This window comes from Semicossyphus pulcher, unplaced genomic scaffold (assembly GCF_022749685.1).
Source record: "Semicossyphus pulcher isolate SPU_LCO1_2020_fin unplaced genomic scaffold, fSemPul1.0.p SCAF_3, whole genome shotgun sequence".
Taxonomy (NCBI): domain Eukaryota; kingdom Metazoa; phylum Chordata; class Actinopteri; order Labriformes; family Labridae; genus Semicossyphus; species Semicossyphus pulcher.
Window position 1 is genome coordinate 23,758,072 of NW_027211704.1, and position 242,273 is coordinate 24,000,344.

The window sequence follows — 242,273 nt, forward strand, 5'->3', positions numbered from 1 at the left end:
ATATTACTGTGTTTAACACGAATACTTTTCTCATATAACTTTGTTGTTTAATTAATAATGTTCTTATATGTTCTAGACAGAGAGATAGAGAGATAGACACTTAAATCTCGGACCAAGTCTGACATGTTTCTTGCATCACAGCAGCTCTATTTGCAACACAAAAGTTAAGGACAGGATGCAAAAAACATACATTTGACAAAACAATTCATAATACAGAAGACAGTGTTCAGGGCCCTTTAACGTACTTATAATCTGGGATTAAGTTTGATGTTTAATTTCAGGATAGACTGACCTTATTGAAACCTGTGACCCTGTATCTCCGGTTTGATGGTAATAGTTTATACTGACTATGTAGAGAGTGGTTTGGGTCAGACACAATGTTATTTGCCTCAACATGTTTTGTTATAGCAGTTATAGCAGTGCAGTGACACCCAGACAGCTGTAGGTGCTGCTGAGGAGAGGTGTGCATGTTAAAAGCCAGTCAAGTTGCTGAACAGATTTTGTTGTTTTTTTTACACAGAGCCTGTGGGAAAATAAATTCCTAACAATTGGCATGGCAGCAGTTGTCCTTGTCTCCTTGCTCATTCATAAACACAAAGCAGAGGTAAGATGAAGAGTCAGACCAGACTGGCCTCATTAATGAATCTAAGTAGCTGCATGTGGGATGAATAAAAACATTTATTATTCATTCATCATGAAAATAATCCAGTCTTTTGACAGTTAAAACAGTTAATTTTTTTAAGTGGAAAAGTGTTTCTTACTGGACTTCTTTTTCATGAGGTAAAGCAACTGTTGAGGTCTTTGTAGCTATTTATCTCTGTACAACAGTCAAAACAAACCTCCGTGGGTTAAGGTCAGACAATCAATTTGCGCATTTTAAACACTTGGTTGACTTAAACTGAGAAGTCACTAGCCTGACACGGATTCTGAATGGCTCCAGCTGCACCCAGTGTGTGACCTTGCGAGCGGGACAAACAATCACGGCGCTCAGCTCGAGGTATTGGTAGGGAGTCGAGTTAAAGAGCGTGGGATGTGTGAGCCGATCTTGTCTGAATAGCTAAATAGCCCACTCACACAGTCCTCCAGAGCCCTCATTACACGGCGCATCTTGAAAGGGCAGAGAGGGCAAACCGATCATAAAGAGCAGTGATTATGACAGAGGGAGAGAGCGGGAGAGAGAGAGGGATGAGATACTCACCTCGAAACCGTCAGTGTCAGCAGGCTAGGGAGGACGAGACAGAGGGGAGGAGATGATGAACAGCTGCAGCCAGCAGACTTTTTTTTTAAGCCTGGTTTTGGTGAAGTGAATTTACACTGTAAAACTTTGAAAACTATTGAGGTGCAAATTTAAACCAACAGGGAGGGAATTTATCTCATGTTTATTTGATACTTTGCTCTTAACCCCGTTCTTTATGGGTGAGGGCTTTTGATATTCACTGATCCATATTTTACACATGCAGTGAAACATTCTGACAGTTGCTGGTCTTTTTAAAGTAACCAGTGAGGTCATGAATTAAGTGGAAAAAGTGCTGCACAGGCGTGTTATTTCAGTGTGTCAACAAATCCAACCGAACGCATTGAAACGCCTGCCTTGTTTCTATGTGTCAGTGAAGAGTGGCACGCTTAACTTAAGACTGAATATTCACCACCAGCCAAAGCCAAGCATGACTAAAAGATGATGCACTTGAACATTTTCAGGCTCTTTTTGTTTCTCTCACCAGGGACATTTTCCCCTCTCAAGAGAATTGATATTCAGACAGGGCTGTCAGAATATCAATGACCCTTACTAATGCAATTCAACTTTTCTCATTTGGGATGTTGTCCTGTCTCGCTGAATAAAAGCTGTGTTTTTTTACCGCAGTGATAGCAATCATGTCATTGTTCTTGTGGAATACAAAACGACCCCGCTGCCTCATCTTTTAACAAACTATTTCTAATTTGAGACAAATGTTGGGTTTGTCACTTAAACAAGCTGCAAAGAAGCTTCACGTTAATCTTTTAACATCTCATTCAAAACTTCATAATTTCTTCCACAGCTGTATCATGCTCATTTAAAGAATGAATGACGTAAAACAAATCTTAATAATGACCCTAATACTTAAGAAAACTCACTGGAAAAAGACGGCTATTTACTTGCTTTAAGGGTTTCATTAAAACAGAAATCAATTCGAAGAATAAAAGCCAGCACTCTAAACATCAGACTTTAATCTTGTTTGGCCAAGTGGCTATCAAACCACTGCCATCAGTCAGCTGTGATACTGTTTTTTTTTTTAACACCCTTTAAAAATTTATATCAGACTGATTTTATTAAGTATTTATAGAATGTGGCTGACATTTTTATGACACTGAATAAGACTTAATTCATAAATTACTGATAATGTTTTGCTAACGTGCAGCTCCCCGAACTTGGTTACAAGTACATCCATAATAAAAATAATAATAATAAAACTTTATACAGTTCAAAAAATTTATACAGCACCTTTAAAAACAGGAGTTTACAAAGTGCTTTGAAAAACAAGAAATTATAAACACAGTACCAAAGTGAACCCAAACAACTTGGCCGACACAGCAAGACAACATAAAGTTACAGTCAATATGAAGTTAAAGCTGTAGGACAAAAGATGTAAACATCTAAAAACATGCCAGAGGGGAAACAGAGGTTAGGGGGTAAAAGGAATTAAAATCAATAAAAGAAAATAAATGAATTAGGAAGAAATAAAACATAAACATCACATCACACACAGCATCACATAAAAGCAAGTCTTTACAGTGAGTTTCAGGAAGTGATTTTAAAGATGTCACTGATACTGTGAGCCTTATCTCTTCAGGCCGGTTGCTACAAAGCTGAGGGGCCCTGATGGAAAAGTCTCCTTTAGATTTAAGCCTCGACTTTAGAACGACCAGAAGGGCCCAACAAGTTAGAGGCGAGAGAGTGCTTTTTGGTCGATTCCAGAAAGAAGGGAGTTACAGTAGTCGCATCTGGAGAAGATTAGTGGATAAATGACCTTTTTCAAGGTCCGATTAAGAGAGTATTGGTTTTATTTTGGAGATAATGCTTAAATGGAGGAAGCATGACTGTATGGTGTATTTGGGATGTGTCTCAAAGGTGAGAAGAGCATTTAAACATAACAAAATTTCAGGCAGCTGGCTTCATATTGGAAGATAGGGCACCAAGGCCGCTCTCGGTGAGATTAGTATGTGGATTGAACAGCATGACATCAGATTTTGAATTGTTGAGTTCTAGATTGTGTAAGTTGTAAGTTGTAGATTACACTATTTTTCTCAGGTAGTTAAGATCATTTGCACAATTTGAATTAATGGTAAAAAAAATGTATGTTCCTTGGTGTTCTGTTCCGGTATCCTGAAAGGAAACTATTTAACAACCTCTAAGGTTACCGTTCATTGAAGGGCCAGTTTGATTTTCAACCTCAGTCCTATCATGCTATTATGGGGAGCTAATGCCATTATGGTAGGATAAAAAAAATGCATTTTCGCTCTGTGCCTGGAGGATGCTTTCTGCTTCTCCAATGGGCCCTGGAAAACCTCCGCCAGACTACATAAAACGCGTCATCTGGCGGAGGCCAGGGAGTTTGCTAAACTACACTTCCTCAATTTAGGACGCCCGCCTCCAATGTCATGTCTTGTTCAAAATCGTCAGGTTTGAAATGTAGACTGCAGACCTGAAGATTTTTGAGACGATCCACCGGTATATTCTCGTCATATTTCAGATTCTGTACTGCTCTGAGCCATTGCCTGCAGCGAAAACGGTAGTATTTCACTCCAGCATCTCTCGCTGGGCCGTTCCTTTCAGAGAGAAGGCCGCAATGTATGCTGGGTGTTGTAGGAATGTAGAATGGGAGAAACCACGAGTTTGTACAACTTTCTCCACAGCTATGGCGCCAATTTCAAACATTATTGCTTCTATCGATTACAGAGAACACCAGCTTTGACTGACAGTGGCTTTTTCCATAGGAGAAATGCTCCTTTAAGATTGGCGGAGTGATATGGTTAACGACAGTGAAGTGATGTATCACAGTTGTTGTCACTGTTCAGTTGTCCTGCGGTTGAGACGGATATTAGAATATGTAGATACATTGAAGTCTTCCATGTGCTCTTGCTTTACCCACATCCCAAAGGTATAAAAGTTTAGAGTTAACACTAAGACTACCCAGTGTTATAATATTTACCAGAGTTACAGGAGGGGATGCAGAAATATAGATAAAAAAGCATTTTGTTCACAGCTATCATGCAAAACAGAATGTGACTTTAGATAATAAAAATAAAATATCAGCCTCCAAACACAAGTGATAAGTTATATTATGTATATTTTTTCAGACTATGATGCTATTTCCCCTGGTTGTACGCTCTAAGAGGCCCTGTTGATGACATTAATGCAGCATGTCCCGTACTGTCTTCCCTCTGCTCCCCTCCCCTGAGGAAAGCGAGCCAATGTGGAGGCAAAGCAATTAATTTGAGGTTCCCCTCAATAATCTATCGTCAGTTTCTACTCAGTGAGCTGCAAGCTGTCAGAGACAGAGAGCCACAGCTCCCAGCAGGCTGTGCGGCACAACCCACAGGGCTCGCAGTGAGGAGCTGACACCCTGAGTCTGCCCAGAGTCTGGACCACACTGTCGATCTCGGGTCGTCCGCCATCCTCTTTTTTTACTTCCGTCTCAGGTGTCTCTCTCTTTCTCTTCTTCCACACACCGTATCAGTTCCCCTTCGGTTTTTCTCCAAGTATCTTCTTCTTTCCACTCTCCCTGCCGCTTCCTCTCTCTGACCTGCCTGTTAACCACATTTCCCAGACATAGGATCAAAGGAGAACCTAGCCTCCAGTCCTCGTGGCTGCAGGGCCCTCTTCAAAAGTCAATGAGACAATGACAGCAATGTTCTGCCCATCTCATTAATGTGACTGACTGGACGGCATCGCACATCACCAGAGAGAGGAAGAGGACGAATCCACAAGCATGCGAAAGGTTTAGCTTCCCCGTCTGTCTCTCTCTCTCTCACACACACACACACACGGATACTGGACACTTTAATGACCCCTTCCTCTGCCTGAATGCAGATAGGTCCATTTCATTTTATTCAATCTGCACTCTGTCTCTCAGCCTTTAAGGAAAGCAGACTCTGCCAAGCACTGTCTACTTGGTTTGACCTCTGTGAATATATGTATATGATGCGCTCAGGCCCAAAGTACAGCCGCTGCATAAGAATAATAAGGAAAAATCAGCGCATACAAATGCTGTAAGTAGCTTTTTCAGCTTTGTAACACTGCTGTGATCCTAGTCAGAGCTTTATTTTAGTCTCTGTTTTATGATATGTTTACATATAGATTTATGCGGTATTAGCTCGCCTGAGAACAGTTTTGTTTTCCATCCGACAGAATACCAAATGAGTGAAGGAGGCGGGGAATTAATGCACTTAACTGCTGAGTCAACAAGCAAGAAATCTCGGAGCTTAGTCTCACAGACAGCGAGCAGACTGCCTGACAGGGAAATTAAAACCGGAGGGAAAGACACTGTGAGAGTGACGGGGGTCGGACGGAGAGAAAGTGAGAGAGATGGGCAGAAGAGGGGACGGTCATGGGCACCCTGTGCTCAGCACATCTTCTGATATGACAGACGGCAAACATAATTAGTCATCATTTTCTGTGCTAACCCTTTAAGTTCACAATGTCACAGCTATGCATATGTATGAGCGTGAGCCCTTTCTTTCATCCTTCCTGAGAGTTTGAACAGATTACAGCCAAGTAAACAGTTTCACTCCAGAGGGAAGACAAAGCGAGGCAGACTTTCCCCCGGTGTTTCTGCCACTGCCATACCTCGGCATCACCCACAATAACTTTCTCTTCTCTACCGTAAAATCCATAGCAGCTCAAGAACATAAGATTGTCAAAGCTCGGGTTGTGTTTGCTGTGAATGTCAGTGCTGGGGAGTGAATCAATACAGCGACAGAAGCTGCCACGTCTCAGCTATCTCTCTCGCCCAGATGTCTGTCAGCCACACTCAGCTGGAGGCCCTCCGTTAATGTGCTGCGGAATAACGTAGTCAGTGGGTCTGCACGCCTGTCGACAGATTCATCAAACAGAGCTTGTGAAGTGTTGGGTCCACGAGTGTGTGATGTTGCTGTAGGTTTTTTTTGCAGCAGTTCCCTAGATGGAAATAACCGGCTGGGATCAAAGGAGGGAGGACATAATATCGTGATATCACATGAGAGAGGCTCTCATGGAGGTGATTGATCTGTTAATCACGTATGCATGTGAGAGGATCTATGGAGGAAAAGTGGTGGGCTTCTATACAGAGAGTGCATCTCTACAGCATAGATACTATAAAGATAGCATTCATTACAGGGAGGGAGCTATGGAGGCTTTCAGATTCTCACAATGGAAACTAATGCAGAAAAACTCACAATTTCACCCGCATGAAGAGGCCACATCTGAAATGCTGGCTTCAATGGATGGCCCTGTTTTATTCCAGGCCTCACTATCACACGCAGCATGGCTCTCTGCACAGGGGAGCAATGAATTCATAACCCGAACAAAACCAAACACTGCACCTGATAAACACACAGGGACACCCACGAGCGTGCGCATCCCCACACACACAAGCACAAACAATCACAAACACAGCGGCAAGGCCGGCAGAGGCTGCGAAAAGTGCTTAGATGTGCATATGAGAGAGTAAGAGGAGCCAGATTCCTTCGCAAGCCTCTCGGCGCATGCTGTGTCACCTTCGTCACCAAAGGGGGGACCGGGTCACGCTTGAAAACTTTTTAACCGCTCCTCCTCTGCCTTTCATTCCCCCCTCACAGACCTCCAGCGCATCAGCCCCCTCCCTGCTTGTGACCTCGAGAAGGCAGCAGGATGCCTCTCATCCCTTTCCCTCTGAAGGCGAAATCTTCACACAGACGAGAAGATGTGCAGAGACAGTCGGAGCCGTATCGCCCAGCCTCTGAACTCATGGGACATAAAGTAAACATGATTGTTGCACATAAAGCTCCAGGCATGAGATAAGGTGTGTTTTTTTGTGTGTGTGTGTGTGTGTTTTCATGAGTGTCATCTGTAGAGGCATGCTCGACGTCGCAGGTCAAGCATGAAAAATGCATGCAGGTGGGACGGTCGGAAATGTCAATAGAGAAATCAAAGCAATCAGGACGGTGCTGAAGGGGATGGTGGTGTGATAAATCATGTAGAGGTCACAGGTGGGAGGGGGAGGATGGTGGGGCGGAGGAGTGCGCGTGGCTACGTGCAGTTTGCTCAATCATGAGCCTCAGGGAATCACTCGCAGACACACTTTATTCAAGGGTGTGATTCAGAGTGTGACTCTTGATGCAAAGTCATTTGTGACACAGTGACCTTTGCAGGGCCCCGCTCTCTCTGTGAGTTATTTCTTTGATTTAGGCCTTGTGTTACTGCCTCTCTCCCTGGGGAAATGATGACAGATACACCCATGGGCTCCAGATTAGCTCAATGGGACATTATTGCCTACATCAGAAAAGCTGCTGCGCTGCAAGATCATTGATGGATGATAGTTGCTAAAATGGTTTTCCGAGCGAAATGATATCCAAATGCATTTTTTAGTAGCGAAAATGTTTTCTGCTGTTTCCTGTTTCCGCACCCTGACACCTGATGATTAAACCTCTTGCTTTTCATCACATTATAGAGCCGGTAATAGCAGTTTGTTGTTTACCATACTGTCGTTTCCCATTGCCAACTGAAGTATTACTTAAATAATGCAATGACCGCGAGCAGATGTGAATGTCATCTCAATAGCTAATACCTACAGTTCAAAGTCCCCAGGCAGCCGGCCCTGTTACCTTAAAGCCTGATGAATAACTGAGGCACTGTAACACTCTCCGTGCGGATACACGTGGACGAGGGGAAGAGAAGGAGGGAGCTATCTGAGGCTCCATTAACCTTGTTTGTGTAGGCACCTCCACTATCCTAAGCCCACATCGTGTGAGGAACCTCAGGGGACCCTCCACTAATTAACCTTGTGGAGACACCCTCAGTACAGGGAGGCTGGGGCAGGAATAATAAGGAGGCCTTTGCCAGGCCATTAGCAGGAGGATTAACACATCCAACTTTAAAGTAGCTTTTTGACACAAAACCAATATTTGTCTGCACCGGCTTCGTCCGGGCTGTGACACAACTGAATTCTAAGTGACACATGTGCGTCAGCCCAGCCCAGCCATCACACAGACTTTTTCTGGGCGGCTGTATTATGAGGGGGAACGGTGTTTATCCCAACACCTGTACATAGAATGTGTGCCGGATAATGTACAGTGAGTGGGATGTTATAGAGAAAAAAAACCCTGACTACAAAAGTATGGATTTGGAAATGATTTTATTGATTCAGATAAGACTGTATTTATCCTCCAAGAAATGGTCCCTTAGTTGCATTATTGGCTGTTAAAATCCATATTAAACTGAACATTCACACACATGGTGGAGTGAGACCAGGGGAAAAGGGCCGCACAAATCTCTGCAGCACATAATTGGGGTTTTCTGCGACTTAACAATCAAAAGAACATTTTTTCTTACTAACAATCATTAAATAATGCCACAGTTTACCGTGTTTCATGCTGTGTTAACTTCACATTTCACATTAAGATTTTTCAGTCTTTTATCCTCTAGTGATTTAACTCTGTTGTTTTGTATTTAATTATTTTTTGCCACAATAAACAGGCTTTTGTTAAATTCACCAGACTACTGTGGATTGACATGATTGGACTTCCACTGCCTGTTATCCAGAGATGAAAAGAGTACTGACATATTCTACTCAAGTGGAAGAACTGTTACTTGACTGAAATTGTTCTCAAGTTACTTGTGTAAAAAAATGACTCAGGTAAAAGTACAAAGTGGCTCACTTAAAAAGTATACCCCGCTGATTTCTATAATAAACTGATGTATCCAAGGTTACCTCACACATGCATCCTATGCAAATGAAATAAAATGAAACTTTGTTATTTTCAAACCTGGGCCCTATGTTTACATGTTTTGGTGTCAAAATGACGACAGATGGACCTTTTGTCAAAGAGTAAGATCCTTTGTTTAACCAGAAACAGCAGTTGTATAGCTCTCTTCATAGCCATCAGACTCCATTGACAAAAACAGTAATTTTACCTCGCAGAGCGTGTGACGTGCTGATGGTCTACTGCTGCCTCGATGGTTTAGTTTGTTTGTTATTGTGTGGTGTTAAAAAGGGTTAGGTCGGTTCCAAACTAACATGCTTTACAACTTGTAACGAGGCAGAGGTAGACCAGCAAGTCCAGCAAACAAAAAACTTCCTTCAGTCCGTGTCAAAGGTGTCGTTTTATCCGAACTCTCTTCTGTCGCACAGCAATTAGTACTCCTCTGCTGTTATCAGCCCTATGTCATAATCAACAGTCCGTTCTTCAAAGCAGCAGTCTGCTTCAAAGAAATAGCAGACCTTGGACAGCTGTAATTGATCAATCAGAATCAAGTATTCAACACAGCCGTGTGATAAAGATGAATTAATATGACAAATTCTTAAAAAATCCCTCTGATGAATCTTTAATGGTAGAGTTTGAGTCAAAGGACACTGCACTCTTCCGTGCCAAAAAGTGGGACAGCAATATGTTGCACGTTTGGTGCATCATAGAACAGGTGCATGGAGCTCACGTTAGCATTCACTGGGTCAGGCAGGGGGAAAAAACCTTGATCGATTACAGACCAGCACAAGACCAACCCAGAAGGAAGAAAAACATCCCACCTTCTCACCCAGCGGCCATTTAGATTCATTAATTCTCCTGACCTGCATGTCTGGACTGTGGGAGGAAACCAGTGTGAACACAAGGAAACATGTAATCATAAAGCAGAGGTGGGAGGAGGGAGGAGGGAAAACGATGGATATGTTTCTGTGAGAAGTCATGGCTGGCTGCTACGGACTGTACGGCATAGGGCCGGGGTCTATACTGAGACTTCTTTTATGCCAAGAGAATCTTTCAGCACATATTTTAATGTGATATGTAATTTGCATTCTTAAACCGGGGTCCACTGGGACAAATGCACAGTACTCGCTTTAATTTTAATCCTTTGTTTGTTTGAACAATATCCTCTTAAACCGAGGTCTGCGTTCTAACTGCAGCTCTTTCCTTTTATACCCAGTGTGCATTGTATATATTCAGCCTTTGAATGGTAAATATGTATTTCTCTGAAAAAATAATTGGTGTAATGTGTTACTGAATACTACATAAAGGAAGTAGAATCATATTGGATGCACTGTAATTCTTTCAACAGATCTGCCGTGCTTAAGGTCACTGTCTCACCTTATATCAAATGATGGTCTCTCACACGCAAAGTTCAACAAGGACAAAACTCATCAAAATCAATCATACTTTCATTTTTCCCGAGACTCTATCACGATATGTAATTCAGGTAATATTGTCCGGCCCTTTAATGAATGAAATCATCACAAGGTTGGACATGAAATGATGAGGATGAAAACACTTTTTATTCTGTGCAGTCATGCTGATGAGCACGGGAAAAGGAGAAATGAAATACATCCCTCGAAGATTCAGGAAACTGTCAGCATACACATGCATGTCTGCGAGAAGGTGAGAGTTAAGATCTTTGACTGGTTTTTATCTCAGATTGCCTGACATGCTGGGATTTGTGCCGGCAGTTGAGTCATAAAAAATGCATACAAAGGTGAATGTGGCTCTGTCTCACCTGCTTTTTTATCCAGACGTGCCATCACATAGCTTGTTCTGCGTATGATCTGATTCAGCCTTTATCTTTCTCCTTACTTCCTCTCCCTACAGTGTTTTTTTTTCTTTACTCTAACTTTATCTGAAAAACACACCTGCGCTATGTTTGGGTGGTTGCCACAGCCCTATCTTGCATCCTTTTTACTAAACTTTACCGCAGAATAAGGAAGTTTTGCTCTTTTACCCAAGAGAAAAATCCACAGAAATCTGAAAAATCCAAGACAGCACTTTGAGACTTCAAAAGAAAAAGGACACAGTGCATTTGAATATCTTTTATAACTCCCCCATGCCATTTTTTATTCAACCTCCACCCACAGGGAAAGAGATGTCATATCTGAAAGGTGACTGGCTGTTAGTCACGCTTCAATAGGAGCAATGAGGAGGTGGTCAAGGCTGAAGGCTGTGAGAATTATCACCTTTTAACCCCTCATTGATTTAGACATATTTTATTGTGTTAAGCGGCATTGTGAAGCCCTAAAGAAACGGTGTCAGACTGACTTTGTGCACCGTAGCTGGGCGACAGCATGGAGCGTGCTCTGAGACCTTCTGGGCCTCATGCATAATGCTCTTTGTGTTCCCTGGGACGGATGGACGAGTGACAGAGAGGACTGAGTCCCTTCCAGAATCTCAAATGGATTACGCTCACTTCCTCCCTCTTCTTTCGCTCTCTCTCTTTTATGTTATTCGCTGGAAACAGCCAACATCATTGATGTGGCCTTTTCCTGTGTGTGGCATGAGAACAAAGAAACTGCTTCCTTAGCATGCTATCGCCGTCTCTTTCTCCCACTCGTTCTCTGTTTATCCGTCTCTCTCTCTCTCCAAGCTGTCCTTCTACCTTTCTTTTATCTTTGAGTTTTAATGATTTATTTGCTAGAATGTCTGACCTGTGCTCTCAGAGAGTCTTAAGAGTCACTTCAAGAGTGAAATTCATGTCCATTATTTCCATCTTCGACAGCTATTTTGAAAAGAAAGGACTGGATGTTTCACAATTAAATTTGGCTGTTTTTATCTATAATGCATGCTGGATATATATTCTCGATAAGCACCTCACCTTGAACAGAGAGGCGGCTGTCGCGCATTAAAGTGAAATGAAGTTAACTTGCAAAGAGAGAACTTATTTCCTCGGTTGCTAATACAGTGGTCATACAATATTCCATAATTTCATTATGCTGTGTTTTATTACCCAACATCACAGCGCCTATTAGCCTGTTGGACCCACATTTACAACTTACATTAAGAATATTTTCCTTTCATCACAGCTGGAACGCTCCCCCTGATGTGCAAATTGCACTCAGGAAAAACACAACCCAAGCAGAGTTACTCCGCAGAGTCCAAACCTGCAAACCGCTCTGCATGACTGCATCATGCTAACACTTTCCTCAGACAGACCACGGACAACTTAATGAATAACTTGAGGTCATGCGGATCCTTTTTCTAGGCTCTATTAGACACATTTCTTACCCCCTGTCTTCTGTGTGTCGTGGTATGCAATAGAAAGAGAATTCAAGACACAGTCTAGTGTAAAAATACTCTGCTCTGCTCTTTCACTGACAATAAGTTGCAGCTAATAGATAACTGCAGCCCATAACGTGCCCCCGGAGGTGTCCCTCAGGGCAGAGGACGTATTAACAATGGATGTATACTCACAGCACTGCCCTGTCCAAACCATTTCTCAAAGCCTGAGACTCCCTGTAGTGCTTTACACCGCTCTCAGATATCCAGGTCAGCCACTAGCTACATCCACACTCCATACGAGCCCGAGAGCAGAGATTAGTGAAACATAAATCAGGGAAGCGAGAGAGGAATGGGCCCCTGGCGTAATGCAGAGGCGATTATGAACTCAAATGTGCACTCTTTTCAATAAAAACATGAAATACGATCTGGCTTCAGGAGAGTTGAAAGACACTTACAAGAACATTAACAAGAGGTTAGGGCAAGGCTATGAGACCAGCTCTGACTCAGCCCAATGTGGTGTCAGGACCAAATTTATAAGAGCAGCATGAAAGGGCTGAGATGGACCCAGCATCGCTTTAATTCTGTGAGCCGGTGGAAACAAGACGGATGAGGAGGAGGAACATATTGAGTTGATTTTATTTATAGAAGCAATGCAATAGAAGGATAATTTTAATGCTATTTTATGGATATATCCACCCAAATACACAACTTTCTTCAAAACCAGGGGTGCTGGAGGGGTACATTTGTCATAAATGCACCTTCAGAGGCATGTAATGGGCCTTCTTCAGACCTAGATGCATACCCTTTTATCCACTGTACAGGAACAAAGCAGCTTTGAAGGTTGAGAGCTCAGATTCCCCTGCCTTTCCAGACAGACTACAGGTACAGTTCCTGTAGGTTAGAGGGAGTATTGATCATGGAGCCTGGATGTAGCAGGGTAACAAAGCTCCGACTGACCACCCCAGTGACTGACGTTTAACCCCAGGCAGCAGTACTAATGGTTTGGCCCCCATCAAACACAGGCAGTAGGTGGGCTGTAGCAACTCTGACTAATTGCTCTGTACCTGTGGGCTGTTCTGTTTGCACCCTCCCAAGGCTAAGAGAAGGAGCTACTGATGATATTGGACCACTGCTTTTCAATTCTGACTTTCTTCAGTGCCTGCATTTGGGCAGCTATGGTGTGGCTAAGGTAGGGCGATATTTGTGGTTATGGAAACAAATGATAGTAAAGGTCCAGTTCAGGTTAGACAACTAAAACAGTTGATTATCAAAAGTTAAATACTGTAGTTAAAGTTGATAAACTATGAAAATTAATTGCAGGTTTGTGACAGGAAGGGAACTCCAATTTCCTGCATGGAAGTCAGATATGGGGCGGCTGTGGTAGAGTCGGTCGTCTTTCAATCGGAAGGTCAGAGGTTCGATCCCCAGCTCCCTCAGGCTACATGTCGAAGTGTCCTTGGGCAAGACACTGAACCCCAAATGGCATAGCCAATGGGTATGAATGTGACATCTGATTGACAGTTGGGCACTTTACGTAGCAGCCTCTGCCATCAGTGTGTGAATGTGACATGTAATGTAAAAGCAGCTTTGAGTGGTCGCAAAGACTAGAAAAGCGCTATATAAGTACAGTCCATTTACCATTTACCATATGAAGTGCAAAGTACTTCCTGTATCAGCAGCGAACATTCACAATTCCTCATTCACCAACAGTTCTGAGGAGGAAATTTCTACTTGTGAGAGCATTTGGGCTATTCTCTCTTGGTTTTGCAGGTAGGCATCTGAGATCAGACATGGAGCAGTTTAACAGGACCACATGTTGTACACATGTCGGTTGTGCTGCTGAAAGGTGCTGGCTGTGAGGTGCCAGGTTCAACCTTGGGATAGTTGCCTCATATGCAAGTTAATCTGGAAATACATGAAAAAATAATCTTACCTGTTAACTTTTTATTTCAATTATGCAATGTCTTTAATTAACTGCAAAAGCAAATTTTGAAGTTCTTAATACAAACTAAGCACTTTGGAAACACTTTTTAAACACATGGACAAAATGAGGACACTTATTCACACATTTACTCACCTGTCTTTACGTTTCACAGACGGATATATACATGTTATATGTGTTGCATGTTTTAAGGTTAAAGTAAGTTTTATAGTTTTAAAGCTAATCCTTTTGGAATAAGTGTACTCTTAGATCGTGCTACCGTAAAATTAATCTAAAAAGTTAGGGTCCAAGCCGCTACAACGTCTCCTATTTACAATATGCTACAATGCCGTTTTGTGTTTTCCTCGCTGTTTTAAGCGAGGAAAACACAAAATGCTTTGTCACGGACATGCACCATCAAGATCGCCATTGCAGCTGCCACCCTCACAACAATCACCATTACCGTAGGCTGTCCGCTACCGCTAGCTACAGCATCAGTAGCTAGCAGGATTGCAAACTCGACGTGGCAAAAACAGATGGTAGATTGTAATTTGTGTGTTTTTAATGTGTTTTAAATGAAAAATGAATAGTGTTAAAATAACTTGTATACACGTTTTTATTAATAACTAGCTTTAGAAAACCTTTTCCCTTTGAGATAGTCTCAAAAAATTATGTTCAGGTGAGACTTATATTCTGGATTTTACGGTAATTCTGATAAACCTGCTAACCCTCTGATTCTAAAATAGGTGAAGGCCTCAGAGATGAACAGCAGACAGGTCTGTTTTATAAATGTCAGCAAGCATGTTACTCCGCAGTGTTAAGCATCCTGGTTTGGCTATTTAGCAAGAATTTTTAGTCCCTAGATTTCAGAGCGCACCTTTTTTTTTTTACTTCCCCAGTCGTGCTGTCTTCTCCCTTCTGAATGAGTTATAACATCCATGCATCTGTGAGTTGTTTTGTATCCACTTCTGACACTTCAAAGTTTTCCATACCCCTGGATCTCGGTGCTCCACCTTCTTTAGTTTTTTATTTGGGCATACCTGAAATGCCCTGCAGTCTCATGCCTTTTTTGTAGTGATCTGAGGGGTGTTTACCTCTGCTAATTCAGAACAACTGGCACAAGCTTTCAACCCACTTGGACAATTTATTTTTAACAATTCTGAGGTTTCAGAACGAGTCATCTTTATCATCATATCTGTGAGTGACGGACGTTTTTGTTCGTTGTGATACAAAGTTAAAAGAGTGCAGAGGCTGTCTTGTGTAAACCGCAGAGTAAATGGGAAAAGATGCAACAATTACTTTTTCAGTTTTGTCTAATGTCACTCAGTCTGTGTGAAGGAACACGTTGGTCCCGTAAGGAACATGATTGTACTTTTGTAGGTACAAAACAAGGTCACAAAACAGACTTGCAGAAAGGCCCCCTTATGTATTAGGTTGCCTCAATAATCTGTATCCCTAAATGTACAATTATGCTATACCTTTTGTCTGATTGTGAATAATCCGAACCATGATTCATATCAATGGACCCTTTATATTAAATAACTATGTCAGATTTGCCACCATTCAGACTTTTTCACAGCTGAGCATACAATCTCTTTCTTATCCATGACACAGGGCGAGATGGATGCTGATGTGTGCTCACAGAATCTCATCAGACACGCCGTTCCACCTCAGCTCTGCTCTCTCGTCTCTCTCTTTTAGCGTCGCTCTGATTAGGCCTCCAAATTGGATTCCTGTGCGGTTCTATCATTTTTATGTTGTTTTGTGTTTGTGCACCCTCCCCGACACCTCCTACTCCCGCTCCACCTCTCACTCTATCTATCAGCTTTCTCTATTTGTGCAAACTCAGATTTAGTTACACAGAAAGGCTGACATTATGACTGTGCTATTGTAAGACTTTTCCACACAGCTCAGATGATGTGACAACAGAACTAATTTTCCACCACTGTGTGGGAGATATAGAGACATTTTTCCTTCTCTGTTAGATTTGACAGTTTAGTAGCAGAGCTAGTGAGTCAATAATTCTTACCTTATGTTATCGTAGCAACTGAATGTGTGACATAAGCTGCTATACAATGCAATATCAAATAATACCTCATACTAATACTAATCTATATGAACCCACCTGTAATTCATATCCAACTTGAAATGTATTTTATAAAACCAAAGGCAGATGCTACAGTAAAACCTTTAAAGGGACAGTTCGGATTTTTTGAAGTCAAACAGTGTTAGTCTGGTACTCTAGGGTCTGGGACTCAAGAGAAAAGAATCCTGGGAATTCTAAAAACGGTACAGCTCTATATTAAGGTCCTTTTAATAGTTAATTAATAGGTAATAAGACCCTTATAAGTCATAAATAAATAAATCATGTTTATTGTGAGATTATAAGACATTTATAAATACTTTATAAAAACAATTTATAGACAGCTTAAGAACGTTAACAAGAGCCTCATGAGTGTCATAGCGCATAGCATTACAAACTCATCACTTAAGTCTTACTCACCCATTATGGCATTGTTAAGCCTTTATTAAACTTTACAGTTGCTTTATTAGGGCTAATGTATACTTTATTATGCAGTAATAAGCAATTAACTATGCGCCTATTAACAGTTAAATATGTATTTTTGCAGCTATTGGATCTAAAACGAGAACAGTTCCTTAATAAGGTTAATAAATCCTTTATTATGCACTTTTGGACTTTTGGAACACTGCCATGCTCGTCAATGTCACCGACCAATCAAAATCAAGAAATACAATTTCCTGTCTAGAGCTGCTGCTAATGCTGACATGATTCCTTTCTTTAGTTTTTATGTTTTCTTTGTAAAATTTCCTTGAATAAAAGCAAATATTAAGCATATAGAGCAATTAAAAACACAATTAACGGTCACTATCAAGGGAAGCAGAAGTGCTGCCAGACAACTTTCGTAACCTAGCAACAGTAAGCGCTGGTGAGAAGCGCTCAGAAATTAAGGTTGTGGGCGCTGCCATCGCCAAAACAAAAAATGCTGTTCGTGGACACAGGCCCTTAATGTTCTTAATGCTCTGTTTTTAACTGTGTGAAGCACTTTGAATTGCTCCATGTATGAATGGTGCTTTATATATAGACTTGCTAAGCCTGTGTACTTATCAATAGTGAGTGCACTATGTTCAGTACATGTGAGATGTTTTTCTATATTTAGGACTTATTAGAGTAGATACTGTGCGTGTTTCTCATGACCCCGTGTACAGCGGTGCATAACTTTGCTTTCATGTTAGTACTCCGGCAGGCTTCTCCACAGAGGGGCCGTGCTGACTGTTATCTACTGTGCGTAGTACACTTACTATTGATAAGAATCTCATACAACCCAAAAACTATCCCTTAAAGGTCACATAGCAGGGCCAGTTAGGTCACTTCGAATTAAAAGCAGCACATAAGTAGTGCCTCCCTGTTTTTATTTTTCAATACGCCACCTTTATCATGAAGTGCAACTTGTATGTTAATTTCACGTATCAGTCCTTTCATAGTTGATAACAGCAAAGTGCTTTGATGATTCCGTCTTAGGCATGATATTGACTCATATCATAAAACCCTACACAACAGCTTGGTGAACATCAAACATCAATGTAAATACTGACTAAACTATCAGATATCATTTGTCCTCAATGAAATGAATTAAAAAACAGCAAGTGGTTTAATACTGACATTAAAATACAATGTAAGTATGCCTGAAATTATCCCCTTTTATGTGCACACCCCCACACCGATGCAAAGCTTCCACAAATCTCACTGTTACAAAACCTTTCATGTTGCTAAATCTAGCATTTATTTTGCCCATATGCTCCAGGTCTCCCACGTATAGATACTTTATTGGCTCGGTTGTTTTTGGGCGGCTGCCAGTCCACAGCCCACCGCTTGGAGAGGCAGAGTTAAAGATTCTTTTGTTTTTTGAGGAGGAAGAGCCTGGAGGAAGGTGATGAGTGGGGTCACCAGCTGAACAAGCCAAGCGTGCTGTCATGTGGCCCTCGCCTCCACCGCTCTGCTTCCAGTGCACGTTTCTGCTGCTCCAATGCAGTGCAAACATACACACACACATTGTGACACAGCCAAACACTCCTGAATCTATGAATCCATATGCAGCGCATTTAAACAGACGTGCATATACATGTGCATCTCTGAACACATAAGTGATGCCTTGCACAGGCCCGCACCCTTCAAAGAAAAACAGTAAATAAAGTTTTTCTCTTTTTTAAAGAGTTCCAAAGACAGTGGTTTAAAATGGTTCATCAAGAATTATAGTTGATGTTGTTCACTTTTACCATACGTCTGGATCCCATGTAGGGACACTGGGTATAAAGATTGGATATAGAGATTGCATTCCTTACAAGTGTAAAAGTACGAGTGTAACGATAAGATTCAAATTTTGCAGGGCGTTGGGTTTAGCTCAGGGCTGCACGGTGGTTAGTGCTGTCGCCTCAGAGCTAGATGGGGCCTGTCTGTGTGGAGTAAGCATGTTCCCCCTTGTGCATGCATAGGTTCCCTACATATACTCTGGCTTCCTCCAGCAGTCCGTGCTCATTAAGTTAATTGGCGACTTTTAAATTGCCTGTAGGTGTGAAAGTGAGCGTGAAAGGTTTTCTGTCAGCCCTGTGTTTGACAGTCAATCCAGGATGTACCCTGCCTCTTGCCCAATGACACCCCCCCCCACGATCCTGAACAGGATAAGCTGTATAGATAATGGATGGATGGTTTAGCTCAGTTGGTAGAGCATGTATAGAGGCAAAGTGCTGGCTGCAATGGCCGCTTGCTTGACTCCAAGCCTTGGCGCTTTGATGCATGCCGTCCCCACTCTCTCTTCCCCACATTTTCTCTGTATAGAAGCAAAAGGCCAAAAAATAATCTTTAAATGTTTTTTTCTTTGCAGCAAGAAATTCGGAAAAAAGATTCTGGCATCAAAAGACGGGGGGGGGGGGGGGAAACCTCAGAAGGTCTGGTGCTAAGATCCTCTTTGACTGTCTGGACTGTAAGCAGCTTCCATCGAATGTCTTGTTTGTGAAACATCTTCAGTCTGAAAATCTTTCCCCAAAAATTATGGTAAAAACATCTACACAGCAGCATGACTCGTGTGTCAGTGTGTTAGCAGGTGAGTCCTCCCTCTCTGCAGAACAATATTTTGGCTTACACCGCAGCCCGAACCATGGGTTTGTCCTGGCCTGGACCAGTGTCCGTACACAGACAGCCATGATTGAAAACATCTTCCCCACAGACGAGAACGAGACTTCCTGCTCTCGGCTCCATCTGCTTCTGCGGCCTGCTTGGATTGGTGCCACTCGGTGTGTTTAGTGAACAGGGAGCAGAGAGAGTTTTTGGGGCAACATTTTGTCAGCTCTGAGTTTAATCTGAGAGCTCCACCTTGTTCGGCTGGTGACCAAGTCTTAAAAGTCACTTGTGGCAGGGTTTCATTTCAAAGACAGAACCATCCAGGGGCAGAAGAGGTAAATGATTATGACTCATCCTTCATGTGACCCCCCTGTAATACCAAAGCCTGCTTGCCACCAGCATGATTTCTCTGAATCCGTCTTGTATTCTTAGAAGGATTCCTCATGAGCCAAAATAGAAAGGAGCTGTCAAGCATGACCTCACCGTGGCCTCATATTGAGTCTGAGCCCTCAAAAAACCCTGGAAGCCATTACTTTGTCACAAGAAGTGCTAACAAAGGCATCCTACCACGGCTGGAAGGTTGTGAACAGCACTAGGCTCAGTGCATTGTGGCTTTTTATGCCTTCAGCACCTACAATAAGGAATGTTTGACAACCCATGCCACTTTTGTTGTCGTACTAATCAGGAATGATGCCACAGAGTATCAGCACATGTACTTAGGTTAGTTCTCTGAGCAGCATGCGTTCAACAGATTCTACACATGAAGATATTTTTATGCTTTATTAAGAAAACTAATTACACTATGACTGTAATGCAACTTTAAAGACCCCCTCCAGTGAAAATCAAGTGTTTAACCTTGTAAACATCTCATGTGGTGTTTTCCATGTGCTAAAAGACATATTAGGGACAACATAAGCAGTCATCTCCATGGATGGGCCTGTTTGCTTTTAAAGTGTAGTGTACCGAGGACAGGCTGAACAATAATTTTTCAGATTGGCAGGTTTGAGACGTCACAAACCTAACGGCTGATTCACACATGAAGCGTGGCGTGTGTGTGACGACTGTGGGACGTGTTCATTTTCATTTTAAATGCATTAAAACAGATTATCTTGTTCACACCACGTGTCTCGCGCCACAAATCTAGAGAATAGGAGGCCCGCCTATTTTTACCGGGAAGTAAAGTCATGTCATCAACCACAAAAGCCTCCTGGTGCAGACTTTCTGTCTCTTTATACATGTCACCTAACTTCCCCCTGTGCTTTGCTCACACCATAATTACTATTGCAACAGGGCATCGCTGACTTATTATGAAAGTTTTAATCTCGAAGATCTCAATTTCTTTCTCTTTGGCGGCACCTATGGCGATAAATGGTATTCTGGAGCACACTTCCCAGATATCCAGACAGTGTCGCATGTGTGACGTCCACGGTTGGCTCCGGTTGTAACTCTTGATTTTCCTCGTTGATGGTCGCTTTCCTTTTTAGACTGTTTGCCTTCATCTGAGCGTCGAATTTGTTTCTTTTTCTTTGGATTTTCACTTATTTTTGAAGTTGTATCTGTAGTCATCGACCTTTTCTTTGTTTGTTCAGCCATAGTAGATTACTGTTTACTCGCAACACTTGCAGAGACCGGAAAAGCAGCAGTTTAGTTCTGCCCTCTCTGACAGACCAACCACTGCTGGGTGATGGAAAACTCATCACTAACTGGGCACCGCTTGTGATTTTTTTCCGCGAATGTCGCCACAAACATCCAGCCGATAATACTACAAATGCAAAGGCTTTCATCAGTGGGCCATAGGCTCAATCACCATTGTGTTACCTCATTCTGCAATAGATAGTGATTTAACAGACATTTATTTACATGAAAATCTTCGAGATTACTACTTTAATTATGGATCATTTATCTTGTGTTAACATTAGAGCTGCCCGAGTAGTCAACATAACATAGTATAAGGTAACACAAAGGTGGTTTGACCCTGTGCATAGTTTCACTGGCAGCATGAGTGCTATCCACGAGCACCTGAAGACAAAACACAGGCGCTATTCTTGATGATGGAGCTAGAAAGGGCCAAACCACTGTGAGGGTTGTCTATTCATGAGTAGCGAGTTTGTCAAAATAAAATTAACTCCAATGAAATGGTCAATAATAATAATGTTGAGTGGTTCTCAACTGGTGGGTCTGGACCCAAAAGTGTGTCGTGGATGTGTGCTTAAAAAAAAAGGTTGATGCTGCAATTTTATTTTGAAGGACATGGATTTCCCATGACGTGTGTGCAGTAGAGTAGTTTATCCCATTCCATGTATCCACTGATTGGGTAATCCCAGCTAAATTTACATTCTTGAAACTTGATGAGTCCGACAGTAGTTGCATTTATGTTGCATATTTCTGTAGAGGCCATATCATCCTCTCATGCACTGCCACCATTTTGCTTGACTATTATAACTGTTGTGTTTTGTAAATGACATACTGTGATGATATGTTCGGTCTCAGGTCCAAACTGCACTTTTTTTTTTCTTTAAATAAATTTAAGTGGTTGAAAAAATTTGAAATTTGGGTCACGATTTATCACTAAGAAGGTGGAGGTGGGTCCTGAAGTGAGACCAGTTGAGAACCACTAGTTTAGATTAATCGACTAATTGGTAAAAGAGTGGACCGATTAATTGATAGAAAAATAATCATTAGTGGCAGCCCCATCAATTATTTTTATGCAAAAATTCCTCTCCCTCAACCCACCCATCTTGGACATTTACACATAAAATACACAACCTAAATATATTAAGGACATAACATAGCCTCCTACATTAAATATAATCCTGAACATAAGCTCAAATAAGAAGCTGAGCAAATCACATCAAATTGGTAACGGTGATAATAATAGAAAACATTTAAGCCACTTACAGATCATAAAACAATGAATTCCACCACAGTTGAGCTTCCAAATTAAGATTCATGTGAGACCTCCTGATATTTAATGTTTTTTAATCATGTTTACTGATGCCGCCGCAGAATTCTCCAGGTGTGTAATTGTAATTCTGTGACTCTTCCAGGTCCTGACGGGGGGGAGTGTTTGAGTCTGAACAGAATCTATTTCATGTCACGAGATTTGATAAAAACCCTCTCAGCCAAACCTTTACAATTAGGAGGCCTTTTCTGGTTCTGGCTCCCTTTCATTTCTTGTCACTTGTGCGTGTCAGTCATTGGCCACTGGTTGTGGAAACTGTGCCTCTCTCCTCTCTGAGCACATTTCCTGCCCGTGACAGCTCCTCTCAGGGGAGTGACACTCATTCTAGTCTGCTGGAGTGAGAGTAGAGCCCAGAATGCACTTCTCACACAGCGGTACAGCAGACCATACACAAGGGCCGAAGAGACTGGTGACTCACCTTTTCTTGACCTTGTTTGGACTTAGTTGCACTCAGCAGGCGGCGGCCAAATGCTCCTTCTCTGGGAAGACTCTGAAAGCTGCAACAGAGCCACGTGGGCCCCTCTGCGGCCGACAGCCTTCACCGGACAGCTCTGATACAGACAATGACACACACATCCCCTCAGGGCTGCTGAGTGATATTACATGTTGGGTTCAGGCACAGGTGACGGCTGTTATAAATAACTAAATGATTATAATACAGCGCTGTTGTGTAAGCGCTGAGCCGTGAATAAATGCGACGTCATCAAAGTACAGCAATTAAGGGAGTCATAATCCCTGTCACACATCCAACACTGTATCTGAACCAGCTAAATAAATAGACGCTGAATTAACCACGTATCAAAGGAGTTTATTTCACAGTACAAATGTAAAGCTGCTGAAGAGTTTCTGAACGCCCTTTTTGACTTTCAAAAGAAAGGGCCCCAGGCAAAGGTAATTCATGAGACAAGAAAAGAAAGAAAGAAACCTTTGTGCAGCAGGAGAAAGTACACTGTGACTCACAGCCGCGTCACACACTAAAAAGTCTTTTTTACTGGGGCACAAATCACTTTGGAACAATTCTACTTTTTCATAATTGCATCATAACTTACTTTTTATGTATGAGGTTACACAGCGTGATTTGTTGGCTAAAATGATCTCGTTCATTCTGTTCCTCTGCTTATTCGCTTGTTTAGCATCAGCAGGGTAGTTTATATCATAATGCTTTGGGTGAGAGGCAGATTGAAAGGTTGCCAGTGCACCACAGAGCACATAAACGCAACACCTGTTGGTACATAAATGCAAGAAGAACGTGAACACTTTACAGTTCCTAGGCTTTCTTGTTTTTGTCTCAGCAGGATCTGGAAAAACTGGTCCATGCATTTATCTTTAGTCGACTTGATTACTCTAACAGTGTCTTTACAGGTCTCCATAAAAAATCTCAAACAACTGCAGCTGATTCAGAACACTGCTGCTAGAGTCATCACTAAGGGGGTTCGTTTGATTAGTGTGAACACTGTGTACTTGGGCACGGTTCTTTGACCCGTGCCCTGGTCCACTTGAAAAGGTTGTCTCGAGTATGGTTCATGTGTACTCGGATACGGTACACATCAGGTGTAAAAGCTAAGCGCACAAAACATGGATGCGCGCAGCACCGCCGATCTCATCCTCTGAACACGGCCATGGCTCATAGCGTAGGAATGTAGGTGAGAGCGTCGTTCTTCAGATTTTCTACAAAATATGAATAATAGTCGGCATAGTGCGAAGGTCGGCTCCATTGTATGGGCTTTTGATCATGCGATTCACACACTTTTCGACACTGGAACAACAACATTAACGATGTCCCCATTACTGCCACATTCTGCTTCGGAGTCCCATTGCAAGTGTACTCGGGTACGGAACGAAATTACTAATGTGAAAGCTGACCGGCGGGGGAGAAGAGAGGGGGGGCAATCGTACTCAGGTACGGTACAAAGCAATCGTATCTAATGTGAAAACGCTCTGAGACCAAGAAAGTAGATCACATCCAGTTCTGAGGTTTTTACACCGGCTCCCTGTCTGTCAGAGAATAGAATTCAAAATACTACTGTTGCTTTACAAAGTGCTAAATGGTCTAGGGCCAAAATACTGTCACTGTCCAAACCATCCCGACCACTCAGGTCGTCAGGGACAGGTCTGCTTTCTGTCCCCTGAGTCAGAACCAAACAAGGAGAATCAGCGTTCATGCTCCGTATATCTGAAACAAACTCTCAGAAAATTGCAGGTCTGCTGAAACACTCACATCCATGTTACTATTTTAATTAATTCTATCCGCACCGTAACTTTTACTCTTATATTTTATATTCCTGTTTCTTCTTTTGTTGTCTTGTGTAAAGCACTTTGAATTGTCTTGTTGCTGAAATGTGTTTTAAATAAATGAACTTTATAGCCTTGCCTTTATGCAACAGTGCACCTCTGCACAACTTATAAAAAAACATACATAAATAAATACATGTGCTGGCAGTTTACAGACATGTTGACTGTTGCTTGGTTACATGTTCAAAAATATCTAGATTTCCATACAGTATCGTAATCTACTGTGTTTCCATGGCCAATTAATGTCGAAGACGAAGTGACAACTGTGACAACATGCAACCAATCTTCTTTTCTTTGTGCTGTGCCTTGAGCTTGAATTTTACACTTTGAATGGTAGAAAGATTCTCTCACACTCGCCCTTTTTTTTTTTGCTGTAAATCTCCTCTTGCGCCTGAGGAATGGAGCAGGGAATTTAAATGTTCAGCGAAAAAGCATAGAGAGGCAGAACATTTTGCAAGGTTGTAGAAGAGAGTCAGGATCCTCCGGGCGCCTGGTAATGTTCTGACCCCAGTGTAAATCCATCAGTGCCATTTTGCTAATGAACTGATCTATGATTTACACCGTCGGAAGAGCTTGTTTCCTGCTGCTGACAGCGCCTCTCTGTATTCGAAAGACCTTTTGTGTTATTGTGAGTAAGCTGATTTGTGTTATTCATCTTAAATTCCTGATCCAGTCTGGTTGTCAGTTGATAACTGTGGGTCACTGCGTACACAAGGAGAAGAAATACTTTGGGAGGAAATTTTTTTTTACATAAAACCAATTACTGATCCGCTCTGGGTGCGTGCTGTTTGCATACAGATCTTGTGCTTTTGTGCATAATTCATGGTGCATAATTGAGGCGCCTTATGCGGCGCATATTTATACAATAACAAAATGCAAACAGAGCTTTTTCGAACTATAATAGAATTATTACAGCTGATTGAGTGACTATTAATGCTAAATGTAAAAAAAGAATGCGCAGAATGTAAAAATGTGTTTTCTGAATCCTTATTTTCATAAGCAGAATAATTCCCTATGAGCGCCGTAGTGTCTGCTCATGTGATCACAAGGTGTGATGGGAAAAAAGTTAAAGCTGAGGGACATCTGCGGCACAAGTGAACATCCTGAGGTTTAATAAGGCTTAATGTTATAGATGTGTGTATTCAGGCTCGCCTCACACAACCTGGCACATGTTCAGGAGCAAAACCCACAGAAATCTGTCAAAGCACTCACCAACATCAATAAATTAAAGTGCAACCCTACAATAAGTATCAGCACATATGTAACTGATACTGCTATAGGATATTAACATACACCGAACACGCACACTACTTTAGTCACAGCTTGACTTCCAATCTTATGAAGTGTTTCTTAATGACTAAATGTCCTCTTACATTGCCTCAGAGTATTCAGACTGAAAGCAAATCACATTTTCATCTGAGTCTCTTCTGAGTCAGAATCAGGATAAGTACTTTATTGATCCCAAAGGGAAAATATAGAATTTACTCATCAACACATTGTGAAGTCACTTTTTATTGTGTGTAGGAGCAAAACTCATGTTACTGGAATAAATAGAAAAGCACGGTTGGCACTAACTCTGGTAATCATGCTTCAATTTGCACCAAACCTTTTAATAGTGTGTTTTTTTGTGACGCAATTGGCCTTCAAATACGTCCTTTGAAAGATGAAGCCCCTGGATTGGGACACAGCTGTCATGCATCCTGTCAGCTACTGAATACCTGAATTTCCCTCGGGATAAATCAAGTATGTCTGTCTCTGTCTCTTATAAATATGTGGAGATCGGCCTGTGCTGTCCTGGGACGTTGGGACTATTTTCTGGGAAGGGGTGCTGTGTTAAATGCATCCCAGAGCTGCATCCCTAGCAACAGTCTGTTCTTCATAGCAACGGTCTGCTATTGAGAAATAGCAGACCTCGGATGCCGTGATTAACCAATCAGAATCAACTATTTAACTCCTGTGGGAACAAATAACAAAAAGAATTGGAATGATCCTTTTAAATTTATAGACTTCTGTTTGCTATATATCATTTTTCTTGCATGGCTACGACGTGCTTCAAATATCAACTCTGTAATCAAACTTCAACCTATTTTTGAAATAGCAAGTACACGCTGGCGGCCAATATCAATAATTCTCCCTCCTCACTCTCCCATGGCAGACAGAGAGATAATTTCTGTTTCCACATGATACTGCCCTCCGATCAGATTTCATGAAGCATTTTTCTCATTGATTGTTTAGTTTATACCCACAGAAACACACTGATGGGAGTTAATGATGTGTGCTGGCCTTCCTACAACACTATTAATTATTTTTAGAGCGTGGGTGGCGAGGTCAGGGTGTGAAATGGCACCGCTCTAGTTTGTTGGCGTGATTTCCCAGACAGGCAGCGGTATGAATTGTAATTTACATGTTGTGTGTATCACACTGTGGCGATTGCATAAGGCAGACAGACGGATCAGTGACAGGGGAACGAGGGAGGGAATCCTAACTAAATTTGGAGATAATGGCAGATGCTCTAATGTCTGCCAAACGTCTCCGGAGAGACCTGTCTGGAGGGTGGGCGGAGGGTCTGGGTGAGTGTTGTGACATGGTGTCTGATGGCATGTCTTTTGTATGTCGTGATATTGATCCAGTGTGTTATTCTCACCTCGCTGGAGAATTGCCTATCACGTCCAAGCTCACTTATAGCTGCAACGCCACCATGTCTGCCATCATAGCCAGAAGCAGTCAGACACGGCTCCATGTAGCTCGTCCCAGAGCCTCAGGGATAAACGGCCCTGAGTGTCGACAATGGCTGTAATTTTATGAAGAGGGTGAGGAGCTGTGTCTCTTTATTCAGCTAACATGATTACAGACCTTCTCCTTGCCTGTGTGAGCACACAGTGTAATCTAAAAGCAACACCTGGGCCACTAGGCGATGCAAAGACGCCATGCCAAAGTACTGGCACACCCCCAAAATGAATTAAGGTGGGCTATTCAGGTCTGTCCTGACCTTGGGGAGATGTGCACACTGGTTTCTGCTCTCGGAGAAACAAGCTGAATACAGTCTTTTATTACACAGCCGCTGTGAAATGTGTAATGTATGTTAATCCAGCCGGGATTGGGAGGAGGAGAGTCAGGTTCTGAACGGGGACAAAAAGATGGCGTTAAGAGAGGAGAAGAGAAAGATGAGGAAGTAGAGTGAGCAGACAGGGGAGGGAAATTGATTCAAACAGGACAGTCAAGGAGACCAGTCGAGGGAGACAGAGACATCGAAGAAATGATAGAAAGGTGACAGGCGCAGGCAGGAACAGGCAGACAGACACAGCCAACAGAGGGAGCAGATAGAGGGAGAGCCAGGATAGACAGATGGAAATACAAGGGCACATTCACACTGGAGCTGGAAGCCTCCTGATTCAGATTTTTGTCACACGTCATGTGCAACACACATTTGACATTCTCTTGTCAGTGCCGCATGACATCTTTTTCTTTTTTTCTCTGCTCTGAACCTGCAGTGGACCGTGGAAAATTAGGCTCTTATGCATGTGACAGGCATGCAACCTGACAGCGCAACAATAAGTCAAGTATAGAATTCACCTGATGCATAATGTTGCTGAGTGAAAGAAAGCACGTCACTTTTGAAATAAAAAGCACATTCATACTTTTAAATAGAACACCCTCTCTAAAGTAATTCACAGAGGTGTTTTCCTGCTACAGCCCTTTTCAGTTATTCCAACAATCACTGTCTCAACACTGCTGACCTTTCACGAAATAGAGGGCCAGAGAGAGGGCCCGAAATGAAGGCTGCTAATGTTGCATATTAGCTGTGTTGCCATTCATGTTACCATCCAATTTTTAGTAAAATATCCTCGGTGGGAAAATAAATGGCTTCACCAAAAAGAAATCACAAGACCGTAGTCAAAGTAAAGAAAACATCTTTGAATAATCTTGGAGATGTAACGGGTCGGGTTTGGACCCAAATGCAGTACACTTGAGAGGGTGAAGGCGAGAGCCGTCAGGGTCTCTGTCCTGGACGGGAGGCTCAGGCTGGGTGAGCTGATCTGGGAGAAAGGTGAGTGTGTTCAGGAGTCGTCAAACACACACTAACACAAAAGTTCACGCAAGGCAATACTACCGTGGAGTAGCAGGCAGGAGACGTGGTCGAGGGAGCAGCAGGATCAGAATCAGGTTAGCACTCAGTAGGCTACAAGCCAACTAACCAGTAGGGAGCAGGAAGAAGGTAAGTCGGGGCCAGGTGGAGATTCAGGGAGCCAGCAGGTGAGTGATCACAGGAGGCACACACAGTGACAAGTGTGGCAACACGGTCAAAATCTCTGAGCCACAGGGAACCACAGGTAAGGAGTTGTTGCAGGGGAACACCAAACAGCCAAGGGGAGAGGCAGACTCTTTGGGGCAGAACTCGTGGTCAGGGACAGAGGGCTGAGGCAATTCCCAGGGTTACGACAAGGTAGGCAGGTCAGAGGCAGGCAGGGTCGGCAACAGGGAACTAGTCCAACAAGACTGGGTCAAAACCTAGTATGTGGCTGACCGCATCAGGTCAATGTGCGCTTTTGTGGGCAATGTGTTACAAGGACTGTCCTTATGAGGTTTGAAAGCAGGTGCGTGCTGAAGACATAGGAGGAGCAGCCCCACCTACTCCCCGAACAAAGTATCCAGAGCCGTATAGACAGAGAGTCGCGTCAGTGGAGGTCCAATGTGCTCCATGATCTGCCATTGCGATGTCGCAACTCTCTCTCTCTACGGCTCTGAAAGTACTGTCACTCACTCACTCACTCACTCACTCAGTCAGTCAGTCACATACAGACCCATGTGTAGGACTAACACCGGTGGTCAGCCAAAAATGAATGCTGGAGAGTCTTGCATGAGGTGGCAAAGAACAATCTGGCTTGATTACTGATAGAAAGCAGCTGTGTGCACAGGTGAGCTGAGTGGACTGATGAGGTGGGCATGGCTGGCAGACAGAGGGGAGCAGAGGAGGGGTGCAGTGGGGCAGAACTTTGACAGGAGAGCTAACTGTTCTTTTGGCAACCAAATAAATAGTTCAGTAAAGAATAAATTGAAAGAAGCTTGGAGAGAAAATTTGACTTACTGCCATTTTCCTGGCTTTCTAGCTTGTTACTGTTTTGCTTCTGGCTACAGTGGTTTACCTTCTATCTCTGTTTACTTACACAGGAAGTGTTGAAGACGAAGTATTGTTCACCACTGAGAATTGCTTATAAGAGCATCCAAAAACGATATGATTTAAAACAACAAGCTGCTAAAAACTAAAGTTTTCAGAGCACTAACCTCAAAAGTGATTGACTGGCAACCAGTCCAGGTGGCAGGCAGTGTAATGACCTCAGCACCGGAGCTGTTTCTGGTTTAAACTCTAGCAGCTGCAATTTGGAGTTAATCTGGATGCTTGTTATTCCAGTGCGCTGTGTGTTACAGAAGTCAAGCAGACAGGAAATAAAAGTTTGGACAAGTTGCATGTCCCCCTTGGATAAAAAGCTCCCTACGTTTTAATACCATTAAATAATACAATCAGATTTTAATAGGGCTGTTAATGTGGCTCTTGAAAGTGAGGACAGCATTCAGAATGAGGTCATGGTTTCTGACCCCTGTTACACTTTCCAGGAGACAGTCCAGAGACAGTTGTAGTAATTTAAATGAGATTTCCCATCTCTAAGCCTTTGCCCTAACAAGCAGGAGTTCTGTATTGTCATGGTGTTTAACGTTTAACTAAAAAATATATTATACATCTACTTGTGTCAATAGGGCTAGGACAGTCAGTGGATAGGGATATGTATAGTTCTGTGTCATCAGCATAGAAACTGTAGCTCAAATGCTGTTTCTTGATAAATTAGCCCAGTGGCAGTGTTGCTAGATCAGATTGACAGTTCCCAGCCCAATTTAATGAAACCCAGCCCAACTCATAACCTTGCCTGAAACCTATGTAAAACCGTAAAAACATTACATACGCAATAAAAAACAGATCATAAGCATGCTAGGCTTCATATCTGCATCAAATAGCTAGATAAAATGTTAGATAACTATGCTATCGCAACCCAAAAAGAGTGCAGTTAGACAACCAAATACACAAATTGGTATCGTGGTGGCGTCTGGCGTCGTGGCAATAAAGTGATTTACTGCCATGAAATACAACACCAAAATCCAACCAATTTAAAAACAAAAACACAATTATGGAGGAATGAAACTGAACAAATCAAACATATGTATATATCAAAATATTAATAAATGAATATGCCATTAAATGCACCAAAAATATAAAAAAATAATGCATTTTTTAGGCATTGATTAATGATAAAATGTGACTTCACTTGACATTTCTGATTTAAGAAATGTCACATTCATGTCACATTGTCAGTGATAATGACGTCAAAGTAAATAGGTCCTCCTTTATTCATAGGATTGAATACAACTCATGTCAATCACATATGTAAACAGTGAGTGAATGGAAACCAATAAATCTTTGTTTTTGACCACAAAATGACAGCTTGTTTGGTGTTCAAAATCCCGCCAAATGTTGACAGGAGCAGCACAAAATTCATCTACCAGCCTACCCAATGCTATTTTCCCCAGCCCAAGGTAATCAAAGGAAGCCCAGTTGGGTGGAAATCTGCCCAATCTGGCAACACTGCCCAGTGACAACAAGTACAAACTATAGTGGGCCTTAAACAATCCCTTGGGGAAATCAACATGAGATGTTGTTGCTGAAATTCTTGAGACAAACACTTAAATCACATCCTTTGAGGTGTGATATAAACCAGCCCAGTGCTGACCCAAATTAGCCAAAACCACCTCTCTAGCCTCCCCATTACAATATCATGTTTGATAGTGTTAAATGCAGCTCTTAGATCCAATGGTATATGGAAACTCTACCATTGAATTTACTTGTTCACAACATTTTTCTATTAGCCTAATATCACTAAAACATACTGATGATGAAAGTGAATGACAGTCTGTAGGACTTTTCTGCTCATTTAATGGGTTCTTTTTCATAAATGAATGTTATTGACTTTTAACTCAAAGGGTTTTATTGCACTGTAACAGTAATGAGTGCAGTTATTTCTCTGGTAAACTTTATCTTTCACTTCCTCCGCTACTGCCTCTGCGCGTGGATGTGTGGAGGAGCACAACACCAACACAAAAAGCAGAGGAGAGAGAGGAGAGGCTGAATATGCAATCATAAATTACAACTTATTCAGCATATCTCACCCACTGGTTTCTTCAAATACGGACAAACAGTCACACAGCTCTTATAACGTTTTGTTTCCAATTTGGAGCAAAGTTTTGGGGCAGCTTTAGGAACTTATTTAAATACATTTCTGGAGTAATTTCCACCGGTAAGTAAATGTAAAGATGTAAAATACTAAAGCGTGATACAATCTGATCACACTCATTTGCATTCAGTGTTGCTTTCAAGAGGTGAAATCTGACTGCAGATTGTCCAGGAACAACCAGGTGGGAGGTACATAGGTGTGAACGCAGACACAAAGAGCTGCTGGAAACACAGCTACGGCTCCAGTCATATCACTCAGCTCATGCCAGCCCTTCCTGTCTCCACCTATTGAGTGGGAAAGTGAGAGACGCCTGGTCTGCACCAGCAGCTGCGGGGATCAGGTGGCTTTTCTTCCCAGGGCCCCGGCCATACGATCCATTCCTGCCGCCCTTCCTCCTTCATCTCGCCCACAACTGATCAGCATGCACCCTGTCACACACTGTCCGCCTGCCAAGAGGAGTGAGGGAGAGGATACTCTGTAATCTATGGTTGCCATGATGACTTTGAGGAGCACAGTTGTTACCTCCCATTCCCTCGCACCTCACTCTCTTCCCCACGTAATCCGGGAGCTGTCAGTGGGCCAAGAGTTATGGCCTGACCACAGAGAGGGCATTTTGTCATAGAGATGAAAAGTGGGGGAAAAGAATGTGGGCAGCAGAGGCCTATAAACTTGTTTTATTGCATAGTAGAAAGGTGCTTCCAACAAGCACATGCTTTTAATTAATGATACCCCTGGCTGACCCAGGAATACTGTGAGCTGTACATCCAACAGCCGAGGTGCCATGATCATCGAGTAGAGATCTGGCTTGGCATTGCATGAACTTGCCGCATCCATTCTTGACCTAAACAAATAAAGAACAAATAACGGCAGCAATATTTGCCTATTACTCTCAGCATGATAATCTGTTAACTTAAAGAAAGTCTCCACAAGCTGTGAATAAGATGAGCAGGAGGTGATCCATGTGTAGTTTATCAGAGCCATCATGACCGCGGGGAGGAGACAGATGTTAGGAGAGGAGCAGATATGACACATATCTGTGTGTATTTTGATGCTTGTACCTGAATCAACGTTGTCGCGACCTGTCCGTATTGCCGCGCACAGTTTAAGTATAAACTTCGTCTCCACAGGCTGCCACATGTCCATATGCTGTGTAGTTCGTATATTTCACTGATAAACACAGAGCTGTTGAGGGGCATCAGGCTTCATGATCAAACAAAGTTTCATATCAGGTCCTGTGATGCGAAGCCAGGGTTGCCAGGTCCGCGGTTCCAGTGGAGTTGGGCTACTTTTGAAGAGACCGGAGAGCAGACCGTTCCAATTAGCGCTCTGGTGCGATCGTATCCCTTTCAGAAGCTCTGTTATCCAGCCTGAACTGCGGTGTCCTTTTGGAGTAGTGGGCCACGGCAGGCAAGACGTTTTTTTTCTCCCACAATTCCCCCCACATACACACATTTGTGGTGGCCTGGCATTTGCCAGAGTTTCCAGATTGCAAGTCCGTGCCTGGTGATAGACTAGCAAGTCCCGTGTCCTGCAAGGTAAAATTACAGTTTTGTTAATGCTGTCTGGTGGCATTGAAGAGAGTGATGTAAAGGCTGTTTCTCTTTAAACAAAATACTTCTTTCAGTCTGTGTTAAAGGTGGTGTTTCATCCGAACTCTCTTCTGCCCCGTTCATGGTTCACTACGATACGCGTCAGGCCCCGGGGTAGTTGCAGCCCAGCTTTCCTTCGCTTCGGACTCAGTGAAAATCAACCGCACCACTGTTTTGTTGCGATGCATGGCCCTTTGATCTGATTGGCCTGTTTTTGATGTGATGTATTTGATTGGTGTCTGGTGCAAGTCAGTTTTTCTTTCTAGCTTGCAATATCCTTAATTTAAAAAATTGTTAAAGATATAATCATGAATATTTCAGTTTTGTGCTCTTGAGCGCCACCCACTGGCGATTATTGGTAATGGTGGGAGCACACTTCCTAATTTAACCAGACGTCTACAGCTCCCTTTGTCATGGTTCTAACTCTTGATTTTCCTCGCTTTTGTTTGTAGACCTTTTGCCTTCATCTGAGCATCAAATTTGTTTCTTTTTCTTTGAATTTTCACTTATTTTTGGTTTTGTATCTGTAGTATCTTTTCATTGTTTGTTCAGCCATAGTAGATAACTGTTTCCTCGCAATGCTTACAGAAACCGGAAGTGCTGCCACTTAGCTCCACCTACCCTCTCTGGCAGACCAACTGCGTCACTAAGGGCAAAGGCTCTCATCAGTTGGCCATAGGCCCAATCACCATTGTGTTACCTCATTCGGTGATAGATAGTGACTTAAAGACATTTATTTAAATGAAAAAGTTTGAGATTGTTACTTAAAAGTAAAAGTAAAATTACTGACTGTGAATAATAGTCAAAAAAGTACACGAATAAGCTACTCATTTACAGTAACGCCAGTACTTGTAATTCGTTACTTCCAGCTCTGAAAATTGCTTATCGTTCTGAAAGGCATGTGCTGTGAAACTCGGCCTGTTGAACATGAGTTATATGATAATCTGTCTCAATTTATTTTGTATCCGGTTTTATCCCTAAGTTGTTACTATTGTTTACATGTATAACACTTTACTATCATAAGAATAACACTTTTGACAATAGCATGTGGAGACCATTGTGAATGCATAGCTGTTTGTCGGAGAGGATATGAAAAATACATGGGACTCAGGTAGGAAGTGCAGGCTAACATCAAAGGCATCACACAAAGACGGGAAGACCGGCCGCATGAAAGATTGATGAGGCACTTAAAACTAAGATTAAAAAAGTGTAGAGGAAAACAAAAAAGGAATCTTTTATAACTCATCATAAACAACGGACGTGCGTCTCCTTCACAGGAGAACTCTTGAAATATAGATTACTGGATTTTGCGACCTGGAATGACCGGCGTACTGAGGCACGTCTGTCACTCCGAGCTGTGATGGTTCTTGATAGAGGATCATGTATTATGGATGTTACAGCACAAGGAAGTGAGAGTTCTGTGCCCTCGGCTGTTTTATTAATCCTCCTACATTTAATCTTAGACCTTTGACCTGGAATCTTTTGTGAGGCGGTTTTGGAGAGAGTGTACCAACAGTGGAAGAGATTTCACAAATGGATCAGGCGCGTTTTGCTTTGAATTGATGTCAGAAGCAACATTTCTCTCCCTTACAGCGGTGCAGCAAAAGCTTTTCAAACAATTAGAAAAGTCGGTCATTGATTGAAACGTATGAGTCTCTGTTGGCATAAGGCAGAGGCTTTATTGCTGCAAGGGGCTTCTTTTAAAGTGTTCAGACAGTTTGGTGCCTGCTGTGTGAAATCTCTGATATCAATACTGAAATCGGAGTCTCACCCTCTCCCTCATTCTTCTCTCTCGCTCTCTCTCTACCACACACACACACTGACAGATGTAGGTAGGCCTGGATCTGCACCTTGAACTTGAAATGTTTCCTCGTCAGATGTATCGTTCACAGACTGTTTGAAGCTTATAGATGTAACCATAGGATCTAGAAGCAACCATTTCCCAGTCAACATCCAGAGGTTAATGATTATTTTTAGCCACTCTAGCAAAAAACGGCTCCAGGGACAGCATGTGGATCCGTATGCCGGTCTGTCGGTTCACAACAACATCTGGATGGATTTCCACGAAATTTGGTAAAGACATCCCCGGTGCCCAGATGATGAGTCATAATGCCTTTGGCCATCTTGTGACCAATAGCAGGTCAAACCTTTCACTTATTCAGTGAAATTTCACGAGCTGGAAGGATTTGTAGATGCATCTGTGGTTCCCAGAGAAGAAATCTTAAGTTATAATCTTGAAGATTTCAGTTTCATTCTCTTTGGCAGCACCTATAGCGATAAACGGTACACTTCCAAGATATCCAGACAGTGTCACATGTGTGACGTTCACGGTTGTCTCCCTTTGTTATGGTTGAGGATTTTCCTCACTGAAGGTCGCTTTCCTTTTAGACTGTTTGCCTTCATCTGAGCGTCAACTTTCTTTCTTTTCTTTGGATTTGCACTTAGTTTTGAAGTTGTATCTGTAGTCATCGATCTTTTTTTTGTTTGTTCAGCCATAGTAGATTACCGTTTACTCACAGCACTCGCAAAGACCGGAAAAGCATCCGCTTAGCTCCGCCTACCCTCTCTGGCAGACCAGCCACTGCTGGGTGATGGAAAACACATCACTAACTGGGCGCCGCTTGTGATTTTTTCTGCAAAAGTTTCACCAGACACCCAGTCTGTAACACTGCGATGCAAAGGCTTTCATCAGTGGGCCACAGGCTTAATCACCATTATGTTACCTCATTTGGCGATGGATGGTGACTTAATCTTAAATCTTTGAGATGATCACTTTAATGATTTTGATGACTCCCCTCACTTTTCTTCTCATGCCACTCTGAGGTCACATTTTGACATTAATTAAATTTCTCCACAACCGTCGCCATTCAATTTGTTAAAGACTTTCGTATCCACATCAGGATGAATCGGAATAACGTGGTAATCCTTTAAAGCTCCTGTGAGGAACTTTCGGTTTGCGTTGATTTTGGCGCCCCCTGTGGACAAAGCTGTACCTCTTATCTCTTTGATGATTTTGTCCTTTACATGCTTAAGTGGTTGTTTATAACAAAAAATCTCATCCTGCTTTCTTTAACAGTCATATGTATCACTAACTTTAAATTTCAGCCCTGCGTGCAGTTCATCGCTTCGCCTGACACCTACCCCCCCGCCAGCGGTTTCAGGCATTCAAAATAACTATATAGAAATAATCAATGTTGTCGCTGATGGTCTGGTTTGCTTTTGTAGCTCATACAGAGTAATCAGAATTAATCGGTCTGTTTCATAACCAGCGAAAACACTCCTTACAGGAGCTTTAACTTTCCATATAGCGCCATCATCATGCAAATTAGCCAAATTAGCTTGCTCATACCTTAAATTAGGATAACATAAACAATTAACAGCTGATTAACAGCATGTTAGCATCAAATTTTTGAGCATGTTACAGAGCTGACATTAGCATTTAGCTCTTAGCAAAGTGCTGTGTTTAATTACAGCTTCACAGACCTGCCATCATGTCTGTACACGCCTCGTCTTGTTTATTGCTGCCCCCAATTTGCCTCTCACTGTCACTGTCCCGATAATTAACAAAAACACATAATTACTTTCATTTTATCCATTATACTTATTAAATTACCACTATTTATCTATTCATTTACATTTTAATGATCTATATGTATATTTTATGTCTCTGTGAAGCACTTTGATTGACATTTGCTGTATTTAATCATGTTCTATAAATAGATAAAAGGAGCCTCACGATATCATTAGCTACAGTGGATTCAACCAGAGAATCCATACTAACTGCGCTGGGCATTAACGGAAATGTCCTGATTTAAGTTCATGGTACATTTCACATAGAAATGCATCACTGTACACGCATAGTATACTATATACATATAGTGTCCACTGATTAGTGTGTTCTGACAAGTTGCAGTCATACTCGGGGCATGTAAATCCCCCAGAGGCTGGAATTAGTCATGTTAATAAGAAATTTCTAATTCCATCTGATGGTACAGAGAGGAGAGATAAAAAATGAAGTTATCCAGCAACCAAAGCTTTAATGCAGATCATGTATTTGTAATAAGCTCATGGTAAGATCACACATAGAGAAGGGGTGAACTTCTCTGGGATCTTTATTTCCTCTAAAAGCCACAAATGAAATGAACAAATGTTTCGGGTTATGAAGTAAAGAGCAGCGTTGGCGGCTCTGGGGGGAGGGCGGTTCGGCTGGCTGTAACCTTTAGAGGGTTTTTATGTTGCCCAACAGGGGTTCTGCTCATGTGGGGCTTTTTTCCAAAGGCTGTGTTGTACAAAAGAAAATGTTGAAAGCATAAAACACAGGATATTCCTATATGTTTTTAATCTTGTACCACACAAATGCATCATACTCCCCAGGTCCCGAGGGACTTACGGAGACATTCTGTCTTAGTACAAATATTATTTGAACTTCTGACATGTATTCAGAGGACATAAAAAAAATAAGGAAATGTACTGAGTTGTTTAAAGCTTACCCAGTGTGCTGTACTTCTGCTGGTTGAAGGTTGTGTGTACAAAAAAACTCCCATGAATAATGAGAAAATCTGAAATGAAGTGTACAACAATTTCCTTTCACTCATGTTCTTTTAAATGTCAGCAGTGTGTATATGAGTGTGTGTATGAGTGTGTATGTGTGGGTATGTGTATGTGTGAGAGAGAGACCAAGGAACATTGTCCTCAAGATTAAAAGTGAAACATGCCTATGTTTAATATTTAAAATATTGAAAACTAGGCCTGCATGCCTGATGGGACAATGAGACAATGAGTTTTTTTTTCTCTGTTAAACCTTTTTTTTTTGGAGGAAAAGTCTGAGCAACTGCTGCAGTCGATCTCATTGCTGTGAATATGTGAACGCTTAGGCTTCCTTTGTGATGTGGGACCCTAGAAGCCTAGCTGCTGTAACAGACATCAAATTTTCTACAAATTAACATTTCAAAATTAGAGGTCATATCGTTCAACTCCACCAGTCTCATTAATAGCGGCCTTGGTGTCCTTTCTGCAAATATAAAGCCAGCCTCCAAATTTAGGAGTAATGTTTAATTGTCATCTTACCTTTGAAACGCACGTCAAAAAAGTAATACAGTCATTGTTCCTTCTAATTACGCATTATCTCCACAATAAAACCAATAGGGCCTACTCTCTTAATCAGACCTTGAAAAAGTCATCCACACACTCATCTTCTCCAGACTCGACTACTGTAACTCCCTCCTTTCTGGAATTAACCAAAAGCATTCTCTTGTCTCCAACTAGTCCAGAATACAGCAGCTAGAACAGTCAACATAGCAGAATTGTTGACACCTCATGAGCCCACTCGCAGCCTTACGCCTGGATCCCACAGGATCCGTGTCCAGCACGTTCTGTCTATGCTGCGGTACTGGTCCGTCAGAAGGTGGGAGGCCTCGGCCACAGGAAGCGTGTCTGATCCGTAGCGCAGCGCTGGCTTAAGCAGCTGGATTTAGGAGATCACAAGGTCGCGGGAGAACTATGTTATAACGCAAGATTGCGAAATCACGCGATAACATCCATGTTAAACAGAGCAACACACAAACAGTTGAGTTTGCACCTCCAAGGTTGATTATCTGCTCATTTGGATATCATTGATGATTTTTGTGCTTCTACCATGGCTGAGTACACTACTTTATTAAAAGTGTTCTTTTTTTCAAGATTTCAGTGTGTTCATGTTATGAAAACGGAAAAAAATGGGAGTCTGTACCGGTCTGAACATGCTGTTTTCTTTTGAAATGACCGGATGCTGTATGCCGCTTTGATGTGTGACTTCTTGTTTGGAACGATCTGCTCTGTTGACGCGTGTTTGAAGCGGCCTCCGTCCAAAATAGACCCAACACATATCTTTAGCAGAGCAGAGCGGAGAGACGCTTCTGGGACGTGCTGGAGACGGACCGCTGTGCGTGCTGTGGATTCACGAGCACTGAGTTGAATGGTTGCGATCGACTCCGGAGGTCACGCCCACTGAACACGCTGAAGACAGATCCTGTGGAATTTGAAGGTTACGGGGAATCTGTGTAAAATTATTTTTTGAGTAACCAGAAACAAAAGTGGCGAGATTCATTCACTAGACTTCTACGTGCTGTATAAATACGCTCGGCCCATTTATTCATAAAACAAAGCAGCCTTAAGGCCTATACATTACACATGATTAGTTCGTCTACTTTTTGCAGTATTTTTGCACTATGTAAATAAATCTATTTTTGCATACACCTAGCCTCTCTAATTGTTATCAGTGTGCGGGACGCCGCTGTCACAAGGCTGCAGGTGGCTGTAGCGCAGACTACAAGTCAGTTGCAAAGTTGTGTTCTTCCACTGTTTCCGGCAGACTGCACACTTTTTGGCGTCACTGCCGCCCTTATTTATGGCCAGGAATCACAACTACCATTGGCTAACTTTGAGACTCATCTCAGCTGTAGTTGCAGCTGGTGTAGATGGCAAAATAGATGCTGCCGTGACGCTTACGTGCGCTGACTAGTTAGATCATCAGGTGGGGCCCTACTGGTTGTTCCAAAGTCGAGGCATAAATCTAAAGGAGATTGTGCTTTTGCCATGCGGGGCCCTCGGCTTTGGAACGACCAGCCTGAGGAGATAAGGCTGTGATGTTGTGTGCGACGTGATGTTTATGTTTTATTTGACTTATTTCTTCCTACTTCAATTATTTTTTTTATTGATTGATTTTAATTCCTTTCACCCTTTATCCTCAGTTTCCTCTCTGCTGTTTACATTTATACATCTTTTGTCCTATTGCTTGAACTTCATATTGACTGTAGCTTAGTATTGTTTTGCTGCATCGGCCATGTTGTTGTTACCTTCTGTGTCCACAATTACTTGTTTGTCAAAGCACTTTGTAAACATTTGTTTTTAAAGGTGCTGTAGAAATAATGTTATATTGTTATTATTCTTAGATTGTGCATGGACATCCTACAGAGGGTTAATTTAGTTCTAGGGTGTAACTAAATTGTTATCTTAAAGTGACAGTATACCTAAAAAAAGGTGAATCAAATAAATGTACAGAATATGTGCTCATGTGGCTGTGGGTGTATGAATGCATGTGTGCATGCATGGCCTTCTAATGTGCTTCATGACGCACCGTGTGTGTGTGTTTGCATGACACACACACATGCATGAATATGTGTTTATGACTGCACGTTGCACAGATGCTTGTGAGGCTATTTTGATTTAAAACAATCCTATTTTTACACTTAGTGATTAAGTCTTAGCTTACAGGATAAGACATCTGCAGCCTATAATTTCTCTGCTTTCCTCGTCACATCCAGATGCATACAAGATGATTTTGTCCTAGATGAAACATTTTCAAACAGTCGCAAAGCCACTGGGCTCGTACGTTCTCTATCAGCATGAGCACAAATGTCTAACCTTTTAAACAAAGGCTCACTTGCTCCGCCTCGGGCTACACTTGCCAGTTTGCTTTCTTGTCAAGGCAGAGAGGAAACGCTCATAAGAGAGAAGTACGCACAGATGAAGGAGGAGAACATTGGTGACAAGTCGAATCTGTGACAGACAGGCGCTGACAAGCTGATAGCATTTTATTTACATGTCTGGAATACACATTTACACATCAAACACTCGCTCGCTTATTTAAAAGCCATATGCTTTCCTGAGATGTCATCTGTTGCCAGCAGAAAGGGAAATAAAGGCAGAAATTGTGTCTTGTGTCAACCCAGTAACACAATGGCAGGTCTACACAAACAGGAGCCAAATGTGCCCAGTAATATGCAGTAAGACATGCACACGAACTCTAACACACAAACAAACGCTCAGCTTTTATACCAAATATTCACACCAACATGGAGCCAAAGTCATTCCATGTCATCGCTTCATATCTTCCCACTGCTGTTGGCTCAGAGACTCGAGCTGCAGTTTCACACAAATAAAGCCAACTGCTGTATATGACTTAGTTCTGCCTGTTCTTCACTGTTCTTCGTGAGTGTATTGTAAAAAGTGATGACTCATTTCAATGATATCGTGGACACTCGTGCTAAAGGGATGGTTCACTTTGTTTGAAGCAGGGTTGTATGAGATACTTATCAATAGTAAGTGTACTACATACAGTGGATGCCGGTCAGCACAGCTACATGCTGCTGCAGATAGGGTCAATTTCACACGTAATTTATCCACTTATAAGGACGTCTCACCTAAAAATCGATAGTGGTTTCAATTGTACGCTATATTTGAATAATTAACCGCGTTTCACTTTTCAGTAAGAACGCCTCTTTATTTGGCACTACTTTGTGTGGACCGCAACACATACGTGTTACTGCGCCTGCAGTGTACGGTGTCGGATCAGCTGTTTGTGTCAGCGGTTTGTAGAAGAGACGACAAATATAAGAAAATACTATATTATAGAAACGACAAAGTGCCGTTCACGATGGGAACTAAAGAACGTTGTTGTCCTTCATGCAACCCCACTTCAAACAAACCGAACTGTCTATTTAAGCACATGGAGCATATGTGTTGGAGCATATCAGGCCTTTAATTTTGCCTTCAACTGCACACGACTCAACGGCACTTGAACACAACACTGTTGCATCTGAAAAATTTCTGAAAATGTTGATTTTTCATCTTCTGTTTATCTTCTCTTTCTTGTATGGCACCAGCAGTCTTCTTGATTCCATTATCGAACAGGAATGTCTAAAATTCCCTCTAACAAGATTTTTATGGAAGAGGAATAAACCAAATCATGAAAACATTTTCAAAAGTCCTCCAGAAAACTAAAATTGCCTCTTAAAGTGACATGTAGAAGCATTTTCTGATAGGCTCCGTTATTGCAGGACAACTCCATTTGGCTGTGCCTTCTAAAACAATCACAAATCATGAGCCTTGCTTATGATGTGACAACCCCAGTTTAGACACAAACACTTGGCTAGACATGGCTAGACTTGGAAAAACATTAGATTAGATGTAAGATTAAATATACTTTGATGTCCCAGAGGAGAAATTTGCCTTGGGCACAAACACAGTTCAGTGAAGCTTGTTAGAACATCAACAACAACCTTAGACTAGCAGCTATACAAACAATCAATCACACCATAAAAATACAGCAAGCATGAAAAAATAAGATACAATAAATAAGATTAAAAAATATGCACAAATGTAAAACATCATAAAAACACTAAAGAGACTAAAAGAATAAAATTAAAACCACTACAAGCAGAGACAGACTCCCTCTGACAGAAACATTCAATGTGCATGGGACTTGATCAAAAGTCACTTTCATGACTGTTTCAACCAAACTATTACGTTTTTAGCCAGAGATTGAATAAAAAGATGGACGACATGACCGCTCCCTAAAAATGAAGCCAAAACATCTCTATCGCCCCCTGCTGACTGGCTGCAGTATAGGTCATAAAGCCCGCCTCCTCCATGTTAACAGATGGGACATGAGTCAAACTATAAAATCAAAATACACGCCAAGCACATTTTTCACAAACATGGTTTCTGCCTTTATATTTAGTTCTTCTCATGCTGATTTACGTTGTTCATTAAGTGTTATTTATCTGACAAGTTTATTTTTAATTGGTTATTTGATGCTGTCAAAAGGATGATTGACAGCTCTGTTGACAGATACAGCTCCTGCAGCCGATCTGTTCCTGATTAGCATAGTAGAGGACGAACTAAACTAAAACAATCACTACAGTCATTGAAGTTTACATATGCTTCAGACCAACACAAGAAGCTGTTCTGCTGTTAAATACGCCGGCGTGCGGGATCCTTGTTGTTTTGTCGATAAGTTAAGTCTGTATTTTTTTGTGAGTGGTTAGTTTTGTTAAGTGGCTACGGCGGCTCAACCCGCTGATCTCTACTGAACAACTCTGGCTCCAAATGATGTCACTATCGCAAGATCATGGGGGATATTTTGGCATCAATTTCCTACAATGAGAGCAGATGGAGACGCGTCATCCATCTATATATACAGTCATTGGTTTTAGCTTTACTATAAAGGTGCCTTACCAAGCAGCCATACCATACCTGATGATACTCTCCAGTACGGCATTATAGAATGTAATCATGATCTTAGTCCTCACACCAAAAAGTCTCTTATTAGCAATAACAGTTGTGACCTGCAGCAGCCAGAGCCTGGGTCGCCAGCAGAGCAGCGCCACCGGAGAAAGCTGCTTTTCTTAATAAATAAGTGATGATTTAAAATAGGGCAACCCTGTTGTCATGGTTACAATAATAACCCCAAAGGTTAAGAATGCAAAACAATTGGGGTCGTGGTAAAAAGAAACCCATGTGGTCTAACTCAGTGGTTCTCAACTGGTCTAGCATCAGGACCCAGCACCAACTCCTAAATGATGAATCGCGACCCACATTTTTTAACCAATCGAATGTATTTAATTAAAATCTGCGCACTTTGCTCTACAATTCAGTCAATAAACAGCCTTTTTCAACAGAAATAAACTAAAAAAAGTGCAACATCAATGCAGCTACTGTAGATCTCATCAAGTTTCAAGAATGTAAATGTAACAGTAGCTGGGATTACGCAATCAGTGTTTACATGGAGAGTGAATAAACTACTACTGCACGCACGTCACAGGAAACCCATGTCCTTCAAAATAAAAGCGCAGAATCGACTTTTGGCCACAACTTTTGCTCCGACCCACTTTTGGATCCCGACCCACCAGTTGAGAACCCGGGGTCTAACTAACATTGGTGTGGACTATAGACTGTATCAAAAGATGGACGACATGACAGCTCCCTAAACGTGAAGCCAAAACAAGACTGGCTGCAGTATAGGTCATAAAGCCCGCCTCCTCCATGTTAACAGGTGGGACATGAGTTAAACTATAAAATCAAAATACACGCCCGATAAATGTTTCTCAAACATGGTTTCTGTCATTATAGCTAGTTACTATCATGCTGATTTACGTCCAAGTGTTCATTTTTCTGACAAGTTTATTTTTAATTAGTTATTTAATGCTGTCAAAATGATGATTGACAGCTCTGTTAACACATTCGGCTTCTGCAGCCAATCAGTTCCGGGTGAGCAGAGTGGAGGACGATCCGCGACTGGAAACGTAACTGAAACAATCACTACAGTCAATGAAGTTTCCATACCTGTGAACGTTAACCTCAGACCAACACAGATAAGCTATTCTGCTGTTAAACACGCTGGTGTGCGGGATCCTTGCTGTTCTTTCGTTAATTTAAGTGTGTGTTTGGGTTAGCGGAAGTGGCTACGGCCGCTTCACTTGTCGATCTCTACTGTGCAGTCTCTGGCTCCATATGACGTCACCATCGCATATGTCAGTGCCTAACACAGGGGCTATTTTGGCATCAATTTCGTACAATGGGAGCAGATGGAGACGCGTTGTCTATCTATATATACAGTGTGGACTCAATGGTGTAACCGCTACATTGTGCCATTGCTGATGGGTGTGGTGACATGTTCACCCTCTTTGGTTAGACATGATCCACACTTCAAACAGGGAGGTGATGGAAACCTGATGTAAGCTGTTGAACCACATTAACACTTTAAACGTGCATTTGTGAAACACTTAATTAGCATAAAAACACTCATCCATTCCAACCGTGTTCATTCATTAATGCACAATGTCATGTTAATTAACACAAACATTCAAAGTGTTTCCAACGAATCAAACAATGACTTTCAGCTCATTGAAATGAAAAACACATTAGGGTGATTTTTTTTTAACTCATATGCTACATCAGTCTTGTTGTACAGCTTATGGACGAGACTTTTTTTCTTCATACAGTACATTTAAAAATTTAAAGATTTGATGCTGTGTCTGTCTTCCAGGCCTCTATCTCTGCTCCCCTCTTTGATATTGATTTCGCTGTGGAGGAAAAGTTGTTTTGGCACAACATTTTGCAGCCACAGACGAGGGAGAAGAAGTGTAAACGCTTGTCTCGTAGCAAGACGTTTGGTTTATTTTTTAACCCTAGTTAAAGCTTGACAGTGTAAAATGCTGGTGTTTAAAAGACAGAGTGGCAAAGTATTCACAAACACATCATAGTAGACCTAACAGGCCTTTATATTAAAGTCATGAAGGATCAAAATCTAGAAAGAATAACCCCTTATAACTGATTTAGCCAGCAGGAACAAAGACTGTCTCTGTCTGTTAGTGTGCATGAGCTTATATTTAGTTATGGACGGATCAATACCTCTCTCATAAAGCTGAGCTGCGGATATTATTGCATTGTCTCTTAAAGCAAACCAAAAGAATGCAATGTAATGCGTGTGTCAATGTAAATAATCACCTCTCCTGACATTCAGCAGATGTTCTTAATCGCCTGCTTTAACCGTCAGGAGCACAACAAAGCCCAGAGATAATGTTCTCCTCATGCACGGCTGCTCTCAAATCATGGGAGAGAAATCTTTGTGACTAACTACAGATCCATCTCTTAATCGTATTCACGTATGTTAGTTACAGGAAAACATGTTTGGCGGCCATCGATTCCTGCGCCGGAGGGGCCTGGAGGCAGAAATGTCTTTATTGTATTTCACCTAAACAGCCTTTCCGTCTTACTTACAGTATTGACAGCACACAGGGAGAGAGAAGGAGACACAGAGAGAAACAAAGGCCCTGTTACTCCAGCCTGATCACTTTAGCTAATTTCATTCATGCTCATCTGTATTTAAGAGGATATTAAATGTGACTGCCCCTGCAAAAACAACGCCGATATTAAAAGTTGCATAATTCATTTGCTCAAAGAGATTTTATTTTTGTGTGAGTCTTATGTAAAACACATAGAGGCGGAGAGGGAGGGAAAGAGAGCAAATAGAGGTTTTATTGCAACACATCCAAATATATCCAGGCGATGTGTTACCAAATATGCAGGACCTATTTATGTCAGTGAGCATCAGTGCATCCCACTTACAGACAGAAAGTGCTGCTTCCACTCCCCGGCACAGCCCCGGCATGCAGCACGTGTCACGTACAGAGCAGGGATAGATAGCCTTATTGTTTCGGGAGCTGCATCCACCTTTTAACCCGGATTATATGGCCAGATTACACTCTTAAATAGGATCTCCATTTCCAAGGCCGGAAGACGGTAATGTGTAATGACCGACTGAAATGACCCATGACCGAGCAAGCGGGAAACAAGCCCCTCGGGCGGACAAGAATCTACTGAAGAGTCCTTATAGTTTACGGCGTTCAATTATTTTCCACTTAGTGTAGTGATGACTGCGGGAAAGTGGAAGCAAAGTTTACCAAGTAGGTAGGAAAAGTTCGAAGTTATCACGTTACACTTAAAGATAGTGAGGTGTTTGCAAAAGGAAAGAGGTATGGGGCACCGGAGAGATAGCAGGACTAAGAGAGGGAGGATGGTGCTGCATGCTAACACACAGGTGTGAAAGAGAACAGCAGCAGAAGGAGCACAACGCGGAGACGTCAGGTTGGATGTTAACCACTGTTGGCAATGAGGGGGGCCGACTCCTCCCACCCAGGCTCCGGGGCTGGGAGCCTCCCAGGAGGCCACCGCTGATTGAAATGGAAATTCAGGAAGTAATGCATCAGAGGAAAGGAAGTGTCTTGCTCTCCCTGCCAGTCGGTCTGTCTGTTCATCCTGCGATGCTTCATTACTGTCACTTTCTGTTCATTTTAACCCCTAATCATTCATGGCACATAATCACTTTCAGTATGTTCGAGTGAGAAATCCACGCGCAGGCGCTCGAGGTTAAAAGGTCACGGCAATGTTTCCAACATTTCCTACCAAGGGGAGCTGAATTTCTCATTTCATTTGACAAACTCATAACGAGCACTGAAATATTTCTCAGAAGTGTCCACACTGATTACATGATATGTTTAAAAAACAGAAAACAGTTTGAAATGTTTCCTGTTGATCCAAATAGCAGCTGTAACGTCCTCCAGCCAGCCTTATAGATGGCCTTTAAATATTTACAACCTACTATTAGGTCATTCATTGAAGACTATAAACTTGTAAATACATTGTAAGTTGAATGAAGCTGCTCATAAATAATGACTAATCTCTCCTAAAGCTTTCCTAAAATCTGTTTATATATTTATCTTTATGTTTATTTATGGTTAGTGGCAATTTATACGTTTTAAATGTCAGAACCGGCGCAGCAGCTCTGCCACTTTTCATGTCTACTTCTGTCGCTTCTGTGTTGTTGTTAAAAGGCAAGATATCAAAATCTTTAAATCTTTGATTTATGCAGCCCTAACACTTGAGAGAACAAAGCAGCCTCTGGGTAGCAAGAGCTTTGACAGTGCAGCCTCAATACAATGTATTCAGTCTGTGTGTTTGAAAAGGTCATTAATGATGGGCACGGACCCCTCCGGTCAAAATGCCAATATCTCTTTATAGGGCAAACAAGCCGCAGCCGTCCCTGCTGTGCCTCTCAGTCAAACCCTGGTGTGTGTCACTTTCCAAACAATACCAAACAAATTCACACACGTCATCCCTCATCTAGTTTGTTATAAAAGACCAGAGGCCCGCCGGCGCCAAAGAGGAGAGGAAAAGGGTAAATTATATGCAAAGTGAGTGGAGTAGGGGGCGTTCAGTTAGCTTCAACCTTGTTTCCATAGTGAACAAAATAGTGAACAATGTGCCTCCCTGTTAGAAGAGAAATGGGAAAAGAGGGCAGGTGATGTGAAGATATCAGATGAGAATCCAGTCTACAGTCATGCTGTTGGATGTGTGGGTCTGTACTTTGGCACAGTGGTGTTTTTATCTAAATCGTAACGTCAGGATGCCAACATGCTGTTAATGACAAAGCCAAAATGCTAAAGCTTTAAAGTTATATTTACCATATTCATTATCTTAGTGTTGCCATTAGCATGCTAGCTTTTTATGCTTCCCTCGAGGAGAGCCTACATGTCTGTATCGGATTTCAAGCTATCCAAGTGGCAACCTCCAGAGCCAACCCCAACCCTTACTACAGCTCCGAGGATGCTTGAGGCCAGCTCCAAAACAAACTTCATTCCAATTACACCCTTTATTAAAAAAATCAACTTTACAGCAGAATTTAACATGTTAACAGCCTTGTACAAAAAAGATTTTCATCTCTTTAGCTAATTTGTCTTTGCATGACAACTGTACGGGGCATGAATATTTACATAACTGTTTTAAGTTATATTAAAGTTGTAATCTCAAGGATTTGTTCTCTTTGGTGGCAACCATGACGATAAACGATAATTGTAGGAGCACCTTCCCAGATATCCAGACAGTGTCGTGTGACGTCCACGGTTGGCTCCAGTTGTAACTCTTGATTTTCCTCGCTGACGGTCGCTTTCCTTTTCAGACTGTTTGCCTTCATCTGAGCGTCCAATTTGTTTCTTTTTCTTTGGATTTTCACTTATTTTTGAAGTTGTATCTGTAGTCATTGACCTTTTCTTTGTTTGTTCAGCCATAGTAGATTACTGTTTACTCGCAACACTTGCAGAGACCGGAAAAGCAGCCGCTTAGCTCCGCCTACTCTCTCTGGCAGACCAACCACTGCTGGCTGATGGAAAACTCGTCACTAACTGGGCGCCGCTTGTGATTCTTTCTGCGAAAGTTGCACCAGACAGCCAGTCCATAATGCTGCAAATGCAAAGGGTTTCATCTGTAGACCAAAGGCTCAATCACCATTGTGTTACCTCATTCGACGATAGAGAGTGACTTAACAGACATTTATTTAAATGAAAGTCTTCAAGGTTATTACTTTAAGGCTTCATGTTATGCATAATTAGGGGGGTGGTCGTTTTGAGTGACAGGTGGATGCTGCTGGCTGTCTTCTAGGTGTCATCCAGCTAATTCAGTTACTGAACTAAATCTCTCGGCAGTGTTTTTGTTGTGGCTGTGTTTTGGGGTTTTTTTCATGCAAGAATCGGACAAATAATCTGTCTCGCTGTGCGTTTTATAGCAATAACTGACCGTCCAAAAAGTCTGTGCTCCAGCATTTTTAGTGGCCAGTGCATGTAGGAATCAGGATTGTCATCCGCTTTTTTCCCGCAGAGTACAGCAGTTCCTCAGTGATGAGGACACGGGTTATTTGACCTGTGTGTGTCGTTCACCGTCCGCTCTTTCACCGGGGAGCACGCTGGCGTTCTTTGCTTCTAAAGTCTGATAAATAAATAATTTCGGTCAGCAATCCTCACAGGATCTCACTATGTGGGAAAACAAGATGGTAAACTAGCTCCAGTGACTTAGCCACGGGTGTAGACTGTATGCTCCTCTCCAGATTCACCCTCTCATCCACGTGTGGTCACACCTGGCTCCAGAAAACCATTCATGCGGTGGATGGTATGCTGAACCCGAGGCTTCAAAAAGACTAATGAGTGACAGCATGATGGCTACATCCATTATTTATACATTTATACAATTAATACAGATACAGTTTTTAGGAATAAGTGGAGGCCAGGAGGAAAGCTTATGTGATCACTAAAGTCAGTATGAGTAATCCTCTAGAGACCATGAATGTCTGTACCAAATGTTTTTTCCAGTCCATCTGTTACAGTTTGAGACATTTCACAGGATAAGTGAGTTTCTTGACCTGCACTAAAGGAAAGGTTGCAGTGTCACTTAAGTCAGTAGGATGCATCCTCAGGGGACCAGAAATGTCTGTATAAAACTTTAAGGCAATCCACCGTACAACTTCAGTCTGGACCTGAGTGGTTGACCAATTGGCATGGCCATGCATAAAGCTACTGCAAGCGTTGCTATAACATCTTTGCATCTAGGTAAAGAAATTGTTGTTTTAACAGCAGTTCTTTGACTGTAATTCAACCTGCATAGGATGAGAATACTGGACTAAATGAAGTGATCATTTTGGTATACTCCTGTTCAAACACCCTTGAAAAAGTACAATACTGAAACAGTAAAAGAGCAGGTTGCTGAGCGGAAACAAAAATGTGCAGAGTGGCAGTGAATGCGAAGTGAAGTCAGGGAACTTTTCCAACATGAGAGGGAAGAAAGTGTCGGTTTCAGTGGCCTTGAATGCAACGTCAGTGCCATTTAGAGCTCTCTCTCAATGAGCACTTTCTCACGTGTGTGTTTCATGTGTGCTGAATGTCTGAGACACACTATTCATGCTGTCTTATTAGATCGCCTTTTGACTGCATGATCTAGACTTCCTGTCGAATGGAAAGTGACATTCCATTATGATGATGCCCACTTTTCACATTAGTTATCATGTTCTTGCTGTTGCAGTTGTTGCTACTGTGGAAACTGCAAGTTTTATTACTGTTGTTGATGTCATTGATGTTAACTATGATGTTGATTAGAGGTTAATATCTGTAGGGCAATAATTACATTTGATTAGACAATGTAATAAAGAAGAAAACATGTTTGTTGATTAAATTAAAAAAGACATGTCTGTAATTAAAGATATAGTGATCATAATTGAAAGGGAAGACAAACATACACCATATAGACAATAAGTTTCTCACCTTAAAGTCCCAGTATGTGACATTTTAAATATTAATATAAAGGGGAAAAAATGTAATGTAAACACATTTTGATGTATTTATAGAATCAGAGAGGGCCCATGCAGGTACAGTGTTTTTTAGAGGCATAATGTGTCAGAGGAGTACAACTGAAGGAGGCCCGTCAGACCACACTTCAGACACAGAGATGACATGATGGCTAACTTGTTATAATAAATTTAAATTTAAGCATGTTTACTAGTTAGCATATCACACCATTGTATGGATTTTACAATGCTAGCAGTGCTGATGATTATTGCATAGGTTTATGTAACAGTGATACAAACTATAAGAAAGCTCTAAACTGATTTGGCTTTCTTCACATAGAGGGGAGTATTCATTTCGCTCTCTGTCCTTGACGTCACCCATTGCGTTATTCACTAGCAAGGACCACACCATGAACAGGATTGATGATATTGATGCTTGGATGTAGAGAGGTCAAAGTTCTTGCGTTCAGCGGTTTGGGGAAGCCGTAACACCTGGGCACGACGAACCCCCTCAGGGCCCTACAGATAAGAGGACAGAAAGAAACAGAAAAAGAGCAGGGGTGGGAGGGAGGGAGGGGTTCAGAATGCATGAGCGAAAGAGGAGGAGAGGGGTAGGTTTGAATTTATGGGAATGCCAGAAGCGGAGGCGCGGTTAAGGTGTGGACCTGAAACTTAGCTAGATAGCATCAATAAATTGCCATGCTGAAGCCTTGAGTTGTGCATGCCCACGGCTAATTCATTTGCTAGCGAATAGGCTAATTTATATTGAAGAGATTAGATTAAATTTGTGGTGGTAAATGACCAGAGTTTTTAGGCCTAAAAAATCTAAGAGGGCCAGTGGAATATAACAGACTTTCTCACTTGCCCACAGCTAAAGACCCAGCTCTTTCATGAACACCTCTGCACTTAATGATATTGATGATGATGACATCGAGGATGTAGGTTATGCTGACTAGAATTTTCATGATTGATGATGATGACTATACTGATCTTGTTGATGTTGCTGACGATGATTATTATTATGAAATAATAATGATAATGATTATTATTTTTTTAAAAAGCCCTATACACTGCCTGTTGGCACTAGTGTCCGATCGCACTTGAAGCTGTTTGTTGGCACTTACTGACTTCGTTCCCTCTTCTCTTGATCGGTACTTGTGTTGTATTAACTCTCAGATGTGCGTCGCTTTTGACAAAAGCATCTGCTAAATGAAATTGTAACATTGTTGTTGTAACATCTCCTGTGGGAGAGCAATTGGCAGGTGAACAACACAAACCAGGTAAATAGTTTTTTTCTGATGGAAAGCCAAGAACAATTGCATTGGTCACCACTAATGAGTCAATGTGTTAGGAACACTAAACAAGATAACAAGTCATGTACTTGTGAGTGCAGACACAGAAACCTGCTAGTTAGTGCTAACATTAAAATAATTTAATACTAGATTTTTACTCCATGAAAATGCTGGTGAAACAGAATCAACCAAATAGGAAGCCACATGTCGCATTTGCAATAAAAATGTACTAAAGGAACAGTGCCACAAGACCATCACCAAGGTGTCAAGTTAAGTGACTAATTCAGATAAGGTGACTACTAGATGGCTAGCGGCACCCACCTGTCTCTCAAAGTGGCCACGCCCCTAATTATGCATCCCATCAAGCCTTAAAATAATTTAAATGGGTAAGTGGTATAAAAATTCACACATCCCAATTTTTCCTACCATGCTGTAAACATGTTTCACTACACTGTAAAGTTTGGCATTAGAATATGGGGCCTTATTGGGAATTGACTCATTTTTGAAGCCAGCCAAGTGGCCACTTGAGGAACTGCAGTTTTAGCAGTCCCGCAGGTTGCCGCTTGAGAAATACACAGCTGCTGAGAACACCAAATGGAACTTGCACACACGAGCAGTGTTCACAGAAGATCAAAAGTGCATGTAATGATAGCGTATTACAAAATTAATTAGCGAAAAGGCTAAGAGAAGGGTGATGGTGAGATCAGAGGTAGAGGGGCGGGACTGGATTCAGACACAGCATCCATAGAAGAACGACACAAGGCAGCAGTGAGGGGAGAGCTGAGGGATAGGAAAATCAGCATTTCAATTACATGAGAGCAATTGTTTTTTATCTTGAGTGCAAGTTAATGAAACTAATTAGTCTTTGCAGCATGAACCCTCTGGCACGTCAGATAATCGCCAAAGGCTCAGATAGTGCCAGTCAATTTTTAGCTTACTGCAGTAGAGGGGAAAACAAACAGGGCTTTATCGCTCCAGCAGGCATTACACCTGGGGTTTACATCAACTTCAAGACCTCTTTTCACCTTTCCAGGTTACTTACTGGCCATTTACATGAGGTATCCACAGCACAACACTTGTGTCAACTACAAGCCTCCGGGTCCCTACAACAAATTAATTAGCATTTGATGAAGAACTCACCAGGCAATTTAAATATCTATACGGAATAGTATTTAGCAGCCCTTGAAGCTCAGGCTCCTATCTGCTTTACAAAAGAGTATGCATGTGATGCATTGCTATGCAGCACAGGTAGACAAAGACCTCCGCATTGCTATATCACAGTAAGTATATTAAGAATTTTACTGAAAGCATGAACTACCCAAGGGTGAAGACACCTGCCAGGGGCTTGTTTGTGTGACTCATGGTGTCTGCGAACACGGTGAATCAGAATCTGACAAGGATGGATTGCTGTGAAGGAGACTGAAATTCACAGCACACACAAGGATAGACTTGCTGTTTGGGCTTTATCTTGGAATAGTTTTAAATACCATATCTCTACAGACAATTATTAATATAGCTTTATTTATATTGCACTTTTCAAAACAAAGTTACAAAGTGCTCTGCAGCAAAAAGTAAGAATAAATGTTATAAAGCATAAAGCATAAATCATAAAAGAAGATAACATAGTGAGAACAATATAAAAAAAAATACCATCAAGCAAGGAAAATGCAATTAGATAAAAGTGAGAGTTAAGAGATTTAAAAGAAGCTACGGAGGAGTTCCACAGCAGGAGGCCCACAGAATTTTGTATACGTTGCAGTCTTTGGATGTTTTGCTTGCAGAAACCAGCATAATTTGTGTGGGAATAGTCTGGAGGAGATAAAAGACTGGATGACCATTTCAACATCTTAAGATGAAAGTAATAACCCAAGCTTGATTAAATGTCTTAACAAGACAATGCAGGGCTGCAACACTTAGCTGCAAAAGAAAACGCTTTTCTTCTTCAGTTTTCAATTTTGAACCAACATCTTTAATGGGCCCATGGGCAGCCATCAAAAAGGTTTCGTATTTGCAGATGGAAGGTCACAATAATAGAGATGCAAAGACTGCACACAAGGCCAAACTGTTCCTGTTGAGCTATTGGACACGAGTAGAAATCGAAAGGTTAGCTACAAGGTCTCTGATGATGCTGTTATGGGCCATAAGGGCGGCACAGAAAAGGAGAAAGTGCAGGATGCTTCATGTATTAGACAGTGCGAGTCGTGGGAGCTGTCCATGGTGCTGAACACATATTGCGGCATGGAACAGCAGCTGATGGAGAGCTGTCCATGGTTCTGAACTCATACAGCAGCATAAACAGCTGCTGATGGAGAGCTGTCCATGGTGCTGAACTCATACTGCAGAATAGAACAGCAGTTGATGGAGAGCTGTCCATGGTGCTGAACTGTCTTGCATACAGTTTATTAGCAACAAAAATAAAGACAAGAGTGAAGCAACGACACTTCTCTGTGACATCTAACATGAACTTTAGCTTAACGCATATTCATATCACTCTAATAGTGGCAGTCATCTTACAGCTACATGCAAGACTGATAAATAATGAATCTCTTTTGTTGAACCGAAGTTCAAGTGCATTGTTATCTGTGTGTTTCAGTGTGAATATTAAGATAATACAGTATGCTTTGAGCACATGTGTTATGCATTCAATATCATTTTAAATCTGATCTTTACAGAGAAAAAGCTGGATGCTAAAAAAAGAGAAAGAGTGATTGAGAGGCACTGAGTGATTCAAGGAGATTTACAACTGGACTGAAAAGGTCAGAACTTTGTGGAGTTACAGCAATAGATTGCTCGCACATTGATCTGACAAAGCATCACCTTGTGCTTCTTGTTTTAATACCAACTATTGATTGACTGACCTTCATTTATATAAATGGACTCCACCCTCAATGTGGCCAGCATGGATTATTTCCACTTATATCTGTTTGCCAAAGCTCTTAGAACCCCCAGCTTGTCAATCAATAGTCAGAACTGCATGGGGATGTTTCGATCCACATCAGTAAGTAATGAAAACAGTATTAGGTGCACTGGCTTCAGTCATATTGTGGAGTGCAAGAGAACGATTGTTTGGTTTCAAAAATGCCTTGTACATAATATTGCACTTTTTCTAATAGCAGTGATATTCTGGTGAGATTTGGGCAATTATAGTTAAAAATTGTATTAAATTATAATTCATGTTTTAATTTGCTACACAACGTATGACAGGAATTATTTAAATATGTCTCAGCGTCGGAGGTTGTTTCTTATAGGCTCATAGTGCAATTCCTTTGGTTTGATCGCACACATTTGTCTATATATACCCAGCAGATGTTTAGTGCTTATTGAAGAGAACTAAATAAAACAAAACACATACAGAGTTAAGTTAATAAAGAGATTAGGCTCTGGTAGCCACTGCATGTGAACCCAGAATGTAAAAGGGAGAAAGAAGTTTGATGGTGAAGTACAGAAGCTCCAACTAGGTCAGAACTATTCCTGGGCTCCCACCATATGCTAAAAGGTGCTCCAGTATCCTGGCAGTTGTGAGTGGAGGAATATCAATGCAGCTGCAAATTCATCAGCTGGCACTGGGTATACACACCTCAGAAGTACAGACAGTGTCCAGCAGCTGGTCAGAGACCCAGCTACCTAATACAGGGCATTTACAAGAGGATACCTAATTTATCTAAGTGCAAGCTTGAAAGTATAAGCAACAAAGCAACATCAATATGTACTAAGATGAAATCAATGTCTTCTTTTTAGTTGGACTTGATTCATATTTAAAGCTGACATTGGCCTAAACCACTGCTGCTGCTCCATCTCTCTCCCAGTCCTCAATATTGAAACACAAACTTACACACAAAAACAGATTGGACTGGAGGAGACTGCCTGAGTCTATAAATGATATACTGGAGCACAAGGCCACAATGTGCAACACAACCAGGTTGTGTGCAGAAGGCATGAGGAGGCGGCTCATGCATTTTCTTCTTTTTAATACCACACAGAAACCTCATCTTGCAACTCATGAATACCTCGTGTTTTTTTATTAGTTGTTTCTAAATGCTGAAAAGCATTAACAGTATATATTATGTCCATTACTTCACAGATAAAGACAAGGGAAAGTTTGTCATATTCCTGCCCAGACTCAAAAGAGAAGATGACCCTCTCTGTTTGTATGCTAACTATAAAGCAGCCAACATCAACTGACAAGCTAAGATGTAGAGGCAGCTAGCCTGGACAAAGCTGTCTATATGACCAGTTGCCTAACAAACAACAGAAACATATGGCTATATAAAAGAGTCCTACACAACCATCTGTAAAACGGTTGTTTGTGTTTTTTAAAGGAATAAGATATAACATGCTAATTAGTCAACTTTAGAAGTGCTGGTAGGTGGATTTTATTATCTTTCAAGAGAGACAGATGAGCTGTTTCCCACTTTTTTGTGCTAAGCTAACAGGCTGGTGTGAGTGGAATCTTCTATTCTAACTCCTGAATGTGAAACTTTTCTATTTAACATTAGATGAAGAAAAACAACTCAAATGTAGGCTTTTGCGCCCCTCAGACCTCAAAAGTGACACAAAGAGCAAAGCACTTGCTAACTATCATGTAGTGCTACCTTTACGACTACCATGTGACAGGAGAACATGCCACTGTTGCAGAAACTACACATTTCCATCAACCCATTGTGGTTTCTGTCGGCGTCTCTGAGATGTGTCCAGGATGCTTAATTAAGTCTGCAGTGTCAGGAGGGGATGTCCATATTACTCCTCTGACATTTCAGCTCCACTGATATGGAAACCAGAAGTGCAGAGATTCCATTAAGTGTGCAGGGTGCGTGGCAGCAGAACACGGGGCACCCGCGGGACTCCTAAAGTGGCATTTCCACGGCCTGTCATACTCTCTGTCATAGTAACAAAATCACTTAAGTTCCTGTGCTAAGAGCTCAGCACCGCTGGATAAATTCTAGAGTTTAAGTGAAGAAAGACAAATGTGCAGCAGGGACACTTATTAGGACTATAAAGTGATGTACACTGCTGTTTTTGAATGAAATTAAAAGTGCTATTATTAGAAGGAAGATGGAGTAATAACTTAATTAATGAGGTGTTTCCACCAAAGAAAACTACCTGACTCATAATTTACAGTCTTGTTTATTCCAGTACAAGATTATATTCAAAGCACTACTTCTAACCAGACTCCCACACGGTGCAGCACACCTGACTGAGCTCTCAATCTTCCCTTTTTGCAGCCCAACTGCCTCATTAGAGAAATGCTTTCCTCACAGCTTCCATTAAAGAATAACAGCGCTCGATTTCAGCTCAATTTAGAAATCATTACATCCTCGGTGCCAGGGTTTGAATATTTCCACTGGAGAATGTCTCACAGATACATGCATGGCGAGGAGATCTGCTGCACGGTATCAAATCTGCTCCCGCATAGACCTGCTTAAGGTTTCTGAGGGGATCTGTTTGTTAAGTCCCGACCAATAAATGAACCCTTACAACACCGTCGTCTAGAGGAGCAGCTTGCTTCTTTCTGAGCCGAATCCTATTGCAGACAATTGAACACTTTGTGTGCCACCTCACTGGAATGAAGCTGAAGTGGGATTATCTGGTTATCTGCTTATGCCCTTGATATCTGGTGTGACTTAACTGATGATAGCACAGAAAGATTTTTGGGTTGCCATTAAATCAGAGGCTAAGGAGAGGAGGCTTTGGGGTGTGCAGAGATAAATTCGTTCATATCCTTTTCCTAGAAATAGAACAAGAAAGCCGCTCAAAGGAAGCAGCATGAAATGAAAGACTCTTCACTCTTCAAGGCCTCGTGTCCTTGTCATTATACCGTGACAAAAGTCTTATTTACTTCAAGTGTGGACACGAGGATTTCATACCTATGGCTTCAGTAGTTTTACATCTCCTTTGTGTTTCTATGGTGTGTTTACATGAGAAGATTTTACATAGCAGGTCAATTAAGTATGTCAGCATCATTAACCGGCTGCTAAGAACCTCAAACATCCTCACAAAGTGAGAATAAATCTATCACTCCTGTCCTGTTTTTACATGGAAGAGCTCCGCCTGGGTTAAAAAATGGGCTGCCGCCTCAGCGTCCTAAATTTCACCGGGCCCTGACAGGTTGATGCCATATTTACTGTGTGAAATATAATGCAAGGAGATGTGGCTATTAGAATGGCTGTAGCTCTTTTTGATCAGAGCCCTCCGCAGCACAGAGCTGTCAACGGAGCTCACCGACTTTTTTATTTGGTCAGAGATTCACAGTTCATGTGGGAGCCGAGGTAACAGACAGATGGATCCAGCGGGGTTCATGTACAGGACTCTGACACGACAAGCTCAATGGGTCTGGATGTTTCTGCTGCTTAGCTTTACTTATTGTTTTAAACAGCCCCAGCGTGAAAACAGTGATGAACACACTGTACACTTTTTCCCCCTGCTGTCAAACCTTTTACAGCGCTTACATGAGACAAGATAATACATGTAAATAATGTCTGACCTTGTAATTATCAGGTCCTGTCTGCAGCCTGAGTGCCTTTTAGATATCATGCTTCACATCCAAGATAAAACTGACACAAGGATGCTTTTATTTGTCAAAACAAGTGACACCAAAACAGCACTCTAAATATAAAGTATCTCAAAAAACCATCACTTTGTGACATTTTTAGAACAGGTGTTTTCAGATTGAACCTTCTAACACTGAGGGCTCATTTATCACTTAGAATAATGTTCACTCTGCAGAGGCAGGAGAACAAATCCTGCTTAAAAGTAGGTTGTTTACTTTAGTTTGATGCGCAACATTTTTTCTATCAATTTAACCAATGATTTCTCTTTTTATTTTACATTGTTTTTCTTCTGTTGCTGGGGTTTCAACTTTGGTACAGTTACACAGATCTTTTTATAGCCGGTTTAACTCAACAGCCCTTGTACAGAGGCTTCAGTCTTTGATGTGGCGGCCCCCGGTTCAACTCCCACCCTCGGCCCTTTGGCGCATGTCATTCCCTCTTCTCTCTTTCCCTGTTTCTGACACTATCCTCTGTCCTATCTCTCAACAAAGGCATAAAAGGTCAGATGAATAAAAAAAAAAAAAATAGTATATTACAGACTGGGTGTCTGTGGCGACATTCGTGGAGAAAATTACAAGCGCCGCCCAGTTAGTGACGAGTTTTCAATCAGCCAGTAGTGGTTGGTCGTCCAGAGACTGCTATGCGGCTGCTTTTCCGGTCTCTGCAAGTGTTGCGAGTAAACAGTAATCTACTATGGCTGACCAAACAGAAAAAAGATGGATGACTACAGATACAACTTAAAAAAAAAAAAATGAAAATCCAAAGAAAAAGAAACAAATTGGACGCCCAGATGAAGGCAAACAGTCTGAAAAGGAAAGCGGCCGTCAGCGAGGAAAATAAAGAGCTACAACCTTTACAATCGCAGCCAACCGTAGACGTTAAATTGGGACATATGCGCCCACAATTCCTTTTTATCGCCAAAGGTGCCGCCAAATAGAACAAAACTGAGAACAAGATTATATCTTCAAACCTCAACAGAGAAGTTAGGTGATGCAGAACAGAGGTGGAACCTGATTGGTTCTCCTGTATCGGTCCAAACATTAATTGGTATTTTCCTTATGATTTAAAAAAACAAAAAAATTAATTTGTAACATGTAAGCTGGAGACATTATGGTTGGTTGATCTTGGGAACTTTTGCATGTTTGTGACCTCAGGTAAAGCTATGTTCAACCTCACCTATTCTGGAGAGGAGCCACACCTGGTTGTAGGATTTGAGAGGGTCAAGAGAGTATGAGTGACATGGATCTCTTTGATCAACGCAATAAAAGGATAGGAAAAGGAGCACCTAGACTGAAAGGTTAAAAGGTTCTGGATGTTGGTCAACAGACTGTTTAAACCATGTTGGTGCTGTGTTCGATGAGCAAAGAGTTCTGTACACTTTGTCTCCTTCAGCTGAATAAGCCAGCCTGTTTAATGCTCGACTTGTGGTCCGTGTGTGTGTGTGTGTGTGTGTGTGTGTGTGTGTGTGTGTATGTTTCGTTTAAGATATCTTTCCTATCAGGTTAATTCATATCAACTTCAGATACAATCTTTGATTGCAAACATCATGAATTGAAAGGCACTTAAAAAGTAGAAATGTAACCACCCCTGCAAACATGTACTGTAAGTGTACTTTGTACAAGTATTCTTATGTAGGTCACTACATAACAGAGATGCCCAGTACAACACATCAGTGCCGTCTTTTTCTTCGGGGATATTCGTCAAAGGAATAAGAACATAACCTGAGCCAAACCACAATGAAATAACTGGCTCCTTCTCCAGCACCAGGTCCAGCTCCATTGTGCCGGCTGACATTGACGGAAGCCCCGAGCCTTCCTACAAGAGGAGCCTCTAATATCTCTCAGCCCGCTGATGACTGTGCCCTTTCTTCCCCCCTTTTCCCCATTGTGTCCAATCCACAGATTCGATTTACAGGCCTTTAAAAATGATTCAAACTTTTATTGCTCTGCTCACTGAACAGATATGAAATATAGAAGGAACAAGGCAGACATATTTTATTTGAAAGTTTTACTCACTTCTAATGTCACAGCTGTTAGACGGCGTGGGCTCACACTTTCATTGTTTCAGTTTTTAAGCTCCAGTTTATGCGGGCTGTTAAAATACATTTCAGTATTTTCACTGGGGAAATGGGCAGTCGGATTTTAAAAGGACACTAGTGGATGGTCGTGAAAAGTTTTGACTGTAGAACAGAGTTTAATTATAACACATTGTTCTCTTCCTCACACGTCTCCTAACCCGAGATTAATTGGATGAAAGAGACCACGGCCACAGCAGGACAGAGAGCGAAGCCTGATATAGATTCAAAGATGTAAGATGTAACACACAGCTGTCATGCATCTACTGACTGCACTAAAGGGCAGGGAGGAGGAGGAAAATTAACCTCTTCGACATGCTATACAACTATATGCTATATAAGCTCCAGGATTGAAAAATGAAGCCAGTTCAGAAGTAAAAAAGCTGCAGTTCCTCAACATGAGGCTAGCTCCCAAAGCCAGAGAGGCCTTCATATTAAGATGTCTGTTTACAGCCTGGTAAAAAACGGTTTTGTTCTAAGCTCATTTCTCTTTTTATGGAAACTGTACAGGGGGTGAATTCTTTTTATAAAACTCACCTGTTAATTATATTAAGCCTTAAATTATAGGGGTTAGGTCTCTTGACTGACAGGTGGATCCTGCTGGCTCTCTGCTAGACGTCCACACAGACACACTGAACTTCACTTCTGTGTTCCAGCTTTTTCCATCTGTGAAATTCTATTATTATTGTATTGATATTTTTGCACTAAGTAGCAGGTACCATACCTGGCGTGTTAACCTGTTCAGTGTTGATCATACATGTATTCATTAATCGGCCAGTGCAGAGGAGTGATTGCTGCTGGCATTTCCCCAGAGAGGTTACGGCGGAGAGTAGTGATGAGAAGAGTATTTTAAGTTACCTGGTACGTGTCGTTCAACCCGAAGAGTTGGGCAAGTGAGCTGCGAGTCGGCTACTTCCTTAATCTGATAGATAAATAACTGTGGTAAGTCACCACCACAAAAAGAAAGCTAAAGAATTAGCCAGATGTAGACTGCTATAGCTTTGATTAACTTGGTGGTTACCAACCCCTCGCTCCTCTCCAGCACCGCCCTCTCATTCCCAAACTGCAGTCTACATTTACACCGTCGAGAAACCAACGGGTGAAGTCACGGTGGCTACATCCTTTATTTATACCGTACAGTCTGTGGGTTTTCCTTACGTTTAGTACTGCTAGCCTCTGATTGGTTAGTTCAGTGACATGTGATTAGTAATAAGGGAGGTGATGCTGTTGTGAAAGTGAACTGTGGAGAAACTGCTTAAGAAAGTTATCCATCTCCATCCTGCTTTTTCTTCTTAACAAGACTGATCCAACCACCACATACTGGACCCCTGGGTTACATTACGTTTATTAAACCAATCAAAAAACTGTATTTGTCACATGTCATTATATAAGTATTTCTAACAGGGAAATTTTAACCTTCCAGTTGTTTGTACATTCAAAGAGTTGAAGTAGGATAGAAGTTCTTGCGCTGTCGTAATAGTACTGAATATGTAAGATAATTATTCAGATCTCCAGTTGCGTAAATCTACAAAAAAGAGCAGCAGACGTTATTCAGCCTTGCCCAGGGGCACTTTATTATATAAACAGTACAGTAGGTAAGACATGCATAAATGTATAGGAAGAGCGAGGTGAGTAGGCCGGTAAACTGCAGGTAGAGAGCTGTAAAGTGTTCTCGTCGCCTCTCGTTGTGAGCGTTTCCGTGAACTCATCGATCTGCTCCCATGTAGAGGAGGAGCAGCTGGATCACACTTGGGAAATCATCTTTGACCTGAAATGTCACCAGTGGATTTCCACGCGTAAAAATAGGCTGGGGAAATGAATGTTAAGGGAAGGGGACAGCCCTGAGAGGATTGTCGGCATGGATTTCCTGGATTAGTGTTTGGGGGCGGCAGCGTGGAGTGACTGAAGCTATGTTTGTGACAATGAGAAGGTAATTAATTAAACACGCTTGTAACGCACACTGCTCCGACTCGCGATGCCAATGCTGATACGACGTAGCGAAGGTTGTCCGTGCAGACCGAGCCCAATAACTCATTTCATTGGGCCACTGTGTCTTCTCCAAACATCTCTCTTACTGGTTTTATCTGCCCCTTCCGAAAACGCCAAACCTTGTTCTTTCAAAGTCCACCACTTAAGATTCATCCCATTAAAGTCCGGGGCAGTCAATTTACCAGCATGCTTTAATAAATGAGTCGAGAGGCAGGACTTAGCGGGAGATTGGAGCTGATTGCACCCTTGTTCTGTTCATTTGCACAGACCCGCTTAATTGACTCCTGAGCAGCGATCCATTGGACGCACACTATCTGCTGCCAGCCTCCTCCTGACCCCAGTCACGGCAGGGAACAAAAGAGCAGCACTTGGTTAAACAAACTGTTTTTTTTTACTGCGGCATGAGCACAGGTATCTGTTTGTGTGTGTAAAACAGAGATAGGGAGAAAGAAAGAGAAGAAGAGGCAGAGGGATGTATTTATCTTGTGCAGGGATAATGTGCAGGACGAGTAAGACAGAGATGAGATCAGCGGCAGGAAAGTGAGAGGTAAGATTGATGCAGATAAGCAGCAATGTGCTTAATATAAGTCAGCAATTGATTCATAGCTCAATAGAAGGAGAAAATGTGCAATGAATGTGTCTAATTCTGTGATGATACATAGACAGCTGCAGCCTCTTATCTTACCAGTTGTTGCACAAGAGGCAAGAAAACAGCAGATAAAACAGCAGAATGTTCTCTCTATTCTCGTCCATGGGAAGGTGCTCAGTCACACTTATAGATCATTTGTTCTGGCCTGGTTCTTTTTCCACACTTTTTTTTTTACGAACACTCTGAACCAAGAGTGGTTAAAACAGTTATCTCGACTGTCAGGTAACACATTCATTGGACAGTGTTTGCGACTGTCATCCTGCATTTTGGGTTCTGTCCTCCGTACGTGAACGTTCTACTTGGACAGTGAGCCAAAGTTTCCATAGACAGTGTATTAGTTTGTGCATATATATATGTTAACAAAGGGTGATACTGGAAATGAATACAGAAAGTACGGTAGCCTTAAATTTCTTACACTCAACAATATACTATTCAGTGCATGGCTAAGTAATCTTTACAGTGTCCTTTAATTGTACAAATGAGCATCGTACACATGACACATTTTAGATGCTATTCATAACTATTTATAATTAAATGATTTCCCTCTACACAACAAACTGCAACAAAGCTTGGGAGCTGACCAAGATCCCCTGACATTAAATTAAGTTTGTTTACTCTCTTTCCAAAGCTAAGCTATCCACTCAGATATCTTTAAGTGCACTCGTCTTCAGTTCAGTGGTACGTTCAGCTGGCTGCTCGTCTGAGCTGTTACGTTCTGTTCTGCGCAAAATTATCCCAAGTGCTTTACATGAGGTTAATAGTTCAGTAGCCTGTGATTTATGACTGACTCATCAGACTGCGTCACAGCAGTGCGGTACAAATGCTTCTCCTTGTCCCAGGCCATGAAGGATCCTTTGGGTCTATCCTCCATGGCCCAACATATCCCAAGATTCATTGTGTGCCAATTCAAACAACATGGCTGACCCCTAAAAGGCTGAAGAGTACACTTTTACATGTAAAAGATTTTGGTTTCAACTCAATCGAATAGCTAGCAATACAGATGGTGAGAAAAACGACCTTGGAACAAATTATCTGTAAAATAAACTAAGATAGCTAGTTAGCTAGCTAGCTACCTATTTCTAGGAGTCAGTTGCGGCGTTTGGTGACGCAAGAGTAAGGGCGGGAACAACTTTTGACTCAAACAGGTAATCATCCGTAGACCAGACCGTCTCATTTTGCGGTCTGCAAAGGCTGCGAATGATTCATCCTTTGTAGCCCGCAGCCTTCGAAGGATGCAGAATTTAGACACAGATTACGATTGTTTGTGTGGCTATCAATGTCTTTTATTAGGCTTTACACGAGGAAGTAACACATGATGCATTACAACAGAGCGAACAACCGCACTCTTATTCACCATTTTTGTGGAGCTCCAGCGCTAAAGCTACTGATTTATTTCCTGACATCTGTGATTCTGTAGCCACAACAAAAGGAAAAATGTTTTACCATACTTACCTGCACTCGACAGTAAAACACACCCCGGTTAGTTTAACAGTGTTGACAGATAAGATGTGGATACAGATTTTTACAGATTTTTTTCCTTCAATCCGACCTGCAACAACTTTTGTCAAACCAAAAAGGTAGGAAACTCTTGCTGACTGCGACTCTTCTGTGTTCTGTAATTTCCACTCTTCCCTCCAATCTGAAAGCGCATCACACAGCACCGACAGTGTGAGCGTCTCGGAGATTGAGCTCAGAAGCCCCTCGCTTGAATTCCTGCCAGGGGTCAAAGGTGACAGATGAGCTTGTGACAGGTGAAGCAGGTACTTGTCAGCAGATGTGTCACAGAAACAGTGGTAACCATGGTAATAAAGCACGAGCATGTCAGCTCTGGAAACCTGAACATGACGAGGTCCTCATTTATCATTATTCTGCTGTGAATGCGCCAGCTGGAGAAAGTGCTGCACAGTAAAGCAACCAAAACAAAAACATTGCACGGAGTGATATTGAATGATGCTGGAATCGATGTAGTTGTGCTGAGTCCAAATATTTTCCACTACTTTTAAACATGCAGCATATATCTGGGTCCAGCCGCTGCTTAGAGACTCACAAGTTTGGAAGCAGGGAATTGGATTTCACTCATAAATGTTTTAAAATCCAGCCATATTTATGATGGTCCATTTTTATGGCTAATCTATAGTAGAACCATTAGGCATGCATTAGTGAGTGAAGTATATTTGACCTAATCCTGGTCCTCATTGAGAAGTCGATAGCCTGCATTAAGCCTGCCTAAATAAAAACTATAGCCCGGCGATGTTTTTGCGCCAGTCACTTGAGTACCACTTTCAGGACCCTCTCTCTCCACCGCACGCTAATTGGGACATTCATAACTCGAACATGATCCCTCTGTGACTATTTTAAACCTCAGGGACACGGAGGAGGAGGCAAGAGAGAGGGAATAAGAGACAGGCGGAGAGAGAGGGAGATGAGGAGAGGTGAAATCAGACAGACGCATTAGGAACAGATGTATGGCTACCTGTGTTGTAATAGTGACCGTACTTCTGCAGCCAGTCCGCCCCACAGCCATCCCGGGAGTATAAGAGTCCATCTAATTACCTCTCCTTCAAATGACCTCTACGTTTATGACTTCAAATGTTATTTGAGCTTCAGTTGGATTCTTGAATGCTCCGAATGGGCTTATGAAATTTGTGTTTTGATAATTACATAAAAGGAAGGAGCAAATGTATAAAAACTGGATTAGTGGCGCCATGGCAGCTTTTATGAAAACAGCCTAATAGGCGATTTGGCGTCCAAGTAAGTGCACTTTATGGTACGAAATAAAATATGAATATAACTGCCTCCAAATGCTACAGCGCTTCTCTCTGCTACTTACTTCTGAGTTGCACACAGCTGCTGAATATAACAAAAGGTTCACATAAAAAAAAGGATCAAATCTTCTCTTCTTACTCCTGATTTTCACTCTTGAGAAGAAAGAGTCTGTCGGCGGGGTTCCACCTTCCCCGCTTTGACAGCTGGCTGGTACAGTACAAACCAAAGCTGCTGCAATATTGTAGCTTTGGGCGTGTGTGCTGTGTTTGTGAGATAAATTGCGACATGTGGAAGACTCTCCACAGAACTCCACCTCCTTTGTCACCTAGTCAAACTCCCGGGCTGCTCTGGATCAGCCGTCTCGCTGAGGTGAATGGAGACACGAGGGCTGGGAAGGCTGTCAGGAGCGGTTCCCGGAAGCCCTCGGCCACTGTGGCTTATCAAACCCTCGAGTGTGTTATATCTGCGCTGCTCTCATCACGCCCAGGGATCGACGGAGAAGTACAAAGAGAAACCTTCAGGAAAATGATTGCCTCCGTTCAACCAAGAGGTGTCAAGTGGCTATCTCCTGAGAAAATGCACCGGATAGGTTTCAGTTATGGAAACTTCGTCAAGGCCGGCTAATGAGAAGAGACATGTTAAACTGCTTAAAATGCAAATATTCTTGCATTTTCCCCAGAGCTCTTAAATGGTTCTACCCAATGCTTTTAGACGATACATGTCTACAATTTGAATCCAATTTCTAGACATATTGACCCATGAAAATCACATGCAAATGGGATCAGCCGTGCCCAGGTTAAGTGAGCGGTCTTGGCGGCTGGTAAGAACTTTACACCTCACAAATAGCAAATGGATGACTGGATGAGGCCCGTCCGAGTCCCCTTTTTCACTCTCTCTCACTCTTCTTCCTCAATAACTCAACCCCGACATGAATATAAATGGAGACCAGTGAAGAGCAGGGACCGGGTGCCGGTGAATGGCTTTCTGCTCGGCCTCCGACAGCAGCGCTCCCCTAATGGGTTCAGCCTGACTGGATTCAATCATGTCCCCTGATACCCTCTGAAGAGGATGCAAATTGTCAATCAGACCTCTCTCTCCCTCCCCTCACGCTTTTCCCGTCTTTTGCTGCTGTCTTCACCTCGTTCCCTGTGATCATCCTGCCATCATTCACCTTGCTCTTACTTGAGATTTTCTCCTCTTACAGCCTTTTACATATTAGCCCGCTTTTCCGTTAGGTCTGTCTCAATCTGCCGTGACGATATTGACATGAACATCATCCAAGTTGAATGAAATAATGAGTGCGGAGAAGGTCATGGACATAAAAAATTCAAGGACAAATTGATTATTTTTTTTGTGTTTGTGGTGCATGTAAGTGTCATGGCATTTTGAATATAAAAAATCATCCTTTCTCTGTAATAACGGGGAGATAAACAAAAGATTTTACAGCAGCCTTTCTAATTTCCATTCGACAGGAGAGGAGTAACAGGTCCACCGACTCTACAAACAAAAGACCGCCCGGTAGAATTAAAAAATGATAATTAGGCTTTGTTTAATCCAACCTTTTTAGGCAGAAAACAACAGCTAGGAGGAGATGACATGTTTTGATTTGTAAAGGTTAATGTATTTATTGGATTGCCTCATAATGCAATCATATTTCATTAGCCTCATATAAAAGCAATCAGACTGTGAAAGCTCTAGCTGGGGGGCAGACACGATGAGCAGAAAATTAAATATATTTCCACAATGGAAGACGACTTAATCCACCCAGCGGGCTACAGGTGCTTCCCGTCAAATGGGAAGGACTTCATCATGAGTCGCATCAGCTTGTGCAACACGAGACATGAGCAATAAGCAGGGTAAGGCGTCATTGTTGCATGAGGGGCTAAGACAAATACCATGTGGATACAAATTGGTGTTATTTCAGCTTGAAGCAAGAAATCATGATACCCAAAGCCTGTTAAAGACCATGTGTGTTTTTTCTGATCTGACTCCTCCAGGGTGAAGGCTATGAGGTCAACTAACATTTCTTTGATAAAAGGGGCTGCACATGGACCCCGAGCAGTTGGGGGATTCGCTGCCTTGCTCAAGGAAAGGAACTGGCAACTCTCCAGCTACCAGCCCCAATGCCACGCCTGGTCCGTACTGGGACTTGAACCAGCCATCCAACAGTTCCCAAGCCAGGTCCCTACGGACTGAGCTACCATCTACCTCACACCATGGCAAAAAACATTTATGATCATACGTTAAAGAAATCAACACTGAGCTTTAATGGTCTCCTGGTATAGTAAGTGTTAAGCAAAACAGGCATATAAAGTTGATTGGATATGCGAGATTGGTTCTACGTGGCGCCACGGACTGACTGGGAACAAAATCTGTCCCTGGCCTTGCAGTCCAGTTGTTTGCACTATATAACAGTCTGTCCACAGAACAAGGACAATGACTTGCAGGGGTGTCCTTGTGGCCTCTTGGTCTAATACAAATGCAGAACAAAGACTCCACAAATTAATCATTTTTTTCTACTTTTACCATCCGTCCAAAACATCGACAACAAAAGCTTCACATGTAAGTCATTACAACTCTGTTCAGTTGGGTTCGATTTGATTCCCATTAATTGGATTTGAAAGATAAATTCACTTGTGGGCTGTGTGTTGGTGCAGTGGTTAGCGCTGTTGCCTAACAGCTAGTTTGAATTCTGGTTCAAACGTAGGGGGCCTTCCTGTGTGGAGTTTGCATGCTCTCCCCGTGCATGCGTGGGTTCCCTCCGGGTACTCAGGCCTCCTGCCACAGTCCAAAGACATGCTCGTTTGGTCAACTGGTGACCCTAAAAATGCCTGCATGTGTGAATGTGTCCAGGTTGGATAGGCTCCAGCTTCCACCCGACCTTTGCTAAGCGGTATAAATAACGGATGGATGGATGAAATTTTGTTGTATCGATACCGCCTGACTGAGAATCCAACAACTGTGATTGTAATCCAAATTATAGCTTATTGACATCTTTTCATGGCTTATGTGTTTATGGCTGATGAGAGGTAAGTGGCCAAACTCAGTTTCTACCATTTCACAGCTCACAAACATTCCCTACAATTCCTACAACAAAGTTAAAATAGAACAAGCCAGTGCTGACATGATAAATGACAGAGGTGATGCACTGCAATTAGCCGTGATGAATTGCAACCCTCTTTAGATACTCTGTAAATAATTGATTTTAAAAAGAATCATCAGATGTAGGCATTCCACAACTACAAGCATCAGTGTCAGAAGGTGATGTATGGAAACCCAGTTAAGAGCCCATCCCACCCCCCCCCCCCCCCCCCCCCCCCCAGTCCACGGGGAGAGGAAGAGGCCGCTGTAAATAACCTGCACGCTGCCAGAGGGGGGAAGGAAGAGAGCCCCTCTCTACTCTCACCACCTTTCCTTCTCTCGCTGCTTCCTGCTTCTTCTACATCATGCATTTATTTTTTCCGCCTGCTTCCCTGATACCCCCCCACCCCCCCTTCACCCTCGTCTCTGTGTGTCTCAATCTCCTTTGCTTTCTTGCCCTCTCAATCCTGCTTCTTTCATTCCAGCGAGCCGGGCGGACGATTGCTGAAAGGAAGGTGGAATTGGATGCCTCCCTCGCACAGCTTTCCTTTGAGACTTGTAGGAGATTTTGTTTTTCGCTGGAGTGAGATGTTACAGCTCACTGGCTCACCGTCATCCAAAACATCGACTGTCTGTCACGGTCAGCCATGAACCTTAAAAGTCCAAAGCGTTTGAGGACAACAGACCACACCATTCAGAGCATGCGCTTGTGATATGTGTACATCAATGTGTTTCATTTCCTGCTCTGATTGAAAGGATGAGAAAATGCTGCCATCGCATGCTCCTCAGGGCTACACCGAGGTCCTGGATTACATTGCTGACGTTATTTCCTAGATTTGGTGAGTCACTCTAACACGTGCGCTCTATAATTCAGCTCTTAAGTATGCCTGACTCATCCTTAGTACCTCTCAATGAGGAGTTAGAACTCCCTCTCCTATCCGATGAATTGTATTGGAAAATGCAATCCTTCGTGGGTGGAACGCGGATGTTTGGCATTCAGCGGCGGCTGTATTCCGCCTCTGGGCTTCAACGCCCCTTTCGACAGATCATAATTGTCAGCAGAGGGAAAATGTTGAACACCCTTGTCTCACTGCTGATGAAAAAGGTCACTTGAGTTGCTCCATATTGCACTGACCTGCTGAGTCACTGGCACGTTCGACGGCAGCAGCACAGACTGACAACTCAGTTTTTGGTCCCCCCCTCTTTTTTTCCTCCCCATCTCTTTCACAGTAAAGCAACAGCGGCTTTAATCCCTTCCCACAGGTTGAAACCATCTCCTCTCTTATCTCCCTCTTGCTCCCTGCTTCTCTTTGAGTGATGGACAGGCAGCTTGAGCCCTTATGGAAGGCAGCCAGACAGGTCAAAGGTGGCTGAGCGGAATAATCCCTTTATGAAACCCTCCTCCAGCACCGAAGTAAAGCTGGCGTAAGGAAGGTCAGCGTGTAGGCTCCGTCCCTCCTCAGCATCAGCCAGAGATTGTACTGCTCTATTCACTCCCTTACCTTGAGAAGCACACAGCTGGCTTATCGCGCTGGAATTGGCTGTGCAGCATGAATGCAGCAGAAGAAATGAATGTTTCAATGGGGCTCGGGTGTGAATGCCTTTTACCTGTTTCACTCTATCAGCCGCCAGCTTCTCTCCATCCTCTCTCTCTCTCTCTCTCTTGTTTCTCTCTCTTTCTCACTTTTATCTCAATCTATTCTTCCGCGCATCCTCTGAGTTTATGTGCGGGGAATTGAATCAGTCTCCTGTCTTTGATCTGTGTGTTTTTAAGATGACCTGAGTGAGGCGTGGGTCTCGCTGAAAGGGATCATGCCCTTTTGTACAGGTCAGCTCAGGATCAAACCTGTTCAACTGCAACATTGTGTTCAGATGAAAAGAGTAAAAATCAGTGGAGAAAACATTTCACTGGCCATGAGGAAAGTCAACTCTTATGATGATTTTTATTTGCTTTACTTCTTAATGTAAGTCCTTATCCAAATAGACGATAGATATGAAGACATAAAGACAAATGATGCTCTGAAGTTGCTTTAAAAATGTTTGTATATTAACGATGGGATATGAGACTCTTTGATGTAATAGAGTTTTTTGTAGCGATAATGCCACACAGAATCTGCAAACAATACTGCAGTTCCCTTCAATTCTGCTTTAGCCTCTTTCAGCTCATTGTTTTAGACGTATGGCTCCACAATTTTCCAGTGTTTCACTATTATTGCTGAATGAAAAAAACATTTATTATACCTCTGCAGCACCAAATGGAAGACCCAGTTAATGACTAGCTTGTGAACTGGGACTGTGTTCGAAAAGCCATACTGTATACTGTTTACTACACACTACATACTGTGTTCGGCGGTATTGTTGCAGTATGCAATATCAGGCACCAGTTTCCGGTTTTAGAAAGCGGAAGTAAACAATAACCCGCCAGTAGCAAAAAGCTGCTTCTTTAGCTATAGCGCCCCCTTCTGCTCTTCTGCTGCCGTCCACCATTTCAACTGCCGTTGTGACATTTCAGCACTTTGCATTGTGGGATACAGTAGGCAAGGCAGACTGGTCCGATGCATACGAAGATTTTTTCCAAATTAGTACGACAACCGGGTATTTTTGGCACACTGCACATTTTGCTTTTGTTTGCATACTGCATACCGCATTTAGGCCAAATCAGTACATACTGCTAGTGTAGTATGGCATTTCAAACACAGCCATGGTTAAGTTTAAACCATATAGACTGTATAAAAAGGTGGACAACATGACAGCTCCCTTAAAGTGAAGCCAAAACATTTTGAGCACCCCCTGCTGACTGGCTGCAGTACAGGTCATAAAGCCCGCCTCCTCCATGTTAACAGATGGGACATGAGTCAAACTATAAATCAATTTTCAAACATGGTTTCTGTCATTATAGTTAGTTCTTATCATGCTGATTTACGTCAAAGTGTTTTTCTGACAAGTTTATTTTTAATTAGTTATTTCAGGCTGAAAATAGGATGATTGACAGCTCTGTTGAAGAATACGGCTCCTGCAGCCGATCTGTTCCTGATTAGCAGAGTAGAGGAGGAACGGCGAGAGGAGACAAAAACAAGAAGCTGTTCGGCTGTTAAATACGCCAATATGCAGGTTCTGTGCTGTTTTTTTCAGAAATGTAAGTGTGTGTTAGCAGAAGTGGCTACGGCGACTCCACCCGCTGATCTCTACTGTGCAACTCTGGCTCAAAGGACATCACCATTGCAAGATGGCAGCGCCTATCACGGTGGCTATTTTGACATCCATTTTGTACAAAGACAGCAGATGTAGACGTGTCGTCCATCTATATGTACAGTCATTGGTTTATACCGGCTAAAGAGATACTTATCTTATTGCTACTCCAGAACATTTCCATTGATGTTTCTTTGTGTCATAAGTGATCAACCGTGGTGTTGGATAGCACAATTGTTAGAACATGCACCCTATGTACAGACAGTGTTGTGCACACTTAAAAAAGAGCTAGCTCAAAGTTTCCGGAATGCTTCAACTCAGTGTGTCGTTTCAAATTCGTTGCTGATGTGACTGACATTAAGACGTGTTTTTTCAGAGGTGGTGGGCACAATTTGCATAAAAATGTGAGATTTTCATTGGAATCTGTGCCAATTTGTTCATAAAACTCAAAACAAATGTTGCTGGCTTCAGAGGTACTGCTGAATTGCTAGCAGCATTAGCCATGCCAGATGCATGACGGGTGCCGTAAAACACAGTGCTTTGGAACTCACAGTACCCCTTTGAACGTCAGCGGTCGTTTTCCGTCTACAGAGTGAACAACACTCACATTACAAATTGATATGTTCAGTTCACAACAGTGTACAGAGTCTTCTCGCTAACAGCCCCAGGTTTGATTCTGACCCCGCGTTGCTGCATGTCATTCCCACTCTCTCTGCCCCTGTGCTTCACCATTCTATCGTAAAAAGGTAAAAGGCCAAAACAATAATCTTTTCAGGGAGCATTTTTCACTTTAAACATAAAAGCTTTTTTATTATAAGACGCAGAGAAGGTTTAGTTCACTTTGGCAACTACGTTTAAGTGACTGAAAAAGAGAGAGTGGGACAATTTTTTGGTTTTGGCTGAAGCCTGAAGGTAAAAACTAAAACTTAACTGAAAAGAAAATTTTGTGTTCAACAGTGCTTAATGACTGTAAAGCCAAGTCTAGTCATGTCTCACCTTTGGTGTTAAGAAACAGTTATTTTACTTTTTGCAACTTATTACCACAACTTTTCTGTTTCGGTTCTCTCTCTCTACTCTCATCGGTGCCATTTCCAGAAACAGCTCCCAACTGTTTTAAGTGGAAAAGCTCAGATTCACTGCACACTACCTGTCCAGCACCAAACACCAAACAGACAAAGTCTAGCACCTGAAGAGACACATATTTCCTTCAGGAGTTGTTAGAGACAAAAACAAAACGTCCTCAGATGAATGGTAAGGCTGGTACTCGTCTTCTGGATGTGCAACACATCAACTTCATGAGGTGTTAATGTGTCACTGTCTTGTTTACAGCTTGTTGCAATTGCCCCCAGGTGGCCACAAGATCGAGTAACGCAGGTTGGAGAATCACCGCTGTTAGTTGGGTGTGACAATAATAAATGTAATGCATTATGTTGTGTACTAACTTATTTCTGATGGCTTAAATGTAAAGGATTCTTTTAAAGTGACAAGCAGTCAAATAAATCACTCACTCTGATTCATTTCTGATATCAATTAAGGAGTGTTGACGAACACTGACAGCTGTCATTTTATGGAAGCCCTGAGCAATCACACGTATCGTATTTCTTCAATTTGACAAGCGAAAAGCAGCGAGTTCTTGTTCTCATCAGCATCACTCTCTTTATCGCGCCTTTTTCTCTCAGCCAGTCCCCCGTCTCATCAGTTTAATAGCGGCGTATTGAGCACAGCATTTCCACAGGTGGTCTCCTCGGGCAACAACCCAACCCCACTGTCCCCGGTCCAATTACAGCAAGAAGGAGAGGACATTTTTATTGGTCTGCGAGGGGACATTTCCATGGCCGCCATCGTCTCCAGGAGTAGAGTCATCTAGCGCTCAATTACTCCTCTATCGTGAACCGGCGGGGGAGAGAAAAGGTCCCCCGCTGAGACCTGGTGAGTCGCAACGCATTACCAGTACAGAATTTCTGACCTACTTCAAACACAAAAAAAACCCACAACTTATTTTCACTGCTACCTACAATGTATGATTGAATATGTGGAGAGTAATATCCCCATGGGGAAGTGGGGCACAAGCACCAAACTCTTTTATAACACACTTTTCCATACAACACAAAAAGAGAACATAAAGCAGTCTGAACAAGTTTGAGTGCAAAGACAGAATAAGTAATCAATTAACTCCAAGCTGCACATTAGTGAAAGACAATTCAGTAACAATCATTATGATTTGTAAAGCACTCTGCAAAACAAAGTGGGCCTACAAAAGTGCTTTTCATTCAGACAAACAAAAAAATGACTCCAAGCCAGACCAGGATTTTTTTGTATGCAGATGATGTGGTTCAATTTCCCCCTCGCAGCGCTGTTCCTCAACAAAAGTATAAATACGTGTAATGCATGCAAATGTTGCTGGCTTTAGCTCCAAAAGAATAATGTAATAAGATGTTAAATTAAATTAAATTCTACATAAATGGATTGTCATAACAATGCAGTCAGATGTCTTGGTTAAGTTAATTCGCAGATGATATACTGAACGACATGTGCACAACGTCGAAACTGCTCAGAGCAACACGTGGATTTGTGTGTTGTCTCTTCATGTTAATCACGGCTTCTCACGGCTTAATAGATAATGCTTGGAATAAAAGAGGAGCATACAGAGACTGACTGCCGCCTACTAAGAAGCCATGAGGGTACTGATTTGTTTGCCAAGATCTACTCATATGTTCATCAGCATAAATATGCTCGCATGCCAGCCGTGATAAGGAGAGGCATATCAAAATGCATGTGCAGAGAGACGACAACAGTAGCAAATAGCATGAGCGACTAGCATCTAAACTGCACATATTAAATGATATGAAGATGCTTGAGCTTTTGTATGTGTTATGAATAGATGTTATATTTTGATTTACAATGTTACAATTTCATTTAGCAGACGCTTTTGTCCGAAGCGACATAGGGTTCGACTCCTTTTACTAACTAGAGTTTGTATGAGTCACTTGAGTCAGTTACCCAGAGCGTGAATCCCCCACTGACCCAAGCGCCCATAGAGCATGCGCACTAGAGACTTCCTTTGCCGATTGGGCTAACTTCCGATTTAGCACTCCGCTAACATTAATGGAGATTAAATTTGCAGTATTAAAACAACTTATACCAACTCTGAGGTAAAAAAAACCCAAAACTCTTGTACACAATAGTGGTGATCAAATTATTTTATTTATAACTGCTTTGTTGTTAGAGTGATTGGTGTGGTGGGGGCTCCGTGGTTTGTTCGGAGAGCAGGTACTGAGTGAGTGAGTGATGCATGTAACTCGAGTCAGACATTCAGCTCAGGGCAGGGAGCGGGCTCCGGGCACCGAACTGTGGGAGCGAGTATTGACTACAGAGGAGAAGAGTCTAGTTAGCGACTTAGGGCTCTGTTGTGATGGGAGCACCAGGCGCCTTTCATTGGCAGAGCGTAGTGGGCGGGAGGGAGTGTAGACCTGGATGAGGGAGTTCAGGTAGGCAGGAGCCATTTATGTTGCTGTTTTGAGGGACAACTGGGAGCCAGTGGAGGGATATGAACAGCACCATCATGATTTCTATTCTTGATTTTTGTTGGCAATTTTTCCTTGTTCAAGTGTTTTTACCTTGGGGCCAGGGAAACATGATGAACTTGCTCGGAAAAAAACGCCTGCAGTAGCATGTGGACCTAAGCAGGATGTTCAAGTTGCTTGACGCTATTATATGGACATCATGGGGGCCTGACATTGTCATACTGTTCAAAGGCTCAGAAATGCTGCTCATGTCATTTGTCTACAATACCCTTGAAAGACTGCATGAAAGAAAAAATTGCTCTATCAGAAGTTGAAGAGCATTGTCAGATGATAGGCTGGATAATTACAGAAGACATACAGTTCAACTCCATATTATTAAGACATGGTGGAATAAATAAGGTACATACTGCAACCAGTATCCAGTTGGAAACACGAAGCAGACCCAGGAGACAGGTACAGTAACAAAAGTCCTCACCTTGTCGAGAGCCAGGCTCACAGTCGGCAGTGTGAAGGCGGCCAGGACAGACAAACAAATCGCAAGGGCTACAGCAAGCAAGCGGGTCATAACAAGAGGCAAAACACAACTAAGGCTGGAATGCTGAGACAACACACAGCGTCTGGCAGGAGAAGACCACTGAAAACTATATGTAAACACAACCTGCAGTAGTGCAATGAGGACGGGAAGTTGTGGAAAGAAGAGCATCAGGTGATGGAGAGGAATGGGAAAAAGTAAACAAACCATATCAAAAGGGGTATAATGTAAAACATCTGCTATTATATATATAAAAAAAATCATATCTAGTCTAATAAAAAAGATGGAAAATGTATATTATCATCCTTTTAGAGTCCGAACATGTTAGTGTTTATTCTGACAGGATCTGCTGAAAGAAGAGACAAGCTGAAGGTAAAGCCTGAGAGGTTTATATGTGGAGAGCTCTATATCCGCTGACCTTCGCCTTTACGTAAAGACTCCACTGTTACAAATCTACAATATCCTCACAGCCGGGTTTCCTCGGTAATGAACACCTGTGAGCAAAAGCTGAAAAAAGGACGCTCTGATAAATGTGAAATAAATTATTTCTTCAGATCAGGCTCCGTCGTTTCATAAATCATTTTCTTCCCTTCACCGTACACCACTGACCACAAATTGCAACTGCAGACTTCTTCCAAATGAATTTATGCTTCCTGCTTTAATCTTTACTTCTTTCTTGCTATTTTCTTTCTCTCCTTCTGTCCCTGCCTCTCTGTCACTCCTCCTGTATCTGTGATAGAATGGTTTATGGAGCGAGAGTCTATGGAGGAGGTTTACTTACACGACGACTCATCAGATGAAGACGTGATTAGCGTACTTCTTGCTGATGAGAAGTATGTAGGAAATAATGATAAAGGGCTCTATTTTTAAAGGACAGCAGAAGCTGCTGCAGGTGGATGGATTTTAGGGGTGTTAAAATGGTATTTTGGTATGGCTAGCAGATGCATATTGAAGCTTGTTGGCTGCACTGGAAGGAAGAATCTTATTAGCCAGAGGGAGAAACAGAAAGAAAGAGAACGACAGAATGAGAAGGAAACACAGAGAGCGAGAGAGCGACATTGGCAAACGCTGCTGTTTAACAGGGCTGCCCAGATCCAAACACAGAGTTGGCCAGTGATTGGTCGGTTGTGGTTAGGTCTTGGCACGGGCTGCGGCGACAGCTGTTTGGAAATGATGGAAGCCCCCGAGAAGGGAGACAGGAAAGAGCGGGACCGCGACAACAATCCAGAATTACTGTGAAATTCTGTTGTCCCAGTCCATTCTCCCAACACAGCTCACACTGACGCCGAATAAAGAATGGGAGAGCGCGACAAATCAGCAAAAGGAAACAAATTAAGAAACAAATGTGGGACTTGTGTTGGTGCTGCTCATTGCTGAAAGGAACATGTAGTAATTGGATGCCTTCAATCTTAAGTTGTCGTCTGAGGCTTGTTTGTGGGCCGGTTTCATTTCACGGCTTCATCTCAGTCCAATGGGATTGATCATAAAAACATGAAGACAAAATGAAATTCAAGCACGCACGCTATTAAAGCTCTTCACAAAAGGAAATATTAACACATACAAATAAGCCTGTTTATTGGTAATCAAGCTGTTTTGTGCAAATAAAGCCTGACAGTGTAGGAACACTAATCAATGTGGTAATTACTCTGCAGTTCCCGCTTAATGTGAATCTGGTCACTTAACATGTGGTGTGCTTTACCCAGCAGAGATCCAGATGGCAGCTTCACAGTTTATAACTGCATTCCCATTAGATTATTGCAGATCTGTGTGGATACAGAGGACACAGTCCAAAGGCAAAAACTCATCGTCACATGCAGCAAAAACTACCACAGCACTCTTATTTCGAGGCATCGAGGAGGTCTGTTAACAGCTACTATCTTAGCCACTCAGGTACTCACATCACACTTTGAGTAACCCAACAGAGGGAATAATAAATCCCCCCCAGACCTCTCCTTCCATTTTCTTACACTGTGTTTTTCTACATTCAGCCCCTTTCTGCCCTGCTGACTGTAACTCTGCAGGGCCATGCACATCTGGCTGTCAGATCTCACCGTGGCGTTTACAGAACACACAGAGGTGATAGCAGCGGCAGAGCTGTTCCAGGACGCCCTGTGGCCCAATTGAAGAGCTTGTTAACTATCTCAGGACAAAAAAATCCACCCACAAGATAAACGGATAACAACAGCAGATTACGAAGCTGGTCATTTTACACCATGGCTGTCCAGATGGACCGTAGGGGTGTTTCCAGGGGCAGGGCCTCTCCCCCTCTTTAATCTGATTGGTCACCGCAGGTGCCACCCTATAATCCTCAACTATGATTGACAGTCTGCACTGTTAGAGGTATGTTCCAACCATATTATTGGCATCAAGGCCCTTGTAGGTTTTGTTCCAATTCACTGCAGCGCCTATCTTTAGTTTGTACTTACTACTACTGTGACTCTCTCTCACTCTAACTCACGTTTCAACCGTCCTGCTCAGGTAACATCTCACCACCTGTGAGATTTCAGAGCGAGACTTCTGTTTCTGGTTACACAAAAAGGATCTTACTCTTTAAAAAAAAGGACGATCTTTGTAGGGATCGGATAATGTTGTCGGACACCTTGGGGAACAATCTCAGCCTGTCAGTGGCAAAAACAAACACTTTTAGCGGACGCAGTTTGATCTGGCGTAATTGCCCCAGTGGATTATGTTGCAGCCATTGCGGCCGTATTGCGGCTACGGCAGAGGCCGCCTAATGGACCGATTCCAAGAGTTGTTGTTCCTATGAGACACCCAAACTTGTAAAAATAGAGCACAGGTTTAAAAACACCAATCTTCTCCTTTAAAGACCTAAACGTGAAAGATGTATATAAAACCTTCACAACAACAACTGTGTGAAACCTGAATGTTAGTTGTAAGAAGTAGATCAGATTAGTAGAGACAGAAATGGTGGATGAATGCTATTTGGTGTGTGTGTGCATATGGACTCATGCCACCCCTGCATAAGTCAGCGCCCTGGTTGAGCCCAGTCATAAACTTCTTGACCCGCCCCTGATGGACTGTATTCACACTCATGACAGCATGCAAAGAAAACAGGACGCAGCTACTGCTCTGACACAAAGTTCTTCCGGATATTCATCATCAACTTCATCTGCCTGTACTCCCCCACAGCAAGCAACACCATCCTCACTGTCTGCCAGCTTATTCAGCCCCTCAGCTGTGCATTGTCGTGAGCAGCATAGGGTTGATTTCCCGTAAAATGTCAGACTATCAGTGAGTCAGCCACGGCAGGTGCGTGGGATTGGCATATACTGTAAATCTCTGGTTAACAGTAGAATGAGTTAAAGAGGAGCTCTTCCACATGGAAGGAGATGTGTTGGAGGAAAAACCGCTTCCCCTTGCCTGCATGGCTCAGATGCACAACACACCCACACAAAAGACAATGGATGTATTTCCCTCTGTTCCAGCAGGTTCAGTTTGGGGGAAAGTGGCAGCAGGGTGCTTACAGGCTCGGTCGGGCTGCCGCTGTGGATGTTTTGATTCCAGGGTGGAAAAGCTCCAAAAAAAGGGGCAGGTGGTACAAAGAAATCCTCACGAAAACAGGTAGTAAAGAAACAGCCGACTCGTGGCATTAAATATTGTGATTGCAGAGCTCTGATGAGACACTCTGCCTTCTATTAAAAGTGCAGCGCTGGGAGCATTTTCTCTCTCACCCCTCAAACTCTGCAGGGCGATGACTAAAAAGAGGCACATTCAGTCATCTCCCCTCCACACCCTCTCTAACTGACACACACATACGAGCACATGGATACACTCAGACACATTCAGAGGGAGCTGAAGGCTGCACTTGCATGTCTGCTGACGCTGTGGATGTATAGAGGACTGGGTTAATAAAGCATGCCTAATTTACTGATGAAGTCTTGATGCAGAAGTGGGCAGTCTTTGCTTTAAGACATGTGATCTGACTCTCTCTCAGCTCTCTCTCTCTCTCTCTGTTTCCAGCTGGGCTTCATTGTAATACACACACACTCACACGAGCACGCAGCCTCACACACTCGCTCCGGCTCTCTCACACAGACTCTCTACTTAGTGCGCTGGAGAGAGGACTGAGGCTCACACTATCAGCACAGCTTCTCAATGGGGGGACGCAGCCAAGAGCAGACAGAGCAGTCATTCCACTGGAGCCTTCCGCCGCACGCGTGAGAGGGAGACGACAAGTGAGGGGGCTAAATTAGCTCCCTGTCATCACAACAGAGGAGTTCTACTGACGGAGGAGAGACACAGGCTGAAGGAAGGGAGAGGACAGGAGATCTGTGCTCGTGTGTGGCTGATACAGCCCTGACATGATCAGCCTCCCATCTCTCACATCCTGGCCAGTTTGTGACTTAGATCCCTGGCTGGTTTGCTTTTTCTGACTGGTTGCATTGGGAACTTAGCAGCAGGGGTCCAGAGGAGACAACGCAGAGGGAAAAGAAGAGCATTTCAGCCCCTCTTTTGTGCACCGTTCAGCTTATCTGGGACTGGAATTTCAGGCGGGAATCCCTTGCTTCAAAGTATGGATGGATTTAAGAGAGAGGAGTGAGTCTGCAGTGATTCTGACTGAGCTCCTTTCCTCCTGAACGCACTGCTCAGGTAAGGGTGTGGGACTTTCGAGGAATACCTCTGCTGTTTTGGGGACGTGGTGGGTGGGGTGGGGTGGGGTTTATTTACTGGGACAACTCTATTTTGAGGCACGTTTTGTACGGATCACTGCTTGGTGAAAATTTGTGCAGATGAAAAAGGGTAAAGAGAAGTTTAGTGTGCTTGAAAGTACTGAAAAATGTCAGTTGCATCCTGTATACCAGAATAAATAATATTAATTTTGTATTAATCAGTATGTTATGTAAGTTTCAAACATGTTTAAGTCTGGTAAACACAGTAAACAGTGTGCGTTGAAACACAGACTTTATTGTGTACTCTAAAATTCTAGTTAAGCTATATTTAGACGACAGGAGCCTGCATCATCCCCTTTATCTGAGAGCGTTTACTTCCTTACCTCGGTATGTCCATCAGACACGTATTTGCCCTGGAGTCTTCAATGAAGTTGTCTGTGAAGAGGAAGTGCAGTCAGCGAGAAACAAAACGAGGCTAATTTTCTCAAATCAGCGCCGCACGCAGGTGCATCGGCAGTTTATGCGCCTGCAGGTGTGTCTGCTGCTTTTGCTCTTCGGCCGCATTTACTCTCACGCTGGACTTTCCAATTACGCATAGAGGAGCTGTGTCGTCTCCCGTTTTACGTGACAGTACAGAACTGCGAGTAAACTGCCTGCGGTGTGTTTTAATTTTACGCATGGAAAGCAAGATGGATATTTATTTAAAAAGCTTGTTTGCGCTGAGAGAAAAAAAAGGCTCCAACAGCGACTGTGAGAGTTTGATCTTTCCTTTCCTCTGAACTTCCTCCAAAATGATGCCCATGCTCGTTCGCTTTATTTAATGTCTGCCGCGCGCCTTCTCCTCTGGTAAAACGCTGCTGGTAAGAACCACATTTGATTTTCGGCTACAGTGCCTTCCGATAACCGGGAGCAGCTCAGAGTCTCTCTGTAATAAATATGCAGTTAACCACGCGAGCGCAACGATCCTTTGGAATATTCAGGCAGAAACACTGTGTGGTTAAAAAAGAGCAGGAAAACATACCCATGGGACTAGTTCACATTTCCAGCAAACCGCGGATTAGGCTGGATTTAGTTCAGGGGTGGGGATTTACAACGAGCTGTTCATAATTATATGCTTACTTTTCCCTGAATATTAAGCAGTGTCAATGTCACACAGGGCACTAAACACACACACGGCCCTATTTAGTATTTGAATGGCTTTAACCTTAGATACACATCTGAACACAGTGTGGTTTAGTTGGAGCGAACCAGCAAGCAGTGGCTTTGGTGCTTTCTGATAACTACTTGCATCAGGCCTGCTTTCATGGTACTTTCTTCAGACATCTGAAACGATCATATCTATACAGGCTCCTTATTTAAATGTGATATATCCTGGGTTTGAAGTTCACTTAGAAGAGACTCCCGGGGGCTCACAGTCTGCTGTATATTCTCCTGTGTATTAAGATATGGTAGAAGCAAGCATTAAAGGAGCATTACTGTTGCATCATATTCCAGACACCACCACAGTGAAATGTGACACGTGCGCTTACAATACAGTGAGTGATTTAGATAAAACCCTATTAGCAGTGATGAGCAGTGTGTAACCAGCAAGGGAGACTTAATTCAACACACCACACAGTTTAGTTTAGAGGAGATGCTGTGATGCTTTCAAATACCTAACTGTGGGATTCTGAATGGAGAGAAGAGCAAATAACACCTGGAAAGGAGGAGAACCTCATTATTCAATGAGGGCGAAGGCGTGTTTCCATATGCTGGCCCTCAGCAGCCATTAGGCAGTCGCTGAGCTAAACTGCAGTACGGCCGATCGTGCTTACAAATGCATCTTTTCTAAACTTTCAGAAAAATCCAGGCGCCAATGTTGCTGCTGCTGCTGCTTTTAATGAAACTGTATTTCTTTTTATAAAGCGCTGACACCGCCTTTTATGATATTATAACAGCCTGAAAATGAAATTGAAGCGCTTTTCTGCTTTTAGTTATTTGCTTTTGTGGACAAGCGAGATATTGGGGAGCTTAACTTTGTGTTTGATTATTTGTTTGAGTCTTTAGTCTGCAGGTTTTTTTCCCCCTGAATCCTCTATTTGCTTTTCATTTCTAGTGTCTTTATAAGAAAATACCCGTACAAATCCCTTTGAATATATCACACTGGTATACTTATTTGTATACGTATTTTAATATATTATCAATGTATCTAAAGCTATAAGTAAACTTTCTGCTTCTTTTGTTAAGCGCAAAAAAAGTGTGTGTTTTGTTAAATTATATGGAGACATGCTGTAATACATCTGTCCCTGTTGTCCCTCCCTCGCTATGCGCCACCCTGCAGACCTGGCCTCACCATGTCCTGGTTGTTGGCCATGTGGATTAGCCTGGGCTTCCTGCTGCTGTGCCAGGCCACACTCTACCAGACCATCCAGCAGCACCACGTGGCCCGGCCCGGCCGCACCGACATCCTCACACTGGGTACGTTTCCCTCCTTTGTCACATTTGGGGTTCACAGCACACGCAGCGTTACAGTGCGAGACGCTGCCCTCTCGAAGGGGCCGCAGTTCTCAGCTTTGGCTGTTTGAGAGCAACCGAAAGAGACTGCTGCAGTATGTCAGGATGATTTGCCACGGTGCTGCACTGTAACACGATGATTCACCATGCTCACAGTCGCACAGGATGAGTAAAGGGGAGGTTACTAATTATGCTTCTAATTTCAGGTTACCTATTTATATTTAGTCACACTTAAATCTAGCAATCTGTGCTCATTTTGGAGGAAATATGTATGCCTGCTCATGATGTTAACTTTGGGTGTGCTGCACACTTCACTTGAAATCTGAACATGAAAACCCTGCTAGACAAAGAGCCTCTTCAAACACAGTGAGTAAGCTGGTAGGGAGATGAATCGTCTGTGCAGCGAGGAATTCTTTACTACACCCTGAATCTTGCTGGGAGACTGCTTTGAGTAGGACAAGCTGTAGGCAAAAATCCCTATTACAGTGCTGGTAGCCTAGGGAGCTTTGATCACTGTGGCTTAGATGGAAATGACAATTATGTTTCCCTCTTTTGCACTGGAAACGTTTGGCAATTAAGCCCGACGCCTTCTGCACCGTAGGGGCGAAAGGAGAGGGTAGACGCAGAGGCGGATCTAATTCTCTGATTATGGAGAAGCTTACCAGCATTGCTTATGGTGTATGTGGGAGTGTTAAAGGAGAGGCATAGGTTTTTTTCAAGAGCAAAGCAAAGGCTTTCTTTAAGCTTTTAACAATGAGTGTGACTCCCATGCTGAACCCTCGCACAGAGTGGGGCTCTCTCAAGAAGCCAAGCGGCTGTAAAACATTGATGCTATCTTCTGCTTGGTTCCTTTTTTGTGTGTGTGTGTGTGTGTGTGTGTGTGTGTCGCATTGCCAGGCAAAAAGACAGTAATTGAAGCACAGCAAGAGGGGGAAAAAATCCAGCATTGAATTCTCCATGCTTGTGTTGAACATTGGTGACTTTAAGCAGCATGTCGGAGAATTGGCTTACTTTTGCTGTGGAACAGCTGACACATGAAAATCCCAGCTATGATAGATAGAAAAGTTCTCAAAGTATCCGGGTGCCGTTAATTGGAACAAGAGGGTGAGGGATGAGCGACACAGAGCTCTGAATGAATTTTTAAAAGCTGGCTTCCAGTTTTTCTGTGTCTTTTTTTTTTCTTTTTGACTGGTTGGCAAGTGGAGCTTGGTGCCAAAGATGTACAAGGAAGTGCAAGGCTCAGTAAGTGTCTCTTGAATAATGCAGTGGTCCCGAAGGGGAAGAAGGGGGGAAAAATAAGAGCCCCCCCCACTCCCCTCCCGTTCCTCCTCCAAGCACCACCCTCGGCGTTGATCTGGAAGAGTCATCCAGGCAAAGGGTAGTTATGGCTGAGAGTTCTCTGGAAGGTTTCCTGTCAGACGGATCAGCTCGCACACTTACTGCTTACAACAGCGAGGAGGGAACATGCTCCCTCATTGACACACCGTTTCCTCACTGAGGCCATTATGGTGTGGCATTTTCATGGGTCCTGTGGGGATACTGGTGATGTGTTCAGAACATATCAGGTTTGAGAGGATGCAAGCTTACACTGTGGAGACGGATGATAAACACAGTCTGTTGATGTGATGTTTTTTAAGTCTCTGATTTCATTTACCTTGTTAGACAGATTTTAGCTGAAACACTGAATTTAGCCCCCGTGTCCACACAGCTCCTTTTTCTGGCAGAAAAGTGCTGGCAGTGTGCTGGGGAGCGCTGGTGCGGTGAGAGAAAAAACACTACACGCTGGTTTTGTTTCTATGACAACAGTAAGTTTAACTTACTACACAGCTAACAGCATGCTTACAAGGCGTAGGGCGATAAAAGCACAACACTTACCAGCAACATTTAGTGTCCGGTTGATCTGCGTCCACAAACTGGCCTTTCGGTCTCTATTGTCATACTGTTTGTTTGTCATCTCATACAGCTCCGGGTAGACAGAAACGGCCATAACAAGTTGCTCCTCCATGTTACCAGGGTAACGAGTGGTGCCCCATCTGATTGGTTGCCTGAATAAAAGCAGCGCTGACAAGTTCAACTCGACGCGCTCAGAGCGGCTGCACAAAAAAGGCGGAGCTCTCTGAAAAAAGACTCTGACTGCAGGCGGCCGCATGCAGCTGCGGACGATCTGTCCTCATCGAAAAAAGAAGCTGGCGCTCAGAAAAAGGCGCCATGTGGACATGGGGCCTTAGATATCTTTTATATCCTCACAAGCATTCACAATGGGGCCAGTTATTTTAAGTGCTCAAGAAAACTTTTAAATCCCAACAAATCATGATGGATGACAGCCATAATTGGCCCTGACAATCATAATACGAGGATATGTCGTGGTATTTTACTATCCTAATCAGCCAGCTTCCCGAGGATAAGGGTCCATCACAACCCGGCGTTGGAAGAGAACACGTCTCTATCCGCTGCTTAGCGACTGTACGACTTACTGTACATCATGTTTTTTTAAGAGCTGACATCAATCTTACTCATCCGTGGAGTGGCGTTAACCGATCTCACCAGAAGCGCTCTCTCAGAATTGAAATGCTATGATGAATATTTGAATTAGAATTGATTTTATAATTTGTGAAGCTCTCTGGTTTCATTGAGGCCAGAGCCCTCAGATATAAATAGATGTGGCTATGTAGGACGTAGCAAAAAAGAGAGAGATGTCTTGCCTTGAAAATATCCATCAGCTTTCATGCGCAGCAGCTTTTCTCATAATCAAATAAGGTGTCTGTGTTTCTGATGAAATGATGTGTGATATACAGAAAATGAAGTTGTAAAATGGTTTTGTTAATGAAGCATGAGAAATACAGGAGTCACAATGTCTGTGCTGATACACAGATTAATAGAGAAAGTGTTTTATATGGGACTCACACGTGCAGTCCATTTGCTGAGATTGATTCATTATCTTTAAAATTGCCTCATGACAAGATAAGTGAAGCTGTTTTCCTGTACTGTGCAGCGCACCGTGCTCTGCTACTGTATCGTCTCCTGAACAGTCATAAGTGTTGAAGTGAAACAGGGGGTTGGTATATTGTAAGAAACCGCATCCTGAAATAAATTTTTTTGTGTTTGTTGGCAAGCAGCCCGACTGACTGTCTGAAATACTGAGGGGTACAAAAACTCACAAAGCACAAAGACGCACAGACAGGGGGGAGAGGGGGGATGTGAGGGTAAGACGAGGGGGTGTATGTTGGTGTCTGAGGAGAGGAAGTGAAGGTCATGTTGAGCGAGGTGCAGTTGTAATCCTCCAGCCTGTTGAAGCATTTAACAGTGTTTGAGAAATCAGCTTATCTGCAACGCCGAGCTGCCCGACAAAAGAGAGATAAAGTTTCAACATCCTCTTTATTTATTTATATTAAACGCGTCCGTGAAAAATCGGCGTAGTCACCGCCGAGGCTGAGATTGAGTAACGAGTCGCCTGACTGCCTCGTCACCTGCTCAGGAAGCGTCGCCCGCTCTCCTTCCCATGAGCCTCCGCTCTGCACAGCCTCCCCTCGCGTCCTGCTTGTGCGGCTGAAGATTGATGGCGGCCTGATTCCGGGCAGCCAATTCTGGTCTCTCAAGAAATAATCCACTACATTGACAGATGAGCCGAATGTGACATGACACACACACACACACGCGCACACACACACAGAGGCACGGCTCCACTCTCTTTCCACCTGCCAAGATGGTGAGCAAGAAGTGCTCATTGCCAAGACTGCCGCAGCACAAACCAGGCCGCTCTTGACAGCACATAGTATTGGACTCAATCGCAAGTCAGTAAAAGTGTAACCAATTTACATTGTCAGTGCATTGCTGGCAGAAGTTACTGTAGATGTGGGTGTTTTTTAGGTTTGAAATGACACTGCTCCCTTTTGTGTTGTCTTTTCAGAGCAATGCCACCGTCCCCTTCTTCAATTAAAACTAGCGTACAGCCACCATGTTCATAATGTATCAATACCCAGAGGGCCAGTCTGAATATAACAACACTTTAGCTCTCGCTTTGTTGTATTATAACTCTGACAGGGCGGATAAAGAGAGTCTTAGATCTAACAGAACATGATTCCTGTTCCAGGTGCAGCTGTAAAACTAACTCTACCTGCCTGTTACACTTTGATAGCAATCTGTTGTTGACTTTTTGTTTGACCATTTTTGTCAGCCATAATGACTGCACAGTGAATATTGCACCATGAGAGAGCAGCGCTGTATTAATACACCCATATTATGTAAGTTACCTGCTGTGCGTTTGAAAGCGTAGAATAATCAAAGCCTGGAATGGGATGTGATTGAACTGTGAGTGGCAGCGCAGTCATGCTAATACTGCATGTACATGAAATATGGTATGCATGACTGCACAAAATGGGTTATGGAACAGCTGCGAAGGCTGCTGTTGGGTTTATATCCATTGATTATCAATGCGTTATCAAGCCTAATCACAGATGATTGGAAGGCTTTTTAATTAGCCCGTTGTTCAACGTGCCAGAATGCTCTTTGAGGTGGAAGAAAACATGCAATTACTTAGATTATCCAATAAGCATCATGTGGTCCAACCAAAGCAACAGATTTCAAATTAAGAAATTCTTCTTCAGCTTTAAGAACTCGACCTGTCAAAATGCTGTAGAGCTCAACTTTAGTTTCATGTTTCTATTGAACTCCGGTTTTTTTTTTTTCTTAAGATCTAAGCATCTGGGTTTTCTGTGCGGAGGAAAATCTGACAAGATTCTGGGTGCTGAAATAAACCTTGAACTTGATTTAGGATTGCTGCCTTGGTAAATGAGGAGAAGTCTGGAAGCTATACGTACACCCAGCATGGATTTTTGCTTCTTTCCATTGCCGATCGGTTGGTTGCTTCACATGATTGATTATTTTTCCCCCAGCGTTTGGGAATGTTGAGATATTAGCTCCGCAAACTGAACTCACACGCCGTTTTTAACTTGGAGCTCATTTGCATACCTCTCAGACTCCTCATTGCAGGAGCTCAGCATTAGCGGCGGAAACCCAGGAGTGAACACACTTTTTTTTTTCTTACACCGTCATCTTCAAAGTGGTAATCTTATTGCGGCTTCTTCTGCGGAGGTGTAAGATCCATCCATATTACCCTCTGAAACAGCTTTCCTTATAGTGTTTTTGTTTTGCCAATTAAATCGGCTTTATTTACATCCCCATTAAACTGTGGGGACTAATTAGAGGGAGAATTGATGGTGAAAGAAAATTCAATTAAATTATAGTCACTTGAATGGATGAAGCCTGAGTCATACAAGTGGTTGAAAGGGAATTGTTTGATCCCGCTGGCAGCTTTCGCATCAAACTCATTACTTCCCAAGGTTGTGGATTGACCTGTAAGTTTAAAATATTTTCCTGCTATTTTCCGTATGCACGTATCATGTAAAAGCACCTCTTAGCTAGAGGGTGATGAAAATCATAAGTTAGACATGACAAAAATTTAATTAGAAGCATCATTTTTTGAACATGGCATCTACAAATCCTGCCTCTTGCCAACACAGGAACCAGAATCCCATAATGTACCTCCGCATGACATTATAATTGCTTTGAAAACTGGGCTTAGGTGAGGAGCTCATCAGCGCTATGTGATCCCACTTTCTATCACACAGCATGCCCTTCGAGGTAATGAAAGCAACCTTTCTAAAAAACTAGGCAATAACTGCCTGATCATTCAGGTGCCGAGCAGCTCTCTCTCTCTCCCTCTTCCCTCGGCCCTCCACTCCATCCTCTTGTCCCCACCCCCTCCTTCCATCTCCTCGTCTCCATCGGCCCCTCAGACGATTTGTCATGGATCAGATGAGACAATTTGTCATGGATTAGTGCACTTAAATGTCTGTGTGATAGTGGAAGCAGTCAGTGGAAAAGCTTAGGAATCCTATTACACTGCGTTTTATGGCCGGCGAGAGGGGAGGGAGAAGTGGAGGTTGAATTGGCACTTTCTATGGCCTGCGTGCCATTTCTTGACTTTTTCTCCACACATAATCAGATATTCACTTAGAGGTGAGCTCCACTGCCGCGTCTCAACTGGGAAAGTCCACCAGAAGTTTTATGTTCGGTCTTTGTTCACCACTTACTGCATAAGTTGCCATTTTATTGACTTTTTGCGACTGTTACTACACCTGTCAAGCTTTTGTTTTGCATAGCACACCAGCAGTTTACAGTGATAGCAGTGGTAGATCTACCATATAAAATCCAGAGTACTTTTTGCTACAATGGGCCTTAGGTTTTATACAAAAGTAGCTGATTAAACCTTCTGTAGCTAGCTAGCATAAGCTCATGCTAAAAATTTTGTTACGCAACTTGTTACGGCACAAAATATGAGCTACTTACCCGCCCCTTGCCTTAGAAGTAATGCTAGCAGCTACCACTGTAGGAAGCATTTATATTTAGCCAAGCATGCTAGAAATATATAGCCTTCTTTACGGGGTGCTCTCTTCAAACACGGTTTTTGACTGGTGGCGGTGTTAACCAGGACTTAGCAGAGCAGCCTTCAGTAAGATCTGTGACTGCCAAAGAAAAACTTTCACACAAGAAAGCACAGTGGGCCATGTGAACAGGGGCGGATCCAGAGGGGTGGCCATGGGTGGACTGAGCCCCCTTTGTCACCTCAGGTGCTACCCTAAATCCTGAACTATGATTGGCTATTTGCCTGGTCAGAGGCGGGCCTTATGTTAAAATCAACTATTTGTTGTCAGTGTTATTTCTTGGCATTTCAATGTGGCCCATTTCCTTTTGTTAGCACTTGAAATTGTTACTCTGGACATACACCTTCTTTTTGAGTCCTTAAAGAATTAAGCTGAGAAGATTTATATGTTGCCACTCTGTTTTCTTTGTATGTTGACACATACTTTATGCCACCCCTGCATAAGTCAGGGGCCCTGTGGGGCCAACCCAGTCAAAAAAGTTTGGATGTGAAACCAAGAAATAACAATTACTTATAATTTCAGCACTATTTAGCCCTAATGCTAGTTTTAATACCAAACTGTGAGCGTTGACAGAACCAATTGCCTTGACCCAGTTTTGTTGGGTCAAAGCATCAAAAGTAACTGGTAGGGTTCAGGTAAGATCATTGTTTGGGTCCATCCATGGGGTCCATCTAAATTGCTTATCCTGTTCAGGGTCGCGGGGGGGGCTGGAGCCTATACCAGTGGTCATTGGGCGAGAGGCGAGGTTCACTCTGGACTGATGGCCAGTCAATCACAGCACTGACACACAGAGACAGAGACAACCTTTCACGCTCACACTCACGCCTAAGGGCAATTGAGAGTCACCAATTAGCCTAAGGAAGCCGGAGTACACGGGATCCGAACCAGGAACCTTCTAGCTGTGACAGCGCAAACCACTGCACCACTGTGCAGCCCATAGTTTAGGTCAAATTAATGATATATAGGTGTACTCTATTTCAGAATACTGTTTCCCATTTCTGTAGATTTTGTATTTGGACATAATTTTTTACCCATCAAATCAATATGTTTCAGCACTTTTAAGATCCACTTAGTTTCCAGTATAACGTAATGATGGGCAATCTGAGAATTTCTCATCAATTGTATAAAAGTAATCAGAAAATCTGCAGGGAAGTCTAGTCACAGTTAGAGTCATGCCAGACGCTTCAAGCTGCAAAATTGTATCTTGGTAAATGGAACTAATACATAATCTCTGTGTGAAGGTAAACTTGTGTTCTGCTTGAGGTCTGCTGTTGGTTTATTCTTCGGAAAAGCAAAAATCACCCAATTATAAGAATATTGTTTGGGTTACGGTTATGGTAGCTTATATGATATATGACCCATTGTGAGAAGATGAGAAGGAACATCAGACACACCACACTTTGTTTGACTGATGTTGTTTCACTCGTTCTGATAGAGCCCCTATAAGAGCACAGAAAGTCATGGCGGGGGCGTGAGCAAGTGGCCAATTAGGATGTTGTTTTTCCTTTCACGACTTCTCCCCCTACTGTATTTTGAGTGCCACTTAGAGCTGTGAATGAGTCAGTGAGAAATAATCAGTGTTTGTCTCACTACGAAAACAGATTTGGATTCACCTGTGGCAGTATTGCCATGTCATTAGTATTTATTTGCTCAGCGGTCTTTCTCACCACAAGCATTTAAACTGCATGTGCTGCTTTTCTCCCTCCTTGATTAGATGATAGTAGATTAGATTCTCTTTATCTCGGATGTCAGGTGATTGTCCCAGACCGAGTGAAGAGATTCAATTTATTACAGGTGGCTCATTCCTCCAATTATTTCCAACGAGTACAAGCTTATGAAAGTACACAAACCAGTCCCACAGAGCGGAGGGTGTTCAGACAACACATCTGTCGAGCAGCACCTTGGGTTACACATCTGTGTCTCACAGTTGCTCTATTTTCAGCTGTCTATTTTAAAGAGTCCTCTATGTGTACTCTTTTCTGTCAGGTTGTATTCTTCCCCGCTGCCTGCAGCACATTCAGAATATCTTTCCAAACAGAGCAGCAGAAAGTGACTGTATCGTAGATCATTACCATCTTTATTTATACAATATCTTATGCAGCTTCTCTGTCACCTCTAGGCCTCTCAAGCCCCACCGTAGTGTCTCGCTGAAGTAAAGTAGCTTGCTTATGTTAATGGAGCAAAGAGACACACTGGCAGGTAATTGTGATGCAGCGGAGCTACTTGGTGGCATCATTTAGAACCACTGCGGGGGACAAATGTTACTCATTGAGTGTTTTGTTTGCAGTAGACTCACTTTGCAATGGCAAGCAATTTACCCAGTGGCAGTCAAATAAGGTTTTCTTAACCATACTGCAAATTTACTTTGCAAATCTTGTAAATCATCCTTTTTTATTCTTTTAGAATCAATTCTGGGGAAACTTTAGTTAGATATATAAAATAGATCACGTTCAGCATTGTTCCTTTGTTGCTATTAGGGAAGAGTGAACAGAGAGCCAACAGAATCCCCTTCCAAAACACTACACCCCCTTTGTTTTTGCCAAATAGCTGGTTATTTAACAGGAGGAGCAGGTTCTTCTCTTCTGTGGTTTCACTGCTGACATGTTGACATATGATAGAAGAAGACAACCTGACATTTTTTCCTCTCAAATATTCATAGCTCAAAGTAGGTGTATTATTAGAGACAAGTTAATGAAGTTCAGATACTTTTTTTTCTTTTTACACAAAGATGTGCTAATGAATAATTGTCAGAAGTCTGTGGTGCTTGGACTCCACAGGGAGATATGGGGATCGACGGGTGTCTAGTTATACCCCCTGAGGAGTCCAGACACTGGTGGTGGACGATGATGTAATCTGAGGCTGATGAAATGAAGCTGATGATGAAGACTGGGCGGTGACGAGGAGGTGGGAGATTGCACATAACATGAATGACCTGGAGGCAGAGGAAGCCATATTTAAAAAGACAGCAACAATAAGAGGCTAACAGTGGGGGTTTGTTGCAGTGCTAATGGACAGATGTGACCAGTTGATTAGAACAGCTGATTACTGGAGGATAATATACTGTGGTGCTTATACAAGTGCGTCCTCCTATCCTGGGCGAAGGATCCATCAAGTGTATCCTTCGTGGCCCATGGTATCCCTAGATTCATTGCGTGCCACTTCAAATCCGATTTCTGGCAAATTCGGCATAATTAAAAACCTTGAATGAATATAAGTGTTCTGTTTACAACCACGTTCTGCTAAAATGTATATAAATGAAGGTTTAATCATGTGTTTTCTCCCGTAATATACCTCTTCACGTACACAGATCAGCAAAATATGTGAAAACCGCTTTATGTTTGCTTTGCTGTGTTTCAGAAATGTGTTCACTCTCCTCATAACAGCACATTTGCGATGCATATATTTAATTTGTTGCCCCGGTGACTTGCTTTCTCAGTGCTGCCCAGTGAATCATTCATTCGAGCCCTGACAGGGGACAGAAATGGATTATGGTGTTTGGAATTATGGAAACAGAAATCCTCTTGCTTGAATATGTCCCCACCTGTCAGAAGAATGATTGAAAGTCTGTCTAAATTTTCCAGCCGGGGTGCTCTGTCAGCATTAGCTGAGCTCTATTTGTCTTGTCTGATGTGTCTCGGTGAATCTATGCGGCTGCTGTGCTGAGGCGGCGCCGTATTGTCTTATCACAGCTTTATCTGACAGCAGACTGTCTAATAATGAAACTTAGGTTGAGATGTCACAGTTAACTGTTCATCACTGCTGCAGGCCTACAGAAAACGACACGTAAGATGGACACGGACAAATACCTGAATAAATAGACAGGAAGTCTTGCTCAGGTTTTCACTCTATTGTGGACCTTCTATTGAATGTGCCACTCGCTTGTACTGTACAAGGCGAGAAAAGTGACAGACTGTTGAAAATGTAGGAAGACAATTAGTATCCACTGGCCCTGCAATGCGTCTTCATTTGCCACAGCACATGTCAGGTTCGCTGAACGTGGCTCGATGCCCTCATACCTCTCTGCTCTCTGCCTGTTGGCCAGGAGACAGAATGACGGACGATGTGGCACCTGCATGTGTCCGTCTGTAGCCTAATGACCCAAAGGAGCTTCCTCTCTCACGCGCTGTCTCACTTTTATGCTCTTTATCTGACTCGTTTTCCGGACACCTCGTCTGCCTATTAGCTGCGCGGCTTATCTGCCTCGGGTCTTATCCCAATCTTCTTCTTTCACTCGCTAACTCCTCAATGCGTCAGTTTCCTCTTTAGAATTGCCAAAAAAGACATGTTTAACTTCAATTATCTTGGGAAACTGAGCAAAGTTGGCGGTGTGTATTTGCGAGGAAGTATTATTTAGAACCTCCGGCAGGCAGGCAGGCAGTGTAGGATTTTCTCTTTCTCATCTCACGTCCCAGAGGTTTAAGTGGTACGAGCTACAGAGCTTTTCCAACAAAAAAGACCTTTTGACCTGCTTTCTGTAAGTTTTGTGAGTTGAGTTTAAATGAGGATTAATGCCTGCTCCGAGGAACTTGTTCAACCTATTCCCTGCAGGCATCACAGAAGTCTGGGAATGGTATACATATGTACAAAATAAGAGTGTTATTGGAACTGAGCTGGTAGAAGTGAATACCTTTCTGCACAATGTCTTTGATCATAACATCTTTTCGTCGTCCTTGTGGATTTCAGCCGTCTCCGAGGCATAAACTGCAAAGCACACATGCATGCTAAATAAAGAGCGCTGGAAGTGTACTGATGAATATTTGGATCCCTCACCTCATCTGTTATCATAATAATTATTTCTTTGTCCTTGTGGAGTTGAATCCACATCAAGGCCTGTGAGCTTAAGCTTCTCCATGAGAGACATTGAAAACATCAGTTTTTGTAATCTCGCTGCTGCTTATTCTTTACAGGACAATCAGGCTAATTCTGAGTCTGGGGAGCAGCAGCCTCCTATAGGACCGAAACAAAGCATGCAGGTTAATGTATACTGGCCATAGCACAGCAAATGTGAAAGCAGCAGGGTGAATGTGCTGGACGAAGGAATTCTTTTGTCCTAATGACAGCCTGTGTTAAATGGACTGTGCTTATATATTATTTGTCCTCCAACCACTCAAAGCACTTTTACATTAAATGTCACATTCACCAGTTTACACTCACGGCAAAGGCCACTCTCCAATCAGAATCTATATACATTCATATGGGGAGTAATTTAAGGCTCAGTGTTTTGCAAAAGGACTAGGGATGTGCACTTTAACCGGTTAACCGTTAACCAACCGTTAAGAACTTAATACGACCAGCAAAACAGTTAAATAAAATGTTGTTGTTTTTTAATTATACGTACAGTAAAAATTTAGGAAACACACGTTTGTTGTCGTTAGCTGAGCTGAGTCTGAGAGGAGAGCAAAATGAAGCGAGCGAAAAAAACAAAAAGCAGCGTGTGGGACTATTTCACCCAAGACGACAACGACAATGATGAAGCAAAAAGCATCCACAAGCATCGCAACCAGCAGGTCCAGCACAAGTTTCTCAACAAACTCTGCCCTCCATGCTAGCAGTGAGACAGTGCGATGCGTAGTGGTCTGAGTCTGTTTAATGGTAAAGATAGATATTTTGCCTGTCAGCGAGACAATTACGTGCCACTATATTGTGGAGGCCTGAGACGTTAAATCGGCTGTCCTCCTGACACAGAGCGGCCGGACACACAGCTGACAACCTCGCGGCAATTGCCACGGTGGAGACCTGGGGACTCGCAGGGAAAGTGGGTCCCAGACTTTATCCAATCCAAAAAGTACATTTTAATCTTGACGTTTAATTGGTTATTAACCTTTAAGAGTGTCGGTTAACAGGTTAAAAAAAAGGGATCAAACCTCCAACCTTCCGATTGCGAGATGACTGACTTTACCACTGAGCCACAGCCGCTGCCATAAATATCTGCGACTTGGTGTAAGCGTGTAATGAAAAGTCGTCTCTGAGCTGAGCCAATGTGCTCTGCTCTCGTCAGCATCAGGAGCTTTACTTTTCCTCTCAGCAGATGCAAAAGAAGCACAGGAACAGTGTGATGTTTCGCTGAAGAGAGAACTAGTACCTCCTGGCTCACTTACTGTATATTAGCTTTTAGTATTACATTCCACCTCTTCCCCTGTTTTTGCTGAGTGCACGCCTCGCGCAGAGCCGCGCTCACATCTCGACGAGACTCCCCCTCTTCTCTTAGGTGCAATCAAAGCGTTATCCTTTGATTTAGGCATGAATAAAATACCGGAATGTTTTGTGCTACATTCAGCCGAGTGAGCAGCATCTTTGTCTAGCTTGGATTCTGCACTTTTATTCTTTTTCACAGACTGCACGTCAGGCAGAGAGCTGGCAGACGGAGAAGGAGCTGGCTCTTTCTCAGCACTCGTATTAGTCACAGTCACCGCTATTATTCATTCACTATTTTAGTCACTGATGTCATGAGTCCACACATTAATCTTCCGTCTGATGTAAGCATGATAATAAATACACGACAGATCATCACCTTCGCATGAAACGTGACTTAAACATGGAGTTTCTGCCTTTCTGAGTTTGCTGGGAGACAGAGGAGCTGTGCACATCCTGTCAGGGCAGTCACAGCAGGCCGGGCCTCTGTGCAGCACCATGTCGCTGTGGTGATGTTATTACAGTTTGGGATGATTCACATGAGAGGGCAGGCAGGCTGACAGCATCGCAGTTTGTGTTTTTTTTTTTTTTTTTTTCCTTGGCTCTTCAGCAAATGAGAAATGTCACCCACAGCTGCAGCTGGGGCCGGCTGGAGGGGGGACATATTCAAAAACCATGACTATTTGTACCACCGGTGAATTGTTGCCTGCTGTATACGCCGAAGGGTATGGAATAGACACTAAGGAGGTAAAGTTATACTAAACAAGGGACACAGGAAGAGGGAGGTCAGAGTGGTGAAGAAGGTGGCTCATTTGGGGCTAACATAAAGAACATCTGTTTCTGACAGGTTGCTCTCTGCTCTGACGTTGTGACATCCACCCTAAAGATACAGAACTGTGTGTGTGCACGAAGCCTTTAGTGTATCACAACATTGTGCCTTGGGTTGAGATGTGAAAATAGGAAATGCATCATTTCCAGTCAGCCACCCACTGAGGTGTAATAGTGTTTTCAAGCTTGAACCCTCCGTTCAATTGTACCTTAGCTGTCAGATAACTCGGTGTTAGATATGTGCCATACAGCCTCCAGTCCACCAAACACTGTCACACACTTTCCTTAGTGTCATTTACTGTAACCTCCCTACTTCTGTTCGGGTATATTACCTAAATAATATTACACTACATGCCACGTACTGATCTAATGCTGTGCCATTATTTTTATTTACTGAAAGTAGCTTTTACAGGACAAACTTTACAATGTCATATCAATCTTAAAATTAACTACTTTTCTGGCTCACAAGATGCATAAAATAAAGATAAAAGGATACATGGGAATAAAGTTTATGGCTGCATGTTTTCTACAAGGTTATTGCTTGTGAAAAGGATGTCTTCATTTAAGAGACTGAAAGCACAATGTAGCCTAACGCAACCACTGAAGATGTCAGTGTATGGTTTTGAACTGACTCACATCAAGCTTAAGAGCAAGGGTGGGCTGTGGTGTATCTTAAATTTCTACTATTTGGTGAAGTGGAGTTTCTGTTTAACTGTTTTGTTTTGATTGAAACAAGTCTAATAAAAAAGAGAGCCGTGTTGCCCAGGTCTGGTTTTACTTGATCTACTGTGATTTGAACTTGACTAAAACTCTTCCTGAAATATTGTCTGCAATAATTAGGTCTACAGATGCAAAAACAAAAATCATATCACTTGGGATGGGTATCAAGAACCGGTATTTTCTGGTACCAGTAAGTGATTGGTTCGTACCAAAACTACTGATCAACTAATGGACAAACGGTGCTCCTATCGGTATTTCATGTTAGCGTTCCGTCTTATTTAATGTTGTTTTCATTTAATTATTTAAATCTATTGTAGCAGGCATCCGTGCACTACGAAGCAGCCGGCGTCAGGCAATGACTTTGCATAGTTGTGGTTCTCTGGAGAAAGTTTAGTAGGTCTTTATGGCGCACAGAGCAAAGTGTTTGATAGTTTGGGGGCTCACTTTACCAAATTGAACTCTGGTGCATCTTCATGCAATTTGTGTAAGGAAGCAGTGCAGCGTGTTTATGCTAACGCAACTGATAACGCTACTGCTAGTACGTCCTCAGTGCAGCCTCCACGTCCAGGTGGCCCGATAGCGATGCTGCAGACGGGATTAGCCAAACTAAGAATGCAGTTTAAACGCATGGTTCGTATAAATAAGCCTGTAGTTATTCAGTCAGTGTTGTTAGCCAGCTTCGGTTATTAGCACTTCTAATTTATGTTCCATTTTAATTATTTATTTATTTATGTTTTATTTGATAGGGACAGATATAATATACATACACAAACTGTAAGCAGCCATCCAATGCAAGTATCCTAGTGTTTATAGCGTCTGCTATTTTGCAACGCCTGTCCCTAGAGGGGCTTTTGGGACACTGAGAGGTTAGTAACAGAAAAGGAAAACGCATTAACTACAACAAGATACAATTAAACACACATTAAAAAAAATAACATTTAAAAGCTAGACATGAGAGCAGGTTTGTTATTGAATAAACCACAATTTGGTAGCTGTCTAATCCATAGACAGCATCAGTAAAGTAGCAGCCCCAGCTTAATCAGCCGTGGGTAACGTTAGCAGAAGTCAGACACCCCAGTTAAACCCAGTCTCCATCGCTAAACGAGGGAAAATGACAGAAAAAAAAAAGCAGAATGTCTCAGAGCTGTCGCCAAGTAAAAATTTTACTACTCTACAGTGGAGTCCAATTGGTTTAGGTACGCTAATAAGTGATAGCTCGCCTACGTGTGAATTTTGAGTTGCCATGACAGCCAGAAAACTGTTTTTGTATTGCCTATGATTGTTACTGTTTCTACATTTACTGTTAACTGATGTTAAAGAAGGGAGATGACAACAGCCCATAACCCTAGTTGCAGCCCCCCTTCTAGAGACACATTATCAGACACCCTAATAAAGACGCATTTTTTTTTTTTTTTTGAGTATTAGGCCTGAGAATAGGATTTAAACACCTGGAATTAATTGGAGCACCACTTCAGCTCTGAATCGATAAGAGGAGATTTTCTGGAGCCCGAGGAGATGAAAGCTCTACAGCTGAGCCAAACAGATGTTATCCAACACCAGTGCTGGCTCCTGAGCCACAGGAGCGTCTGCTAATGTTGGTAGTATTGGTGATATTGGAAGGTGAATACTCGAAAGGTCTTACAGGCTCTTGTGAACACACCATCTCATCCGGAGGTGAATTGGATGAGGAGCGAGGACAGGTCTCCTAAGTCCCCTCTAGGAGTGACGGCTCTGTCTGCAAGGGCCCTGGTAATAGATGTTTTACTCAGGGGACAGCCAGGACACAACAGCCTTATGTTGCTTTTCATGAGGAAGAGGGGATTATGTAGTCTTAAAGGAGGAATGTGACTCACACACTTTACATGTAAAGGATAAGAAACAACAATAGATGCTTGTGGGTTTAACAGAGTGTAAAACAGTCCAGATACAATCTGTGTTTGTTAGCCAGGCACAATGTTTGTGCCTTTGCTTTGTTGCTGAATACGAGAGTGAAGAGAGTTCCTGTTTTTCTGTGGATGTGTTGATCCTGTTCACGCCTTGCTGCCAGTTGGAGGAAGCACAAATGTCTTTGAACAGTGGGGAAATTTGGCCGATCAATCTCCCGTCCCCTGTCCAACAACTATCCTACCATCGATCATCGTATACCCGTTGCATCTCATTCCCGGCAAGATGGTAGCTGCCATCTCACAACATTTTCCTCCTGTCTTCTGCGTCTGGCGGGACTCACCTGTTCGTATGCCTCTGTGTGTTTTGTGTGAGAGATGGGAAGAGAGAATGAGCTTATGTGTATGCAAAAGAACCAGAGAGGATGTGTCCTTCTGAGCCAGCCAGCCAGCTTGCTGCGGTGCTGTGGCTGATCCCCGGCCAGACAGATGGCAGCCATTTGATCAGGGAGAAGCTGTAATGGTGGGCCAGGAACGGCTGAGACAGGCGGTTGTAAGATGTTCATGATCATACTTTCAGTCTGTCAGGCAGTAAAACTTTAACCTTTTTAAAGTGCACCTTCTTTTCCCCGATTTTCAACTGATCTGCTGGTTGATGTGCCAGATAGTTGACTGAGCTAACAGTGTGTGTGTATTCCCCAGTGTTTGCTTGTGTGTCTTTCTATACTTCAAATGTAACGTGATGGCTCCTTGCCATGTCTCCAAGGCAGTACTTTAGTCACTGTGGTGCTTTAAGCTAAATGCTAAAATCGAATGCTAACATGCTGAAGATTAGTTTTTACCATGTTTACCATCTTAGTGTAGTGTGTTAGCTTCGCTCAGAGGTAACGGAACACAAAGCTGGGATTGATGGGGATCTCTGTAGTTTTGCTGGTATTTCATAAACCAAAGTATTCTGCAAATTCAAGTTTCTGAATACATGTAATGTTAGATGAAATTATTATTTTCTTGACATAAATTTGTATCGAATTTATGGGAATCCAGCCATAAAAAAGTTGCCGAGATGTTTCACCTAAAACCCAAAATGTCAACATTGCAAATATAATATTAAAGGTGATACTGTATTTCACCATTACCATTGTGCTTCACTCTTCAGTCACTAAAATTACACAACTCACGTTTTCTCAGCTGCAGGTGAGCAGCGCGTGAAGGAGGCTCATTGTCAATGGCGTTGCGTTCCGAAACGAACAAAACCGACAATTGACACCGTAACTACACAGCTGCACTTAACAGCTATTAAAATAGTGTCACAAGAAAGTCTGTACGTAACACGGACGTACTACAAGTCGTCTCTCTCTCTGAATGTGTGTGCTTCTCTGACGAGCATTTGTAGTGACGCTGCTCGTGACGGTTACGGCAGGGGCAGATTGCGAGGGGAAGGATGATCCGTAATTAATCAATTGTGTGATGACGATCTTGGACAGATAAAAGAAACGTGAAAGAAAACGTGGGAAACACTGCTGTGGGTGTTTCATAGGTCATCGCTGTTTGGCGGAAGTAAATCTGCTTTGTGCCACTGTCATACATCTGTGACTGTAGTTGTGATTTCTGGAGCGTATCTCTGCATCGGATGTTATGAGTTTTAACTATTTACATAGTTTGCAGTGCTCAATGTAATAAAATAAATGTTCATTTAGCATGGGCTTTAATGTGTTCTGAAGAGTCCTTGAATGATAATGGATTGATTTGACATATTTGCATGCACTACATCAGACTTTTGATGTACACCAGCCTCGTCCTTTAAGTGTTTACTTTATGTGATGCAATTAATTTCTTTTTAAAAGACAGATACAGACACAGATGGTTACGCTTGCTTATAAATGTGTTGCGTTTTAAGGGGAAAAGCTCTGTGGAACCTGGCAACCTTGGAAGCATCCTGAGTGTACCATGTATGTATCTATGAAAAGGCCAAGTACACACATTTGATTTTTCATAAATGGCAAATTGTCAGTGTTTAATTTTTCCATGAACACTGTGATTGTGTCCCCTTCTTTTCCTCCCACGTACCCGTCGCAGGGCGGAGGCGTTTCCAGCATCACATTCGGCCCTTATCTCTTCACACTTGCAAATCCATTTTTAAAAGGTTAGACATTAATGGCAAGAATCCCCTCCTCCCGCCTCCTCCTCTTCCTCCCACTTCTCAGATACGAGATTACACATTTCACCCTGAGCAACAGACAGAAACTAATCCGCGGTCCATGCGAGATATTAGGCCTTTGCTCGCTGTGTGGCTGACAGCGCAGCAGGGCCAAGTTTTGATATTGGGCATTTAACAGGCCAATGTAAAAACCCAGCATCAGTTAAGCACTAAACTACACACTGATGCACACACACGCTTCCTTTTGCACCGTCAAAGTGCTTAAATAAAGACAGAAAAAACATATGCTTGAACTTCCACACACACAGACCCAAAGCAGATGTTTCATGATAGCGTTGATGAAAAAGTATGCAGCGTGATTTCGAGTATAGCAAACGTTAAATAGCGAGATAAGCACTGGGCCTATCACAGTAAGTGTGATAAGTATCCCATTAAGTTCCCTATGGCTTCCACTCTCTCTCTGAATCAGTGGATCCTAAGTGGAGAAATTAATATTTAATGACTCTGTTAGGTTGCTACAGACACTTCCCGGGTGACTGCTTCAAACAGGCACGGTATCAAACGAACCTTTTGACTCCCTCTTTGCAGAAATTGGCTCTTCTAAAACTTGAGATACATTTATAACCAATATTCCCTTTGTGCTGCCCCAACATTAGAATACATTTACATTTATTTCCAGTGTGCGCACACATGACTTTATACATTTATCTACAGTGTAGTGAGTGCACTTCTGGGTCTGCTTTTCTTCAGGATGTGAGGGGGAGTTCAACATCTTATCTGTTTTACACTTTTGTGACATGGATTAGCAACTTAACTGTGGCGCAAACACCTGAGTGCCTGCCTTTAAGAGCCCTACAATCAAACATATTCAAACATAGTTGGTAATACTGTATTATGACTAAAAGAAGAGCAATGCTTGTAGGAAATATTACAATAAAGACTACAACTTTAAAAAAAAAAAAAAAAAGTTTAAAAGTACTGTGTGCAGTTAACACATCATCAGACTGTGGTGGTGATGTGCGAGTCAATTGTTCCAAAAGAACGACTATTTTTACTGACTCAGGAGTCACAAGTCCTCATCTCCACTAACTCTTTCACTGACTCACCCTTCCTACCCGCTACTAGCCACTGCAAACTGCGAATTTGAGGCGAGACCGCAGTATAAGCCCCGCCCTGTGAGAAAAACAACCGCTTTGGCGCTTGTTTGAACTCAGTACTCGCTCCCACAGTCCGGCGCCCGGAGCTCGCTCCCTGCCCTGAGCTGAAGGTCTCAAGTTACACGAATCACTCACTGAATCAGTCATTCAGTCACTCACTCAGTACCCGCTCTACCAAAACGGCAGGGTACAAAAAGCACTTTTTCTGCACACAATCATGCGAAAACACTTTGTTATCAGACGTTGATGGAAGGTCTAGAAGAGCTGCACGATTAAGTTCAATCTCCATTAATGTTAGCGGAGTGAAAAACCGGAGGTTAGCCTGATCAGACGATGGAAGTCTCTAGTGCACATGGGCACTCGGGCCAGTTGGGGATTCAAGCTCTGCAACTGACTGGAGTGACTTGAAAACCTGACTCTCTTTAGTGAGGGACTCGTATAAACTTGAGTTAGTAAAAAGTGTCGAACCTCCCATCTGTAGACTGTGGAGAATATCACATAAACTAATGCCAGTATTTCCTCTGGTCTGGACTTTACAACACGTATAATAGCAGCAGCAGTATCAAATACTCCCTCAGTATTCTGAGTAACCACCGTTCACTGTTTAAATAAGACTGGACTGCATGTTAAAGAGCCAGGGGGGGATTTACCCAGCATTCATCATGCGTGTCCAATTCATTAACATCTGGCTCTTTATCATAAATTTCAGATGTGAATTTTAACATCTAACCCGGCCTTAGTCATAGATTACCGCCACATGATTTGGATCAGTCTGAACCCAATTTTCCTTGGTTTTAATAAATGACTACACGCTGTTAGAACACAGCATGTCTTAACATTTGCACAGGACACGGGCACTTGCATGGCACTGCAGATATGTGGTTTCAGTGGTTAACCACCAGGCAGGGTTTGACGTTTAAATATTTAGTTGTACATGATTCTTTATTCATGTTTTAGTTTGACTTTTAAACCAAAAAAATGTGAAATGAAGCATGCACTTATTGTTCCTCCTTATCGTTTGCTATTATGAACCTGTGGCAGCATATTAAAACCAGTTTGTCCTCGTTTCTGAGTTTGGATATAAAGCTGTTCACCAGACGCATGAGATCATATTAGCGACAGGAAACAAGCTCCCTCATGTGTTGACATGTGTCTGTGAGACCCTGTCATTCAGTCCTATATTGATGAGATTAAAGTGTCAGTTGTCTCTTTAAAGAACACGCGCTCTCCCTGCACAGCCCAGTGTACAGCACAGAAAAGATGCCAGTTGATAGACGGCCAACTTTCAATTGTGCTTCTGTTGTGAATACAGCCAGAAGCTCTGCAACACGTTAATGAGTTACTGTATAGTGTGTTGTAGACGCGCAAACATCGAGCCAAAACTAAAGGCGTGTGGGGAGTGGGGATGTCAGCGTGTGTGCTCAGGCCTTCCATTCATACCAGTGCGCTGGTCTAAATCCAATTCATCAGGCCCTAATGGACTGCACAAATTGTCTCTCTAGGATCTTACCTCGAGGAGTGGATGGACTAAGCAGGAGGGGAGAGGGAGCATATGGTGCATCGTGTTGAGCAAAGTATAAAGAGTTAGAGCTTCAGAGTTAGTCATTGACATGTCAACACAACAAAGTTTGTGCATCAGTGTGTGATTTTTTTTCGTCTCAGAATAAGGGCGCTAAAAGAATTATTGGCTGAGAAATCTAACATTGACTCTGAAGAAAGTCTTTATTCCACTCTGAGGAAACTAAATCCAACAAATTGAAATTTTTCTAAGTCTCAAGGCAGGTGTGTCTGCATTGTTCTGTACTTTTGAGCTCGCACAGTTGTCACGCTTTCCGTTGCAATCACAGTCTGGAGGAGCAGAACAAACACGGTGACACACGTTTGTTCTGCTGAATGTCACCGCACACGTTTCCAGCGTACACACGCCTGCAACTAACATCTCAGATGGCAAGTTTCAATAGCAATAAGCGCCTGTCGCCGAGCCGTGCTCATTGGCCGGTGGATTCAGCTGTGAGTGTGTGTGTGTGTGTCGGGGATGTGAGAGAGCTACATCCTTTCTGCTTAAATCCATTTGCTCCCTCCATTTCCCTGCATTTGAGCATGATCACAAAGCTCACAGGGCTCAACAGCAGCAACGACAACAGCACAAGCAAATTGTCTGTCATTTACTCGGGGCAGCAACACTTAGCGTGCACTCTGTTAGACTCCATCAGGTCCTTTGATCCCATTTGTGTATGGTGTGTGTTAGTGTATGTGTGCATGATACACTACACCAACAATGATTTGTATTTCTCAGAAAGGGTCCAGGATTTTTCTGAAAAGGTGCATGATTTCAGTTTTTACTGAAGAAATTTCCTTGCGAAGTCTTTCGCCCCCGCAGTGCTTCTTTTGTGTGACTTTGCTCGGTTTGTCTCCAGCTGTCAGAAAAGCACCCCTCTGACTTATTTCAACACAACTGATCACTTAGAACAATTTGGGAAGACGAGTAACACAGGTGGTCGACTGTCTCACTTCATTTCTTAAACGTTCCTCTCTGTGCTTTAAATGGAAAAGGAGAGTGGGAGAGAATGAAACATCAGGCCTCTTCTATTGTTGATAATACCCTTAATAATGTGGAGCACGAACAGACCAGCAGCTACTACTGCTGCAGCATCACATGTAGCTTTACCCTGATAGTTGGTGTTACAGGTGACAACAGCATCCGCGAATGCACGATTTGATTACCTGAAAACCACCTCGATTTACTTTGTGGAGAACAGATGCTAGGATTATAAACTGCAAGTGTCCGCTCTTCACAGCAGCTGAGTCATGCCTGAAAGTGACTTGAGATTCTGCTTATTTCTTGACGGGAGAAAGGGAGGTCGTCCAAGAGCTATGTTTACAGGCGTTTGACAATACGATGCGGGAGGCTCTATTGTAAATGATTGCTGCATTCACATGGATTCAGGTCGACGCAGACAACAGAGGAACACTTGTTAGACAGCTTGGGAAAATAAACTCCTCACTGAAATCAATGCAGGATGGAAAAATCAGTAGCTTCTTCATATCCAGATCGCCGTTGTTTCATCCTTCTGAGATGGAGCTACACAACATCAGATTGTAAATTCAGTCAGTGGTAGTGTGGGTCGCCCTGTAATCGGAAAGTTGGGGGTTTGATCCCAAGTTCCAGTCTACATGTCAAAGTATCCTCGGGCAAAGTGCTGAACCCCAAACTGCCCACAATGTATTAATGTATGTGAATGATTAGTTGCCTTGCAAATGTGTGAATGTGTATATGTAAGGGTGTAAAAGTACTTTGGGCTGTCTGAAGACTAGAAAGGCACTATATAAGTACAGTCCATTCACCATGACCATTTTATTTCGACAGGTAATCCCACAGACACTGGGTCTCATTCGTATGGAAGTCTGGCGAATTTATTTGAACATCATCTGTTATTGTTGCAGGTATTTGCTGCCGGTGTCACCTAATTTATCCATCCTGCTCTTGTTCCTGAAAGAGTTGGCTGTCCACAGACTTCCTTGATGCATGTGAACGCAGCACTCATTGAGCATCATCCACGATCTTGTAAATGATCTGGTGTAATCAGATACAGTGGTGTTGTTTGGAGTTTATTATTACCAGTGGGAAAAATTCCTCATTGTGGCACTGCCATTTCAAGGCGGGAATATTACGCCTCTGTTATGTTCCGTTTTCTACATAAAACGTGCGGAGGCGGAATGGTGGGGCGAAGTCGTTCCGCCTTCGAGCAGGCATCGAAGGTAGTAACAGAGGCGAAACGGTGTCAGGGCGGTGTGTGTGTGTATGAGAACCACGTGCTATTTTGTTTGCACCTTGTGGAACGCTATGTAAAAACACACACTGGGGCGGCTTTACGCCGGCGTTGCGTGGTCCAATGTAAAATGGCAAAGGCTGAATAATGGCGGAGCTGTTGGAACCGCAGTGTAAAAATGTCTATTGCTAATCACCTGTTGTTAGACGTCTTGCAGCATTAGTCAGACTGGACCGCTTGAGAACATGTTTAATATTAGAAAATGTGAAGCTGAACTCTTGGATATCTGCTAATTTGACTGTCATTAGGCATTATGAGGATTTCACATTGTGTTCCAGTGACTGCGTTATGAGATTCAGACTGGGATCAGTGAGTTTTCTCCTCAAGCTTTCCACTCTCTCCCCTCTTAGGATGAGGGACTCACCTCCTCACCTCCCTTCTCCTCTCCTCTGCAGCTCTCCTGACCTTACTTCACGCTCCGCTTGGCAGGAACACTTAAAGCCTTCTCTCCATCCATCGCCGTACTCTCTCTGCCTCTCTCACACCTTCGCTCCCCACAGCTGCGACAGAACTGAGGGGGATCGACTCTTCATGATTTTTTAATATCTTGCACATCTTGGGACTCCGCCGCCGAGGTGAAGAGTGTTTTGTGTGATCAATGTTTTCCGGACTCGACATCTTGTTTTAATCAGGGTATCATCTCCCGGACAGGTGTGCCGTCTCCTTTTTGCTTTCCCTCTCTCACCTTTTGTCTTGCTCTCCTCTTCCTTCCGCCTTCCCCCTCTTCCTGAGGTGTGAACATGTTATTTAAGTCTTCCCTGAGAGAGGAGTCCCCTGGGTAAAGGTAGAGATGAGGTATATGGTGTGAGAAGAGGGAGAGCTTCGACTCGGGGGTCAGCTACGTGATGCAGAGTGGAGAATCAGGCCTGGGCGATGCACATTGATCGAGCGGAGCAAATCCTTTCTGGAATATCACAATTTTGTTTTTTAGTCAACCCTGTGGATTTGCAATTTTTTTATGCTCCTTTAAGACGACTTTGACACCTGGGAACAAAGGCGTACGGCTTAGAATGCTGAAGCAAAAGACACAAGTGTGAGATTATAGTTAATGTTCACACTCTGCTGCTATAACACCCCACTTAGAGGTGCGACGCTGACATACTCGCTCTGTGCAAACAAGTCAGAGGCGAAGAAAACAAACAAACTTTGTTCCAAGGCAAGAAGCTGCAGTGACATCTCACAGCTAATTTGTTTTTTTTTTTTCAACCTTCTCCTCTGCTAGCTTAAAATTCAGCTTCCTGGGGATTCTCTTTGAGGTAAATATTGTCATTTGAGGGATCAGAGTGGTAAATCGTGTACAGTATGGTCTATCAGAGGCTTTTTACCGCGCCGGTCTCTCAGCGCTTTGGTGTGGGATGGATCAAAAGAGCTCATCAGATCAGAAGGATGCCAGAGCCGGCCTGAACCCGCACTGCAAAGGTCACGGTTCGCTCCATTATTCATCAGGTTCCCATGCTAAACCCGGGGAGCGTTGGTGAAGAAAAGAGAGGGAGGGGAGAGAGATCGAGAGATTGATTTAGAGAGGCGTCCCCCTTTCTATACCTGTCCTCCCACAGAGACCCTTGCCAAAAGTCCTCCTTCGTTATTCTAAGAGCCCCAGCTCTCCTGTGGATAAGGAACAAAGGCTGGCAAGGCAAAATGAATGAGGGAGCAGCAGAAGGAGAGAAGCAAAGAAGAGCGAGAGCAGCTCCCTCTTGTGAGGCCTGACCCACTACCTCAAAGACCCCATCTCTTGATTTAGCCATCACTCCTGCTGTCCCCCCACCGCTACAGAGATAGGAGACCAACACAGAGAGATGCCCTTCATCTCCAAAAACATGACACCTGCAATGCCACCTTCATGTCTTTAGCTACCAGCAACACTTTGCTGTGAGACCCCCGACCACTGGCCAAGATGAGTAGAGTTGCCAAGAACAGAGAGAATATTCATTTGGTTGTCTCCTCTGAAACGCTCCAGCCAGCAGCAGGAGCAGCTCAGCACACAACAATCATTGTGTCATATAACCCCTTTCAGGAAACGCGTAGCTGTTATTCTGTGGAAAGGAAAGAAGGAGCTAAAATCACAAAGAAAGATACGGGGGAAAACACATTTAAAGTTTTCCTGTAAAATCTAAATACATCTGGGGCCTTGTTGTACATTCTGTTCAGCTACTGTATTCCCCACGGCGTAGATACGCTGTAGCTACTCCTGGGTCTATTTATTTATTTATTATAACGCTGTGGCATTAGCGGTCAGCAAACTCTCCCCAAACAGCGACCAACGCTATTCTATACAGCCTCTCTTGAAATCCTGAAGTCCTCCGTACCCAGGGGAATGTTTCAGGAAAAGGAGCACGAGAGGTGAGAGCTATAAGCGAACACGTATCGCTTTCTTCTCCCCATCCGGCTCTGCTATCTCTGCTATCCCGTCAACACACACACATACACACACCACCTCTGCAGAACAATGAGAGAATTCTGTGATCCCCTGTTGTGCAAAAAAAAAAGCTCACTCCCCCACTCAACTTTTTTTTTTTTTAATAGCAGCATACAGTATCAGCAGAATTACTGCGGCTCGACTTCGGCGCTGCAGCAGCCTTGCTAGAGTGTGTCAAGCCCAGAGGGGTTTATGCTTTTGATCTACCGCACAATACCCAGTGTGTATGGGGGGGAAAGTGTGCATACGTGCACACGCATCCGTATGCAAATGTGCGCACGACTCAACCGCGATCTCTCGTACAAACACATACACCTCTACAGGCGCACAAAAGCGAGCACGCACACACTCTCACACACACATCCCCTTTGATATGGTTCCAGGCTTTTAGAGGGTGATTAGGAGAGGCGACCCAGCTAAGGTCTAGAGTGATAGGAGGAAGCAGGAGCCTGCTGCTCTTTAGTTAGAGGAAACCAATACTCTGTCTGTGTATAGAGGAGTAATTATGCTCAAGGGTTGAGGGGAGAGAGGAGCGAGCATTTGGGAGTAGAAAGAAGGAGGAGGGCGAAAGTTAGGAAGACAGTGCGGGGAGGTTGATTTCAGATTCTCCACCATGTCACCCCCACAGACAGCAATTAGAATTCCTCCAGGGGGATTTAAGTGTGTGTTTATTGTGTGAGGCTGAGAGTATGTGTATTTGCATTATGGTGCAGGGTGCGTTTGCAGCCGGTGCTGCATAAATGCAGTGGAGTTTCCCGCTGCAGTGTGCACACACGTGTGTGTATGTGTGTGCGTGCGAGCCTGTTTACTGAATCCACTCCAACACTTGTTGGTGGTCTTAGCGCGATGAAATATTAATGCCCCTTCTCTCTTAATGATTCATAAATTGTATTCCGATACTTACCACTCTGCTTCTCCTTGCACTGTCCACTCCCTATAATTGGACTGTTGGCTTGGTAAAAAAAAAAAAATCTTCTGGAGAGTGGAGCATGAGATGAAAATCAAGTTTTCCTCCCTTGTCGCACATTTCTCGCACAGTACTGAGGGATCATGATGTCAGTAAATAGTATTCATGAACAAACGCACTCCCACCAAATGTGTTTTGAGCATTCACACCAACGCCGGCTGGAAAAACAGCTGCAGACTGCCGGCGACACCTTACAGAATATCAGCTTTAGCAGACAGGAAACAAGGGAATGCTTTATTTACTGTAATAAAACCCTCCATTATCAGGAGAAGGTTCAGATGATTTTGCTGTCTCCCTCCTCGCATTAAGATACGGCGAGGCTCTACTCTCATGTGTGCTAATCTAAAAGAAACACATTCACATTATGTTTGCTTTATTTATTTATTACCCGGCATCGATCGGAGCGGCGAAATCACCACTCAGGACTAAATGAAAAGAAAATAAGCTTCTCACTCTCCAGCTTCTTTATCTGCCGTTTCTCTCAGCCTTCACCTTGCTCTCGTTTGGATTCAATAACACTTAATAAGATGGGAACATTAATATTAGAGAGAAGAAAATCTCAAGTGGGAGGAGATGGCTGCTTTAGATGCTCTTTCTCACCACCTTACTCTGTCTTTAAATGTCTCTTACACACACCTAAGCACGCACGCACACACACACACACACACGGGGGCATAAGTGGCTCATCTGCAGGACCAGCTGGATGTCTGTTTACAATAATAGGTGAGGTAATAAAGCGTAGAGCTCCACTTATTTGCCTGTCTGAGTGCAACTCATAGAGCTGATTGGCTTTAGATGACATGTCTGCACTCAGTGAGGGCATGCGTTTGTGCTTCAGTGTAATCTCCCTCATTACACACACGCACACGTAATGAGGGATAAGCTGCTGAGGCTTTGGTTGAAGGTGGGTTTATATTCTAACAATCAAACAAACAGAAATCCATCTTAAAAAATCACACTTACATGACTGCCACTGAAGTAGACCTCCTTGTAGATAACGTGCACGTGTATGTTCAGTCACACTCACCTCCGCTCCGGGGTTCATCAGGAATTAACAGCGCTGCTGTAATTTCCTCCCATATCGCTCTCATGAATAGAGAATGCCCTGAACGTAGCTGATCATCAATCATTTACACAGCAGGATGTAACTGGATCTTATCATCCATACCTCTAATATATAGAAGACACAAAAAGCAGCTGCATTGAGGGACTGAACAATCATCCTAAAGATTTACCAAGAAGCACTCAATAAACCGGGGCCAAGCGGGTCCTCCATCACCCCCCGAGCCCGGCTGACTACAGCAAAGGTCAGCTCCTCTGAGGCCTGGATATCTCTGTCAGTGACAGGAAACTTTTTCTTCCCTCAGCCTGAACCCACGCTGACCAATCACTAATGAAGATTGATCCAGTTTATTATGGGTATAACAACTTCCAGGAGCTAATACATCTGTATGGACGGACAGGGACAGAGAGACGGATAGAGGAAGAGAGCGCTGTGAGGCTGCTGATGCCCTTATTTCCTGATCTTGTGCTGCGGATGTTTTCCTGCGGATACCATGTAGCTTGGCCAGAACTGAGGTGATGCAAGATGTAAGGCTATGATAGTACTCGCTGCAGGGTTGGAAATGTAATAAATTCACTAAGTTAAACAGAAGGGAAATGCCTGACCAAACGTGGTGTGGCATGTGGATGTGGCATCCACGAATGTGATTGCTTTAATGAGCATATCACCCGTCTGTCATCACACCACACATGTCAGTGCAGATGGAAGAGCCGCCCACTTGTTTAATGTTTTCATGATAATGTCACCCACGCGCTAGGGAGACGAGTCAACATGGCTGCCATGGAAGGAAAAGCATGCAACATACAATTACGTCCTCTGTAACACAAACGCTGAGACTCACTCGCGGGCCAGAGCTTTGGAATAGTGCTTAAAAAAAGCCATTTTCATCATCATTGTACCCAGCATTGCCTTTTTAATTTATTTCAATTTAATTAATTTTAATGAGGCTAACAGAGCAGCGTCTGGCAAAGGGAGAAAATACAGTAGATCGCTAGCAGGGAAAGCTTTTTATCAGTGGGACAAAAGTAAAGGTTGGCTGGCCACCAGCATGATGCAACACAGTGACATTTTTATCTCCTGTCCTTACGTAAGCTCTTCTTGAATACAGAAGGTACAGTGCTGCTTCTTACAAACTCTCACTTTTCTTCACAACCCTTATCATTTACTTCTTTTTTCTTTTTTTTTGCACCGCCACATTAAAAGTAACACGACCACGCCTGTGCTCTCCAGCGTACACACAGATAACACAGAAGTCATTAACTGCCCCCACATTTCCCATCTCTTCCTCCCAAAGTGAGACATTCCGAGTCGTGCAACCATCTCTCTTCTTTTCCATCTAAGTGATGTATTCAAGCTTGCAGCGACCCCCCCCCCCCCCCCCCGCAACATATTTCCACCCACTCCTGGATATGTTGTGATGGGTGGAGACGTTCACTGAAGGCCCCCCGGCCCTTCTGCATCTGGAGCCTGCCACTACCGCTCTGTTCCAACAGTCGCAGTGATGACCCCCACAGGCCCCCCCTCATTTCAGGTCGCTGTCGCTTCCATCTCCTCTGGGTGGGCGGGGGTACACCTCCAGCTGACATGGATGGCGTGCATGTTTATGTATGTGCTGATCCTAATCATGTTCAATTCATTTATGTGCCAGGCTAGACGCATGTGGACCACCACAATGCAGCTTGCCTTGCACTTTGACTTGCTTGTCTGCTACATTTCTGTACACAGGCATTGACAGAGCATTGTCTGTTTATTCACTCGCCTCGGGGTGTTCCAGCACAAGCTGCTGCATTGACTTTAAATGCGTCTACCCTTTCTGTCGCTGCCTACCACTTCCACCCATGTCTATGTGTCATAATTATACAATGCACTGCACAGCATAATAGAGAGTGCTGGATTTGATTAGGTGGATGTTGCAGAGTAATGCACTTCAATGCTATGTATAGCTGAGGAATAGAAAAGATGATCAGATGTCCTTAAAACACTTCTTCTGGATGATGTTTCGCCCCGTGTTTAAAGCTATAGTTTGGATTTTTGGACACCAAGTTGTATAAAATACTTGCTAGTAGTGTAGTGGATGCAAAGTTATTAGCTTGCTCGCTGAGTTCTGGCTGGTTTCGTAGAATAAGTAGTTCCGGCGAGATGCCAGGGTCATGAAACCAAAACGTTTCACCCTACTAAAAACAACACACAGGCAATGGCGATCTATTTCAAACACAAAATCATCGTCCTAGGATTTCTTATACTGCTGCCACTATTTTCTCTCTTGATCAATCCAGTATCACTACGCCTGCTGCAGGCTGGTTTCTCAGGTAAACCGACCTAGTAGCTGTTTCACGTCGATTCTGACTGATTTGCAGGAAAACTGGTGGTGCACAAGTATACGGCACAGTATATGAAATCCGATGTGATTTGTGTTGTAAATGGATCACCATTGCATGCATGTTGTTTTTGTAGGGTAAAACTTCTTGGTTCCATGACCCTGGCATCTCACCGAAACTACTTATTCTACGTTCGGAACTGGCCAGGACTCTGACCACAGGACTCTTTGAGTAAGCTAATAGCTTTGCATCCACTACACTGCTAGCAAGTATTTCATACAACTTAGTGTCCAAAAATCCGAACTATCCCTTTAAGAACGCAAAGGCGAGGAGAGCAGATAGGAAAGGAGACGAGTGGCGAACAGAGTGGAAACCCTCCATTCTAATAGTGAGGAATGCTTCCGTGACGCAGCCCTGTAAAGGGAGATAGCCCTCCATCTCACTTATCTCCTGTTTGCTCAATTTCCTCTGTGTACGACGGTGCACCTGGGGTCTGGCTGCAGCCTCCCAATGCTCCTCAGCGGCAGCCCCCGCGAGATAATAGCCAATCCCGCTCTCCCCACTCCCAAATCAGACAGGGCCAAAAGACCTTGTGCTTTGTTTAAGATTTCCAATGAACAGACCCATGTCCCTGTGGCGGCAAGCTATTACAAAAGCAGACAGACTTATATCAGACTCCTTTTTGCTCAGCTAATGGGCGCGAAGAGAACAAACTGAAAGCTCTTTGGTCTCAGACAGAGGTCGTGTCAACTAAAAGGGGCTATTTGGCTATTGTGTGCTACAGGATGATTACTCCAAGGATGATGAAGAAAAGTGTTCCGCTATGATTACCTTCAAGTTAATAATCCAAAGAGTCACCTCGAATCAGAGCATTACTTACAGTATGATAGGCTGTTAATGGGCGCGGATTGTGTGAGCGACACGTTAACAGCGATATTGCAAAGCACTCTGTATACAAAGTTGCAGCGCTGCCACTAATGCTTTGATGTCCTCCACCATTATCCTCCCACTCGACACCTTGTCTTCTTTGTGTTTGTTGAAGGAGTCAGATGCAATTATCGGTTGGCTTTCGCGGCTGTGTCAATCATTCTCCCGTCTCCTGGATAACTAATTCCTCTTTCAACTCGGACGTCATATCTGTCATTAAAACACAACGGCTCCCTTTAATGAAAGGTAGTCACACTTCTCAGTTCGAAGCCTCTCGAATTCATGTGACTGCTGAAGACTTCTAAGTTTCAAAAGGCCAAAGACGGAGCTGGTAATTGGATATTTTTGTAGCATTTATATCCTGAACAGTTGTGAATGACTGCAGAGCTTGAATTCTGAATTAGATTTTCTTCCTGGAAATGTTCAGCACGCAGTTTCATCATATTTATCTGTATTTGCAACACTAGTTTGGATCTATTTATGAGCAGATTTGCTAGATTCTGGCTGTTCTGTGGTGTACCAGGCTGTGCAGAGAAATGTGTCCAGGAGTGTCTCGGCTTCACTGCAGCACAGAGAGGCCAAACAGATGGACTGATATAGCATACAGTATCATCCCAAGGGTACGCTCTTTCTGGTCAAAGAGGAAAAGAACCGCAGGTGAATCGTTAGGAAATCCAAACCCCTCAAAAACCTAAGCACAAATCAATGAGCAGAGCAACGCACAAACCAAACCGCCTTCGACTTCCCGATTGCGGCACTATCAACATTTCATTTTGATGTGACGGGATCAGCAGCACTTTGGGAAAACCACTTGGGCCCCATCAGTCATGGAGGAGACATCCGAGCTGCTAAGGCCCCCGAGAGATGAAAACACCGATATTACCTACACATACTCGAGCCCACACACACATACACATGCAAACTGCTTACTGGGTCCTTATTATCATGCTCACACGCATATCATGGAGCAATAGAGCTTTTAGAGCTGGTAAGCTGCAAATCTGTGTGTTATTAGAAATCTGAACAGAACAACGACAATCAGCAAGATCCTGATACGCAGCTCTTCTTCTCTTCGGCACAGTACAGTCCAGGGTTGTCTCACTCCAAAGGAATCCAATCTTAAACGGTAGCATACTTGTGAGGCCTTTTAATGTCTCCTATTTCTGCACTCTAAAATGCCAAATCATTGCTAACCTACTTAACCCAACACTTCCGGAAAAGGATGAAAGATTACAGAAGACTTTCATCCCTCTAGTAAAAAAAAAAAAGAAAAACACTGTTGCAAGGGAGAGGATCGGACGGGGTGGTTCTTCCTTAATATGCCCCTCTCTAACTAATGCTCTTAAATGATAGATTACACAAGGACACACTCGGTGGTACGGAGGGTGGTGCGGAGATCCGAGAGATCCGTGAGTGAAATCAGAATGAGAGACACATGAGGAGGGAGAGACACGAGGAGGCGGAGGAGGAAATGCAGTTGGTCAGACTTCAACACAGCAAGAAGTCTAAATAATGCAGCTTTAGACACACAAACCCCGCAGAAACTTAAATGCTTTACCACATGCGAGCCTTTTGCTCATCAATTACTTCTTATTGGATGAACCAACAAGCCAGGTTGGGCGTAATGGGAAACAGTTTAAGCCTTTTATGGTACAGTGGATGTGGTTCTTTAAAAGTAAGGCCTCCGTCTCTGAGCGGTCTCTGGAGAGCTGCCATTAAGGAGGAAGGGAAAGTAAGTTAGACACAATCAAACCAGGGATCATAAAGAAACAGATGGTGCCAGGCTGCCTGTTTACACTACTACTCTTAACTGCTGGGACATTAAAACACACCCACACTGGTATACTCACAATCGCTCGCATTAGCGAGACTCAGACGAGAGAATTGGGCTATGTCAAGAGAAAGTCAAGAATGCTTGTTAGCGTTAATGGATTGTAATATGCAGCAACGTATCATTTAATGCCTTTTTCCTGCCATTGCTCAGACTCAGTTCTGACACGCAGCAGTCTTAAGACAGCCGGGAGGTGTAAGTTAACTTTTCCCGTTGAAGAGAAGCACTTAACATTGATGTGTGCATGCTGAGATATTTGCTGGTTCATTTACTTGAGTGGACATGCTGTGCTCGCTCTCTCTCATGAGTGTGTGTGTGTGTGTGTAGATGCAAATTCCTATTAAATGCTGTAGGTTTTTTGCATGCATCCTCCATAACTACAAAGTTTCAGTGCAAAACTCTGGTTAGAAACCTCCCCCCCCGCCTGACCTCCTAAAGCTTGTTCTCATTCAGTCTGCGATTCTCTGTTTGTCTGCGCCTCCCAGCTCATTAAACATGCCGGTCTCTTTTGCCTCTCAAGTACGGTTATCTAAGAGTTCTGCAAACACAAATAAGGACTCATCCACATGTAATTATATCAGATTATTGTCACATTACAGTCATTGGATTTGATCGCCAGCCTCCTCGTAATCATGTGTAATATGCACAGCCCCCGTATCTGTCCTCCTGCTTTTGCTTCAAGGAGTCATTTGCTTCAACACCATGTTACATACAATTAGACATAATTGCCGATGTTTCATGAAGACCTTCTCCTCACAAGATGACAGCTTATAGAGATGCGTGTCTCTTACGAAGCCCGGCCACAGTGCCTGAATGTCACAAGGCAGTCTAGCAGTCGCCCTGACGATCCTCGTGCACAAAAGACACAAGTAACTCTTTATTATCAGAAGAGGATACTATGAGTTTTCTGATTACATTATGGTCTCGTCTGAGAAGCGGAAGCTGTACTTAAAATTGCTTTCAGAGACATTGTCAAGGCTGAACTGTAAGAGCAGAAATGTAGTGGATGGAGAAGGAAATTGCTGATGGAAAGAGAGACAGGAAATAAAGAGTGCAGAAACGAGTGCGTATCTTTTAAATGTTTCAGAACAACTGATACTGATATTGATCAAATGTTTCCTCGCTGATATCAGAGGAAAGTCAGTGCTGGATCTGGTTTTAAACATGTATGATCCTGCAAACTGCTCCTGGCCCTCCACAAATCAGACATCAACACTATAAAATATCTATATCTAAACTTTATTTGTATGCTGGGTCAAGAGGTAAACAATACGTTCCCTTTTAAACTTCACAGGAAGGTGTTAAAAATACATAACGACTTTGTTCTGCCCACGTAGTAATGGGCTCAGTTAAAAATAATACCCTGGCAAACAAAAGCATTATTAATCCCTTCTATGGTTTTTAAAAGGACATGTGTGCCTCAGAGGGCAGACTGCAGCTTTTGTGATAGTTAAAAACTCCAATCTATTAGACAGCCAGGCCTTGGATGTGTAATTAGGCAGCTACCTGGCAAAATTCTCTCTGATGCCAAAGTTTTCAAAGCCCACCATGCTTCAAAGCAAAGGACCCCTGAAGAAAGGAATCAATTAATTCTTTATTTATTATTTACGGACTATACACAGGAATAAACAAAACCTTTTTTTAAGCACCCGATGTAGCCTCTAAGCTAGGCTCCTCGGAGAGTAAACAATGGCTGGTTTTAGCGCTCCATTTCTGCATTCAGTCTCTGCATTTCCTTTCCATTGTGTTTGCTGCTCACTGCGCTCTGTAAGCCAGCAATGTTAAAAACATGTGCTGCAAAGCAGAACATTGTCTGCTGCTGAGATTATATGACTTATTCATATGAGAGCGGAAGAGGGGTATTGGAAGAAGACGGATGAAAGGCGTAAAAGAGGAGAATAAAAAACAAGATGGTTAAGAGTTAGCAGGAGAGGAACAAATGGCAGCTTCGACTCTGACTCACCTTTGGGTGAGGGCCAGGTGGACATTGGGTGATGCTGATGTCGAGCGACTCAGAAGCCCATTGGCTAGTGGGAGCTAAACAAAGTGTGACCTTCACACGCGAGGTGGCCAGACAGAAACCTTTCTCACCATGAAGGCAGAGTCAGATTCACAATAGGGGTTTATTTCCAAGTAGGTTTACACATACAAGGAATTTGTCTTGTTGGTGTTTTTGGTGCATGAGAATTAACATAGAAACAAAATTAACAGTAGGTACATGTCAGAAAGGGAGGCGAACCCAGATGCAGACTACAAAAACAGGATTTAATGAAGACAAAAAGGAAAATCAAAAGGCAGAGGAAAAGGCTTACTTTGAAATCCAGGTAAGAAATAATTCAAAGGAAAAGTCTAACAGCAGGTCAAAAGACACGGGGAGCCACGAGGAAACTTATAGCAGGGTGGACAAAGGGGACACAAAAGGTTTCACGGGAATAGACAATGAACAGACATGGAGGCAAGGTAACACAAAGACTACACTGGGGAGGTGAAGCTAATCAGACACAGGTGAGACAATCACGAGGCAGGTGAAAACAAAAGCAGGGCACACAATCAAACAAGCAGGAAAACACACACAGGCAGGAAGTGGATCAACACGGGAGACAAGGTGACAAATTAAAGCAGGAAATGATCTTAACAGTGAAATACATAAACTCAACAAGACAAAATCATGACAACAACACAGAATAAATGAAACATAAAACTGAACACTAATAACTCATGACAGTAAACAGAAGAACCCTTACTGCTGAGAAACTTAAAGACCCACTCCAGTGTAAATCGAATGTTTAACCTTGTGAACATCTCCATGTGGTGTTCTTCATGTGCTACAAGACATATCAGGGACAACATAAGCAGTCATCTCCATGGCTGGGCCTGTCTGCTTTCAAACTGCAGTGTACCAAGCACAGGCTGAACAACACGTTTTCAGATTGGCAGGTTTGAGACGTTACAAACCTAAGGAGCCAATCCCGTTAATGGATGGGGTACCGCTATGCATATCAATATGTGTAACCTATGGCAACCACTTCGACGATGCTCGAGCCAGCTGTAATTGCAAACTCACTACTGACTACTAACGTTAACGTTACTACTACTGATTACTAAATTTCAAGCTAGCTAAGTTTCAAGACGTTCTCACTAAACGATGGCAGAGACCTGTTTTGTTTTCGCGCTGGAGGGTGCGGTTGGAATTTTGCATAGTGGGCGGGGACTATACAGATGTAGGAATGTTAAATGAGGGAGAAGGAGGAGATGCCTTGGAAGGATTTTTACAAGGTAATTAAATGTATTTTGCAGAAAAAAAAACATCAGACACAATAAATTTTTTCAAACAGAGCATTTTATATGTCTTAAAACATGACTGGAGCTGGTCTCTATATTGGCTAAAATAAAGAATATAAATGTAAAAGCACATTTTACAAAATATATGCAGTTTATCTATTGGGTGTATAAAAAGAGCTTTATTGTTTGTACACACAAATATTGGGAATTACATAAAGAAGGCTTTCTCAGTATAATATGACATGCGTTGTTGCACTTCACAGCTCAGCAATAAATTATTTGTACTGCTAATTTTGTTAAATCCATCCAGGCATAGATGCGGCTGTCGAAAACCTCTCTATGTTGCAAATAATGAGGTTTTTCAATGCAATGACTGTGATGACAACATGATAAATGGGTTTTCATTTAGTTTTAGAAGTAAAATACTGGCCATCCTTAATGCTTATAGTATTAGACTATTACACAATAGAATAAAACAATATGGGAAATAACAGAAAATGACTCTAAATTAAAGGGCCAATCATGGTAAATGGACCGTAATTGGCGCTTTGGGACCAAGCCCTGTCACATTCACCCACTGATGGCAGAGGCAGTTACCTAAAGTGTCCAACTGTCAATCACTTTTCACATTCATATGCTATGCCACCAGGAGCAATGTGGGTTCAGTGTCGACTGAGGGAGCTGGGGATTGAACCTCCGACCTTCTGAGTGAAAGACGACCGACTCTACCTGAGCTACACTGAGCTACAGCCGCCTCTGTATCTTTCATAGTGCTGCTAACTTTCTCTTATGTCTTTGCTATAAGTAAAGTTAAATGGAGTCTTGTAACTCAATCAGACTTCTCTCTGCACATATTTCTAAGTCTGTTTGAAGATTCAGCTGAATAAAAGTCATATGCAACAAGCTGCAAGCGGACGTGTATAAGATTTTAAAGGCACACACGCCATACTCTTGTGCTGATGACTTCACTTTCAGAGCAGATGAGGGAGACGCAGGAGATTCACACGTATTGTATGACTGTACACGTCTGTGGGGAACTCCTTTCATTTCACACAGTAATTTAATGACTCACTGCACATGGAAATAGCACGAGTTCTATGGAGAGTATCGGCATGCCGTCACAAATGTATGTTCTAAAGCGAGTGTGATTCGACATGATTGCTATCAGCTCTCTCTGTGGAGGAGCCGCAGCAGCAGAGTAAATCACTCCGTGTGGATGATTCACAGATGATAGATTAAGTATTCAACGTCTCAAGGAGAGTGCTGTTATTGTAAATAATGACCCTATCAACCTCCAACATTATGCACAAAACCTGTTCTTAAAACATTACCGCACGGCATCAGTAGTGCTGTCACGCTGCTCGGAGCTTCCTCTGACAGTCGTGCCCTTACTGCCGAACACTTAATTAGCTAGAATCCGTCTCATTTCTGATTTACTCTGCTACTGAGCGATGAATGAGGAGTATCTTTTGGCATGAAAACATTAGCCCCAAAGGTTTTTTTTTTTTGTTTACAGAGCAAGGTTCACGCAAAATGTGATCAAGTGAAAATAAGTATTTACTCAGCCCTTGACATCCATCAAATTCTCATCCTTCCTTCGTCAGTTGTTAAGGAAGTGTGATGTGCTTGTTGCCCTTAGCTGCCGAGAACCTTGCAATGCGATGCAGTGCTACAGATTCAATGCACAAGGGTTGAGGGTTGCCATGGAGACAGCAATCTGGACTACCTAAGTTATGAGTTATCAAAACACCCTCAGGTATGTAGACCTAGATGCTCGAGGCTCTCAGAGGAAGAAACTCCTCAAAGCATTTGGTCAGTCAGGAGCAGATGGTGAATCTGTCAGGAACAAAACGACATTTTAAGACATATATTTGAGACAGAATTGAAGGCCACATCTGGGATTTTTTTATCATGCAATTTGCCACAAACTTTTGGTCTGTGCTCTGTTTACCTGGCTGACTCATGCCAGCAGCGTAAAGTCGCAGCAATTGGGGGTAAAATCAGTCACGACATCTGGACTTTGAGTCGGCACAGGGGCTGTAACCCAAGTGAACTGCAATGATTACAACCTCTTGGACATGGCTCTGCAGAAATAAAGCTCCGAGCTCCGAGCTGAGGAGAGAGAGGTCAGGGGCCAAACGGTGGCAGGGGAACGGGTCAGTGATTACAGTAAGAAGCCCGGTCGCTTATCGATCCCCCGGCTCAGGCTGGAGCGGCTGAACGACTGGAGCTCTCACAGATGCTCAGAGACAAAAATGGAGCTGATGCGAGGAAACAGGAAGAGATGGGGGGGGCCAAGGAGAGGCCAGGGACACCGAGAGGCAGAGGCACGCACTATGAAGTCTTTCCAAATGAGAGCAGGAAGGGCCATGTCAGCGAGTGTTGTGTAGAGACAACACGGAGTGTGTGAAGTGAACCTGAACTGAGCGTCCCTGGAGAGATGCTCTGCTCCTGCTCGAGTGGTAAACTTAAAAATGACTTAAATTTTGTGTATTCAATTTGCTTCTTGGAGTATTTGTGTACAGACGCACGCTCTGTAAATAAATATAACCTCTACCTTGACATGCGAAACGATTTTTACTCCACTGAAAACTTTAATTACTTTGCCGTGATTATCTTGCTTGCAACCGTTTCTTCCTGAGAATCCCAGTCTAATGTAGCCCAGTAATCACAGAGAGTGGGGCTTATTGAAAAGCTAATTGCCTATTAGGCTCAACTTGTTGCTTTGGATTTTCCAGGCGCGGCTGTGAGGCTGAGGACTAAAGGGCTCGAGAAAAAATATGAGGGGATGTTTTCAAACTTCAGAGAGAAGCTGTCAAGCCGTAATGGAAAATGCCAAGTTCTGCAATGATGGTTTTACACAGCCGGAGCAACAGAAAATATTTATAAAGTTCGAGTCACTCCATCACGCTCTGCTTGTGTAAAAAGACTGTAATAGAACAAAAGTACTTATTGCAATGCTAACACTAAGAAAGACATCAATATTGTAAAACCAACAGTTGAACTGATGTACGAGTTCACTGAAGATTTCATACCGGCGACAAAAAAGTGCTTTTTACAGTCTTTACATACTAAAGTACAGTCTATAGTCCCACTCAGACACACACTCATACTCGCACAAAGTGGACAATCTCGTCAAATTGTCCTCCCACTCCCACAGCCAGCCCCACTTCTTCTCTGCACTGTTATTTTCCTCTCTGAGCCCTCTTCATGCCAGTCCCCATGCAGCCCTCACAGTCATTTTACCCCCACTGAGTTAATCAGAGGTGGAGGCTACAGCAGTATGCCTGCAGAAGATACACTATAATCTGGCTAAACACACACACACACACAAACACACACACACACACACGCACACACACACACACACACACACACACACACACACACTCTGCACCTGTGTTTGTATAGGTTATAATCAGGCTGCTTGGCTCTCTCCTGGTGTGAGTGGAAGAGAGGGCCGGACCGGGCAGCGGTGAGAGACTGTATTGCTCTGACGATGGCCTAAGTGGTAATCACTACCTGATGGTATTTAAGGGGCCCATTCAGGCCCCGGCTCCTGGCCCCTACACAACGGTGCTGGTCACTTATTATACCCCCCAACCGCATCCATCATAAAAATGCAAATTGATGTATTTCACACACCTCCGTTTTTCGTTTTACTCCCTGAGACATCTTTGCTATTTGTTTGGGTGTCACTTAAGGACAAGAAAGCGACTCCTGAAATTGTACATTACCATGCCTGTCGAAAGATGGTGTTTAAAAAACAGCCGCTGCCAATGTTTCATCCCAGCGCTCACAGAAAGCAACACGAGTTTGAGCCAAAGCCACCCCCGACTGAATGCTCGTGGGGACGCTAAATATAGAAACCATTTTCCATATTTCTTTTCATCAGCACCAGGGCCATTGCCCAGCATATCATTTTCTCATCATGCAAATTGGCAGAAACTTGTACCGTTTGCCTTGTTCATCTATTTGGCAGAGACAGCCTGTTCGCTTTATGGGACAGCCTCACACGGCTAAGTGAAGGTTTCTGCTTGTTTATTCCCCTTCAATGCCTTGTAATGTAACTGAAATATATAAAAGTAGAGACGACACTGAGGGAAGTTTGGAAGTGTGATTTGATGTGCTGATGCATATTTATGAGCTTGATGGTGCAATGGCATGTGAAGAATGGAAGAGAAACCACTTCCTGAGTCTGAATTAAAATGGAAATAATAAGTCCTGCTGGGTAAGAACTTCATCTCTGTGATGAGAATGAGAACAAAACTACAAAAGATCCAACTTGGAACAATTTTTTTCCACCGCACGAGTCTGCTAGACCACATTGTTTCTGGGTGGGGGATACTATAACTTGGAAATGTGTAAATAATTTATGCTTGAGCTCCAACAATAAGTCCAAAATACTTCAATATTAATCTCAGGGATAGAAGACAAACTATGCCAGAGGCTGTGAAAGTGTTTGTATAGTCTGGATGCTGTTGAGAAAATATAAATACATAAAGAAAGAGCTGATGAAAATATTTTGTTATGGATGAGAATACAACAAGAGGGCAAGACGTGGTAGAGGAGAGAGAAAGGGGGTGTTAGAAAACGCCTTACATTAGTCATCTTATGGATCAGATCTGCTGCCACTGTTACATCGCGTCTCTTTAAACCTTAAAGGAGGAAATATGTGGAAGAAATCTGGCCGAGCTAAACTAGAGAGAAAGCACTGCTGAATCTCCGTGTTCTTGCTCACATTAAGCTTTTAATGTCTGTGCTCTGGGCCCAGTTTAGGAAGCATATTCACAGTAAACACATGTGCACTAAATGTTAAAAGATAAGCCAAGGGTAATGTAATAAATCATTAAAGTTTGTCCTTTTTCTCCCACCACCCCTGCAGTGCTTGAACACTGTTCAGACATGGGTCATGTTCTGTGCCAAGCAGGGAACAACTTGGCTACCTGCTGAACATCCAGACATGTTATGTTAAAGAGGTTTCGCTTCATTTTCCACTTTCATACATGAACATTTGTTGACTAGATTTGTTCATATTGGCCAAGTAGTGATTAAGAGTATTGATTTTCAAAAGTCAAAAACACATTAAACAATAACATTTCTTTGCTTGAAGTAGAGTCATGTATTAAAAATGATACAGAGGGAAAAATACACAAGAATCCATCCATCCATTATCTTTACCGCTTATCCTGCTCAGGGCTGAAGGAGGGCTGAAGCCTATCCCTGCTTTCATTGGGCGAGAGGCGGGGGACACCTTGGGCAGGTCGCCAGTCAATCACAGGGCTGACACATAGAGACAGACAACCTTTCACGCTTACATTCACACCTACGGCCAATTTTAGAGTCACCAATTAACCTAACGAGCATGTCTTTGGATTGTGTGAGAAAGTAGCAGTATCTAGAGGTAACCCACCAATCACTGTATATAAAGATGGACGACGTGTCTCCATCTGCTGTCATTTTACAAAACTGATGCCAAAATAGCTCCCGTGGCAGGTGCGGCCGTCTTGCGATGGGGGCGTCATTTGGAGCCAGAGCGTGCGCAGTAGAGATCGGCGGATGGGAACATGCAAACTGGGATTTGAACCAGGAACCTTCTAGCCATGAGGCAACAGCGCTGATGCTGAAAAAATGATGCTGTTCAGATATGAAAAGTTAAAGCACCCCTTCTGAATGATGGAAAATGACACTATATTGAGTGTTATATTCATGTATACATTTCTTGATGATCTATTTCAGCCTGTTCTCCCAAGATGTAAAAATATAAATTACGAATCTGATTGTTTACCCATTGATTCAAATGCGGCCGTGCAACTTGTTACTACTGTCGTTATCTCACAGATATAACTAAAGCAATGACAATGATTAACTGTGTCTTTGGTTTGATGGGCAGTAGCAGCAGGATGTGTTGACTCTGATCAAATGAATACAGATGGATTTATCAGGTGAGTTGTGAGTGACATGTAATAGAATTACAGTGACAGAGATACAGAAAAAACAATGGTACATGAATCATAGTTCAGTGTGACATAGCTACTTTAGATAATTGACATTAAGTAAAGGACATGCAGGAGTAATCAGTTACTCTGTCAGAAGTACCCTCTGCAGCAGGCTACTTGATATCCTCAGATGTCAGAAGCATATATAGTGAAAGTCCTTACACCAAGAACAAAATTATTCAGACACACGCCTTGGACTATACCGCTATTCCCAGCTGCAGAACTCACTTTAACAAATGCCAGAGTCTCAAAAACTGTTGGATCAAAATCTTAAGTGAGATTTTTTTTTCCCCCTAGCTAGTACTTTTTTTGAAATGGGTGAAGTTGCCACAAACATCCAGACTTTTGCAGTGCTTCAGATTCCAGCATAGACAAAACTTGAGTGTGCTCAAGGGGGAGAAAAGAATGTCTCCAGGCATATTTTGTGAGCTGAATGATAAAATGATGCCCACAGGAAACAATATAGTTGCATAGTGAGCAGAAATTACACTTAAACTCAACAGAACTGGTGTTTTTCTTCCTGTGGTGGGTCCTCTGCGCTCGTCTGACACCTAATCCACAGTGATGTGTGTGTGTTTGAACATCTCTCCCCTCCTGCAGGGCTCTCCTGATCTCCTGCTGCTGTAAGACCTCTGGGTTTATTTTCCTGTCCGACCACAAAGGAGATCAGCACTTACTTCGTCACATCTTCACTCTTAATTACTTGCGACCGCCCGTCTCATTTAAAAAAGCAGCTTTTCGCAGCACCGCAGCTTGACAAAGGCAACAACAGAGATGTTGCTCTTATTGCAGGGATGGAGGAGCAGAGGGAGGAGGAGGAGTGTGTGCGTGTTTGTGGTATGTCAAGTCAAATTGTTTTTACATTTCATCTTGTTGGCTCCTTATCTATTCAACTGTTTATCTGCATCTCTGCTGGGGTATGTGCGAGCTCCTGGCGTGTGTGTCTGTGTGTGTTTGTGTGCAGCAACTGCCAAAGTAAGGAGGCAGACAGCTAGCTGTGTCGAGGGCTGTAGGGGGAATGTTCAAACCCCAGTCAGCAGGGGATTGTGTGTGAAATACAGATGTTAGAAATGGCTCGACTGTTTGCCTATTGTTATCACCGCTCTCTGGCTAAGAGAAGAACAGTCTTGGGTTTTGACTTGACAAGGGAGAAAACAGAATGATAAATTGTCCCACCAGCTTTCATCCGACCCATCATCCCCCCGCAACGCTTCCCCCCGCACCGCAAAAAAACAACAGATTACAAAGTAATACACAGACAGCTACACAATAAGAGGAGGCGATAGGAGTCTCCACCCTCTTGTCTCAGCAGCTGCCACACAAGGAAGCGGGGCATGAGTTAATAAGGCAAACAGGGTTACAATCATTGGAGGAAAGAAAGAAATGTAAGCACAGTTATCGCTTTAAATGTGCGCACATCCTGATGGAATTAAGACATTAGCGTTGTATAGAGTGGAGCAGTGTGTAAAACAATCATGCATTCTGAGATTTATGCTCCTCGTGATGGTTTTAATGGCGCTTGTTTTCCACTAGTGTTACACATACATGCTAATTAGCCCGAGGAAAAAAAAAATAAGTCAACTCTCTGATCTCTCCCTCTGAATGCTGACGATGGGCAGTTTGGCTGCAGCTGTAATTAAGTCTGTTAATAAGTTGCTCAACAAAGTAACTTGTAATGTTTTCACGGTGAAATGAGGTCTGAAAACTCTACAGAAACAGCACGTTCAGGTTTCAGACACATCTTTAGCAGATACGTCACCCTTTGAACTGTTCGTGTGGCCCCCGCGCAGGCTGACGGTGCATAAAAGAGGAGATAACAAAACAAAAATGTTTGGCAGTAAAAATAGCATCGAACAGCAAGGCTCTTGGCTAATTAAAGACCTGGCATATAATGAGAACAAAGTTAGGTGTTAGTCTGATGGTAGGACTGTCTACGCGCTAATTAATCTACAGAGACCATTGACATGGTTGTTGCCAAAGAAATCCATGCATCTTCAGGCTTATACAGTATGCAGGATTCTTTCTTTAGTTGGCCTCACATAAAGAATATAACCGGAATAAGTGCACTTTCTAAAAAAGAGATATTCCCGAGACCTTTAACCCCACATGCTCATATCCGTTACATTTATAGCACACACAGACTTAACCATCACCCTCCTACACAGCTGTCAACCCACCCATCCGCCTCCCCACAGGAGAAGTAACGGATCTAAACTCCTCCACCCTGAGCTGCTGGAGCACTCAGGCTGATGTGTAACATTAATTTCTCATGATGTCAGTCAGTTTTCATCAGCGTAAAGCTCGAGCATCCCCACCAGATGACCGGTCGGGGCACCGGAGGGCTATGTGACAAGACGACTGTCCCCTTTGCTCCGGTGGTGGTGGTGGTTAAGCCTCCACCTCGCTCTCAACCACTGTCGCACAGGAAAAAATAAAAAGGTGAAACTGATACATTTTAATATCTTCTGCCTGGATGCCTTCCCCCGGCTTCCCGGTCATGTTTCCCAGAATGCCTTCACTGGCTTTCCAATTACAGTAGAGAACAAAACATGAGATCGGAACAAAAGTGTGTGTAATGGAAGCACACACGCTGCCGGGGTGTGTGTAGGGGAAGGAGCTGTTGTAGGTGTGTGTCTTGGCTGCGTGGCTGGTGCTATATCTAGATTTCATCCACAAGGTGCAGAATTTATTTACATTATTATATAAAAACTGTGACATAAAGACTTATGTAAATGTTAGCAGTGATACTTGACTATAAATTTCATTTGATCAGTGATCATCTTACAAAATGTGCTAGTGCATGTAAATATTGGAGTGATAGTTGTGAAAATGTACATTTTATTTTTTATTTAGTAGTTAGTTTTTTTCTAAGTGGGGTTTTACAATATGAGGTATTTATCAACTGTAAGTGTTCTACGTACAGTAGATAACAGCTAACCCGATACCGTGTGCTGCATGTGTACACAGGGCCGTTGTGCAGAGTGAGACAGTGCAGAGAGGAAAAGGCTGTCTGACGCCAAGGTGAAGCAGTGACACAAATAACAAATACGGCGTACATGTAAACTGAATTTTTTTTTCTTGTGTTCTACCACTTCAGTGGTTAAACGTGGTACTCCAGACCCCATCTGTAGCGGTAAATAGCTTAGCTTCCATGTAGGAACTCCAGCTCGCTTCTCCTAACAGGGGCCGTGCAGACTGTAATCTACTGTATATAGTACACTTACTATTGTTAAGAACCTAATACAACCTAACTTCAAAAAACCCAAACTATCCCTTTAGGTTAATCAGAATTGATAAAAAATATCTATATTTCTAAATCAATGTCCACACCATCTCTCAATGTCCAAAAATAGAGCCAAAATACCCCCGAAGCAAGCTTCCTCATGTGGAGGCAGAGTCTGTGCAAGGTCGGCTGGTGGAGCTGCGGTATTTAAATCCCGCCCCTTCAGCTGACCAAAACACACATTGTAACACACATAACTCGCCATAAAATGGCAAAGATCCCTCAAGTCACAGTATATGGAAACTTCAATGACTGTAGTGATTGTTGTAGTTACGTTTCCTCATGCCATTCCTCGTCTGCTCTGCTAATCCGGAACAGATCAGCTGCAGGAGGCGTATTCTGTCAGTTGTGATGTTATACCCTTTTTACAGCATCAAATACCTACTTAGAAATACACTTTTCAGAAACATGAACACTTGGACACAAACAGAATGAATATCTAGCTACAATGACAAACCATGTTTGAGAGAAATGTATTTGGCGTGTATTATAGTTTGACTCATGTCCCATCTGTTAACATGGAGGAGGCCGGCTTTAGGACCTGTACAGCAGCCAGTCAGCAGGGGGGCGTTCACTTTGTTGTTGCACATCTTTTTATACAGTCTATGGTCTGAATATAAAGATTAGTGATGAAGCATATGAGCTCATTGTTATTGCACTGGCAGCTTTCTCGTAGGTTCAGTCATACTGTGTTTTATTCCTGAGTTGATTAAAGACTTGGAGCAGTAGTGACAGGATTTGACCTCATACTGTAGCTAGCCAATAGCTCCCACAGGAGCAGAGCCAGAAATCATTTATCAGTGGTGATGTGGAAGAGTACAACATCAGATGCTGTCTGCAGAGCTTAGCAGCTCCCTCTCCTCAGTGTTCACAGAGCAGCGTTTCTACCCTTCATGCACCACCTTCCCATGATAGCTTCCACAGCCAGCTAATTTTACATTATGTATTGTGAGCCGAGTGGTCTTATGCAGGCTTATTGCCACTAAAGGAACAGCAAGCGCCTCTCAAACTGAAAGGATTCCTTTTGGTCTGTCTCACTTGTTTGCCTTTTTGCATTTCTATGAAGAGGAAGAGGCTTTCAACGTAGCACATGCCAGCACTATAGAGAAAGACCTTCGCTTTTCTACTTTATCATTGGCTCTACTAATCCAATCGGCCATGGCCCGACAGGAGCAGAAACATGTCTGTGTATTATCTTACAGTACTCTGAGCTCTGAACTTCAATGATTTTTCTCTCTGGGTTATTTGGGAGTGTGCTTTCATCCACCAAAGTGATTTTTATGTGGTTATTAAGAGCCTTGAATAACCCTTGAAATCTTTCCCAAATGCCCTGTCCCAAAAAATGTGAGCTTGATAAAAAAAAAAAAAGCAGTTATTGTATTTTTCAGCTGGTGGATTTTGTGATACCCTCAGTTCAGCGTCGCAAAAACCATCAGTGAGCAATACGTAGCAGGAAATAGCTCTTTGTTTGTTTCAGGCTGCTGTCAGAGAAGTGTTTGCTGCGGCTCACAGGAAGAAACACCATCTCACACTTTCTCAATGAATGACTCAGTAAAACGCGGTCCACCACAAAGCGTATAAATATTCAGTCAACGTGCAGCCCCATAGGGATCTATGTGGACTATCAATATGATGGATTAGTCTTTGCCTAGCGGAGAAAAAAATAATTACTCAAAGCAATAATTACAGCAGCCCAATTGCTGAATTGCACAACACTCAGCCTGTAGATAAGGTTTCGTTTTCAAAGTGCTGAAACATACAAGCTGAAGGACAATTAGCGATCAACAAACTTCACATGTTATCTGCTTGGATATTTTCAGCCTCAATTATTTTTTTAATGACTTGACTGGTTAATTTTTCTCACCTTAAACATCCGATTTTACCGCTCGGAGGCGGGCGTTTTCACCTCAGCTTGTGGTCTCCACTGGAAGTCGAAGGTTTTCCCCGGGCTCGGCAGGGCCAAATGTTATAATCACAAAGCATCCGTCCAGTAATTAGAGCGGGGTCTCTTGTACGGCAGAGTTGTCAGCAGGCAGTTATGGGTGTTAGATAATTGAGGAAAAATGTGTGCGATTTCTGAACCTCATTACAACCTCTCACAGTCCACATTCCTCTGGTGAGCTGTGGACTGTCGAGCATAACGACGGTCACCTCGCTTTGGTTTTTTATACAGTATACAGACACACTCAGAATTATTTTGCTGATTTGTTTATTAAAGCGCACAAGTCAGTTCCACTAGCAGATTTCTCAGCTTTATAAGCCTCTCACCTAATGGGAGAGAAAGCTGGGGTTGTGGTGCTTTGGACTTCTGCATGAGCCTGTTTTTTTCACATACTGTATGCATGCATTCGAAGTTCATTGTATGTCGGAGATAAGCCGAAAGAAACAAGCAGCGCTCCAGTAATTAATTTATCACTGAGTGACAGTGAAGCTGTGGGGCAGAAGCTTGCCTGTCGTAGATAAACAGATAGGAGTTGATTAATGTCGAAGTCCAGGCCGTGCGTGCTTATCTGTGTGTGCTTCTCTGTCTCCTCGCTTCATTTCGGCTGACATGTATGTGTGTGTGTTTCTACATAGCGCATCCAAGTACAGTCGCAGCCTCCAGCTGTGTTTTTATTTATATTCTTAAGGTCTTTAGAGTCTTCCTAAAGTTGTTTCGTAGTGAGGAGATCCATCAAGCCGGAGCAGGAAAAATAACAGAGGAGCAGAGGTCAATCAAGAGCGCGGGCGCACATCAGAGGAAACAATGGTTGCTGAATTATTGAGTCCTTCCTGTCCCATCAGCCATTTGTCCCAGGCCTAATGGGTTTTTTCTCTAAAAGGCAGTGTGAGAGAAGGAGAGGAATTTACTTTGTTTTTTTCTTTCTGAGGTAGAAAAAACAAAAGTGGGCTTTCCTCTGTAAGACTGTGACAAGAGCCTCTTACCTCGCCTTGTTTAATATGCTACATTAAAATTAAACTCCTCCACTCTCTCTCTCTCTTTTTGGGCTTTCAAATTGCTTCTGACTAATTCCAATTGACACTTTGACTGAATTATTAATTCAGGGTAATTTTACTGGTCTGAAACACGGAGATCACACCCCCATGGTACATGAGGATGACGGGTAGGAGGGAGAGAGAGTGTTCAATACACACTCACACGCACACAGATAAGTATTGAAAAAGAGGCATCGACTGACCAGCTGTCTGTCTGCTTCTGTCTGCAGCCGTAGAGGTATCTGTCTGCCAGCTCCTTCGATTAATCCACACTTCCCTGCTTGGATTTAACTCTCATCACATTGCTATCAGTCGATATGAACTCAGCTCAAACAAACATAGACACATTTGCACGCACACACATCAGAGATGTGCCCAGTGACACAGCCAGACAGCTGGTCCACACACACACACACACACACACACACACACACACACAGTCTTCACACCTTTCCAGAGCATGTGTGCACTCCTGTGGGTTTTATTGGCCGGGCCGCCATCCAGCCATGAGTTCAGGAATCCGGTCTGTCAGCTGGCAGTCAGGACTCTGCAGGTGTCTCCTCAGCACAAAAGCGAAGTCAAGGGCCAATAAACAACCACAGCAGGAGGACCCAGGGCCAAATCGATAGCGAGACCATGTATTCTCCCTCTGTACTAGCAGCAAGATCTTCTTAATCACATAAAAAACTCGCCCGCTCCGCGCTCATGGCGTTGCATTCACACGCACCTCCGCCTCTGCGACATGGAAGTGACACGCCGTGGGCTGCAAATGTCTTCTCTGGAGACGGTGCCGTCAGTCGCTATGCGCTCCCAAAACTACAGCTGTTGTCCCCCAGTGTCTGTTTTGGTGCGATTGCTGTCAGGTCATTCAAATCAACACATGGAAAAAATAGCCCTTTTTCCCAGCACTCCTTTTTCCCCAGTATTAGCCGTTCATCTCATTCGCTGAACCTGTAAGATTCTATCTGGTAGCATGCTCTGTGCTCAAAGTGAAAGTAAATGTTTTTGTGTCGTCTGGTTTGGAGGCCAGCTTGCAAAATATGCAACTCCTCCATGACTTGGAATGGGTGGAATAGAATATTTCGGGGAGCCAGTTGGTTGGATGAAGTTTGAGCGAGCTTTGAGCGAACTCGGATGCACTCATGCATGTGGTTACTGTGCTGATGATGCTGGAAATAAATCTCTGAGCTCCCTGCGTGTTAACTCGGAGTTCAAATGCAATGTGCAGTGTGGTTGAAACCCAGCAAACAACCTCTTTGATGGCCATCCACATCATTAAAGAGAGGTTTTTATGCTGTTTCACATTGTAAGACATACATATATAATGTTACAATGTTGGATGGGTGAAGTTTCAAATCTTTTGGTAAAAGTATGTTGGAGTTATCCCCAGGCTTCTCAGCTCAGTCTGCAGGCTGCTATGAACGCCAGGTTTCACACAGTTTTTTCTACACGCTCAGCAGGCTTCGTTGATGTGGCCAATCAGAAGAAAGCGGGGCTTGTAAGGGCGAGATTTCTTGAAGGGATAGAGCTGACTGAGTCGTTTCAGGCAGAGGCTGTATGAGGGCCTGCACAGAGCACCAGTGTGAGAAAAACTGTAAATTATGCTAAGCTAATCCACAGGTATCACAGAGTGAAATATGAAGCTTGATATGAGCATAATAGCCCCCCTTTAAAGCAGATATCATAAAGAGCGGTGTTGTAAAATTGTGATGCCTGCAGATAATACATGGAAAGGTAACTATAGAAGTCCTCAGTTTAAATATTAACTTTTTGCCATCACTGCAACTAAATTAACAACCCCAATATTGCCTAGTTCACTTAAGGAAAGACAAAAAAAGACTACTTGAAGCAGATGATTCTGATGTAATACAAAACTGTCTTTTTCAGACAAATCTGAACAAGGGGTACATCAAGTGCAGCCCTTTCATCATCCGTTTTGGAAATGAACGAATGACCTTGCATTTGTAATGTATTATGTATTGTATTATTATTAATTGAAAATGTTCATAAAATAATAGAATTATTGTATAAGCAATACAACATCTCCAAAGCAGCACATTGCATTAAACTATTCTTCTGTTTTTCCTGTCCACGTTTGTCATACTATCCAACTTCAAACATTCTTTTTACTTGGATGTATTGGATTATACAAAAGTATTATTGGACTATAAAAGGACAATTAGGGTGCAAATGTGCATCCAATGTAAAGCTTCAATGATTTCTACTCTCAGTGTTTCTTTATTGCTACACTTCCTCAAAGACTGATTTGTTTCAAGGCAAAAAACATTACATGAATGCATTAAACTTGTTCTTAACTTAATAGCCAGAATATAACAGTGCATTACAATTTGCCTCCTCCTCAGGTCATTGTTGCACCCTTGAAAAATAATGTTACAGTTTGTATTAATTTCATCTGAATACCCCACAGCTTATAAATCTCACTCATTAGTTGTTTTTTTCTGTGGCTGGGAATGTACTTTCACTGGCTGTTTCTTTTATTCTCTCTGTATGCACCACGTATTGTTACTGTATGCAGGTAAACACAGACTTCAAAGATACACGCTGTCCACTGCAATCAGCGACAGGAAGATGTTCACCAAGTATAGACAGCTCCCCTATGGTTTCCAGTGAAAAGCTGTAAAGGGTTGTTGCACTGCAGAGCTTTATTGCTGCTGATTGTTGTTTCCTCAACTCAACAGCAAAGTCAGAAGTCAGCCTAGAGCACTGTTACATTAGGACACAGCAGTCGCTCTGAATGTAGTTCTATTTTCTTCTAACAAAACAAACCCCTCTCCAACTTTTAACACACTTGGTTCTGCCACGTGGTTCTGACACCTGCATGAAAAAGTAGAGTCCAGGTGGAGTGACATGTTTTCTTATAAAATAAATACAAATGGACTTGCGTTACTCAAACAGAATGTCATCAAACCACGTTCAAATGTATGTTCAGACCCAGACTTCCTGTTGGCACACACATCCTCACGCCGTGTGTGCACGGCTGGTGTCGCCGCTAAAACACTTGTCTGCTCCGTGAACGGTCCCTTTATGAAGCCACACCATTAACCAGCGTTGATAACAGGAATACACTCACTTATACGCCACCTAGCGTAACAGAGCATCTGCCTCGATCATACCACTGACATGGTCTGTGACGGCAGTAGCATCACGGCAGGTGGCACACAGACTCTGCATGCACTTCACTCTGTGCTCTCATAAGGGGCTGCACTAATGTGGAAATATAAGGAAATTTTTCTGTAGATTAGTCATGGAAAACGGGAAACGGGTGAGTTTTAGTTTTGCACCGAGCAACAATAAAGTAGCAGCTGGGCGCTACACTATCGCACGTCCTGCAGCGTGACGATTGCACACACGCACATTTATAAGATATATTGTGCAGCCCAAGTGTGCGTCACTCTCTCATCATAACTTTGATTTATTCTTGCATGCACGTAACTTTTCTAATCTTCTCTAACCTCGTGATTTATATGGATAAACCATAAGAAAACAGGATTCCACATTGAAGAAGAATCCAGTCAAATTATTTGAGAATACTGTATTTGATCCAGTGTGTAATAATCCAAGAACTATGTTGAACTGACTTTGACTAAATGAGATTCATCAATCAAATGGTTTTGAGCCATTATTCAAAAGAAGTAAAGAATTCATCTCTGATCATATTATTCATCATTTTAGTCTCGTTGTCAGTGTCTGACACACTGTAACGCCTCCCCGGTTAAACTTTCAGTGTCGACTCCGCCCTTCAAGATTAGAGCTGCTTGTCAAAAACTTCTAGCTGTGAAATTGACGTGACAGAAGAAAAACTCCCTCGATTGAATCCTTTGCTGAATATATATATTATATTCTATATACAGTGTTTACAGGTGAGACAAAGCTTTCTAAATATCAACCACAGTGGTTGTTCTTAGAAAAGAGAGGGGGAAGGAAAGGGGGATCCCTGTGTGGGGTCAGTTTACACATGATTTAACAGAGAAATTGTGTTTCTTTTCCAACATACCTCAGCAGCCATTAGTGAGGATTTGCCAGCACTTGCTAGTAGTTTGGTGCTCCAGCATACAACCACACGTCTAACCACCGTTATCACATCTCGGGATCCACCCGAGCCCGAACAATTACAAGGGCCCGTGTTCTTGTGAATATGTGTCACATTAAATTTGCTCTGACAGGAAGGAAGGAGGGAAGTGAGGACAGAAATGCTGTAGGGATTAATGCTGAGCTCGGAAGCCCATTTCTTCAAGGCATTAGCTGCCTGGTGAAGCGCTGAGGGCCTGACAGGGAACTATGACACAGCGTGTTGAGCCATTTGGGATTGTTACAGCTGAACACACACATTTCCTTGGATCCTGAGTGTGTGTGAGTGTAAGCTACTGCGCAGATCACACACCTAACACTGGTACCTCAGAGAGGACAGGTACATCTGAGGACTGCTGTGTCGACTCTCACACCACCGATTTTGTAGCGTCGGCATGTTAGGCCACACCTTCAAGGGTTTCGTTTTCAGTCTTAAAAAATTTGAAACCAATTCATTATCATAACAGAGCATGAAAGTTTAATGAATGGGAGAAGACGAATTGTCAACAGGACCCCGGGCCTCCAAACACAGAGGTAAAGTAGAGGTTGATAAATGATGCAGATATGCATATATCTACCCACAGCCGTCTGTGTTGTATGTAAATAAGTTTGGCCCACAGGTTTGCTCTATTTGAAGGGACAGAGCTGTAAAAACAGGCCAGAGGATTTCAGATTGGTGTTTTTAACGGTGTGACCTTTGAGTGAGTTGAATACATGCAGACAGCAGCGTGGAGCCTGATGAATAGCTTGGGTCTTTTCCCAGCTGGGAGAGCAGATGCTGAGAGGAGAAACAGAACATGTTTTTTCTATCCTCCTGCACTCTCTTTTTCTCCCCGCTTCTAATCTTATACAGTATTAAAGATATGAGGAAGGGGTTGGGGAGGGGGGGCCACAGAGATGACACACTATTAACTCTCCTGGCGTTAATCTTAATGCCTCATGCTAGAGGACTATACGCAATCCATTTTAATGCAATTAGCTCTTGCCAGGAAGGATGAGTTATTCAATGGGAGCATAATTGCATCCTCAAGTTTTTACACTGGTTCATTCCAGGGATGTAATTACTTTCATACATGGTTTAACACATGGCGCCACTGACACATACAGTATGTACACACACAGAAGCACTCATGCGGACGCAAACAGTCGTACGGAATTAAGTTGACATGCAATATATCACACAATTTTACCTGATTATTCAAAGTAGAAAAGTAGAATTGCCCGGCATCAGGTTTCATCAGCGCTGGCATTCACACAGAATCCCCAAGCAGCCGACCCAGACGCACCGCTTGTGGAGATTGATGGGCTGGCTCTGCATGTGTCACCCCGAGGGGGACAACTGTGTCTTCCTGCTGTCCTACAAAGCCGTCTAGCTGCTTTTGTATTAAAATCAGGATGACAAAAGCTCCAAACATTACCCTTTTATATTTCAGAGGAAGATAAAGTAGGTTGCACCATACACATGCTGGCATTTCTCTTCCCCAGTCTGTTTACCCCCCTCCTCTCTCGCTTGCCATCATCACTCTTTTTGGCTTTAAAAGTCTGCTTTGTTTTAAGGATTTGCGAGAGATTTGGCAACAACATCTATAACACATTCCTCTGCACCAATCAGCTCCTCTTGCCCTTACTTTTGCTCATTTCTTAATGTTTACAAGTTTTTTCTATGGTTAATTGATTAGGATTTTGTTCATGATATCTGCATGTGACAGATGAAAAATTCCAAATGAAACTGTGGCGGGATTAGTTCAGGTTTGAAGTTTCTTCCTCTAGGTTGATTTCTCTCTCCCTAAAGGATAACAGACTTTGAAAATATGAGGACACTGGAAGATGATGACATCTAGTTCAGAGCTATTGCACCAAACAGTGGTTTCTCAAAACTTGATAAATTCTCTTGCTGCTCACGGTGAATAGCTTAAGCACTAAGTCCCTCATGCCTTTCCCTCATATTGTTTAGTTTATTACACAGAAGGCTTACAGCATTGTCTCTGCCAGGCCAGTGCTTAACCAGTGATGTCTGTGTAAATAAAAGTTATGTGTAATGGTGGAGGGGGGGCAGCGCAGACATAAGCCCAATGAGCTGCCGCAAGGGAGATTGTTCCTCTGCTCCAAGTCTATAAATAATGGAGATGAAAAGGAACTGGGCCTTGAAATGATGTCGAGTGGCCGTGGGCAGCCCACAGGCCCCTGTCTGAGCCAGGGGGGAAGCAGGCCCTACGTCCACCCACAACTCCGGTCCCAAGCCTCCAGTTAAATTTGGCAAGACAGCAATGCTCAGCCATTTACAATGAGGGGGTTGATCAATTGTTATGCAACTGTTTCACTTCTCCTAGCGTTGTATTTTATTGTGCATAGCTGTGGGAGGAGACCAGAAGAAGCAGAGCTGTTTTAAAAGCTTATAACATTTGTTTTTGGCATCCAAGAGCCGCATTTGGCTTAAAATGTTAACAATTATGCATGATGTGATTAAATCTTGATTATACTTTTAAAAAAAGCACATGATCTAGAAGTCACTCAGACAGCCTTGGAAGTTTCATTCCTCCAGGGTCCTGAAAAAGGATGTCTGCACTCAAACCCAAATTCTCGCTGTGGAAGGCCGGGTCCCTCAGTGCTCCTGGGAGATACCTTGTGCCCTTCACGGTGGCTCCAATACATGTCCCGGCAGCAGCAGGAGCAGCTTGTCCAGATGCACTGACCTCTCCTCTGTGTAGTAAACCGCTGACAAACCAGTTCAGGCAAACTCGACATATTTCTCGAAGTTGCCTATGACCCTTTGAGGGCTTTCCGACACCAAACCCCTGCAGAATGCATGACCTTGACTGGAGGCTCTCTGGTATACAGACAGATGTCAGGGCTGACACCGCAGACCCTCAGCCGGAGGTCAAAGCATTTGAGACACAGAATGACTGACACCTGCGCACCTTCCACCTTAAGGCATCTGGACCTGTCATTCCACACGCAAACATGTCCTTTCTGTCATGTTCCACACACATGTCATCCAGATGAGTATTGGCTCTGGAGCACCACATGTCTGTGTGGTCGACTGTAGGTTCATGGATGAGCACAGGCGCAGTTCAGGCTCTGCAATCTGACAATGCCTCATTGCCTCAATCCTAGACTCCAGTAAGCTATTATCCTGGCTTACTTATTGACCTGCTCTTACAGCCTTGTTGCTGTTGTTATCCTTTATGTTATCCTGTTACTGCCAGGATTATTTAGATTATTTCACCTTAAAGCTTGAGCTGCTATTTTAATTCACGCACATGCCGCAAATGTTGTGTAAAATATCTGTTAGCATGGAATCATCTTTCCCACCTTTTTATTTGCAGCAGGGGTTGCATTTCACACTACAATTTGGCTCAGAGTCCCAACACCATGAGTAAAATTTACATGGCTGCTCGTGTAATTCTGCATTATAACCTTCACCATAACCCACCTCACTAGAGAAGACACTGACGCCCAGCCAGAGCCAGCGTGTCTATTATCGTGCTCTCGCCATGCTCAGGCACGTCTCGTGATGCAGACATCCCGCCAACTCATTTATAAATGATCTGAGAGTATGATACAGCCCTAGGAAAAAAAATAGAAAAACGTGTAGCTGTCTAAGTGAATTTCACTGACATGGTGCTTTATATAGAGCAGACCGGACTTCAGAGCGGAGAGAGCGAGAAAGTGAATTCCGTTTGGTGTTGAACTCCGCTGTTGTACCTTCAGGCTACAGTTGTGGACACACAAGGTCCCACTGTGACATCCATTTCATTGACTTGGTGCTGCAGTATTTCCCATTTTATTCCACCTTTTCCATGCATTTTGCTTTTAACCAATCCTACCACATACAACGCCTTCTCTGAAGTTGGAGAAATTGCATTGTTGGGAGCATTCACCATTTCCCTATAAATAATTCATTCTACTGCCGTGTTAATTTACAGCACTACATGTCTGCATAATAATAATGCTGTTAGCACCAGACATCTCTGGAGGAACTAAGTGAAAGTGGAACGCTCGACTTGTGTTTTTGTCATCATGTCCCAGGGAGGCATGTTGGGAATATGACAGTGGCTTCTCTTGTACAACTCCTTACCCACGGCTCCAGCTTTGGCAACTTATTAATAAACAAGCTGAACACACATTAGCAGATATTCAGCACCAGAGTAGAAAAGAATGACAAAGCGATGAGCATGGAAGTGGAAACAAGGCAAGGCAGGTCTGTAATGAAAATGTTGAACAAGAACAAGAAGTCTCAGTCAGCTCTTAAGAATGCTAGAACCAGATACTTTCCCTTTTCCTTTTCCCAGGCCCAATTGACCTGCTTATCAGACTACCCTAGACTGTCTCTTCAGTTTCTGGAATGTCACTGGACAATAGGGAACATCAAGCACCAAAGCATACCTGAGCCCTTTACAATTAAGGTCATTCTAAATTTGCAAATCTCTCCACAACCTGCTGAGATTCAATGAAGCAGTCCGGTTCACTTTTGACAAGGCGATGTACCCCAGAGTCACGGCAAGAACATTAACCTTGCCCATCCCTCCTAGAGCATCTGCTGCAGGGTACTCTCCATCAAGGCTTGCACTTCCACCAGAGGTGTGACAGGTTCTCTGTCACACCTCGGCCCATCAGCTTGGTGTTTAAGATGGATGGATGTGAGCCACATTGCCCAGGTGAACAACAGTGGGCCATCTCTGCCTTGTGCTGCTAGCTGCCAGCCCACCAGCTGACCAGGCTGGAACTGACAGCTACCTGGCCCAGGCACAAAGCTGGATTAGACAGGAAAGAGAGCTGCCAGCCCCCTTCTGGTACTGGGACCACAAGCCTTGTGACAATTACTCAGCAGGTCTGAGTCTGAGTTTCAAACCCACCTTCAAATCTGATGACAGTGTAAGCTTGAGCAGACCGGCATAGTTAGAGGTTGTGTAAAGAGTTACTTTGAATACCCAAGGTGACTCCAAGGTGGTGCCCCAGTGGCTGTCTGACGGGAGAGTGTGGGTAATGAGCTGGCATGGGACTACCATCACAGGGTAGTTGTGCTCAGACTAAAGCTTCAGGAATGTAATGTACAAAACTGCTCACTACATCCACCCCAAGAGGATTAAAGAAATCCAATATACCTTTCTTTTTGGTTTTCTAAGTGGTGGCCTATGTCACAAAATTTTGGCTGTGATACGTTTCGCTTCCCAGGTGTTAATGTCTCTGTTGTGTGTCATTGGCAGTGTATTGTAGTGTTGTTTTCCATTTTGCTGAATGACTATATGATGTGGTAATTGCATAGAACCACAGATAATAGCAGCTGAGGAGATGGTGAGTGGAAAAACATTTTTCTTTGTTTTCTTTGTCAGCTCTCTGCTGCATTCTTTTTGCACCATTTTGGGTATTTTTCCCTGTTGTTTTCACACTGTTATTGTGCGAGTCTCTCAGGAGTCTGTGTTCACAGGCACAGTAAGATTGCCTCTAAATGGACCGCTGGTCCTCTCTGGGTAGGAGATGAAGTAGCCATTATTCAGGCCCTGGCCTACTCCCAGCTTGCCTGGTCAGCCATCCCCAGCTGAGTGACAATGAGGCCGGGCAGCCGAGGAAGCTCAAGGAGGCGAATATGACAGGGTGCAGGCGGCTGTGAATATGGATGGAGGAGCTGCTGGGGAGGTGTAGGTGGTTTTTGGTAGGAGAGGAGGAGGAGCAGAGCCACAGAAGCCTGAATTCAGGGACGATTGCATGCCTGTCAGCGAGTCGGCAGAGCGGACAGACTGCCTCTGTGCTGAGCTCCTCCCGCTCAAGACCCAGTAACGCTTAAGCACCATGGAACAGCCAAAACGTTACTGCTCAGTGACTGCTCAGCGCAGGACTATACATCTGAGTCGCCGCTTGGCCCAGGGGCTCAGCAGAGTGAGGTGTAACTAATGCTGGAGGTGATAAATAAATGTGGACACCACCTACTTCAAAACTCAAGACGGTGTTAAAAGGCTTTCCGTTGTCAGGCTTTTGTGGCACAATCCAAACAACGATCTTCGCCTTCATATCGAATAATTAGGTGAGAACAATCCCGGTAAAAATCACTCTGATGATACACGTCATTGGATCTTTTTAAGGTGATCAAAGGGCTCATGGCTGATGATTTACAATTCATGTCTCACTATCTTTGCTTTCTTTACAGAACTTGTGGACATGGCTGTTAGTAGAGCTTTTTCTGTTTTAGATAAACTGATGATATATCGGAGATGGGCTCTTTAGTTTATCTCAGCTCCAATATCCAACTGCAAAACCAGCACTTATTGTTGTTTGAGACAAACACCCTATGGAGGAGTCCGTCCTTTGAGGAAACCACAGCGGCTGGGCTCAATTCACAGTGAGCTCATACTCTATACTGTGAGTGTGAGTGCATCTATGGGTTCACTGAAGGGTTTCTTTGCTGCTTTTTTCTGTATGATACTTTTCTTCTGGAAGGTTAATTGAATCTGTTGACCCCAGAAATACTTTTTTTTTTTCCATTGAGGAAAAAAAATATTAGTCTCACTTCCAGCAAAGAGCAGAAATAGACAAACTCAAAGCAATAAACCAACATTTTCCAGTCATACTTGTGTGACATTTATAGTTGTGTTTGCTTCTAGTGATAGCAAATGGAGGCATGTGTTTCTTTCATTTATCATATATAGATGTCTTATTTTTTTCTGAAACTGTGTCATAGAAATGCACAAAACCCCTTTGTTAAAGCCCCACCGTTAACTGTCTTTGTACCAGAGGTGGGAAGTAAAGAAGTACAAAGGCTCTGTTGCTATTCTTGAGTATTTTAAGTGAGACAACTTTTTACTTTTACCTCTTACATTTTACCAGAAATATCTGTACTTTCAACTCATACATTTTCATAAAAGACTCGTAAAAGAGGGGATTATTTGGTTTGTATCATTGCTCCTGGCATTCCCAACGTCAAGATCGATTTCAATCCAGAACGATGGGAAGATCATACATAGAAAAGATGGTTATGCAAACAATATAAAAATATGCATCAAGACAAAGAAAACACGAGAGGGAAACATCTGTGAATGTGTAGCGACATGGGTGAAGGTGAACTTGCCAACGTTACCAACAATGTTGGAGCAGATTCAAAGTAGTAAGACTTCCCTATCTATCTGATTTTTATTTTGCAGCAAAGATAATGTACTAAGAATTATTTAAGTTACAAAATCTCCCAAATATGACATCAGGTTTAGTTAGCTTTGCAGAAACTGTAGAAATGTCCTTGATAGGGCTACTTTTCACTACACACTGCAAATGCACTTTTCTTCAGTGAAGAAGCTAAATCAGTACATCTTCTTTAACTAGAATCTTTTTTACACAAACATCTGCACTCCTTCTTGAGTAAAGAATGTGTGTACTTACACCACCTCTGGCATGTACAGCAGGTAGAAACATTTCTAAAGGAACATCGGGCTTCCCTGAATTACGCCCACTCATCCCCACAATCGATCACCACCTCTGTGTGACTGCAGGAAATCACATCATATTACTAGCCCTTCGCTAATGTTGTTAGCGGATATTGTTCTGAGGCGAAGTGTGGACTCGCCCAATGTGATTAGGCCTTATGATGAATTTGCCCTGTTGTTTGGAGACCGTTAACTGACTAGAATGATTGACCTGTACCGAGAGCCTTCTGGGCACTTATTGATGTTCCCAGAGTGTTATTCCTTTAATGACTGCACTCTGATCATTGCTAGCTTTATGGCTAGAGGGGAGCCAAGTTGAGTTAGCAAAGTTAGACTAAAAGGAGACTTGGAGGTTCATGGTCACAAAGTAGGGTTACTGTACACACATGTGGTTTGGCAGCGTTTACCACAGATAGTCTCTGGATTGCGGATAGGTAAAGGAGAGCCAAATGCCTGGAGGGCTCAGCTTTGTACATATGAACATGTTAGGTCTCCCCTCGGGTGAGGCAGGGCAGTTTTAGCCAAGACCCGTTCCAACATGTGTCCTCTAGGTTTATTTTCAGCACTTACAAGAGGAACAAGAAAGGTGGAAAGTCATGGAGTTATGAAGTACCAAGAGTTTCTGAGAGCCTTCAGAGAAAATAATGTTTTGTTGCCAGCAGCTGTCCGTCCTTCCTCCCTACATCTTCCTACGCTATATCTTCCAGTATACAATGTGTTGTTTATATTGAGTGTACTGTGTGTAGTCACTCTTCCAATAGCCTATACTCTCTGTAGGTTGAAGTCAGTCGATCAGTTGGTTATCTGTGCACTCAAGCAGGCCCGGGAGTCAGACCTTTACCTGGTAAATTGACTCCCTCAGGCCGTTTTGTGAGAGCTGGAGAATGTGAGGGACAAACAGCAGAACCATGGCAACAGAAGGTAGGAGGTGTCAGACTTTGTAGCTGGACACAGGAAATGTATTTATTATTTATTACTTATTATAACAATCTGAGCCTGTCAGTAGCAAAAACAAGCGTTTTTAGTGGCTGTATATTGCGTATGCCCGGTGCCCGGTTTAAGAATCCTGAAGTTATCCTTTAAAAAGACCTATGACCCTCCCGCTTAGAGTCCACAAAGCTTATGCTCAATAGTCTATCTATAGTTGTAATCAGTGTTGGGCACGTTTTTTTTAGCTGCACCAAGCAACTCTTTTTCAGTACAGCCCCCTATGCTCCCATCCCTAAACCCCCATCAATGTTAATGATTTCTCGTAGTCATCATTCACTGGCAGATATTTCCCAAGACTGGCCGGATACTTCAACTCCATGTGTCATTTCAAATTAGTTGCTGAACTGGCTTCAGCCATGCCGGTGCCGGCATTGTCTGGATTGCTAGCAGCATAAGCCGTACCGGATGCGTGCCGGGTGCTGTAAAATCCAACTTCGGCTGCCATAAAAAACAGGGCTCAGCAACTCTCGGAACGTGAGCGACCGTTCAGTTTCTGCACAGTGAACTGCGCTCACATTGTCCTTCATGAGTTTGATTCGTTCAGTTCACCGTTAAACAAAATATGAGCACATTTAACGCACGCACTCTTTAGGCCCAACACTGGTATTCACATTTCCATGTCACACACTAAAGAATGTAATGTTAAGAATTATTTAAGACATACTAAATCTGTCTCTGCATTCATTTATATTCATTTATATTTGTTTGTATACAAAATCCATAAACAGCGTGTGTGATGGATGGCAGCCTTCTTGTATTCAACTGTTGCATATGCTTGTGAATTTCTCACACAGCCAACATCTTTGAGTGAGCACACTGCCCGCGTGCATATCAGAGGGTGTCTGGCACATTATTTGCATGCAAGCCTGCCTATCATGTCCATGTGGTCATGTTGGCCTCGATCACTCCCTCCATTCCTCCACCCACACACACACACACACACACACACACACACACAAACCCCATCACCGACCACCACGCAACATCCCAGATGTGTAGTTGCCCATCAGCAGAGGAGAGGAGGCTGATCGTGCTGCATGCTGATTTGGAAAGAGCAGCTTTCCATGCGCCGCCTGCCCACACAATGCAATAAGCTCCTGCCTACAGGTATACACACATTAAAGACGGCACGTTGAACTGTACTGCTGGAAGACTGGCACACTGTACGCGTGCTTCTGTCTCATTATGTATCTTATGCATTAAGCAATACTGTGTACAAAAATATCATATGGGACCAGCGAATATGGTTGAACACCAACTGCATGATGAGCTGTAGTGAAAGCCTGCAGTCTTAAGGCTTGCCATTAAAGTGCAGAATTAAATTATAATGTATTATATATTGATATACACCAATCAGATATATGTTAGGCAGCAAGTGGACACTTTGTCCTCGAGGTTGACGTGTTGAAAGCAGGAAAAATGAAAGGAAAGGCAAGTGAAAGGATGTGAGCGTTAAAACAAGGGCCAAATTGTGATGGCCAAACGGCTGGGTCAGAGCGTCTCCAAAACTGCAGCTCTCATGGGGTGTTCCCGGTCAGCAGCGGTCAGTACCTACCAAAAGTGGTGCGAGGAAGGGAAGTTCATGGGCGGCCAAGGCTCATTGATGCCCGAGGGGAGTGAAGGCTGGCCCGTGTGGTCCGATCCAACAGAGGAGCTACTGTAACTCAAATTGCTGTGAAAACGTCATTGGGGGCAGCCAGCCAATACCGCGGCTTTTGTAGCTCACGTGATGAATAACAGGAAGTTAAATCATCTCTGGCCTTCTTTGGAATAAACATTAATTATTTTTCAATGAGGAGTATCCGTTTGTTGTGCAGTGCTGATGATGTGTCCGTTTACACGGACAAACGCACAATTACGGTTTCTAACGTTCATTTAAAAACAAAAGTAATGGACTGAAACTTTCTCTCCTCTCCGTTTAGTGATGGGCCCATAGCCGGGCCGCTAATAAAGCAGCGGAGGACAGTATACCGTGTTAACGCTAACTCTTGATAAAGCTAATGCCCGGCTTCATTAAACCATCACAAAAAAGAGAGAAAACGTTTTTAAATTAACTTGTAATCATGTGTTTGTCCGTCAGAACGGACACTAATCTATCGCTAATTAGCAAAAAATTTGGTCGGGCAGGCACTGGAGTGTAACATAATGTTCTGTTTTTGAATATTTCATGCGAGTAGTCAGAGGCAAACTAAAGTGAATATTTTATTTATTCACAACAGAAACTTGAGCAATATCTGATTAAATATATATTGGTTAGGTGTTGACTTGGCCTCCAGAATCCCCAGATCTGGAGGCCATGCCTCGACGAGTCAGGCCTGTTTTGGTGGCAAAAGGGGACCTACACAATATTAAGCAGGTGGTCATGATGTTCTGGCTGATCGATGTATGCACAAATGACAAATCGTATGCCTTAAGATGCTTTGTAGTAACAGTGCAAAATAAAGGCTGTTATCTTGCTGTATCCTATGTCCCATATCATATAAATGTTACATGCAGAGAGTTCACTTTCCATTGTTGCACACACAGCAGGGAGATTATGGCTACTTTAACAATGTAGGGATTGGAGAATCCATGAATACTTAAGTGCCTGGTAAAAATGATGTAACGGTGATGTAAGCCACTGAAAGCCATTAGTCAGAACAGTTAGACCTGAACCATTTTTGCTGCTCCATTTCACCTTTTGGTTCTATCCTTATGAGACTTCTTTGTGTTTCAACGGGATCTGTAGATACAACATACTAAGTGTGTGTGTCAGAAATATTTAAGTGCTTTAGCATGACAATGAACGCAGTCTGTTGTGATTTGATCGTTCTATATGATGGAGCAGGACGGGGGCATTTTTTAGTATTCACTTTGAATGTCGCATCAACGCTGATGTCATCCTTTCAACCTCGCACAGTAGCCCTGAGCTCCACCATACGTTTGCATACAAGGATCTGAGCCTTTGTGGAGCTGACAATATCACTTCATGACTCACTGTACGCACAGTGGCAATCCTTTGATCCCCATCACTTTGAGTGCTGAATGTGAGACACACACACACTTACAATGGGAGGCATTTGGCCCACACCACGGGGGATACTGACTCAATAACAATGGTGGAAAGGCACTCGGTACATTTACTGTTCTATAAGTTTATACTTCTTTTGAAACAATTGTATTTTTGATCATTTAATATGCTATGTCAGTTTAGATTAATAAAACAAAATATAATCAAAAAATAAAATATGTTGCATTACTGAAGGTCGAGAGAGGATTTTTTTTTAGAGAGGAATTGTTTTACCATCATAACATTAAAGCGCTTTAAACTGGAATCAAATATCATGAATTTCTGAAACGGGCCGTTCTGCTAAATGAAGACTTTCAATTTAAGTACTTTAAGCATCTTTTCATTAAAATATTTAGATGCTTTTACTTACTAATAAACTCTAAAAGAGGATTTTGACTTGCAGCAGAGAATTTCTGCACAGTGGTATTCCTACTTGTACCTAAGCAATTGATCGGAGCACTTTGTTCTCCATGGCTAAATAGAGCCAATTAGAGCAGGAAGCATTTAGTGATTCATGCAACATTTGACACATCCCAGTGGATCCTCCCCTCCCCGTCCTCTTTTCTCTCTCTCTCTCTCTCTTTCTCTCTGTTCCCTTTCTTTCAATCAGTCCCTCTGTGCATGCGTATGTCTTTACAGGCAGATGAGAATGAGACTCCTCCATCCTGTTCAACTCCATTAAGCAGCTAGTGTGCCTCAGTTCACCACAAATCATAATCTGCTCATGGTGAGTGGAACTATTAAGCGTGGATGGGACTTGACACCAGAGAGTCACATTGAGTTTAAGTGAGGTTGAGTGTGTGTGTGTTCTTCTATTTGTGTGTGTATATCAGAGACCAACTAAACGATTTGCATGTCACACCTAACGCACATCATACCTGCAACCCGTGTCGCCTCTTGCACCAAACATGAGACGCATGGCTCGGCACATGGATGACAGCTTTTTCAATCTTTTCCACTAGATAGTGTCGGGGCTTCCTTCTCATCTTAGCCTGGACTGTGGGGGTTAGAACAAGACCTCCCCCTATGCAGACCCCACATTGGGACACAGCAAGACCCGTCAACAACCACTGCAGCATTTTATATTGATAAATCTCGCCCGAATTCAGATATGACAGGCCAGCGTGTCGCTGCAGCAACAACTATTCCCCACGTCTCCCAAGTCAACAAGATGGATCTATTACTGTGCTGCTCCAGTCAAAAGTGTTCATGTGGTTTCTCAGTTTTTGGAAACTTATCGGAGAATCTTTGTTGCTTGTAACAAGATTTGAGAATGATTGACAGAGAGGGTGAAGAAAGACACTGAAGGAAGTAGTCTGTTTTCCCTTCCTTGCTGTTAACCTCTGTCTCTCCTCCATCCTCTCTGATGCCATTATCAGCGTGCATGTTTCTGCGCTCCTGGGAAGCCTCTCAGCCAGCCAATTCATATTTAGTCTCCTGAATGAAACATTCATAACGCAGGTATGTGGTCTTAAAAACAATGAGTGCTGCTGCTTCGGAAAGGCCTGCATCAGTCATAAGCCTGGAGAAGCCTAGCATGAGATAAAAGCGCGCGCCCTTGTCAAGGCAATTCGGGCTCACCTCGGGGGCGGCGAAGGGGGTTCACGGGCACACTGGTTCCTGCAGTGGGAGCCACAGGAAGGAACAACATCATTTGCATTTTCCAGGACCACCCATGTCTCGGTGGGATTATTATTTTTGCCTTTCCGCTGGTTTATCTCTTAAATACACAGAGCCGTACAGTAGTACAGCCTCATGTTAGCTCTGCTGGGTTTATTTTCAGACTTCAGCCTCCCTCGGTTGTGTAACTCGCCTCTCAGCCCCCGCTATTTTTCTAAACACATTAGTGCTGAATTATGGGTATGCATCATGTAATTATTGAAGAACTGCACACAGAAAAAGGCTCACCCAAGAGACTCGACTGTTGTTATTGTTGTTATTATTATCATCATTAGTGCTATCGGCTTGTCTGCAGAATAAATATTCCGGCTCTCAATTGTAGGACAATTGCTGATTAATCCAGAACAAACAAGGGCTGGCAATTTGTGCTTCAAGAACAAACACAAAGAGCTCCTCCGCTCAGTAAACTCCTCTATCTTATCCCACATCAGCTTTTCTTCCTCTCTCCCTTGTTCTCTGCGGTTCTGCTGAATCTTTAATTAAACTTCTAACATGGGAAAAAGGGAACTCCCTGGGATGCTCTGACCACCCAGCGATAAACCTCTGTGGGAAACTAACAAGAACCCTCTCCTCTCCATCATCTCCTCTGCTTCTCTCCCTTGCAATTGGACTCCAACTATTTGCTTTGATTTTATTAAATAGTGCACTTCAATTTGCCGTCCAATTGAGCCCCTGTCAGACCCCCTACTGCTTTAAATTTCACATCCCTGCGGGTTTTCTCGCATGAGCATGAAGTTTTGATGTCCAGTGTACAAATCTCAGCGGAGACATGCAGATACTGAAGCTCTCACTAAGTGGTAGCACTAGCCTTTTCCTCTCATTTACTTTTGAAATATCACAGACAGCTGCCACATGTATTTGCATGCGGGCCAGGTGCTGTTTGGTTGTCTAAAAGCTCCCCAGTGCAGGAGAGGAGGCAGAGCCCCGAGGTCTCCTCTGCCAATAAAGAACGGGAACAGGTGAAAACAGAAAAGGGAAATTAGTAGCAGTCTGCTCAGCCACACACACAGATTTGCAATTGCCACGTCCCAGAAGGATATACGCATTCTCCAAATTGTTTGGCTTTAAAACACAATTTTGAACGGAATGAAGCAAAACAGGGGTTACATTTTAGAATACATTGTTGAAACTGTTTGGTAAAGAGCCAGCTGGTGAAGGCAGCAGAGATTCTCCTCCGATGAGGGCTGATGCACAGTGTCAATCTGAGCTGAGGGTTAGGCTGATGTAAAAGTAGTGCTATAGCAGTCAGTAAAATGTTGAAGGACCAGTTTTAGGTTTTGTCCAGGACTGAAATAATAAAACACTCAAAGGGCACAGGTCCTGTATGGTGAAGAAGTACCGTAAGCTTCAGAATATAAGTCGCACCAGAATATAAGACGCAGTCTGTTTTTGAGGGTATCCCAGAGGAACAAGGTTCTCTAAAGCTATTCATTAAGTTTTTTCAACACTATTTCAATTTATATTTATTTAAAACACATTCAAAACACACAAATTACAGCATCCTACCATCTGTTTTCACCACGTCGAGTTTGCAATCCTGCTAGCTACCGGTGCTGTAGCTAGTAGTAGCTGGCAGCCAATGGTAACGTTGATTGTTGTGAGGGTGGCGGCTGCAATGGCGATCATGACGGTGCGTGTCTGTGACGACACGTAGCAACAATCATGTTAGTTAGAAAACACAAAACAGCACTGTGGCATATTGTAAATAGGAGACGTTGTAGCGGCTTGGACCTGGAAACCGAGTGTTTATGCGGTTTTATGAGGAGGTGTGACGTCACCACTAAACAACAACTTTAGCTAGATTATAGCGCCATTGTCTGGGTAAAATACCGTAACACAATAACATACCTCTCTGTGCATTTTATACTGGTATATTATTCGCACCGGTATAGGACGCATAGACCCAATTTTTAGATGAAAAAAAAAGTATAAAAAGTGCATCTTATACACTGAATTTTGAACTGTAATGAGATGCTGTAGTTTATCTCTCCTCTTCATACTGGCCATGAAGTGATCTCTCCTAAGAGGCCACTGGGTATCTTCCAAAGTTCAAAAAGTTCTAGACAGTCCCTTGTCCCGTAGAACACCACAACCATTAGCAATAGCTAAACTTTGAAATGAATATTTGACCTGAGCATGAACTGCAGAAATGTCTCTCGTTTTTACAGTCCGATGTGGATTTATTTTCAAAGTCACAAGGGTCCTCATCCTCTTTCCTCTTTAGCTCAGTGTGTTTAATCCAACAGAAAGTGATTTATTCGGGAGCCAATTTTTAATGATTATTTTTGCCTTTTTCTAATAGTGGTAGTGGGGACACTGACAGGAAATGTGAGGACAGATAGAGGGAGTTGGACATGCGAAAAAGGGTTCCATAGCCGGGAGTCAAACTTTGGATTTCGCCTTTATTTTGCAGATTGTGTGCATCCAGCATACACAGAGTATGTTAGCAGTTTGTGCAGTGTTATTTAAGGTTAGGGCCACTTGGCGAATGCAAGTCCAATACCTCTCCTTTTAGCTCGATTATAGGTCTCTAAAAAGTCCTGCAGAAAAGATGTGTTTTTGAAGAGCTAATGGATATGCTGCATTATGTTCACCAGCTAGCTTTGTCAGTGTGTCGTGTGGTGATGGCAGCGTGAGGCGGGTTTTTAGAGCCTTTTCATTAAAAAAAAAATGCCTGCTGCACCTTAAAGGAGGCGACAAATTGTCTTCCTTGAAGTGTTAAGGAGGTTTTTTTTTAAGGACATGAACTTTACAGAAAAGACAGCCATGTTTCTATAGTAATTGCATTGGAAGGGATGCAATCAGCAGGTTTTTAAGCAGAACTGGTATGTATTATTAAAGAGGGGGAATTATGCTGTTTCACATTTTAGTTTCAGGCAGTTTATTCTACATGCTGCACTTTGTGACGTCACAGCAGGGGCGGGGTTTCTTAAAGGGACAGTATTGACTGAGTCGTTTCAGGCAGAGGCCGAATGAGGGCCTGAACAGAGCACCAGTGTGAGAAAAAATGTTATTTTAACTGTGAATTATGCTAAGCTACTCCACAGGTATCACAGAGTGAAATACAAAGCTGGAAATAAGCACAATACCCCCCCTTTAATTTAACTCAACTCAATCATTAATTTGCATGTTATCATGTGTACAGTCCTTGAGTCTGAATATGTAAAAATCTTAGTCAGCATCTCTAACCGTTGCTATTTTCCGGTCTCCATGCAGGTTGCATTCATGATGCAGGCAGGTGTCACCTCACAATGAGAGTAGGTGTCTAAGTGTGGGTGTTATTGAAAGAGGAGAGGAAGAGAATCAGACTGGGTCCAGTTGTGACAGAAGTGAGTCAGCCATTGAAAACAGGGACGCTTGCTGCATGTCTTCCTTCCTCTTCTTTCTTTAACTCTATTTGGATTTAGTTATTGTGGATGTTCGGTCCTGTTTGGCAGGTAGTTTTTCCTGATAAATGAGCCGGGTTGAATCATACAAAGAGGAGAGGAAATTGCTTTTAACAGTGAGAAAAAGTTTCCCCATCGCTTTATCTTCTTTCCATCCTCATGCGTTTTTTTCCCCCTTTTCTTTGACAGATGAGCAGGATAGGTGTTTGGTGTTGCTAGAGCTGCGAGAGAAGAGTGTAGGGGGACATATTTATGTTTGGCAAAATAGAAATGTTGAGAACTGGCACTCACATACTGTACCTGCTCTCCATAGAAGAAAGCCTTGTTCCAACCAGCGCCAGAAGCAGGCTCATTTTCTCCCCGAGTTGAAGAAAAAAAAGAAACGTCTTTCAACCTGCATCTGCTCCTCTATGCTGAGAACAAGGGAAGCTTTCAGTTTAAGTGGAGTGCTGGAGTAAAAGAGCGAGAGAGAGAGAAACAGACAGGGAGGAAGAGGGAAAGTGAACGAGGCAGCGAGCTGGGATCGGGAGCCATTTCATCACTCATTGTTGTTGTGAGACTGTCCCACTGCTCGGGCTCAGCGACGCAAACTGCTCGGAGGAAAGCATCCTGCCGAGTGCTGTCTTTTGGCTGCCACTCTGATAGATTTAAAGTCGAGGTGAAATGAAAAATGTCATTTTAATCCTTTTAGATCACATCCCCGGTAATACTGTGTATCTATTTGACAATATAGGCAAAAAAAAATACAGAAAATCCATTTCTTCGTATTCTTATATCAAAATCCGATCATTTATTCTTCCTGTGAAAAAAAATATCCCGTGTGCTTAAGTAAGCTAGGGCCAACCAATTTCAACCAATCAATCTGCAACATTTAGCCGCAGACCACCAAGACTGCAAGGTCAGTTAGCTAGCTACTGCGCTGTGGAGAACGTCGGTCTACGCCCACTTCTCAACGATCAAATCAAATCCCTCTAATGACATGTCCCGCCTGCACGTCCTGTTTCACGTCACGATACTGAAGTTAGATACTCTCGAAATGACTCACTTCGACTTTAAGGCAACATAAAATGTGCAATTTTGCATAATGCTAACCTCATTTCTACTGGAGAATTTTTCTAAACTTCTCAGCTCCATATTGAAGTCAAACGTTGATATTTGGTCCAATGTAGCCTGAGCTAACTTAACTTGACTTGAATTTGCCGTTATAATCGAACAGCAGTGTCACCACTCCAGGTGACTTCCTGTAGTGAAAATGATGTTTTGAATAATGACTGGAACAATAGTTGCCCAACTGTGTCGCAACCTTGCTCATTTTTGCAGTCTCAGCATTTCTTGCTCTAAATTTGTTTCTCTTTTGTTCAGCTGCAGGGAGGAGTTACATGTAACAAACTCTAACCTAAAATCAGGCATAACTGCTTTTCCAAGACGTGTGTTTAGGTGAGAGAGAGCATTTGTGTGTAACTGTGTGTCTTTATGTGCTAATTGCCCCGGTGAACGACGAATTCCTCCGCAGCCAGAGCTCATCCCGGCAACATGACCCCTAAGTCAGAACTAAAAAGGGTCACCAGCATGAGACCTTCATTATGCCGCCGCTTCATGCAAATCCAGCACACCGACAAACTCCAGTCCTTCAAAAAAAAAATAAAAAGCATTTCTGAAAAGGTTAGAAGGGGCCCCGTCCGCCCGTCTCCGCGTCGCCCTTTTCCAAGGTGAGCTCCCCAGCCTCATCATAATTGAAAATTAAGTGTTTGCCGCGGTATAATTAAATGGTGACTTTTGAACTCGAACGAGACCTCAGACGCATATTAAGAGATTAGGGGGGCTCAGATTTCTTCACACACACATGCTCACACACGCAGACATGCACAGTCATACACGCACACATACAGTGACAAGGTAACAAACGGTGACAGCTCCTTAATTATCACCCCACCCGAGTCGTTAAAGCGCAGCCTCCTTTATCACCTTTCGATTTCTACAGCCCATAAGTTCAGGCGATATCTCATTTATTTTTCATTAATTATCAGACAGCGTCATAAAGGTGGTGGTTATGACGAGGGCGAGGGCTGGACGGCTCTTTGGGGGCTAATTCTGGGGGCTTAAAATTTGAACTTTGAGTTTTGGGTGAGGAGGAATCACAAAAGTTTGTCTGAGTTGCTCTAATAAGACAAACATATTTAAACATGCTATTTTTAGCATGGAGACTAGGGGTGGGAATCGCATCCATTTACTGACCTCTTGCATTTTTTTTTTTTTTCGATTTTCTCACTGTGCAGATGAGTGTAAAGTACTATAAATGATATCTCTTTCATAGACTCCTAATGAGTCATTTGTACAGTGGAGCATAATGTAAAAAACGGGGAAAAAAATGTGTTGAGCCTTTTTCTATTTCAATAAATGAATCCTTCAACGAAGTTTGGTTAGTTTAAATTTTTAGCATTTTTTATTGTGAATATGATTAATGATTAAGGACGCAGGCATCTTTATTCATACAGTATTATCCGTAAGTTTCAGAGGGCTGACTAAATCCTCCCTAATTGATTGCATTTCCCTTCTATATCCTTTTAATCCATAATTTCATGTTAGTATTGCTCCAATCAACTTTTGAAAAGATTATTTGAATATAAATGTTTCAATGTGACTTGAATCAAATGTTTACCATCAGTTAAACAGATGTTATCTATCTTTAAAAATGATCCTTACTTCTGTTGTATTTGTTTCACGGGTCAAATGGCAAATGGACCTGAGTCCAGTAATAGCCTCACTTAACACAGATCAGCAGAAAACCATAACGCTCACATCACCCTTCACGCAGGCCGGGAGAGGATTGTTATTCTGAACGCTTGGAGCTCCGCAGTGGTTTAAATTGATTAGCGCACAGTGTCTCCTACTTACCCAGAGAGGTCTGCATTTAAAGAAATCACAACAGCTCTTAATCTCGGCCCTGACTGAGGGCAGAGCAACGGCAATCAATAGCATTAAAACGTACTTCTTATACTCCCACTTATCTTGGTCTCCTTCTGAAATATAAGGAGAGAGGAGAACAGGAGCCTTGAAAAGACTCGGTGCATAATTCAAGGCAGACGTCAGCGAGCTACTGGGTGATGTTTGAACACGTGACTCAGCCCTTTAGGGGCTCAGGAGACCCTTTGTGCAGAACAAGACCAGACTGCTTCAACCAGAGATTGAGTGAAATCTTCTCATATTGACTGGATTTTGGACTTAAGCGATTTTCCTGCAGCTCAACCTTATTCATCGACTGCATGTGGAATATTACAATGACATATTGCGCTTCATTTTGTGTCTCTCGCCTCTGTCCACTGCTGTATATAGCGGGGCGCCTGCATGCCAGGGATAAATCACTTCCCAGCCAGCTTATTACATGAAATGAAGGAATTCATCATGGTGACAGTCGGCCGTTGCGAGGCGCTCGCTGTGATTTATCTGGGAGAAATTGATTGATTCATTAACACTGAGTGAACAGTGCTTTTCTGTGGGGGCAGCGAGCCGCACCTTGCGAACACGTCTCCAGTATGGAAGTCTTCACCAGGCGTCCCCTGTAGCAACATATAAGGGTTCCCATGTCTCCGGCTCAGCTCATTACCTGGCCGGTGTAGTCAGTGGCCCAAAGCTGGGAGTGGGCACTTTGAGGCAAAGAACAGAGCGTTCCTAATTAGTTCATCCATTTGCCTTCCAACATAATGGAGAATGACTTCTAGTATGACAAGGTGTTCTGATTTAACGGAGCTTCTGCACAGAGACAGACTCTGCAGTCTGCAGAGTTCCTTCTGGTAGCGTAGCTGATTCAGAGTCTAATATGGCAGTTATGAATGTGTTTCACAGTACAGTATATTATATGAGCTGATCAATAGTTTGGAGCTTTGTTTGACTGAGTTGAAGCATTGCTCTGTGGTTAACTTTCTATGTCCATCAAGGGGCGTGTATGCACTCCCAGGAGCCAACGTTGTCTCATTTCCAAGGCTGCAGCGCTCCTAACGTGCATGACGAGACTGAAGCTTAAGTCTGTTGAATCTGACTTGATCTGTCGTTCGGAAGTTGAGTTAAGAGTGTTTGAGACGCCTTCCCTGCAGCCAGATTGTGCATCAAAAGTTTTACATTAAGAGTCTGCAGGTATTCCAGCAGACCTGACCCATATTCACACTCCTGTTTATCCTCCTAGAGGAGGAGTAAACACAAGCAGTGGGAAAAAAAAGTTTTGTTAGACTGTGTTCTCTAAGAAAAGTTTTAGTGAAAAGTTGTGACAAGGTCAGCGGGAGATCTAGTCCTGATGAAGAAGGTAGGAAAAAAAGAGAAGTGCCTTGTGATGAGTTATACGAGGAGACACAACAGTATGGCGAGCTTGCTGGCTGGCAACCTGTTCCATCTGTCTTTTTATTCAACTTCCTGTTCCTCCGTCTCCTTTCATCCTTTTCATCTGAAGCTCTCACAGAGCTGCGACGGAGGATTATTTTTACAGCCTTATCTATTGATTATTTTCAGGCTTCTAGCAATTCATTAAATTTAAGAAGAAAAAAAATACAGAATCACTGTTAAATGTTCCCATACTTCTCTAACTTATTTAACAGCATTAAAAAGAGACTACCAGCATCTTCACATTTACATTGCACCAACCAGAGTGTTTTGTTGTTTTTAATTATGCACAGAATTTTCACCATTTTAAATTTCAAGAATAAAACATGAACTTTGCGCTGGGCTACATTTAGTGGGAAAGGACGAAATGGCACACAGGTTTGATGCATTATCCAACGTCACCGGCATAAACAGGAGAATATGTTACAGATGTAATGGCCCAGTCTAATGTGTAGAGAGTCGTGTGTTGTTATTTAGTAGCAGCCTGGTGCCCTTTACATGAGGTTTAATCACGGTTAGCACAGTGGATGGCTGTGTGTAATGGCCCTGTGTGCTGGTTTGGCACTTCTAAATTCAAAGGATGCAAATTTTTCAAAATGTGTCCTTTTGCTTTCAGATGGCTGCAGGGATTTAAAGACCAGCTCCAGGCATGTTTTTAAGACATATAAAATGATCTGCTTGAAATAATAAATTGTCTTTTTTTTTTGCAAAATAAGGCATCTCCTCCTTCTCCCTCATTAAAAATTCCCCAATCTGCATCATTGCAAACTTACAACCGCCCCCTCTGTAGCGAAAACAAAACACGTCTCTGCCATCGTTTTGTGGCAACTTAGCTAGCTTGAAATGTAGTTTCAAATGTAGAAAAGTAATCAGTAGTAGTAATGCTAACGTTAGTAGTCAGTAGTCAGTTTGCAAAAATTACGATGGCGGTTACAGCTGGCTTGCGCATCGCCTACATGTTTGCCATAGGTTACACATAATGATATGCATAGTGTCACCACGCCCATTAACGGGATTGGCTCCTTAGGTTTGTGACGTCTCAAACCTGCCAATCTGAAAATGTGTTGTTCAGCCTGTCCTTGGTACACTGCCGTTTAAAGGCAGACAGGCCCAGCCATGGAGAAGACTGCTTATGTTGTCCCTGATGTGTCTTGTAGCACATGAAGAACACCACATGAAGGTGTTTACAAGCTAATTATACTGTGTTTACCCACTATGATCAACAGAACATTGATTGATTGAAAGGTTTATGTACATGATGAGTTTATTTTGTGTTATTACTGTGCATTGGCTCCAATTCCTTAATCACCAGTTTGGCAGTGAAACGACATTGCATCATGAACAGACGCATTTCTCCCCACACCTGCGCCCTTTGTACTTTGCTTTGTGCCAAAAAATCACAGAAATGGGTCAGTCAGACAAGCGCTCCTTACTCATTTTACTTTAACTTTCCTAATTATCTTTATTCATTTATATTGGCTAAAAAGATTCCTAGATTAGATCTTGGCTTTTATAACACCGTGCCACATTCTCAATATTTAAAAGGCCAAAAGGCGACATAATGGCCAAAAACAGGTGAAATGAAAATAGAATTCACCTTTCAGTGACTTATTTGATAATGAAAGTTTGTCACATTGTCCCTCCAATAGGTCGTGCTGTACTTGAGTTCATAGAGTTGGCAGTGTGCAGTGTGAGTGAGAGGGTTCTCAGGTCAGAAACCCTACAGACTCCGTCTTATCAGAGCCCTTCAGCTGATGCCAACAGAGGCAGGAGAGGGCGTGCCGGGCTCCTCTCGTGACGTCAACCAAAAACCGTCACTATTCTGAGAGACCCACATGCCAAATTTGAAGATGATTAATTAAAATCCAAATAGAACAGGCGGGTCTGAAGACATTTCTATTCTGAATAGATTTGGCATCTGCTTCAGCCACAGCAACTCTGAGAGTGAAAGATAGGAGACCTTTTAAACACATTTTTAAAAGCTGCCATTGTGTGCCGCTGAACGAGCGTGTCTGCTTTAAAACATGCAGCAGATTACTGTTGCAAAATGCCATCAGTTGTGATAATAGAGCTCTTCCAGAAAGGTCCACGGAGATAAACACAGGAGTGTCATAGTGCAGTAACTACTGGGGATTTACTCTCCTCTCCATCAACCATCTGTTGCTGAGCCTTGAGAGCTGCACTCTAATGTGATTTGTGTGCGGGAAACAGCTGGCAAATATCCTTATTGCATTTGCTTCCGTTTAGAGTGCATAGGTGTTGACAGATCAGAGCCATAATGTGAAAATTAATGTACAAATTAGCCCATGATGAACTTAATCAAAAACTCACTTCTTTGCAGCAGTGTCAAGCAAAAGACAAGCAGTACAATTCCATTAGTCGCCATTTAGGAGCATCGCACCGTGCAGAATGCCTCTTCTGTATGACATGAGTTAATTGCAATAATTACTACAAATCATTAGTCATTTTGAAAGTCTAATATGTGTGTGCATCCACAACACACACATTTTTTAACTTTGTCTCCCTTTATTATTTTGATGTACTTTGGTGTATGCTTTTTAAGGCAAAGGGGCATTTTTATTGCAACAGCTGCCAGCCAGTGGGGTCACAGAGCCTGGATGACCTTTGGTACGTGGCCTCCGGTGATGAGACGCAACGCACGGTGCGATCTGCCCTCTTTGAACACGTCACAGTTCAGCCGGGTCAGGTGTTGTGCCTCCATCGTGCACTCCACTGTCGGAGATGACTTTAATGAGGGAGAGAGACCTGAGACATGAAAAGTGAAGGCAGGCAGGCAGTGAGGAAAAAGAATGGAGACATTCTGAGACAAGTATTAGAGTGAAAGATAGCGTGGCAGCTTGTGTGTGTGCATCTGTGCGAGTGTGTGTGAGACACAGAGAGGAGTTGATGAGTCTCTAACAAGCGGCTTCATCAGATTGAGGAATGAGCTGCCAAGCGGGATCTTTCTTTTGACCTACCTTGGAGAGGGATGGATGGATGGTTGGATGGACGGATGGATGGAGACGGAACAGAGAGGAATGGGGAGAGCCTCGGCTGAAGTGCTCTGCTTATAGGCTCTTTTCTTCATCGCCTGTCAAAGGCTGCTCGTCTGTCCGCCAGGAGACAATCACTTACCTCCCGGCTCTGATTCCACAGTCACGACTTTGAGCACCAGCAGTACACCGGCAATGACCAGGGAAATGATGCAGCAGATATGATGGATAAAGAGAATACACACTGTGACTACTGCTTTTGGCTCCATAGCTGCCATATTTCTCCCCAGTAGGCGCGTTAAGAAGGGGAAGGGGGGCGATTTTTAAAAGTAAACAGTGTGTATGGAAGGTAGCACCAGCATGCAAAAGTAGTTAGAGTAGACCTTTATGTACCTGAAAATTGTGTTTAACCTTATTTTTCTCCTGGATAAAATATTCACTAAATGTCAACACTATTCGGTTCCTCCAGTATATTTATTTTTCTTTGAAGCGAGATTTTCTCCGGTTGTTTTCACCCTCCTTCTCCTCTCTCTCTCTCTCTCCATCACAGCGCTCCGTGCGTGCGTTGCTCCCGCATTAGTATGCACACTGGGTTCAGTCACACTTTGATGTGCAGCCACATGATTTCACAGTCCACCCTGGTGGCACAGATCAAATTTACAGGTATGTAGAGGCACGACTGATGAGGAGATTCAGGTTTTCATTTCATCTCTACTTAAGGGCTTCACAGTTGCGAGGCAGTATATCGCTCAAGGTACATGAGCTGTATGTGAATATTGGGCGTAAATGTTGATACAAGACTCTAAAAATTCAATCAATCGATCGTTTTGTCATCGTAACGTTTTCATAAGCGAGTTCTGAGGCGACTGAAAACTGCTCTGCAAACTATTTTTATCTCCGTGTTTCTTTGAAAGCAAGTTCTCTTGGAAGAGGGAGTGACCTTGAGAGTCCGTGTGGGCACGAGTTCAAAACAAAGTCATGATTCTAATCTTTATAATTAATGGCTACCAGAGCCTGTGTCATTCATTACGCCTGATATTTAATCTGGTAGATGGGGGATAGTTTCTGTGACTGAATCATGGCATATTTCAATTCATGATTGATTCCTCTCTGCAGACGATCGCTGTGGATGATGAAGTAATCACTCTCAGTCAAAAAAGAAAAGAGTAAAAGTTGGGGCTGTTTTTTCTTTCCGCAGAGCTCCAGCGTGCAGCAAGTCAATTCACTTTGTTTCCACTGTTAGTGAGTTTCAAAAGAAGCCACAGGAAGCTTAAAAATGTTTGATTGTAATATTGTATCTGCACACAGAGAGAAAATCTGATTCATACAAAAAAAGCCACTTAATAAACAGTGAAGTATTGATTCAAAGGGACGTCAAAAGTGGGGAAAGTTTGTTGTTGTCTTCGTCTCTGCGGGGACGCGAGACGATAAACTCGTCAATCATTTTTTAATGAATCATCTCACATCTCATTGCTTTGATACATGGTTCATTTTTCTCTGTTGTGGCCCCAACAATGGAAACAGATGAGACTGAGACTGCTCTCCCACTTGTGTTACCACATCAAGATGTTATCTCCAGCTTAAAAGCTTATCAAGCCCACAGTAATGATATTGAGTGACTGAATTGTGTGTTTTGATGGATATCTCTGTGAGTAATCTGATGCCAAATTGTGTTCCAGTTCTCATATTGTTCTGATTTTAGACTCTGCAAATAACTATACGCTCCCCTCCGCCTCTCAGTCTTAACCCTGCCGACCCCCCCGCCCATCTCTGGTCTCGCTCAGAGTCATTTGTCATGGCTGTGATTCTTTCCCACAGGTGGAGAATTAGGTTGAAACCTCATTTTCGTGCTCTGTGACACTGAAATAGATTATCATTGTCCGATGTCTGTTTGGCCCCCTCGTTAATCTGCTGCACATTGTGTAATGTGCTGTGTTTTCAATAGGCTCTGTGCTGCTCTTGTATGAGACTATGCACCTGCTTCTATAGTATCCTGCATGTATAATTAGCTTTTCAAGTAAAGAAACACCACTGAGGATAGTGCGAATTAACAGTGTCGACACCTTTGCTCAAATCCTTTAACAAGCATTTGTTGTCTACAGTTACATTTAATCATGCTTTATGCTACATGTATAGAGCTGGATCCCTCTTTGTGCCTCTGTTGCTGTAGACTTAAGGCCTGTTTATGCTGCAAAACAATGATTACAATAAATATGATCTGTTCTGATATAGCCATACTACAAGGCAAGGTTTAAAGTCCTCTCTTTTAGAGTGAGGGTGAGCAATAGTTGTTTTAAAGCTGCGTTACCACCAACATTTAAAGGCCATATTTTCAGACAATCTCCTGGAAGGCAGCTTTGCGCTTCAATTAATTATGAAACCGGATAGATAACCTAAACAGATCTCTGTTTTTGGTTAATCCAATCCAATTTTAAATCAGGATATTCCATTGCAATGCGGCCCAGAATTACCTAATCTAAACTTTTTAACCTTGTAAACATCTCCATGTGGTGTTCTTCATGTGCTACAAGACATCAGGGACAACATAGCAGTCATCTCCACAGCTGGGCCTGTCTGCTTTTAAACAGCAGTGTACCAAGGACAGGCTGAACAACACGTTTTCAGATTGGCAGGTTTGAGACGTCACAAACCTAAGGAGCCAATCCTGTTAATGGACGGGGTGATGCTATGTATATCATAATGTGCAACCTATGGCAACCACTTTGGCGATGCTTGAGCCAGCTTTAACCATCATCGTAATTTTTGCAAACTCATTACTGACTACTAAGGCTAGCGTTACTACTACTAATTACAACATTTCCAGCTAAGTTAAGTTGCCACTAAACAATGGCAGAGACGGGTTTTGTTTTCGTGACAGAGTGGGCGGTTGGAAATGTGTATAGTGGGCGGGGACTATGCAGACTCAGCAATTTTGAATGAGGGAGAAGGAGGAGATGCCTTGGCAGGATTTTTACAAGGTAATTTAACATTTTTACAGAAAAAACACATCAGACACAATTTATTATTTCAAGCAGAGCCAATGAAATAAGGGGAACCTTGTGACTAATGGTGGTTAACTTTGTTAACTCTTGTGTCCGTGGTCTAATTCTCGTCATGAAAAACTGTGAATCGAGTGATTTATTAAGTGTATAGAACATCATATTAAAAGGCAGATATGAAAAAATATCTCTGATCAATTTGAATAATTTTCTTTCATTCTTGAGGAATTTGACTTTCGCTGACAGCCTCATCTGCTTCACAGTCCGCAACACGCTCTCGTCCTTGCCGCCGCAGAGAGCAAGGTCGGCCTCTAAATGCCACATCTGACACCTTTATTCTGCATTGTCAGACAGCAGCTAAGTGTTTAGCACATTGATTTTCCTCCCTTTCGCCTTTGCATAGATTGATCATCACGTGAAAGTCGGTCCTTGGGAAAGTGATCAATGCCCTGCCATATTATCATCTCATGAAGGCGTCATTTAAAAGCCAATATCCGTTTTAATAATGTGATTAGTGGAAAACTCTTTGTCATGTACATGTCAGGCAATGACACTGGACCTATTGAGAGAATGCAGGCGAGGATTTTTGGATCAGGTGCAAGAGCAAAGGCAATGCATATTGAACATGTTTGAAATTAGACCGCTTTGGCTCAATTGTGCCAAAAAACAGTTGCTAGAGAAACAGATTTTTAGCCACGTTTACAGCACTGATTCCCTCAGTTTAACGGGCCATGTGTTAGTGTCTTTAAAATGAAATATGTGCATGCATGTGTTTAAGTTAAAAATAATTATTAAATTAATCAGTAACTAAATGGTTAAGTAAGAGAAAACAGTTAGTTGTAGCCTCAGTGCTTAAACGCAGCACTAAAACATGACCGTGTTAACATTTATTCCGTACGCGGCCTAGAAACGCAAAATCATGCAACTCCCCGACTGCTCGGCTTTACACAATGTGGGCAGATTATTTGCGCAGCGAAGTGCCCTTTCTCTACATGCACTACTCTGGGAATTTCTGCATGCAACCATAATTTGATGTTAAGTGCCTGCTGATGCATTATGCATCTCAGATAATGCATTGTGTGTAATCCATGCAGACCTCGCCTGAACCTGGAGTGACATGTCGTTTCAGACCCCACACGCAAAAGCCCCGTTGTGGCGTGATTGCTGGCTGAGACAGCCACCACGTTCTCTGCATCACGCCTCCTCCACTGTGTCACACAATATACAAAATGACAATTTCTTATGTATTGTACTCAACAATCCTCTATTGAATATAAGAACTCAATTTAGTCGTTTTCCTTTCTTTCTTCTTTTAAGAGAAGTGGACTGAATGTCACGGTCTGCGCGGGGCCATTCTTCAGGGCTCACAGCATTCAATAGTTTTCAACCAAGAATGTCGCTATTGAAGGCTGCTCTATGGGGCCGTTCAAAAAGGCAGTTTTGTGATTTTGAATGGACAATTTAGTTTCTCATTTCACCGTCCGACTCTCATTTAGAGCGATCAGTGACCTGTGTCATATGGACATTGGAAGAGGTCAGGCAGCGCCAACTGTACTGCAGGCTGCAGTAAAACACTCATGGAGAGGGGCGGCACCTGCATGCGTTGGTTTGTGATGAAATACAAATGTACAGACACACAGAGATTAAAGTAAGAAAAATATCTAAATTAAAGTTTGCTGATTTAATCTAATGCCTCTTTTTGTTTAACTCTGCCAGTACATAGTTATTTCGAATAGTGTTTCTGGCTCTGCACTACTATTTCTGGCTTCTCCCGCCTGTTTAGAAATGAGATCAGCAGGATAAAAGTGATGGGACACGAGCCATCTTTCCCCTCTCCTGCAGGTTTTTGTTTTTCATCCACATTTAAAATGCAATGAATTCCTTCCCCATACAAAATATAACTGTCGTGTGCATAAAAGAGTATCCAACAAAGTAATCCTTGCACCTGAAAGACCACAGAAGTAGGTTACATCCTGCATATATTTACCATAATCACCCTTTTTTTTTTTTTTTTTTTTTACAATTCATCTGTGAGGAAACTTCAGAGAACTTTTAATGTGTTTTCCTGAAAGAAGTTGGTGGGATTTTTTTAGTTTTTTTTTTTTAACCTGCAAGCCATTAGTTTTCATCGCTTTTCTGAACAACCATGTAGGTAATAAAAGCTGGAATTGACATTTAAGCTATAATGGGTGTCAGCAGCCCTCGCAGTGCCCTCTCTCCTCCCGCTCCCCTCCCTTCGCTGTGCTCGAGCTTGGCAGTGGGTCCACTCTGAGTCCATGACACGGAGAGTTATATATGCCAGGGCATTACAGAACCCGTCTTAATCCGGTTTGTCACGCTGCTCCCTCTGGACTGGGGTAATTTCATGGTGCTGAACTGGTATTGATAGGGCCTTGGTAAATGAGGCACGCAGCAATCGTTAGCTTTAATAACCATAAAGATGTGAGCATTGGAGTCATACAGGCCCATGAGAGGAAACCCATACAGGTGATTAAGAATCGACCAGGGCCGCGGCCAGCAGCACCTCCAATCTCTTATTCCTACTAATGGAATTACCTGTTAAAAATGTCAGACTATTATCACCAGTGGTGCAAATGCTGCACTATATTTTTCATTTCCAGTCATCTGGAGCCTTTCCATGCCTGCATGCATGAAGAAAACCTGCTGGTGTATTCTCCCTCTTTTTTCCAGCCTCCTTCTCCTCATTTATCAAACCCGGTCATAGAATTTTTCTGTAAGTTGGACCCACTGTGGTAGGACTACAGCTTGATTCAGAAGTAAGCCTTACCAGCAGAGGGGGAAAAAAGCAACATTGATTCATGTGACTCCACTCTAGCTGGGTCAGTGGTTCCTGTCAGTCAGCTTGAGCTCTAGAGTGTCTTTCTCCCCCTCCCTCTCTCTCCTCCCTCCCTCCCTCGGGTTTGCGGTAGCTCCAGGCGCTACTATAGCTGCTTTGTCCACTTGTTTGTCTACTCCCATTACTGTGGGTGATGCCGCCTCGGGAGGAAAGTGAAATCCAGGCCGCAGACGGGTCAGTGAGAAACCAGCCCGAAGCCTTCACGCGAGGCTGAGGTCAGAGAAACCATACGGATCACTGCAACAGGGTGCTGATGGGCGCTTGATAAATGGCGAATCCACTCCAGCTCCTGATGCATCAGTGACACATGGGTTAAAAGGGTTTCAGATTGGATGAAGAGTGCTTAATGATGTCTGAGATTAATTTGGTCGTTATTTTTAGAGACAGGCTGCACTGTAAAGCGTCCCAAAGCTCCTCTTCTTTAGATGTTGTTTTCTGGTGAATGGTGCAAACACATTCGCTCGCCTTCCCCCTTTAGGCTATCTTTTATTATTCATTGGTGAGAGTCAGCTCTCTGGGAAAGGGCTTCAGAGTGAGAACAAGTGGCCGGGCTCGAGCCTTAGCGGACGATTTACTCTCAAAAGGCCAGGAAGAACTCCAGCGCCGCACAGATGTCCAAACCGTACGAGGGCCAGTGTTTTCTTTCTGCTTTTACCAACAAAAGGGTGCTCTCTCATGTGGAAAACACACAGTCAGAGTCCATGTTAACACCTCCAGGCAGTGGCATGTATAACAGCAGGGCTCTAATGTGGTACACACACAGATATGCACTATGCATGCAGTCACACTCTTTGGCTGCTTCACACATCTCCTCCATACTCCACGAGGTGTGATTTAAGGAGCATTAGCAGTGATATACTCCATTACGAAAATATAGTACAGAGGTCTAATTCTACTCCTCCGAGGGCTCTCTCTTCACACACTCTTCATTTTAATTGGTCGTGTTTCAGAAGTAGAGGAATTTCTCTGTAATTTCTTCTAAAATATATAAAGCGTATCAGTTGCCAAGAGGAAGGACATGAAAAGTAGCTCCCTGGCTCTGCCTCCAAGGCCTCCATTTGGAATCTACTCGGCAGTGCTTTGTAGCGTGTTTAAACATTATCCTAAGTAATCAGGGGGAGTGTTCATAAAGTTCCAGCGTGATGTTTAAGTAATGAAAAGCTAAATTCTGATGAGCGTCATTAAACATATATGCAGCGGGACGACTGGCCCACTTTGAAGCCTTTGCTTCTTGAAACAGATCATTAATATCCTTCTCCACCCCCCCTCCTCAAAAACACAAAACGTATCGTGACAAACAGAATAGAGCTGTCTCATTTTGGACATATCTGACAAATGTTCAATCACATTCTTTTTTTGTAATGTTTAAAACTTTGCATCACAACTGGAGGAAAAAAGGTCATTCTGCATTATGCATGATTTTACAGACTGAAAAGTTAACGAAGTTAAGAAAAACAATCTGCTGCTTAATAAAACTTTGCGGGGGTTTGAATTAACTTCTCTGGCAATCAGAACAAAGTCACTTTGTTCACTTGAAAAATGCATTTAGAGTCTGAGAGACTCTCAGTTTGTCTTCCAAATGGGCTTCATTTACTGCCGTAATTTGAGCTACAGCTCTCACTCAAGTGTCACATTTACATTTTTCACTACACGTGTCTACGTTTATTTACTGACAGTGGGAATGTTGATTCCAGCCGCTACCTGAGATGTAAATGAACAATTAGCAGTACTAAGACGGTGGATAGCTGTCAGTTACGCAGAGGCTCTTGGGAACAACAACAAGCCCATAGAAGAAGAGGAGGAAAAGTGAAGGAAGACGGTTGAAGCAGCAGCTGCCTGTCTGGCAAAACAAAACAGGCTCTCCAGCATGCAGGCGCAAGCAGCTCATTTTCACCCAAGTGTGCAATGATTAAGTTGTTATGACGAGTCCTTGAGAGGCTTAAGTTTTCTGCTGCGTTCCTTCCCTCGGCCATATGTCATTACTTAATAAGTACAGCAGAGTGAAAGGCAGCGTAAGAGAGAGCTAAAGAGAGTCAGAGAGAGGAGGTGACAGCTCGCTGATGGGGAGCCAGTGATTACTGCTCTTGGCCACTCTGCATAGATTACAGTTGTTGACGCTGAAGCTCAGCCAAGGTGTAGTGGAAAAATGTGTGTTGCTTTGTGACAAAGTCACAAGCACCTGCATTTATCTCTGTGTCAAAAAATTGCCAGATGCAGAGAGATCAGAGGGAAATCGGTTGCCAGTTGAGTTTTTCTTTGTCACTCAGGGGATAAAAAGAAACTGTCACTTTCGTTCCTGTGAGCCGGGAGCCTGTGGGTGAATAAACTGTCATGAGTTTGTTGTGACCTTGAGTTTCTGCACAGAAATAATTCAGCCCATCGTGGGTTCTGTGTTTTTAGCTTTTGATGTGTCCTTTCAATCAGAATCGGTGTTTATTGCCAAGTAGGTTTACACTTACAAGGAATTTGTTTTGGTGATTTTGGTGCAGAACAATTAACACAGAACTATAATAAAATTAAGTAAAAGACTTAAATAGAATAAGATAAAAAATAGGAATAAGAATAAAAATATATAAAGCAATACGTATAATACAAATGGTACAAAATATGTACAACAGGTGTGATTAAAAACTGTACAGGTATGCAGGATATTGAACAGTGCAAAGAGCTTACAGTATCAATTTAAAAATAGTGCAGCGTATAGACAATATAAGTCCAGTGTGCATTAATGTAACGCATAGTCTGAATTACAGACAGGGGAAGAAACTGTTCTTGTGTCGGGAGGTTTTGGTCCTGATGGAGTGCAGCCTCTTGCCAGAGGGGAGGGTCTCAAAGAGACTGTGACCGGGGTGAGAGGGGTCGGCCACAATCTTACCTGCACGCCTTAAGGTCCTGGAGGTGTACATGTCCTCGAGAGATGGCAGATTGCAGCCAATCACCCTCTCTGCAGAGCGGATGATACGTTGCAGCCTGCCCTTGTCCCTGGCAGTAGCAGCAGCGTACCAGACGGTGATGGAGCAGGTGAGGATGGACTCAACGATGCCAGTGTAGAAGCGCACCATCATTGTCTTTGGCAGGTTTAACTTCTTCAGCTGCTGCAGGAAGTACATCCTCTGCTGTCCCTTTTTGATGAGGGAGCCGATGTTCAGCTCCCACATGAGGTCCTGGCTGATGATGGTCCCCAGGAAGCGGAAAGACAGTGGAAACAGTGGAGTCGCTGATGGTGATGGGGGCGGGTGTGGCTGCTGTCTTTCTAAAATCCACAACCATCTCCACTGTCTTCAGAGCATTAAGCTCCAGGTTGTTATCACCACACCAGTTCACCAGATGGTCAATCTCCCACCTGTAGGCAGACTCGTCCCCACCAGAGATGAGTCCAATGAGGGTGGTGTCGTCCACGAACTTCAGGAGCTTGACGGGCTGATGACTGGAGGTGCAGCTGTTGGTGTACAGGGAGAAGAGCAGAGTGGAAAGAACGCAGCCTTGAGGGGAGCCAGTGCTGATGGTCCTGGAGTCAGAGACGTGTACCGAGCTTCACGTGTTGCCTCCTGTCGGACAGGAAGTCTGTGATCCACCTGCAGGTGGAGTCGGGCACATTCAGCTGGGACAGCTTGTCCTGAAGCAGAGCCGGGATGATCGTTTTGAAGGCAGAGCTGAAATCCACAAACAGGATCCTGGCATAGGTTCCTGCTGAGTCCAGATGCTGGAGGATGAAGTGTAGGGCCATGTTGACTGCGTCGTCTACGACCCTGTTGGCTCTGTAGGCGAACTGCAGGGGGACCCAGGAGAGGGTCTGTGATGTCCTTGAGGTGTGAGAGCACCAGGCGCTCAAAGGACTTCATTACCACAGAGATCAGGGGGACGGGTCTGTAGTCGTTAAGTCCAGTGGTCCTTGGCTTTTTGGGGACAGGAATGATGGTGGAGGCCTTGAAGCAGGCTGGCAGGTGGCAGGTCTCTAATTAGGTGTCATGTCTGTGAACACCAGAGACAGCTGATCGGCACAGTGCTTCAGGGTGGAGGGGGAGACAGAGTCCGGTCCGGCTGCTTTGCGGGGGTTCTGTCTCTAAAAAATCCTGTTGACATCCCTCTCCATGATAGAGAGAGTTGTTGCTGTGGTGTGAGGGGAGGGGGCCGTTGAGGTGCTTGGGGAGGTGGAGGTGATGGTTGTTGTTGTTGAATGGAATCACGGGGGATGGTGTCAGGACTGTCCCATTGTCTATCAAAGTGACAGTAAAACTCGTTCAGGTCGTTGGCAAGGCGCAGGTCATTAACAGAGTGGGGGGTTTTCGGCTTGTAGCTGGTGAGCTGTCTGAGACCCTTCCAGACTGAGCCAGCATCTCCCCCTGAAAACTGCTGCTGTAGTTTATCAGAGTACGGATGCTAAGCTTCTCTCACCGCCCGGCTGAAGGTGATTTAGCCTGTTAGCCGTCTCTGTCCCCACTCCTAAACGCCTCCTCCTTTAACTGCCTCAGCCGTCTGAGTTTGGCTGTGAACCAGGGCTTGTCGTTGTTGTAACTCACCGTGGTGCGTGATGTTACACAGCTGTCCTCGTAGATGCTGATATATGACGTCACAGCCTCTGTGTACCCATCCAGACTGTTGGTAGCAGTCCTGAAAGCGTCCCAATCTGTACAGTCTAAGCACGCATGAAGATCCTCCACAGCTTCACTGGTCCACTACAGAGCTTAAACTTCCGTCTGTACGCAGGAATCAGAGTGATCATTACGTGGTCAGAGTGACCCAGTGCAGCCCGGGGGACGGCGTGATAAGCGCTGCTCACTGTGGTGTAACAGTGATCCAAAACATTGTCCTCTCTGGTTGGGCATTTAATAAACTGTCTGTATTTTGGGAGTCGATGGCTGAGGTTACCTTTGTTAAAGTCCCCGAGGACAATAACTAAGGAGTCCGGGTTTGTCTGCTCCACACACAGGATCTGGTCGCCGAGCGCGCGGTGTGCCTCCTGCACGTTGGCCTGCGGTGGAATGTAAACACCGGCCAGAATGAATGAAGCGAACTCACAGGAGGAGTCGAAGGGTTTACAGTTAATAAAAAAAGATCCCAAACCAGGAGAACAATGCTGCTATATCACTGTAGTGTCCGTAACCCAGCCGCTGTTGATATAAAAACAGATTCCTCCACCTTTTGTTTTGCCGGAGAGTTGTTTGTCACGGTCCGCTCTGAAAAGTTGGAAGCTTGCCAGCTGCAGCGCAGAGTCTGGTATCGTCCCACACAGCCACGTCTCCGTGAAGCACAAAACAGAAGATGTAGAAAAGTCTGTTTCTTCCCACCAGTAGCTGAAGTTCGTCCACTTTGTTGCCCAGTGAACGCAGGTTGGAGAGGAAAATGGCGAGTAAAGCAGTGCGTAGTCCGCGTTTCACTGCACGGGCAAAGGTGAGGGCACCTTTGACCAGAGTGTCCTATAGTTCCACAGATTCCATAAGGAAAGAGGGAAATAAGTCAGATAGAGTTGTAGTCCTGATGTTCATGAGCTCTTCTCCTCTGTAAGAGCTACGTGTATTCTGACAAACATTTTTATTAACAAACAAAACAAGACAAAACAACGCACACCAACACACCGAGGCAGCCATGCGCTGCACCATCTTGAGTGAAAGGCTTTGCATCGGCTCTGCATGGGTTTTTTGCATCACAGGCAGGCCTATTCAACTGGTGGCCTGTGGGCCAAAATCAGACCTTTTAACTTTCTAAATCTGGCCCTTTATTATATTAAAACACTTTAGCTTAACATGCTGTTTAAGCAGATGGAATTTAGGAGAGTCACGCTGAATAAATAAAATGAAATGCAACATTGTGTTTATTGTTCGGCCCCCTGGCTCTTCACGTTTCTCAAATCTGGCCTTAAAAAGTTATTCAATAAGCCTGATCTGAGGTTTACAATGTCCGCCAGGATATAATCTGATAAACACCCTCTTCAAACACATGCTTTAGGGGAATAAATTGTTAAAGATACAACACACTCTCAAGGTAGTTTTTCAGGATCCTGTTCTTTGATCCTGTTAAAGTGTAACATGAAATAATACTATAGAAGCACTCTGGAATGTAAGTCCCACGTTTGTGTCGCTCCCCCATCAGCCACCACTCACTCACTCTCCTGTCAGGCTCTTGGAAGAAGTCAGATATATTTTCTCCATCAGTTCCCACTTTTCAGACTGTCTTGTTGAGTTCCTCATCGTCTGTGACAGCAGTAATTTCTGATTCCTGGCTTGATAGATATTTCAGTCCGTTTCGGCAGCAGAAGCCTCATTTGCAGACACTTTGGACTCGTTTTAACTCTCCATGGGTTTACATTCTGCTTGGCAGCAAAACATAAGCATAAGAAACTTGTGTATGCTACACTGGGCTAACAAACTACTTCAAGGGCAATAAACAACAAACAAGACAATAAATTGTCTTCAAGACCAGTGTTACCAGTGTAACGTGTTACAAAGTAATCCGTTAGAGTACTCAGATTATTTTTTTGTTGTATGTTACGTTGAGTAATGTAACGTGTTACTTTTGCAATTCAAGTAATCCTTTATTTTGTTACTTTTTCATGAAAAGTAATCTGTTACTGAAAAAAAGCCGTATTTCTCTTTTGCACAAGAAAAGAAAATCCTCGAAGCACTGTTTCTCTCCTACTTCTTGGCAGGTAGATGCGCATCAGCGGAAGGTAAACACAGCTGTGTCAGTGCGCATGCATGGCTAGCTAACTGAACTAGCGAGGTGGTACAGAGGACAGCATTTACTTTGTGGAAATATTACCATTATTATTATTTTTGGGGGAAAGGGACGAGAGCAACATGACAGTGAAATGTAAATTGTGTTTGGAGGTTAAGTGCTTGTCAGCTGTGAGGAGTTCTATTTCTGAAGTAGCCTCTGCAGCGAAACACAGCTCCACAACACTGGTGTGACTAAGAGCCTGTGTTGTATTGTTTTCATTGAAACAGCTGTGCCTCATACTGTATGCCTCTGCCCAGTCTTTCAAATTGTTAGCACTATAAAGAGCTGTAAAGGTTATATTGCATCTGTCATTCCTGTAATTAGGCTACAGAGTTACCGATTATGGGCTGTAAATGAGGCTCTGCAATGACAGTAGAGACAATACGTTCAAAGATAGACGTACAGTAGGCCACACTCCATCCTGACAATATAACCAACATGTGTAAAGAGTTGCAAAGGGGTCATTTTTAATGATTGGTAATGCAAAAGTAATCTCACACGTTACTACGTCTCAGTGCGTAACACAGTAACATAACATGTTACTTTTAAAAGTAACATTACCTAACACTGTTCAAGACATTGGTGCTTCTAATATGGGATGTTTTGAGCACTACTCTTCGGGGTGTCCAGTGTATCCAGCAGTTAGCAATAAAGGACTCCTGGCCAGTACTTCCTTTTCCATTTGCTGCATAATTTACGGTCTGACAAGCAATTTTAGAAGCAAGATATTACTTCTAGTATCGGATTGGTAGCTGCACTTGCATGCAGATATCTGTTTATAGAGATTAATTAAAAGTCAAATTGTCATTTGATGACAACAGGGACTGTTTTTCCAACATGCAACCAAAGCCTGCTGAAAATCTTATATTTGTACAAGTGTGTGTAAGTGTAAAAGGTTATTTATTTGTGCAGCTTTGCTTTTTACAAAGTGTCTGTAAATGAGATCCAGTCTACAAATCTGAAACTTAACATATGTTTAAATCATGACTTTCTATCTTGAGCTCTCACTCCTTCCTCCCCCATTCGTCTCCACATTTTACAGCCTTACCTCATTAACAGCTCCTAATTGGCCGTCGGGCTAAGCTGAAAACAATGGAGCATTGATTTCCTTAAACATAATCACCTCATCCAGTCGTTTAATGGCTGCTGTCACTGTGGGTCGCAGAGAGAAAAATGACCAGTCAGTGGTCCCATCGATGCCCTTCACCTCCCCTCACCAAAGGCTAGAGTGCACAGCCACCCACTCCATCTTTGCAGGTTGGTTTAACCCCTTTAGCTGCCTGACAGGCTCCAAACGCTGCATCCATCACAACCCGCAGCTGTGTCTCCCTTATTGCGCTGTAATGAATACACAGTTACAGTTTGAGAGGTTTATACAGTATATTGTGGAATCCTCAAAAATCGAATACACACAGAAACAAACTCTTCTAAACACACACACACAAACTCAGACAAAGAAAGTGGCAGGTCATTCTCCCCGGCAGCTACCTGAATGGGATTATGTCTAGTTCAAGTGACCATTTGTCGTCTAAGTGGCTCTCATGACTGGCCCAGTAGAGTCATCGTAAAGCCATTTACTCTGCTCTCTCTTTCACGGACCAGATGGTTCATCGTGATCACGCCTAATGTCCACCTGGCTGATGGCTGGACCTCACCCCATGGCTGACACACATTCTTATCTCGCTAGCAGTGTGTGTGTCTGGTGTGTGATGGGGACAATCCTAAAATCTGATGCCAATAATTATAATTATTGCCATAATGATCATAAAAAAATTATGTCATGTATTTTATCCTCATCACTTTAATTATGTCAGAGGATTTAAAGGTAGAGCATGAGCAGCACATCCATTTAGATTTTAACATTGTCGATGATTATTTTGTAAATCATACTATAGTTTTGTGTGGTGAATCCTTCTAAACTGCACAGAGTCTACAGTTATTAACCTAACTAATGGTTAATTAAGGATGACACGGTGGTAAAGTGTCGCCTCACAACAAAAAGGTTCCTGGTACGAATCTGAGTTTAGCCCTTCTGTGTGTAGTTAGCATGTTCTCTCCGTGTCTGCATGGGGTCACTGCGGGTACTCCGGCTTCCTCCCACAGTCCAAAGACATGCTCTTTAGGCTATTTGGTGTCTTTAAATTGCTCATAGGTGTGAGTGTGTACCTGAGTAGTCTCTTATGTGTCAGCCCTGTGATTGACTGGCGATCAGTCCGGGGTGTACCCCGCCTCTCGCCCAATGAAAGCTGGGATAGGCCGCCTCCTATGACCTTCATAATTATGTACATGTATTATTGGCCTATTGGTGCTTCATCTGTTTGGCTACCATCTGTCCAATTATATCAAGTCTTCTAATACTCTCATGCCAACACTCCTTGTAGTCACAGCTCCTCCAACATGTCAAACTCCCTCTATGTCACTGAAGCCTCACTGAACAAGTGATATGAATATGATAGGGCTTGTCTTTTGTCGTCCCTTGTCAAATGTTTGCAGGTTCCTACGCTGTAGTGCTAAGCTGCAAATCAGGTACTGAAGCTAGCTGAGGGGATTCAACCTAATTCAGTATTCTGTGACGCAGCGTAAAGTCCTCACTTATTTAGAGAAGCGCTTTGACTTGAAAACAAGTCTGCAGGTCGGGAAGCTGTCAGTAAAATATTCAACAAGCCAACATATTGAGGGGTTTGAGGTTTTAGCACACTCAAGGGATATTTCTCCCCACTTCTATAGTCTGTGTTCTGCCTCCTCCTACCCAGAAATATCCAACAACAAGCTCTGAGAGAGTGACATTAATACTGCACGACAGCACGGTCCAGCAGGACTGCAAATGTTTGCCTTTTAATCCAGGACTCTGCGGCCTTTGGTCTGGCCACGGCAGACATTGATGGGAATGGGAGAAGAAAACTGTTGCCAAACTTGTCGAGGTAGCTGGGAGCTCAGCTCCGTAATTCATGACCCGAGCCATTTCAAACATTTGCACAGCCAACCGAGCTGGAGAAACACACACCGGTTGTTGTCATGCCAGTGGAAGCAAATGCATCTTCTTACTGCAGCAGGATGTTCTCTTTAAAACTCGGTACGCTCGAGTGAAATCAGGCACAGACAAGATGGAACGTGACATTTGGTTGTCTTCCGTTCTTTTTGCACTCTATCTGTTCTGTGGATTGAGGAGGATAAGTTCAACCCTCCTCCTCTCTCCTCCTCTCCTCTCCTCTGTCCGGGGATGAGCTCCAGTTTAATTGTTGGATGCCGGTGTCTGTTGCAGTGGCTGTCAAGGGAAGATAAAGAGTTTTTCCTGGGGCGTAGGGAAAGGGGAGAGCGGTGATGGAGGGCCTCTCTCCTGCAGCTCCGCTGGCTGCATTAGCCCCACGCTTTATAATTGTGTGAAGGGGGCACTTCCAGTGGCTCCCTCATTACTCACCAGCATGGCCAGTCCCTGGCAGCCAGACACACCTTGTCCTCTAGCTCTCTCTCTCTCTGCCTGTCTCTCTCTTTCTGGATGTCCCTTAGCTTGGTCGCCCCCTCTCCCTCCCCTGGGCAATCCTACCCATTGTTATTTTGACCCAGCACCGCCATCAGCTCATATCGCCTTCTCTTTCCACAGAATTTTTTTGACATCCTCTTTTGTCAGACTGGGACCTTTTGTCCAGCGTTTGCTCTGACTGATGTCACCTATGCTTTGGAGTTAATGCTTTAGCGTAGAATAGCCTGAGACTGTATTGGCTCAGTCATGGGATTGGAAGCAGACTGTTCGGTCTTCACTGGAGAAGAATAGACCAATGATTCATCCCTTTTTAATCACATTGATAACATCTGGGAGATATTAAAGATGCCAAAGCAGGCGGATTAATCCACAGAAAGTGCATGATGTGATCTTCATCCTGGGCTGATTGGTATGGAGTAAGGACAGCCCGCACTGAGTGAGAGGCAATTAGATGACATAATTGAGATGCCTCGAGGGCCAATTTGTTACACATACTTACAGTGTAAGTGCCCAGTGATTGTACTGCAGCATGCCTCACATGATGTGAATTTCCCAAGGCCTTTATTTCATTCACAATATTGTTGCTAATTTGTAATGTTAATAAAAACCTCATGTTTTATTCGTTTATAAATTCTATGTGCTCTGTTCAGTTTATTTTCAATGACATGTTTCCCTTTGATCTCACACAAGCACTGACCGTGTATCTCTATGTCTGTCTGTCTGCAGAGGGAGGGACGTGTGAGGTGATTGCCGCCCACCGGTGCTGTAACAAGAATCGTATTGAGGAGCGTTCTCAGACCGTCAAGTGCTCCTGTTTACCGGGGAAAGTGGCCGGGACGACACGCAACAAACCCTCCTGTGTGGATGGTGAGGAAGTCTCATGTGTTTTAACAATTTACTGCTACTATTTATTCTCAGGGTTCTTGTTGTCCTTAACTTTTAATATGTGTTGTACTCAGCCCAGTTGCCGTAGAATGAATGTACAAAGTAGATCCAACATGCTTACTGTAGGTGCAAATAAAGGTATTAGCGTGTCCTACTAAGAAAGGCAAAAAGCAACAGTACAGAGATCTGGTTGGTTAAATGGTTCGGAGCGTGTTTCCTTGAAATTAGGATTCCCCTTTTGACCATGATCTTTTCTTTCACTAGCAAGGACCACACTGTCAACAGGATGCAATTGAACAATTTATTAATTAATGAGATGGATGATGATGATGCTTGGACTTGGAGAGGTCATAGTTCTTGTGGTCAGCCTTTTGGGGAAGCTTCGCTGGGGATCCACCGTAGCACCCGGGCATGGCATGGGAGGACAGAAAGAAACAGAAACAGAGCAGGGGTGGGAGGGAGGAGTTCAGAATGAAGAGGAGAGGGTTAGGTTTTAATTATAGGAATTTCGGAAGAGGCGCTGTTGAGGTCCTGTTCCTGGAATTTTGCTGTGTAGCATCAATAATTGTTTGTTTTCTTAAACATTTATTTCCCATAATGTTTCTCTAACCCTCTAATAGTTGCCTTGCACATGTATTATTGGAAGAAAGTTGTAAAAAGGAAATTCTGGTTTAATTTATTGCAGGGATTATGTGGAATCATCATTTCCAGCAGAGTGATAATACCTTGCTAACCTCTTAAACGGACACTGTTATGAAGCTAAATATTGTTAACAATATACTTATTTACAATTATAACCCAAACAAAGATCATCTACATTTTCGTTATGTCATTTGTATTTAGTTTCATTTAGAATACAATCATGAAAATGTTGCAGGACATCCATCACTTTAAATGAGATTATGGAAAGAAATCTAACAAGAACATTTGCATGTATCAGACTGGAGGTCACTTAATATTTCTGCTTCTTTGGTTAATACTGTCTCACCTTGACCAAACATGCCTTATTGAACATCTGTCATTGATTCCTTCTGCCTAACAGCAGCTATCTACATGACATGTGAGTAACATTACATTTCAGAAACAGCGGAGTGTTTCAAGGTGAGACTATAATCAGATTTCAATGAATTATTTCTTATTTTCCACGTGCTTTGATAAACACCTCAAAGCTCTACAGTGCACAGCTTCTGTGTTGTCTCTACGGAGTTTCTTAATAATAAAAATACACTGAACCATTAACAACCCAGTAATGCTGTGCTGCTAGGCATCATGGGAGCTGGAGGATGATCCAGCTGGGCTGTTGAACACCTGAGCAGGGAGCACGTTGCAGATCACATCGCCTAAGGCAGCTCAGGCTGATGGAAATGAATAACTAATAAACACAAGTCAGGGAAGCTCCAGGCGAGTGCACCTGAATTACCTCGGCTGAAAAAAACAATCAGGCGGAGGCAGATTCATGCGGGAAAACAGTCGACAGGAAGTCACAGGTCTACTGAGACAGAACTGCGATGCCCCCTTCACTCCATGAAGCTCATTTATCGCTCCTCAGTCTCGATCTCCTCACCCCCACCTTCAGCAGAGATCAAAGTCTCCGGCTGCCCTCTCGCAAAGACAGACACCAACATATCTTCATTATGAGGGGTGTTACATGAAGGGTCGGACAGGCTCGCTCAGTAGGCTTCACAGGGTTGGTTAGCCACAGCTGACACTCAGGAAGAGCATGAATTAGAAGTTTCTCTCAGTTTGATAAAATGTTACCAAAAGCTTGTGAAACTTTTCAGCCAACAGCTGAATTTTCAGTCCTTAAGACGTTCTTCAGTACGCGGGTGTTGTGTTTGCCCTGCGGTTGGAGGCATCACCTGAATGAAACATTTACAGAGCGCTGACCTTGAGACGCAGCTTTTTTCAAAGACTGTGTCGTCCTTGAACAGAAAAGACAGACAGCCAGACACCATCTCCCCCGCAGCACCTAACATACAAGGGACTTTGGACTCTGCTTTTATATTCGCTCAGATTGGCAGTTTTTCACTAAACATGGCCTCGACTGACCTGATGAAAAGCCTGAAAACCCTAACATCTGAATCATTTTTGCACACAAATGAAAAGTTAGCCTAAGACGGAAACCACGCAGTGATAAAAGGGGATTTAAGGAAGATGCCAGTAGAAAATGTACGGCGATATACAGCTCAAAAAGTAATTTACACAGACTGAGGAATGAAGGTGGAGACACTGGAGATGTTGTTAACACTTCATGCCTCCATGCTTCAGGCTCCCGCTGTGAGAGAGTCCTTGCTGTTAGCGTATTGATTAACAAGCACTTACAGAAGGAGTTGTGATGAAAATGGAAATGACAAGCCACTGAGCTGCACGCTACAGTATTGAACCCGGTTGCATCACGCTGAAAGAGTTAAGGTTATTTCACCTCTTCATAATTAAATTTCCTTTGGTTGGGGGAATTCCTCCTCTTTTGGATACGTTTTACCTGCTTGAAAGTGAATCCGGCTGTTTATTTATTTAACACAGAAACCACAACGGGATAGGGGCTGAAGGGCAGAAGAAATAATTATGTCATTATTCATAAGAGCTCATTTGTAGTCGGAAGTGTCACGCATTGCAAACACGCCGTTTAATTAGAGGACCTTTTTTTTTTTACGAGTGGAAATAAATCGTCACAGGAGGAGGGGGTCACTCTGGATAATCCAGGAAAGCTTTACCTCAAAGTTGCATGTTTTTTCAAGCGGGCCCTGCAGGCTGCCGTAGCACTATATGAGGGATTATAGACTTGTGGAGTCAGTGGCCTGTCCCCTCAGCAGCGCACCGGCCTGGCCCAGATGGAGCTTTCTCCCCGGGTCTCGGCGTTATTAATGTTCCATCCAGATGAGGAACGATGCCGCAGCCCGGCTCATCTCCCCGGCCCCTTGGGGACACCCGCCGCCACTGTTCCATACACAGGTTATGCTCCCGCAAAAGAAACTTAAAGAATATAAAGAATAGCCAGTGCTCCGATAGAACAAATCAAAAGTGTATCTTCAAAGGTCATTTGGTTTGGACACACATAACAGCGCCCGGAGGAACGAACACTCCTTTATCTTTGGCCAAATTCTCAGAAGCAGGCCGTCTCCCTGATGTGTCGTATTATGGGTCATTAGTATCAAAGTCCAACATCAAAGCACACAGTTGAGATCAGTCCCACAGTCAAGTGTTTACCTCTTGAATACAGGCCACATGGGGTTATTTCAGTTGCTAGTGGTAGCTGTTTGGGTTGTTATTTATATACAGGGATGTGACGACAGCTTGCGTTGCGAGGTGTCATGCTCAGTGGGGGTCTGCTGTCAGATTATCCCCGTAGTGGGAATTGATTATTAGCTTTGACAAGGAGAACTATGTCCCAGTTATGTCAAGGCCAACGAGGCTCTTAGTGAAGAACATCCCTTTTAACAAGTCAAACGCTCATATCTCTCCAGCCTCGCCGGGCCGATCACATGCACTCAGATTAGGCTCTCATCACTGCACCACTGCCTTTATCCCACTGTATGAGACATGTAAGCCCTTAGCCACAGCATGGACCCACATACACACACATATGCACTCATTTACTCAACACATGCATGCTGATGCCCTAATACGCACACATGCTACCACTTTGTGTTGTCATGTAGCCGCTGTAGCTGTAAACTCTTTCAACAAGAGATGCACGCAGATGCCCACTCTCCGCTGATCACTGATGGGGAATGAACCCTTCTGTTTGGCTGCAGGCGCGTAAAGCCGAGCATGACAGGTTGTCATGGTACATTTGAGATACATCCGGAGGGGGGAGACACATGGGTGATACTTGCGGGGAGGGACAAGGAGAGATGCGGTTTCTCCACATACTTTACTGGTCAAAGAGCAATCAGAATCTCATCATATGCATGCTAGAGGAAGATGCAGTTTGTACACAAATTAGTGCATCATTACAAGAAGAGCGTCCATTGTTATCTAGTGCAGTGCAGTGCTGCCATCCAGTAAGAAATAATACAAATTAGTATCGCTTTATAGCAAGATGTTTGCACGTTATTTCAAGATATGTTCATGCTCTGATGACGTACAAGCTTGTTTGATAAAAAGAGAATTATTTATCTTGTTGTAATGCGAAGCCTTTCCTGTAAAACCATGAAAAAGGAAGCTCCAGTTAGTTCATGCAGGACCCGGAAGTCATACACTCCAGCTGTAATCTAAAGTGGCCGACAAGGGCAAACGCGCTACAACAGCCCAAATGATTTCTGTCTAAATTGAAAAACACATGCAAAAGTCCAAAACAGATGCAACGACAGAAACGCACTGTAAATTAAAAAAAATGCTGCAAAAGGCCAAAACCAATGCATTACCATCAAACGCGCTGCAAATACAGAAACGATGCAAAGTCAAAAACACACAAACCCAGAAAACACAACAGAAGTGCTCCAGGCCTGTAGGGGGCGCTCAGTATAACAGGTTTATTATTGACGGGGGATAGAGAGAGAGAGAGAGGGAGACGAGACAGTGGATTTATTAATTATCAGACTTTGTTTTGTTAAATGCCACTTGAGCGCAGTGTCTCTGTTGTTCATGTGCTACTGACTGCTGTTCAAAAACACAAATTTTAATATAAGCAAAAAAATCGCAAAACTTTTGTTGAGAAACAGTTCTCAACTGATCGCTTTGCTAAAATAACCGCTGCTAAATGCAGCTTCTTTTAGCCCTGCAGCTAGCGGAAGTCTACTACTACTACTACCGTAGTATTTAGCTGACAGCCTGCTGACTGAGTCATTGTTTCTAATGAGTAACACACCAATCACAGCCCATTCTTACAACCAGGCTGTCCATTTAAATGCGACTTCATTCTTACAGATCCCTGCTACGCAAATGCTGCACATACCTTCACTGCTGCTGCTAGCAAAGCTTTGCTTCCACCACCCCAGCCTCCACCTTTCTAATCTAAAGCCTTAGACTCACTCTTGTATACACACAGGGGGTTGCATTGTGCTCCCTAAGCCACAGCATTCTGCTGGGCTAAGGGAGCATCTGAAGAGCAAAGTCACCAGTACCAGGTATAACTGTATTTCCATTTGGCAATAAATGGGTAAATCTGTGACAAGAGTGTTCCTGACTGAACTTATATCACTATCACATGAAATGTTTCATGATATATTGAGATAAGTAGGTATGCTGTTTATTGAAACTTTTCTGTAAAGGCAAACCATGCCCTTAAGTGTGTTTTGTGTAGAAAAAACATATCCGAGCAGTTTTCAATATCATACTTGCTTCCATGTCCCAGCCCTCCACAGTTTGTCTCTCACACTGATCCATAACCCTCTGCTCCTCTATGTGGTTGGCAAGACGCAAACCAGATTCTGCCTGAGGGGATGGACAGAAAGAACACATTATTGTACAATAGAAAACAATAACTCCTTTCTCTTACTGACAAACACACACACACACACACACACACACACACAGGCAGACGTGAGGAGAGACTAACACACAGAGAGAAATCCTCCTGGGCCAGAAAATGTTTGTGTCTTTGGAGAAGTTGAAGATAATGATTGTGAAGCAGGGTTTCTCCTCCATCTTTGCCACATCCCACTGAGCTCTGACAGCATTGACGATGTGATTAGACCGTCGACCTTTGACCTTCCAGGAGAGGATCTGACCCTCAGCTGGAGTCGAGAAGTCATCTCAGTTTAGTTTCCCCCTCACTAGCAGAGTAACAAGTCTGCGGATGTGCTAAGAGAGACTTAAAAAAACATAAGGCAGATCGGTGTCAGCTGTGTGGGAGATGCTTTTTCGTAAATCGTTTTTTTCCCCACATAACGGAAAGGAAATAACCACACAACAAAAGGAGTCATTGTTTAGCCATTAATATACACCTACTCGCATGCACACACCAACTCGACAGACACGCAGCTAAACTTCTTCATTGCTACACACACACATACACACGTTTAGATATAGTTTTTAATGTAATGACATTAATACCAATTGTGATCCAGATTTGTTCCATTCACTCTGTTTCCCTCATGGCTGCCACTACTTTGCATTAACCCCTGATAAATGTAGCTGTATTTAGTTATAATTGCACATTTGTTTGTATCCCTGAGAGTAAGATTGAATTCTAAAACCACACTGCAAGTAATCAAAAAAGAAAAAACCACAGGAATTCATCTTCATATCTACAGTTCCCGGGAAGCCCATTACAAATTCCGAGTTTGAGAAAAGCTGTGTGATTAGAAAACCAAACGATACCTTCTGAATAGCTAATCAAACCACAGCTTGCTCCGTTCTGAGAGGGCCAGAGATTAATGTGGAATAATGACTCTCTGAAGCTGACCTGCAGTTCAGGGGTCCAAGTCTCACTCCTGCGGTAATTATACGCTTGCATCATTTGCGTCATGCTCTCATGACCCCTTCAATACTTCACTGCTGTTGCACAATGCTTGAACTGAAACCTCTGTCTCATTAGGATGGAAATGTGTGTTTTTTTTAATCAGGCTGTTCACTGTAACTCTGTTTGCTTTCTTGTCTTATTATGTGAATGAATGACGGGTTTATTGATTGGCCAGTTTTGTTTGGTTCTTCGTTCCCAGGACACGATCAGAGACAAAGAACTTTCCAAATTTCCATGCATATCGCTTATCCCGCTCAGGGCCGCCAGGGGGCTGGACCCTATCCCAGCTGTCATTGGGCGAGAGGCGGGGTACACCCTGGACTGATCGCCAGTAAATCTCAGAGCTGACACACATGCTCACAGTCATACCTACGGGCAATTTAAGGGTGCTTTCACACCTGACAGCTTTGGTCCGGACTTTTGGACTTTACTCGGAAAGTCTGGTTTCTTGTGGTCAGGTGAGAACACGCATTTCAACTCTGGTGCGGACCAAACTATCGGACCATGGCTCGCTAGAAAAGATGGGACTCGGTCCGTTTCCAAACGAACCATGGTCCGGTCCGGTTCAAATCAGATGAGAACATAATCAGACTTAAAGTAGGACCTTATATAGGAAGCCAACCAAAAAACGATGCGTTGCGAGTGGTTAACAGGTGCTGACACTTGCAGAGACAGACACACAGCCAGGCAGCAAGATGAGTAGAGGACAGGCGTGGGGAAGAGACGAGGAAATAGAAATATCGGCTGACTAAACACGATGCTTGTGGGAACACACAAGAACAGGTATTCAAACAAAAAACTTGAGGAGAGTGGAACAGATCGAACTTTGGAACAATGTTGGTTAAATCCGGCAAACGGCTACCCAGAGGGAACACACGCATGCCGGGGAGAACATGCAAACTCCACACAGAAAGGCCCTGTCCGTCCTTACTGGGATTCACTAGGAACTAGGAACTTTCTAGCTGTGAGGCTCAGTGCTCTCCACTGCACCACTGTGCATCCCTCTTTCCAAACATAACATTTTCAAAAGAATTTAAAGCCTAATCAGTTTCTGCTCCAGATCTTGACTAAAGGCAAATTAAGTGACTCACCCAGAAACCTGACAATATGGCTGACATCACTGGAAAGCCATCATTTTGCTATGATTAATTTCAGTCCACCGAGCGCCGAGTTAAAATACATTAACTATTCATCGAGCCCACGCACACGTATTCACATTTTGACACGGACAGAAATCAATTCTCTTCCTCATCCGTCAAGGTGTTCAAACATTCTGCTACCTGGCAGCGACGTGTCAGCGGGTTCAATCCATCACACAGCCCGCTCACCGGTGATCTGACAGATGCACTTGTTAAAGGTCCATCGCTTCATGTTTTTCAATCAATTCAAGTCCCATTCCCAGTTGTTTGTCCATCAAAGCTAAAGACTCCAGCCTGCTACATGGCTAACATCTCGAATCAAACACTCTTTCGGTCCTTGTTCGCTGATTATTCCAGGCCCATCTGTCACTTTTGACAGTAAACAGCAGCGTCTTTATGGTAACGTGTGGATCATGTTAATTGGTGTTGCCGCTTTAAATCACAGTGAAGGTTTCCAGCTTGTAAACAGATGGATGTTGAAATTAATTGCAGGTCCAAACGGGGTAGTTTGGACAGCGGACAGTGTCTCCCCTCCCCCTCCTCCTCCTCCTCCGCAGACACAGAGGAGGAGTAAAGTTTGCTGATGTTGGAACAAAGGTTATACCCTCCATGCTGACGGCTGCACTGGGAGTAGTTAAAGAAAAACGACTGCTGGAGGTCAGTGGTCACCAGAGAGTGATGCATGGATCCCAGCCCAGACATGGCACCTCTCCAGTGGTCAAGGTCAGAGCCAGATGTCCTGGCCCGGGTGCAGCTACAGACATGAAGAGTCTGTGTTCAAATTGAGCTAGACTGTCTGGTTTTCTCCTCGTGGACTTCAGAGCAGACATGTCATGTACAGTCAGGCCTCCAGTTTGGTGTGATGGACTTGCTGACATCCACAGAGTCTGACTGAGATAGATATTTAAGGCAAAGATCCAATTTGGATATGAATATTTATAAGATGTACTTCCTAGTCGCTGCTCATAGAAGTTTTACTCTTCTTAAAGCACAAGATGAGGAGCTGTCTGGTTATTGATTCGGGTTTAAAAGTTCCTTAAACTCAGACCTTCAGCCCTGCTCTAAATACAGTTACAAACAGCAAACAGTGCAATATTTTAAGACAAATAATGTTTCTATCTTCTGACCATGCTTTGCTGACAATAAGGCGGTGGCACTCTCGAAGGTTGGATATTTAATTTTTTAAAGCCCAAGAGTCACGAAGGCTGGCTCGGCCTCATGAATCCACAATGTGACAAGTTCTAAAATGCTCGGCTTAGACCAATTTATTTATGTTACATGCATCAAGAGTTTGTGAAAGCTGCCATTTAAAGTACTTAAAGTGAATAGATATATTTTGAAAAAATACGGTGCTAGTATCTTAAAAAACCCAGAATCTTCTGGATCTGAACAAATACACTATAAATTGAATGCTAAGAGTTTTCACATCTATCTTAGTTGTATTAAGGTGAGCTCATAGACTGTATAAAAACATGGACGACATGACAGCTCCCTAAAAGTGAAGCCAAAACAGGTCGAGCGCCCCCTGCTGACTGGCTGCAGTACAGGTCATAAAGCCCGCCTCCTCCATGTTAACAGATGGGACATGGGTCAAACTATAAAATCAAAATACACAACAAATACTTTTTTCTCAAACATGGTTTTTGTCATCATAGTTAGTTCTTATCATGCTGATTTACGTCCAAGTGTTCGTTTTTCTGACACTTTTATTTTTTATTAGTTATTTGATACGGTAAAAATGATGATAGACAGCTCTGTTGACGAATACAGCTCCTGCAGCCGATCTGTTCTGGATTAGCAGAGTGGAGGAGGAACTAAACTAAAACAATCACTACCATTGAAGTTTCCATATCTGTGAACGTCTGCTTCAGACCAACACAAGAAGCTGTTCTGCTGTTAAATACGCTGACATGCAGGATCTTTGCCGTTTTTCAACAGAACTCTGGAGACTCTCACTGTAAAATGAATGAGTGCTTCAGGGCCCTGTCAGATTTTCCACAAATTTAGGTTACTGTACAACAGAGAGCTTGAGCAAAACACACATTTACACAGTGATGGCATGGCTGCTATGTAAAGTGCCCAACTGTCAATCAGTCATCACATTCACACACTGTTGGCTATGCCGCTGGGAGCAATTTGGGGTTCAGTGTTTTGCCCAAGGACATGTGGACATGTAGACTGAGGGAGCTGGGGATCGAACCACCAACCTTCCAAATGAAAGATGACCGACTCTACCACTGAGCCACAGCCTCCCCATTAAACTCAGGAGAAGCCTTTGATGCAAAAGGCGTTATAATAAAGAAAACAAATAATGTTAGAGACAAAAACTTTACTTATGAGTACAGACACAAAGTCCACAGATGATTCAGTGACACTCCGTCCAGATGATTTCCATTTACCCTCTTATTTCAACAAATTGTTGTGTGTTTATTAGAACTGACTACTGAGCAACCATGCTGGTATTGAGCTTTTGGCTTAAATAAAACTCTTAGATATAAACACATGGCTCACAGCATGGAAAAATATACTGTACACTAAATATTTCAGGTGCAAAACAAACCAGAGAACCATTTAAAACATCTAAAAAGAATCTGTAATCCAGGTCAAGGTGTGGACTTTGATAAGTTGCAAAACTAAACCAAAAACAGCCCACAAAAAGCAGCATTTATTCCAACCTTCACTTCATAAATGATCTATGCATTGTGTGCACACATCCAGGGCACAGAGGATGAGGTGAACGCAGCACTGTGAAGTACAGTAAATATCATTCAACATTCATGCAAAGCGGCTCTCATGTCTGAGCAGCTCGTGTGAGGCGGCGTTTTAATCTCCTGCCTCTTTTTTCGCCTCTCTTTTTCTCTCACTTTCCCTGCTTTCTCTCTGGCTTCATTCAAAGGAATTGATTTTAGTTCGCAGGTATTACTCCACCATTTTCAATTCCAAGTGGATTCTACATTCACATTGTTGAATATAAATCCTCCGCGGCTGGTGGTATGATGAAAAACATCTTCTCAGTTGCGCTCCGTAGTGAGAAGAAGGGCCTAAATAGAGTGATGGAGCAGTCGCACATCATCATCATCATCACTCGGTAGAGCTGATTAAACACAGCTCCTCAAGCCGAGTCATAATTCGCCTCTTAACGAGGACTTCCTGCGTGGCTATGGTGTTGCACCTCAGACACAGCTGAATGTAAACATGATTAATGAAGTGAAATACATATTTAGCTCGCGCATGTAAACAGAAGGAGCAAAAGGAAGACAGAGGGTGCACAGCGGATGATTGGCCAACATGTGGTAATTAGAGGAAAAGGTAAACAGCCGAGGGGGGAGCCAAAGGGCGGGTTCACAGCCTGTGAGTGGATGCTCTCATTGTAGCGCTGCGTATCCTCAGGGCTCATGGAGGGAAGGAGGAAGTCAGCTGCAAGTTCACTGGACAACAGTGGGGTGTCTTTTTGTGGTATATATTCTGGTGTAAGTGTGTGTGTCCATTCATAACCGAGTGCACTTTAACGGCCCACTTCTTGAAGGTGTGTTGTTGCTCTGACTCTGAATTGATTTTGTGGTTGGCCCTTAACTTTTGCGACATGAGGATAAAGAAAAAATCCACATTGGTCCAAAACTGTGTTTAAAGGTGAACCAATACAAGTTGAACTGCTCACGCTCACCCAGTCATTCGACATCATCTTTACTTCATGATGAAAGAAAATACAGTCTTTGGAGTTTTAAAGGGTAAATTTTAAGAAAACATAGTGCATGCTGAAGAAATATACTGGGAGGGGGGGGGTGATTTATCATCTGAAAAACTGCTCAGAAGTTTGAACATTTGCTGTCAAACCTCATGCGGAGCTGTTTTAAGAAGAACAAAACAGTTCTTCACACATCATGGTTAATAAATGAATCACAACTTGACTTTGAAAGAATAGTTTCGATTTGGGTCTGTAAACTCAGAGAGAGCTTCCATCTCAAAAATAACTGGGAATACCAAAAGATTAAAGCCGTGTAGAGTATATAAAATGTATTTTTGGGGAGCGCTGGCTTAGCTCAGTGGTTAGATTGCACGTCCCATATACAGAGGCTACAGTCCTCAATGTGGTGGCCCCTGGTTTCACTCTCGTCCTCGGCCTTTTGCCACGTCATTCCCACTCTCCTTCCCTGTTTCCGACACTATCCACTGTCCTCTGTCTCTCTCAATAAAGGCATGAAAGGCCAAAAACATACATTTAAAATGTATTTTTGGCATGCTTGATATAAATGCTGTTATGAGTAATCTGGGTGTTCATCTCAAATATATTACACCTGCTGTATATTAGGGATGCAGACATTTTCTTTAACCGATTACTCGTCACATTGCTTAAACGATTATTTGAGTAATCGCTTTGTAGGTTTTTTCCCCATGCGGTCCACTTTACAAAACTTGCACAATGGAATCAATGCGGAGACAGACTCCCTTTCCATCGCTTCCCTGGTGGTGTGTGGCTTAATCAGCAATGGAAAGGGAGTCTGTCTGCACACCACATATGGCTTATGGTTGTTGCCACCTGCAGGGACTTAAGCGCTGGGGTGATTTCCTCTAGTATTCATCCCGGAGCTCCAGTGAGCGCGTGTTGCTATGGCTGGTGAAAGAGCGATCAGAGAGGACAGCAACGACTGCTCACTCTGTTCAACAAGGCGCACAAGCATTTCATAAACAGAGTTCCAGCAGGTTTTACAACACTGGAAAAGGCTGCGCTTTGGGAGGGCCATCTAACCCTGCTTCAGTTGGAGAGCCTGCATCAACAGGGCGCTGTGGTGAAGATGCACCGCAAGGTGACTAGGTGCTACCACGATGCGCTCCAGGTTAGGGACAGCCTTGGCCATCACTAATGGCCAGCTGGAGCGTGTGGGCCAAGCAGCTGACTGAGAAGCTTTTTCAGCCATGGTTTCACCAGTAGCTTTTAGCTAAGTCTTTAGCTGTAGCCGGCTGCGTGCGGTTCCTATGACATCGTCGCTGAATTTGCAACGTTGCCATGGGGATTATATTTAAAACACACAAAGCATCAAGCATGATAGCTTTTTAAATAACAATTACAGGCCTACAGGACTACAAAACAATTATCGATTTGATTTTTTTTGTAACCGATTATGATTTATTTAACGATTACTCATTTTTTTGCAATCCCTACTGTATAAAGATGTGAAGAAGGAGAGAATGTGTTTCCTCATGCAATTAATTGAATATATGGACTGCAGATAATCAACGTTTATTTAATTCATGTACATGTTTTACATTTACAATTTATATTTACCTTACATGATTTAAAGATCATGAAAGGTGTTTTTTCCATCCTCTTACATCTAAAACATATTTTCACACGCACACACACACACACACACACACAGAGTGTTGGCCCAGAGACACGTGTAAGGAGAGCGGAAAGGCGGGAGGGAGATCTTGATGAGAAGATGATACATATTTGTTTTTGTTAGATAGCTGGAGGAAGAATTCAGTCGATGTTAATGAGAGGCAATTAGTTTTGATTAAAAATGAGATTGCTCCCCTACATGTAATGTAGCTATAGCAAAACAAAATAATGATTAATTTCTGTCGGTATAAGACATTATTGTCAACAGCAGAAGCACCCATGCAGCAAGGATACAATTGCTCTGAGGCCGGAGAGGAGGGAAAATATTCATTTAGGGACTCGGCTGGGTGTTCTTCTGGAGCCTCTCATAATAAAGTGTGTGGGTGCTTTTTGTGTGTGTGTGTGTACAGATGCAAGTGTGTCTTTGCAGGATATGTACACAAAATATGTTTGTGTGGGAGGTTCCTGCGTATGTTCATCTTTTTGTCAGCATTCTGCCTAAATCTTAAACCCTGGTTACTCTTTTGTTTTTCACTGTATGTTATTTATTTAAATTTTTATTCACATTTGATATTCAGTTTTAAGAAAGAAGTTTTCGTTCCATTTTTTTGTATTTGTACACATGCATCTGTGTGATGAACTAACCTGTTTCTGTTTCATGTGTGTGCTCCTCTTCCCCAGCGTCCATTGTAATTGGGAAATGGTGGTGTGAGATGGAACCGTGTCTGGAGGGAGAAGAGTGTAAGACTCTGCCTGACAACTCTGGATGGATGTGCTCCTCCGGGAACAAAATCAAGACCACAAGAGTGAGACCCTGCCCACGTACACACACGCTGAAGCACAGTAACCTGCATGGACAGACCTGCACTTGCAATGCACTGACGCACACCTACATGTACAATATATACATACAATTCATGCATATGCCTGTTCTGTATGTACTTTAAGTGCACATTTAACCCAGCGATACACACATCCGAACACATGCATTTAGAAAACAGGACACAGGGAATTCAAGTAAGTAAACAAATTTCAAACAGTGTACGCCCAAATAAAAGACAGATTTTACTACTTAACCACCTTCTTAGACGTGCAATAAGAACAAACCTTGAAATAACAAGAGGCTGTCTTTGAATACTTTGACTAAAGGCTCCGACAAAGCTAATTTCCCAACTGCCTTCTTTATGTTTAATTAATTCTCTGGCATTCAACAATCAAATATTAATAGTGTCAAAACTGTGGGTTCAACATATTTGCATTTTGTATAGAAAATACCCAGAAAGCTCAGCGCATCTGTGCCCTCTCTGTATAACAAGGTGGATTGTGTTCATTGTGAGCAACCTGTCTAAGTGCCCACTGAAGTAGAGAACAAACATAAAGCAGGCAGTAAACAAACAGGTGGGCTCTGCCTCGGGCCACACTCCTCTCAGAGATAAAGTTAACGGCCACTCTGTTTCTCTCTGCCTGTCGGCTCTGTAAACCGACTCCGAATGCGGCATGCAAAAATAATGAAGCGAGTTAAGTCTTCAAAGAAGCAGTCCAGCTCTCTGTGACAGGTTGATCACCCGATTTGTATTCATTTAAGTGACTCGGCCCCCCACCTGCTCGCGATCAGCAAACCCCGTCTTCCTGCTAGTGTTCGGTGACGATGACTCTGAATACGAGCAGAGACTAATGTGAAGGCAGGGGGAGAGGGAACAGCCAGTGAAGGTTAGACCACACGGGGCTTCCCAAGGTTGTTCTGCAGATTATATGCCAGCAAATAGACATAAAGCTTTCACCGGGCCCATTCACAGCCACCACAGGCCCAAATATTTCAGAGAGAAGTTGATGGAAAGGGGTCTTACCATGCTGCCAAGGTAAGGTGGAGAACTTGGTTCACCCTAAAGAATGCATCTCTAATTTTCAGCTCAGTCCTTTGCACAATTTGAAATTGAGTAGCTCGTGATTGTTTTTGTGTAATTTTAGGACAAATTGGTTACTTTTTTTTTTTTTTACATGAGACTGTCTATATTTGCACACAAATGAAGAAAAAGCATTAATACATACCTGTGAGTAAAATGGCTTTGCTCTAATATCATGAAAAGCTTTAAAAAAAGAGGGCCAAAAGGTCAGGCCTGAAGCTGCTTTTCTACCCAATACACACGTGTCCTTTTCTCTTGACCCTCTCTTTGCAGAACACCCAGCCATACTCCCCTTTTTAGCTTCCGGAAGCAAAATGCAGAGGATGCGTCAACAGAAATTGAGCTGCATTCTTGCTTCTGTAAAGGTTAGTCTTTTTCTCAAGCTGTTATTTGTTTCTGTTTTCCCGTCTCTCTCACACATCACTGTAAATGCACTTGGGTGTCGGCCAGTAGGAGTGGGACCAGCTCATGTTCAGTGACTTCTCATTAACCCAAATACTCAGCGCGAAATAATCAAGTGTGTGTTTACATGCTGTGCATGATTGGGCAGGCGTGACACAAATACTGAACGCACCGCCACCCACTGTAAATATTTATCAACCCGCTCAGGCAGCGAACGCATAAATAAAAAGTAAGTTGCAGCATTTTTGCATAAACAGTGGCACATGTATCACTGAAATATATGAGTCAGTGTGGTGGGAATGTGTGTACAGTAGCAGCACGCTCACAGAGTACAGTAAAACACACACACAGAGCCAGGTCCTCCCCTCAGCAGAGCCCTGTTGTGTGTGAACAGAGTGTAATGGCCGGATCAGTCCCCTCTCCTTTCATGGCCTCCTTTGTTCCATGTCCTGATTTTGCTATCGGCCACTGTGTGGGTTTGATTACAGCGCCGCACACCGTCCTGCCAATCCCATTAGTCACTAATCTGTGACATGCTACTTGCTCCCCTCAGTGTGTGTGATCCTAGTTGAGTATGAATGCACATGTTTGATGTGTTTGACACGTCAGTGTCTGTGTGTGTGCGCTCAGCCCCGGGCAGGCCTCTTCCCATTCCGCTTCTTATCAGAGGCCACTTGATATCCTGATCCTCCTCTGAGGGTCTTGTTGAAGCAGCTATCAGCAAACAGCATAGCCCACAGGCTGCATGAAAGGCCTTTCATCCTGCACTCTGCTCCCTTTTTTAATCAACATTCCTCATTCACCTGCCTCTCAGGCCAAATTGCCTCATTTGTATTTGTTCTGTCACGAGCCAGCCAGCCCGCAACACAGCATCCGCTTGTTTGTTTTTTTTGTGTTTTTTCAAAAATTCAGCCATTCGATTTCAGCAGCAGGTTCTCATTTTTGCTCTGAAATGTGTCTGTGACGCACAATGAGGCAGACACGCACCTGTTGTTCCTCCTCCACACAGACTTCATCAACATCCTTCACAAAAAAATTGGCATGAAAAGTAAGAAGCCGAGCAAAGCCCGTGCCTGACACCCGTGTTTCTTCTTTTCTTTCTTTATGTCTTTCAGAGAGGGAGCCCTTCATTGCCTGTTCTGTAGCTGCAGACAAGGCAGGCCCTTTTGTTTGGGGAAGTCACAGTGAGAGCGAGGCTGGGGAGCACCTTCCAAAACACTCGCCCACCATAGATCTGCATTACCCGCTCCGCTCGCTAAATAGATCAATCCATTTCTGCTCCCACCAAACAATTACACACCTTTATACGACGGGCGGAATGAGAGAGGCTGTAATGAAAACACCTCTCGTTCCTCTGACAGGGAGAGGGTTACGCACATTTGATAACCTCGCTGTTCTATGAACTATAAACGCATACATTCGTAATACAATCCTCATCAGGCATTCGAAGAATTTAGACGACTTTTTTTGTAACTGAAACACAAGCGCTCATGCACAGAAGTTGTCTTAACTCTACAAGACCACTCTGAAGTACGTAATTGTTCACAAGTGTAAGCCGAGCATTGAACTCAAGTGGGTACAGCACCATCTTTCACACTTATCCACGTGCGTGTCCCCTCCAACTAGTCCAACATGATTTACTTGCCGCTCAGAGAGCCAGAGAGAGAGGAGCGGAGGACACTTTTTCAGGCAAAATAACACACCGTGACAGGATGTAGCCCGTCTGTGAGACAGTTTCAGAGCAAAAAGTGACCTGCCGGCAGATTCATCACCTTCTAATTTGTCAAATCTGGAGACTGAACTCTGCAGTCGATGAGAATGAACTCCAAGGAGCCGTGTCATGCACAGTCATCGACAAATCATCTGTTCCACCCCTGTGACTGACAACACTTCTGCTCCTTCTTCGGTCCTGTATGGTGTCATAATGAAGACAAATACAAAATGACGCACAAATGAGACACAGCGTGTCATTTGTGATGGATAATTAATACTCTTTTTTAAATGAGGGTTTATAACTGATGTTTAAGCTGCGACATCGGACAGATTGTCGTCCTCATGACATTCCCATACAGGTTCGGGGTGGAGGAGTGGATTCCAAGTGCTACTGATTAATTTATACTCATTTTCTTTGCTTTTTTCATTGTCAATGTCACATTAAATGGATCTTGATGTATTTTGTTGTCTGGAGTCTTCTGTTTTTAGAGGGTGCTCTTTACTTTCTGTTTGAAGAGCTTTCTCAGCTGGCATGATTGATTTGTTCGGCAATAAAAGAGAAAGGGGGATAGGGTAGGGCTGTGTTTGCACTAAATTCTTTTCGCTAAGGCAATTGTCCTTGGCTCCTTTTACTAACTGAAGTCTGAGTAAATTGCAATTTAATGCGGCCTGCAAATTAGAATGCAGACTGCTTAGTTGCCTGCAAAGATGGGATAGGCAGGAAATCCTTGAGCAAGCCGCTGCTACCTGCTGCACTGTTCATTTGAAGAGACAGAGGACAAAAAAGAACAGAGGACACTTTTAGACACACACACACACACACACACACACACATATGCATGTGGGTTGAAATGACAGCATTTGCATACAACCGTTCTTTCCCACCAGCTAACAAACCTCAGGTGGATTGTGTCTGAGGCACAGAGTGAGCCGTAATGTCTAACCTGTTACCGCTCTTGTTCTGGCAGAGGTCATCCTCTGCTCCAACATTTCGATACGTGTCGTCGTGCAGGAGATGATACAGATGCAAATGCAGGACAGATGAGCCCAGAGGATTGGTGCGTGTGAGGATCATGGGGAAAAAGGGACCAAATCTGTACAGATAAAGATACTGTGGTGTTAAATCTGAGACTTTGATGCTATTTAGTGCACGCAGAGGAGCAGGAAAGGTGCAACGACCTACTAGGAATGATGTCAGCAGGGGTGTCTTAAACATGGAGCTGTGGTAGCTTACAGCTCCGGGAAAAAACAAGAGACCACTGCAAAAAAAAGTTTTTCTCTGGTTCTACTGTTAATGTTTGTGCTTATTGTAAACATTCCTTCCAACTCCTCAAATATTCTCACTTTGGTCTTTTATTTGCAGAAAATGACAACTGGTACTGGATAACCACAAGATGCAAAACAGATTGTTTTTCAGACCTTGAATAATGCAAAGAAAATAGGTTCATGTTTAAACAACAGAATACTAATGTTTAACTCAGGAAGAGTTCAGAAATCACTATTTGGTAGAATAACCTGGTTTATAATTACAGCTTTCATGCATCTTGGCATGCTCTCCACCAGTCTGTCACACTGCTGTCGGGTGACGTGAGGCCACTCTTGGTGCAGCTCGGTTTTGTTTGATGGCTCTTCCTCTTGATCACATTCAGGAGTTTTTTTTTAAAGGGGTTCAGATCTGGATTGGGCTGCTCATGACATGAAGAGAGAGATGCAGATTTAAGGAACATTTGAGTGGTCTCTTCATTTTTCCCGGAGCTGTATTTGACATCTGTCTTGACACATCATTTGGCTTTAAAAACAAGGATTTTATTTAAAAAAACAAAAACAAGGTCTCACTTGTTTCCAGTGATGCTTCCCTTGCTATAGAGACGTTGTAGTATCAGTAGAAACCTAAAAAGGCCTACAAAGTGATTTATTTAAAAGGCTGTGCAACCATGTAAATGTGTTATTTGAGTGACATGATATGATTCATCTGATCTGCATTAAACATACAAACTATAAAGGACCTGAATAAGCACATGTTTAAGATGTTTGAAATTCAAGTTTTCACGTAAAGCTTCCTGGATCCGCAATTGGAATCAGGTCTGCATCTGCATGACCTTTGACCTAACCCACTCCTTCTAAAGGAATTAAATGCATTACAAATCTATTAGACGGTTTGATAAATACGAGGGGTCCTGCTGTTTAACAAACAGACTAACAGGACCGGAAACATATCCACCTTAATGAAGCAGGTTTAAAGTTTACAAGATGACCTTTGTGACCTGCTAAATATGAGGGGTTTTTTTGCCATATTTCTTATGAATTATTCAAATTAAACACCAACACCAATCAGAAACAAATGCACTGCACTTTGTTTCTGTGATATTCAATGTTGATGCTAAATTAAACCCAAATGATCATGCCTGAGCGACTCCTGCTTCTCTGAGTGTTCTCTGAGGTTTAGTCTAAAAATAACGCACAGTACAGTTTGGATGAATACAGCAGGTCCACACAAATCTACACGCTGGACGATGTTATTAAAAGCATTTGGCTCTCTTGCCTCACACGTCCAACATATTGGACCTCTGAGACTCTCTGCGAGCTACAGCTCACAGAGAGCCAACAGCACCCTCCACAATCGAATCCACACACCTGGCTACCACCTGCCAAGCCTGCTGGAAATGTCATGGCTGTGTTTCCTCGTTGAAGAGGATTATGGGATTTCTAATTGGCCCCACCGTGTGCGGGAGACTTCAGATGTATTCACTGTACGATCGCAAAGCAGTAAAATAACTGGAAAATAGGATAAAAGTGAAGTAAAGAAATGCTGTGGAAAACATTTACAAGCTTTTGCTGCACAGACGGTCAAAAGAGGACAAGGAAGCCATCTGCTTTAACTGCTGAAGAAATCGTGCAAATGGTTATTGAGCGTCAGGTTGAGCAGGAAGCTGAAAAGCAGGATATTCAATAGCAGTCTCAAGGTTGCACAATGTACCATTGAAATGTGTCCGGGCCTGCAACCGAGGCTCAATAAGAGTCCCTGAACGGGAGTCACGGAGAGACAGCTCAGACTCCACAGCAGGTGTGATCCCATTTAACAATGCCAAAGTCATTTTATCGGGTCGGAGGGAAATCTTCTGCTATGATTGGCTGACTTGCCGTGAAGGTGCAAATGAGGGGTTGGGGGGTCTGAAATAACGTCAGAAATATGCCAGAGTGTCAAATTGTGAAGCAGACATACACAGCATGGAAACACACCAGGGTTTTTTTAGGACAAAGAGCGTTCCTAATATATCCCAGAATACCTATAAATGCCAAACACACCTCCAGTTCCTGCGTTGTTTCCACTCGTATAAGCCGTCTGTTTTTAGCAGCGGCAGGAACCGAGAGGTGAGACGCAGCTGTAAAAAGCCTCCGCAGTTCAAAAGCTTCCTCTTGTTTTTGAAACACGCGAAACGGAGCAATTCCTCTGGGTGTAATCCTCGCACACTTGTATGCCTTTGTTCTATCTAAGTGTATGTGTGTTTTCTCTCCTCTCCTCTTCCTCCTCTGTGTTGCAGATTCATCCCAGGACCTAACAGAGAGCTCCCATTGCAGGGCTGCGTGCCAGGCTTTTCCCCACATCCACCCTTTCTCTTGCCTCCGAACGGACTAAAACTATTACATCCACGGCAACCGACTGGATTACCTGGGACCACAGAAAGGATATCCACCCAGATAAAACAGCTTTGCTCGTGTGGTGCCAAGGATTTGAAACCAGACTAATCCCCTGTTTGATCAATGAGCCCCATGTTGGTGACTCTCCTCTTCCTCACAGCTGTGGCCAGTTTCCAACCGACTCTGTCTCTGTTTTCCTCCCTGTGTCGCGCCCCCAGAAACTGAAAGAGCTTTGCAGGGGGTTATTTAGGGGTTAAAACATGATTTGATAGACATTTACCCCGCCTGAATCGGCTGAGGAGCTTACATTGACCTGAATATGAACACAGAACTGAGGAGGGAAATTACCTTGATATCCTTTTATGTCTGTGTTGAAGGCATTCGTATTTGACTCGCTGCCCCGGCAGGGCGGCCTTGCTGTGAACACACGGAGGAGTTTGATTAAAAAACACTGGATTTTCAGTGATGGAGGCCACGAGCAGCCTATAATGAGTTTAAGAAGAGTCCTTGTGGCCTCACCTTCATCATGACAGACTTTATCCGAGGGCATGCCCGATGTAAATCCATGAGCACTTCTTTTCTTTGTATGTAAGATAATTGTGTATATATACATATATAAATACATTACATATAAGATGACAGATCCAAGAAGCTGAAAATATATTTAAGACTCTATTAGGTGGAGTATTGATCAGCCACTGAATAGAAGTATCCAGAGGCTGTTGTCCCGGTATGTTGTGTATAGGACTGCTTCGCAGTGTATGCTTGCATTGGAAAAAGCCACAACAGAGTCACAGAAGTAAGTATTGGTCCCTTTCGTATTTCAGCATCGTCCTTGGTTAAGCCAGAAAGTGCTTGTAGTTTCTGTAAAAATGAGGAAAACACTGTACAGAACTGCCTCACCAGAGAAAACAGCACTAACAACAACCCCTGAGCTTTGCTCTCAGATACTTTAGTGACAGAGAACAGCAGCGGAAAAACTCGGACCATAATCGGACAGTCATGGGCGACTGCTTGACTGTGTTTCTTCTGCAGATCTCCCTCACAGCGCAGAGAGGGATGATTTATTCGAGATGACAGCGAGAAAGTATTAGTCACAATGGAGAAACATACAGTTATCCCCCAGTAGATAAAAGTACATTACAGGACAGCCTTATGAGAAATAAAAAATGGTTTTCTATACTGATATGCTGTCTCCCTCTGCTTCATATAGTAACTGATACTTTGACAAATGTTCCTCTTATGACAATTTGATGTGTTGTAATATGTGGGTGGAAGATCTTGTCACACTTTCATTTATATGATATGTTAACATTGTGAAGTGACTTTTTGCTTGAGTAAACAAGCAATCAACAACAGCACGAGGCGATGTGAGAATGACTTGCGGGCCAACGAACGCACACACACACACACACACACACACACGGTAAGCACACAAAACGAAGCGGTGATGCTTCATTTACACAATTCCCTTGGTGGCAGAGAGGATTTATCAGAACAGCACATTCAATTCATTCATGCAATTAGAATAAAGATTTCCAATATCGTGCCAGGCAAAATTCCAGATGATTTTCAATATCAACCTCCTCTCTCGGCTGATATGAGATTCGTTTCTTCTCCCAGCGGACGCACTAGTGTACATTCATCATTTAGGAATTTGGCTGGCTTCGTGGAGCCCTGCGCCTCGCTGAGCAGTCACAGAAGGTATGAAAAAGACAGACACATCAATCTCCCAGTGGTCTTGCCAGATTCATGAAGGAATATGCAAAGAGAGAGGAAGCCACAGCGTGTTTTTTCCTCCTCAATGAGCCGTTCCCTTCTTTGTTTTGTGCTATCTAATAGGATTCACTGTCCTGCAGTCTTATTGAGCGCGTGTGAAAGAAAATGAGTCAGGGAATGAGTTTGTGTGTACGTGCGAAAGCCTCTCCGGGTGCTTTTTTTTGTTGTTGTTGTAAATGAGTTCATGTGAGTGTATGTGTGGATTCGTCTGTTTTACCATGCCGCTCTCTGTGTGTATTTTTGAGAGAGTACCCACAGTCTCTGAGACAGGCGTCCCACAACGACATACTGTGAAGATTATCCTCAAATTCAGTGCTTGTGTAGAAAATCAAGGGATTTCTCCCTCCCTACTTATGCGAGTTCTAAGTGGATTTCTGCTTAAAAGGTGCTTGGGGATCAGAAAACGGAGAGTAGCTTTTTCTTATTCTCTTTTATGCACTCCTTAGCTCTATCCAGAAATGACGGACTCACGCTGTGGAGGGAGGTCCTGCTCCATTTTAGGCAGAGCAGAGAGGAACACAGCATGAATAGATAACAGGGGCCTGGTCCTCCTCCCTCTCCACGGTGCTGTGCAATCTCAAAAGAGAGACATCCATCAAGTCCTGCCGACCTCCCACCGAGACACAGAGACAGCCGTGTCCGCATCACGCTGGATGGCTAATCAACGGCTGACAGCAAGGACAACCTTTTTCATACAGCCAAGACGTGTACGCACGATGCCGGACGGTGTTGTTTATGAAACTTGTATCAGTAACTTCCAAGGGTACCTCAAGTAAGACACAAACTTTTGTCCTGCGTAGAAGTGAAATTTCTGTAGGAGCCTCATCTTCACTTCCTGTATTTGAACTTTATCACATTCTTTAACGATATTGCATAGCAACCTATAATTTGTAGAAAGGGCAGGCTCCTCACCTGTGGAGGCTCTGTGGTCTGTAATCATAGTCATTATAAGGCATGAGTCACAGTGAATGTCTCCTTCACAATTAACTTCCACAGGAGCTGTACAACTAAGAGCATCTGAACTATTAATGACAATAACACTTGGTCGCAATCATAGCTGTGCCGCTCAGGGCATTATTACAATAAGCCTATGAAAAGTAATATCAGGCCGGATGATGTTAGAGCAGATTCTGCATTCATTATTCTCATCACCTGACACGAGAAATGGAAGAATGATGCCACATTATACAGAGTTAATGATGGAGGATATGTGATCGTTCTCAAGACCAGGGTCGTGTCCAAAATGTTTTTGACTGGGGTGGCCAAACTGGAGCATTGATATCTGATATATCTGAAGAGCATTTATTCACCATGCCTGTCTCTACGAGTCATATCTACTTTAACTACCAGCATTAAGACATCAGACAGTTGTTATATTTCTGTTTCTTCCATGCCTTATTCTTTAAGACTCAATATGAAGACGTATCTTCAAGTGTCACATGACAAGTACCAACAACTGAAAATGTGCGACATATCAAGCATAGTGTTAGTTCAGGCAGGCCACGACGTCAAGCTCTATATTAGCTGACAACAGCGAGCCAAGCCAATCCTCAATCAGCTGATGGCTCAGCAGACTTATCCTATGCCTTCTATTGGAAAACTACATTTAGAGCACTCTATTTAAACAGCTCTAGCCCAGCTTCCTTTGCTGCTTCGTCTGCTGGCCGATTTGCAACCCACCTCCAACCCAGCTCCTCCTATCATGCTGTTTCTGAAATGAATCATTGTCATTCATGCTGTTCTGTTCGGGGGGTCTTTGCCGCTGCGCTCCCTGCTATAGCTGTTGGTGAGCTCTTCCTGCCTCGGGCTTTCCATGCAAGCGTGTGGAAGAGCAGAACAGAACCATACAGCCAAATAGAACTTGTACAAAGTAAAAAAAAGATTATTTTGACAAAATGGTCCTGACTGAATTAAAGTGGTGCATGTGTGATGTCCACGGTTGGCTCTGGTTGTAACTCTTGATTTTACTCGATGGTGGTTGCTTTCCTTTTTAGACTGTTTGTCTTCATCTGAGCGTCAAATTAGTTTATTTTTCTTTGGATTTTTACTTATTTTTGAAGTTGTGTCTGTAGTCGTCAATCTTTTCTTTGTTCAGCCACTTTACACACAAGTGTGTTTGTTGCATTAGCTCCGCCTGCCCTCTCTGGCAGACCAACCACTGCTCGATGATGGAAAACGTGTCACTAACTGGGATGTGATTTTTTTCTGCTAAAGTCGCCACCGACACCCAGTCTGTAATACTGCAAATGCAAAGACTTTCATCAGTGGGCCATAGCCTCCACTATGTTACCTCATTAACAGAGATTTATTTAAATGAAAATCTTCGAGATTATTACTTAAAATGCCACAAAAACGCACAATGCATTTAAGCCCAATAGTTTAGTTTAAAGTTGCGCCTTTGACCGGGCCGATCATAGTTTATGGGCTGTCACCTGGGTCAGGCCTGGAAACACCCCTTCTCATTACCAACATATAAAGATCAAAAAGTCACACAGAGCTGTGCACAGCTAAAATAAATAGTAGACATTGTGTAGTGAAACATACCAGCGGCCTACTGCAGCGCCATTGTTTGTAACACATGAGCACACACTCTGATGGGTACACAATACATCACTGTCAGGGTCCCATGACACCGCGCCATGCCTGCCAAACACCAACACACTTGTCAGCGGAACGACTTGCCAGTGTATGATTGTCAGCAGCTGCCATAATGACGATTTATTTATCTGCTTTCCCACCGTTTCCTTCACCTTATTTTCCCTCTCTTACAACCCGAACTGTAGCGACCAGTGTCGTCACAAAGCGGCCTCCTGAGGGACTTTTCATCTGTCATAGCAGCGTGTTCTCTCCACGCAGCTGGACGGACGACAGCACACAGCCTTCTCAGTTGTTTCTGCTTTGGATTGAATAACAACGGATTTGGAAAAGTGAAGGATCAGGTGGAGAAAGGAGCTGATATATTGTTCCCAGCCTGAGGGCAGTATACAGGCATGCTGGGCAAATTTTTCACATAGATGGAGCTTGAGCCTCATTCCACCCTCCAACTATTCATCTCACATGTTACACAGATATGCAGACACACTTTCCTTTGGTCATCTGCTTTCATGACATTTTCATGGTGGAACACATGGGACACAGACGCATCTCTGGTCACCGCAAACAGTGTCAAGTTGTCATGGAGACACACAGCAAACAAACTAAGCTGTACATTTAGCTTAACATGTATCACAGGTAAGTTAGAAATTATGTTAATAAACCAGTAACAGAATGCACTTGGGCTTCCTCTTTTCTTATTTTTCATGGAGGTCAGATTAAATTCCATGTTATTTGTCAAAGTTTCTATAGAGACCTCACAACAGCAGCTTGGCCTTCAGGCTGCCTGCCAGAGACAAAGCTCTGAGCCGTCAGTCCAAACCTGCCCACACACGCAGCACGCTGCAGTGAACTTCTCCAAACTTTGGACCATGGAAACAAAAACTAGAGCATCACTCTTGCCTACACACTGACAGATACGTTTTTTCCGTGTCATTGGGTTTGTTCAATATCTTGTCTTTCAATCTCTGAAAAGTTACATGTGATTCTTTACTGATGGATTTTAATGTGAAAAGATTGTTAACCATTTGTACCAGTTTATAACCCCGAAATCTAAATCTTTCCTGCAAGTCTGCTGACTCTCATGATTGCTTCGTGACAAGATTTTTTAGACACCAGTTCAAAAAAGAGAAACAGATTTAAAAATCATTCTTCAATCGGAAAATGAAATTCATTTAAACTCTCCAGCTATTCACAGAAAGAGACGGCTCTGTCTCGTCTACATTATAACCCTCAATCCTCAAGGACTTCTCTGAATCACAAAAACCTTTTAGCAAACAGCAAGCATGAAATCATAATCAGGATCAATCCTAAAATCTGCAGAATTACATCATTAAAAACACAATCCTACGGAAAACAAAACATCATACTGCTTTGAGACAGCAGATTGTAGCTGTTACATAACTACAGTTTTGCATCAGACTACCTGTGTCTTTTATGTATTTTATGTCTATGCATACATTCATTAATGGTATATTAGCGCAGGGATGTGGGGCTACAAACAGCTCTCAGCAGAGCCTTTACTCTGCGTTAATGGTAAAGGTGATTGCCTAATAGCTGCAGCATGGAATCGCTTTTCCCAATCCCACCCTCAGCCAATGAGCCGCTTCGTTCCCTGATTCGCAAATGAGCGGCACAAGGGCAAACCGGGATGGTGAAGGACACTCTTTGGACCAGGAGGAAACAGAGCCACCCTGGAGGGCCAAGCAGGCCTCATTTAGATTCAACTCTATCATTTCACTTAGGCATGTGTAATCTAAGCGCCATGCTTGCATGCAGTGCCAAGAACACAAGCAGGCGGTTCTTGCATAAGCTTTGGAGACAGTAATGTGTGACCTATAGTCGTTTTGAGTCTTGCGTGAGTCAATCAAACCATAATTAATTGTGAATTATCATGCTATCTGGACTCAAAACTCACAGCAGCTTATGCTATTCAGGAAATCAACATAGCCTAGCAACAAGCTTACAGACGCAAGAATACATGACAGCAGATCACTGTCCTTTAAGTAGCCAGGATAGAAAGCCTGCTTCCGGAGTGTAATGTTCACATGAGCATGGTGCAGAAATCAATTTAGATGTTTTTTCCCATGACAGCGCCTGGGCAGGGCATTTCTACTTTGTATTACCTTCCCCACCTTGTTTGTCCCCAAGCTATCATCCCAAATAGAATGGTGTCTGTGTCTCAAGGCGATGGCCATTGATCCACATTGGAAGTGAGATAGTGCTGCCTGAGCCATCAGCGCAATGCATTTTATTCCCCAGGCCACACTGACGAGTGCAGCTAGACAAAAGGCCACACAAAAAGTCCTGCTGTGACACACGGCTGTGAAAAAAGTGCGTTGGTCATTTCATCATGATTAGATTGGGTTGCAGCTCCTCTATAACCTGTTCTACCTACATTAATGTTCACACGTATGAATAGAGCCAATGAGAGTTAATCTACATAAATATAATCATGTAAAAGGCACTCACACCTCATTCAGTTTGATGTCACCATGGCAGTTTGGAGTGTGTACCTGCAGTATGAAAAGCATTTATAGAAATAGATTTTCTTACCATGATGGCCTTTGACACCATATCCAATGGCAATGATTTCTAAACGAACAAAAATGATTAGCAGGTGGAGATATAAGAATCAATGGGGAAAAAAAGGCTTACAAAGCATGCCCTGTTCACTCTTTGTCCCTGGTGGATTTATAAGGGAGGTTTAGGCCATTTTCAAACGTAGCTTTTTCTCTGTCTTAGCCTTTCGTCCACACAAAAAATCCATTTTAGGTCACTGAAAACAGATCTTTTGTAAAACTCCGGCCAGGGTGAAGACTTTTAGAAACTCCATTTGGTGACCTGCCGGTCATTTTGCTCAACTATACTGTCATGTTTTGTTCCATCTCAGGTCCAAACTGCACAGATTGTTCATTAAATAAATTTCAGTGGTTGAGAAATTTCGGAAATTTCGGGTCGCGATTTGTCATTAAGGAGGTGGTGGGTCCTGAGGCTAGACCAGTTGAGAACCACTGCACTATAGCAGACAGCAGATAGAAGACAAATAGGCCTGTGTTTACACAAAACCTGGAAGTGACATGAAGCTATCAGAGTGTAACCTGACAAACTCAATAGAGGCCCAGAAACACAAAGGTGAGTTATTTTTTCCCACACCATATTTTCATCAAGAGGCAGTCTGCGTCAAACACTCTCACTTCACCAGCGTTGGGTTACGCTTTGAAACTAGCTTATGTAACGTGTCAGGAAATGTTTTAGGTTTTTTTTACCCTGCAGTGAAAATCAAGTGTTTAACCTTGTAAACATTTCCATGTGATGTTTTTTCATGTCCTACAAGACATATCAGGAACAACATAAGCAGTCATCACCATGGCTGGGTCTGTCTGCTTTTAAACTGCAGTGTACCAAGGACAGGCTGAACAACACGTTTCAGATTGGCAGGTTTGAGACGTCACGAACCTAAGGAGCCAATCTTGTTAATGGGCGTGGTGACGCTACGCATATCATTATGTGTAACCTATGGCAACCACTTTGGCGATGCGGTTACAGCTGTAACTGTCATTGTAATTTTTGCAAACTCACTGCTGACTGTTAGCGTTATTACTACTAATAAGTACATTTCAAGCTAGTTAAGTTTCAACAAGTTGCCGCTATTCGATGGCAGATACGTGTTTTGTTTTCGGCTGTAATTTTACGAAAGGAGAAGCTGCACATTCCAGAAAAGGGTTTGACTTTGCATAGTGGGCGGGGACGATGTAGATTCAGGAATTTTTAATGAGGGAGAAGGAGGCGGTGCTTGGGAGGATTTTTACAAGGTAATTAAACGTATTTTGCAGAAAAAACTCATCAGACAAAATTTATTATTTCAAGCAGAGCATTTTATATGTCTTAAAACATGACTGGAGCTGGTCTTAAATTATCTCATTTTTCTACAGCCAAAAATTAACATTCATTTAATAATAATAATAATATACTAAAGAAGAATTTTATATCAAACAGAAGTGCTTGCTCTTTGAGCTCATCTGTGCTCAGCATGATGCATGAAAGCCTCATACATTCAATGTGTATTCCTGTATTAAAAACACTATTAAACACTTCATAATTTGCCTGCATGAACTTGCATGTGCAACAAATAACGTAATGTTCCATGTCAGTCATGGCCCAGTGGCCACTGGATTGCACCTTTCAACTCTGACTGATATATAGAGCTCTTCCCCCTGTAATTAAAGCTACTGGCTGTCTATCAGAGTGTGCATCATGATGATATAAAACGCACTTACAGCAGGAACAATTATGCTTCACTGAAGCAATTTAGAACATGTGAAAGCCATTGAGAGTGTTAAACATGGAGCAATTTCCAGTGTAGCAAAGCTTGAATGTGAAAGATTCAACTAGAGAGAAACTACGATCCCCAGCACACTGCAGGCCGCTGCGAAGCGTCCCCTGCCACTGCTCTCATTTCATAAAACACTGGCTTTGCATTTTCCAGGACTGCTCAGAGCAGAACTATTTAAACTCACTCTCCCAAATGAACAACTAAGTAAATGAATGCCTGGAATGTGTCATCGATTAAACAGCACAGTCCTTCTCCTCTGATTCATACTGTAGGCAGGCTGTGAGCGCTCAGCCACATAATCTCTCTTTTTCATTTCAGCACCTTCAGAATTGCCTTCTAAACACAAATAATGACAGTGGCAGCAAAGCTCTGCGAGCATATCCACAAGCTCAGACGAAATGTGTTGATCATTTGGCTGATTCATAATTTTTTTCTACCCAGAAGCAGAGTGCTGTGCTGCAGCAGTCAGATATTTGTTTTAATGCATGCTACAGATAAATATATTGATACTACCGAGCCTATTAAATAGAAACATTTGCACCTTTTAAGGATGCAAATAACATTAGGTCTTTAGGTTTTACATCAAGTACGTTAGCGTATTACTCAAGTGAAGTGTACTTCACTGTACATGATGAGGTGATGCCCATTTCAGCTATGAGGTGTAACGCGGCCTGTACCGTCATGCCTATTCCTGACGTAGTGTTGTGTAGTAAATGAAAGAAGTAAAAACCTTCCACCTGAATCTCCTCCTTCTTTATTACATTAATCTCACTCGCCCATATTAAATGAAATCCATTTAAATACCCCTGGTTGCACAAATAATTTGTGTAGCCAGGTTGAAAGAGCTGGAGTCAAAGGCGGCATAATTAGACGGGATGATTCTGAAACCTAATACAAGATGTAATTAAGGAAATTAATAAGGTGCCAGCCCCCTTTCACAGGGTGCTTCGCCTGATGATTAATCACAGCCTGAGCTAATTTGATTTGTGACAAGGAAAGGGATGATTTGGTAAGTCAGTTAGGAGAGCCCAGTTCGACAGCATATGACATTAATAACACATGAAAAGTGGGGGCTCGGAGGGAAACGAAAATACACTTGTGCTCCACATGAAGCGATCAGATTAAAGAAGTCTTTGGATACATGGCCTTGTAGCAACGTCACTGACAGGGCAGTGACTGGAATTTAATCAATGCCTCTGATGTTAAATTACTGTTTAAGTAATTAATTACACTCAACACCTCTGAGTAAAGGAAGAGCTGACCCGATTAGTCTCTTTTGGAGGTGAAAGACAAGATAAAACAAAAGTACATTTCAGATATACTGTGATGTTTTAAGACGCAGGGAACAGTGTGTGACAGATTCAAGCTGTAAAAGAATCAAAGATGAGGGCAGAGCATTAATCACTTCGCACACATATTGAAGGATTGCTGGTGCAATTCCCTTTCAGGGACACAAAGAGCCTGCCCAGTGGCCTCTAAAGGTCACAAATCATTAGACAGTCACAAGCATGGAGATAAAGGTTTTTTAAAGAAGGTCTGACAAATTGCTCGGCTGTCATTGTTATATAACACCTTTTGGTCTCCAGGTGATGCTGAGTGAAAAGTATATGGAGGCAAGCAAACATATGAAATTCATTGCTCAAGATAATTTATATAGATTTTCCTGGACAGGTAAGTGGGAGGTGAGGTGCATATACATTGTTTACCCCTGCAGAGAGTGGACATTATAACAAGAACAACTGTAAAATGTTGTGCTTTCCTACAGTGTTGCATTAAGGGCCTGTGTCCACTTACAGCAGTCCACTAGTAGCACCTACTATCTCAATTTCAGAGCGCTTCTCACCGGCGCTTACTGTTGCTAGGTTACGAGAATTGTCTGGCAGCCCTTCCACTTCCCTTGGTGGTGACCGATAAGTCAGTTTTAAATTGCTCTATATGCTTAATATTTGCTTTTATTCAAGGAAATTTAATAAAGAAAACATAAAAACAATGTAATGGAATCGTGTCCTGGCCTTAGCAGCAGCGCTACACCTGGAAATTGTAGCCTCGAAAAAACAAAAGGATTTGCTTCTCCTCTGCCACTGTTGTAGACAAATTCAACTGAACGTGCTGGGAGCAAGCAGAGGGCGTTTTTGCACTGAGGATGCTGTGCGCTGAAAACACTGAACTGCATTGGTTTTGTATAGAAAATAGGCACTGGCAGCGCAATAGACAGCGTTAATGGACACAGGCCCTGTATTTGAGATGCATATGATAGTTGATATTTAGCTGCAATCAGTCTGTCTTACAGAAGTTAACTGATGGATGATAAACCACTTTAATGTTAAAAATACTTAATACTTAAAATTTGAGGCATTGCTGCAGTATGCAATGGTGTTACTGTAGAAATGTCCCTGTTATTGAGTTTATTCCCTGCATGTAAACACACATAAACAAAAGGTATGACTGCAACCATAATGAAATATCTATTTGCAATATATGCATACTTTATACAAACACACTTTAAAAATAGAACGCATGAACACACTGTCTCAAGAGTACTTTCATTATTTGCCAAACCCAGAGTCCCCCTTTGTTTAGACTCTCAGGTGGATTGTCTTGGCAGGGTCATGACCTGACCCGGGAGTGAGCACGTGGGGAACCAACCCCCAGAGCACAGCACTGAGACTATCTGCAAAATGAGAAATAGTCAGCAGCCAATAGAATCAAGTCTCCAAAGACTCTGGTTACTTGGGGACTTTGTCATACACACTGACTGCTGTGACCCAGCAACAATGCTGCTAATTAGGATGTCATAAGCAGATATCATTATGCACAGCAACACCAGCTCTTTATCCATTTCATATATAGAATGTCATGAATGTGCTGAGACATGCCCACAGTATGTTGTCATTGCATATTCATTGGTATTTATAGAAAGGACATTTATCAAGGTTGTATATAAGCCCTCTGTGATCAAGACAAGGGCTGTGTTGACCACTGTGATAAGGAATGATTCCATTTCTCATGTAATTTACATGTTTACATGCACAGATTCATGTTCTCATATGTTTTCATATTTTTTTGCTAAAAGAGAAATCAATGAAGATGATGGGATCGTCTTCTCTTATAAACAAAAAACAAAACAATTTACCACATGAGAAGAGTTTTACATACAGTACATATAGTATCTACCATTTCTGGTGTCTTGTCCACTCACTTATATTGCTGTACCTAAAGTGTCCTTGCGCAAGTTAACTTGGAAAATATTATTGTGGAAAATATTATTGTAAGCATTAATGGAAAATATTATCGTAAGCATTAATGTGTGTGTTAGGTGTTAAGTTTCTCCTTCTAGATTTAGGTCTACTAAAAAGGATTGCTCTAGCATAGTCACATTTGTAAAAAACTTGCAATGCTGTTAATTATTATTTTCTAATTAAGACATTCTATAATATTGGATTTGACCTAGATTCCTTGAACACACTTTCAGGTTTACCTTTCTGAATAATTTAAGTTAATCAAGGGTGACAATAAATTGAGCAACAAACAAAAGGTGTTCCCCAAGGATCAGTTCTGGGCCCTGTCTTATTAAATTAAATAAATTCATATTAGGAAAAATGTGTCTTTAATAATCTGCTGTTATATCCAGCTTAATGAAGATGATACTATTCTGTACTATTTTGCTGGTGCTGTAAAACTTGGTGTTCAGGACCTACAATTTTCTGTTAGTGCGCTTCTAAATGCACTCCTCCTTCTTAAAGTGTTATTTAATGCTAGCAAAAACTGTTTCAGGCTCTTTCCAGAGCAACTGATTGATCTTAAGAGGCCACAAATATCCACACTGAATGAGAGCGATATTAGGGAAGTCACAGACTCTACATACCTTGGTATTTGGCTGGAAAAATTGTGAATAAGTACACCAAATTGAATTCGTCATCCTGAAATTCTTGAACTCAGTTTATCACTCTGCCCTCAGATTCCTTTACCAGAGATCATTTAGACACTCAACATTGTATTTTGAAGTAAGTTGGTTGGTTGGTTGACTGGTTGGTTGGTTGGTTGGTTGGCACCCAACACATGTAATTATTTAAAACATATTAATTTTATTTGTTTTAATTTCTCTGTGTTTCCATATTGTGGCAAATGTATGTTTCAGTGTTAAGAAAAGTTTTTGAATTGAATTGATTATCCTGGACCTTCAGGAAAGGAATGAGACATAAATCTGCAACTGCATAGACCATTTCCTCTCTCAATGTATCCATATGTATCAAACTTTGATTGAAGTGCATGAGTCAACTGACAATGAGGCCGAAGCACAGAACCATGTACCTGCAGCGTGAGCTTTGGATGTAAGGACTAATAAAAGCATACTTTGCCTTAAAAGATGTAGAAATGTTTTGTGACGATGTCTGAGTGAAATCCGTTCAACTGTTATACAACCCATTTGAAAATGTATCTGTCTTGAATAGATTTACCCGTGGCCTTAACAGACCTCAGTGACAAAGGAAAAAGTGTGGGCTGACTTAGACAGGTAAGAAATGATGGCAAACTCCGAAAAATAAGGTAGATGCTAGAAGAAAGTGATGGACACAATTAACTATATGTACAAGACATGCCTATGCTTGGTCTGTACATATATTCCCCAAGGCGTGGATGAAAGTGGAAGTGGAACACGCAAAGCTGTCAGACATACAGCGTCTAGGATGTGAGTAGGTGTAAATAGCAGTCGGGCTATCTGGCTGAGTTGTGTCGTGCCCTGCCAGCCGCAATAGAGATGTGAATGTACCCCTGACAGCCAGAAGTTACCTCGCCAGGGTTTCTCATGAGAGGAATATTTACTTTAGTTTGAGGGAGATCTACAGCATCAGTCGAGCATAGTCATAGCTCTAACATTTACTCTGAGCAAACGGCCAGATATGTCCTATGAATGAAAGTCAATATACCTGTCTGCTAGACGGGCCGACTGGCAGACGCACAGTCCGATCTAGCCATGACTCAGTCCACTGCCTCCAACAGCATCCTGCACTGATGCAGAAGGTGTTCTGGCAGATTCTAAAAAGTCAATATAAGTAATGACTTCTACTCATTTCAATGCAGTGAAGAGCACCGAGGCTTCAAATAACGATGTAAGGAAGTGAAAATAAACCAAACATTAGGCTATCTTTTTCCTGTCAGACTGTCTTCCGTGTGTGAGGGCGTGCAGGGCCGAATGTATCTGCCTCTGCTATCTATTTTTTCTCTCTCCAAGCTGTCAGATACCAGGGCTGCTGCTTGGCAGTGGATGCAGATGCTGCCATTGACTCTTTGGTCACCGCCGCCAGCTGAAGCCCTTCGCCGACATCACAGCGCTCTTCCTGGCAGCAGTTGCAGGTGCTGCCCTTCCTGACGTGTACAAAAGTTCTTTCTGCTGCCAGACTGTGTGTCATTACGCTGGTGGTGTTGCAGGAGAAAGTTGGGCTGTGACCTCGTCAGTGACTCTTGCTATTTATGTCTGTTACTGTTTATTTTCTGACCTGCTACAATGTCGTATTACACATTACTTTTGCTATCTTGTTATCCACTTCACTCAGCACAGATTGTTCAAGGCAGAATGATTTACAGTGTTTGGTTTTCATACTGAAGTGTCTTCGGCTCATTTTTCTTGTGTCTGCTGCCTTAGTGGAGGAGCTTTGATTTTGCTTCAGTGACCAATGTCTGTGACAACCTCTGAGACAGAAACTGTGATGGAAATAAACTTGACAACTCTCAAGTGTCCTTGATTGAAATATTGAATCAAACTTTGTCCAAAGGAGTCTGAGAGGCTCTCTATGCAAAATCCAGCCCACTATTCTTCAACAAAAGTTGTTAATTGTTGTCTCAAGAATTTATACCAGAACATAAAAGCCAGCAAGTGTACATCCTTTTAGTCTAACGTGTTTCTGCTTGTTTTCCTCACTACAGCATCTTTTCAAAATGTGAGTATGCATATACAGTATGTTTGACATTTCTTTAAAGGAAGGGATGATTACATCTATTTGACATTAATATAGAAAAAAATGTTTTTATAAATGTTTTCTCAGCTAAGTTTTATGAATAGTCATATATAAATAAATAACTTCACCTCCGCTCAGACAGCCTCAAGGACGTACACAAAAAGTCTAAAGTCTAATCAGGTTTCTTCACCTTAGGCTAGCGTGCTGATTAATTAGCACAGACTTTTATACATTTAGTAAAAAATCCTGAAGCCTTTATGTGCCAATACAAAACATCCATCCATCCATTATCTATACCACTTATCCTGTTCAGGGTTGCAGGCGGGTTTGCTGTCATTGGGCGAGAGGTGGGGTTAAACCCTGGACTGATCGCTAGTCAATACACATAAACCCCTTTCCCACGAAAATTGGCGCGTTGACGCAGGTTTTTCAGAGGCGCTAATAAATGCATATTGCCAATTTTACCATTGCCAGGGGAGTGTACTCCTGCCGGTCTATTTTCTGATGCGTCACCGTCTGACGTCACAAACGTGCCGCAAACAGGGTTGCATTGTCTCCTTATTTCTTCTTCCCCTCGGATCAGAAGTAGCTCTCTCACCTCGCCGCCTTGCCAGTGTTGCTGCATCTTGCAAGAAACAAAGAGCAAACTCGGCGTTGTACGTTGTTGCGTAAATACAGAACTTCAATGCGCGTCATAGCATCGCACCGGAAAGGGGCCGGAGATTAATCCCATCATTGCCGATGGGAGCCGAGGGGATAATTACCCAGATTTACTGCAGAGTCATTTGACCCGGGTCTGAATGCTGATTGTATCCTTTCCCACTAAGAAAAAAAGGGTGTTAGCGGGTGTTGGTGGGTTTTTTGACCAGTGGGAAAGAGGCTACAGAGACAGACAACCTTTCACGCTCACACTCACACCTACTGGCAATTTGGAGTCACCAATGAACCTAACGAGCATGTCTTTGGACTGTGGGAGGAAGCCGGAGTACCCGGAGAACCCACGCATGCACAGGTAGAACATGCAAACTCGTCCAATACTGGATTAGAACCAGAATCCTTCTAGCTGTGAGACAACACTGCACCATCACGCAGCCCAATACAAAACTGGAAATTGGTAATCAGTTGGTAAATGTTGCATCAAAATATTGATTTACCCACTATAACTCTCAACCTTTGTTGTGGATATTAAGGTCATTGTAAAATACATATTCAAAGTCTGATACATTCATGCATCTGCTTCTTGAATCTTCAAAACCGACCCAGCGTTTGTGATCACAAGCAAACATGACAAGTAAAAAAAAAAAAGCCTCAAACACTCTCAAGGACTCTTCATTTCCAACAGCTTACATCATATAGAGCCACATATCTCCAAACCCACTGGAGGTTTTACAAGGACAATCCGACATCTGTCAAGGCAGCCGACAGCAGGGCAGACACTCTGATCTCATGGGCGTTTTCACGTTTACACTGCTGTGGACGACTACGTTTCACACAAGCAGAGGTGTGCAGGAGTAATAATGAGGAGATGGTTTATGACTTTCCCCATGGACATCTTATGCTATTACACTATAATGAGCGGTTATAGCTCCCTTGATCATGGTCCAGGGTTTCCTGTGCACTACCTGCCAAGCACACAACAATCAATTAAAAAGGACCCCCCCCCCCTCTCATGGGTTTAAATTACCAGCAAGATGGATACTGAGGACTGGAATAGAAGGTTTCATGGAGAAATGGCAAAACGACAAGGACAATTAGTGGTGTCTATTAAAGGATTTATTTTTCCCACTTTATTTCAAGAAGCCTTTATGCCATGCTGTTATGGGGGCTTTCAAATTGTATCTGAGATACCTGGTTAATTAGATAATGACTGCTGTGGGCCATTAGTAAAGTACATTTTATTTATATAGCTCTTTTCTCAGACAGAAGTCACAAAGTGCTTCACGCCAACGATATGCAAAATAAATCAAATAAATAAATAATAATAATAATAAATAAAAGCATAAACAATAAGGTGGCTAAGACAGACAATGCAATAGCAAGGTACAATAGGCAGCACAAAAAATGTACAGCGTGTTACCCGTTAGAAGACTGGGTGAAACATGGTTACCCGAATGCCTGTACGAACAGATATGTTTTTAACTGGTTTTTGAAAGCCTCAACAGAGTCAGCAGAACATATCGATGTAGGCAGGGGCGTTCCAGAGGCTTGGTGCTACGGCCTCAAAAGCACCATGTGTTCTGCCAAATATTCTGGGGCTCTATAGGTGATGGTGAGAATTATAAACTTGATCCTATAAGCAACGGGTAGCCAGTGAAGAGATTTCAGTACGGGAGTGATGTGGGACCGTTTGTTTGATCTGGTGAGAAGTCTAGCTGCGGCATTCTGAATTGACTGTAAGCGATTGAGAGCGGACATGCTGAGTGAGGTGAAGAGAGCGTTACAGTAGTCAGTGCACATGGACCTTTCTTTAACTCTACCAATGACTATGAATTATTAGTAATATTTTTAATTAAACTATAAAAATTGCCTATATGGATAGATTCGTCTGGAGCCTCAGAGTCCAGGAAAACAATTTTTCTCTGAAACTTGATGGTTAAAAAGGTACACGTGAAATCATAATCACTCAAAATGTGATACTGCCATCCCATTGGTCATAAGCACAACAGCTGCCAGATGAACAGTGGTTGAAAAAAATGATAGACAAATGTACAGGACAACAGACAAAGATTTCTTCCTTTGTAGTATGAAGGACAGGTAACCAACGCAAAGATTTGAAGATCGGAGTAATAATTTTGTACGTGTTGCAACTGACCAATAGGAGAAACCACAGGGGAAAAAGTCCAGCCTGTCTGAGATCAAAGCATGTGACTGCCTGTGAGAGCAACAGTCTGCCTCTGGCAATAATCCTTGAATAACAGAAGCACATTTCAGTCATGTTTCAAATGCAACTACAAAATTTAGGTCAAGGTCAGCGATAACACCAACGTTTTTTGTGTGTTCTTGGTGTTTATTACAAATACATTCAGGCAGTCTGACTGTTTGCGGCTTGTCTCCATTACTAGAAGAAGATGTGAGTCATCCACGGAGATGCATGCAATTAAGCCATTGATAGAATTGTAGTCATTTGAGCTCACAGGGATGTATTTCAGGGTATCATCTGGGTAATTATGAAAATTGATGTTGCAATTTCTAATCATAACTTTAAGTGGTGACATATACAAACTGAAAAGAACTGGGCCTGATATAGAGCCCTGTGGGACACAATGTGTCAGGTCCACTTTATCTCATCAATTAATTAAATCAGGTTGTCACATGCAAGGTTCAATCACAGGGAAATATATCCTCGCATCCACATTCACTTAGAATTGTCAACCGGTTTAGTAAGACCTGAACCATTTAAGAATTGAGCCAGAGGGATCGACACAGTGTTTAGATCTGCCCAGCTGAATTTTATCATCCACTGTACCGAATGCAGCAGTGAGATCTTAAAGGACAATCACAGTCATCTTTTTCCTTACAGTGTTCATTGTGAGGCCACAACGTGATCTTCTCTGCCTGAACATTAAACTAGGCAAATTGTTGTGAGTACTTTTGCATTTCTACACTTATAAAATAATTAAACTTCAACGAGGCTTAACAGCTGTAAGCAGCAGATAAACAAAACAGTACATAACTAAATAAATATCCTCTTTATAAACCAAGTGAAATTACTCTTTAATATGGCCACTTTTACTCTTTGCTTAATATCTACAGTTTTCACACACTCTGTAAGCCAGAAATAAACTGCTTATGTAATAAAAATGACACTTACGCTTAGCCGCATGCACTTTATCAACAAGAACCAAGTCTGTTAATCTTCTTTGGAAGTTGTGAAAAAAAATCCTTGTCTCACTCTCGAGGAAGAGCTGAAACAGTGTGATGCCACTGCACAGGCAATTGGTCTTCTCACCTGATTGGCTGTTCCTCAACTAACTGGCCTCTACTCTATCCTGAATATATGCTCTATTGATCTTTGGATATACAATTACATAACTAAGCATAGAAGGATCAGACACATCATACTTGTATACCCAGACATGCTATGGCAAAAAACACTGGAAACTAAGTAATTGAAATTCCATTTCCCATAGGCTTCATCCTCTTCTGCACTCATACTTACTGTACTGCAGTCCATTGAAATTTGTGTGTACTCATTTGGTCAACTGTTACAAAACCACAAAATCCCCAGCCTCTCCTAGCTGTGCAAACATCTGTCACACCTACAAATGTGATCAACATTTTTTTTTCAGCTGAAGAATAACACAACAAAAATGTGTTATCTGCAGTCAAGGATGACCTTGTCTCCTGCCTAAATCTTATATGACAAACACTTGGGATCTGACGTCAGCACTGAGGCACCTCCGGGGTATTAGAGTTATAAACGCTTCCCTCAGTTTAGCAGACATCTCAGCGAGAACAGAATCTCTAAGAGTTAGTTAGAGTGTTTGCCTGTGTCCCCTCGCTTGGTTCAATCAGCTCTCAATATCTTTACGTGTCAGCTCAGGTTAGATGTGTTCCTGTAAGCTACAAAGACATGTTTTGGGTCAAATCAAACAGCTAAATACGTAGACCTGAATGTATTGCTCTTTGACGACCATTTGTTTCTTTCTGTTCAGGCTCATTCTGTTCAAGACAGGCCCCACGTTTTCCAGCTCTGTCATCTCTCATCACAGAATTGCAGATTCCATCAACTCAATAATAAGCTATTAGCTGATGATTGTGTTCTCTCCTTTTATTACAATAAGTGTAATCATTAGTGCAGCTATAATTATCAGCCCATTCTTCCTCTATAATTAGGCTGTCACAAATTAATTTTAACAACTTTTGCCCCATCCAAATAGAATTGATTCCTCTCACTGTATATATATATATAACTGAAAATGTTGTTGTCGCTGCAAACAATCCCTGCACCCCATCTGTTCTGGTTCACAGTGACAGCAGCAGCCTCCATTTTGTTACGAGCTCAGCTCTCACTTTAAGTAACCCAGAAATGTTTCCAGGCAGCTCAGCAGCCTGATAGGCAGCTTTGTTTAAGCCGGCCTTGCAGCTCGCCATCATAAACACAAAGGTTAATGAAGGATGTTCAGACTTAATGGAAACATATGTCGGCAGCAATGTCTGTTACTTCAGCGCCTTTGATATTATGAAGAGCTCCTTCAAGTTAATGTCACTGGTGTGATCTCCGTACGACACTCTCATTCTGATTTTGCACTACAGACTTTATAGTCTACGTGCCTTAACTGTCTGCGTTCATATTTCAATGAGGACCTGAGCTTCATGGATCCTCTCTGTATGAGCACAGTCTTGTTAATGAGTCTGGCTAGGGCCAGTTAGGGAAATGAAGCAGATGCTTAATTTTCTTTTTCTCCTCTCCTCGGTGGATTGGCTGACTTTGGGATATTACACCCAAATTAGCCCTCTGAAGTGACAGTTTTTCCTCTCATTAGCACAGTGTCAAGTGTGAATCAAAGGCTCTACAAAAATCCCCTTACTATTTTATCCAGAAACATCCACACACACACTGACTCCTGAATCCAACAGTCATTTGACCTTTGGCAGGAGGTGTGATTTATTCTGGAGCCACTTCATGCACATTCGTACTATCAGGCTGACCTCTGTATATTGAGTCTGCAGCACTAGCAGCCCTAAAGGGCCCTGGCTCAGATCTCCTTGTCATGTAACACCTAAAGACAGTCAAAGGTCAGGCTGTGCAGGAACAGAAGGGCCACAGATGGAGCTGCACCAACTGGCCCTGCTCTACCCCATCGCTGTCACATCACCACATACCTAGCCGCGACAATCCCACCCTCGCAACCCCTCAGGAGCCAGGCCAGCACACACACACAAGGACATACGGGACAACACATGCACTGCCGGCTGCACACCGCAACATGAAATGCACCACATTGCCGCACACACATGTTGAGTGGATTAATGAGCATGAACATGCGTTTCAGTCAGACTCTGAGGAGTTTAAGTGGAGGTCTGCAGAGTGTGTCCACAGTGACCCCCAGGCAGGACGGTGAGCCTGGAGGGAGAGCAGGTGGTCAGGGGATAGCACGTTTTCTTTATCTCTCTTGCTCTTTCATAATGTCAAGTCCCTGGCTCTCTGCCAGTACTAAATGCAAAGTCCATAACTTCAACCAAAACAAGAATATGTTTATCCCAATTTAAACCAACGACATAAAGAACTCTTGCTTTCACAATGTCCACAGTTAAAACCTTTTAGCTACAAAAATAAAAAAGCAACAGCTGTGACACACATCTGTTATATCTCCTTTGGAAAAGATTCCTCACTACATGTTCGGTTTCTGCAGTTTGCATAAGAGTGATCCAGAGTGATTAGTCAGCTGTCACATCTGTGGTTAGTCCAAAACATTCTCTGTGCTCTCTCTGGGTCTGTGTGCAGGGTGTCCAGGATGTGAACGAATGATACATTACTGCTGGCTGACTAACTGACATGGAGCTGGTCCCACACACTCGTTTTGAAGAGTAGTGGACTACATGTGTCAAGTGCATTTATCATGAGCTGAGAGCTTAAGCTGTAAACAGGCCACATCATTACCAAGTCTTATTAGGGGCCGGGCAGCTCAGTCCCTCTTGTTTTGCCAATTTCTTCTTCTTCCTCTTGCTACGAAATCTGTAAAAGATGCATGCATCACCTGCTGTACTGCCAGTGGAGGCCAAGGTTGTGAGTTCAAGAGGGAAATGCAAAATTAACTTATCTACTCAGGCATCGTTTTCTGTGATGTAGAGGGTCAATGGATCTGGACAGTTACAGCAGCTGTAATTAGCTTTAATTTTACGCGTCTCTAAAGACAGACATGCTGACTCTGATCAGGCAATCAATCAGACTTTATTTGTTAAAACACTTTTCAAGTTAATGCAACAAAAAGTGCCTCACACAACTTCCGGGTTGATGGCGTGTTGAGCGGACGCATGGAGGAGAGCTCCCGAGCATAGTTCGTTTTAGTTTGATATTTACGCCTACAAAGTGACCATAACCTTTCACCAACGAGATTCTCAGGTTAAATTAACGTTCGGGATGTCGGAAAAAAACAGAAAGGAGAAGCTGGCGACCAAAGGTACCGAGGAAGGAGCACAAGCGACGCGCACAACGGTGGCGGCAGCGGAGCAGCTAACGTTGGCTACATTGGTGACCGAGCTTGAGAAAGTCCGAAGCAACATCACGGAAGAGCTAAGGGCCGCGCTTTTGCCGATTCAGACAGCACTTGAAGCTGCTAAACGCCAGGTTGAGTCGTTTGAGACCCGTTTTACTGGGGCGGAAGACGCACTCTCAGACCACAGTGACCGGATCACCATGCTGGAGACATCTGTAGAGGAGCTGAAATCCACCGTGCAGGACCTTGCCAAAGAAAACGAAGGATTAAAAGATACGCTGGATGGATATGAAAACAGGCAGAGGCGTATGAACCTGAGGGTCCTCGGTGTCACTGAGGACAGTGAGCGAGGTCAGTGTCCCCTGAAATTTATGTCCGAACTTCTGGTGAAAGTGCTGAACGACGAAAGCTTTACAAATCCACCGGAGCTGGAGAGATGTCACCGAGCCCTGACGGCCAAACCGAGCCCCGATGTACGTCCCCGACCATTCATCGCATGCTTTCACCGTTATCAGGAGAGGGAACGGGTGCTCCAGTTGGCGATACAGAAACGCCAACTCTCCTACGAGGGTAAGAAAATCCTTATTTTCCCGGACTTCAGTGCCCGGCTGGCGGCCAAACGCAGCGCTTACAAGAAGGTGAAATCACAGCTGTACGAGAAGGATATAAAGTTCAGCCTGCGATACCCTGCAACGCTCGTGGTGTACTTCAAAGGATCTCGGCACTCATTCAGCACCGCTGGGGCGGCGGAGGCCTTTTTCAGCCAACACCTCGGCTCAGATGCCGGAGTCTGATCCGGCTCTGACTGAAGGCTGATCTTTCATCCACAGGAGGTCGATCTTGGATAGACTTTCACCCAGCGGACTATTATCAGCCAGCAGCCTCTTCCTATTGCCATGACGGACGATTATTATGGCAACTGAACACCGTAAGAGCCTTACTCTTTGAACTGACTTCCCTACATATAAGGTATAGCACTTTAATGCACAGGACTATTTAGGTTTTGTATAACATTGGCTGCTCTTAGTTCATTACATTTTATTTATTTATGTTCTCACTTGTTACTACCGGACTTCTATTTATATGGACGATACAACACAAGTGCCTCATTCTCAGAACTGATTTAAGAGAAATTCATTTAGTGGGAGGCTTTCTGCCAATGTGTTTTTATTTTATTTGGGTGTTATTTTATTCCCCATCCTGAAAAGGCACCCTAATGCGCAACATTATTCCGGTTTAATATGTTATTGGCCACTCAACTTTTCTTCTCGTTATATTATACTCCGTGGCTTGTTGGGTATTTTTGGTTGAATTGCTATATTTTCTTTCTTTTTTAAGATGACCAGTTATTTTTCATGAGAACTTCAGACAGTCGGTGGTTACCCTCTGGTCAGCAGTCGTCACTACATCGCTGTGTCTCCATATTGATTTGACTGAATAACTGAGATGTGAGGAGACGGGGACAAAATTAATCTGATATTGGTACTACTAAAGACTTAAGACTATTTGAGATAAGAGAAGATACTCTTTACTTTCAAATCCCGTTTCCAACTCTGTTTCATTCCGTTATTATTACATAATTTTACTCTCGTTCTTTTCTCTCTCTTTTGGTGTATATTGATACTGATCTTGGTGTTTTATGTTAAGAATGAACGCTCGGGAGCTCTAACAGGTAGGGTAGATAGCTCAAGATGGTTACAAGGAAGTTGTGTGTTTATCACAGAAGGGAGGGGGGGTGGGGGAGCACTCAGGGATGTTATATTCATCGTGTCATAGCAGGATTACATCTCACTCTGATTAGAGGTTACCTGGATGGCTAACTACACTATACTATCCCTCAATGTTAGAGGGTTAAACTCACCATTTAAGCGCTCAAAAGTCTTAGAATTATTGAGAAGGAAAAATGTTGATGTGGCTCTCCTATCTGAGACTCATTTAGAACCGACTAATGTCCGTCGTATGCAGAACAAACACTACAGAACGGTAGCATCCTCGGAGGATGGATCCAAGACCAAGGGGGTTATGATTCTAATGAAACGTAAACTAAATCTGGCAATTGAGAAAATTAGTTCTAATAATTCAGGGAGATTGGCTTATTGTGGGGTTTCTATCCAAGGGAAAAAAATAGCCTTTGCAAGTATATATGCGCCCACAATCTTTGATCCATCTTATTTTCCTTGGTTAACTAAAGAGTTACTGTGTCTCTCTAACTACTCACTTATTGTAGGATCAGACATGAATACGTTTTTCGATCGTAGTCTGGATAGATCTAATCCATCCATTACGCATTTACAGGCTTTATCCTCTGACGCTTTAAAGAACTTTGCTAAGGACATTAATTTGGTCGATATCTGGAGGGTTCAGAATCCTACAGCCAGAGATTACACATACTTTTCCCCATATCACAAAATGTTCTCGAGAATAGACTATATCCTAGCCACACCAAACCTGATTCCAGCTGCAGATGGGGTTGTATTCCTACCTCGTAATATCTCTGATCATAATGCGATAATAACCTCATTTAATTTGGATTCCCTACAAGGTACTCCGTCCAGGTGGAGGTTCAATACAACCCTTCTCAGAAACGGAAAATACCTCGCACAAGTTAAAACCAGATTGGAAGAATTTATTAATATTAACAAGGATTCAGTCTCGGATAATGCAATTGTATGGTCAGCGATCAAAGGCTTTCTACGTCACAATGCGATTGGTTTCTCATCTTATCTTAAAAAATGTAGTCTGCAAAAGATTTCTCAGTTGGAACAGGCTTGCAATGATTTAGAGAGAGAGCTTAAGGACAACTATAGTAATGAGGTGGAAACAAAGCTTAAATCAGTGAGGGCAGAATTGGATGATATACTTAGACAGCGGGTTGAATTTATGATGCACATCACCAAACATAGATATTACACTGATAGCAGTAAACCAAGTCGTCTCCTTGCACTTACATTGAAACGGCAAGAAAACCAATTCAACATTCCATCTATAAACTGTCCGGTGAAGGGTCTGGTCACTAAAACAGCCGACATTAATAATACATTCAAGTCATTTTTTGAGAATCTATACTCCTCAGAGGACAGACTTTCACAGGAATTATTCGACTCATTCTTTGACAATCTGAATTTACCCACGCTTTCTGACAATGAATCTAGAGAACTGGATGCCCCGATAACTTTAGATGAACTACACACAGCAGTTAAATTAACCAACAGGGGGCGCTCCCCAGGAATTGATGGGATCCCTGCTGAGCTATATTTAGAACTATGGAATATTGTAGGGCCCATTTGGTTAGACACTATTAATTCCGCTATAAGAAAGGGTTATTTCCACAAAGATCTTAACACAGCACTTATTTCAGTGCTTCATAAACCTGGCAAGGATCCCCAGAATTGTTCAAGTTACCGTCCTATATCGCTAATTAACGCAGACATCAAAATTTACTCCAAAGTTATTGCTATGCGTCTGGACAAAGTCATCGGGAAGTTAATCAATCCGGACCAAACCGGTTTCCTTAAAGGGCGATTGGCATCAGACAATGTCCGCCGGCTTTTGCATGTCATCGCTGATACCAAAAAGACAGGCTCGCCAGGTGGACTCCTATTTCTCGATGCGGAAAAAGCATTTGATCGCCTGGAATGGGGATATTTGTGGAAAGTCCTAGAAAAATTTAAATTCGGTCCAAATTTTATTAAAATGATACAGGTTTTGTATTCTAATCCCTCCGCTAGGGTTGTCACAGCTGGGCAACTTTCCGATCTTTTCAGTATAGGTCGCGGTTCTAGACAGGGGTGCCCAGCATCTCCCTCCATTTTCAATTTGTCGCTCGAACCGTTAGCCCAATACATACGACAAAGTACATTAGTTACTCCAATTAAAATAGGGTCCACATCACATTCCATCTCAATGTACGCTGATGATAAACTTGTTTACCTCTCCGACCTACAACAGTCCCTCCCAAACGTGCTGAAAATTATAGAACGCTTTGGTATACTACCTGGTTATAAGATTAACTACTCCAAGTCGATCCTACTACTGTTGAACACAGATCTGAAGAAATTGAACATCCAATCACGCATACCGGTCGCGCAAAAGGCGGTATATTTAGGTATAGAAGTTAGTCCTTGTGTCCAGGCAATAGCGAGAAATAATTACTCGTCCATTTTGAAGAAAGTTGAGGATGACCTTGAGAGATGGGCAGCACTCCCTTTGTCAATGCCCGCCCGTGTAGCTACAATCAAAATGAATGTGCTTCCACGCATAAACTTTGTAAGTTCTATGCTCCCTTTACCAACCCCAGCGGGGTATTGGCGGAAACTTGACTCAAAGCTTAAAAAGTTTATTTGGAATGGAAAGAAATCTCGCATCAAATGGTCAACATTACAACGGGACAAACCCCAGGGTGGATGGGCTTGCCCAAACTTTAAGTTATATCATTGGGCGTTTGTGCTGCGTTCTTTGAAACACTGGTTTGATGCAGAAGTGGCTTCACCCCGGAAGACGCTAGAACAGGAGCTGGTTCATCCCTTAAGACTTCAAGATGTAGCTTTCTCTGGACTCAAACATAGGAAGTGTTATTCTCAATTTGGACCAATAGTATCATACATAATACAAACTATGGTGAGTGTGGAGAAATATATGGGTTTTAAATCAAAATGGCACAAACACTCCCCTATTTGGCATAACGTCAATTTATTGACAGGTGGCGAAACATTCATTTCACAATCATGGGCTCAACATGGCATTGGGACATTGGGGGATATCTCGGGCCAAAACTCAATTTTGGATTTCCCGGATCTAATGTCCCATTTCGGTATCCCAAGAAGCTCACAGTTCCTCTATTTTAGAATAAGGTCAGCACTTAGTTCACTCAAGGTTCCTTGGGGGGCTGAATTGAGGACTCACCCTTTAATATCATTGATGGAGAGTGCTCCCCGAAAGAAAACAGTCTCCTATATTTATAATAATCTCATGTCACACACCCCTACAGAATCATCTGAATGCAGATCATGGGAGGCAGATATAAATCTAGGAACGGAGACCATTGATTGGGATGCTGTGTGGGAAAATGTCTTTCGGTCATCTAAAAACCCAAATCACCAGCTAATCCACTACAAAATTTGTCACAGGACCTACTTAACACCACGTAAAAGACATTTGATGGGTTTAGCTCCCAATCCTGACTGCACATTTTGTAATCAGGGCGTTTTGGGTACACTGATGCATGTCCTGTGGGAGTGTCCAGATGTACAAAGGTTCTGGGTTGAAGTTGTGGATAAGGTGTCTGATCTGATAGGGGAGAAACTTCCATGACTTTTGTGGCTCATCTGTGGTAACGCTGTATGTTTAGTTTTGTAATCCTGTTTATCACTCTGTCTTATCCGATTATTTTGATTTTGACTTTGTTAATATTTCTATGTTGGTCTGTGTGCTCCGCGGGGAGGGGGTGGGGGGGATGGAGGGACAGGGGGGGTTGTTCTGTGTGTTCAGTATATGTGTTTTGTATTTGTGTCATTATTGTCTAAAATTACAAATTAAAAAAGTTGATTACAAAAAAAAAGTGCCTCACACATATTACCCCCCTACACACACACACACACATGCACACACACACGCACACGTGCACGCACACACACACACACACACACACACACACACACACACACACACACAGCAATAAACGGATTAATTACAGTCACCAATTAACCTAACGAGCGTGTCTTTGGACAGTGGGAGGAAGCTGGATTTAAACCAGCTGTGAGGCAGCCAGAGGACTCCTGTTTAAAATATTGTAACAATATGATTACACCTTTTCATAATGCTTTTCATCAGCAAAAAGTCACTTTTGGGAGTTTTTGACATTGAAGTTCAGGATTCTCCCAACTTTGGAGAAAGAAACAATCCTTAATCGTTTAGGCATAACATACAAATAAATCCGTTTTAATTTACTGAATTAGTCTTTTTGCAAAGTTTCATTCATCTAATATCATTTCATTAGAGCTTGGTGACGAGTGTGGTGACTTGGTGAGACTAACAGATCAAGTCTTTGAAGAATAAACGTGAAAAGATGATCATTTATAAATGACTATTGATAAAGAAAGCAAAGACAAAAACATTCATCTTTACCTTTAATATGAGAGAATTTAAACTTCATGTAACCCCCTCCACCTCCTCTCCTCTCTTATTGTTTGTTCTCATTTTTATTCTCTCCTTCACTCTCGTATATTATCTCATTTCTGATCAGCTCAGATCTTCTCCTCCTTAACTGTTTCTTCTTCTCCTCTTTTCTCTGCTAAGGAAACTAATGAGTAAAATCTTTGGAGAATAAATGTGAAAAGATTCATTATCAACAGGGCATTACTATTGATAAAGACATGAAAAACATTTACCTGTAATATATCCTTCTCTTGAAGACAAATGGAAGCGGAGGAAATCAGCATTATTGGCCAACCACCTCCTCGCCTATCCTCTGTCTAAAAGAGAAATCAAAGAAAGGGATGGTTATAGTTAAAAACATGAGAGACCAAAGGAAAGTATTATTGTAATAACATTAGATTATTGATACCATCTACATGAGTGTTAATAATGCCTTGCTCCCCCTCACAACCCAAGATAAAGCAGGGTCTGCTTTGGGAGTGAGGCTACCTGTGATTGACAAGCTTCTAACGTGACGATATGTCAACCAGATTAGAGTCGAGGCATAGACACACTTTTTTCCAAATAAGGTCACCTCTGACTCAAAAAAAGATTTCTAAGCTTCAGTTGTTCACAGTCCGAAGAGTGACATCACAGTGGACCATCTCTTTTATACAGACGATCCAGGTGATGATAACATCTCAAATATTATTGTTCCTCCTTCCCTCCTCCGCACCTCTTCTCTCCTCCTCTAAAAGACAAGTCAATTAAAAACAGATTATCTAATCATCATGATGTCCCCCCTCCTCTCCTTTTTCTCCTCTATTTGGTCTAAAAAGCAAATGAGAACATGGAGGGTTAGAGTTAAAACAAAATCAGAAACAAGGTGAAAAGTTGTATCCATCACTGCATGACTAGTGGTCATAGACTCCATATTAGAAGTAGACGTAGTTTCTTTTCATTAGTTTCATTTGTGGATGCAATGTTGAAGCACCTTAAAGCTGCACTCAGCAGGGGGCGTCTGCTCTGGTTGGAACAAAAAACAACAACACACATTTAGGAGACGAGAAGAGGAAATGAGGCTACTACCCAGTTGATTTAGTATCTCATTAAACATTTTCCTAATGTGTTTATGGTCTTAATAGTTTCAAGTCTTCCTGATGATGTTCATTTTATAAATTACGGTTCCATTTAGAGTTAATAGAACATAAACAAGGGTATGCTTAAGGTTGAGGCTACCTGTAATTAACAAGTCGCAAACACAGCAACCTGTCAACCACGTTAGTCGCAGCAAAGCACATGAAGCCTTCTCTTCCAAATATGGTCACGTCTGGCTCCAAAACACCAAGATGGCGACAGCCAAAATACTGAATTCCAAGCTTCAGTTATTGACAAACCCTTGTGTGACGTCAGGTGGAAAAGTACACTTCTTTTATAAAATCAATGGTTGTCATAATAATTCTAATGAATTATTGATAGTTACTTTTTACATGAGAGAGTTCACACCTTTTTGCCTTCCCTCCTCCTCTTCTCTCCTCCTCTAAAAGACACATGATGGACAAAAGGGAATAAGAGCTGAAACATCAAATAACACATGAACTGAAAGCTGGACTTCATGAAATCTAGTACTGATATTACATAAATTGATATTTACCTTTTCGTGAGTGAGTTCACACTTCAAACTGCCTCACCACCTCGCACCTTTTAGCGCAAAGCTTCATATTGTCCTGCCTCCTATGTCTAAAACACACATGGAAAACAAGGAGGGTCAGAGTTAAAACATCAGAAAGCAGATAAACATATTATTAATCAATCAACTGAATGTAATAATAATATCTTAAATATTGATTTTTTTAATATTTGAGTTCACACCTATAGCCCTCCCACCTCCTCTCTCTCCCCATGTCCACTCCAAGGAAGGTGTTGAAACTTTGGAAATGCAGATAAACAGAGGCTGAATTCAGTTAAACTGTACTCACCTGCAGACTTACCTTCAGGTTCAGCTGGTCGCTTCTTCCACTGTTCTCTCCATGTGGAGCTGCATGTCCAGTAGCGGCCGAGGCTCACTGGGTGCCACAGGGGCTTTTGCGGAAAAAGAATAGGAGCAACATTTGGTACTACAGGTGTTTTTTGAAAGCAGCTTTAGGAGCAACACCAGGTACCACAGGTGTTTTGGGAGTCCACAATTTAAAGGTGTTACCCAATGCCACAGGAACTCTTTAAGAGCCACACAGGGTGCCCCACTTGTTTCAGGTTGCCACATTTTAAAAGTGATACTGGATGCCACAGGTGTTTTAGGCAGGCACGTTTTCACTGCTTCCCTGTGTGCCAAAAGATTTTGGTGGCGACGGCGTGAGCCAGCTGGGGAGCCAGCATGGGAGAGTGGTGCAGGAATCCTATGGAGGATTAGCCCATGGACAGCTGGGCCGGTTTGAGTCCAGTAAGGAGAGATGTCCAAGTGTAGCACTGCTATCAGTGCAGTACTTTCATGCATTAAAACTCCATTAAGGCATGCATTGAAATATACACAAGCTATATGAATATATTTGCAGTGCCAAATGTGTTTTTATTGCAGGAAGCTTTTCATATGTCAGCGTATGTTCATGATAGCTCAACTGTTATTCTGTAATTATCACGTTACACAAAAGCAAGCCCTCGAGCACAGAGTCAGCACCGGTAATGACACAGTGCACAGAACACACATCGCTCCACCAAACTCTGATAATTCAGTCAAAATATGATTTTGGAAAAACAATTATATTTGTATATTGTATATTCTCATATATTTTACAATGACACTTTAAATTGATTTTTGCAATAAACTTAGTGTCAAAAAAGTGAATGTCTTGACTTGTGTCTGATATTCAGATCATAATTCATTATTAATAAATGAGCACATGAAGGATTAATGTTCCTGATGGACATTTTCGTCATATTGTCAGAGAGATGAGCTAAATGCCAAAGCCTCACACATCATGGGTCCCATGAATATTAAACTTTGTCTCAAAACAGCTGAATTCATTAAAAAGATAACTTGCGATGAATTATTCACATAGGCCTAAAGTATGTTGTTTTAAATCCCACTCTGCTAAGAGTCTGTTACATTTACAGCTAACAGTGGGCCTGTAGCATTCAGATACCTTTTAGAGAGAGACACTTCCACCAGACTTCATTTAACTTTGTTCCCATTTTGAATCGTCTTGCTGATTTGCCAACATACGTAGTAACAATAGCAAGGCTGTTGACACTTACTCATTCGATACACGTAGTTTGTCAAGTCGGCACCAAAAAATACATATTTTTGCAATTGTTTCACTGCTATCTGCTGCTCGACATGCATTGATCAGGTCATGATGACATAAAACCAGTTCTTGAACGATAATTTCAGTAATTTAATCAAATATAAATCCCTATCCCACATAGGCCGATTAACAAAATATTAATTAGCACGACGCCAAAAGGCGTTTAAAAGCAAAGGATTAACAGCCTAACAATATCACTTTTTGCATCACATATGGCTCATTTAACCAAGTTATAGGTACTGACAATGTACATTTATTAGGCTAATAGCGTGCTTCTCAGCGTGCTGTTTGTTCAACAGTTTAAACACAATTCGGGAAGACGGTTCGTACTAACAAAGAAGATTTTCCTTTCTTTGTTCAAACTTGGCCATAACAGTTAAACATCAGTCCCATTTAAATATCAACTAGGCCTACACTGTAAATTTAAATTTTTTGCCAATGTTGGCAATCAGGCTACATCGGTAAAAGGCTTAGGCTTCCTTAGCTCTCAATAGCAAAATGGTCACACAACAAAATGGGCTTTAAAAATTCCTCAAATCTCTCATTTACCATGAACTGTCTTCAGAAGCAGGAAGTCTTCTTGTAAAGGTCTCAGGTGAAAGAAGTCGCTGGTTATGGTTAGCCTTTTTGAGTGCGAGTAGCGTGTTTTTCTGAACGTTAGAAGGTTTCTTTATGTTTAAATGGCGATTATGTCAAAATGATGCACCTGGTAACAAAACATAGCTAATATGTTCTGGCCCGTTTATCTTGAGCAGTTCAATGCAATCAAGATGGAGCAGGAAATGAAGGAGTGGGATATGTGACTGTGACGCAAACACAAACAAATAAGTTAATTTACTGTTAGTCAGATCTTGTAATATAATATACAGATATAAATATGTATGTCTGCATATAGAGCTGTGAAGGTGTTGCAGACCTTTGTCCTGTATGGTTAACCAGTGTCCATAGACTAACAGCTTGTGGGCCCTTATGGCTTTTTTTTGTCCATTGTTTGGATGTGTTCTTAGAAAAAATGCTTTTTTTTATTTAGAAAAAGTAAATTAGACAGCAAAATGTGGAAAAAATTAGGAAAATATTTGTTAAAGTCAGTTTTTTTTTGTCAGAGTTGATAGACCACAGCTACAATCTCTGTGTGTATTTGTCCAGTTCATCTTTGTGATGTTTGTTATTGTCAGGCTAAAATTGAAGTAGGGGAGACTGGGGACAGTTGCAACAATTTAGCATTTCTCTGACTCAGAGACTCTTTGGACAAGACCAACAAAATGTATATAAATTAAACAAATGCCTGTCTGTACCCATTTCATTTAAAGTATGAAGTATCATCAACAGTATTTATTTAAATAGCAGAAGTCAGATATTGAAACGGACCCCTGTAATTCTTCTTGATTTTGGCTGGGATAGTTCTGCTACAATGCTGTCTCTGACTCACAGGTTCAGGTCTGTCTGTAGGCAGACATACAAACCCATACACACAGCTGTCCAGTGTCTTAAATAGGCCTCGAAGATGACTACTTCAAAATGATGGTTAAAATAGGGCAATCTTTGAAATTGGCAGTTGTTGCATTTGAAGCTAACATGGACATTTCTTGGAGTGCTGATTTACATGTTCAGGTTAGCATGCAGAAAGATTCTTTTCTGACATCATTTGGGGACTGCTGCAACCGTCATCCAACATGGGTATGAAGCTAAAGATTGGAGTGCAGTATTATGAAGTCAGTCACTGTAACTGCTGAACACCTCAGTATGAGGCTTCACGTCCCTGTGGCAGCGCTGACTCTCCTGGCAGGAACTCTGATCTACAGTTCAAGCAGGTGACACTAACAGGACCGGCGGGCAGGTTTGACAGGACCACACTCGCATTACACCTCGGACTTCATCAGTGTGGAAGGTCGGGATAATGATCTGATGCACGATGATCAGCTGCGCCATGATTAGCACTGACAGGCTGATGACGAGAGTGCTTTGACAGCAGAAACTGTGGTGAGAGACAGGGAGCTAGTTGGGCAGACGCAAATAGAGAAGTGGAGAAAGTCTGACAACAGTTGGTCCTATTAAAGTGTGACATGGAAACATCATCTATAAGAATGAAATAAGAAAAACTGTGATTGAAAGAGGTATTTATGTGGTAAACAGAAATGTTCATTATAGCAGAAAATATAATCAATGTGCCATTTTATAGAGCCAGCTAGCAAACATTGAGACGTTCGCCGGTGCTTGATAATGCCACCAAAATTATTTCCCCCCTCCATCTCCCTGTTTTTTTTCCAGCCCCTCTCCTCCTCTCCCCTTCTCATTCCCCCTCGACGCGACAATATGTCATGCAATGGATATAATTGCAATAATGCAATTTGGTTCGGAGGCGGATTGAGAGAATAATTGGACTCAACCCCAACGAAGTGACAGGCTAATGATTTAGCATGGCCACTGGCTATTGTGAGAAGCGAGCGCTTTCAACGCTACTGAGCTAATTTCCTCTGATGATGGTCTTAGCGCGTTGTCTTTGTGTCGGCACAGAGGAGCGCATGGCCATGAGGCCGACAGCTAGATGATGTAACCCACCCACCCAATGCCAAACAAACACATGTCTCTCGTCTGGCAGAAGAAGCCACCCACTGTTCTCAGTTTCTTCATGTACAAAATAGGCTTCATTTGAAGTAAAGATAAAGCAAATCCCGCAGCAAGACAAGGTCCAAAAAAAGAGCTCATCTTTATTCACTTTTCCCCGACACATGAGCTCTGTAGGACGCCAGGAGGAGGGAGAGCATTAGCATAGCCATCATATCTAATTGCATAGTTTTACAGAGAGGCAAGAGCGGGCCTTTATTTACTGCAGCTACTGCATTCAGTTTGGTTTAAAAAAAACTGTGACTGTGTAAGACTTTGAAGTAGAAATTATTCTGAAGTCAAAATACACAATATGCCAGAGCAATGTTTGTGATGTATTCAGATACAAACAGGCAATATACAGTGAAAGCACCTGATGGTGCAGCTGTACAAGTTCCTTCAAAGGGAAATTTGCATTTGAAGAGAGCGAGTGCCCATCACTTCCACGGCAATAACAAGGCAGCCAAGCTTTTTACCAGTGACCAGAGAGGAGAAATGTCACATCTTGATAGCTACTGTGTTAGATAAGACGAGAATGAGACTTCAAGACATTCTCTCCTACTTCTGCAAAGTAACGCTCAAGTGAAACAAGCACAGATAAGCTTGTTTCCCAGTCTGCGGACATGATGTGAATGTGGAGTGTGCAAGTCAAAAGAAGCAGCGAAACAGTGTGTGCTTGTGTCTGTGTTTGTGTGTGTGTGTGTGTTTGTCGCTAGACGAAGGCTTGAAACCAGGCTGATGAATTTATTTATATAAGCTTGTTTTATGAGCCCTGCAGCTGGCAAGATGAAAGGGTTACCGTGCATGTGTGTGTGTGCGTGTGTGTGTGTGTGCATAGTATGTAGGTTCGGCGTGTGTGAGAGCGGATTATTAATGACTATCATCCAGGTAAAGTGGGAAAATCTCAAACCCTATATTTGTTGTTTTCTGACATTTTGTGCCAGAGGCTCACAGAATGAAATGTTTTGCTCTGACAGTGTTCTTCTCTCTACCCTTTCACTGACACACTATCATTTTTTCTCCTCTCTATCTCTCCATCCTCTTCCTATTTTCTACTTTTTCCCCTTCTTCTTGTGTTATCCTTCGTGCATCTTTCATCATTTCTTTCTTTTATTTGTCTCTCTTGTTCTTTGCAGCCATCTGCTCTTTTGTTCCTCTCTGGCTATGTTGTTGTCATGCACTGGCATGATGGCTTACCCACCATTTCACACAGAAAAGCACTACAAACGGGGAAACATCGAGAGAGGCTGGAAACGATTGTAGGCTGACAGAAGAAACTATCTCAGGCATGCATAGAAACACCAGAGCCGGGTGAAGTGAGGGCTAAAGGAAAGGAAAAGGCATTTATAAAGGTTAGCACCAGGAAAGCCTCCCCCCACCCTCACTCACTCGCTCTCAGCCAGAATCAATGCTCCAAAATCCCCCAAAGCCAGATCCTCTTACATCCTATCAATTATTCAACCTGCCTCTTTTGTACAACCACTCCTGTTTACAAGGACTGCCTGGCCAATTGTAAATGTTTGCGTGCCCGCTGAGCCCCCATCACCTCCCAACCACACACGTTGATTACACAGTGATTTAGCTCGATCCTGCCATTTCCCACCAACACCCCCTCACACCACTCACATCTGCGCTGACGGGACATCTGTCAGGCTGGCACAGAGGCAGCCGCAGAGGCAGATAGCCCCGAGCTGTGAGGGCGAGCAGGGTACAGCGGGATGAGACGCCAGTCACCGCCTGTAAAGTTTGTCGTCTGGGCGGAGGTCTGGCTGAGGGCACGGCATCTGGCAGCCGGTCCCGGCAGATGTGCAGCCACGCTCAGGAGGCTCTAAAAGTATGTGTGCCTGCTCTGCTGCGTAAGAATACTTGGCTGACAGGAGTATGGCTGGCGGACAAAAATTCTCAAGCCTTTAATGTACAGAGAGAAACAATCCACCCCCTCCAGTAGAAAGCCTCTGTGTTCATTCAGCTCCTGAATCTCAATGAATTTTCCGATTTCTGTCTTTCTGAAGAGCTTAAGCGTGTTTGTCTAATTTTCTCCGTCTATATTCTTAAATAAATTACTTTCTGCTACTATACTGGAAAGTAAACTTGGAGGTCTCATTATTTTCAGAGCCCACTTATTCCTTTGTGAGCAACACATCCCACAGCTTTTGACACACTACAAAAACCCATAGACTGTATAAGTAATGGTAGCCACTGTGACACTATCCATTTCCATCCAGGGTTTGGATTTACCATGTTGGTTTTCTGGAACCAGAAGTGGCCATATTTGGATGAAAGACTGGTGCTGGAGAGGAGCGAGGGGTTTTGCCAACGCCAAGTTATCAAAGCCGAACAGTCTTCACCCCTGGCTGATTCATTAGCTGGTGAATGAGGTAGTTTACCTTGATGATTTTGTTTGTGGTGATGGCTGACCAGAGGTTGTTTATTCATCGGACTGAAAAAGGTAAGAGAGCTTGTGGAATGTAACAGCCTTGCAGCTCGCTCGCCCAAATCTCTGGTGAGAGAGCAGCGGTTGCACGACACTTGCCGGGTAATCTCTCCAGGGAAAAGCCAACAGTTTTCCTGAGTCCTATGCACTGGCTGTCAAATACATCCATGTATAATAAACACTGAATGAGCCAACAAGCCAGGAAAGGCTAGCACCGTATACCCGCTACTACAATCAGAAGTATGTCACTCAAGGGGATCGCACCCCTTTAATTTACCCTTAAAGCTCCTGAGAGGGGTTTTGAGCTGGTTATGACAGACTGACTACAAAAGCAAACCAGACCAGCAGTGACAAGATCGATTATTTCTTTATAGTCTGCCTGTAACCACTGCCAGGGGGTAGGTGTCAGACGAGGCGATTAACTTCATGCTGCCAATTCAGCCTTTTTTCTATATGTTCCACAGCAAAGGTTCACAAGATTTGATACGTTAGAATGTTAACAGAGAGCAGCAGGAGATTTCTTGTGAAAGAAAACCACTTCTTTGACATGTGCAGGACAAGATCAGCAAAGAGGTAAGAGGTACCACTTTGTCCACAGGGGGCGCCAAAATCTACGCAAACTGAGAGTTCCTCATAGGAGATTTATTAAGTTTAAAACGGGTGAGTTCGGGCCCGTTCAGACATGTTTTAGCAGCTGGGGGCAGCTTTTTTTGTAGTTGTTTTCAATAAAGGGATGCTTTTTGCGCACTGCAAGAATAGAAACTAGCCATAGCGAACCAAAAAAAAGTAGTGAAAAGGTTTTCCTTTTTTGTTTTTCCACTGTAAAAAGCCAGCCTCAAGTGAACACTCAAGGAGCTCCTGATTTTTTTAGCACCTCCTTATTGGCTTCATTTTTCGACACCAGAGAAACCACAAACGGAATTAAAGGCCTGATGTCATTTCCAAGCTAGCTGTTGCTGAAGACGGCATAAGAGCCGAAACGCGTTCATCCGTGACCCACATTAAAGTCAGTTTTACATAATCCTGTGAGTGCCGGAGCTTTTGTTTTTCTGGATTTCATTTTCTACCGTGCACCCGAAACAATATTTTCTAACTTAGTTTGGAGTTGTGCTGTATTCAAGCTAGCTGTTGTTTCATCAGTCGTTATAGTTTTTTTTTCAGAGGTTTCCCCTTATATATGAATGATTCATTATCTGCTGTACAGTATTTGCCATTAGAATTGTAACTATTCTGTAATTTAAAAAATGTTTACATTTCTTCTTGCATATAAAACAACTACAACTCCTGTGAAATGTTTTCAGTGTGTTAGAGTTTTTCATATTTTTCTCCCATACCTAACATCCTCATGTCATTGAGCTTTTTCACAGCCATTTTCTGCAGCCACTGGCCTTGTCCATGGCCAAATTAAATTGTAGAGGGCAGTTCATTATGTTGTGCAGACACCCAGACACCAACAAGTACACCTATTCTCTTATAGCACAGCCTCGGGGTTTATGTACGCCAGTGAGTTTGTGGTAACTTAATGAAACCCAAACGTTGCACCTGAAAAAGCACCTGAGCACAATATAAACATTATATCATGTTACACACAGGGCTCTCGGGGTATTTGCTCGCTCCCTTTAAACTGGGCATCACTGTCTAGACAAATGAACTCAAATGACGTACTGTTGAGAAAGTGTTGCAGGCTTGGACTTTATGAATGTGCATTATAACAGATAATGTCAGTGTCATTGTAGTCCAATGTTGAAGTCAGCACTTCACAAACACAAACCAGGAAAACAAATGCGACAGAAAACACGAGCTAAGTGCAACAGCTTTCTATTTCTGCAAGGAGAGAGAGAGACGTGGCTTATGAGACGGACAGTTTCTGGGGGACATGTCTCACTGCTTAGTGTGCAAAAACCCCACACAAGTTTAGTCTCTGGTTTTGGTAAAACAGGATCGTATTTGATGGAGAAATTGTGTCTGATGGACATAGCTTGCAAAAGTAACTGCTAGTGTAGCTGCCCAAAGCTAGTTAGCTCAGCCGAGCAGCTAGCGGTACTAAAGGCTTACCTCTCCTACTGTAGGGGTTCTTAGCACTAGAGAGTGTTGGTGTTTACATCTTTTACTGGCACAGGGAATCAGTCAGCAGGGAATGCTGGTGAAGTTTGAAGACTGGGAGTAACGTTAAAGTTAAGATTAACAGCTGCTCGACCAGGACTCTGACACCGGGGATGACGAAGATACTGTGGGAATGGAAGAGGAGTATGAGTTAGGGGGATGTCAGGCAAGTGGGTTTAGGCAGAGTCAGCCCAGGGATGCCAGGAGCCAAACAGAGCAAGAAAACTACCTACTACAACTCCTGAATTCTCTTTGGTCAAACTGACCTCTGATGATGTTGTAGTCTGAGTTCATCAGGACCCACAGAGTCTCTCCCCCTGCAGGACTGAAAACTTCCTAAATTATCCCAGTTGCCCTAATTTCATTCTACATTATATTCTCAATAAAAATGTTTCACCAAAATTCATTTCCATTTAGCACCCCCTCCAGGCCTGGAGCATTTTCATTTTACAAACTAGATATGCAACTTTTTTTCTGTTGCATTTGTTTTCTGGGTTTGTGTGGTTTTTTTGCATTTGCATTGTTTATGTATCTGCAGAGAGTTAATGGAAATCTTTTGGACCATTACAGCATGTGTTTGTCTGCCACTGTAGATCTCCTTTCAAATAGTGTTATAGTAATAGTGTTTGTAGCCCCTTGAAGTTTCGGCTCAGTCAAAGCAAAATCAATCAATCGGGATTGGGTTAGTGGGCTGCCCCTGTGAGTTGGCACCATAGACTGTATAAAAAAATGACAACATGACCGCTCCCTAAAAGTGAAACCTATACATTTCAAGCGCCCCCTGCTGACTGGCTGCAGTATATATCATAAAGCCGCCTCCTCCATGTTAACAAATGGGACATGAGTCAAACTATAAAATCAAAATACACATCAAAAACTTTTTTCTCAAACATGGTTTCTGTCATTATAGTTACTTCTTATCATGCTGATTTACGTCCAAGTGTTAATTTTTCTGATAAGTTTAGTTTTAATTAGTTATTTGATGCTGTAAAAACAATGATTGACAGCTCTGTTGACGAATACGGCTCCTGCAGCCGATCTGTTCCGGATTAGGGGCCCAATCAGACAGAACGCGCTTTAAGCGTAAAACGTGAGGTGCACCGCACTGCCTTTTTTCGTGGAAGTAAACACCCGATCAGACAGCGCGTTTTAGCAGCTGGGGGCGGCTTTTTTCCCCTACTGTTGTTAAGGCAACCACCGAATCATTAGCTGTCATTAACCTAACCGTTACATTGTAAACTGACTCCTTTCATCCGATTGGACAATGTTAAAAAACGCCCATGACGTCGGGCGCTTTTCTGCTTTGAGTTGAAGTTTTTTCAACTCGAGGCGCTCGGAGCGTTTCCTCAAAAACGCGAGCTGCACAGAGCGGAAAAAAGCGAGGTGCTCTGCAAAGCAAAAGCAGCGCACAAAAAGCCTCTCATTGAACACAATGACAAAAAAGCCGCCCCCAGCTGCTAAAACGCGTCCTGTCTGATCGGGCCCTAGCAGAGTAGAGGAAGAACAGCATAAATAAAACAATAACTAACATTGAAGTTTCCGTATCTGTGAACGCCGAAATTCAGAACAACACAAAGAAGCTGTTCTGCTGTTAAACACACCGACCTGCGGGTATCTTGGTGAGTTTTATTTGTAAGTTCAGTGTGTGTCTTGGCAAGCTGAAGTGGCTATCGCGGCTCCACCTGCCGATTGCTACTGCGCAGCTCTGGCTCTAAATGATGTCACCATTGCAAGATGGTAGCGCCTGTCATGGCGGCTATTTTGGCTTCAATATCCCCCTTAAACAATAGGGGTCAGGGAAAGGTTTGGGTCTGTTTAGGGTCAAGGGAATCCTGTATCAAAACATTCTTCAACACTGGTTTCACTTTGGATCTCTATTGAAGCTGTACCACTTAAAATGTTACAATAACCACAAGAGGGGTAGAGTACAAGTAGAGCCATTCAGCTTACAAATCATGTTTGAGGAATTTTAAAATATAACGGCACTTAAACTTTTATATCTAGTACAGTACTAGATGCCCATTTAGCTTGGTATGTGTACAGAGGGACACAGGAACAAGTGTCAGCTTTTCAGAAAGAGGAATGAAACGTAAGTACGAAATGCTAGGGTGAACAGAGGCAGCAGGATCATGGCTCTTGATGGCAATACAAGCACCACAGCATTGTAAAACTTGTTAGGCCTCTGCTTGCAGTGATTTTAAAGTTGTAGCATTGAGGCCACAGATGCAGCGGAACTAATTGTTTCTGTGTGTTTGATCCTTCCTTGTTCTGTCTCATCACTCTCTCCATACCTCACCTGCCAGGGAAATTTATGAGGACGCCGTTTCCCCACCCAACAAAGCAGACAGGAGAGATTTCTCAGGCAAACAAATCATTCATTTGGTAAATAAGGAAGGAAAAGCACATTTGGATAATTAATTATGAATAATGCATACTTAGCTGTTGTTGTCATTGATGTAAATAGCGAAACACTTACTGGAAGGGTATTTCTGCTCTATGCGAAAATGTCGGCTGTTTATTTGAGAGTTTAAATATATATTTATGTTTCTCTCTGTTATTGTGTTCTCACATGTCAGGGGGCTCGCTGCACGGTTTGCAGAAGTGCGACAGTAAAGTAAATGCAATTTCAACAAATTAGAAATGGGCTTTAAATAGAACTGTTCCCATACAACAGCATCCCACTATGGTCTCTATAGTTCTATGCTCAGTGACTGGAAGCAACGCCTCTCCGCCGCAGGCACTGCAACTCATCATATTGTGTGTGTATGTAATCCTACAGCTTCAGAGGGCTAAATTAAATCAGTCACTTTCTGCTGTGTGTGTGCACCATATATCACATAATGCATGGAGATATTGTGTATCAAATTGCATGTTGCTGGTGTCTGATAGCTACTGTGGACATTATCAGTGTCGCTGTGCATTCAGTTCTTGAATTTTTTGCATGTGGTAGCATAAAGGCAGGCCGAGTCACATTTACACACACATATGAAATGCTTACATTGACTGTTTGCGTAGCCACACACCCCTTGTGCAAACAGGACTACAGCACACACACACACACACACACACACACACACCTGCATATGGTATTGCAAATGAATACATAAAGAATATATAGGCACTCAATACAAATAGCACAATAGTGGCGGTCACTTAATTTGCATGCATGTATTTTCTGAAGCCTCCCAAACACACACACACCCGCATGCACATGCACACCCCCGGGCTCCTCTTTATCAGTGCCGCTCACATTGGCACTGACACATGCATTGCCAAGACTGCCAGGCTACAGCCATGCTAATGTAGCCCGTAAGTCTAACAAAGGCTCAGGTCAATGGAGCCTCCAGTGGCTAATTGCTTCAGAGAGATAAGTGAGTTTGACGACGCAGCAAGGAACGGCTCAGTGAAAAGGAAGCAGCGAGGGAGAAGATGTTAATGAATCCTCTGTTCACTCCACCGTCAATATCGGCCCGTCGCAGGCCTGCCACAGAATGAATATTAAAGACACTTTTGATTGTTTGCCTTTTTTTGTTGTGTGGTTTCATTGAATTTTTAATGGGTTGTGCTGTGGTGTTTTTGTCACATATTCTATGCTGGGTAAGAGAGTGGAGCTAATGCAATTAATCCCCACACCATCACCTGATGGCTAACCAGCTGTGGTAGCCAGTGAGTGCATGTGACCACGTTGCACTTAGCTAACGTGCTGCACTAGAATACTGAATGAAGAGGACTGACAGCATTGTGCTCTGATGATAAAAGGCCTGGCTACAATTAGAGTCTGAATAGTGTATTTCTGAGAGCGTGTGTGCACACGTCTGAGCCCATTTGGGTAATTATATGTCACGCTTGTTAGGCTAAAGATTTGATCTCTTGAAGGAAACATTTTGGCTTGAGTTGATTTGTTCCCTCTGAAGTGACAGTGACAAGAGCAGCGACTGCCATCCGCCGCTGATAACGCAGATCAGATCTTCTTCATCAGCTAATCTCCCTCCGACTTATATTAAATCAACGTCACTTTTTTTAGACAGCAGGACTCGGAGTCTGTTTCCTCCACAATGGCAAAGATCTCTCTTCCTCGAGTCGACTCAACTTGTCACACATCTGTCTGCCTCTGACAAACTCACTTCATCTGAAGATTACCATTCTCACTGAGCATGAATCTGAAGCCATATTTCCTGGATATGGCTGGAGGCTAATACAAATTGGACGTGACAAAAGATGATGCATAAGCCACGACAATGCTGTATCATCCCTTTATTTCTCCCTCTCTAGGTAGCGATTGTGGGAATTGCCGACGAGTGTGATGATGGACTATTGGAGGCGTTTGGTTTGACGATGCAAGTGGCCTCTTGGGAGACACCCCGGATTCGTGCATAAACAAATGCATACTTAAAATACCCTTCACACATTCCCCCCTCTCTCAAGCGCTCCAGCTATAACTCTTTATCTTTGTTCTTTCGGGCAGCTGATCGTTCTTCTGTTTTCCATTTCCTCTCAAACTGCCTATCTCGCTCTCATTAGCATGTTATTCTGCATTCATGTCCTCCATGCTGTTTGTTTGCTTTGGTGGGTCCTGCCCTGTGGGTCCAACCAGTTGCCAACCTGTGGAGATGAAAGCAACCGGTCTCCGTGGGACATTTGGTAGGTTAGACCCCTGTTGACACCCTACAGTCACTTCCACTTGCAGTTAAAAACAAGATTTTTTTAAAAAACTGAATAATGTCTCTGTTTGCACAATTCTCACTGTGAATATATTATCCTTCACTTATTTTTGAAGCTAGCTGCTTAAAGTGAGGCTGGAAGTGCGTTTGAGGGTTTTTCTGCATAGATTGGACAATGAATAGAACCACGGGTAGGCCTAGTTAATGTGCATGCCATGTTACATCTCATTAAAGGTGAATGCTTATATGAAATCCCTCCAAGATACCTCGAGGCCTCTTAGCGTGTTGCTTTGTTTTCCCACCTCATAAATTGGCAAAGACAGAGGAGCGAGCGTCTTCTCTGCTGCAGGGCCGTCCAGTAAATGTATGTACGGTGCGTTTTCCGGTTGTGTTAAATACTGGTGACCTGAGACGAGCTGTGAATCCGTCCCTGCACTGGGTCTTTGAGAGGTTGGAACTGAAGGTGGACTTGCAGCGTCAAACCCCAGACACGAGGGAGCAGCGCTGCGCAAATTGTCCTCAAATATTGATTCTGCAGCAGAGAGCCATGTAAGGATGGAGGAAGGCGCCGGGCTCATCTGCAGAACACCAAACCTCAGAGGAAGAGAGACAGAGAGGTAGGGGATGAGGGGAGGAGAGAGGGTGACGGGTGGTTTGATTTTCAACAGCTCTGGAGACGTTTCTCCTTATCTTGGCTGTAATTAAGACGTGTCATACTTACATGTGTGCATATGTGTAAGAGGCCATTGACAGTTCAGTACATTTTGTGTCAATGTATGTGTATTTTCTTGTGTGCAAATGCGGCTGTAGAGTCACCGTATTCCCACTCTAAATGGACCATTGTTGCAGAGACACTGCTCAAGGAAAGAGGGCATTGTGGTGTGACTGTAGGCCTAAAAATATTCCATGTCAGTGGTCCCGAGAGGAGCCCAGTGCTATCCAGGCCTCTCAGTAATGAGAGAGTGGAGCTGCCTGCCACTGGTAGCCCTGCTGTCCCCCAGCTCCCTCCGGCTCAGAGCTCAGCGCTGGTGCTGGCACTGGCGCTGGAGAGGCAGCGGCTCAGCTCCCACAGATTTATCATAGCTCACAAAGCAGCATGTCTGAAAGCAGAGGCTCTCATTCGCAGAGGAGCAGCCCCCCCACCCCCCGGTGGGCTAACCCCTGGGCACACTGACCCAACACACTCACATATCAGAGAGGCAGACAGAAGCAGTTTGAGGAACACTTGGATGTGTGTCTGGGAGAGAAAAGTGGATTTGGGAAAGCATGAGAGCAAAAAGCAGCACACTAGTGCAAACTAAGAAATGAAGTCTATTCAAATGTGTCGTCTTTGGTGTGATAGGCAATGTGGCAGAAGAGAGAGACAAGAAAGAGTTGAAGCAGAGGGGAGTGAGGCAGGGATAATTGAGAGATGTGAAGAGGTTGTCTGGGGAGCTTTTCTATTTTACTCACAACCTCTAATTTGAAATGAAAAATGAAATGAAAAAAAAAAACTGGTTTGAAAGGTTTGAACTGGTTGAACTATCTGTCTGACATTTTTCAGAAACAACTGTACCTGCTTATAGAGGTATTCACCACTGCATTCATACAATTGTCTTCTATTTAAAGTGCTTAGACAAGATTGAGAGAGAGAAAGAAAACATTCTTAATTAATTGAAATAACAACATAAAGACAACTCGTCCTCCTTGTTTGAACATTTTATGGGCCTCCTTTTAACAGTTAACATAAGAGATGTCACAGTCGGAATATAATAGATCAAAGATATCTAACTTTGAAGGCTGAGCTTGAAAAAGTCTTCTGGGCAAAGAAAATGAGACAGATGAATCACACTTCGCTACTTCTTATTGTTCCAAGCTGTATGTAAGCACGGCTCAGCCGTATGAGCCGTTTTAACCGATAACTACTGAGTGATAAAGGGGAGCGATATATATATAATCATCTACTTCAAGTGTCAGACAGCTTACAAAATGCTCACCTTCGATT

The 242,273-nt window shown here is 42.9% G+C and overlaps 1 protein-coding gene across 3 annotated transcripts; it reads left to right on the forward strand.

The window, feature by feature from the left end:
- The first annotated feature begins 80,499 nt into the window (after window positions 1–80,499).
- LOC138606413 (chemokine-like protein TAFA-1) lies at window positions 80,500–198,400 on the forward strand. Of its 3 annotated transcripts, none has more exons than XR_011309348.1 (6): window positions 80,500–81,053; window positions 83,394–83,530; window positions 176,530–176,670; window positions 190,256–190,380; window positions 191,752–191,843; window positions 197,136–198,400. XR_011309348.1 is itself a non-coding variant. In XM_069678883.1 (5 exons), the coding sequence occupies exons 2-5, from the start codon at window positions 83,407–83,409 to the stop codon at window positions 197,151–197,153; spliced, it is 408 nt and encodes a 135-aa protein (XP_069534984.1). In that variant the 5' UTR covers window positions 80,500–81,053; window positions 83,394–83,406; the 3' UTR covers window positions 197,154–198,400. The 3 variants fall into 3 exon arrangements, 1 of the variants encoding a protein (XP_069534984.1); XR_011309349.1 differs by lacking the exon at window positions 197,136–198,400 and adding an exon at window positions 192,996–194,053; XM_069678883.1 differs by lacking the exon at window positions 191,752–191,843.
- The last annotated feature ends 43,873 nt before the right edge of the window (window positions 198,401–242,273 follow it).

What these genes read in the sequence shown, in the direction of transcription:
- LOC138606413 (XM_069678883.1), top strand. Translation starts at nt 83,407, where the DNA reads ATGTCCTGGTTGTTGGCCATGTGGATTAGCCTGGGCTTCCTGCTGCTG. An exon ending in CACCGACATCCTCACACTGG is followed by an intron (nt 83,531 to 176,529) that starts GTACGTTTCCCT and finishes GTCTGTCTGCAG; the next exon opens with AGGGAGGGACGTGTGAGGTG. An exon ending in CAAACCCTCCTGTGTGGATG is followed by an intron (nt 176,671 to 190,255) that starts GTGAGGAAGTCT and finishes CCTCTTCCCCAG; the next exon opens with CGTCCATTGTAATTGGGAAA.